This window comes from Netta rufina, assembly GCF_964035555.1.
Source record: "Netta rufina genome assembly, chromosome: 19".
Classification (NCBI taxonomy): Eukaryota; Metazoa; Chordata; class Aves; order Anseriformes; family Anatidae; genus Netta; species Netta rufina.
In genome coordinates this window covers 3,934,722-4,221,957 of record NC_140143.1, presented here as the reverse complement: position 1 = coordinate 4,221,957, position 287,236 = coordinate 3,934,722, and the positions used below count along the sequence as shown (strand labels likewise).

General features: G+C 46.0%; 6 protein-coding genes across 12 annotated transcripts; 2 read left to right on the top strand and 4 right to left on the bottom strand.

Annotated features, from left to right (window-relative positions):
* Positions 1-34,859: 34,859 nt before the first annotated feature.
* On the top strand, positions 34,860-39,279 carry TOB1 (transducer of ERBB2, 1). Its single transcript, XM_084298359.1, has 2 exons — positions 34,860-35,096; positions 37,343-39,279. Exon 2 carries the CDS (start codon positions 37,477-37,479, stop codon positions 38,455-38,457), a length of 981 nt encoding a protein of 326 aa, XP_084154485.1. The 5' UTR covers positions 34,860-35,096; positions 37,343-37,476; the 3' UTR covers positions 38,458-39,279.
* Positions 39,280-62,164: 22,885 nt separating this feature from the next.
* On the bottom strand, positions 62,165-66,050 carry WFIKKN2 (WAP, follistatin/kazal, immunoglobulin, kunitz and netrin domain containing 2; the record flags this gene model as incomplete). The annotated part of the gene is made up of 2 exons (XM_084298395.1): positions 62,165-63,676; positions 65,850-66,050. 2 exons carry the CDS (start codon positions 66,048-66,050, stop codon positions 62,165-62,167), a joined length of 1,713 nt encoding a protein of 570 aa, XP_084154521.1.
* A 14,733-nt stretch (positions 66,051-80,783) lies between these two features.
* On the top strand, positions 80,784-119,174 carry ANKRD40 (ankyrin repeat domain 40). 3 transcript variants are annotated; one of them, XM_084298520.1, is made up of 5 exons: positions 80,784-80,993; positions 114,120-114,268; positions 115,146-115,616; positions 116,188-116,369; positions 117,977-119,174. In XM_084298520.1, the coding sequence occupies exons 1-5, from the start codon at positions 80,851-80,853 to the stop codon at positions 118,115-118,117; spliced, it is 1,086 nt and encodes a 361-aa protein (XP_084154646.1). In that variant the 5' UTR covers positions 80,784-80,850; the 3' UTR covers positions 118,118-119,174. The 3 variants fall into 3 exon arrangements, with proteins under 3 accessions (XP_084154646.1, XP_084154644.1, XP_084154645.1); XM_084298518.1 differs by lacking the exons at positions 114,120-114,268; positions 115,146-115,616; positions 116,188-116,369; positions 117,977-119,174 and adding exons at positions 81,580-81,728; positions 82,404-82,889; positions 83,456-83,631; positions 84,301-87,361; XM_084298519.1 differs by lacking the exon at positions 80,784-80,993 and adding an exon at positions 111,372-111,606.
* LUC7L3 (LUC7 like 3 pre-mRNA splicing factor) lies at positions 89,097-109,300 on the bottom strand. 5 transcript variants are annotated; one of them, XM_084298465.1, is made up of 13 exons: positions 109,099-109,300; positions 100,614-100,680; positions 99,613-99,652; positions 99,239-99,383; positions 98,825-98,899; positions 98,645-98,749; positions 97,585-97,746; positions 96,823-97,106; positions 96,111-96,271; positions 91,089-91,229; positions 90,878-90,983; positions 90,395-90,460; positions 89,097-89,534 (listed from the first exon to the last, which is right to left on the bottom strand). In XM_084298465.1, exons 1-12 carry the CDS (start codon positions 109,195-109,197, stop codon positions 90,436-90,438), a joined length of 1,410 nt encoding a protein of 469 aa, XP_084154591.1. In that variant the 5' UTR covers positions 109,198-109,300; the 3' UTR covers positions 89,097-89,534; positions 90,395-90,435. The 5 variants fall into 5 exon arrangements, with proteins under 5 accessions (XP_084154591.1, XP_084154590.1, XP_084154592.1 ...); XM_084298464.1 differs by having other exon boundaries at positions 89,097-90,460; XM_084298466.1 differs by lacking the exon at positions 90,395-90,460.
* A 2,370-nt stretch (positions 119,175-121,544) lies between the features above and the next one.
* ABCC3 (ATP binding cassette subfamily C member 3) lies at positions 121,545-168,968 on the bottom strand (the record flags this gene model as incomplete). The annotated part of the gene is made up of 31 exons (XM_084298676.1): positions 168,933-168,968; positions 155,194-155,370; positions 154,184-154,309; positions 153,178-153,315; positions 151,317-151,442; positions 150,471-150,532; positions 149,149-149,280; positions 144,838-145,056; positions 142,371-142,548; positions 141,981-142,142; positions 140,843-140,935; positions 139,317-139,520; positions 137,954-138,100; positions 137,459-137,546; positions 136,366-136,432; positions 134,544-134,670; positions 134,025-134,201; positions 133,027-133,194; positions 132,057-132,240; positions 131,004-131,109; positions 130,286-130,439; positions 128,770-128,977; positions 127,897-128,207; positions 126,947-127,146; positions 126,718-126,844; positions 125,865-125,966; positions 124,701-124,847; positions 123,555-123,713; positions 123,040-123,206; positions 122,288-122,482; positions 121,545-121,653 (listed from the first exon to the last, which is right to left on the bottom strand). Exons 1-31 carry the CDS (start codon positions 168,960-168,962, stop codon positions 121,545-121,547), a joined length of 4,590 nt encoding a protein of 1,529 aa, XP_084154802.1. The 5' UTR covers positions 168,963-168,968.
* Positions 168,969-180,445: 11,477 nt separating this feature from the next.
* On the bottom strand, positions 180,446-275,149 carry CACNA1G (calcium voltage-gated channel subunit alpha1 G; the record flags this gene model as incomplete). The annotated part of the gene is made up of 37 exons (XM_084298275.1): positions 275,042-275,149; positions 274,752-274,885; positions 266,697-266,794; positions 264,533-264,692; positions 262,373-262,664; positions 261,764-261,856; positions 259,274-260,072; positions 257,321-257,688; positions 244,705-244,856; positions 243,990-244,175; positions 242,753-242,867; positions 242,259-242,414; positions 238,394-238,462; positions 235,566-235,659; positions 234,783-234,967; positions 234,197-234,643; positions 228,160-228,260; positions 226,943-227,066; positions 223,827-223,895; positions 222,769-222,953; positions 216,377-216,503; positions 212,919-213,044; positions 212,215-212,304; positions 211,488-211,680; positions 208,942-208,992; positions 203,191-203,342; positions 201,116-201,225; positions 199,929-200,062; positions 198,435-198,505; positions 198,059-198,137; positions 197,853-197,974; positions 196,607-196,951; positions 194,212-194,352; positions 191,044-191,178; positions 187,730-187,919; positions 185,038-185,207; positions 180,446-181,300 (listed from the first exon to the last, which is right to left on the bottom strand). Exons 1-37 carry the CDS (start codon positions 275,132-275,134, stop codon positions 180,446-180,448), a joined length of 7,011 nt encoding a protein of 2,336 aa, XP_084154401.1. The 5' UTR covers positions 275,135-275,149.
* Between the last annotated feature and the right edge of the window lie 12,087 nt (positions 275,150-287,236).

Here is a 287,236-nt window from a genome sequence, read left to right as displayed (position 1 = left end):
CCTCTGGTGATCAGACCCTGTACCGAGCAGTGGCAGGGCTGACATGGAAGCTTATGGAGATGCTGAGAGTGGGTGGAAATGGATGAGGCAACGTATGTAGACGCTGCGCATTGCTAAGCTACACTCAGGTGCATTTACTTCTTCCAAGAGGAGTTACTAAGGAAACAAGGAGCTGTTTTCTGAAAAAAACAGACGGTTCTAATGAGCAACAAAAGCTATGCTTGTCCTTCAACTTCTGCGCATTTGGGCCTGTTCTTTGGTCTCCAGTCATTGAGACGTGGCTGGCTGGGGGCTCTGCCATCTCCCTCTGGCCCTGGTCCTGTCCCTGGGGCCCCCAGCTGCGGCAGCGTGCCAAGCGCTTCCCATAAAACGCACGAGCTCTGAGTCACTCCTCCTCCTGGCAAATGAAACAGGAGAATCCATCTGGGCTCGTTCCATCCTTAAAAACTTGCCATGTTTTGCAATCTGCACATTTTCTCCCCTGATTGGAATGGCTTTGCTTTTCCTGAAGCTGGCATGGCTTTTTTTGTTGCAACAAGAAAAATCCCCATCAAAATAAATTTTGCGGAAAAGTTGAATCCGAGAGGTTCAAAGCCAAGCTGTGCCAGCTGGTGCACCACGAAGCTTTGCAGAAAGGGGCTCTGCTCCCTCCTGCAGCCCTGACCCAGCCTTGCTGCCCACTGGGGCTTCGGCATCCCTGGGGACCTGGACTAGGGTGCAGGTGGCATGAGTCTTCTGCGATGTTCGGGTCGCCTTTGTGGTGCAGAGGCTCGTGTCATGCATGTAAAACTCGAGAGAAGCCAACCTGCATCCAACCAAGCACTTGGCCATTAATTGAAATGAGTGATTTACTCTTTGAGGAACAGTGATTATCCTTGAAAACACAGCGAGGTGGTTAACTGCGCCACCAGACATTAAGAGTTGTGTTGAGAGAACCTCTTCCCAACAGAAAGGGTTTTAAGATAGAGTGTTACTCCGGAGAGAAAAATCCGTTTTCCCAAAATAGAGATCCAAATACCTAGAACAATTCAGAAAATGCTGTAAAAGAAACATGAATAGCAGCAATATTGTTAAGAAAGAATACTTTGAAAGGAATTATAATCCCCAGCTGAAGTTCTCCGGTATAGAAGCAAAGAAAAAGATTTTTTGGGGGGGAAAAAAAATCCATATTTCTTGAATAGTGTGTTTAGTTTGGTGGGATGTGACATAATTGTGTATTTTCCCACCATTCAGAAAGTATAATTCCCCAAGTTATCACAAGGAACACTTGCTCATTAAAACAAAAAATCGGAGCTCACTAACTCGGTGCATTTTGCAGTGTGATTAACGTGCTGGCTTCCAGAGTATTTAATTCAAACAAAGGAAAAGTTCAAAGAGAATGGTTCAGTTTATCTAAGTGTATAATTTTTTTTCCTGTGAACACAGAAAAACACAAATAATGGTTTCTGTTGTTTTTGATAGACCCACAGTGCTACCAGATTACAGCCAAATGATCCTAAAGACGTAAACTTTTTTCAGGCTTCAGACTTTGCTATCAAGCAATTAAAAACAAACAAACAAAGAAACAAAAACAACAACAAAAGGTGTTGAAAATTAACTCCAGAAGAAAGGAAAACTTTGTTACATATGGATTTTTTTTCCATTTTGTCTATTCTTGATAAGTCCTGTTACAGCAGGAAGGGGCAGGCAGGTTTTTGGGCTGCCCTTGCCTGCGTGCCTGCGCTGTAACTGGTGACTGGAGGGGTCAGCGCCTTTCCTATGGAAATATCAGATTTTCCCTGGGTGCTGACCATTGGGTTTGGCTCTAGAGGTCTGATCCAGTCTGTGAAAAGTCCCCGGAGCAGCTGCAGCTCTGCTGGTGCCCGCAGGGGAGTGAAGCTTGTAGCTCCCTGTGGGGCTGCACTGCTGCAGCTCTGTGCTGGGTGAGGCAGGTGGGCTTAGGAGGATGGGGGGTGCAGGGGGAAAAATAAAGAGAGGCTTTTTGATGGGAAGGTTCACAGCTTTCTTTGATGTCCTACATAGTGCTTTATTTTTTTTTTTCTGAAATGTTTTCAAATTACCTGCAATATTCTCATGCAGTGTTTCCAGCAGTCACAGTCTGACCTGGAATATCATTATATTGGAGGAAAACAGGAGAATGAAATGGAAAACAAAATAAGAATTAAAAATACCCAGAGTAAGGTTTCTATTAAATAGTGATTTGGGTTGTCTTCTTGTTTGTTTGATGTCATTATGGTTTTAAAACAGTAATATGGATTAGCCAACAAGCATGATCACATCCAGCTTAGATCCTGCGTTATTTCTGGGGGTGGAAGCCGCCGTCCCTTCCCGGGGAGCCCCAGGCAATCACCACTCTCTGGGCAGGCAGCAACAACTGCGGGAGCGCTCTGCTGGCAGCCGCCTTGGCAAAGCCCTGCTGGATCAGCCTGGGGTCACGGGGTGGTCAGGGCGAGCGAGGGAGGAAAATACTTTAGGGGTGAGCTGGGATTCCCTCCGAGGTCCCAAATAGCACCAGCGGTCTCGCTATTTAGGATGGCTTTAAAGTCGCAAGAGCAAACACTGCGGGTTTGTACCTCGACGGCCGCTTGATGTCCAGCAGCAGCTCAACGTTACTATGGCTGGAGGCTGTGCAGGTGCTCAGAGCCCCTTGAGGAAGGGTTTGTGCCCGAGGCACGAGGAAGGGTTTGTGCCCGAAGCACGAGCAGAGCGTGCACAGGGGCAGTAAATGTAGGCACGGCTGCAGCACCACCCAGCTTCGGGCTGAGCCCGGCGGTGACTCAGGGCAGCCAAACAGCCCGGTTCTGAAACCTGCGTGTCCAAATCAATGCCCGGCAACCCCGGTTTCGCCCGGCGCTTTTGTTCCTGAAATAGGCAGATTGCTAAAGCCCTGACTAGAAGAAACATCAACTGAAACCTACAGTGTGCTCACAGCCTTCAATTAAAATATATCTATATTATTCCCTCAATGAGGAATTACCGCTTGAATGAGGAGTTCAAATAAGGGAAGAGAATTTCTGCCTCTTTTCCTTAAACTATTAAAAGGCCTATCTGTCTTTCCAATTTAACATCCCTGGGCATTGGCAGTGTCGCAAGAAGTGTTTCAGAACCGAGGCGAAGCTGTAATCCCTCAAGAGCTGGCAGGGAGCTTTTTTCTTTTTTTGGATATTTCGCTTTTCCATTTACCCAGGAGTTTATTGCCTAGCATTTGCTCATTGGATTTGGATGCTGCAGGGAAGACAGCCAGCGGATTACCGGGGACCTGTTTAAGCCCGCACCCTGTACAGAAAGAGTTACTGAGCTGCTGGTGTGGTATCCCAAAATAAGCAGGGCTGTCTCGAGCCAGCACGTTTCTCACAAGCTTTCCCATGAGATACCCCTGTGTCTTCAAAATGGGATTTTCCTGCAGTGGCAAACATGAAAATGTACTCGAGTGTTTTGCTCAGCTATTAGCGGAGCTGACGAGTGCCGCGAGGAAGTAAATAACACCAGATACCGCGGGTATGCGAGTCCCTGGCAGTGCGGGGCTCTGCTCGCTCGCCTTCTCCAAACCCTTGCTCTGCCAGGAATGTTTGTGGGAGCTGGGGGCTTTACAGCCAGCGCTGGGGAACACTGGCACCGAGCAAATCTTAAAGTTCACGTTTCCCCACTCATCTGTGTGAAAAAACATCCGTGGGTTTATGTTGCTCCGGCACAGGGACAGAAATGCACCGTGCAGTTCAGAGATACCAAACATAGCTTTTTTTTTTTTTTTTTTTTTTTTTTTTTTTTTCAGCCTTTAAATATTTACAACAAATTGCTTGGGAAGCAATCACACACTGTTCATTTTCATTGTTAATCTAATAAAATTTTGAAATCAAATTTTGCAAAAAAACCTGCCAGTAAACACTTTATGGCGAGCTTAAAAAAAAAAAAAAAAACACCCAAAAAACAACAGAAGACCAGCTGTGCTAGCACTTGAGATTTATTTGGGCAATTACAGCTAATAGGAAACGCAAGTCTCCTAAAGAAATTATATTTTCCTCTTCAGCTGTTGAGGAACGCTGCACGGGGCGCTGATGACAGTACGGCAGTGGGTGTGCTGGGGCAGGTGTCGGGCTGGCAGCTCGTTTTCCTGGATGCCCTTTCCCTCCACGTGTCCTTGCCGTGTGTCCCTTCCTCGGCCCCTCACTTGGATCTGGGGCTAGGCAGGAGCCGCTCCGGGCCCTCCTGGGTGCCTGGGGCTCAGGCGAGCGCTGGAGCAGCCACGTCTCCCTTTGTTTCAGGTCACTGAGTTTTTGCGTCCAAGCTGCGAATCAGCCCCAGCGTATCTGAAATGCTGCCAGCCTGGCTGGAGATTTGAAAGTCTGAGGAACCAGGAAATCTCCTGATGGAAGTCTGGGGAGGGAGAGAGGACGCTATATGTGCTGTGCGTGCTGTGTGCGCTTTATCTGGGGGTTAGCTCTGAAAAAAAAAAGCTTTTTTTTTTTTTAAATGAATTTGCAAAACGCAGCTCCATTTTATGCAGACTCCATCTAAATCTGACTGCTTTGTGCTAAGGTGCCGGGAAGGCACTAACCCCATTTACCAAATCTTTTCCATGCTGGCTAACCCCCTAGGCGCCCATCTCACAGCAAAGCACCCCAAAGACCCCCGCCTTGCTGCCCCATGGTGGCTTGTGGGGCGCTGGTTCACCATGGGAGCATCGCCATCACCCCACATTGGGGTGGGAGCCCTAAAACACAGGGCTGCTCCCCTGGGGAGGAGGTGCGGGCAGGACAAGCTTTGCTTTGCCGGTGCTGAGAAGCGAAGGTCACAGAGTAACCGGATCTGGCGTTATTTATAAGCAGGGCGCTCGCCGCTGAGAGCAGCAACATTTGATCGGGGCCTCTCCCGCGCCGTGCGGGCTGGCCTCGAGCATGTCAGCCTCCGGCGTGCTGCCTCCCCTTCTCAGGGGGCTGAAGGGTGAAGGACACGGGTGTGAAGCCGAACTCATCCCACCTCCCCGCAGGGTTTGTGGCACAGGGTGCGGAGTAGCCATCGTGGATCAGATCCCTGGGGCTGGAGCATCTTTCATCTACATGCAAACGCTGAGCTAGCGTAAGCCGGAGTTCCTTTTTAAGGCTTGCTGCCGGTTTGTTCAGTTTAATGATTTCCCCAGGTTGCTTATTTATTTATTTCAGTTCTCCAAAGGCTCCCGGCTCTTTAACTTTTTATTTTTGATGGTATTTTCTGAGTATGTGGTTGAATTAAATGTCCGTGAAAAATGCCTTGCTTAAGAGGATGGGGGGCTGAGCAGCGCTGGAGCCCCAGTTCAGCAAGAAATGTAAGCACTTGGTTACCTTCCCTTTAATTCCACCAGCTCGTTAGGTGCCCACCTGGAGTGAGGTGTGTCCTCGAGTCCACCTCTGCCCAGCAAAGCATTTCAACTTGCTTAGCTTTAACCACGGAGACAAGGGATTTTTAGCATATGCTTCGCTGCTCCCCAGAACTGGAACCGGACCAGCTCTGGTGGATGATTACCCTCTCGCCTTCCTAGCGCTGCTGGAGCTGTCCTGCTGCTAAAAACATTACCAGCAACAGGATATTTTAGGGAATCTTTGTAAAGTGAAAGCAGCCCATCCCCTGGTAGCACAGGCTGTCCCACAGCATCCTCCCTGTTTTGGGGCTGCAGGGACGATTTCCAGGGCAGTGAAGGGAGTGATGATTTTCAAGTGAGTGATGCTTTGTGGTTGCACCGAGTGTCGCTTGTGCTATATTTAGCTGTTGTTGCACACACAGAGTGCAGGTCCCCAAAGCCTGTGGGTGTTGCTGAAACACAGATAATAAATGGCTCGTGTGATTCGAGTGGAGCCACTTTGCTGAGTACGTCTGAGCCACACAAGCCGCTGTTCCTTTTGCTGCATGGGTCTTGTGGTGGCAATTTCTGAAATTCGGTGGCAATTTTTAAAATACCCTTTCTGTTTTAAGGTTTCAAGCGTGCCTGTCAGCTGTGTGTTTAAGACCAGGCATCATTGGAGGGAAAATTCAGTCTGAATGCTTCTTGGGAAAAGGTTGGCAGCTGATCAAAATAGGCAGCAGAAATGGTCTGAAGTGAATCCCAACACGAAGTGGGCAGCTTGGGGTCTGCGTTGCTTCTTCTGCCATTGCCTAATTGGTTCCTGGGCATCTCAAGTGCTGAGTTTCTCTGAAACGTGTAAGACTGACAGCACTCAGACTCTCAGATCAAATTATCCTGGAAAGCAGAAAGGCTCCAAGCCCTCGCTGAGCCAGAAATCGGTATTTTCTGGGATTCAGCAAGAGCCTTAAATAACAGCTTCCTCAACCCAAATTTGGACAAACTGCCTTTTGGATTTCTGGTCCCGGGCTGCGCCTTGGTGCAGTTTTTTAGCAGCTGCTGTGAGCACAGGGACAGGGGCCAGAAGGGGTGCCACCATCCCAGGCAGTGGGGTGGGGGTGTTGCCATGATGCTTTGGGCTCATTCGCTGCTGCTTTGAGTGAAAACCGTGTTTTCCAGTGTAAACTCTCTCCTTGTTACCCCAAATAAAACCTGCTGGTGGTCGCATAGTCCTAGCACCAGGTGAAGGGCTGAGGATGGGAAGGAAGAAGGAGTAAATCAATAAAAGCAGTCAGTGCCAGTTTTCAGATGGGGGTGATCCAAGCACTGTCCAAACCACAAGAAAGATCAGACCTGTTCCCAGCAGTGCAGCTGAAGCCTGTCCTCACGATGGGACAAAAAGCAAGAGTCTCGATCCAAAGAGCTCTCAAGTTGTGTGGATTCAGGGATCTGCCCTGCTTGGTCACGGCACAGCCCCGCGTCTGTTCATCCCCTGTTGTTTGCCTTGGCTGAGCAGCTCTATCGGTGTAGACTGCCTGCTTTTCTGCCAAGGCGCAGGGGACATTTAACAAATCGCATTTTTTCAGCACATATTCCTTCTCTGCAAAGCTGTTGGCTATTCCTATCTTTTTAAAAAGTCTTAAAAAAAAAAAAAAGAGTTGTTTGTGGTGCTAATGGTATGGAATGAGCTAAAGCTTTATGCCATTTTTAGTGCTCTTGGAACTGAGAGAATTGGAGGAACTGAAAATATATGCTTAATCGCCCCCAAGAAAGACTGCCATAATATTTTGGGTTGCATAAGCAAACTAAATTGGAAATCTGGAATCTATTCAAGACCTTTTGATCAGGGAGCTTTGCAAGTGCAGAAAAGTAAAAACACAGACAGATGGGGATTAGAGTTGAGCATCAGGAGAATAATTTCCTCTTTTAATTTCAGTTCCGCCAACATATAAAAAGCATTAACAATCCCGTTACGTAACCTGCGTCAGAGCCAGCTCTACGGAGCGCCAGTGCTCGCCGCAATTAAGCCGTTGGTTGTGCTGCCTCCGTGCAGCACAGGAGTCGCTTTGCACAAGCAAACGAACCCCCCCCTCCAAAAATCTGGGCAAATGGCCGGGCCAAAATAAGACCTGGTGATGGAGGCTAACGGGAGCTGCAGGGGGGCTGGGACCATGGGAGCCCGCTCAGAGATACCGCTGCGGTTGCAAAATCCAATTGCATCGCTTGCAAACCCCAATCCGCCCTGTTTTGTCACTAAATCGGCTTCGGTGGGAGGAGGAAGATTAGGCCGAGGAGCAAGCGGAGATATTTTTTGCTGATTGTTTGATAGCGGGAACAATGGGCTGTGATAGGCTTTGTGCTGCTCTTGTGGCAGGGTCGTTGAGAGGAGGCACTGCGCTGGGAGGCTGGCAGCAGCCCCAAGAGCTGGCAGAGCCGACAGGTTTCTGTTCTTGCCTGTTCTCCGTGTCTCAGGGTGTTTTTGCGTATGGTGCTGATGCAGAGCGGTGCAAAAAAGTACTAAAAAGGTGGCTTTTTAGTGCAAGGACTGCTTGCTAACTGGACGCAGCTTTTGAGCTGGTTTTGAGGAGTCTGGCACAATATCCGTAAATGCTGAGATGGTCCCATTTCTTCCAGGTAGTCAACTTTATTTATTTTTTTAAGCAGGTTTATCTTGCAGTTACTCTTGCTTGCATTTCAATCTCATTACACAAACCTAGGTGGGAGTAGGACTGAAATTCCACAGAGCAGCTCTGCTTTTCTTCATTTCAATTAATATCAGATCTGGGAAGCCAGCCGTATTTTTGGCATCCCTTTTTGTTGCTCTGCATTGGCACGAGCTCGGAGGAGCCTTCAGATCCCCTGCAGCGCTTCCCAAAGCTGGCGGAGCCACCCCAGGTGGGTTTCTCCAGTCTGCAGAAATCCCAAATTGGCCAGGATGAGCCAGGGGGAGCTCTGGCTGGTGGTGGGAGGGATATGGCAAGGAAATCCCTGCCTCTTGGCAAGCCCTGGCTGCTGAACCAGGGTCTGAACTAGCGCCGAGCCCGGCCGTTCATCAGAGCCAGGCACGCTGGCTATTTCTGGGCCACGGCAAGAAGAGTCGCTCACGTGTGAGCAGCACTCTGCAGGCTAATTGGCCATGGTGAATAAATAACAATAATGTGGAAGCCTTAAAAAACTAGTTTTACACAACTGGCACATCTTCCCCATTCAAATGGGTTATCCCGTAGGTGCGCATGAGATCACAGCCTGCTATTTAAAGAGGAAACCTCGACTTACATAAATGTCTGATTATGCAACTGTCATGGAAACCAGAGATGACAAAGATGCTTTAGATTGGCTTGTCCATTCCCTCAGAGAGCTGGACTGTTCCTTGCAGTTTATTTTTTGCTCGAGATTTTAAGAAATGATCAGTGACTGCCAGGTGCCGAGCTGGAGAAGAAATGATTTATAGAGAGAGCTGAGTTGTCACTTTTCTAAAGGTGATTTGCTTTGGAAACTCAAGAATAGAAGAGCTTTAAGTCGCATCCAACGGTCCTCACACTAGCTTAGTTCAGCCCTGTGCTTATATGTTCAGCATACCATGGCTTTCATTACTTAAAGAATGTGCCAGAGTCTTAAAGGACACTTTTCTAGTGTTCTGCTTGACCTTTCTTTAATTTTCACCCCCTAACACTGTTGTCTTTCCAAATAATAATCCATCTTTCGCTGTTTCTGCACCCTGCCAGCGCGTTCCTCATGTGCTGCTGTTGCTTAGCCAAGCTATACAAATTTAGCTCTTTTTAATCTTCTCTCATAGGTCAGTCTTTCTAGCCACGCTCATTTTTGCTGCTACACAGGGAAATCAGCGGAGATTAATATTTTAATCTTCTTTCCCTGTTTAAAGAAACCCCAGGAACTATGCACAATGAATGGTTTTCCTGTGACTTTAAATTAGTGTTTAAAAATAAATATATTTTTATATGCATTTCTCCACCTTTGCTTCTAGTTCCTCTGTGTTATTGACTTACCTGTTCTTTGGCCTTCTAAGGAAACAGCATTTTAATTATTTTGAACAGATTTAATTTCAGTTTGGTTTCCTGCGATGACTGGAGTAAAGTTGTTACATCACAAATGATGTGGCTTAGTCTGACCTGGGCTAGCCAACCTGGCTAATTCTGCACAATTAACCCGGACTGGTTTTAACCCAAACCCTCTGGACTGTCCGGTCCCTCCAGAGACTTGGGATTTGGGAGGATGTGTACATGTACGGAGACAAAAGATTAACTAGTATTTACTGTCATTTGTGTAAACTGCTTCCTCTTTTATGGTGTTTTCTGCTGGCCAGCAGTGTATTTCGGTGCTTTTGTTTTCCTTGCAGTTGGCCTCGTCCTCTCTGACTTGATCCCAGTGGTCACCGAGTGCAGCTTTCCAATTCAGTCATTGATTTTTTAAATTATTATTATTTTTAATTTAATTTATTTTTTTTTTTCCTGAGGCAGCTGATACAGGGAGCAATTATGGTGGTGATTTCTCTGTAATATGGATCTCAGTTGACCACATGGTGAAGGGACGTGTGCTTATTTTGCACAGAACCCCACTACGGGGCAACACTTTCCAGCTGCTGCCCAACTGAGACAGATTTGACCCTAGAGATGAAAATTCAGATTGCAACATCTCACCCCGAATATCGTTCCATTAGTGAGACGGCAATGAAATGTAGTGCTTGTGGCGTGATTTGTAAGACAGAAGCGCTCCAACTATTCATCTTAAATCACAGCACTTGCACTACATATAGGCAAACGGACTTTTATTTTTCTGAGCAGGTCAGATAACTTCCAACCTCTTCTTCAAGTATTTAACGCAAGTTCTTAAAAGCAAGAACCTGTTTCATTGCACTTAAAAGAACAAGCTACCCCCAAGGGAATTTGCTCATCCTCTCCCCATTGCTCTGCAGCCGCTGCCAGCATCGCTGCTCTCCTCTCCTCCGACAACAGAGGCGTTTCCGCAGGAATGATCCCTGAATTTCAGATGGAAGAGCCTCCAAGATCCTTCTAAATAATTTCAGCATGAGATATCGTAAGGAAGCTAAAAATCAAAGGCATGAGGGCTTGCATATTTAAAAAGATGGAAAAGGCTCTCAGCAAAATGAGAACCACATTGGCGGGGCTGGGAGTTTTCCCCGGTACAGATTCCGAACGGGGTCATGGGTTCGTCGTACACTGGCAAGCGCAGATGCCGTGTGTTCAGCATAGGCAGTAATTACCTCTCCTCTTTCTAAATTATGTTATCAGGAAACATCTATATTGTTTGCATGGGTCTAGATTACGCTCTGAGAATAGAATGTTCTTTGCACAAAGAGCGCGGTTGGGGTAAATCAATGAGAATGCACTCAGAAACATCAATTAAAGGTAATACAAGTCTTTAGCGCAGGATCAGGGAGCTAGCATAGTTTGAGATTCCTATTTTCCCAACCCTGCCTTCCTCCCCAGGAAAGCAACAAAGCAGAACTACTCAGAAATTCATAAGGTTTAAAAATAAAACACTTGTCTCTTCTCATCCTCTTCTCTGCTCAGGTTTTCACTCAGTGCTGTTTCCCAGCTCAGTGTGTGAACATCCTGCTGTTCTGCAGGAGATCTCAGTCCTCTGCTGGGCTGGGGCTATGGTTCTGCACTTTGGTACTGGCGTGCTCACCCCAAAACCCCTGCAGCCCGGTTTGCTGAGATGCCCAGAGCTTCTCCCAGGTTTTGTCCCAGCTCTGCTGCACCCAGGCACCTTCACACCACCACCCAGGAACTGCAGATATCACAAGCTAACGGATATTTCTCAATACAACATAACAGGGCGAACCGAAGATAGAAGCGGGAAATAAATCCCAGACCTTTTGCCTTCCTAGCATTTCATACCTGGTGCTCATTTCCAGAAGGGTGAGCAATCTGGCCACCTTTGGACGTAACCAGCAAGGGAGATCTACGTAAAAGTCGTCAGCGTGTTCTCTGCTGGTTCCAGTGATTTTCTGTTATTTTGGAAAATGGGAAATTAATGTGAATCTTCCGTCAACCTATTAATTCTGTGTCCCCTTCACAGACGTTAATTCAAATGCGAAACCTGAGCCCAGCTTTGAGCCTCCCCTGCACTCGCAGCGGTGCACGTACGGGGCTCTTGTTTGGCTCCATTTGTTACCTACGTGACACTCATCGATCATGGTGATTGTGATGGGGATAGGTGGAAAATTTTCCCCTAGCTACTTGGGGAAAAAAAAAAAAGGACTTTATGTAGAATTTATAAGGTTTTCTTCAGCTAAGCTAATTATTCAGGAAACAGTATTTTTCATTTCTCTGCAAGAAGCACAGGCAAGCAGATTCCATTCATAACCCAAATACCAAACAGCTTTAGCACCTTCAGTTTTAGTGGCTTATTTTATTAATACTAAGGTGGTGTGGTGGTTGGCTTTTTTTTTTTTTTATTTTTTTGAATGCTTTTCCCTTCGGGCAGAAAGCTGCTCCCTTTTCGTCACAGCCTCTATAATGAATTGCCGTGTACAAAGCCGGTCATACAATACGCAGCAGCAGCACGGAGCGAGAATCTTTGGGAAGAGTTTCCATAGAAACACTGACGTCCTCCTGGCGAACAGGACACCGAGTTCCTTCAATGGGAGGTATGGGGTTTTAAAGGAGCAGTTGGGTGGCAGGGAGCCAAGCCAGCAGAGCTATGACTCTGCATCTCCCAGCAGAATAGGGGGGGGTTGGGGGTTCAGCTGGTGGGAGAAAAATAACCCAATTACCCTCGCATTAGCAAAATGTCGGGTTTGATGGTTGTTGCCGAACGGTGCTGCATATACCCTGGTAAATAATTAAACCGCTGACCGCAGAGTGCACAAGAGCTGGGAGCCAAAGGCATAAATACCCAGGGCTGCGAAATAGCTGCTCCTAAAACCTTGTCAGGTTTTGTCACAGATTCCATCCCCAGGAGCCTTAAATTCGGCACAGGGCACCATGACGCAGGCTTAACCCTCCCGGGGCCAGGCAAGGTTGCACCCAGCGGCGCGCCCTCCCCTCCGCTGCTTGTCTTGGAAGCAGACAAGTGTTTTGCTAATGTTCTAGCTCCGCGTTTTAAATAGCCGCATGTCTACCCGGCTAAATGGTGGCAGAGCAGCTCTGTCTGGAAGAGGCTGTTTTTAGAAGGAAAACAGTCAGAGGAAATGTTTTTGCCAGAAATGTTGGAAATGGTACAAAACCAAAAGGGAGCATGCAAACGAGCTCCCCGCGTTGGGCAGGCTCACGAAACGCCCTGGTTCAGCGCAGTGTCTGGGTGAGATTGAAGGAGGGGACAGACCTCTGTTGGGTGACCAGCCCCAGGGCCATGCTAAAGCCTTGTGTCAGAGGCTGGAGCCTCCCCACCGGCCACGGGGCTTGGGCTCTCCAGCCAGCAGCGGCCGTGCCCCAGCCCTCTGCACACAGGGAGCGGCCGCCCGAGCTGTCTCGGCACTCCCAGCTTCCTTGAGCTCTTTGGTTCCCTGCTAGATATCTCCACCAAGGGTCAGACAGCCCTTGGGTGCAGCCTCGTGCATCTCAGTTAGGGAGGTGCTACGTGCCACTCTCCCAGATACCTAAATCGTCCTGTGGAGAGCTGCACCAGGTGGGGAGCACCTCTTGCAGCTCTTTTTCCGTTTCTCTACAGCAGTGATACTGCAGGGCTGGCTCGCTGTTTACCCAGCAAATCTCTGTGGTCTGTGGTTTGCTTTTTGAAGGCAGCTGGTGGGAGGGTGAGCTCCACCGGGACAGCACAGAGCTGGGCAGGAGCTCTGCTGCCTGCAGGAGCGAGTGTCATGGTCTTTAACCAGCCCCAGTTGTGCACACTTTTGTTTTTGTGGGCACAGCTTGCATTCTCTCCAGGCTGATTACCAGAAAATGCAAAGCATCCATAACTCCATCACAGTTTACTGGGATCCTCAGCAGATCTGCACCTTGCAAAATCTGCTCTGGAGAGTCTTAAATTAGGCACCAAAGGCAAACGACTCTTGCGAAGCTGCTGACCTTAACCACTTGTCCTTTGCAATTCTCAGAAAATGTGGCTGTTCATACTGCTGTCATTGCAATACTGAAAACTCCGTGCTGAAAGTTAAATTATTTCCAATCTATATGGTTAGGATGCTACATGACATTCCGGTATGTAATTTTATAGCGAAGACGTCTATTTGCTCAGTGGGCTCCCGATAGGACGTTTGGTACCGGACGTGGAATTGATCTATTTGCAGAATGTTTGCATGGAGATTATTTTGCATAAACCTGTTCAGCAAGATTTGCTGCAGGCACAGGAGGACAGGAGAGACGATAAGTCAGAGGACGTTAGAGAAGTGCCCAGGTTTTAGGGACTCATTTGGACTGTTTCAAAGGATGATGGCAGGAATTACTTTTACAGGAATAGGAAGAGAGGGTAACACGGACCTCCGTCTGTCTTACTCGTACCTAGCTTTTTTGCCCATTAGTCTCCAAGGCTTTTGCTGCAGAATCAAAAATGCTCCATCTTGTTTTGTAGATAGGGAAATGATGCCTGAGCAGGATACTGACACTTCTCTAAGAGCATTCCCTAAACACTGGTACGATGGCCTAGTTCAGTGCTCCAGACACGGGACAACTTTGTAGAGGTGCTGGAGATCAGGATGGATTTAGGATGTAAGAGCCATGTTACTTGAGCACTTCACCCTTACAGTTCAGCTGAATTTGAAGGCTCGTTATGCTTTCTTGATTAACATAATTTCAAAAGGTGTTCAGACAGCAAGGTGATGAACTCAATTTAAATACCTAGCCAGGCTGGACTTGTGGCAGGAAGGGCAGAAAAACTGCCTACAGCACATGCCCCATGCGATAACTTGGCCAGGGGCAGTGTTGGGGTTGGGCAAAACAAGGACCTGGCTGTATTCAGCTGGGTGACCCACAGCGTGTGGGGCTGGCACCATCACAGGGGTCTACCTCCCTTCGGAGGACGGGCACCAAAAGAGAGAGCTTTGTTTATATTGGTTTAGGAAGAAATACAGTTAAAGCAGGAGGACGCAACTGGTTTGACTGCAATTGTAGCCTCCAAGCACTTTTGTGTGGTATTTCTGCAACAGCGAGCAATAAGTGGAATTATCTACTTGACCGATATTAAACCGGTGCATTGCAGCTGTCACGAAATTCTTCTAAACCAGATCTTTTTGCAGCTCCTCTTATGCCAGAAGTGCTGTTTCTTCCAGGTTACCCGAAAACCTGAAGTGCTGGACGTGCACCCATTATTGGTGTGGTACATTTGGCCAAGGCCAGGGCACTGCTCGGCTCGGCTGGTTATGAGGCCCTGCGGAGCAAACCCTCTTTGCAGACACTGAGCTGAGAAGCTGCACTTAAGGAACCTGATGGACCTTGATCCCTCGCCTTCTGGGCAGTGCTGAACTGGAAGGTGAACTCATCCCTGAATAAAAACTAATTTCCATCAAGGTTAGGCTTATCTGCAGGCTGAACAGGGCAAAGCTGCGAGGATAAGCCATGCACAGGGCATTCAGTGATGCCTCAGCGAATCCATGCAGGCTTGTGCTTAATGGAGAGATGTTGTGAAAGCTTCTGCCTACTACTTAAAAACTCGCATTGGACTTAAAATGTGAGAAGAGGGCTAACTCCCTCTCCACATATCTGTAGTCAAGAGTTGTCAAACATGTTGGAGGTGTTTATACCCCAGCGGCTCTGTTTAGCTGAAGCATTCGCCTCGTGCTTGCTGGCTGAACCAGCGAAGTCTTTCTGTCTTTCTCTGCACCTGAGCCCACGTGGAAGTTCCCATTGGGTGGAGGTTCTGGAAACCTCCAGCCATGGGTCACTGCAGCCAGCAAACGTTTTGCAAATTCACTGCACAGATCCATTTCTCTTCCTGGAATCGGGCCTTTTGCAAACATCAGTGAAACTGTGTTCTCTGTGATGCATCGTCTGAGCCTTCTTTCCAGCAGATCCTGCTTCTTTTTCACATCAACTCAGATACTAAATCTAGGACATGGATGCTCAATCCTGCCTTCTGGGCTCTCATCCATCAGATTTGCAAAATTTTTTGTGATACAACAGTAATAGCAAGCTGCTTGTGTTAAATGGCATGCTATCAGGAAAGCCTTTCCAAAAGGGATCTTAGTCTTTGATCATTCTTTCTATTATCAGAAAACAAAGTATGCCTTTTGGTGATGAAAAATGAATGCCCAGTTCATCCTTCAGAATGGTGCTGGGTTCCTGCTCCTCAGACATGGCACAGCAAGCCACTCAACATTGATGTTGGATACAAACCCCTGAAATGTGCAAAGTGATAAGCCCATCGCTGCCCCTTCCGCACTGGTGATCGACAGCATCTAGCACAGAATAACAAAAAGGAGGAATGCACTTTATTAAAGATGAGCATTTGATACCAAAAATTAAGCATGGCCATAACAATTACAGCCATCTAGTGGGCAAAAGTTTTGTTTTGCTTTTTTTTTTTTTTTTTAATTAAAAAAAGTATTGATATGCAATTTTAACAGGAAAATATCTGTAAATGGCAGAGGTCCATCAAAGAACTAGCAGAAGGAGGGGCTTGTACCCTTTTTTACTATTTTTCATGAATACATAAAATCTTAAATATTTTCCTTCTGGCATTGTACTTTGGAAATGTTAGGAAAATTAGGTCTCATCTGGCACTACCATTTTAATGAGGGACTTGCTGAGAATATCTGATGAAGTGCATTATTGCTCACACTTCAGCCAAAGGGACAGAACTGATTTTTTTAACAGAGATCTCCTTTCTCCAAATGGTTCATTACATTTTAAAGTTAGATATGTGATGACAAAACCTTTAAGTTAAGTAGATAGCAACGAATCAGCATGCTTCACAGAGTGATTAAGAATCTCTTTCTTCAGTTGCTTTGTATATATTCCTTTGGCTCTTGATGCCATCCATCATTTCAGGAGCTCTTCAGGCATCGAAGGGTATTTCATGTTTGATAGCATCTCTAGTGATTTCTACTGAAAAAGCAAATTGGAAAGTAAGTATTTTGTCTAAATCTTTGCATATCAAAAGGAAGAAAAAGTACATTCCTCTCTTTATCTTACTTTCATATGCGGCAAACAGGCTGAAACTATGAACTTCAGATCTGAATTCCAAGAACTCCAAAGCATTTTGATTTAGTCCATAATCAAATCTGCACTGGGAGTTCATAACAATGCTTTTTAATCCACCTAGGAGGGAGGGAAAAGATTCTCTGTAAGAGGGTTTGCTCTGTTAGAAGTTGGTGGGCTTTTTTTGTTTGTTTGTTTTATTTTTTAACTTCACTTGTACTCAAATTTTTTAAAAACATATTTACAGAACAAACCTTCTTAGAATAATCTCTGCAGGCTTTTGATTGCATGCCTTGGAGTGGAATAACAGGCTATAGGATTTTTAACCCTATGACAAGCAATAACTGGCTGTGAATTTTGGAAATCCTCTTTGGCATGTATTCAAGCCAATATTAATGAAAAACGCCCCATGCCAATCTCATGACTCATCCCAACCGGCAGTTTCTGACACTCATCCCATAAGTCACTGGCCTTCCCTGGGAAGAAAACAAAGCTGCCCCTCCCTTCCTTCCTGCAGGCTCATGGATGTGAACTGCTGCTAAACCGGTGCATCCTTTGTATTGGCGAGTATTTAATTTGGGGTTTGATCTATGGATTTCAAAGGGGAGTTTGTCACTGCATAATTCTTCTCAACTTGTGAGCCCTGCTGTGCTGAGCAGCTCTGTGGTGCTGCCTGCTGCCACCACCCACCCCCCATTTCATGTTTAGGGCATGAGAAACTTTTTGCAGCCAGTATGCGAAATCCTCTTTGCACCTGTGGTGCAAATCTCTCCAAAGACAGCTATACATACAAAATGTTATGCTGCTTCTAAATCCTATGTATTAGTAGGAGATAGTACATACATATATGTGTACTTCATATATTATTGATACAGTGCGCAGATATCCAAGTAACCATTATCCATAGGTAGACAATGTTTGCAAAGGAAAATGCTGTTTTAAGTACCGTGGTTCTGCAGAATCGTGTGTGCTGGGCTGTCTTGCCCTGTGGCCATTGAGCGAGGGCCTTTTCCCCATCCCCCAGGTGAGAGGTGAGCAGTGAAAGGCAGAAGCTCAGCTGGTCTGATTGTGAATTTCTTGACCTCTGACAGTTTATTTTTTTTTTAAATCACAGACTTCTCTAAGCATGGGCTGTGCAGTTTAGTGTGCCATAAAAAATCTCAGATAGATACAGAACTAGATTTGTGATGCAGTTACTGGTATTTCATTAACCTTTATCTTGACAAGTGGAAATAACGTGCTGTGATTCGAGGTAAATTTTTCACTTGAAGAGAAAAATGGAGCCAAAATGGAAGTGAACAGTCTAGAAATTAATAAATACAAATCTGAAAGCACAAATCACCTCCCAGCGGGACCAGGCCGCTTGTGCGCGTTGTTGATGACTGTCTGTGCACTCTGGATCCCGACAGCATGGGTACGAAACTGCTGGTGCCATGCAGCCCCAGGGAAAAAAGTGGGTCCTAGGAGGGCTTGAGCTCAACCCAGCCTCTCTTAGACTGCAGAGTCTGCGGTGGCCGGCAGAGTCCCCCAGAGGAGACGGCAGAGCTGGTGAGTAATAAGGATAACTGATGTTTTTCCAAGTCAAAACCAGCCTGACTCACCACTATTTTGTTTCTTTTATTGTTATTTGTATTGCTCTGATGCCAGACATCAGATCTCAGTTATTGAGCCCAGAGTTTTATCGCTGTATAACAGGAGAAAGTGCCCTCTGAAATGCTTCCAGACTAAATCAGTAGGAGGGGAAAAAAGGAAAAGCAAAGCAGCTCGCTCACTGCTGCCCTGCGATTTGGGCCTAAAAGCCCTCTTCTGCCCTGCTCCTGAGCAAGCACCCTCACTTACCCATGGTGGCATATTTTTCAGCTGGCCTTGCAAACACTTAGGTTTGTAAGTCATTGATGCTGTGCAGTTTTCCAAATCAGAGACCTGCTCAGAGCCCGTGTCCCTGGACCCCTGGTGCTCTAGCACTCGCTGCCTGCAGGGGCTGCTCATAGCAGCACCGTTCTACCGAGGTCTTGGTCTGAGGGCACCTGAGACTGAAGTGTGGCTGCAGAAAAGGAGCAGAAGGTAGATCCACCACAGACAGAGCTCTGGCCCTGCTGTCCTACAGCAAGTGGCACAGCCTTGGACAGCCACTGCCTGTCCTCTGGTAGGTGAAGTCAGTGTTCCTGGGCAGGGATGCCATGAATATGTCTCTCTGGGGCTGGTATCTAACATGGAAATGTCTCTCTCGAGCCAGTGTCTAGCATAGGATAAGCATCAGGCTGTCTGTGATATCCATCAGCCTCTTGAGGTTTTTGTGACACCCCAGGTGTTACCATTGCAGGGAGCAGTCATGCTCACTATTGCATCTGTCAAAGCAGAAGATATCTATCTATACCTTTAAAGTCTTCATTCTTACCCCTAGGATTTTAATAAAATATAAGGCCCTGCATCTGGTAGCATCAATAGAAGCAGAACTATTCCCAGATCCAGACAGAGAAATACATGTACAAGCAGAGGGAACCTAGATGTAAGAGAGACAAAAGCTGGCTGGAAGATCAATGCAGGAAAGATTTGTGAAAGGTCTGGGCTTTAATGGGATGAGTAGGATGGGACTTGGCATACATCAAAGCTATTAGGAGCAACACAGAAAAACTTGAGATTTGGACAGTGAGAAGAGGCAGAGGACAGCTGGAAGAGGAGGCTGGGAGGACAGCAGGTAGAGGAGGCTGTTTTAGCTTGTGTGCACCACTGGAAGAGTGAAGGCAGCTGCAAAGCCTGGTCAAATATTGGAAGAAGACTCATGTCTATATGAGAGCAAGAGAACAGGGTCACCCAACAGCAGAGCAGGAGGCAGGGCAAGGTGGTGTTTTGGCCAATCTCAGCTTGCGTCTTGGCTTGGGAAAGCATGCCTGGCATTTTTGTCAGCGGTGTCTCTTGAAATAAATCACCACCCGCTCTGGAGACTTGTGCCTGTGTCTTGGGACAATTATTGCTTTCTTCTAGCCTTGGCTGTGTAAAAATGCATTGCTTCTCGTTGTGAGAAATTCTCATCTCCTTCTGTCAGTCATCTTGTCTCAGCAGGGAAAAAAATCCCCAAACCCTGTCATATCAGAAAATGAGAAAATTATCAATATCTACAGTGTATGTGAAAAATATGAGCTCTTTCTCTATTTGGGAGAATGGATCTCGGTTGTAAAATGTTATAAATGTTAGCAGCTTCTCAGACATTCAAAAATGTTAATGATCCTATGGTACTAAAATAGCTTGCCATAGAGTTCTCTATATTACAAATACTGTCTTGCCCTCTGCAGCCACCTAAAAGACTATCCTGGATGAATGGTCCTATGTGTTGCTTTATGTATTCAGAAAGCAGAGTCGGGATTAGGACGTTCATGCAGACACAACAGGCTCTGATGACTGCCTGCATATCTGGAGTGAGGATCGAGCTTCGGTGCCTGCGATCAGGTTAATAAATACTATCGCCTTCCTCCCCCTGAGCATAGGAATAAAAACCACCTGACAACAGCTGTATCTCTGAATTGGAGCCCGTCAGTGGAGGAAATCTCTGCTTCAGCCAGCTCCCCATGAGCAACCTGGGGCAGCTCCTTCCCCGCTTCAGGCTGCCAGCTTGGCGGGCACAGCTCGCCTCCTTTGGGTGCCCGCAGCTCCTGCCTACGTGCACCTCTGGCGGCTCTGCAGGACCGCGGCTCTGAGTCACATCCCCAGGCATGCAGAGGAGTGGTTTAATTCTATTCCAAACCCAAATTTATTAGCGCTACCTGGAATCACAGGTTTGAGTCTTGGCACCTGCGAAGGCGGCTGGCTTGAGGCCTGTGTGGAGGAACCTTCACTGCTTCTACAGCACTCCTGTGGTAGGGCTCACAATTATATTTGAATTTGTTCTGCTTTTTCCTTTCCAAATATTTGTCCCTTTTGCTTTTGTGAGCCATCGATTGTTTTGTTTCCCCACCAGATTAGTTTATTCCTCTCACTTGTAGCTTTGGGCTTTTGCAGCTGAATAGAACCCGGGAGACCTGAGCGTGAGGACTGAAGACAGAGCACAACACAAAAAGGGCAGCGGGTGCTCAGCAGACACCACAAACCACTTAAAACGTCTTTTGTTTATTAGCTATTGTTCGGTTAAATATAGCACCTGCAGCTGGAACAATAGGCAGTGGCAGAGGACGGGCTTTGTGTGCACAGGGACTATCACCGGGCGCCGAGGCGAGGCCTCAGCGCATTAGGCCGCAGGCAGAGTGCAGCGGATTTGCCTGGAAAGCCCCCATAATGCCATTATAACCGGCCCATTAGCAGAGCTACTGAGGAGACTGCATAAACGATGTCTATCTCGTTGCTGAGAGCCTGCGGCGGGGAAGGTTTATTTAACCAATTTGGCACAGGGAAGGTGGACGTTGGTGGGGCCCTGGAGCCATGGGATGGCAGATGGTGCTGGGGGAAATGGGTCCAAGGCACCCAAGAGGGCCACCCACTCCTCTTCCTCCCCTTCCTCCCATGCTGGTCCCTGAGGAGAGGCTTTCTCCTCTTCTCCAAGCCAGGCAGGTTATTTCTGGGATGCTGGAGCAGCAAGCCCTGCAGATCCATCCCCACATGGCCTGATATATCCCCATCCCATCCCAGCTGGTGTTGTGTTGTGTAGTGCCTGCTCTGCTCCTGGGCTTCCTGCGGCCCAGAAACAAGGCGTTTTCAGACACTTAAGCATGTGTTTCCTCAAAACTTGTGGTGGGACTCTAAAGAGAGCTACTGTGCGCATGAAGCCATCCAAAGCTTTTCGGATTCCCCAGCTGAATGAAATGTGAATGTGGGTTTTGTTGTTGTTGTGTTGTTTTTCTTTTTCCGCCATTAATTTCCTCTGTTCCGAAGCAGAACTGAGCTTTCTGATATAATTAGCCTTCCTTTCCCAAAGAAATATAATGGTTTTGAAAAATTGCCTGCATTTTATACACCCAACATCTGGATTTGGTAAAAATTCTGAAACTTCTTTAACGCTACTTGCGGTCTAGAGGAAGGGAGGGCGATATTTAGTTGATGATCTTTGCCCTCATTTTTAAGAAAAAAAAAAACAAGCCATCAATTCAGCTGCTGGCAATTGAAAAAGCAGTTAGGCTGAACTCTCTTTTAAGTGAACAAACACTTAACGGATCTATTTATACCTGCCCTGAAGCAGACTACTGTAGGTGGAAATGCTGTAATTATTTCCTTTCCCTGCTTTCTACTGTCCTATAAAGATCTCCTGGAGCAGCTTGTTAACAAGTTACTGCTGTACATGGGTGAAATTAAAATCAAACCCAGGTTAACAACAAAACCAATTTGCCTAAAAATGACTAGAACTAGCTGTAACAAAGGTGAGACATGCTTGAAGGCTGCTAAGAGACAGCTTCTGTTGCTTAGCCCCATCTATCTAAGAAGGCTGAGAACTACAAATGATAAGTGTTTGGCAGCTGAGGGGGGACCGGGACCTGATTAGTAGTGATGAGGGGATGCAACAATTCTTTTTTCCCCTGTGTTTCTTTTTCCCATCAGTGCGTATTTTCAATTAAATTTCCCTCCCAAGGAGTCCCTCTCCTTGATTATCTTCCTGCTTTTCTCCCTTCTTCTATTCCCTGGGTTTATTTCCAGAGGAGATGATCTCTTCTATTCACCGCCCAGGTTAACTCTAGTTTCAGCATCAAGGATTGTTTAAGCTACAAAAAGCTTTTACTGAGTCCATGTTACAGCCCAGGAGTTGTAAGGGAGTTGTAACCCAGGAGTGTCTGGTCACCAGACAGCATCTCCAGCTGCCTCTGGGCTGGCGTGTCGGGGCTGCGTGCATTCCTGTACTCTCAGTACGATGGCCCCAAGCCATTATGTTTCATATCAAGTCAGGAGGGTCACGGACTAGATTACAGCTGGTTATGGTCCAGGTGGGAGGTGCTGATGAAACAGGGGGAAAAAAAAATTGTTAACACTCAGCATGGCAGCCTGTTCTGTGAAGTAATTTTTAATCTGCAAAATGAATGGAAAATGATGTTGTTGTTTTTTAAGTGCCCATAGATTTTTAGCACTCTGTGTTGCTATGGGTTATTAGGAATGGTTAGTGGTAATATTTACTATTGTCTTCTGTGATTACAGAGTCCAAATTACTCAGTTATATGAAATAAGCTCTATACTGTTTAGAACTATGAAGGGTTGACTTTTAGTTCAAGCAACAAGAAATGATGCTTCTGGAGCAAGGGGGTGGCTGTGCTGCAAGTCCTGCTGCTACAAATTTCTGCCTGCCTTGAGGCACAAGGGGACGGGACCTGTGAGTTACAAACAGACGGTGCATCTCTAAGAGCCTGAATAGAGCTGGATGCGCTGAGTGCCTTAGTGACACCCTAAATGTGTAACAGCATCACTCCTTTGGGAAGATGGCAGGCTGGTGGGGGGAAGGAACCAGGAGCTGGCTGTGGGGAGGGCGTCAGTGAGTCCCCAAGGAGGGAGTCCTAGCAGAGATTTCAAAATCCTCACTATGTCTCAAAAACAAATAGACTGTCTTGATAGCAGGAGATAAAAAAAAAAAAAAAAAAAAAAAAAAAAAAGGTAGCAATTCAGTGAATTTTTACTGCAGTGTATTTTGGAAGATTTGCCAGATGGCTGGCAGCAAGACTTTTAAACTCTGACTTCTTTTCTGAGCCAGCCATATTATCATCCATCAGACAGTCACTTTGGACTGACATTGCAGAGTGTGGCTGTCTCCTTTAGGTTTGCCTTGCTCCTGTTTATTTCTAGCTGATTTATTTATATCTGGAACTGATACAAGTGGCACAATTTCTTTGTTTCATTAAAAGATTCCTTGATCTAAACTTTAAAAGATTTGTCTACAGAGAGATCAAAGTCAACCAAGCGTATGTTTTGCATCCCTGAGTTTTTCTGACATTCCAGTCTTCAGGTAAATCTGGAAAAGACATTTTGCTGCAGAGTAGTAAGCGGTGTTGATGAGGTTAATGCAGAGCTGATCACCGAATTGTTGCGTACTAATGTGTACTTCTTGTCCAGGCTTCTTAATTATTATTTTCTAAGAGGTGAAACAGTGTTGACAGAGCTTAAACTATCAAGCACTTGTCAAGGTAAAACTGAGAGCCAAATGCAAGCATGGAAAATTACATCCCACTGCCCAGCAACTCACAATCAAGCACGTAAAATACGATTTGCACAGCTGAACGGAGGCATTGTCAGGGTGCTCACCAAGGAGCCGAGCACTCCTGAACTTGATCTGCCACAACCTGTGGCTTACTCCTGGGAAAATTGCATGCAGCTCATTCTCTATAAGAAGCTACTAATCCTGGATACCTCATTTATTAATTTTTGGCTGTGAATCTCAGCCCCTCCACATCCCCTGATTTCTAGACCAGCCAGCGGTGGCAGCTGCCACCAGGACAGAGCTGTCTCACTCCCTGCTGTTGCTGGAGGGCCAGTGGAAACCTTTTCCTCCCAGCTAGCTCAACTTCTCCATGAATTAGCAGGTCTCAAGCATGCGTTTCTGCCCCATTGCCTGTTACCTGCTAGCGCCGTTGAAAGGAAAGGGTGTTTGTGGATGCTTTGAAGACATAAAGCTCTATAGGATTGCTGCACATTGTTGTGGATTGTTTGGGTATGTCCTGGATATGAATCACCTTGCTCTTTCTGACCTACTGTCCTAATTGAGCTTCGTGTATTCTTCAGGCACTCGTCACTGTCTGTGCCCTACCTTTTGGCAATAAAGCAGCAGCCTGGAGCTGCAGGTGTTTGCCCCGCTCCCTCATTCCGTGACAAATTAAAGGAGATTTAGTAAATGGACATGCTGAATCATGGATCCTCCCCAAACGTGACCCCGGATTGCTGCCCCTTTGTTTTGCTGTTGTCCGCAGTGGGGTCAGGCTAGGACATGGCTTTCCCGTCGGCTATGTGAATTTTACTGCTCTGCATGTTCCAGTAAAATCAAAGGCCTGAGAAAGGGATTCTGTGGAAGCTTTTTTTTGTCAGTGACTTTACCCTCGTTAGTTATCATTTAGAGCACAAGCCTTGGGGCAGCACCAGCACAGTTCATCCTGTTTGATTATGGGGGCACTACTGCTTCTTCAAATACCTCCATGGCCAGATGGATCAGAAACACAAGCTGCTTCTGCCCTGCTTCTCCAGCACGTTTAGGCTGGAGACCCTGACCCTGACCCTGACCACCTTGTATTTTCTATATATTGAAGGGGGAAAACACCTGCCTGCTCCGAGTCCCCTGTAGTGAGACACAGCCTGGTCACAGCCCTTTAAAGAACTTCTACCCCAGGGCTTATCTTCACTGCAAAATTAGCTCAGGCTTCCAGCCAAGGGTGCCCCAGCCTCCCAGCTCTGCCCTCTCCAAGCAGCGCAATGGAAAATTGCTGTCAAGCGACCCACCAGTGGCTGCAGATTCGGGTTTAAACGCTGCTCACGCTGGAGTCGCTGACGTGGCTGCAGTGGTACAGACGTCAGCCCGTGCTGCTCCGCGCTGCGTGTCCCCTGGCCCTCCCGTGAGACCCGCTGCGACGCTCGGCTTGCCACCTGGTGCTGCCCCGGTTCTGCTGTCCCCGCTCGGCTGACAGCTGGGCAGGCTGGTGCCAAACGCTTAGCAGGAAAGGTCTGGGTGGGAACACTGAGCTTGAGCACCTGGTGTCTTCCCCTTTGAGAATAAGCTTCTTGTAAGAGAGGACTGTCCAAGGTGGCCTGGGCTGGGAGCACCAACCTGGGGGAGCCATGGGCGCTTTATTTTTTGCTGCTGCTTTTGAAGGTTTCAGACCATCTTTTCTTCTATTCAATTTTTTTCATTTTTCTCTCTCTCTTTTTTTTTTTTTTTTTTTTTTTTCCTTCTGTCTTTTAATTCTTTGTGTTTTGCAATAATACAGCACTGTTACGCGTTGACCAGAAGAGATCAGATCCTTGATTCTGGCCCTGTTCTAGATCAGTTCTGAATTTCACATTCTCCGTGCATATTTGTAGTGCTTTTTACAATGAATTTTACTCTTTTATTTTGGGGGCTCATTGGTATCAGGAAACACAATTCAGCTGAGCCTCTTTTTACTCTCTGGAAGGAAGTCCTTGAAGAAAAGTTGATCCAACTTAGAAAAGAACTTGTAGGTAGTAGACGCCCAGTCTCTGGGTGTGAAGGAACAATCACGTTATTATCTTTCTGTCATTGGAGATAAATGAGATCTATTCTTCTGGGGGTGAGGCAGGCGTGATTGATCACTGGATAATAAAAGCTACAGTTCCTGGTAAGGAACAAGGCTGGGCTGTGCAGCTACAAGTGCTTGTGGAGAACCTAAGCTTGAGGTGTGTGCCCAAGTTGCTCTTCATTTCTGAGCTATTACCTGATACTAAACAAGTCCTATATAAAAAGTAAAATTTCAACCTTTTCCATATGTGATTTTCAGTGGCAACTAACGAAATACCTCAGTCAGCAAGAAAGATGTTCATAGTTAGATGAAAGCTCAACCAAACCCTGCCACCTCTGGGACTGCTTCTACTCCTGGTTCCTTCAGCTCAGGGCTGGTGTCACCTGCAAATCCCCCCAGGTGGGATTGCTGGCTAATAATTGTCATTATTCCAATTATTTAGGTCATGGCCCTTCTTCTACTCCTTCTTTTCACTACCTGAGTGGTGGAGTCAGAAGAGAGATGACCCAAGGGCATAGGTTCTGGTTTGTCTCATTGCACAGAGCTCTTAGCCTAGGGTTCACTGCTGGCATTGCATCGTTCCGTTCTGGCATTGCTTCTTAAAATCACTCTTCTTTCACTTCAGTTCAGAAACCAAAAAACATTCAGTTTTTAAGGATAATCACACACTGATACCTCCAAATGAAGTTTTACAGTATGAGGCCGTTTTCAAGAAAATAGATCTCCATTTAAAATACTTGGGGCTGTGTTTGCTTGCTTGTGTTTGCAGGTGCTTTTATTCAAATGGTCTGCTACGAGCATGTATGTAAAGTGATGCAGCCCCAGATTTGACTGAAATGAAGTTGTGAGAATTTATGGAAAAACACTTTGTGAGAAAACATTCACAGCTATGTAGCCTTAGAAACTAGCGAGGTAAGAGTTGGAGTTTGAAGAGCGGCTATGAATATGGAGAGCCAGGAGATGGAAAAATCACAAGGGAGGAACTGCACCAGCCGGGATGAAAGATGAGAGCTTCAGCAGAAAACTGATGAAGGTAACGGAGCAGGGGAAAGATGTCCTGTGACAGCGGATGGATTTGTAGCATCCAGCCCCAGTTGGAGCATGAAACATAAGCTTGCTTGGAGTGGAGTGGAGAAAAATCAATCAGAAGATTTCACATGTGATTGTGAGACTATAGAGAGCTCCAAGACACCCTGGAACACTGCACCATTTACCCTAATCGGAGGGTGAGTCAGCACTCAATTATGTGCAGGCAATTTTATATTCAGTTTTCTATGCGTTGGCGACAAAGCAATTTAGATAATATGGTCGTATAGCAGAATCACCTTCTTTACAAGTCTGAGTTACATTAGCTGAAATAAAAAGTATGTCACTGCTCATTTTCCAGTGTATAAGATAATCATCATGTGGGATCAAGAAGAAATCTCTTCTTCTCATTGCCAAAGCAACATAATTGTGCAACACGGCTGGTTTCTCTCTTCTGAAGTATAAGTTATGGCTACTCTTGAGACTAGACAGATCCACCACTGTGTGCAGATACTGTCTGTAGTCTTGCACAGTAATAAGAGCACAAGATATAATAACTCCTACTGGTTTGTGTACTCAAGAGAAAATGTTCTGTTGTAATGAAGTGGGTTGTGTATCTGAAGGTATGTAAGGACTGCTCACTCTGTCCATCACATGTCAAAGACCTGTGATCTGGGAAATAGAAGGATCTGTGTTCTCTCCCTGCCACAGCCTTATTGGAATATAAAGTCACAAGAGTAATGTCCTGGGAGATTTCAAGATGTGGCTCCAGGTTTGCACAATGTTTTGCCATCGGTTCAGGAAAGATGTTATGCTAATCTGACCTTTTTCTTCGTCTTTAAGGCACGTATTATATTATTTTGGAGCAATTATACCCTTAGGAACCAAAGGTTGGAGAGGAAATGAGTGATTTACTATGCTTTTAATCAATGATTTAAACTGGATGATTGTTTCAATGCCACTGACGGATTCAAATCTTCTATGAGCTACTCCTTACATGAACTAGATACATGAGCTGCATTAAAAAGCACTTTGTGCATCCCAGGAGCAAACACTGAGCTGGAATCTTCACTCCATTTCATTGTTCCTGTTGCCATAACTCCATAGACTTAAATGTGAGTTGAGTAAGGGTCAGATATGGAGCATAATGAACTCAAAGAGAAATTTCCACTGGATTTTTTTTTCCGTGGATAATACCCTTAAAGACTCAGGGTCAAACATTCATCTGTGATAAGCTGGCATCTCTGTCCAGCTAGCACTTTGTGTCTGTACTGCACTTCAGGCACCTGAAATTTCCTTTCCCTTCCCGTCCCCCACTCATTCTGTTCTTCAGATTGGTTTTCTGAGCTCAGCATTCTCTAAGTACGAGTGCATTTTAGCAGTCACGGTCAAGTTTACCCACAAATGCTTTTTTTGTCTATTAATTTATTGGACAGAAAAGACCAATGATGCATAGAGAAGTATCTAAACTTATGTTCAGATCTTGAAAGCATTCTGCTTAGAAACCAGCATGTGTTCAGAGCAACTAGGTTTCTGTTCCTCTCGAAAGAAGCACCCTCGTTTTTTTTTAATTAATGTGAAGATAGCTTCCAATGATCTTCCTCTATCCATCAAGATACTGACATTTGAACTCCTTTTACTTTGAAGTCACCATCACTCAGATTGTCACAGCTTGACAGCACAGTCGGTTAACTCATCACTTCTCAAATTAATGCTCTCAGATTCAGTATCAATACATGGGACCTTTGGCTTTCTTACATGTGAAATTCTGCATTTTAGTCACTAACTAAACTCTCAAAGTCCTGGGCAGTGCATAAAGCACTGTTACTGACAGCAGCAGGATTGTGGAAAGGTATCAGAAACCCAGTTAGGGGCCACATGCTCCAGAAGCACAGATTGTTTCATTTATGCTTATCACATAAAAGCTTAAAATACGGATGGTTTCCTACAGAGCTGTATTATTCTTGGTTGCCCTAAATTCATAGTCAAGAACCAGGTGAGATCTTCTAGCGATGTTAAAATTATATCTTGTTCTGGACTTTATGGCAATAGCCAAGGCATCAGCACTTAGGGAAAGGCGACTTTCTCCAGAGCAATATTACAAGAGCAGTTCTTTCACGGACCGGTAAGCACTGCCTCTCTCAAAGATGACTTGGGATGGGAGACAAAAATAGCTGTAGGTCTTTTTGCTTCCTTATTGCTTCCATATGACAAATGGATCATGTGAGAAACGTTGGCACAAAAAGCAATCCTTCCCTCCCTTCTCATTCAAGATGTGCCTACCTTGCTTTCTTGAAAGGCTAGAGAACAGTAAGGGGTTGATCACATCCTTGCTAAGCCAAAAAAAAAATAAAAAAATAAAAATCATGGCTGGGAGAGCCAAAGGGTGAGAATTTGGAGCAATGGTTTAGCGGTACATCAGGGCTAGCAAGGAGGGGTTGTATTGGCTGGATCTTGGCCTCAATAAATACGAGTTTCCATTTATTTCCAAGAGTCTCCCCTGGGCATTCTCCGTCATATTTTTTTACCCTAACTGATGATAATCTGAATGTCAAAAATTAGCAGAGCCTCTGTGTTTATCAGGCATTTGTGGTAAACAGATGCCGCTCCGTTACTCCTCCTTGCAGTTTAAGCAGCAATTTCCTTATTTTCATATATTTAATATATTCCTCAGTTTTTCATATTTAGCATCTCCTTTTTCACATTTAGTATCTCTCAGTTAAGAAGATTGACTAGTTTTCCTGGATTTAGCTTCTCAAGAAATAGATTTAGCAGTTTTCCTGGAAAATGCTAAGTAAGCAAAATTCTTCACTAAGGTCTTAATGAAACCTGCCTTCAGAAGAGACTTTTCAAGCTGCTTTCATCTGTCAGAAATTAAAAGGGCAAAAAATCAGTCTTTTATCTCCAGTGTTTACTTTTGATCCCCATAAAATAATTACGGTGAGCTGTCCTTACAGCTTAACAAGCAGCTTTCTGTCTCTAAAACTGTTCGTGAATGGCTGGTGGTAACAAGCAGGGTGAAGCATCTGAAGCTGATTAACTGAGAAGTTAGATGGCTATCAGCTAGGACAGACCTAACCTCATAATTTTATCTGTTAGCAGATACTGCAGAACTGATTGACATTAAACTGGCAGCATCTCAACGCAAAGGTGAACTCGAGGAAAAAATTATATCGGATTTTAATAAAACTTTCCTCAAAGGTCAACCTCTCTAAAGTATAAAATCAATTTTTCTTCCTTCCTTCTTTTTAAGGCTGTTTTCTCATAACTACAGAAAATTCTGATACTCATGAAATATTTCCCATTGCCTTTTTCCCTTAACGGTATCTGTCTGCTTGTGATCATTCTTTTTCTCAGTATTTTTATTTAGATTCACTACTCCCCATTTCTCTCCTTGTACCTGGCCTTCTCAGGATCTGTTCCCCTTTCTCAAAACATCACTCATCAGGTCCCTGGTCAACAACAGATCTTGCCTCATAGCAACCTCAGGATGCAAAACCTTCTCACTTCATCCTTGAAGATGGCTGAAACTTTGGGAAGAGCAAAGCTTTGGTGCAAAGTCTTTATTAAAGCATGCCAGGCTTCCCCTGGTTTTATTTTTTTCCTTCTTACCCAGCAGCTGCCTTCTGTGTCTTGCTCGGGACTCCAGTAACTTTTGCCAAGTAAGCCACACGAGCACCGTGCCACTTAGGAAAGAAGGATGTCCTTGTGAGCCCCATGCTTCTGCGGGTCACTCCCCTTTGCTTTTATTGGCCCAGAAAAATAATATGTGTTGTCTTTTTCGTTTCTATTTCAAGAACAATCACTAATATCTAAGAAAGTACCAGCTTAGAAGTATTTTGGTTTTTTAGAGTGTGCTGACTACACAGAGCAGGAGGTACCCAAATCTTTTTTCTTCATCCTTGGCATATAAGTTCCAGTGCTTGCTAGCCAAATTTTCAGTCTTAGCATACCGGAGCCATCGCATACTTTAAAAGCAAAGGAACTTCTGGTATGCATGTATGGCTGTGCACACCCATTTGGGCTGCATTGGGCTGCATCTCTTGAGAATTGGTACCTGGGTTTTTGGGGCTTCCAGGAGTGCTCCAGTGGGGTGCAACATCCCTCGGTGATGCTGGGTGATGTCTCACAGTCCCAGCCTGTCCTGTTACCATAGCACTTCCCTCCTTCCACTTCAAAGGCTCTTTCTCCCCCTCTGTGGCAGGATTAATGATACAAGACCAACAGACATTTATCTAACCGACAGGTTTGCCTCCCGCCAGCCCTTCCCTGCGTGCTCCCGCAGCCCCAGCACACAAATCCCATTTCTCCAAATTCCGCAGCCCCCTGCACTACGCAACAAGTCTGGGCACAGCTGGGGCTGCTGCAAAGCCAGGCAGCAGTTTGCAGCAAGTCCTTGTTTGCCCTGGGGTAGGAGTCTGCAAACAGGAGTTATCACTCACACATCCTGCCATGTGCACGCCACTTGGCACCGCTGCTCTTGGTCGGAGGTGACTGTTTGCCCCCTTTGCATTATTAGAGAGGAGCTTGGGGCTCCCCTAGGGGATGTCCTGGCTTGGCTGCTGCTGGGCCAATGCCCCTCGAACTTCTCGGTTTTGGCTGATTTCTCCTCTTCTTGGTTATTCTTTACTCCATCAAAACAATGTTACAGCCAAGCTAATTTTGTGGTTCCCAACTGAAAAATCCTTGTGGTCAGAGAGCTCCCGAAGCCGGGTAACGTCTGCTATGCATGTGCATGTGCTGTAACGTGTATTTATGGAGAAATTACTGCTTAGGCTGGTGAAGTGAAATGTAAGAGAATCCATGCTACATGTCAAAATTGTTAAAAATAGATATATGCTGGAGATCAGCCCAGATTGGGTGCTCACACTGGTAGACGACGGAGAAAAGGGACATGCGTTACAATCAGCAAATGGATAAAACTGGGCTAGAAAGGGATGAATACAAGGCGAAAAGCTTTCCACTTTTTAAAAACCAAAGCCCAGGTCCTCATGCTAAAAGAAGAATTGTATTCCTAAATAGGAAAATGTTAAAAAAGAGACTGTACTATATTCAGGAACATACGTTACAAAGCTTTATGTCCGTTGTGGGGATACACATCATATATTCTGTAGGGGTCAACAACATTCATTTAGTAGAGAGGGTGAAAAGGACCAAGTCAGGCAATGAGTATTATGAGCCTTGCTTGCTGCTTCTCTTAAATTCTTGTCTATGTTGACAAAGGTTATTAATTTTTTTTTCCTGGGTATTTTAAGCTCCTTTAAATAATTTGTAAGCTTAAAAAAAACCCTGTATGTCAGTTTTAGATAATGTATTGATCGATATATAACTCTGGTTTAGATTTTAGAAGATGCTATCAGTTGTTTCAGGAACCTTGGCTCTCTAGTTTAGACTGCAGGGACCTAGACTGTCGAAATTGTAGCTCAGTTCCTGGTGCTGTGGTAAGACAGCCATCGCAGGATATGGCTGTGTGCAAAGATGAGATCAAAACCCTTCTAGTTTAATATAGGTTAAGAGAGTCTCCGTACTTCCAATCTCGCTCTTGCCTCTTTGCAATGCTCTGAAATACTTCTGCTGATTTGTTTTGCTGAGGAGAGAAATTGTCAAGCTTTGCCAGGAAAAAATAGGAATATATATATATATATATACGTTTAAGATTAATCTCGCAGTTGAATAGTATCGGCAACCTGAGTCAAATTTTGCTGCTGGAGTTGTGATTTTGTATCGATTGCGTTTTTAAAGATTTTTCTAGCAGGGAGAGGCAGACATTTTGTTATTGCTGTGTATTAATCAAAAGGGCTGAAAAATATTGCAGGCCTTACTCTCACATCTTTGTGGACCAAAAAGACAGTTGCGTTTGTAAGAATACAAGTCATCCTGGATTAGACTCAGCTTTGAAGTGCTAGTAATTTAACACTACTACGGTTTGGCACCTACTTTTGATGTGTGCTATGTGGAAGACAATGATCACTGCAGTTTAAAAGTCAGAATTTGCTTTTTCAGACCAATGGGGATAAACCGAAACTTTCCTTAGACCCCTAGAAGGGGACTTGATGCTTGCTGACCTACAGAGCTTATTTTTAGGGCAATTACCTGTCTTCAACATTTAACATAATATTTTTTCAATAGCACGCAATTTTAGCATTGTCTGCATTAGAAGCTTCTTTTACATAAGCCATAGAAAAGCACCTCACCATTTTTGCAGCTTTACGGGATCTCACAGCAGTCTTGATTACACACGTATTAGCTTTGTATTTTTAATTCAGCTCCTAATGCTTCTCACGCAGCGTTAAAGCCATTCAACAGAAAGTTTCTGCTTTTACAACCGCTCATTTTTTAGCAACTCAGCAGCACAGTTAGTCAGTTGGTAAAGCTACTTACTAAAGCTCCCCTGAAAACATCGATCTCCCAGGTTGTGCAGTTTTTCCCACTTCAAAGGGAAATCTGCTGCTGCTGCCTCAGTTAGCGCAGAACTGAGCAAAGTAACATGTTGAACTGTTTACGGAAACAGCTGATGTTATCTGCCAATTTGGTCAATGTTTGCCGTACCGGTGAGATTTCTAATTTTTAAAAAACTGCATTTGTCTTTTCACCCGTTCCGGTAGTTATTTCACCCTCTTAACTTTTGTGGTAGAAGTAATGACAACTTGTTCTGAGCGAGAAATCCAAGACTCTCTGGACCTGGCTCCCTGGCTGTGCTGCAGCGACTCTCGCTCATCTCCACTTTGCCAGGGCTTGAAATTTTCTCATCGCCACACCAGTTTCCAATTTGGGGAGCATGGCGATGACATATGGCCCCATTCGCTTTGAAGGCGCAGGCAATGCTTCACAGTGAAGAAAAGCATGAAGGATTGGGACAAAAAAAAAAAAAAAAGCGACTATTTTGAGCCTGAATTATGATTTTCACATTGTTTGCAATACTGCAATCAATCCTAGTAACACCCATATTGATGCATCTGAATAAAAACTATGTTTTGCAACGGGTGAGGCCTTCCAGCAGAACTTTTCGGCAGTGGAAAATCCCCACTCTCACCCTCGCTACCTTTTGCTTCCTTAACACTTCATTTCCCACTCCCTGCCTCCCCCCGCGGATTTTAACCTCCTAAGGGTTAAAAAACCTCGCCATTTCTTCCCAATATTTCCCAAATCACTCCAGGGGCCGGCGCAGCGTTTGTGCCAAAATGCTTTATTGTGACACGAACACGGAGCGAGAAAAAACACCACAGAAACACCACAGCCGCCTCCTTGGACCCCGGCTCCTGCTCTCGCCGGCCGACAGCAGACCCCCGGCGGTTCGAAGGGGAGCCCTGTGAGGAGATTTGCCCTGGGTTCCTGTCAGCTTCGCCCTCGGGGGGTGGACGAGGGGCGCTGCCGGCCGCTTGAGGGGAACGAGGGGAGCGGGGCGGGCGCCCGCCCCGCTCCCCTCGTCCCCCTCAAGCGGCCGGCAGCGCCTTTGCCCCCCCCCTCCCCCTCAGCATCAGGCTTTGACGTCGTCCTCCTCGATACCGAGTGACCAATCAGGCGGCTAGCAGGGCGGGCAGCCAGCCAATCGGTCAGCGTTGCTACCTGGGGGGAGTATTTTTAGCCTCGGCGGCTCGGGTAGGGAGGGGGTGGGGGGGGCTGCGCCCCTCCTGGCCTGAGAGGGGCGGCTCGCGCTGAGGGGGGCGCCGCCATTTTGCGCCCCCACCTTGACCGTGGCTCGGGGGGCGGCCGTAGGCTCCTCGCTCCTGCCCCGAGGTGTCCGAGTTCCCTCCCCAAGGCCCCGCAGGGCCGTGACCGGTCGCTGCCGAGGCCCCCGCGGGCCATCAGCGCAGCGGCGGTCATGGGAGATGTAGTTCGGCGCGGGGCCCTCCTCCCCCCATCCCCTCCCCTCCCTGTGGAGCTGAGGGGCGCGAGGGCAGGCTTTGACGTAGCCAGTGACGCAACGCTGCTGCGAGGCGAGGAGCGCGCTGACGTAGAGAGCTGCCCCTCCACGCCGGGCTGGGAGGGGGGGGGAGGGAAGGGACGCGGCACCAGCAAGGAGGCGTGGCCTGATTGAGATGGGCGTGGCCTGGTGGAGGTGGGCGGGGAGAAGCCGGGCGCCGGCCGGCATAGGGTGGTGCTGGGGGGCGTGGCCGGGCGGGGTGGGGGGCGTGACTAAGAGCTGGGGGCGTGGCAAGGGAGGCGATATATAGGGGCGCGCGGCACGGCGCGGCAGTAGCAGAAGGAGCCGAGCGGCGGCTGCCGGGCGCGCACGTCGCGGGGGTGTGAGCAGCGCAGCCCTCCCCCCCTTTCCCTCCCCCCCCTTTTTTTTTTCCAACCCTCCCCCTCCCTTTTTTTTTTTTTTATTCTTTTTTTTTTATTTTTTTCAATCTTCTTCTTTCCTTTCCCCTCCCATCCTCCGGGAGCCGGCTCAGTTCGGCGAGATGATGGGGGCCGGGTGCTGAGCCGCACCCCTCCACCCAGCCCCCCCCTCAACCCCAGCACCCCCGCACCCTTCCAGCACTCACACCCCCGCCGGGACTGTTTGCACTACCCCGCACACCCACCCGGGTGAGTACCAACGCCTCAGGCCGGGGGGGGGCCGCGGCAGCCACCGCCCGGCCCTTGAGGCGGAGGGGGGGGTGGGGGTGGGGGGGCGCTGAGGCGGGCACGGCCCCACCGTGACGGGGAGGGGGGTGGGGGGGGAGAACACACCACAGGGGCTGAGGGGAAAAAAAAAGGGAGAAGGAGCCCCCCAGGGAGCGGGGCTGGGGCTGAGGGCACGGCACGGAGCCTCCCGGGGCCGGCTGGGCCCCTGCTGCGTGAGGGGCACCGGGGGGGTGGGTGTCGAGGCCTCCTCGCCCCTTGTGCCCTCCGCTTGTCCCCTCACGGGGCCCTGCAGACGCTCTCCTTCCTCCTCCTCCTCCTCCTCCTCCTCCTCGGTTTGCCGGAGCTCCCCGGGCCGTGAGGAGAGCCCCAACCGCCGCGTTATGTAACGCCCCGGAGCGCTTGGTGGGCCCGCAGCCGTCTCGGGAAGATTTAAAAACGGCGACAGCAGCAGCAGCAGCACCGCAAAATAAAAGTTGGGCACGGCCGAGCTGGCTTGTTTGATCAGCTGCTCGTGCCCCTGGATCCGTTTTGGGGCGTAAGAAAAATGTATGGTGTCTGCCCGGCGCGCCTTGAAAGGATCATTTCTTTCCTAAAGGACACGGAGGCGGGGAAACAAAACAGATGGATTAATAAATCATTTTTTAAATGCCCCTTTTAACCACCCAATCAGCTTTTCTGCGCTGATTGTGTCCCTTTTGTAAATATCTTCTGTTTGCCCTTGATCTTTTCCTTATCCCCACCCAGTGCTGATCCAGCAAACGTTTAAAGGTCGCCTTATCTTACAAACTATTCCCATACCATGTTGGGGAGAGCGCAAGTGGCTTGGAAATAGGGTTCCAGGCTTTAAAAGGAGATTATTCGGAGCAAGAAATAACAATGTAAATAACAAAGCTTTTTTTTTTTTTTTTTTTTTTAAATGGGATTTTTACCGACTTTGATTTCTTTAATCTTCAGTGACAGCTACGCTGAATTTCGTTCATGGTGATGCAGTGCAGAAAAGCACACCCTTAATTGAAATTCTTGTTGAGCCTTTCACTTGAGCCAAAAATATATTTTTTTTGTTTCACTGGAACTTTTTATATAAAGGTGTCTCCTGTGGATGAATACCTTATATTAGGGTATTGCAGGATTTTCATTAGCAGGGTGTGTGCTAATACTGGATTCTAGTCCCTTCTTTAACTTTAGATAGCTAATTTCCCTTTTGTCCTTTGAAGGACTGACAACCATATTTTATATTAAATATAAAATGGAGTCCTAGGGAAGGAGAAAGCCTCAGCAAAAACAATTGCCTATGAAAAGCCTTCTTGGCTCAAGTAACTTTTTGAAATCTGGACTATAGACAACACAAAATATGTATTTAGCTAATATATTACATTTGACCTATAGAATAATTAGTAGAAAGAGAAGAATTAGGGAATTGATCTATTGTAATCATTTTTGCAGTCGTTGCCACCCTTGTGACAGCAAATTCATGCGTCTATTTTGTATGCATTGACTGCATTATCGTTTTAGCTGTTCCGAGGAAAGGCAGAATTGTTATATATGTACAGCGGACATTTTCTCTTCACGTAGTGTAATTTCGCCAGCGCAGCATAATTCACAACATAATTTCACCAGTTGATGTGAATGGTCGGCTTGGACTTAAAATAAGTGCAGCGTAATTTTAGTTATTTGGGTGAAGTCCTCTAAAGCAACTGAGAATATTTTTATATTTCTGCAGCTTACAGCGTGACCAATGTGTTTGCAAACTTTAAAATGATAAATGAGCCTCGAACTTAAGACCTTTCAAGCTAAACTAATAGTCCAGTTCTAAATTTTGCAGCTGAGTACCATAAATCATTCAAATATGGGTTGGTAATTGAACCCTTGACAGGCCTGGCAGTTCTGTGATGTCTTAAATATTATACTTGCTGCTTTGTGAATAACTAAAGTGCAAGCTCATGTGATTCTGAAATACCCCATGCTGTATATGTAAACACATGCCTAGTGCATCTTCTGCAGTACTGCTTGTAAGTCACACCGAATGTAGTTGACACCCTCACCTTTTGCAGGCATGAACATAAATAGTTTGCAATTTTTTTAATTTATTTTTTTTCATTTAAAAAGGAACCTATTTTATGCAAAAAGTGAAGCTAAAAGAATAGGCCTTGGAGCTTGAGCTTACGCTGTCCTTATTTGGATGTGTTTGCTTTTGTTTTTTCTTAAAGGAACAAGAACACTCAAGGTGAAGGATAATAATCTACTAGAATCAGCACTTTGAATGAAATTTTGTTTCCCTGTGGCATCTTGAACACTTTCTTCGTGTTTCGAAACAGACTCAAACCTTTGTGGCATAGCAGCTATGCAGCTTGAAATCCAAGTAGCACTCAATTTTATTATTTCATATTTGTACAATAAGCTTCCCAGACGACGTGTCAACATTTTTGGTGAAGAGCTTGAAAGACTTCTCAAGAAGAAGTATGAAGGGCACTGGTATCCAGAAAAGCCATACAAAGGATCAGGGTTTAGATGTATACATATAGGGGAGAAAGTGGACCCAGTCATAGAACAAGCATCCAAAGAGAGTGGTTTGGACATTGATGATGTTCGTGGCAACTTGCCTCAGGATCTTAGTGTTTGGATTGACCCATTTGAGGTTTCATACCAAATCGGTGAAAAGGGACCAGTGAAAGTGCTTTATGTGGATGATAATGAAAATGGATGTGAGTTGGATAAGGAAATCAAGAACAGCTTTAACCCAGAGGCCCAGGTGTTCATGCCAATTAGTGACCCAGCATCTTCAGTGTCTAGTTCTCCTTCTCCTCCCTTTGGTCACTCTGCTGCTGTGAGCCCAACTTTCATGCCCCGCTCCACTCAGCCTTTAACCTTCACCACTGCCACATTTGCTGCCACCAAGTTTGGCTCGACCAAAATGAAGAATAGCGGCCGTAGCAACAAGGTCGCCCGCACTTCTCCCACCAACCTTGGCTTGAATGTCAATGACCTGTTGAAGCAGAAAGCCCTTTCCTCCTCCATGCACTCTCTCTACGGGCTTGGCTTAGGCAGTCAGCAGCAGCAGCAACAGCAACAGCAGAAGACTTCTGCCCTTTCTCCTAACGCAAAGGAGTTCATTTTCCCCAACATGCAGGGTCAAGGTAGTACCAGTAGCATATTTCCTGGTGACAGCCCCCTTAACCTCAGTCCTCTCCAGTACAGTAATGCCTTTGATATGTTTGCAGCCTATGGAGGTCTAAATGAGAAGTCTTTTGTGGATGGCTTGAATTTTAGTTTAAACAACATGCAGTATTCTAACCAGCAATTCCAGCCAGTTATGGCTAACTAAAAATAAAACAGAAGTGACATACAAGTAAATACTATTGTACAAGTTAAAATGCACGTACCCAAGGGTGTATCTTTTTTTCCACCTCTTGAGATTTTTTTTAAGGCTTGTAGTATGAATACATTCAAGCTTGGTTAGATAAATACAACATGCATCATTTTTTCATTTGCCAACCAAGCACAAAATTATTTTATACTGAAATGTACATTACGAAAATATACTCTCAAAATATGGCCTCTTACAGTATTTAAGATATAGCAAGGACATGGCTGATTTTTTTCATGTGTATATATATATATATGTCCACAAACATATATGTATATATATTTCAAAAAAATTGGCACTAATAAGTGGGTTTATTGGTCTTTTTCTAATTGTATAATTTAATTTAGTACAAAGTTTGTAAAATATCAGAGTATATATATTGTTTCTACAACATGGTATTGCATTTATATCTTTTTACTACAGTGATCTGTGACAGCTGCAGCAGCTTCATGTTGTATTTTTTTTACTGAAATTGTAAGATATCCATCTTAAAGACATCAATTCTAAAAAAAGTTGTGTACAGAATATTCCTTAGTGGTGGAATTAAAATGTACGAAATATTTGCTTTTTTCAAAAGAAACACAAATTGTATTTTCTGTTAAAAGTTTAAAGATTTTTGCTATATATTATGGAAGAAAATGTAATCGTAAATATTAATTTTGTACCTACATTGTGCAATACTTGAAAAAAGGTATAAAAGTATTTTGAGTCAGTGTCTTACATGTTAAGAGGGACTGAAATAGTTTATATTAAGTTTGTATTAAAATTCTTTAAAATTAATTGACTGTTGTGGTCTGTTTTTACTGTTCTGCTGAAGATCAGAGTGCTGCGCTTCTTGTGTTGTCAGTGCTAATGATGCAAAAAAGTCTGACTCAGTGCATCACAAAGGAGCGATGGAAAGGGTTGCTGTATTGATGCACCACAACAATGGGCTGCTTACCTAAAATACTTCTGACAAAGCACGTAACCTGATTAAATGCTTGCCTACAATTACTTGAGCAAATGTTCGCTTGTTTTCCATAACTGCAGCTTACTGAAGTCAGGAGGTTCGTCGTTATTTTTCCCTTGAGAATTAAGACTACAAGCGGTGCGAATGTTGACTTGTCGTGTGATGTGATTTATCGAGAAGGTACTCAGGTGATTCAGTGAAATTCCCTGTCCATGTAATCAGAGCGGATTGGAACTATTATCTCGGGAGGTCCTAGACCAATGCATCAGCGTTTGTTTCTGTACTAGGGATTAATAGCTCAGAAGCTAGGCTGAATAAAAGTGCTGATGTACAGTTTACTAAAGTCATTGTAAACTTCCATTTTATATGCTCTATTAAAGAGAGAAATGTAATGCAACTACAATGTGACAATCTAAGGTGTTTATTCTAGTGGATTTCACCAATTTTAGCTTAATAGATTTTCAAAACATGAATGTGAGTGGGAGGACAGATTCCAGAAGCTGACAAAAATAACTCAGCTTTTCCATGGCTATTTTGAAGTTGAATCCCTTACTTTTTTTCTGTGCTTTTGACAAATAGTGTTCCTTGCTAATGGATGTTGTCATGGGGAAGAGAAACTTGCTTATTTAATCCCGAACTCTAAAACAGCAATTCATTTTCCTTCCTAGCTCTGGTCGTACAAAGAGGAGATGCATGCTAAGTGGATTGTCTTTTGGCTCATAATGGTGAATTAGAAGCTACTAAAGGAGTACAGTATTAAAATTATCCAAACATTACTGTTCTGAAACAGGCATTTGAGACAAAATCAGTCTTGGCCTGCCTGATGCACTTGGTTTTATAAAAGGTGTAAACTTGCCCACCAGCAGCACCATGCCACGCTTAAAAACCCAGTCTGGTGTGAGAAGAGCAGCAACTTGTTGGAAATAGCCTCATGCTGTAAGCAAGGACAAACATGGTCTGCAACGCTGCTGTGAGGTCTTTGGGCAGGGTGCAGCTGTGACAAAGCATTGCTCTAGCAAAGGGGTGGGTTGGAGATGGGAGGCTGACAATGCTATCAATTTCTAATGCCATGACAACCAATTCAAAAGCAATAATGGAGTGAATATTTTTTTAGGCATTCATCTGTTTGTATTTAACTGGCTGCTTTTTATTGAGTTTGCCATCTGTTTTATCTTTCCACTAACAGCATATCAGTGGACAGAACCATGCTTAGGAGTGTTTCACTAATTTTGAGTGGGTGATTTTGCTTCTAAAAGGGACAGGCCACTGAACGGTGTCTAAAATACATACATATGTCATAATTACTGAAACATGGAGAATAATTTGTGTATTATTTCTCTCTTTATGTCTAGACTTTAAGACTTACTATAATTAGCATTTACAATATAATAACTAAACTGCCTAGGAGGTTCAGCAGCTTTGATAGCAGAGACTGTTTTCAGTGTTCCTGTGATCTGAGCTAAGATCATTTGTTTTAAAGGTCATCCAGGAGTACTACCTTCTTTCCATTCTGATTTGTTCACTTTCACCATAACCAACTCTACAATAAAAGGCAGTCATTGCCTTGAAAGGCGGTCTGGAAACAAAGGTGGTTTTTATTATTTTATTTTTTGGTGGGTGTCTACATGCAGCAGCTTTTAATATAAAGATTTTAGTAAGCAGGTTTCTGTTGTTCATAGGTTGTTCATGGTGCTTTGCAAGGAGACAATCTGGAGAGAAAGCTTGCAGTTGAAGAATGCAAATGAGAGTATTTTTAATCTGTTCTCTTACTCCTTATTAGAAGTTAAAGATTTTATCGTTTTCTGTTCAGTCTACTACATCCACTTATTTATCTTTTACTAAAGCTTAGGGCTGAATTTGTTATATCAAACATTGATGTTGCAATATTCTGTTTTAAATGAGTGCCAAGTCAATCTCATTTAATGTGCACATACCCAGCTTTCTGTTCTTGCAGCCCTGCTCTCAGGTAAATACATTTGCTTTGAGACAAAGGGCCTAACTGGAGCGAAGGTGAAAAAAGGAAGCATTTGCTCAGTTGTGCAAGTTCTTTTGTATTTTCTGTTGTGAACATGCAATTTACTTCCTTAAAATTGCTGGTGTAAGTTAAACCTCAAAAGACATCTTTTATTGACAGTGAAGAAAAGGGTAAAACCCTAACTATGCATCCCCCTCCATGATGTTTAGTGCATCCTGTCTCTTCATTCAAGGCCTCCGACCAAACACAAATTTTTAAAAAATATAACCTTTAAATATCTGAAGTAGCAATGGATTGGTGTTAATGCTTAACTTCTGAACCATAACCAAATTCAGTCGTGTTAGCATAAATTCGTAGAGTCTTAAAGAAATTAGAATTGCTGTGACAAACTAGTGGCAGTCTCTGAGGTCCACATCTACTGTAGCATATCCATCTCCTCCAGTATTTCTTGCTTTAACCTGTATTTTTATATAGATCTTTTAAAAGATATAAAGTTATAATTTTGAGGTATTTCTTCTGCTTTTAGAAAATGTCAAAATCAATACTCATCAGTTTTCCACTGCATGGTTAGTTTAATAAAAAAAAAAAAAAAAGTACCCATTCTCTTTTTCTACAGTTAGGATTAAACAAAATGAGCATAAAACCTAAAAAGTAATGATTGTTTGCCGGATCTATAGAATTTGACAGAGCTAAGCCATGCCTACCTAGGAAGGCAATGAATGTTATAACTATACTGAAGGTTACACTAATTTGCTTTTAAATGTAAGATTGTTTAAATGATCGTGCTACATTAAAACAAGGTTAGTGTTCAGTCATTGGTTCAGAAATTGATAAGCGATGGTAGCACCTTAATCTGTAAGGCTGACTCAATTCAGTACAAGTTGATTACTTTTGAAAATTGTAATCTGGGATCTGTGAAATTGAGTTCAGAGGCTTCTTGGCACATCAGGGCAGGGAGGTTTCAACAGCAGCGGTATGGGCTGTGCGTTTGTTCTGTGGATACGTGGCAGGCCTTACTCTTGACCCCAGGAATCTAGTAGCCAAAATTAAATTGATCTGATTATTTTCTCAAAGAGGAGACAGCTAATGGGTAGTTTACAACACTTTGTGCTTCATTGCCACATCATGTTCTCAAAGGTCCATGCTGTGGCAGTGAACCGAGCGGACGCAGGCTGGCCTGGCATCGCACTCTTGGTGAGTACAGGTTTCTGTAGTTCTTTCAGCGTCAACTAAGCTACCACGACTTGCACAAATTGAGGACTAAGCTCAAGCCACAGAAAGACCCATCTCTGCTCTTCACCATGCAAAATCAGGAAGCTCTGAAACACCATTTATACCATCTTGCTACAGCTGAACATGGCAGCTGATCGTCCAGCACAACCACATGCCCAGCTGGCATCACTCAGTGCTCCCCCTGTACTGCAACGTGCAACAGCCTGGTCCCACTGCATTTCTGAAATGTAAGTAACCAAACAATGAGCTGTTAAATCAGCTCTTTCAACCAGCATGGGATCAAAACAGAGTTCGTTTACTGATCTGATGCCCCAGACTGTTCTATTAACGTTTCACTAAAAAATACCTCAGTTTGTGTTGGTAGTTTTGGAGCAGATGAAGCAAACCGACGGTTCAGCATTCTTTTTTATATCATCAGCAAGTTGATTTAAATTGAGTGTACAGAGTTGGCTGCATTCCTCTCATGAGCTGCATAAAAAGTTTGCTAAATCGAAGTGCCAGAGCTGTAAAATCCTGCTGAAGGGATTGTTTCCAAAGATCAGCGAGAGGAATGGTTAAACTGTTACCGTGGCAGTGTGTGTATGACTTTTGTCCTCTTGGCTTGATTTTAGTGGAGGTAGTAAGGAGTTTTGCCTTGCAGAAGGGAAAAAGCATTAGGACTTGGGAACATAAACCACATTCCCTTTGGCACTGCGCGTTCTTTACCTCACAGACAAAATATGATCAGTGTGCGGAACAAATAGCAGGTGTAAAATATTTTTAGAAAAACCTTGGCATACAACGCAGACATCCCTCAACCCCCATCCTTTATTCTGTCATCTTTTGTTTGTTAAAAACAATCCGTAATATTGATGGATGCAAGTTTGGTGGAACTCGCTGTAGTTTTCATTTGATAATTTAGCACTTCAGAGGCCTGAAATTGGAGATCCTCTCCTCCTCTGAGAGCCGAGACACCATTACGTTTAAACAGTCTGTCAGCTCCGTGCCCTCTTGGAGCTCGTTGAGCTGCTTTCCCTTTTCCCCTTAGCTTGAAGATTACCCACAGCATAAAACAAAAGAGGACTCTGGGAATGTAGTGCCTTAATTACTGTTCAGTGCCTTGGCAAGCTTCTTTGAGATGGTTATTTCACCAGCACTGGCTAATGCAATTAAAAACAACTCTGGAAATCCACCTTTTTTCCTTGGCAGAATATATTTATTGCCTGCTGTACTCATAACTCCTTCCTTTGTCTTTTCTGCCTCTCCCACAGCACCCTCAGAAGGACTGGCTGGCACACCGCTCCAGTTGTTCGCTGCCTCTCGCTACTTTGCTGCGCCAGGCTTTCATGTCGTTACTCTTTTCACCCAGGCTCTACTTCTCTCTGATCTCATCTCTTAAATTACTCTGTGCTCTGTCACATAGCAATGCCAGGAACTGCTGTGTGATGGCAAACATCAGCACATGAGGCCCTGGCCACCCAAAGGTTCCCTAGCCCTCCGCCACGTGTAGGCTGGGCCTTACTTGACTTCACTTTATCTCGACAGACAGCGTAAAGAATACAGCTAAGAATTACAGTAGATGATCACAGTCTTATGAAACAGGGTGAATTTGCTGCTTGGGCAGCCTCACCCAGCAGTGCAACAGCCTGGGAGTTTTTAGTCATGTTGACGGAAACGAGAGGTGGCAGCTTAGCGAAGAACATGGGACAATAGATGACAACTCGGGCACCCCGCATTTCAGCTCTGACTCTGGGCAAGTCACTGCCCTTTTCTCTGTTGGTTTCCTCCTCTGGCTCCACTGAAATTCCAGTGTTAGACATTAGCTGGCTATTGCTGTCAATAAGGAACTTCGTCCAATTTGTCTGTGCCACAGGAACATCTGAGGCTGACCTATTGTTCCCTCCTTTTACTGCCTTCAGTTGCTGTGGCCTCTGAGAGTCTTCTCCATAGTACAATTCAGTTAACGTATATTACATGACCTTTATATTTTATAATAATAAAATAAGGCATGCATATAAAAGTAAAGCACTTAATTCTCATTGTCCATGCTATAGAGTCTGATTCATCCACCAATGGAGCAGAAAGCCTCCAGAACAGTGAGATCTCACATACCGACTATTGTGATTCTTTAAAAGAATTTCTGTGGGTGTTTCTATAGATATAGAAGTATATATTCCTCCAGTACAAATCATGTGAAAATTTTACACCAGCCTACTCACTGAAGTTGCTGCTGGTCAAAATTAGACTTGCATACAGATTTTACAAACTAAAACAAATTCCCCTTTGATTTTCATTAGACCACAATATTAAGCATCCTGTGTATGAGCACAGAGGCAGGGCTACAAGGTTTTGCCTCTGGCTGTGCTATGAACTGTCTGTGCAGTTTTCAGCAGATAGTTTCAGCCTTTCCAGAAGTGGTTTCTGTATTTTTGAGCCTATACTTGAGCTTTTAACTCCCTGCTGAGTCTCGGATGCTGTAGATAACTGCACCTTATTTCTGAAGTCAACAGGTTCCCAATCTGTCTGTATCTCTCAAGTTTGGCCAGGTACATATAGCACCTCTGTTTGGCAATTTAGTGGGAAGAGTGCACAATTCCTAACTACAGTGAAAAATGTTAACACCCGGGGCAGTTACCTAATTTGCAGATAATATGTGAATCTCATGTTATATTTATGAACTGCTTTGAGACACAGGGCATATTTTACTTAAGAATGATTGATTTTTCATTTTTTAGTAACACATAATGATGTTCACTATTTATGTCTTCTAGACTGTTACAGTGTTGTCCTTGTTTCAGTGTTGTCAAACCAAATCACTTGATTCAGGCCTACAAGAATATTTTAGAAATTATGAGACAGCTATAAATAATAATCAACCTTGCATCGTATTAATTTATTTTCTGGGTATAAATTTAAATCAGTTTCAGAACTTTCTAGCTTTTCTCTACAAGACTACTGAGAACTTAACTTTTAGGTGAAAATTTAGATCCATAGGATATCACAGGTTCCTAAGGACTGGTACTTCACAGGAAACAGGGATAGATTTGAACTCACGAGTGTTGGCATTTAACCACAGCTGCTGAATTGAATCAGATTTCTAAGCGATACAGAATGACTGAGACCACCACTGCCCTCCTGTTTTCTGCTTCTCTGGTGCTGATGTGCAGTTTGCATTACAGATTCCATAGTTGGCAGTGGCAACAACCAATGGCAACTAACCCAATTTAACTCATACAAACTGACAAAAGACAAATGCACAGAGATCAGCCACACCATCTCTGACCTCTTACTCCTGACCTTTAAGGAAGATCTCCAAAATTTCTTCAAAAGACAATCTGAGTACTAAAATTCCTGACTCTAGGATATAAAAATCACACAGATATTGATTGCATATCACATTATAATTTTTGCTAGCACCAGCCATCCCTAGGCAGTAATTATTCCCGTCTCTCTCACCCTCTCTTTGTGCCATGAATGACATTATCAGCTGTCCTCTGGCTAGTATCCTCCCTTTGATCAACAAGAACCAATCGTCCTTTCCCTCAAATTGCCTAATTCGTTAATATAATGAAGTCTAACTCGGAACAATTATTCTCAACCTGTATTTAGCTCTAAGGTTATTGCTTCTATTTCAGACCTAAGGAAGCCTTATGTGCTTGAAAGCATGTCTAGTTTTCCAAGTATGCCAGCTGACCTAATAAATGATGTCCCCTCTCCCTGCCCTTGCCTCGCTTCCATCCGACACCATCCTTGCTACAACGCAGTACTGCACCTGCTGCCCTTACTCCTGCTCAGCTGAGTCTACAAATGAAGGCAGAGCCTTGATGAGCTATGGGAGGTAGTCTGTTACCCCAACTAACAGAAGAGAAGTGTAAGCATTGTGTGGTAGAGCTGCTTGGCCCTTACAGGCATCCATCCCAGCGCATCTGAGGCTGCACTGCTGGCTCTGAGCACGTCTCGTGGCAGGAGCTGGGGGAGGTAAGTGAAGCTGCTGGTGGCACTGGGGCCCACCATTTCTTGCTCTCTCTCTAGATTTAAGAATTCAGTATTTGGAACAGCTTACTCACCCAAAGTCAGTGAAATTTAGGCTCTCCATTTCATTCTCATATCTTATTCTCTGAAATTCCTAGTTGTTTTTTTTTTTGTTGTTGTTGTTGTTGTTTGTTTGTTTGTTTTGTTTTGTTTTGTGTTTTTTTTTTTGTTTTGTTTTGTTTTTCCATCAATTTTACTCTGTTTTCCTTCAAAGTCTTCCTTAAAACTTACTTTTCCTCATTTCCTTCCCAAACCAAGCCTTTTCCCCATTCAGCTTGTCTGAGGTCTGTGCTTCACCATGTGTAATTTGCAGCGTATTATCTGATTGAGACTGTAATCTCTTCAGGGCAGGGCCGTCTCTCTCTGTACTCACAGTTCCCTTTGCTGCTCTCTGAGGTTGAATAAGAAGGACAGAAATAGCAGAGTATACAGACACTCCCAAATATACCATGTATTTTGTGAACTGTGCTCGGGAAGCAAATTAAAGAATGATTTTTATTAGTAACGTGGTTTGCACTGCATCACAGGAAGGTTGAGAAGAAGTAGATGCTTCAGGCAAAGAAAACTCCTTTGCAAAACGTTTGTGGAACACATTAGTCTAAAAATACCCATGCTTATGGCGGAGAACAATGTTCCATTGCTGATCTATAGCGAATTGTCAATGGCAGCACTGCACACTTCAGTCACACAACAATCCTGCTGTGACATTGTGTGCTTTGTCCCTCTCCTGTTCTGCAGCACCCCCTGCACCCCACCATGACCAGTGCCAACGCTGGTGCCACCACTGCTGTCTTGCTTGCCCCCTGCCATGGCTTAGTTCAGGGAGGGGATGGTCATGGGCACCTGCCACAGAGGTGACTTTAGGGAGGGAAACCTTAAATACGTCTTTAATGGCCACTGAAACTTTTCTTCCCTGTGTGTGTGCTGTGGGTGATGTGCTACGTGTACATGCAATGTGGTTTGGTCAGATCTCCAGCGAGCTTGGCGTTTTGATGCCTGCACAAATGGCTTCCACGTACTCAAATGTCTGCCTGATGAATCTAGAAAATGAGCGATATGTAAGGGGAGATGGGAGCTGTGAGTCTGACATTGATATTACTCTCCCAAAGCCTGAGTGCTTAGAGCTGGTGGTTTGATTTTTTTTTTTTTCTTTTTTTCTTCTGGAGAGACCAGAGGCCATTTAATCCTGCAGGGGCATTGCTGTGGGTGGCAGCCTGGCCCCTTCCCTGTCCTGGCGTTTACATCGCCTTGATCAAAAGGCTCCTTCTGGCTGGCAGCGCTGCAGACGGGCTCCCCCTTTGTCTGATTCCCAGTTGCTTTTTGGGAACAGCTAGCTGTGCTCCAGTGCCTGGCTTTGAGTCTCTTCGGCAAGTGTTTCTGTGGGGCACTGTCGTCTTGGGTATGTTGGTCTCTTTTCAGATGTGAAAAGATATCTGTATTATCTGCTAGCAGTTAGTCATCTGCTAGCCAGAATGGAGTTGTTTTCCTTAAGGATGCTTAGGATCACATAACTCTTGCAGGCAGAGTGGAAAACATCCGTAGATGTCGGGATTAGTCATATAACTGCTGCAGTTATCTTCATCCAGAGTCGCTGCTTTCGCTCCCTGTTAGAGCTGCAGAGCTGCAGGGTCCCCAGCCTTTCCATAATGACGTTTATCTGGGCAGGCTGAAAGACAAAGGAGAGCCAAGGCTGCACAACCTTTAGCCAGTTATTTCTTCCTTTACTTGTGTTTTTTTTTTTTTTTTCAACCACATGATAAATTATGCTGTGGAGAGCTGTGAATGAAAGGATATGAGCTGCTAATCGTGCTCGCCAGTTTCTTGCTTCAGGCAGCTGCTTTGGCTTTTCTGGGTCTCCATTCCCCATCAGCACAAGGTAGAACCGTATTTCTGTGCCTGGCAGAGGTGTGGTGAGGTTTGCCTCTTGCTCCAGAGCTCCGGGTGACTCTGGGGTACCTCCACCAGCCTCGCACCTCCCAGCCCTGCCTTGTGTCACCAGCCCTGTCCTAGAGCTGTGGGATGGGGGCAGAGGAGAGCTGGAGGAGCAGCTACTGGTCAACTATGAGCCAGGGATGGGATGAGCCACGGGCACCATAAAGGCCACCCTTGTCCTCCTGTGGTGTGTGTGACACTTTCCACCACCTGAGAAAGAAGAGGATTACTCACTGTTCACTTCATCTGCATGATATCCTCTACTTGATCGGGATAGGCCTAAACTGGGCCTTTATGCTTTATGGGGATATTTTCAAGGGAGCCGATGTTGAGTGGGAGTGCACAGCAGCGAATGTTGAAGGTCGCGGCACAAACCCTTTTTGCTGGGGGTGTCCAAAGCCGAGTGGTTAACCCATGTGCAGGACTGAACTGTGTCTTAGCAATACAAGGACGAGTGAGTTAAGGTAAAAAGAAGGAAAACTGGGATCCAGTCAATGTTATTATAACCCTTAGAAGTTCTCAGGTGCCAAGCAGGCCACAGAAGACAACCAGAACCCAACAAAACCTGACTGACTCAGCCCAATGGTCCCTCCACCAGCACGGTCAGCCCAGGCTGAACCTTGCTGCTGTGAGAGGTGCTTGCTTTTATGGAGGTCAGGCACCAGCAGGCCTCTTGTAGAGCAAATTCCTTCTCTGCTCACGTTTGTGAACTGGAGGAACCTGAAGGACTGGTGAAACAGGGACCCTGCAGCCAGCTGCTGCCAGGACTCCCTCGGGGATTTCTCTTCTCTCAGTCCTTCTGAAAAATGAAGCAGCATTTGCTTCGACATGGCAATTGGCCCATGAGGCACGGCTGGATATAGGATGCACTAAAAATATATGTGACAAATGTAAACATTGACTTTACCAGGGTGGCAGCCTGCCTGCCAAGAAGCTTTGGCTCTGTGAGCCCAGCAGTCGTGGCGCTGGGAGGAAAAGGTGCACTGGGCTGGCAGGGCAGCGGGAAAGACACTTTCTTCCTCCGGATTTTTTGTTTTGCTTTGTTTTTTAAAGCAAGTATTTAAAATTTCAACAGCTTCACACATCAAAATTGCAGCTTTTTGCTGATCGTGTTGTAGTAACCACATTTCAACAGGTAGGGGAAGAAAGAAAGAAGGGGGGAAAATAAGAACTGAAGAAAGAGGAAGGAACTGCAGAAGAGGGAAATGCCTCCGCTTCCTCCCTCCTCTGCTGATTGCTTGTTTGGGGTTTTTTAGACATGAAAGTTAACATAAGGATTAGGAAGGAGCTTGTCCGTCCTCTGCTTGCAGCCAGAGGCAGGCTCTGGGTCCTGATGTTCCCGGAGCAGAGGACCGGAGCCGGTGACCGTGGTGCCACGTCAGCATCCTGCGTGTTCCTGCCCTGTGACTGCCGACAAAGGTGGCCATTGAGGGGCTGCAGTGCCTGCTCTGAGCAGTTGTGCTGTGGGAGCGGGGCTGAAAGGTCCAGCTGGGCTCCGTGCAGGCAGCTGATCGGGCACATGAGCCTGCTCGGCACTTCCTTTCCCTCCAGCTTCCTACCAGAAGGTCTGCAGGGTGCTGTGCGGGATGGCTGAGGCTGTGGTGTGCCAGGCAGGTGGGGGCCAGCAGTGCGTATAAATGGGCTCCCTGGGTGAGCAAGCAATGTTTGCTTCATTGGGGTGCTGTGTCTGACACAGCAGAGGACTGTAAAGCTGCGCCTTCAGATGCTGCATCCTCAGCTGCTCTTCTCTCTGTAGCTACTGGAAAGGGTGCAAGGGGCTGTGAGCCCTTTGCTTAGTGTGCCCTATATGCTGCATGTGAAAAATTTGGATGCACAAGGCCATTAAAGTCAATGGAAATATTCTGATGGCTTGAGGTAGAGAGGAGCTTGGATCTTGCTTTGCCATTGAAAAACCTCTGATGCCAGGGGCTGTTCTGGGCAGATGGCAGGCAGAGGAGCAGCTTGGCCAGAGCAGGGAGCTGGTTCTTGGGACCAATGTGGGTCCCAAGGAGGGGCCTGCAGCTCACTGAGGGTGAAATCGGAGCCTTGCACCCCTAAAAGGGGATCCTGAACCGTGCCCTGTGGGGCTCCAGGCCTGGAGCAAGAAAAGATGCTTTGTTATAGCAGGGCTGGTCCAAGGGCTGGGCTTGAGGCACGAAGTTTGGAGGAGACCACAGCAGCAGAACCTGCAGACCTTATGCCGTCCTGGTGGGGCCCAGGCAGAGCACAACAGCCCCTCCTCAGGGACCTTTTGGCTCCTAACTGCTTTTTTCAGGCAAGGAGTCTGAACTGGCCTGAAGCAGGAGAACTGATATGTCCCCCAAATGTTATCTACAGTCCTGCAAGGGCAGACACCGGTTTTGCGTGTAGGAATGCTGAATTAAAAAGCATGAGCAAAAATCCCTAGCAGCCCTGCTTTCCTGCGCCATGTCTTTCATTCATATCCCGTAGCACTCCAGCTGCCCTGCAGAGACCTGGCACGGCCGCTCCATTCTGTGTCAGCCTTCACCTCCGATGCTAACAGGAAACAATCCACAAAGATCCGGCGCTTCAGTTTTGCTCCCCTGGGCCCCAAAATGAGAGCACACCCCTCCAAGCAGCCACAAAGCAAACAAATGGGCTTTTCCTCCACCCCTTGATTTTTTTTTTTTTTATTTTTTATTTTTTTTTTTGTCAGCTGAGGGTGCAATAGCAGAATGCAGGAAAACGTAGCTGTTTATTTTCCTCCTTTGCAATTGCTAACTACAGACATCCCCTATGTGCAGCTCCAGGAGTGAACAAAATGATTCTGTTCAGACAGTCTCTGCTCCAGAGCATAAAGTTACTCAGCATTTGCAGCACCAGGCCATTGTAGATGTTTTTATTCTGTCTCTACTTTGCACTTAGACTGACATATTATGGATGACTCCAATTAACAGTGCATGAGCATAAACAATGCTTTACTCATACATTACAAATTGAAAGATTTTGTGTGTGTGTGCTTGCAAAAACGTATTCGTGTTCAGAATTTCTTTATGCAAAGCTGAAAGCACCTGAGCTCCAGGCCGGGGAGGTTTGGGGAGCGGGGTGGGGAGGAGCTGGCTGCACCACGCTGTGCAAACAAACTGCTGGTTTTGAAAGCAGACCTAGAGGAGTTTGCAAATGCATCTATTTAAGCAAGCAACCCATCTGCTACTACCAATAATGGATGCACAGACCAATTGGGTATTTGCTGAGCTCACAGGCCAATGAGTTTTGTGTATGTTACATGATTTGCACAAATCGATAGGTAATGTAGACACACATGCCCACATCTGGAACACAAGCCATGAAGGCAGGGATTTGAACAGTGACCTAGTTAGCACCTAGCAGCGCCTGGATCGTCAGGGTGAAAATATAATATTTTTCTTCTTTTTAATGAACTGCTAGATTTTATTAGGCTGCCTGTACCAATGCATGTTTCATGAGGCTGCGTGACTCCTGCAGGATGCAGCTACCACAAGAACTGGGCTTGGAGCTGCTTCAGGTACCTGGCTGGCCAAGGAGGAAAGCTCCAAATCACACATGAATGCAGCGCAGCTGGCTGAGGACCTGCCCCGCTCCCAGCACTGCCAAGTACGTGGCCGTGCCTTCCGATTCCAGCTGTGGAACTAGGGAAAGGAAAGCTTTACACAGGAAAAGAAAACAAGTTAGTCCCTTATGGGACATAACCACCCCCAACGACAGAAATATGTGTGGGCTTCTCTGCAAAGTGCTGTGTAGTGGGGAGCTATACTCAGAGCTCCTTGCAGAAAAGTAACACTAGGGCTCGTCTCCTTGCGATGGAACTGGGGCTCTGGTGGTTGTGGCACACGTGGGTCCCATCCATGTGCTTCAGATTTCCTTAAACTGGCAGATGTGGAGCTCCTGAGCCCTTCAGGGTGTCCACTGTCCCCGTTTCCCATGTCCATCTCCCACCAGTTCCTTCTGTGGTGGCACCTCACGTTCCAGAAGTTTCCCTTCTGCCAGAAATATTTGTAGAAATTGTGCTTTATTATATATATATATTTACCACGCTTAGGAATGCATGCAGAAATTTCAAGGGGTCGGGGGTGTGTGTGTGGTGCATGTGTTTGCCCTGGAGCTTGATGGAGGGAGCTGCACTCTCCCAGCAAAACCCAGGAGCAGTTTCTGCAATACACTGGTGGGAAAGGTGGAGGCCTCAGACTTCGATTTTATGACCTTGCAGTGCCCAGAGGCTCAAACCCGTGACAAAAGTCTCACTGGTCAAGGCAATTACTAAATAGGAGAAAGGAGGGTGGAACAGGAACCTCTCCTCTCTCCAGATTACAAATGTAACAACCCATGAGCTGCAATAATTCTGCAAAAGGTGCTCTCAGGAGTGTTTTTCCCAGTGAATGTAGTCATAAATAATAATAATAAAAAAAATGCATGCGTGTATTTTACAAAGCAAGGGAAAATTTTCTTCCTCTTCAAGTCCATAGTCTGCAAATAATTTGTGAACAAGAGAAGCAGCTCCATCTATCTTGCGCTGTATTTGTTACAAATCATTTGCTCATGTGTAAATCTTCCTGCCAGGGCAGGAGCAGCAAATCCTCCTTCAGTCTTTGTCCTCTGAAAAACTTTCACTAAACATGAAAATTTGAACAAAAAAGTAGCAGGTGTGCAGGTGGGAGCCGGGATAGATGCATTCCCGGTGCCCTGAGTGAGTGTGAAGCTGCTGCTGGCTGTGGGGCTGGGTGTCTGCCTGGCACACAGGGCTGAACTGAAAGGGCTCGTCATTTTGCAGGAAAACAAAAGCCAAGCCTAAAAGGCCACCCTCAGTACCTGCTTCCATCCATAGACTGCCTAGAGCAAGCAAGCAAATGGCCACTATCGATTTGAAATACATTAGAGCATCCCATCTGGAAAAAAATATCTCATTTTTTAAAGCTCACAGCAAGTCCCTAGATGGCAACACTGCTCTTTCTGACCCTGGTATAGTGTTGTGAGCCTTGTCGTGGTTGACAGATCTCCTAAAGCTCCTGCTTTGGAGATTATGTGATTAAGCAAGACCTTAAACTTCCACTCACAAACAAAAATGAGAAAAAGTGTATGTGTTTAGTGCTGGTGGGGGCAAAGAACAGCTGAAAACTGTGGTTGCTGCAAGGATCTGCAATCTGATGGCAAATCAAAAGAACAACCAATACTGCTGAGAATTTATCCAGCCAGGTGGCAAGCAGTGGGATGCAAGGAAATGATCTTAGTTTGTGCCAGGGGAGGGGTAGATTGGACATTTGGAAGAATTTCTTCATGGGGAGGATGGTCAAGTACTGGAACGGGCTGCCCAGGGCTGTGGTGGAGCCCCCATCCCTGGGGGTGTTTAAGGGACGTGACTGTGGCATTTCTATGTGGTACTGAAGGACAAGGCTTAGTGACAGGACTCAGCAGGTTGGGTTGATGGTTTGACTTGGTGATCTAGATGGCCTTTTCCAGCCTAGATGATTCTATGATTCTGCGGAAAGAAATAACAGGATTTTAAAGCCAAGTTCATGATATTGCAAGTCATGACTCATGAATCCTAAATGCTTTGAGCTGCCTGTGCAGCTGAAAACCCAGACAAGTAAAAACTGTCCCATCTGCAAGCTTGTGCCCTCTGCAAGCTCTCTGTGGGCGAGGAGCAGTTCTCCATCACTGCTCACAGCACGCAGCCCTGTGAACATAATTCCAAGTGCAGACATAGGTTGGACAGTCAAGGAAAAAAAATGCCCACCCGACCCTGCTCCAGATATTTTCCTGGAAAAAGCTATCAGAGACCTTAAGGATGAGGACACCTTTGATGTGAGTCCTGTTTCTCACACCTGTTCAATCTGTAGATCTGAGAAAGCTATTAGCATTTCGCTTTTAATCTGTGTTTGTTCACTGCTGACTCTGTGCAGGTCTGCCCTGCCTGTGCACAGCCCTCACAGTGCTGCAGCTCCGCTTGCACGTACTCGTGAACGGCTCTTGTTTCGCTTAAATGCCAAACCGACTGAGAGGAGCAGCGATTTAGTTATGCCAGAGATAAGATACTTTTGCTCGTCTCTTGATTAGATGACTTTTCGAGCCAGCTAGCACAGTGCAAATTGTGAATTGCAAATATTATAATCAAATATACAGTTTGAATTTCATCCTGAGTTAATTACCTGAGTCGTATACATCTGTTAGCTACGATAAATTACAGCAGAAATGGAGAATTTGATTGCAATATTCACTCTTTGGATTATCTGCAGGTCAAGTATTATTCATTGAAGAGATTCATGAATAATTTTGAATAACTGGACCAATATATTTAGAAACCAGACAATCTGCATACAGGGAGACAAAAAGCGCCAAATAAATTATACATTGTGTCCTTTTCTTGCAGCTCTGCAAATGGATTTTGACTGCCTTATCACACTGCCGACTATATCTATTTTTTCCAATAAACCTCACATTTCTCTGCTGTATCGCTTACCAGGCAAAGATGAAAGGCAGCGAAGCGGGACCCCAGCCATCCAGCTCCGCAGGGGTTGTTTTCCCCTTAGAAAAACCTAAATTATACAGCAGAGTGTCTGTGAAACAGTTAAATTGACGAGAGCAAGGCAAATCTAAGCACAGTAGGTGAGAATATTTCACTTTAGGAAGGGAAGAAACCCGGCGGGTGCAAGGCGAGAGGCAAGGCCCCAAAGCGCGATGCCACACGCCATCTTGTGTCAGGCCATGGGAGCAGCTGGATGCTCCTGCCCCAATTTCCAGCCTTCTGACGTCATTTCAGTGCTGGGGGACGAGGGGGGGTTGTTTGTTTTTCTCTGCATCCCAAACATTGCAAAAATTGGAAGCTGTGGCTGTGTGGGATCTGGGGTTTGCCGTGGTGGGCGCAGCAGTTGTGCATGTGTATGGTCAGCTGCTGGTGCTTGGGTTTGTCTCCTGTGACCACAGTGGTATGGTTGGACATCACTGGACAGGATCTGGACATGAACTGGACATGGAGAGCTCTGCTGAGGGCCATAGGTTGCAGAGGTTCTGGTCTGTGCTGTCCCCACAGCCTTCAAAGGATGTCCTGGGACAAAACACAGTCACGGGTGCGTGTCTGAGGCTCATGTGTGTGACTTGTGGCTTTGTTTCTGGGGGGGCTCAGCCCCCGCTTTTCCTTCGCTGGAGCACAGAAGTGTGGTCAATCCTCATTGTGGTTATTCTTGCTGAGTTTTCCATGCTGTCTGTGGGATTTTGGAGGCACTAGCAGGGAGCAGAGAGACAGGGACTCAAACCGGAGGGCAGTGCAGCTGCTGCCCGTGCCACTTTGGGAAGCAACGGGGCCAGATTTACATTTATTTTCCTAGATATTGCCAATTAGCATGTATATTCCTGCAGGTGATAGAGATGTCTGCTTGGCTTTTCCAAATAAACCCAGGTAAATGAAAAGTAATAGAAATGAATTTGCTTTCAAGTTCCTAAATGCTGCTGGCAGCTGTTATCCTTATGCATCAAACTACCTTTGAAAATCTATCTGTGACGACTCGGAGCAGCCCCTTGCTCCCCAGGGTTGTGGGTCCTGTCCTGCTCTGGGTGACCACCACGGCACTTCAGAGCAGCTCCCTCTCCATGAGAGCTCTCCAGCCTTGAAACCTTCAGCCGAGCCTAGCCATCATCTGTGTGGCTGTGTGGCCTGAGCTGAGCTCTGCTAGGTGGGTTCAAGGCAGAGACCCAGAATTCAGAGAGCAGCAAACTGAGGGGAATTCAGTCCCAAATCATCTACGTTTCCAATAAGAGTAGCTTGTTTGAAGGTATCACTGCAATGCGAAGTTACAGCTTGTTTTTCCCCCCATGTATATTAATCAATATTGTATTTCATCTGCTATTTTGTCATCCTGTCACTTGGTATTACAGTGTCCTTCTACAGCTCCTCTGTCAGCTTGTCTTTTTGCAGTCCTAAATGACTTGGTATTGACAACGAAGCTGGTAACCTGCCTCTCCAATCCCTTTCCAGATCATTTCCATTAAGCAGCCCAGGCCATCGTACATGTCCCCAGGGGACTCTGCCGATGACTTCCCTTCATTATGAAAGCTGACCTTTCATTCTCACCCCTTCTTTCCTTTGTTTAACCAGTCCTTGGCTCAATAGACTGCTTTATGTCTCACTACAGGACAGCTAAGTTTCTTTAAAGATCTTGGGTGAGAACTCCCCCCAGAGCCTTTCAGAAATCCAAGTCAGCTCTATCAGCTGGACCATCTCTGTCCTCATGACTGCTTCAAAGAGTTACGGAGCACTGCTTCACCCCGATGAAGTTTGCAGACCAGACTCTTCCTTTTTACACCACACTCATTCATCTGGTGAGTTTTGCTCTCTTTTACACTTTCTACCAGACTTGCTGAGTTCTTGTGACCAGTTCCCGGGAACCCTTTTCTAAAATTAGCCCCATGTTTGCCACCTTCCAGCCCTCCGTTCCTGCAAAGAAGCAAGCAAAGGTTATCCGCTGCAGTTAATAGTTAAGCGATTTCTTATGTGAGTACTTTTACCCTTGGGTGAATACCATCTGATTCTGGAGATTTATTACTGCTATTTTTTTTGTTTATTTCAAGCAGTAGTGGAAGTAATGTCCTTTACGCATGTTACAGTACCCATTTTGATCTGAGCGTGCTGCTAGGAGTGGAGCAAAGGAGGAAGAGAAGGTACAGACTCCTTAAGGGGTAGTTCCTTTTCATGCCAGTTAATCCAGTCCAACTACCGTGTCATCGTGCCAGTTTAAGGTGTAAAAATGCTCTCCCTCCTCCCTCTTTTCCTCATTCTCTTTTTCCAGCCTCTTCCTTTCCTCCTGCATTTCTTGATTTCACTGTGACAAATGAGAGGGTAGGCATTGCCAGGTGGGACGAGACCCATGGGCCTTTGTGTCCTGTAACCACCACACAGAGGTGGCACCACGGAGGGTTGTCTGAGCAGAGAGACTGATAGACCCAGAGTAAAACACCAAAATTGAAACTTTCTGGCTGAAATCTGAACTGCAGAGCAGCCTTTGCAAGACTTTCCATTGAGTTTCTAAGCTCTTGGGCCTGAATGTCATATCATTTGCCCAGCCATAAATAGCTGTGAATTAAGCAGGCTGTGCTGCTTTTTTGGCTAACAGATATGTCCAATAATGCTGCAGTGTTATCTTCATATCCCACTGGTGTTTGCATTGTAGATCAGGAGCTCAAGCTGGCATTTTTTTCAAGATTTAAAGAGCTGGCAGAACATTTATTCAGTTGTGCAACCTCCATTCACAGTATTTCTCAGATCCTGAGCATGGGGCTCATTTTTTGTCCTTTGACAGCCGCTGTAAATCAATAAGGCAGTTGGAGGTCACTTGTAGTCAATCAGTAACCAGAGCCTGCGAAGGGGAAAACACTAAATATCTGGTATAAAAACACAGGCTCCAGGCTCGCAGCTCTGGCTCGGGGTGACATGCTCACAGCTGAGGAGCAGCAAAGGGCTCTCACTGACTCCAGCAGCTCCCAGCACCCGGGGCCTCTGGAAACCTGGCTCCGCACAACCCTGATGTAGATATCCAGCCCGGCCATAATCTTTTCCTGGCAATTGGCTATATGAGAATTTCACGCTATGTGCACATGGGGCGAATTTCAGTGAACCAGGCACGAGGTGCTTCATGTGGAGGAAGCAGGGCTCATGTTGCATGGTGTTTGTTTGGTGCCAGCTGCATTATTCCTTCTTTTTGCAGGAAGCCGTGCAGCAGCTTTGCTTCAGCCACCGCCCTCAGGAGCCCAGGCCCACGGCAGGCAGTAATTCTTGCAGGGGTCCCTAATTCCCTTTGAAACAACTGGGAGCTAAGCTCTTAAATACCCCTGCCATCTGAATCATGTTCCAGTGGTGTCACCATCTCTGTTTGCTCCTACTTCTGGAGCTGGTTGCCCATCAAAGCTTCTGTCTGACCTCATCTCTGACTCCCACAACGCGAATATTTCCTCTTTCTCAATTTCCTCTTTCCCTTGACCTTAGCTGCTCCAGGGTTTGTGCTGATGCAGGCCCCTACCTCTGAGAATTACGCAGCCACCTCTCTGTGCTTGCTCCCTTGGGGCCCTCACGCCCTGTGCTGCCAGGTCCCATAACACGGGCGTGCTCTGTCAGAGGCTTCTCGCCGTCACTTTTTTGCTGGTATTTTGTCCCTCTGCTAATAGAGCTCGGCTGTGCAGATGGTTTGCACAGTAACCTGTGACTCATTTTCAGATCCATGTGCTGGATGGTTTCCATTCAGCTGTAGCTGCAGGGTTTGCAGATCAATGCGTTGCACTTTTCATCGTCACTCCAGACCGGGAGGTGGGCAAGTGGTGCTGGTGCCAGCGGCTCTGTGTGCTCCTGGATCACTCACTATCTGTGTATTCCTGCAGCTCGAGGGTCCAGCACACCTCTGGCTCCATCCTGAGCCCTGCAGAGGTCCCTGCAGGTCTCTGTCCCTGCAGGTCCCTGTCCCTTCTCCCTCTCCTCCCACACATGGGCTCTACCTGCTGCCAAGCTCGGCACAAGTCCCAGGACCTGCAGACCTCCTGCTCTGCCCAAACTCAGTGCCAGCCCAACAAACACAGGTGGGTGTCCATGGAAATGCTGCTGCTCTCCATGCTTGGACACGTTTGACTCAGCTCTGCCCCAAAGGCTGCTGGCCTTTGCCATGTGCTTTGAAGAGGGTCTCCTGCCTCCAGCTCCACCACCGTGTTCTTTCCCAGCCTGCGTCAAAGCCAGGAGAGAAATTGAACAGGCTTTTCCCTTTCTCTCACACTTTTGATACAAACCGGCATTTCCATCCAGCTTTCTGACAACCTCAAGGTTGCCTTGAAATATGCACCCTAGAGAACAGGACAGAAAACTGTGTGTGAACAATGCGAGAGGGATTTTCTGATCAGGAGCTCCGTGCAAGTACCTATTAGCCTTGCAAGGGCTTTAACTACATCCTTCAGCGCTTGGCCCTGTGCGTGTGCTTTCCTCAGGCTGGCTGACTGGTCAGACTTGAATTTTAGGCTTCTTAAAGGTTTAATAAGAGGCTGAACTAAAATATTAGCTTCGAGTGGCAAGCTAAGCTCTTCAAGGTCAGAAGGTGGAGAGGCTCTGCTCATGGCAGCCCTGTGCCCAGGGGAGGTGCTGCTGGGATGGCCAGGGATGGATTTCCCCCTGGGAGGGGATGCCCATGGCACAGCTCCTTCTGCCTTGGGGAGCAGCAGTTCTCAGACTGCATTTAGACATAAGCACCGTAATGTGCTTGCTGGAAAAGCCATGCATCAGCTACTTTTTGCTCTTAGCAGCTTTTGCATCCCAGCTCTTCTGGAACAACCGGGTATGTCTCCAGAGCCGCTCAAACACTCCCACACTTGCAAAATCCTTTAGCTTCTGGAAGAAAGAACCATATAAAGCCAGTCTTTATTAAACCTCCATTTTCCAATGCCTCAGCATTGGAAAGTGTGGCAGGAACATGCCACTTCCTACAGCTTCCTTGTATGACAGATGCCACGGCCTGGGCTCGGGGCAGTGGGACTGGCACCTCTTGGCCCCAGGAAGGAGTTGTCACGAGAATACAGGCAAATGTTATGAACCTTTAATTGGCATTTTTCTCACTTACGCATAGGAAAGGTGCAACACAAAAAGCAAGCGGGTATTTTCTTGGTCAGCAGTCTGATCCAGGCTCCTCTCCCTCCCACCCAGCTTCTTCCAGAATTACATACGTAAGCAGAGATTTAGATCAGTTCCTGTTGCTGGAGCATGTTGGATGCAGCCCAAGCCCAGACCACCAGGAGAGAAGCCCAGCCCTCTGCCTCCTTGGGGTCCCTGCCCATCGCTTGGCTGCTGAGCCCAAAACCCACCATGAAAAGTGGAGTAGGGCTCCACTTTTAACTTCTCAATTCACCTTCCCCACTCTTAGATTTCTTTCCTGCAACCCCTGACAGTTGCAAAACACCCGATGTGTGCAAGCTTTGGGGATGTAGAGGCTTGTATGCGATGCTGAAGTGCAACATCTGCTTCTTTCACCTCCTTCTGCCAGGCCTTATCATACATGGATGCGCAGGAGCAGGCAGGGCCCCCAGCCCACCCGTTGGATGTCAGCATGGAGCAGTGCTCACTGCACCTCCCTCAGCTCCCTGAGGTGGGGCTGGGGGCTGCTCCAGCCCTCGGTTGCTTTCTGTGCCATGGTGGGCACTGCAGTGACCCAACCAAGAGGTGCCTTGAATGAGGTGACCCACCCCAACCAAGAGGTGCTATGGATGAGACTCACCGTGTAGCCCTCACGTCCCACTTTGACAGTCAAGGACATTCCCCAGTAGAGGCAGGATTTTTCCAGGATCAACCTTTTCTTTATTTAAGCATTTTTACATAGGCAAATGTTACATTTTTGGGACACACAAATGTTAAAATGTGTATATGCAAGCTCACACCCACAGCCCACACTGTCTTTCTTGGGGTTTTTATTCATGCACGTATATACAGTGGCCTAGCACAAAATGTTTTCCATCGTTTGAAAGCATGCCCTAAAAGGCTCAAATTGATAAATATCTTTAAACTGTCTACTGAGTGTGTCTGTGTCTATGCATTTGTGCTTCACTGGCTTTGTGTCTGTGCACGTGTGAAAAGTCTGCAGACCGTGTATTGCACTTTTCTATTTTGGATTTCATTTTGCTTTTATTTTACTTTCTTGCCTATAAAAACAGGCTTTCTGATGAAATTAAGCAATAAATCACTGCATGTGCTCAGATGGAAAGGATTTTCAAAAGCAAAACAGCTGGCAGCACACTGCCATCCTCCTGCCTTGCACTTTGTGTGATAGACAGACAATATATTGATTAAAACGAAAATAGGAAAGTGCAATAGAATAAGGGTGTTTGCTGACATTGTTCTTATGACAGAAAAGTAATTTCAGGGGTGAGAGTGTGCCTTGGGCTTTTACATGGACCTGTTGTCCTGGGTTTAAGATCAAGGGAGTTCTTCAGTGGGAGTTTTCTCAGGTAAGGATTGCCAGCAGGTAGTAGTTGCCATTCAGAAAACGAGCTACAATCCAAAGGAAACTGCTAGGAATTAAAATAAGCAAATTCATAACACATAGATTGGTTAAATGTGCGCAATTGTAAATACAGACAATAATTTACAGGCTTTTCTCGTGAAATATATTAGTGCTGCTATGAGGAGACAAGAGTGTGACTTACTTATAATGACTTACCATAACATTTCCATACTGTAAATGAGACAGATTAAGTTGACATTATATATTACTTAGCTGTGTACCAATTAACTACACAAATGCTATGAATTCCGTCATTTATGATGGAAGCTATATAAAAATTGTATAATTACTGCAGTGAGTCATCTAGTTAAATGGCATTCCTATATGGACAAATTGATTTCAATGCAAGATTAATAGCCTTTTGCTGCTGTCTTACGTGCTTGCCAAAGACCATACTACATTGTTGCTAAGCATCATTAATGGATTAAAATAAGGGTTCTGCATAATTCCTACACTGTATCTTCAAACAGCTCGTTTAGTTTGTGCACTAGCCTAGCGCTTGTTAGCCCTACAAAACACACAGGTCTGGGAGGCTGACACGTGTGCAGGAGGTTAATGTAATCCTAAGAACTCTTTCAAAAGCTCGCAGGTTTTCTTATGGATGACTTCGCGGAGTTTCCGTACACGCCGGATGCTGGAGGTCCCCACAAAGCTGTCTGGCTGTAGGACAGCCATGCCATTGTGGACGTCTCCCATGATGATGAGCTGGCCATCCACTGTGGTCATGTTGGGACACGGGCAGCTCCAGTCCATGTTCAAAAGCGTGATTTCTAGTGGTTCCTTCCCCAGGAATTTTAATCCCATTTTTTCATCTTTGAGAATCTCCTCCACTGTCACCAGGGCGTGTCCTGAGTCTTGATCTTCGGTCAGTTCTGTGATGCGGCCCAGGATAACAAAGTCGCTTTTGCAGAAGCTGGTCACCAGCTTCTGGCGTGGCTTGCAAGCTTTGCAGTGCGTGTTCTTCGGGAAAGGGCACATCTCTTCACAGGCCTCCCGGCTCTCAAAGTTGTTCTCGTTACCTCCGCACCCGCCGTAAATGAAGGACTGGCACTGCTTTGTCAGGCTGTTGTAGGCCCACCTGGGCTCGTAGGCTTTGCAGTGGCCTTGGAGGGCTGGCAGATTGCAAATGTTGATTGGGCCGTTCATGCACGTTAACATACAGTTCTCATAGGTCTCAAAGTGGTTGAGGTTGCTGTTACAGTTCCCGTAAATGAAAGTAAAGCAGTTGTTTTTCTTTGCGTCATAGTACCACCTGGTCTGCTCTTCTCCACAGTCTTCGCTGTCTGGTTGCTTCAGGCACTCATCAGTTGGAAAGTGTGTTTTGTTCTGGGAAGCTTCTTTGGATGTGGGTTCTCCTTTGATGACTGACAAAGGGAAATCAGCCCTGAGAAGGCCACCGCTGTTTTTGGCCGTGCAGGTGTAGATGCCTGCGTCTTGAAGCTGGGTGTTGTAGATGACCAGCTGGGCAATGTTGGTGACCACAACATTCCCTCTGACGTGATTTGGCTTCATGATGACTTTTTCTTTCCCATCTACCTGCTTCTCCCATGTGATTTCTGGCTTGGGCCTTCCTGTAACATCGCAGAGGAAGCTGACGGTCTCTCCCACGTAGACAGACTGATGGACGGGGTTGTTCACGAGAGCCGGCGGCAGGATGTCGATGATCGTTGTCTCGGAATAGGCGGTGGTCGGGCGAGCTGTTGTTTCTGCAGGGATAGGGCTGGTGTTCGGCCAGGTAAGGTGGTATCGACAGGTGACTACATTCAATGTGATGCCCTTGATGCAAGCTTCTGCATCCATGTAGCACTTGTTGTAGTAGGTGAGCCCGTCGGAGGCACAAGTGAAGCTCGGCTCCTTCTCACACCTGTCCTTGCACTTGCACACAGGCTGCCCGTCCCAGATGTCGCACTCTGAGCCTTGCTGGATGCACATGAAACGGTCGCAGGTTGCCTCTTTGGGCATTCCCACCGGCCCTTTCTTCCCCTTGACGTCCATGTACCGAGCCGCCACGCAGCTCTTTGTCCCACAGACATTGGGACAGCACTTCTCAAAGGTCTCGCATTCCTGCAGGGTAAGAAAACAACCCAATTACTGGGGACAGAGTTAAGTCCTCTTTAGAGACCCAGCAAGCAGAGACCCCTGAAACTTTTAAGGTTTCAAGCTCAGTGGACCCAAGTCTGTCACTTGATCCCAAACTTGGTGTCCCCACCAGCAACAAGTGTAAACCCCTCCAGCATCTCCCAGGAGGTGGCTAACCATGTTAGGGGTTCTGAAGTGCTTCAAGAGAAGCCTCTAGAGAAGGAAAAGGTATTGCTATTTCTTAAACACTAACCACATCATAAGTCTTTCCTAGAGTCACATGGACTGCTCGACTACAGAGCTAACAACCCCCCTTCGGCACTCCGAAATGCCTGAGGACAAGCCCTGAGAAACAAGAGCGGATGGAAAGACTTATCATATGGCTGTAGGCAGTAATCCTTCTTATTTTCCACAGAAGTATGTAAAGTATTATTTGAATTCCCTGAGACTAACAGCCTACTCTTGGAGGTGAAACTGCCAAGGATTTGTAATTGTTCACATTGTAGAGGAAATAATAGAATACCTCAAAAGTAAGGAAATTCTTGCTCCAAAAATAATTTTTCTATGGTATTTAGAAAAACAAACCCCAAACAGCTCATTATGGCTTCTCTGTCCTATTTTAGTCCTATTTTCAAATGCAGCATCGCTATTCTAGTAATTTATTACACCCCATCTTAGCTACAGTCAGCTCTAAATTGTGGTTAATTTTAGGAGAATTCTTGTCTTCTCTACAGACAAGGTATTTGATGTGTGTCCACTGAATCACAGCATCCGTTTCATTAGGGATTACTTTAAGGGACCATGAACATTGCTGCCATGTACATGACAGGGCACGCTTCCACCATGTGTTAAACATCTGCAACCCCCTGAAATCCAGCAGATTTCTCTGTAAGTGAGAACAAAATGTTTTTTAAGCTACCAAACTCAATAGTTTCCCCTGAGTCCAGTATCCTTTCCTTATTGGGAAAAAGATGACCTAATAACATAACTCTTTCCCTATTTCCAGCTGCACATTACGAGGTTTCAGAAGCAAAGTTGCAAAACGGTTTCAGCTGAGGTTAAGGAGCATGGTTTAGCAAAGTCAGACTCCTGCATGTGAGTTCCCAGGACTCTGCTCAGACAAGGCTAAAGTGAGTATTTTTATCCAATGGCTTCTGGCTTTCAGGTTTTGACCAGTAAATTATTAAAGCAATGTTCTCTGCTGCTGCTGGGTTTTTACAAGTCTCTTAATATTCATTGCTGCACCTGGTAGTTGAAATAAAGAAGGCTTTATCGGGACTGATGAAAATAAAAAGAACACCTTCGTTCATAACACATGGGATCCATTGGAGGAAATCTCTTAATTTACTAGATGAGCCTTTTTCCCTCTTTTTTTTTCTTCTCCCCACTACTTCTAGCACTGCAGAAACAACATGGCTGTAGAGCACGAACCAAATGACTTCTTTCTGCATGGTACGTGTGGCTGTCAGCCTGCTTTGGGCTGCAGGAGCATTGCCGTTGATGTAAGAGGCAGGAAGAGCAGGTATTTTCAGATGCCAGCTTGAGCTGGCAGTGCTGACAGGTTGAAAAATGTTTTTTAGGGTGGTAAGCTAAGCATAATTTGAGCTGGGAGCATCACAGAGAACATCTGCTTGGTCATTTTAACCATGCCCCTGTTCTGCACTCCGAGCACGCTTTATGTTTCAAAGTGCAGAAAAGGCTGATGATTTAAATGTTAAATCAAATGATTTCATACAGAATTCCCCCCCCCACTCAGGAATATAAAGCACTGATGATGGCTACCAACAATAAAGAACATCGTGACACTGCTAAAATACTGTGGATTGGCCCCAAGGCATGCTGAGTTCTGGAGTATCAAATTCTGATGTTTCCTTTGACAAGAAACCAAGGAAAATGATCAAACAGAGTGCCTGCCGTACCCACAGCAGTGTTAAGTGACAGCTGCCACACACCTCCCTGCTTAACTGATAATTCATCAAACCTTTTCTATTTTATATAGGTCACGGGTCAATTAAATGCGTGCATTGTCTGGATCAAGTCCAGCACGGTGCTGGTGCCTTGCTACATGGAATAGAAAGAGACCGTGGTGCAAGCAAGCAAGTTTACCACCAAAACCCACCGCCCGCACCGCAGAGATACAGAAATGTGCATCACTCACCAGGTCAGCTTCGCACTCCCTCTTGCAAGTGCTCTGCGCGTCTACCCACAGGTTGGGGTTCATGTCATTTGGGCATATCCCCGCGTGTGAATACCGTATGGGAGGTAAAGCTCTCCCTTGCAGAGAGACCTCCAGAAGCAACAGGACGCTGCTCTTCCCCAGCAAGATCCACATCCACCGAGTGAACGGCGCCAACAACATCTCAGAACTTCTCCAGGGCAGTGGCAGTGACCAAGCTGGAGGTAGTTCTTGTTTGCCTGGGGTTGCTTGTTTTGGTGAGCCTTAAATTTTTGAGGAACCCAAATGCACCTGACTTCTGTAAAAGCTTCAGCAAGCTCCTTTGCTGCCTCTCCTGATAGTGCAGCTTGGTCTGGACCTCATTGGATTAAAGGTCCTAGGAAGTTACCCCCTTATTTTAAGAGAAATGCTAATAGTCTGAGCAGAGTTAGCTCTATTTATACCCTGCCTCTGTTAACAAGTCAGAAAAAGTAAACTTGATTTCTTTGACAGGCACACGCTTCCTATGTCCTGGTGGCAGTCAGACAGATTTGTTGCAAGAAAAAAAAGCTGGAAAGAGTTTAAAAGGCTGGAACTGGCACGGTGGGACCCCTGCATGTTTCTGAATGCAGGGAGGCCTTCTTAACCCCTTTAGACCTAAAGTACTTCCCTATGCTAAGAATGGCATTTACTTCTGAAAGGGTACTTGTCTAAGTAACAGGGACCCACGATCAGGGGATTTCCCCACGGCAAGGGGCTACACAATCACTTGCTAAAGGGAACAAGTAATAGGATTGAAGCAATTAAAGCTAGAATATCATATTTTAACAAAGGAAGCAGGGAAGAAATAACTTATTTAAACTTAGAATCTGCAAAGCAGAATGTCTTCGTAACTCCCCCCCGGCGCTCCTCCGGGCTTTTTTTCCTCTGTGGTGTGGAGATTTCCAGGATGCTGCTTTTACTGCTGCCCTCCAACCCCACCAGCAAGATGTTAAAAGTGTCCCTGAATTCCTCCACATTTCCTGACAGCGAGATCCCGTCATACAGTGCATTGCTGACCCCTTTAACGGCGACAACAGAAAAAATAGTAGAAGTTCAACTCTATGGAAACCTGCATAAAGGAATGTACAGCATTTTTGCATTGGGGGGTGGACGGGGGGGGGGGGGGTTGGAAATTCAGTCAAGCTGAGTTTGTCGTTCCCTGATTATTACAGCAAGGGGCCGATCCTGTTTGTGCTGAACATTTGCCAAAATGCAGAGGCACACGGCAGAAGCTCGAGCTGCTCAGCACCTGGCAGGATTAGAGCCTCTGGGCTGAATTCTGGGCTGGCTTGGCCAGATCCTGCTGGGTGCCCAGGGCCTCCTGGGAGGACCAGGTGAGTTTGCATCCCAAGAGGGGTTCAGGAGGGCCGGGTCGGCAGCGCTGCTTCGGGAGAAGGGACCATGTGGGATGCACGACCCCTTTTCTGCTGGAGTTATTCATGTAGGGCTGCTTTTTGTGGCTGAGCATGGGCCCAGTTCTGCCCAGTGGTGGTGGCAGCAAACCAGCGTGACCAGCAGCTGCCATGGACAGGCCTAAATGCAGGCAATGCCCCAGGAACCGGGGTCCTGCTCCTCCCTGGTGCGTTTACCTGCCAATGTGTCCCAAGAACATCCTCCAAAAGGAAGGGCGAGCAACCCAAGAGAATCTTCCCCCAGCTCTGGCATTTCTGTGGCACCCCAGGCTCATGGCAGAGGCTCAAGCAGTTGGGATTTATGTGACCGCAGGAACGATATGCGCAGCATTTGCATTTCGTATGATGTGCGGAGAGCAGTTGTCCAAATTAGCTATGTATAAAGAGTGAAGTCAACCACCAGGCAGCAGTTTGCAGTTGATTTATTCTCTCTGAAACTTTAGAAACCTGCATGACACTTGTACAAAGTGCGGCTGTGCGCAAAATGTTTTATTCAGTACTTGTTTACAAAGACAAGCGCAGCACCCTGCGATGCCTAAAAAAGCCAACCCAAAATGACACATTCCCAAGAGGTACTTAAAATTCTTACAGCTCTATTAACAACAAAATCACATGTATTAGTGGTTCTGTTGACTAAACAAAGACACTTTATATTGTACGACTGACTACAGACAGGCTTTGAAACCAGCTGTACATGGGTCTGGCTGCACACAGCTGTCCCGGCACTGGAGGTGGTGATGTCCAGGGGGGTCTCATCAACAGCTGCTGGGTGTGCAGGGGATTTGCCCTCTGTCCATGGGGCTGCCACCACACAGAAGTAATTTTTTTCCCTGCCACCCCCACCAGGGTCCTCTGGGGCTGTTTTACCCCCTTGCCACGATGGGCCAGAGGTGGGTCTGCAGGCAGAGCTCCGCGGCCTGGTGCCACAAAGCCACCTCCTCGCCATGCTGACAAGACACCCTGAGGGTCCACCGCAGGTGGGACTTCCTTGAAGGAGGAAGGAATAACACTGTCTTATTTATTTTTCACTTCCCAGACTGAGGATGGGTTGCCCAGAGGCACTTTTCAGCCATGGGGGAGCAGAGCAGGGCTTTGAAGAAGCAGTCGCAGGCTCATGGCATGTGAAGGGAGCAGTCCTCTGCTTTGCTACGGCCGCCTCCATCCTGATGGATCTTCTCCAAGGACAGGTAAGCCCCCTGTGGCTTTCTGCTTTTGGTACTTCATTTTCATTTTCAGCATGTGGTGGCCAGGCTGGTGGAACTTAACGGGGGCTGGTTAACCATGGAGTCACAGAATGGGTTGTGTTGGAAGGGACCTTAAGGAGCAGATGCATGGGATATGTGCTCAGCTGACTGAATTGTGTCCCTCTTGCAGATCAGTGGTATCATTCAAGGAAAGGCCACCTGAATGTCTAGATTTGAAATATTGTCACCCCAATGTTGGGTCAGCGTTTGGCACAGTGGAGAGCAGCAGGGACATTCCATAGGAGCCTGGATGACTAAGAAAAAGGATAAAGAAATTATCCTTAATGATAATGATGGTTTTGTTGGGTCACTGTAATATTATATATGAGGCACAGGAAATTCATGTTAACTAAGAAATCAGGCTTTCAGTAAACCTTTTTCATAGGAAGCTTCTTAGGGAGTCAAATCCTGCCTTAATCCAATGGAAGTGGGACAGGTGCTGTGCCCCTTCCCACCACTCCAGGAACAGGGAGCACTCAGCCCTGGAAGGATCTGTCCCTTGGCCACTTGAACCCTGCCAGCAGAGAGAGGACAACAGCACCATAAATCCCTCCGTGAATGCCGCCAGGCAGCTCCTGATGTCAAAGGAGGCTCCGAATAACCCTCGCCAGCTGCCCCATCCCAGCCAGGATGTCACAGAAAGGCTGCGACACAGCCACATCCAGGAGGTGACACCAGCATGTAGACAGCCCTGGGACGGCGGGGACCCCAGCTGTCCCAGCACAGGTTGGGAGGCTGATGCCCTTGGTGTCTTCTGGGTTTCACTGAAGGCTCATTGCTCACCTGGTTTAAATTAGGGTAGCTGCACAGTGGATCTGACTGGGTACTGCAGGACAACACCAGCTTGTGACAGCTGTGAATCAGAGACTGTCTAAGTGCCTGGGCATAGTTTTTCTGTTTTTTTCTTGTTTATAAAGTATCACACTTTTTTTTTTTTTCCTTTAATATAAGAAATAAAATAATGCTTGTGCTCCATTTCTCTAAACAATTCTGTTATGGTCACTGAATTTATGGTTTATCTAGGCTTATGGACTCGGTGCCAGATACTGCTGTGAAAAAGCTCTTCCCAAATTAATTCACACCTTAGAAGAAACCCTGCTACTGCCCCAAAATCACCCTTTCTGATCAAGGTGTTGATCTGAGGCTGTTGGATGGGCACCTGGGAAGAGCTTCCTTTGGCTCTCCCATGGACAAACCTGAGCCCTGGTGGCACAAAGCATTGGCCCTGCTCTGTTCCCAGTGGTGGGGACACATGGCACCCATTTGACCCTACACCACAGCCCTGAAATCCCTCCCAGGACACACAGCCTCCTGGTTAAGGCTGTTGATCTAGACTTGCCTTAACTGTGCCTATTTTCATTAATGATGATTTCTTTGTCCGTTTTCTTGCTCTTTCTAAGCTCTGAGGGGATGTCCCTACCCCTCTCTGCTGTGCCGAAGGCTGACCCAGTGTTTGGTGTGGCCCCTTCCAACTGAGGAGGGAAATGAGATTCTCTGATGCACAAACAAGTATAATTGTGGTGTTGCTGCTTTTTTTTTTTTTTTCTTAAACCACTGCTAAAGGAACAGTAAACTGTTGATGATATTTATTAGGCAAACTGAGCAATCCTCATCTGGAGTTACTAAGCGGACGGCGGATAAATGTGCTGGTTTTATTGTGGAAGGGCTCTTGGCAGGAGCTGCCACCCTGCAATGTTCGACCTCCCATCTCCCATTGATCTCTGCCTCGGCGAAGGGGCCCTTGCAAATTCGGCCTCTCGTGCTGTCTGGGCCGGCCGCCACTTGACGCCAGCTCTGCCAACACAAACACAAACCGCCCCCTCTCCAGGCACGGCCGCGATCCAGCGCTGCCGCCTGGTCGCTTGCTTGCTGCAGCTGCGCCACTGAGAGCCCCAACGGGAGGGTTTGGCTGCCTCGGGAGCACGGTCCGTAGGGATGGAGCCCTCAGCTCTGTGGGTGCAGCCTCGGAGGGCAGCGGGGTGCTGGGCTGGCTCCTGTCCCTGTCCCGAAGGAGGGAGCTGGCTGGGCTGGAGCTACGGGACTCCGCTTCCGAGACCTGCCTCAAGCAAAGCCTGGGCCACCGGTCCCACACAGGGCATCCGGGCACAGCAGGGCTGGTACCAAGCCCCTCAGACAGAGGACTAACACCTGCCCCACCTGCAGGGACCCTGAGCACACAGGGAGCCCTGGGGCAAGCTCTTCTGCAGCCCCACCACCACCAGTCGTGGGCATCAGGTGGCCTTTGTCACTGCACAGATGCGAATGTAATGGAAAGGAAAAGTTGTTTTTAAAAAACTGCCTCATTTAGAAAGTAGCAATGTTCCATTCTGTATATAAAGCTTACTGCATTTAGGGTGGATAGCCTGACGTTTTAGAGGGAACATCCTCGCCAGATCCCCTTTGGAGTACAGCAGCTGACCTCTTGCCTCTAGCAGTAATGCTGCTTCCAAACCCACGTTGAAATCCAGAGGATGACTCAAGGACCTCAACTTTAGCTTGCTTTAGATTATAAAGGGCCAAATCTCCCCCCTTAAGTGCTGCAGCACTCCCTTAGCTCCACCAGGACCTGCTCAGAGCCTGGGCTATTGGGGTTGCCCAGGGAGCCCAGCCTGGCTGCCCACTGCATGCGGCCACTTCAGGGCTTGAGGCTTCGCATCTCCTCCACGTGCCCTGTGCTTGAGTTGCACCTTTGTGTGAAAGGGGGCAACGAGCAGCCACCACCCCACAGTGACAGCCCTCTGTGCTGCGTCCTTCTCCCCCAGAGCAGCTTTTCGCCTGCCTTAGAAGAGCACATCTCGTGCTCGCCCTGGCCATGAGGCTGGCCGAGCAAACAGGATTTTCTTCCCCACGTGAGGCACCTCTGAACATCAAAGCAAAGGCAAAGGCTGAGATACGCAGAGAGCTCTGGAAGCACATGCACATGAGCAGGGGCAGATTTGGGCTGAGGGGAAGCAATGGTGTGCCTGGGTCCTATTTTCGGAGCTATTTGTATGTGTAATTAGCAGTGGAAGCATATTTCAGATTCCCCCTAGTTAAGATTTTTGTCAGCACTCCCTGTAAGCGCCCATAGCTAACAAGAGCTGTTCTGACTCCTGAAATAACCCATCTGAGCAGATAACATCGTGTAAGGACAGGCTCGGGGAACCAGGGCATATTTAGAGCAGCGATCGCTCACCGAAACGAGCCGCTGTATCTGTGCATCCCGCCTCGTGCGCAGATGCTCAGTAAGCAGAAGTTAATGTAGTTAGACAAAAGGGCTTAGTTTGGGGGGAAAAATCAATAATGTTAGGGAGTTTATTACAGGGTTATGGGCCACCTGCTAGAACTCTGCATTAGGCCTGCATTACGTTGTGTTTCAGTGCGAGCTGATGGCATTGCTCTTAGGCGAGGCTAGTGCCAGAATTATTATTTTATGCCTCAGCAGATGGCTTCTGCTCGGGGGTTTTATCTTTGAGTGCAGACATACGACTAATCATCATTTGCTTTCTCTTTCTCTGCTAACGTAAGCTGGGCAGGAAGCAATTGCCAGTTTGATGATGGTTCATTATTGCTAGGTTTATTCTGTCTGAAACAGCACAGCGAGAGGCAAAGAGGGTACAAAGGAAGATAATCAACCGGTTATCAGTGAGATATGTGGAAAGGCTGGGCGCAGGAGCCTGCCTTGTGCCGGCCTGTCTCCCTCGCTCTCCCAGAAGCAATGCCTTAGGTATCCCACAGACAGTTCAGGCAGGCTACGGAATTGGTGTCTTTGGGTTGTGAAGATTGCAAACGTCAAATGCTGGGAATTAATTCATCCTGCTGTCCATCAGGAAGGTTAGCTTGAATAACAGCACGTTGGGAAACGCCACCACCAAATCTATGGTGTGCAAATGAGTGGAGATATTCCCATGTCTTGCAGCACTGCTGTTCCTGCATAAGCCATGGTGTGCTATCCTCGGAGGCGAACCAGTACATTTGTGGTTGCTGCTGATCTTCAGTTTTTCGTGTTTTCAGTTCTGTTTGAATGAAAATTCAGAATAAAAGTGCCGGTACGGGCCGCAGGCTGGGTGCTCAGCACATCTTTCACCAAAGCACGTGATGTTCCTCCAGGAACGTGAGTAAATTTAGAACCACGTGTACTGCTGTAGGAGGCTAATGAATACTATTAAACCCATTGCACAGATTCACTTCAGTCTGCAAATGACCCTAATTCAACCACCCTTATTTATTTTAAGGAATTTAAAGCCGGGAGGAAGTCACTTGCTGAGAATCACACAGCAGCAGCCATGAAAGGCCGCAGTCCGAGACCCTGCTTCTAGCCCCATGGGCAACATTTGCTTTTCAAAAGGCTAATTCAATATAGAAATGTCATGTTGCTTTTGTTTGTGATGTGAGTCAACTTATGCAAACAGTAAGGTTTTAACCCGCTGTGCAAATGCTGTTACACTTTAATTTAACTCCCCCAGCTCTCATGTTTCCTCCTTGAAAGCCCAGTTTCTCCTGGTTTGTACTGCAAGCGTTAATTCCCATAGCGTGAAGGCACCAGCTCACCATCACTCTGAGCTGCTCCTTTTGGAAAGTTTATGAACCTTTCAGCAGACTGAGCTGAGAGTTTGTAAGGTGAAAGACAACTGCTGCAAATTTGCTTGCTTCTGTGCTGCAAGAAGTCAGCTCCAGCCGAGCAAAGACTTCACCAAACCACTGAATGTGCAGCAGTTTGGAAGCCCTCGCTGTGGCTGGGAGCCCCTCCAGGAGATGCAGCGCGGCTCCCAGCGACTGGGCTCGCCATCAGGCAGCGGCCGCTGGCTTGGCCGGACAACCTGGAAGTCCCAGAGCTCCTCCGAGGGTTTGGTATCCAAAACTTAGCTATAAACAATAATTAATTCTCACAAAACGGAGCTATTTCCATTTCTGCAAAGATCATGAAAGCCTTTTAGCGTCAATTCCGTCTTCATGGAATTTAAATCTAAATTAGGACAAAAATCTTTTTAACTGAGGACTTATTGCCTTCATTTGGCTTTGCTGGTTGTCCGCGGTCCTGGCTGTGGCTCTGCTGGTCGAAGCTCAGCCAGGAGCAGCCAGCCCCATACGTGGGGAGCTGGGCATTTTGGCAGCCCTACTGAAAGGTGAAATGCTCGGCTTCAGCCTGCAGTGCCCTGCTTCACCGCCAGCTCCAAGACATTGTGTGCACTCAGCAGAGCCCGAATCCAGATGAAGGCCATCAGGAAGAGCTCATAAATCTCCGCTGGGCTGCTGACATCACTACTAGAAATGCCCAAAGGTGACTAAGTGCAGCCCTGGTATAAGCAGGGTGCACATCTCCTGGCATTCAGCTGGCAGCAGGTCCGAATGCAGGCTGGAGATTTCACAAGCGCTGTCTGCAAAGCGGCGATGCTCTGCTTCCTTTCATCTTCCCAGTACGAGAGACTCCTGCCTGCCCTGGGAAAGGGCTGTTTGTCCGCATTGAATGGCTTTTTTCATTGTTGCTCTTTCTTGTTTCAGCTACTTTAATGTACATTTTTATTTTAATCTTTTCTTGTTTGTGGCATGACGCGTCCACCTGCAGCCTGCACGCAGCGGGGTTCAGGGAGATGCAGCATTTTGCTTTTCGACAGCAGCGTTGAAGAAAGATAACCAGCCCTTGATTGCCTGATGTGATGGTGGCTGGCAGAGCGATTGTAGGTAATGGTTAAGAGATTCATGTGGTTTAATTGTTATAATTTTCCTGTCTAAGGAAATTTTCCTTCCTAAGGCCCGCGCGTTGGGCTCATTGTGTTATCTAACCAATTGCTGGGATTGTGTTTTAATGACAGCCGCAGCAGGCCTTCTCTGCGTAGTGAGGTACAAAGGAACCGTAGCATCATTAGAGGCAAGCGTTTCAAACGTGCTTTCTAATGGCCTGATTTTTCTCCGATTGAAGGCGATGGTAAATATTCTCCTGACTTCAAAGGGGAGCAGGGTGAAGTTGCAGCCAAACCCTCCTGGAAATCCCACCCAGCGCTTGATTTTCCTTGACCTGAAGGCCAGCTCAGTCAGCTCTGCTTCTACAAAGGAGCTTTCAAGAGTGATTTCAGCCACTGCTGCAAAGCCACAGGACAACCGAGCCCTCCCAAGAGCTGGTTTCTCTTCTGCAGCTGTCTGGACGGCATCGCTTTTGCTCTCTCTTTGTTGATATTTAGGGCAACAGGATTCCTAATTATGTACTTCAGGCTGGTGGGGTGAACTTGGGCCAGACTGCCTGTAGTGGGGTGGGAGGATGTGGGGTACCCTCACAGGACCTTCGGCTTTGTGTGCCTCAGGCATGACAACAAGTTGGCCTGTGTGCCTGCAAAATCATCATCTCTGCAACCCGTGGCTTGAGCTGTGACTGTGTCTTCCCATCCCAGAGGAAATGGTCTTCAATTCAATGTTACGCTTTTTTCTTTTGTGTTTCCATGACACTGTGGTTACAGATCTCTCTCTAGTGTGGAAAAATATAAATTTTCCATACACTTATTTCCATATACTTAACTAACTTATTTCTAAAATCAATCAGATTCATCAATCAATATTGTCTACACAGGACCCGTTCCCACTTCTGGCACTGACTCGTTCTGTGAGCTCAGACCATTTACTCCTTCCATGCCACAGCTTCCCCCTCTCTGAAAGGGGACATAAAACTCACATGTGATTCACAAGTTTCTCTTGTGAATCCCATCACTCTGCTTGCTATCACCTCAGAAGCAACGTCTGGTTGCGATGTGTGACTTCCTGCAACCCCAAAACTGCTTGAAAAAATTAAGTATGCAAAAACCATATCTGCAGCCATTTGTTTGTGTGTCTGGAGCTACAGCCTTGCTGTGAGAGATCAGCACTTTTTTTTTTTTTTTTTTTTTTTTTTAATAATAAAACTTTGCCATGGCTAAAAATCTAATCATGTCGCTGTTTCAGAACTTGGTTTGCACTCTCTCAGCTCCTTCCCAATTTGTTTGAGGAATCTCTGGCGTACCAATGGGGTAGCCATAGAAAACCAGGTTAGCGCACAGTAGGGGCTTTCATGGCCACTAATCTTGATGACAAAATTATTCGAACAAACACTTCTTGTGTCACCAATATATATTATGTAAAACCTTGTGACTTTGATTATGTGTCTATAATACAGATTAGTCTGTTTGGGTGTTTGGTGCTGACCTCCAATAAGCTCCTAAAGTATTAGCAAGAATTTGCAAGTGACAGGCAGGCAGAGGTGCTGTTCTGCCTAATCCCATTCTCAAAACTCTGACTATATATGTCTGAACAGTTTCTGTTGCTTTCCTTAAAGCACTGGGTTATTTCTTTCTCGGCCCCCTCGCAACGGCCTTTGTCCTTCTCTCCGCTGCTTTGATGTATCACAAACGTTGAAAGATTTAGCTAACCTTATGGATTAGAGCCAGGAAGACAGCGAGAACAAATTTAGAATAGGAGGCAGAGAATGTACCAGCTGGGAGGTGATGCTGTCAATCTCCATGGAGACCTCTTTAGTTACAGCTTTGCTAATTACTCTGTTGAATTGTATAGCGTCTGGTTGAAAGCCCATCCAAGTCAATGGAGAGTTCCTAATTGACTCGTAGCTTCAGCTGGCCGTGTCTCAGGACCATGAGGAGTGCACAGGGCATAGCTCCTAAGTGTGTCTGGTTATGATTTGCATTCGTGGTTTTCCCCTTGATGGCCGAAATGCAACTGAAGGAGAATTCAGACCTTGATGTGGTCTTCTGCATGGGGGCAGCTTCCCCTAAAGAAATACACAGCCCTTCAGAAACCAGCTTGGACCTTGCCTTAGCAAAACACTTGATGTTTTGCTAACGAATGCAGGTGAACCATCTCCACTGTCTTGTTAACAGCACGTGGACTTGCTACACCTGCAGGAGGTGAACTGGGACCAGATCCACAGAAGCTTTTGTTCTCCAAACACTCACGTAGGACATGGCCCTAAGCAGGAGCCAGGCATACCTGTACCCCATGTCCCCTGAAAAAGCCAATTTCATGGCTTGGGAGAGCAAGGTGAGGGACTACAGACATGGACAGAGAGGAATTCAGCCAGATGCCTGGAGAAAGGCTAGGCAGCCACCTTGTTGGCTCAGCTTTCTGGGTTTGGACACCCCTCAGCTCTGAAGGGACCAGGCTCTACTGCAAACAACAACAGCCCTCAGGGGGAGAAGTTTGGATCCACGCACTGCAGCTCAGGCTTGCCATTACTTGAAGCCAAACTGGCTTTAGACACTAATCCACTGAACAATTTCCAGTTGTTATCAAAATCTACTGGACTTCTTAACCACGAGTCCCTGAGCTGATGTACCACCTCCCTCAGGTTCCAGTCCTCTGACTTGTTTGTTCAGAAACTATTTATTTGTCCTACAAATAGGAACAGTGTTAAATTAACAAACAAAAAGAAAAACAGCCACACACCATGCCTGATTTCTAAAGGGATTTAGCTGTCTGAGCAGATCCTTCTCCTGCAGATCACAATTCTCCATAAAATCAATGACATTTTCCAACACCCATCAAATTTCAGCCCTGCATCACGTCCATTCTTCAGGGATCTTCTGTTAGGATGTTGATGTAACTAGACAAGTCAAAAGAAAGGCAAGCAGTGTGTTCCCTACAACTTCACAATTCAACAGCATGCTGAAAGCTTTTATTTACCTCAGCAAGAACTGAGGGGCTTAGGGCAGGGCCTCAGCTTCCCTGTCTCAGGTGCTCATCTTGTCTGACACGAGGCAGCTGGAAGTTTTTGGGTTTGAGGCTCGTTACCTTTGGCTGCTTTGGCAGTAGGTGGAACACAACAGGTTTCTCCAGAGCACGATTAGCGTGCCCTATTCTTGGGTGCCTACACACAGATGAGATGAAGCAGTCTCTGGGGTGTGTGTGTGTCTTCCTTCTGGCACACAGCGAGCACTGGATCAGGCAGACTCAGACCTGACAACACGGGGCTTTGAATTTAACCAAATTCTCCTACAGGCCCTCACACAGGGACTTCCATGGGGCCAGCAAAATAAACAAGTATAACACAAACTGCTTCTCCTGTGTGACTTTGACTTCTTCTTCTGGGCCCCTCTCCGCCACATTCAGACACTCAGTGAAAGGCCCAAAGCTAGCATGGTTAAGTTAGCTTAGCGCTAGGCAAATATTGGGCTAGACTTTTAGTTTATTATATCTTCATTCTCCACCAGTCCTGCTTTAGTGCTATAAAGCTTTAAATCTGTGTGTGTATGCCTGTGCTTCAAGCCCGTGCTGTTGGGTTGGGTGGGGACTGAGTGCCTCAAATGGGATTGTACAGCTGTATCTACGTTCACCAAGTAACTGGGAATTAAACCTTTAAAAAGATGTTTAATAATAACCTTAAACGACTGAGAAGTCGGTTAAAGGAGCTGGGGAATTAAACCTGCAATGCAAAGGGAGTGAAAAACTTTTCAAGCCTTAAAATAAAAAGAGGGGCACAGGCCTAACGGACAGACCGTGGTTTCTCCAAAAAAGGAGAAAAGAGCCAATACAGAAGTTGGGTCCCAGAAGCTTGCAAAAAGGCAGAAATTAAAACTAAGCCAACAGAATCTGGAAAGCTTGTTCCAAGGACAAAGAATGGCCCGACTCTACGCAGACACGTCCCTTGTGGTTACTCCACGCAGCAGCAGGATGTCAAAGCACGGGACATCAAGCACTGCTCGGCGCTGCCTTACAAGTTCCAGCACTCCCACTGCTGCCCACAGTCCACCCAGACTTCACTCACGGCTGGTGGATACAGATGCCCCTCGGGTGGTGAATGCACAGGGAGTGCTGAGCACCTGTAAATCACAAAAACCCAAATATCACTTATTTTGTCTCCCCCCCCCACACTATTCCTGTGGCTCAGAGCAGCAGCTCGGTGTTTCTGCTGAAGGCCAGGGACTTTAGGAAGCACATTTAGGAGGCACACTGACTGCTAGCTTTTGGGCTGGCAGCACAGCACAGGGTGCAGATCCCAGCAGCATCCAAAGAAGATGGCCAGCACCCTGCAGCCCGCACAGACCCTGCTGCCCGCAGTACGGAAATACATGTACAGGTGTGAATGGGGGCTTGCCAGGCATGGGCACAAAAACGGCTGCCATATGGTAAAGGGGAGGGAAGGAGCAAAGAAAGAGCATGCTCTCGGCTTGTCGTGTTTCTGGTATGTGCATGCTAGTGCCAATAAATGGGGTAACGCATGCAAGTTTGGGCTGAGGCTCCAGGGCGCAAGGCACAGGCAGGACGGGCAATGGCGGCTGGAGTCAAGCATGCTCGCTGCTAATCCTCTCCGCACAGTGTTTCTTGCGAGAGGAAATCTTATGACTCCAGGGAGAAGTACATTGTGTAACTAAGCAGTGGTGAACCCGAGCTGCATTTAACAGGGCTTGGCACAAACACTAGAGAGTAGGATACTCATCCCCGGAGAGCGTGAGAGAGCCTGTCCCCGTGCATCGCCTTCGAGTCCTTAAAAGCCCTGGTGGTGGCCTTGGGAGAGGAGCTCAAGCAAAAAGAAAAGCCCCATAACCCTAAACAAATCCGCTCATTGAGCGGGGCTTCCCTTCCCTTGTTACAACATTGCATAACGCCCCTTTGCACTGTGCAGAGTTTTGAAATCTGCAGGATCAAAGCTGTATGGAGACACTATGGATGTGCTGGAGAAAATTTAAAGGCGTTTTACAACCATAGAAGTGCAGATCTACACTTCGGGCCCTTCTTGCTGTTCCGCTCTGACACCTAGTGGCACAGAGCAGTTTTACCCGTGGCCTAGGATAGGGGTTAATTTTTCTAGGCCTCATCTTGCTCTCTTTGCTTGAATAGATTTTCCCCGTTGGTCTGAGGTCATGTACCACTTTGGAAGAGGCCTACAGGCTATTTTGCCCCTTTATTCTATTGGATTTTTTCCAGGTTTAATAAGTTGGGATTGCTTAAAGCTGTTGTGGTGTGGTAGAGAGTATTCTTGCTTCCTATAAGATATGGTCAGTTATTCACATTTGTGTGTGCTGTGTTTGAGTTTTACAGCTGCATGCCATGATTGCTAAAGACAGGCAAATGTGGTCATGGGTGCTGACCTGGGCTGAGAAGTAGGATCAATTAGGACAGCTTTTATTGAAAAAGAAAGTTTAACAAAAATAAGAATAATAATAATAAATCTAGGTGACAAGTGAAGGCTGGCCTCCAGGTCCCTGAGGTCCGTATTTGCAGTTGTCACTAAACATTAACAGAAGAGGAGAAGTCTTGTTTGCAAACCATTCTCTAAGCCAAGCTGTTGTTCATACAGTTGGTTGTGTCTTTCTGTACAAGCCGAGAACAATTTTTGCTAAGCCTGTTGCAGTCTGTTGCATGAGATCAAAGGCATGTGATCTGGTTTAAAACAAATGCCTCTGAGTCACGGTGCGACCTTTGTCGTGCTATTTAAAAACGTCGCCTTTGCTGCTGAACACTGGGGCTGCACAGGGACGCCGAGCACCCGCGTACCCCACAGCCTCGGCTGAGGAGGGATGCCCAAAATGGTGTTCATGTTTAGAAGTGTACTGGGTCTGGCTGGGATGTTAAAACATGGTAAAACCACCACAAGAAGTAGAAAAGTCTACATTCAGCGGGCCTCAGTCTCTCCTGACTGATTGAAGTGAAGTTTGCTCCTCTGCTTCTGTGTTTTGAAGCTTTGTTTATGGTGGTAACTGCTTGGGAGCGGTTTGGGTGGTAAATGCTGCAGGCCTGCTCTGCGTGTTATTGCCTCTGCCACAGCAGGAACACGGCTGCCCAACGTGTCTGCAACACAGGTCCTAAATTAAGTGGTGGGTTAAAAATAATGTGACAAATAAGTGCTGAAAAAGAGAAGCAATGAAAAATAATTTAAAAAATCACCTTAGCGCAAATTTCTCATTGGTGGCAGGCACTGATGCCAAAACAGAAACCCTGGAATTGACGAACGCCCCAGCCCACGCTGCAGTGATTTAATTAGCGCTTTAATTGTACCCAGAGGCACACGGGCTGGGAATTATCAGGGGGTGCCCACGGGAGCTCCGGGGCTGTGCTCTCCACCGGGGGCTGCTGAGCCCGAGCCCCAGCCCCATGGCTGGAGGGCAGGCGCAAGGCCGGAGAACCGGCGCAGGCAGCGGGGCGTTTCCACCCCACCGGGGCCGCTCCGTTCCTCCGTTCCCTTCCGAGGCGAACAAGCCGGGAGAAAACCGTGAGGAAAGGCGAGGGGAGCCCGGCCCCGGGCCGCCGCCGCCGCCCGCTGCCCCTGGGCACAAGATGGCGGCGGCCGTGAGGGAGCCCGCGGCGGCGGCCCGGGGCCGGGGCTCTGGGTAGCGGCCCCGCGGCCCCGGGATGGCGGCGCTGAGCAGCGCCTCGGAGGAGAGGGAGCTGCAGGAGCGGCTGCGGGAGGCGGCGGCGCTGGGGGACGCCGAGGAGGTGCGGAGGCTGCTGGGGCTCGGCGTGGACCCCAACTCCCAGAACGAAGTCAACGGCTGGTGAGGGGCGGCGGGGAGCGGGGGGCTGCGGAGGGGACCCGGCTCCCCGGGCCGGGGGTGGAGGCGGCCGCGGCTCCTCGGTAGCCCTCGGCCCGCGGTGGGGAGGCCGCTGCTGCCCGTGCCTCGGGCAGGGGTTTTGGATGATGTTTTGATGAGGGGTTTTGGCCCCGGGGTTTCCAACGTCAGTCTGGGCACCCTGCGTTTGATGTCGCTTCACCTCAGCCATTGCTGCTTCGAGGATGCAGTGCTTTAGTTTTGCGATTTACTCTAAAAGAAATGCTAATCTCAGAAGGCTTTGGCGTTTATGGATAAAGAGGATCATAATGAAGGGAGCCTGTCCTGCTTCCACCTGCCGCCGCCACCTGTTTGTGCTGGGACCTCTCCTTAGGCTTCCCCAGCACGGCTCACTGTCAGCCTTGCCCCGAGAACTTGGAACACAACTGTTAACTTCAAAGATAAAATGTGATGCAATGAAGGAAACTTTATTCCCAGGTGTCCTGCATGCAACCCAGGTGAATCGTTGACTGGCAGCCAGGAGGATTCAGGATAGATCTGAGAGCACATCCCCTCTGTTTCCTTCCCCCAGGACGTGCCTGCACTGGGCCTGCAAGCGGAACCATGCCCAGGTGGTGGCTTGCCTGCTGGCTGCTGGCGCGGACAAGCAGATCCTCACGGCCACCGGGGAGCTGGCTGCACAATTAACTTTGAAACCAGACATCCGCAAGATTTTGGGAGGTACTGTTCCTGTCTTTAAAGCACTCTCGAATTTGTGATCTTTTTATACTTTCACCCAGATCAGTAGACTGGCAAAACTTTGGGTAGGACGACTATCTAATTCGGTAGCTCCCAGGAAATAAACATGTATCACGTAACTTCTAATTGCTTTTTGGTCTGTGAGCGGAGCTTTTTGAGCTGCTTTGACATTAATATCTGTCCTGTAATCATCACTCATGTAAGAATTTAACTTACTGTAGAAATATGAAGCAAGGAAAAGAAGGCTTGGATATGGTATCACATTCACTTACCTGAAGAAATATTTGGTTTAAGATGCTGGCATGGGTCATAATAAACCATTTGCAGCAGTGTTACTAAAAGCGTTGCAAAATTAGATTTACTGAATAACTATGAGCCCTTTCCTTCAAAAATGCTAGAATAACACTGCTAGAAATGACATAATTTCCAATGGTTATTTGTAAAAATATACATATTTTTTTTATTTTCTTTTGAAGCTACTTGCCTTCCAGGTGTTACATGCTTATGAGAAATCAGTATTATCCTTGTGTTTACCTCAGAATGTGATGTAGTTTTAAGAAACAACTGACTATTCAAAATGAGAAAGATGCATCCAATAACTTGGTGGCTTTTTTCTCTCTCATCCCCTGCTCCCACATTTTTGAATTTCATTAATAGAGGAAGACAATGAATGTCAAGGAGCGAAAGATTTAAATTTGCCAGTTGTTGCAAACTATTTGGCCAACCCACCATTCCCCTATGTCTATACTGAAGCAAGCATTCCAGACAGCTTGGCAGAATCCCAGAATGAAAGTGCTTCCATCTCTTCCGCTTCCCAGAGTGAAACTAGTCCTTGTTCATCAGCAACTCAGGTTGAAGGCATATGCACACCTACATCGTGTAACAGCGACAATGGTTTTCCTGCGCCAGATGCTGAGGAACAGCTGCCCAGCCCCTCACCACCTACCCCAGCACCAACATGCGTAACGCCTGAAGTACAGAACGGCCCCGTTTGTCAGCCACCCATGTCTCACAGCAGAGGTCTGTTTTCTCCTGTAGCATCGAACGAGGCTGTACCTCAGCAAACTGACAGTTCGCCTACTGGTCCTGCACCAACGTTTCAGCCCTTTTTCTTTACTGGAACTTTCCCGTATAACATGCAAGGTAATGAAGTGCAATTTTCATCCTTCTATTATATCCCATTCCATGTTTTTGTTACTGATGGAGGTAGGGATTCATTCCACAGTCAGAATAATGTTGAACAGAGGTAGAGATGTTAAGTTCTTTGGCCAAAAATACACAATAATACATTGATTATTTTTTTCTGCATTCCCAAGTAAAAATAACTGTTGTACTGTATCTTAAAAACAGTAGTAGTTACCAAACTTTGTTTTCCACCCATGGAACAATCAGTCGTTGTGACTGAGCAACAGAAAATCTCCAATTTTGCAAAATACCATATAGCATAAAATGCATCACAGGTAGTTTGGTAGCAGCTTGACTTTGTGACTGGATGGGTCAGATTTTTAGCATTGCAAACATGTTTCCCAGTGTATTTCTGCTCTCTTAACCACCAGTTGCTGGTGAAATGAAGGCACGGTATTTCTCCATGAGGGAACAGATGTTGTATTATAAAACCTGAGCTCAAAAGATAATTGTAATACTTTAGTGTTAGGGATCTTGTTTGGTTGGTTGCTTTTTTAGGGGATATTTTTTTTATTTTCAATCAGAACTTGTACTTAAGGTGAGAGTCCAGAATCTCAGAGACAACGACTTCATTGAAATTGAGCTAGACAGACAAGAACTGACTTACCAAGATCTGCTCAGAGTGAGTTGCTGTGAATTGGGTATAAATCCTGAACAAGTAGAGAAGATAAGAAAATTACCTAATACACTGGTAAGAAAGGTAAGAATTGAAATCAGAGATTAATTTGACTCTGTACTTTATAGGTACCAGAGAAGTTATTTCTGTAAAAAGATCAGCAAAACACGGCATTGTGTTAGAAACTGATTTAAGCTTACAAATTCAAAAGAACATTGGACTTGCCTTGTAACTTCATCATAACTTGCTTAAAACATTCTTGTCCAAACAATTATTTCAGCTCCTAGAGCGTATGGAACAATTAGATCAACTTTTAATGCATGAGAAACAGTGCATTAGCATGCTTTTAGTATAATTGCTGTGTATTGCTTCAGTGTTTGCTTGTCTTGAGAACAAATAACAAGGGGAAGAAATGCCACAAATTGTTATGTGCGTAGTTCAAAGATATGCTATTAACAAACAAACATACTCTTACAGTCTAAAAACACCTATATTAGGTGTTCTGTAAATGAAATGTGTTCGGTCACCTCTTAAGTTAAGTGACGTGCATAAACAGTCAAATCATCATGGGGTTCAAGGCAACAAAACCATGCTTTGAGAGTGTATACTGGTAGGAAGTTTTTATCTTTATGTATTGCTGTCATTGGGTATAAACTCCCTAAACTTTAATTTTTGCTTTCTTCAGCTATTATAAAGTAAGACCAGATATGTTCGATATGTTCAGAAGTTGTTGTTCTGTCTGTTCTTTAAAAGGACAAGGACGTGGCCAGACTTCAGGACTTCCAAGAACTGGAGTTAGTTCTTGTGAAAAGTGACAGCTCTCCCTTCAGAAATGCTGCATCAACCTTGACTGAGAGACCATGCTACAACAGTAGAGCATCAAAGCTGACTTACTGACTCTTCTAGATGCATTCTAGAATACGAAAACCTGGTAATTATATGCTGCTGCCTTTTGAAGGCAGTGAATTAAGCATCTATGAAACCTTAAGTTATTGTTAGGGTTAATATTTTAACTAATAATTTATCTTTGATATTTAATAACCCCTTTGCTTTTATTTTTTTACTTGATACTGTATTCAGATAAAGGATACCTCATATGTCTACTAAAATCACATGCTTCCAGTGCCGTTCAGTTTATTGATTGTATTTGGCAACAGAGGGCAGCAAAGACTGAATTGTTGATGCAAAAGTATGTTGAGCATTCCCACTCTGACCAAGTAAGACTCATGGAAAAGACATTCAGGAAATAGTGTGTGTATGTATGTGTTTTTGAACTTCCTGCTTAAGTTACAATGCAGAGGTCTTTGTCGTACAATGAACGGCTGCTCTCTAAAAATGTAGGATTCCTTAATCTCTTTCCCCTTCAAAGTCTTACCAAGATGCTATTGTTTTCTTTCCACTTCTCTGCAAACTTATAAGCAAATTGAATGTCACTTAAATACCAAATGAATACAGAGCAGTGTTTTTTGAATGTGAGAAGGGTTTTTCACATTCACCTCTAGGCCCAGGACTCCAGTGCAACAGTAACGAGGACAACAAGCATTCTGCATTTGTAAGACCTGACTGTGCAGCAGGCAGTTACCTCAACTGCCCTGTGCAAGCCAACCCCATAGGCACCTGCACTTGAAGCACAGCTGTACCCCAAGTGTAGTGCTATTTAAAGAAATGTTTGCTTCCTGCAGCAGTATGGTGCTGGCCATGCTGCTTTTGGACACGAGCTGGTACACATGCAAGGTACTGCACACAGTCTGTGCCAGTGCTAGCTTCCAACACCACACCATGCTGCAGTGTGTGACCTAGACACAGCCTTACTCTCCTCCACCTAAATACAGTTCCATAGTATGACACCACTGCATCTACCTTATGAGGCTAGGAATAGTTAATGCTATCAGGTGACAGAAGAAAAGCTGTTACTGGCCTAAAATAAGAACAGTGAGGTAAGACTGCCCACCTTTAAAAACTTGTTTCTTTCCCTTACAAGAATATTGCAACTTAAGTGAGGGCATCCCTTCAGTTCCACAAGATATAAAAAAAAAAAAAAAAAATTCATTAAGAAGTATTTAAGTTGTAAAGCAAGTTAACACTCCTATTCAAAAGAAAGCCCTTAGATTTCAAACGGTAGAGAGGGCATCATAAAGCTGTGGCTTTTGTCTTTATTTTCCCAACCATTTGAGGAGACCATATATTAGACACACCAGAAGCCAGTACTGTCAAGGAGCTTCTGTATAGCCCAGCCTCAAAGACCAGTTACAAGGTGCGTGGTTAGCTTCTGCTGTGTGAGGAGCAGGAGAAACACAACATACCTATATTCTTGAGGTATCACAACTCTGAGGTGCATACTATGCTCCTGATTAGCCATACTAAACTGGAAACACAATTGTTAAATAACCTGCAATTTTACCATCACTTTTAAGCAGTGTCAAAATTGTTATCCAGACAAGTACCTAGAAGGCTGGAGGCCTTTAAGTGTTTTCATGTGATTTTGGGGTGGAGGGAGAGAAACATCTGGCTATGATGAGGACTGCTTAGCTAGCACTGAAGCAAGTCAGTAATGAAAATATTCATAAAATCACAAATGGATGGCAGAAGTCATTATTAAAACACATCTTGTTGGAGTCCCTCCTTTTCAGTCCAAATTTTCATTAAGGTAGTTGACTTGCAGTATGCTGAAATATTAACAGCCTGAAACTTCTTGAGCTAACGCCAGCTTTCTGCAAAATTAAGAAGCTTTTTGTTTTCTCTTATACCAAAAAACTAACACAAAAACCTTTACACCAAAAATGTTAAAAGGGTAATAGGGAGTAGAGTTATTTTTTCTGAACCTGAGGGTTGTTTATTTTTTTATTATTTGATACCAATTTTCCTTCAATCTCTGCTTTATTAAGCTGCATTAGAGCAGATTCTTTATACGCAGCTGGCAGAGTTTGTTGTATGATCTGGATTGCAGTGTTGACATTGAGACCATGAATAGTACAATCAACGTGTTTTGGTAGGAGCAGTATGGCTGCTACGATTTCTTAGCTTCCTGTGGCACAGCTGCGTTATCACTGAAGCGACTCCTCCAAGGGAGGTTAGTACAAGCACGCATTTCAGAAAAATACAGAAACCCCTTCTGCCAGCAGAAAAGATGCTCGAGTCTGCGTTCAGACTTTCCATTAAGTTACTTGGGCTTAAAATTCTTGCTTTAGTGGTTTGAAAATAATTACCATCCTTTCCCACCTGCTCCATATTACAAGAAACGCAACTTAACATCTTTTCACTTACTTACTCTAAGTCCTTCTCTGTCCAAGAGCTGGGCTACTTTAAAGCCTGATTCAGCTGCTGGTAAGCTAAAAAGTATGACACAACATGAAGTAGAAATACCTAACTATTTCTCCCATTTTGTTTTTCTTGTAGGACAGGAAAGGAGCTTTTATCTTAACTATTTATCTATCTTTTCAATGTAGCTTGGAGGCTAGTTCAGAAGATGTGCAATAACTGTTTGAAAACCTGTACAGTAATAGTTAAACGGTTTAAAATAAAACTGACTCCTTTTCAGTTCCTGTACTTAGGACATCAGTGTAAAAGACTGCCTTCACTAATTAATGAGCATTCAGCTATAGGAGCAGCTGGTTTAAAAAAGCTTTATTTGCACTAGTTTCCACAAAGAATAGCTGTTGATGTGATTAGACTAAAACTTTAATTATGATTTGACTGTAATAATAACAATAAGTCTATGCATTTCAGAGAAATATTTTTATATGTTTTATGCAGTTTGATAGACTCTAAGGCACACTAGCTAAGTTTCGTTGTTTGGTTTTCTTTGGACAATAAATTGGTGGTAGTAACAACTGAAACTAAGTTTACAAAACTTACTGTTCTTCCAAGGACAACTTTTGTTTGCACTACAAACTGATACTGAACTGACAGTGCTACTCTTCAGTTCTATTAAAATATTGGTTGTTTAAAGTATTTACATGTCTTCCCTTTTCCTTGGCTGGGGGGGAACGGGACAGGGGACACAAAACAAGTAGGGTGGATGTTAAAATTTTATCACAACTTTGAAAAATCACAAAGCAATATGTTCTGAACAACAAATAAAGGACTCATCAAGGTGCCAAGCCAGTATGGCAAAAGCATGGGGGAAGTGCTTACTTAAATAAGCTACATGTTTTTTGCACAGCATACCTGGAAAATCTCTGATTTTATCTTGGGCTTGAGCTCTGAAGATGACACTTTTCACACAGACAAATGTATTGTGGAGACACTCACTGCATTTAAATCTGAAGGAAATTACTGGAAAGGCACCATGTTTCCTATGCTTTGAAATACAGAATTTTTCCTTCATCTTCAATGCAGCAGAATCTCCACTATTAGATGTGCCAAAATGTAAATCCCAGCCCAAGTTACTACAAGGTTCCTCATTTTTTACCATTTGTACCTGTCCAAATAAGTAAAGGAAACTGCTGGTCCCCATAACAATTATAACGTAATTATAATTACAAGCAACATAAGGTGCAAGCAGACATTTAGCCAATGAAGTAAGTGACACATTCATTCATGCAGTGGGCAAATCCTGTCTCTTCCTCAAGTTTAGAGAGGAAAAGGTATTTGTAAAATGACAGTATTAGAACTTAACTATAATTTTACCTGCTTTCACTCACATGAATTCTCATGTATTCCCAATAAAAAGCCTCCTTTCTGCTTTGCCCACATACCCACATCTTCTTTGGAAAAATAGTCAAAAAGGGATCGTGGCTGTCTGCAAGTAGTATCCCAGCTTATCAGAAAAGCAGTTCTCCATTTCACAAGAGGAACCGACCTGCAGATCCTTTTTAAGTACACTTCCACAAACAGATGACACAAGCACACCGACATCAGCACAAGCAACAAAAGTGCTTTGTCCATATATGACTACAGTTACCTACAGAATCAAGTCCTGAGTATTGACACGAAGGATAATGTAGTTTTTAAAATGTGAGTTTAATGTGTTACAGACACAGCACTGAAGTACACGTTGTCTCACTCCTGACTAGGACACATAGCATGGAGTTTACCAACAAGATATACATTTGCTTGTGCTATAGCCTCATGAGAAAGCCCAAAGGATGTTTGTTTTACCTTATCTGTGGCAACATGCAAATTGTGCATGCCTACCAGCCGCATAAAGTTGTTAAGTAATGTTCAAAACTGATACTACAATGCAAATGTAAAGGCAAGCTGATGGTCAGTCTCAGCAGCGGCATCCTTCCGATACTAGTATAGAAGTTTATCTGTTCTATAAATGCTTAAGGCCTACGTTTTTATTGTGAGATTTCTGTAACCTCTTAACCAATTGCAGAATAAGCCACACTATAGGGGACACAGAACCCAACAACAGTAACTGATGGGAACTAAGGGTGAAGGAAATACTAACTGATGGCACAGAAAAAACAAAGACAACCACCCCAACCACCACAGAATAACTAAACATCCAAATTAGTGGACTAAGCTTGAAGACATGAGTAAATTTATTAGGAAAGAAACTTACTTAATATTAAATGTTCAATGACAGAGACAATCAAATTTGTAACAGAAATTCAAAGATACTTTATTTCCATTTCTCGTATATCAAGAAGCTAGGAATAGCTTAGTTGTAAAAATGGGATTCATTTTAGTTCGATTCACACAAATACTAAACATTTATTCTTGTGTTTTAAAGTCCAAGAATGAAAACTTGCAATTAAACACTGAGCAAGCCATGTGTTCAGGTTATGTTGGTTTCTTATCTTAAAAAGTCTTAAAGAAAAAAAGGATACAGGACTTATATTCTCAGTAGCATATGTGCTATCAACACATCTTTCTGAACTCTGGCAGGAAACACCAGTCCTGAATTAAGTTTTATAAAAAAAAATCTAACTCAACTTATATTTTTCTACGCCACTACAGCTTTCTTTCACCTCTTTTTAAAGCAGATCTTCATTTTAAGCTGTCTTCCGCCGTCTTCGCAGACTCTTCACGTAGTAGTCCTATAATGCAAAATTTTGGGAAAACAGACAATTAGACAACGTAAAAAGCATTTAGTTTACCAATTCCTATATACTGGCCCAGTTGTTAGCTGTCATCTTAATTCTACAAAAACATCATCATTGAACAGTATCGGCTTTAGAAGCAATAATGTAGCACTAAAGTTTAATGACCAACATTACATGTTCAAGGGTTCCTAGCATAAACAATGAAGCTCTACTAATGGCTTATGTTGCAAGAACCTCATTTATCAGCTGCATCTGCATCATTGTTAGTTCCTTATTTCAGGAACAGAACTAAAACAATCTTGTGCGAAAGTAAGGAAGCTACATCAAGAGTGGGGAAAACACTTCCAACTTTTCTTTTTAACACAGTATTTGCATCTCCTAATGTTAACAGTTTTATTTCCAACAAATAGGTTTTGAGTATACATTCTTGCCATGAACATTGTAATCATCTTGTGGCATCTGCCTTTTATTTACATTTGCCTTAGAAGTCTGTTATCAGCCATTCCACTTCTCTGTGCTACGGCTGACTGCAAATTCTCCTACGCAGTAGGAAATATTAAACACATACCTCTTAAAGACTTGAATTGCATTGAAAGTAACAAGGCGATTATTATGTAGTGTTTATTGCATTTTAAACTCTTTAAAGATATCTAATTCTGGGCACCACTGCATCCCTACACACAGTTGAAAGAAAATTCCATTCTGTTAACATCAGATTTACAGTATTCACACAATACACAAAAAGTCCTTTTCACTATCTTGAAAATCAAAAACACAACAGTAAGCTTAAAGATTACAGGCAACAGCATTCAAACATGGATGTGGGTAGAGAAAGGAGTACCTGGCATGAGTACCTGCTTAGTTTGACTGAATCCTTGATTTTTAATTTGGCTTTTCATGGGCCGCTCACAACACCAACGCTGTGTGAGGTATGGTAGTCAGCTGCAATAATTCATAAACCCTACACTTCCATCAATCCAATGCTACTGGCTCTCGAGTTACAGAACAAACTGCATTAGAATGCAAGGCAATAAAGCAAAAAAACTAGAAACATCCTTGACAAAGAAATACTAGCAGTTTATATAAAAACAAAGTAGTCCAACATGTGCCTCAAATATTAAGTATTAAAGCAAAAGTTTCTGCTGATGTACCAACACAATATGGACTTAAATACAAAAACAGTGCAACTTTTTTTTAAAAAACGATAACAAAATCCCTACAAATAAAAAAAGGATAATTAATTTTTTCTATGGTGACTATATTACAAATATGTCCCAAAGAGGCACACTAATGGGGGCACGAGTCTGCTACAAAATAGCTGAGACAAAACAATGTACCTCAAAATGTTTTGCAGGACTACACTGTCTTTTCCTTCAGAAGGTGCTTTAGTATGTCTTCTTACTTGGCTTAGTTCCATCTTCATCTGTGCATACTTACGCTGCACTGTTAAACAGTAACAAAAAGCCCTAATCAAAGTTTGAAATAATGCACTTACCTCTGTCTGATCTGAGGTCATATCAGATCAGTTTTAATTGGACTGAGTGTCACCTTCAGATTTAATGTCTTCACTGGTCCCATTGACCTCATTCTTAGTATCACTCTCCTTCGAGTCTGTATTTGTGTCTTCACTCTGTTTTTCTCGACTACTGGACTTCACACTACTTTTTTTATCATCAGATCCCCTCTTTTCTGCCATGAAAGAAGACATTGACCATGGATTTCAAAGTAAAAACAAACATTGCACATGTGAGATACATTGCATACAAAATGGGACAATTATTTTCTATATAATACAGTAGTCTATAGTAATAGCAGTAATATTCAAAGTTATATAAATAGGCTTCAAACTACCATCCTGCAATGGACAGGGTACCAAAAAAAAGTAAAGGGGACAGTAAGGGCAGGGGGAGAAGGACAGATCTAACAGAGGCAGCTACGTAGCTGTCTGCTGAAATATACAAACTGGGGGGAGCTAGGCAGTCAAGAAGTTAGGCAAATATGATGCATGGCTATTGGCTTCCTTACTTATTATAGGATTCTGTGTCCCCAAGTTTAATTTGTGATGTGTATGGACAATGCATAAGCGCATTATCAAATAAGTCAGTCTTTACCAAGTTAAAAAAAAATTAGCAACCCCAAACAAACACTCAGAAAACAAACAATACGTGAGAACAGTTCGCTTTGTAGGTGGGGATCACAGTAGAAATCAAAATTAACTTTACTGGACAGCGCGTCACATAAGCTGTATGCTTGTCAGCATTATTTATTCCCAATTCTATAAAAACTGCATTTTTAATTCACTCAAAAAAGGCCTGGAGAGACAGTTTGGAAGGTACATAAAAAGCAGTATTTTCCAAACACAAAGAAGAGCAAAATGGAAAGGACCCCACAATTTCATCATGAATTAGAAAGCTGACTGGCAACTGAAGAGTTCACTACACTGCTGAAAAAACACTCGTCTTTCCCTCAATAGTCTTCAAAGGAGGAAGGAAGCCAGAAGTAAAAGTATTTCCATGGAAAGAAAAACATTCAATAGTAGAGCTACATGCCTCAATCTGTAAATTCAGTATTTGCAAATTTAATAAAAATAACAATTTCTCCTCTATTACTACACACCATAATATTAAACCTTTCATTAGTAAAGACACTTCAGAGAAAAAAACAAAAAAACAACCTCTCAGATATCATCATACAGAACAACATTCATGCTTGTTTTTCTGATTGTTCCCTGCTATCTGGGCAATTAAAATAAATATAAATATATATATATATATATATCCCCAAAACAGGAGCACACAGATTGAACACTCTGAAAGTTACTTTAAACAATGTTGTCACCTAGACTGGCATGATACACACTTTTATACTTCAGAAGACAAAGCAGAAATTAAGCTTCGTTACAGAAGCAACATCCCAACTTCACTGTTTTTAATACACCACCAAAGGGAGGGGGAAACCCCCATGCAGAAATGAGGGCAACTGCCTAAAAGCACTACTACTGAGGTTTCATTGGAAGCAGCACATCCAGTGCACAGTGCCTGGAGAAAGCACACAGTGACGTCCAAAAAACTACCTGAAGAACTACAAATTTTGTATCTGTCTGCCCTCGGTTTTGCAACTCCGCAGGTAGATTGCACTCTAACTAACCTTGTTAAAAAGTCTTCTTTTTGTGTCTTATAGGTATCTCCGATGCACACGTAGATCCACTGAGGAATAGTAGTCTTGTTTCCCCGCAGAGGACTAGTAGTCAGTCCAATAATCTTATCTTCTGTCCTATGTAGATATGGTAGATCTTAATAGCCCTATGGATGTGCAGTGTGCAGGGTTTTGTTTTGTCTTTTGTTTCTTGAATTTGGTCAGGAAGGATTATTTTGTTTAAGGTTAAAAAAACTACTATTAACCTGTGGTATGAAAGACGAAACTCTTCTAACACCTTCAATAATAAAATAGTGTTACCATAGCAAACCTCCAGTTTGCCAAGCAGAACTGATCAAGTGTATCCAACAGCCCAATCACCTAAACTTTCAAATCCTGGAGCAACTGTTAAGTTCCTTCACTTCATTTTCAATCCTTCAGATTTCTTTCTTTAAAAGCACATACACTTAGTTTGCTGTGGATACTATGCATATAGTACCTTAGCTGTGATCTATTAGGTAAAATCATGTATTTACTTTGCTTCCTAATTCAACATACGCACATTTTTCTGTTTGAGCTCATGTAGGAAACGAAATATTCTTTAAGAATTCTTACCAAGATAATGTGAATGGTTTTACTACTCAGAGAATGTAAAGTCAGTTTGTTAAACATAATATCCTGTATTACCAACAGTTTGAGTGTTTTGACATTATTTGCTGAAGCTTAATGACTAACATGAAAACACAATCACAAATTCAATTATTTTTATATAAGTTTGTGAATCCAGAAGGTAAAGGGCCAAGTAAAAGTGGTCTGGTGGCAAGTTAACCCTTCATAAGATGAAGGTACTTGCAAAGCAGATTTTCTTTTTCTCCACTTATTTATTCCACCTATGCTGAGGATAGTTTACATCAACAGTAGTTACATTAATGCTCAACTTGTCTTTCTGATTGTCAGTTTCCTCTCCTTTAGCAAATGTCTCCCTGTTCCTGAAACCCAAGTCAGAAATTGTGTCTCCATTTTTACATACACTGTCTTCTTATACCCTTGAAAGGTCACAGCATTCCACAGTATTTTAGTAAACAAGAAGCCAGGACTTCTGAATTTTCAAAGTATGACACTGATTTACTGTGTAACAGTGGGCAAGTCTTGGGTAACTTGCTTTTATTTTTTCCCCTCTAAGTCATGTTTTCATGTTTATAAAGCAGTTTGAGATTTCAAGATGAAAGGCACTACCACATGCGTTAAGTCAGGCCTTTGCTGCTGCTTACTTCTGTAATTGCAGATCAATGGTATATATAAAGACAAATAAATTCTGAAGCCAATATTCCCAATGGAGCAGTAAACGTAGTTAAGACTACTAGAGTAGCCAGCCTCACGCTTCAGATATATGAACCCCTAAAGCCAACTGCTGAATTAACTGCCTACAAAGCCACATGGCAAATGTGAGGATGTAATGGTGTTTACAATTTCATCATACAAATTCAGTATTTAACACACAAGCGTTGATCGCTTTCCCTGCCTTTCTTTCTCCCTCTCACTGGAGGGAGGGACACAAACTTCTTCAGCATTACAGTCCTGCTCTACGGCCTATTCATATTTCTATAAATGTTATAGTTTAAAAAAAAAAAAAAAAAAGAAGTTATTGATTTTCTCAGGTGGAAATTTCATCACAGCTCAAGCATCACCCCACTGTTCTCATATCTGGAGGAAGAAGGTAGCAAGCAACAAATAAAACGGCCAGCAAGGAAATTGGTCAAGTTTAAACGAAAAATACTGATATGCTGAAGAAGGTTCACTAACTCCTCTATTTATGGAAAGATTCAGGAGAGAACTGCAAAGCCATAAATGCAATAAACAGACCAAATTTGAATAAATACGTATAGTTATTTATATGGACAGATACACATAAAGTACTGAAGAGGACATTCTTGACCAAGTACCAGAAGTCTGTTCATAAAATAGGCAAAAAAAGGCACAGCATCAGGTAGGAAGAAAGTAACAAATGGACAGATACAGGCTACGATTCTGTGTTTGAATTTAAACACTACACATCAGTTCCACTGCCAGCAAGCAGGCAGCAAAAAACACTTGCCAATAAAGGGCAAAGCAAAATCAGAGATGAATCAATACTAAAGATGTACTGTGATATAAATCAGAAAAATTAAAATGGTCCAAGAGAATCAGGCAACAAAAACACACGAAGCATCACCTACATTTCAGGAATTAATCTGCTGAAAAAAAAACAACATGGAAAAAGGTACAGCAAACAGGCCTATGCAATCAAGAAACATGCACATAGCACCTTTCATCCCAGAGAACCTCAAAAGTACCTTAGAAACATAACAGAATTGTTACATCCATTATTGACAGTCAGCTCTGATGATGAAGTGGGGTGGCTGTTTCGGAGTGGACATTAGTCAGTACCCCAGCAAAGCCTGTAGTTTAAGCCAGAAGTTAGTACTATATTCCTCCCGAAGTTTCCAAAGACTTTTGAAGTAGGAATTTAGCAATGACAATGAATTAACGTTTTTTTCACCAAATGCAAATCTCTCGTGTTTTCTCTGCAGCTCTTTTAAATGCTACTTAAAGGTACAGCTTCAGAATATCAGCCTTTGATGAAGCAGTGAGTCACTATCAATGCTGTCGTACATGTATGTACTGCCATAAAGCATTCTGAGCACTAGCAGTACAGCATTCCTTTGAGACTCACCTGAATACTGACAAGGCAAATCTCACTTCATTGAGGGAAAAAAAGGGGGGGAGGGAGGCAGGGGCAAGCAGGAGGGAGGAAAGGAGAAGACTGGCAGGGAGAGAGCACGGAATTGTAATTTAGAGCATCAGAGAAATTCTGCAAAGATTTATCTTGGACTGCAGTCATAGATTGGAAAAAAAAAAAAAAAAAAAAAGAACTAGAAGCGTAGTTAAGCAAGAAAAGTAAAGGAACATGACAGTGTATAGAAGTAATAGATGCTACAGGTAGAAACACAACTACAGATCTCTCACAAAACACATACCAGTAAAGGATAATTACAGAAATACCTGTTAACAATAAGAATTCCCACTCATAAAAAACCTGATTACAGTGCAAATATTTTTCTAAATGTAAACAGGTCAGCAGGTCTTAAAATACATCACAATCCTCGCACACTTAATTTGCAGACAAAAGTAGTAAGCTGTAAGCTTTTAGAAACTACTTAACAGATGAGAGGAGGACACCAGGGTGTATGTACACACGCATGTGCATTAACAATGACTGGAAAGAATAAAATGCTTCGAATGGGTTAACAGCAACATATACAGCTTATAAAACCAATTCCAATTTGATGCTAAGAAGAACTTTCAGTCCCTGACAGAAAGACAACAAGCTTTTGAGACTTTAGGAAAATATTGTTTACAGAACTTAATATTAATTTGGTCTTCACACAAACATACCTTTTTCTTTTGACTTCCTGTCTTGTTCTCTCTCTCTGCTTTTGCTTCTGTGCTTGTAAGATTTCCGATCACGGCTTTTTGACCGTCTCCTGTCCCTGCTGCGAGACCTATGTTTCCTTTCTGATCTATCATGGCTTCTGCTTCTTCTTCGGTCACGACTCCTTAACATTTAGAAAAAATTTGTAAAATACAAATGTCAGTGGGTACTCAGAATACACAAACTGCTCTTGGTTTACACTTACAATGCATTGATTATTCACAAAAAACAGGTATTTAAAACAAGGCTTAGCATACTGTATACAAATATTTCTCAGTAAGACCTGGCTTCACATTGCCTTCTTCATCTCAAACATCCAACCACAAAAATCTTAAGAACATCCACCACTATAAATTAAAATCCAATGAAAATTAAGAGGGTATAGAGGGGTCACGGAGAAAAGGAAATCAAAACCAAACTAGACCCTGTCCTCTGGAAATATCAGCATACTCCAAGCTCCTTCATTCACCACAACGGTGTTATCTACTTCCAAAAACAGACGGAAGACAAATATGCATCCAAACCTGTTTATCCCTAGAACCAGTAAAGTATGTCTACAAATTAGATAAGAACAGTGAAGCTAATGAATCAGTGATGTGACCCAGGCTGACAGATAAGGTCCTCACAAGATTTTAACATCTGGAGAAGTTACGTGAAAATATTTTGTTCCCATACCTGCTCCGCCTTCTTTCTCTGCTTCTTGATCTTTTGTGGTCTCGTGAACGGCTGCACCTTCTGTCAGATGTTCTGCTTGAATGTCTACTCCGGGAACGACTCCTTTTACGCCTCTCTCTGTCACGGGCCCTCTCTTTTTCTTTTTCTTCCTCTTCACGTCGCCTCTTCCTTTCCCTCTCTTCTCTTTCCCGTTCCCTCTCTTTCTCTCTCTCTTCTCTTTCTTGTTTCTCTTTCTTTAGCCTGTCATCACGGTCAGGTTCTTCTGTTCTTTTTCGTAACTTTTCCTTAAAGAAATGTTCATGGGAAGAAATTAAGATTATTCAAGATAAGTCATTCAATATGACTTAGTTCAAACAATCTCAAGATGCAGAAGTTTAAGCTTTTAAAATATTTTAATTCTGTCCAAAGGACTGTCTACACAGAAGCACTTTCAAAAAATCACTGAAACTTGCCTCCTTTCTCATGGAGAACACTTTTTTTTTTTTGCTTGTCATTAGTACAAGAACACAGGCCTTACAGATGTTAACAAAGGCCACATCAAACTCCTGAGTTTACCTCTTTACTTACATACAGTATAATCACGTAAAATGAAGACTATCAGTGCAAACACAATGCTAAATGTGCAGAGCAGGATTCCATTTCATTTTTATATACTATCTTCGGAGTATTTCAAACACTTGAGGAAGTCCAGTGGCCGGCCTTCTCTTTACCATAGGAATCCTCTGAGCAATTTTTATGCTCAGTTACTTAAGACATGCTTACTTTTAGGTCTTCAACAGTAGCTTTTATTTTGGCATAACCCATGTGCTGCTTTCCCATCAAGTGGTCATCTACCCTGGACTGTGCATCTCCTACAATTAAGAAGGCTCCACAAACTTCACAAACTTCCATCTGCTTCTCTTGGGCGGCAAAGCTCTCAATTGTCTGCAAAAGAACATATTAGATGAAAAAAAAAGAAACATTATTTTTTTTGGACACACGATAGCGGAGATCTTTACAACTTTACTCTTATTGTTGAATAGCACTAATACTTTAATGCTTTTTAATACTTTACTAATATTGTTGAATAATTTTCACTAGTGAAAACTGAAATTCCTCACTGCATACTTTGTATTTCGAGCATCGTACCTGCTAGGACGAACAGTGCAAGAACAGGCTACAAATGCCCATTCCATGTGAGCCAGAAAGAAAGAGTCAACTAGAAGACAGCTGAAACAAACCTTATTCCTCACTGCAAAGGATTAGTTATCTGCAGCTTCCTAGCAATCTCAGGATTAAGGAAAATAAAACTCAGTCTTCTCTTATAGAGTTATTTCTAACACCAACTGATGAGCTTGAGTTGCGGTCACCAGCTCAATGTCCAGGTGGCAACCAGTGGCAAGGGATATCTCTCAAGGGTCTGTATGGAGGCTGGCACTATTTTACTATTTTAACGTCTTTCTGGTGACACAGACAGTGGGCTTAAGCGTACCCTCAGCAGATTTGTGGATGACACCGAAGCTGGGTGAGCAAATAGCTGGGCGGTGTTTGGATGTCTGACAACTTAAAACAACACGAGGCTACACTACAAAATTTAACTAAGCTCTGAACTAGTGTAAGCTGAACACACACCTCTAGAATTGCTGTTTAAGTACTTTCATAATTTATGCGCATGAAAACCACTCTCAAGACAGCACACTGAATCAGCACACATAAGCATCAAGTTACCGCATAATGCTGCCCGTAACTTTCACACTTTCAGCACAAAGACATCGTTATTAAGGATCACATGTTGCAGCAAATTTTCAAGTACAACTGACAGAACTACGAACATGTTACTTACTGAAGTTGTAGACCTCAGCAATTCTCTTTCTTCTTTTAGCTGTTCAACAAGTTTCATCATTCCTTGTGCCTCTTCCACCTTCCCTTCTGAACCTAGTTCTTCAATCTGAAGGACAATAAAAAAACTGATTATTAAGCAAGTAATGAAAGCAAGAGATCTGTTATAGGGTATAAAACTCACCTGTTGTAGTAGTACATCAATTTTGTCAGTTAACACCTGAATCTTCTCTTCATTTTTACCAGTAGGTCCCGCTGCCTGCGGAGCAGTACAAGTGTGTCATTCATTTATATATATTTAAGTTTAAAGAAAAAGACAGCAATTTGTAGGTTTCAAAGGTATTTTCTCATATTCCAGACACGTCAGAAATAACTTTCTCCTGCGTCTTCTTCCATGAAGACCAATAATTATCTATTCTAACATATGAAACACCTCTCAACACAGAACGTGCTTCACTCAGCAAGAGTAAACTATTCAAGCTAATTCCTCCAAACAAAATTCCATCCTTGAACATAACATTTGAGGCCAAGGTAAAGAGAATGTGAAGGTGTTACCTAGAGGAAAAATTATTTGCCTCAATGATTCTTCCAGACTCACCCCAGAAGACTGCTGATTCTGTGACAGCGCCAAACGAGCATGACCTCTTCTAATCCTGCGTTCTACTTCTGCAAGTAAGCTTTGTAAATAGCGCAAAAAGTCTCTTTCATAGCCCACTTTCATAAAACGAGAGCTCTTCTCGTACCTGGTGAAACGTTTTTAAAATGAAAGGTCACATCACTTCATAGTACACAAAAAACAAGCGACACATTGCACTGTTTTAAATTGTTGCTGGAGGTAACTGAATATTATATGTTTAAATAAATGTTTGTGTAGATGAATAAGCAATTAGTTTCTCATGGTTAGCTTGCTATTACAAATTTCAAACATACTAGGAATGCTATTTGCATTAGCATATTGATCAGCATACTTACTGTTTACGCAGATTTTCATCATGAATCTTTTCACAAGGACCTAAAAAGACCACACAAAAAGTTTAAGCTTGCATTCCTGACTGCCAAATTCTCACATCATTGGCATTTGTTTGCGCACCTAGACAGAACAGATCTTTTAACTGTTCCCAGGGATTTTATATCTGCATTTCTGCTTCTTTTTCTTGGAGTTTCAAAGAAAGAATGCCAATACGTCATAGTAATTAGAAAAACAAAGGAAATTCTGAATGACTTGTAAAATTGTAATATAAAACAGAATTTCCAGATCTTTCTTTGTCAGTAAAACTACACACAAAAATATTTTGAGGCCTTTAAAAACAGAAAAATTACATATTAAAGATAATCTCATCAAGCACTTTCTTAAACTCCAAACATTAATTATCTATTTTTATTATAAAGAACGAAGTATTTATCTTCAGAGTAAAATTAAGAGGTATGTATCCTGTGATCATGAAGGGTAGCCATGCTGAAATTCTCCCACCCTCCTCAGGCTATCAAATTCTTCAGTGGACTTGGAATTTATCACTAAAAAAAGAAGCAAGTTTTTCCTAGTGGCATTCTCTAAACTACATGCTGTTCACATACCATAGCTTGAAAGCTACACATGACTTAGAGAAGGCCTTAAGCAGTAATTATTACAGTACAATTCTCTCAAATTAATAAGCTCAAAAACATAGCGTGACATTAAAATAAGTTAAAACACTACCCAGGTAGCATAAACAAATTAGGAGACAACATGTTAGGAGAAGAAAACTACTCCACACCCAATAATTTAGCTTACGCCATTAAAAATTTATTTTTCCCCACTTAGAAGTAGGATTTGGAAAAAATATTAATCTTAATATATTGTGTCACTGGCAATCCTTAAAAAGGTTATTTCCAAAGTGTTTTGACAGAGCATTCACCAGTAAAAATATTTACATAGAGAAGGTCAATTGTAATTATATTTACATGAATAAAAATGACAAGACAGATACACTTACCTAAATCAGAACGGGTATTTGTGAATAATTCAGCTGGGCAAAAGCCACAAAGGTAGTATTTACAAACCTGAAAGTAGAGGAAAAAAAAACAAGCTTTTTTTTTTTCGTCAGGAATTGACAATTTTTAGTAATCATTTCTGTTTTCTAAATTACAGTGTAAAAAGACCCTCTGTACCCTCTGCAAGACTCCCAAAAATTTTACCAGCATACACCCCCCTATCTTTGTGTTACTTGGCATCAGCAAGTGCTACAATGTGCGTCTTAATGACAAAACACCAAGAACTCCAACTCTCCCTTGACACAATGGTGTTACTTAATTTTACTTCTGAATAGTTAAGATAACAGGCATAACCTATTTGTAACTGCAAGGTAACGTGTTATTTTGAAAAGACTGAAGTATTAAAAAAAACTTGCTGTGCAATTCTTTAACTGTGAAAATGCCTGTCATGCAAGCAGGACAGCAAGTTGTCCTCTGCTCATCTGTAAGAACTTTGCATTCAGCCTCCATCCCTTCAACACTACTGGCTAGGTAACTATGAGACACCAGCACTCAAAGCGAGAGGCACTGCCTCAGGGCTGGGGATTCTGGTGTCAATTAGGAGACCTAGGAACACACAAGGTAACTTCACGAACTATTCAAGAGCTTCCCTGCACTTCAATCTAATGCTTTTACAAATTCCTACTTTAAGAACGACGTGCAAAGAATATATTGTGTACTTCTGAAGACATGCACAGAAGACGTTCATTATTTTTTTTATACAGATTTATACTCGTCCATGTACATCGGCTTAATTAGCAGAGTTGGTCAGATCTTGAAGTTCAGACATCTCCTGTATCTTTATCCATTAGAAAAGCCAACTGGATTCAAATCAGGAATACTTTCACCCTTGAGGGTCACCAGAGATTGTGAACAATTATTTATTTAATAGACCCTTCCCCAGACTTGATCACCATTAATTTTTAATGAATTGCTGATCCAAAATTAGCCTGTAAATTCTTCTAACACCTCCTATACGTTACACCACTTCCTAATATTTGGCAAATCTAGTAATTGCTACTGGGTGTTACAGCCTAGCTCTAACACACTCACGCTGCAGACAAAGAGCAGCAGTATACTATTTCCTAAAAAGTATTTTGAAGCATCTGAACAAGTGGGTGTGAGTAGGGATCCAAGACCTACCCCACACAACCACCTCGCGTAGTGCCTGTGACACCAGTTGTTCAAATTACAGTGATTTATTTTTCCATGCTAACTGCCAGACTGCAAATCAGACTACGGAGGTTAAAATTGGACTGACTGCTTTGCAACTACACAGGAACACAACCAAGCTTTCTACAACAGCCCGTGGGCGTAAAAAAAAAAGGGAAAAAAAAAAGTAATTTATTGCATAATTTAAATACTGCTCCTGTGATCCAGGTTAGGCCACTGTGGCACTAAATACAGCACGCAGTAATAATTTTTATAACCACAACCCATGCTTTCACTGAAAATACTTAGAGATCTATGGAAAAAAAGCAACAGCGTTAACCAGCCAACCAGAAAACAACAAAAAAAGCTAATTCCCCAACAGTAAATAGTCTCAAGCCTAGATGGTTTAAAAAAAAAAAAAAAAAAAAAAAAAAAAAAAAAAAAAAAAAACACCTCTTTTACTCTCTGCAGCCAGGCCATGCAGATAACACTCCCTTTTTCTGAAGTTCACAAAGACAGAGCATCTGCAGAGAACTAAAGCAAGGGGGGGGGGGGGAAGCTACCCATATCTTTAGTGTAGAAGGAAAAAGCGAAGTGTGTTTTTATCTTAAGCTTCCCCTCACTTTAAGATCAACACCACTGTCAGGATTTCAGAAGCAATGCCTTCACTCCAGAGTTGCTTCCAATCACTTGCACTTCAGTTAATTCCTCAACTAACCATGCTTCAGTGACTGCAGCTACACAGAAGAACAAAAACCCCTGCCCAGCACAAACAAATCAGTAAAGTAGCTCTGTTACTGCTACATTACTAGCTTAAATGTCAGAAGCAGTCAGGCTTTAACTCATATCCTCCGAGACAGCAAGCTGTATCAGCTTGAAGTTCCGCTTTGTTCTGGAGCTTTTCATTGATGAATCCTCAGGAAAGGAGCAACACCCAGGCTACGTGTGCAAGCAGCAACAGACTGACCAGTAATTAAGCGTATGCTAGTATCTTATCCAATACACACCATGGTCTCAAGGGGGAAAGATTTTGTCACTTAATTGTGCCTCATGTTTTTTCCAAGTTAAGAAAGCAAGCACCTCTCACCTGGGGTATGACCAGTTTTCCTCAACTAGCCACCTGTTTTCTAGGAACTTTTGCTCATCTCCCACTTTTAACAACAGAAGACAAAGATGGATTCGGCACACACAATTGTGTCTCTTCTTCTGAAACAGCTCCAATGGCATGGATGAATTTCTCAGAATAACTTGAAATTAGTATTTAGTAAAGCAGGACTTCTCCCAGAAAACTTTGGTTTTCAAAAGGACTATCTTCTTAAAAACCATAATAGATATATGAAAATAAAAATGTTATTAAAACAATTCTCTCCTCCTTATTTTTTCTTACGTCTGCATAATTTTATCCAGAATACCCACAGAGGACCCAAAGAGGACAAGCCTAAGAGAACACGATACAGCTTCTTGACAAAAGAACAGTTTAAAAGAAATCAATTTAGACTTAGTCTGTTGAATTCAAACCCTGCTAAATATTTCACGTAAAATACAGTGAAAAAGCATCTTACCAGAATTTCAACACAAAGAGGAAGAAAAAGTCTTACTTATACACACATATACATCTCACAGGGCTATAGTTTAGGTGGCTGTTTCTGTGATGTCACTGTGGCATTTCTACAAAGCAGTACCATAGCAAAACCAAAACAAAACAAAAGCCCAGCAACTAAGGCTTTGTATATATTCCAACAACCACTAATTAAAGTTTAAGTATCTTCAGGTCATACAAAAGCTATATGGGGCATAAAAAACAATACTTCCAAAGCATGAGTGGAAAATGAATTTGTCTGAGTAGTATGACTATACTTTGGGAATTAACTCTAATCCAAGTAAAACTGGTGACTGCAGATTTAAAGTGGCAGAGCCGTTCTGAAAACAGCTTTGTAGCGGCTTTACTTCTCACCTGCTTTAAGTGCTGTCTGAAGAAACACTGAATTCCTGGGGAGAACCAAGAAAAAAAATAAATCACTGACTGTACAAACCTTTCAATATCAGTTGCACTGCCAATGCAAGATTGACTGGTCCAGAACAGAAGCATCTTGAAAAGCTGCATGAGTAAAGCTGAATGGGTCTCCCTACAACCAGGCATCACAGCAAACGTGCAGGTGTAACACCAAAGGCCTACTGTTTGGAGACAAAATCTCAAGTAACAGCGCTCTCCAAAAAAATGGCAAAAAATTCAGCACCTGCTAAGGGTGGACTAAATTCAGCACCTCTTAAAAGCAGCTTATGCAGAGACTTACTCGCCCTTCTTTGCAGACATTCAGAATTACTGGCAGAGGCTTTGGCAGTAAGTCATAAGACCACCTAAGCTTGTTCTCTGAAACAATTTATAGCGAATAATTAAAAACAACCACACAAAAATCACAATTTTTTTTCTTCTCAGGAAGCCATGAGGAAAAAGAAATTGGACAATCTCACTTAAGTGTCAAGCTGTTTCAAGAAACCAGACTGCAGATGAGCTCCTCTGTTAAAAGAAATAGCATTTCCTATTTCTAGGATCTCTTTCCCTTCCATTTCATTTTCTTGACCTCATAACCAAGTACAGGGTCAGTGAAAAGGCACTTCCCAAGAAAAACTGCTGGGATTAATCAGAGAATTTCCTAGGACACAAAAAGCACAACAATAACAGCCTGACCATATTCTGCTGGGAAAGAGTTATAGGAAGTCTTCATAGCTGCATGCTCAAAAACTCTGCAAACTGGTCTGGAACGGTTTTGAAACTAGCAACAAAAAGAGCAAAGGGAAAATTATTAGAGTCAGAAGTCTGACAAAACAAAACAAAAAATGTAAATGACCTTATGAAGCAGCACTTCTGGAAAAAGCCTCTTCTTACCAGCTGATAGTAGGAAGAAGTACCAAAAGCTGTAGTGACCACCACTAGAATACATAGCTTAAACTTGTGTCAGACACTGTATTAACTATTAAAGAAAATCACTGAAAAGTTGCAGTAATTTTCTGCTAGCTCTGGATGCTATGGTACCTAGTGAAGTCCTTGACATTCTCTTCTCAGAGGCAGCCTGCAGTGAAATACTGGTATCAGAGTGGTTTGGGCTGTGTCTGCCACAGTTTTCTCCCTCCCTCGCACCTATTTCATTATGTTCTTCAATTGTTTTTGCTTTGATGGAAAAACACTAATTGAGAGAATCCTGCAGCTATCTTAAAACTTTATCATCCAGGGTTAGCTTCACTTTATGTTACATCTGCCTTGACAGGCTGGAGATAGCTACCAGCCAGCTGCACTTTACAGCTGGTCTGAAGTAGTCAATCACAAACAGGAATAGAAAGGGCCAAGAAACGGCTGAAGAAGCACAGAGCCATTAAAGGGCTGAACCAGAGGTGATATGCTTCAAATGGCATTACTCATCCGTAGCTTATCAGACTGCTGCACTTAGCACTACTCAGAAGTCATATGGAAATATATTCCATATTTGCATAAACAGGACAACAGGTGATTAGCATGGCTACTTAGCCATGCAGGTAACGAACTTTTTTCCCCAAAATTATTCTGATGACTCTGCTATCAAGAAGCTGGACTGAGCAGAATGTTGTCAGCACTTTGTTGCAGCAGGATTAGCCGTGGCTCGTGTCTCAAAGCCCTCAGATGTCATACATGTATTTCAGTAACACACTGGAATGAAAATGGACACTTGGAACTCTCCACTTCATCACAAATTTACTAATCCTTAAAATCCCTTGGAGATGGGAAAGTAGCATTCAGTTCAAATTGTGAAAGCTGGCATCAAAACCAGATAGCTCATCAAGCGCTGTGACCAATTCAAAGCTTTCCCCCAGACAAAAACTACTGACAGCTCTACACCATTAACACTTCTACACTAACATGCTCCTGTTCTACAAGAGTAGAACTGTAGTAAACAATTCTACAAGCACATTTCTTTAGGCACACAAGACCTAGTAAAAAGGCAGAGAATAATATCCAGGTTGTAACCTACACAACAAAAAAAGAGAAAATTGCTTCATGTGGACGAGTTCTTTGAAGCCTTACAGTTCTCAAGCACCACAGGTTTTGTAAGCAATGCTCCCCCACCCAGAACAGCTAAGTCCTTCCCCCAAACTGGCTCTTAAAGATAACCTTCGCAATAACAATATTCTACTCAAACAAGTACAAATTAAGTCAAGTTCCAAAAAAAAAAAAATCAAAAGAAAGAGGAGTAAGTTCTGAGCTTCTAACTAGATGCAAACCAATTTAGGTCTTCCGGCATTAAAAAAAAGTATGTAATAGATTGTAAACAATTGACACTACCAAATCATATTTTAAATATAGCATCTGTATCTTGAAAAATTGTATGCCTATCACAAATAATTGCTCAGTCATTTGTCTGTAACTGCTCTCCATCTCTCCCTACTTGCTAAAATGCTGTATTTACCTTGAAGAAACCATCACAATCTCAAAACACTGCATGAAACGCAGGTAGCCAACGCTTGCCGTCCTTGAGCTGTAGAACAGCCTCAGAACTCTCACACCATCACTCATCGACTTGTCTTGCATAGGTGGCACAATAAACAAGAATGCTTGAATCAGTGCAGTTTTTTAGTTACTGTTCCAGAAATACACTTTGTCACGGATACGACAATTAGCAGAAAGATTAGAACATATGCTACTAATAATTTCCTGCTACACACAAAACAGGAAGCCTTTATGCTAGATCTAGAACTGATCATCCAAACAGACTCTGGAATACTGAAATATACAGCACCTGGGATGGCAATGTCTTAAGATTAAAGACTTTAGTCACATAGAAGTTATAAAAACAAGAATTTAAAGGCTTTTCAATATATGATAAACACATTTCATTAATACTGCAAATAAACGCTCAGCTATCACACTCTGCTTTCATAACTTCCTAACAACCTATTCCTATCTTGTATTACATTGCATCTTCTGCAGTTTTGTTGTTTTGTTTTGTTTTTTTTATCTGCCCATCCGTAAGTTACAGATGATAAACAGGGATAAGCTTGTTTTTGATAACGTTCCACATCTAAAAATTGATGAAATGTGACACAAAATCTTAAATTTTGGTATGAGAGCACAACATGCTTACAATGAAAAGGCCCAATGTTGACAGATACGTCATTTTACCAGAGGGGACACTAACATGCATTTAACCTGAAAAATAAAACAGCAGTCAAGCAGATGAGTGGATGTTACTATTTGAACCTTATCTGCAATTGCTGAACGTGTCAGCATTCCTAATTTAATTGTTATGGGATGCAAAGAGTTAAAAGTTGAAACACATCTTTATGTTTTAATAGCAGTAAATTTCTGCTACAAATCCATCAATTGACTGTAGCTATCTATTAACACATTCCTCCTTTCAGAGAGGTTGTGTTTAATAATGGTCCTATAAATCTCATAAATAGAATCAGGAGTGGCACAAATGTAACAGCAGCTCCTGCAAGGCTGAAGCTTAACCCTTGGCCTGTAAAGTTGCTGCTGGCCTCAGAGAGAGCACAGCTCTCCACTTTCTAAATTGTCCAAGGGGGACTTGGAAGAATAGATAAGACCCTGTCTCTAAAAATAAACAATAAAGAAATGAAAAACACCTTAAAGATAGATCCCGATAGTTATAGCAAATATCTTCAGCCTAACATAGTTAAAAAAATCCCTTTTTAAAGATAGAAGTCATCTTAACCAGATTCCGGCTCAAGCCATTTACTTCCTATTTGCAGGGCTGAACAATCCCTATTTGAGTTCAGAATCAAAAGAAAGTATTTAACTGAACACCCAACTGAATAATGATCTTTGGTTAAAAAGGTCTAGAAGGACATTAAGAAATTCAGACTCACAGTTTTCTTCTGACACTAACAACTTAACTACATAGCAGCATTTTTCAAGCAGGAATTATTTAAAAAAATGCTTGAAATTTCCAGTCTAAAGCAGGAAAGGCATCTGTCTTTATCTCATGCACTCAGAGAAACACGTGTTTCAGCCATCTCTAAAATAACACAAGTTTTGTTTGAAAACATAAAATTCCAACCCGTGGGATGCAGATGCAACATAGAACAGCCAAAAGTAAGCATTTCTCCCTTCCGACACAATTTAAAAACATCCCAAGAAAATACTAAGGTGGGAGGAGCCCCAGGTAGTTCAACTGCACACTACTTGCAGCTTAAACTACAGCAATTCCTACCAAACATAACAAACAAGCTATCCTAATTGCGACGCTTTTTTTTTTTCCAACATATACTGCAACACACAGCTACATCATGAATGATGAAAAATATATATATATATTGCAGCAGAGTTCTCATCATCTCTCCCAAAGAAACAGCTAAGGAACTTTGTAATTACTGCTGATTTTTTTCAGAAGTCAGCTGCAGTACCATTAGGATGGATGTCAATAAAAATCGTCATTCACTAAAACTCAACTATGTCCCAGAAAAAAAAAAAAAAAGTCCCAAATAACACAAAAGAAGTCTTGTCTGAGCTGTTTATTGCAGAATACGAATGACATCACGATGTTAATGAAAAAAACACGTTAAGTAGTACTAAGTAGTAACACTATTTAGCCTAGTCCCCATCTCCTTCCCCCCTTCTCGACACTGCACTATCCTGACTGACAAAGTACAAAAGGAATCAAGTTTTTGTTTGTTAAATGCTGCTTCAAAAGTCGTTCTTCGCTATCCTCCAGGCCGCTCAGTCAGGATGCCTGCACCCCAACCTGCGTGCTTCCTCCCCCAACACCACGTTCGGGGCGAGATCCAGCGACACTTGTGCTTCAAACCCCTAACACCCGTCCCGCCTCCATTTGTACGAGCCCACAAGCTCCAAGGAAGTTTTGTTTCTGCCCCTACCAGCCTCATTTCAGCGCCCCCAAACACACCCAGCTCCCTCACACCCCCCCCAAACTTCCCCATCTCTCCACCCCGCGCCCAACACACCCTCTCTCCCCTCAGATTGAAACCCAAACACAAGGCCCCAACACCACCCCATTCCCTCAGCCTCCCTACGGCGGGACCTTCCTCCTCCTCACCTCAGGGCTCCCGGAGCTTCCCGCCCCGCGGCCGCCATGCAGGAGGGCCGCAGCCTCTGAGGGCCGCACCGAGGGCCCCGCAGCCCCCACCCCAGCCTTAGGAACCCCCCCATCGGCCGGCACACCCCAGCCCTGCCCCTCTGCTGCTGCCCCCGGGGGCGATGCGGGCCCAGGGCCTCGCTCCTCGCTCCCGGCCGGGGCCCTGAGGGAGGGCGGGAGGGGAGGGGAGAGGCGGCCCCGCGGCACTCACGCTCTCGTGGTCCCACCGCACGTTGCTGCGCTTCTCATCCGGGGCCAGGTTTCTATCCCGGCCCATAAGCTCATCGAGGAGCTGGGCGGCCGATATCATCGCGTCGTCCGGGCCGAATCCTCGCCGCCAAACGCCGGCTCCGCGCCGCCTTCTCCTCCCCGAGCGCCCGCGCCGCCGCCGGAGTGACAGAGACAAAATGGCGGCGCGGCTCCTCGCCCTGCCCACAATGCCCCGCGCGCCTGCCAACCGCCTCTGCGGCCTGGCCTGCTGAGGCGACGGTGGCGGCCTCGTGTGGGGCGGCCGCCGAGCTCCTCACCTAGCCCCTCAGCGGTTCCCGATTCCCGAGGTTTTCTCGGAAAAATGCTGTGGGGTCGCCCCGGGTGCTGCGGGGTGCGTGAGCGCCCGGGGGGGCCCGCCGACGAGGGGTGGCTGAGCGCTTCTCGCAGCTGGAAATGCTTCATGTGCCTCAGGGCACCTGAGGTGTTGGTTTTTCCAATAAATGTGTACAGTTCTTTCAAACTTGTCCTCACGAGTCATGCTTTTTAATAAAATTTGCTATTTTTTATTAGTCGTTTTGGGTTCCTTTTGCTTTGTCTGTATCACCCTGAAAGAACGGGTTTATTCCATGCAGGACTTTGTTACTGCACAAATGGAACACTATTCTTTTGTTGTTGCAATAATGCTATACGGTTACAAATTACTGATTTATATTTTACCACGTTAACACTCCATCAGTTTCTGTTTGTTTTGTTTTGTTTTCCTTCCCCGATGTGACTTTGTACATTATCATTACTGAATTTCACCTTTATAATTTTCAACTATTTCCCACTTCCTCAGAATTGTTTTCATCATCCAAGCTGCATTAAATTATTATTATTTTTTAAATTAAATTGTATTTTCCAAAGACCTAGAAGTCTGTATTAGTGCTGACCCTGCAAGACCCCCAGGATTCATAGCAGCCTTGTTCAGAATCACTGGGGGCTTTCTGCAAACAGTGTTGCCTGCAGAGTTCCCTTTCCAAAATATGCCCAGAAGCCCCCCATTGCACAGCACCACAAGGCACTGCCAGGTTCTTCTAAACTTTGCAATTTTCTAATAAGATAATGTGAGAAAAATCTCAAATAATTTTCTTCAGACACGATCTTCTGTGAAGCTATTTTATTCGCAATTGCAGTGGCGGGCATCCTGTCAATCAGGAGCACATTTTAGTAAACAAATCCAAACCTTTTATTCCCTATTACCCGATGCCTGATCACCTCCCCTGTTTCCTCATTGGCTGAGTACTACAGGTTCACAAGCTACTCAATGCTCCTTTATACCACATATGTATATTTTTTCTTTATTTTTTTCAACCCTTTAATTTCTCCTTTCTTATGTTTTGAGAACTTGTGATCTTTGTTTTACTGTTCTCATACTGCTCATCCTGTTTTTCTCAAGCTTCTACCTTATTTTGGAACAGTGAAGCCTTGTGCTGTCCACTTATCTACTTAGCATTTCTCCCTATTATGACTATACAACTACCTTGGAATACAGAAAATTAGTTCTCTACTGCAAAAACACAACTTTGTTTCTCACAGTAACAACCCATTTGAACAGTTGGAAACACCTCATTTAAATCAATGCAACACAACTGGTATGAATCCTATGTCTTAATATTCTCCAGCCTGGGCTTGTTGGACGGATGGGAGGTGGGTGTTTGCTTCAGAAAAAGGGAGCAGAATTGGGTTGTTTCTTTTGGGCTAGTTTCTTTTTATCACTCCAATTGCATTCAGACACCAAAGAGAGAGAGTAGCTACCAAATGGGGGTCCTCATGATTCCTGCAGGTGTCCCCGCATGGAGAAGTGGCCAGAGTTCTGGCTAGATGCCTGCCTGGAGCCTGGAGTTATTGTTTTGACTCTTTAGAATCGTGATTTATTATTATTATTATATATATATTTTTAAATAGTTCTGCTGACTCCTGAAGCTTGCCTTAGGACAAATCAAGAGCAATCGGAAATGGCTTTTCAAAACGAGTACTGTAAACAACAGGTAACCTTTCACATTGCTTTACAGGTAGACTTTAGGGATTAAAGGATTCTCACAGACAAAGCGAACTCCCTAGAAAAGGCCAACTTCACAATTTGGGAGCCCACAAGAGCAAAACGCCCAAGAGTTCGCGGCCCAGCAGGCAGGGCTGCGAGTAGGAACTAAAGCTCCAGGCCGGGGTTGTCACAGAGAATAGCGTCCCCCAGCAGAGTTTGGGGAGCGGGGCGGCTCGGGGCGCCCTAAAGCCGGCCGGGGGGGTCGACACCTTTCGCAGGGAGCCGGGGCCCGGCCGGGGGATGGCTCTCGGAGCTCGGGGGGGGCCGTAGCGGCCGTGGGGAAGCCGCCGAAGGGCCGGCCGCCATGGAGACGAAGGAGCTGCAGGAGCGGCTGCGGGAGGCGGCGGCGCTGGGGGACGCCGAGGAGGTGGGGAGGCTGCTGGGGCTCGGCGTGGACCCCAACTCCCAGAACGAAGTCAACGGCTGGTGAGGGGCGCGGGGGGCTGCGGGGACATCGCTGCTGCTCGGCGAGGGGCTGAGGGAAATGAAAATATCAGCCCGTCGCCGGGCGCTCCCCTGGGGGGGTGTTAGAAGAGAGGAAAGGGTCAGGGAGGTGTCGTTGTTAGACAAGTGTCAGTAAGGAGGCTGTGGGTGCTGCAAACCCCAGGTGGAAGCCAGCTGCTTTTCATGCCTTGGTGCCTCTTCAGGTCATTGTTCTCCAGTTTCTTTGGAGAATGTAAGGCAACAGAGCAAAGTAGCCATCAGAAAGTAAACTTCAGCTTGCCAGGGAGCGTTGCCTTATAACAAGGCTTGTTTTATTAACTTCTAAACCAGATTTGAAGATAACTTTCCATTTTACGTGGGAAGTTGCTGGCTGTTTCAGTGACACACAAGCTCTTCAGCTGACAACCCTAAACCCGAGACTTTCCTGCAATGTCCTGTCCCGACGCTTGTAGGTTTGGGACTGCATCCCAGACCCTTTGGCATAGGAAACAGGATGTGCTCAGGCATTTGCAGAAGCTGTTTTCCTGAAGTTAATTCAGGCTGTAGTTTCCCTGCTGCATTGTGATTGAACTTCTAATTAAAAAAAAAAAAAAAAAAAAAAAGGAAGGATAAAATTAAGAAAGCAGCTGGAGTTTTACAGGCGAAAGCCTGACCAGTAACTTTGAGAAACGTGGGACACCGACAGCTTTCAAAGTGTGAGGATTAAAACTGGAGCTTATAAAAATCAGTGATTCCTAAGACTTTGAATCCGCGTGGTGTGTAGGATAAGCAGCTGCTTGTGGTCAAAATTAGTTTGTATCTAAAACCGTCACGTAGCAAAGAAATCTGACATAAGTATTTTTAAAAATAACGATCTGGTCATTTTTAACTGTGACAACAAATGGAAGTTTGCTGTTATTGAAGCCTTCTTGTTGAATTTAAGTTTTCCCAGTGAGCCTCTCAGTATGCCTGATGCAAAGAAGGTGCTGAGGCTGAGGGTAGGTATTACTCCTCTGTGTGAGACCGTATGAAATGCTCAGGGTGGATTCCAACACGAGGCTAGGGTTGTTGAGGCTTATGGACCTTCCAAACAAACTACACATGCACGTGTTGTACATGTGCAAGGTCCCACGCAAATCCTGGGGATTTAACATACAGAAACAGCTTATAATCCTCACTGGAGGGTCATCACGTGAGCAGTAAAAGCAAATATTGGCACATACTGTGCACTTTCTCCCACCACTTTGGTCCAAAGGAGTTTATGACTCAGCAGTGTGCCACTTCTGAATTTATGGAAACTATTCACACTTACGGAAATATTTGTGAGAGGTCCAGAAAGCACCACACAGCAAAACCACCCTAACCAGGTCTGAATTTCTTGAAGCTTGTCTCAGATGTTGTGGGAAGTTAGGAATGCTTTCTGCTAACAAAATTATTTTATCCCATTTTAAAATGGTACTTTCTATCTGAAATGCACAGCCCAACCATGGAGATGGAGTATAGGATTCTATAATATTGTTAGCAGTGTCAGCTCTTTAAAAGAATTGGCAACACAGTTCCTAGGATCATCTGTGAAGAAAAAAATGTGTACACATATACTGACACTTATGACACTTCAATTAGACTTAATTCTACATAACAACACTTGCTGCAGTGACTAGTGCCATTACCTTTAATTCAAAGATACTTTCTGTCATCAAGGTGCATTAATTTTAGTAAGAAGAAATTGTAGAAATAAGCTTTTTGTTTTGGGTAAGTCAGGCTTAAATCAGAATACATAACAATGAACAGGGTTTTGCAAGTTATTTTGTCCTTTTGTGGTTTTGTCTAACGTGTACCCCTTCAATAGATCAGAGTCTTTATTTTCTCCCTTACATCCTTTTATACATGAAAACTTAACAGAATTTTATATACCAAGTTGGATGTTATTGGTCAAGACGCGACTGCAGTATATTGACTGTGTTTCTTTCATGAAGAAGAAGAAAAAAAATTGAAATTGACTTTCAATTGAAAGTTTTTTCCATTATAAGTATGTCATTTAGTTCTGCTGTATTTTATTTGATTCTTCAAACAAACAAGCACCTTGGAGAATGGTTATGTTCGTTTTTTCTAGAAGAATTTCCTTCAACTAGAGCTAGAACATTAAAAGGTAAAAACTAGAGAAAGGTAATACATGACTAGAACCTAAGATAAGGAAAAATGGTAAGACTGTACGGCAGGTTATATTATAACGTGTAAGTCTACGAAGTCTATAGTACTATCGCTAAGGATGTCTTGAACTTTAAAAATACTGCTGTGGTAACTTGGTATCACAAGCATTAGAGCAAAGGAAAACTACATCAGCAGGTGTCACTGCAGGCTCCAAAACCAGTGCGAATTTGCAAGGGGCATTGCTATTAAAACTGCTTTTATGTTAGACATGCATTAGATCTTGTTCTAATATGCAGCAAGAATGAGTGGAAATCATTCTGCTGTAATTTAGTATTTCAAACAGTGTTAACATCTTCCATGTGCAGGACTTGTTTGCACTGGGCATGCAAACGGAACCATGCTCCAGTGGTGGCTTACCTGCTGCACTCTGGTGCCGACAAGGAGATCCTCACCAAGAAAGGAGAAAGGCCGGTCCAATTAACGTCAAAGAGGGAAATTAGGAAGATGCTGGGAGGTAAATCTATTGCCTATGGGATACGTGCTCTTTAAAGATGATGGGAGGAGGCTGTGCAAAGCACTTATGTTCCAGTGTTATTTCGCATTGCCAAATATTGTGTTAAGTTTTCATAATAACTGTGGCTTGATCTCTAGGGTGTTTGCTTAGTGAGAAACCAAAGTTTAAGAAAGGATTACCAACAAATTCCATACCCAGCTAGCCAAGTCTTTTTCCTTTCATACTGAAAAACAGTAAAAACTATTTTTTTTGAAAAATGCCATGATTAAATCAGTCACAGATAGATGCAGATTCCAATTTTCAAAAGGAGAACAGGGGAAAATATCTCAAATTTGAATGAAACCCTTACAGCGTATGAGCAATAAGTAATTTTCCTGTTGTTCTATGGAGTTTAGACACTGTTCAATAAATTGAAAATTAGCAGCCTGAAGAAACAGCTCATTAAAGCATATTGCAAGAGCATTTTTGTTGCATTTTGTAACTGCTGGAGTGGAGTAGGCTTTGCTGCAAGAAGTGATAAGTAATTTGAAATATGGTTGATTAGCAACCTTTCTCTTCCACTTTGTATTCCTTTGTCTTTGTTTTCATTATTGTCTCCCAGCTGTTGAATTGCTAATGTTTCAGTTCTCCCAGGACTGCGTGTTCTTTTCCCTTTATCCCCTGCCTTAATATCAAACATTATATTACCCTTTGTTTTTCATTGCCTTATACATTATGAAGATGATAGCATTATACCACTAGAGACCATGTAACAATGTGCTGGCTACAGATTAAAAATAAATAAAGGTTTAAAAAAAGGCAGTATTTAGAAGGAAATAGCACCCCCAGAATTATTTGTATTGGATTCTTGGATAATGTTGTTTTGTTTGTTTTACAGTGGAAGATGATGAACTCCCAGAGCTAAAAAACGATTCAGAACTGCCAATCATCCCTAATTATCTGGCTAACCCACCTTTCCCTTACATTTATAATACCATGAGTAACAATATTCCAGATCCCTCTGTGAATGGGAGTATCTCGTGTGCAGAATTGCAAGATCCTGACTCTTCTCCCTTACCTGAGACATGCACACAGGCATCAGTACAGCAGGAGAATGCTGCTCCTGAGGCAGCAGGCAGTAAGGGAGCTGCCCCATCTTTGCCCGGAGGCTGCGCCGTACCACGATGCTCAAATCCTGCTGTGCAGAACGGCCCCGTTTACCAGACACCTGCATCTTGGAGCAGAAGTCCTCCTTCGCCAGTTGGATCAAAACAGCCTGGACCTCAGCTAGGGAACGGCTCCTGCGCGGGGCCTGTTCCAACGTTTCAGCCGGTTTTCTTCACAGGAGCTTTTCCACTTAATATGCAAGGTAACAGTAAAAGCCTTTCTTCTCACCTTTTTCTTAGAAATTTTCTCACCTCGGACAGTGAAAATGGACTAGTCAGCGTTACATGTACTCACAGTACTTCTAGAGGCTTTCAAGTTCTTGCGCATTAGGCATCCAGAAAACATTTGAAGGGAATTTAAGAGGCAGATATGTTGTTTTTGCTGGAACTGTTATTAAAATATTGATGAAAACATTTGCTGTTTGTCTCAAATGCTATGAAAGCCTACAGAAACTAGGGTAATCTACCTCTCTAAATGACATACCCTTCAAATAAAGAATGCATGTAACCAGTCAGCTGGAGAGAATCTCGGCTGGCTCAATCTGCAGAAAGACCTGAGTATTGAGGTGATCTATCATTTCTGTGGGTAAATATTGCCCGCCCAAGCAGGGATATTGTCCAGTAGTTTGCTTTCTGGGGATTCTTGTATTATTACAAATGATTAAAAAAAAAAAAAAAAAACCATGGCTAATAGAATGTAGAAATACTTAGTACATTTTTTTTTTCAATTCTTTTACACATCTGCCTATGAATGTACCTTTTTATTTTGAATAGAACTGGTGCTTAAAGTTAGAATACAAAATCCTAGTCTTAAAGAAAATGACTTCATTGAAATTGAACTGGACAGACAAGAACTGACCTATAAGGAACTGCTCCGAGTGAGTTGCCGTGAGCTGGGTGTTAACCCTGAACATGTACAGAAGATCAGAAAATTACCAAATACAATGCTAAGAAAGGTAAGAACTCTTAATTTTGAATGCAGTAACTTATAAAAAAGATTTTTAGGTTACCATCAAAAGTAGTAGTTCATTTATCACCTGCATTATGCACGTGTTACAAAAAGTTGACTAGTTTGTAGCAATGCTCACTGTCTTAGAGACTAAAACACTGAAGAGGAGGAGTTAGGTGGTTAGTTGTGTCTGTTAGTGTGTGTTTCACCAATGACCCATGCACTCAAACAGCACTGTAGTGTTTTTGTAGTGTTCTAGATTCCTTCAGACTTCCCAATGATCTGGCCAAAGTTCCGTAACAGTCAACTGCAATGTTTGCAGAAGGTATGCGTGAAACAGTCACCAATTTTTATTATTACTATTTATATTCTAAGTGTTTCATGATTGGTCACTTTGAACTGGGCAACTAAAAACTCCCTTCAACTTTCAGCACTTAGTAGTGGCTTGTCTTCCTATAAAAAAAGTTCTTAAGTTTCTTTATCGTTTCCTTCCATAAACATTCAGTATTGAGCCCTATTTATATCTGATTTCTCCACTACATACTACAGTGCAAAACCATACTACTGTGACCTGTTAGCAGTGTTTAATGGGCCTGTAGCACTTAACTGAGTTTTTCTAGTTCAATAAGGACTGTACACAGTCCTTTTTTAAAATTATTTAAGAAATATTCTGAGTGCAGGTCTTTGAATGTAACTTTTTTCACTTCTGTGACATTTACCTGTTCAGCAGACAGAAAATGGACCTGCTGACCTGTTTTACTGATTAATGGTTCACCTCTCTTTCACCCTCAAATGCCTCTACAGCATTGTTAGCTTCAGTCGTGGAGCTAATCTGATCAGTACTGGATTAATAGACTTCAGTGTACTGCATCTTCACTGAGTACAAGATGACTTACTATTTATTAGTCAAAAAATGGAAAAGGAAAAAAAAAGACTTAAGCAATTCTATCACTTGGCAACTTAGGTTGTTGTTGAAGGGAGTACCTCCAGCTCTTGTTACTTCAGACTGTCTTGGTAGGATTGCAGGACACTTACTGATCCTTGTGCTGACACAAATTTGATTCTACTGAATGCTGTCTAGCAGCAGAGTACTGCTGCAGAGGCGATCAGAGCTCGAGCTGTACTGGGGGAGGGTGTCTTCCGCCGGTCTCTAAAGATGCTGCTGAAGCCAGCTCAAGGATGGTGTTGGTGGGCTGCTCTAGAGGAAGCTGTGTGCAGGTCTGCAGGTCCTTCTTGAGTGGATGCAAGAAATCAATTCATAACCTTCTAAGAATTACCAAAAGGGGGAAGAATGGGGGCTGAGGTGGAGATCAGCAGCATATACTCAAGGAATATAGCATGCAGTAGATCTTAGAAGCACAATTCCATTTATCACTTGCACTCCCTGTCACAGTGTTGCACTCCTTCTAAAAGCAGACTTAGGCAAGTAGCTGAATCGGATCCCAGAACAAATATAAGATGCAGCAGGATGTCTGCCTTCCAGTTTACTGTAAAGAACTGTCATATTTAGGGATAAATACATACTTTGTTTTAGTATAAACCTACTATTTAATTTATTTCTGCTAAATTGAACATACAGTTTATCACCTAACAACTGACTGTATTTATTTAAAGGACAAAGATGTTGCAAGGCTACAGGATTTCCAAGAACTGGAGCTTGTTCTAACAGTAAGCGACAAAAACTTCCTTTTCAGAGTCCCAACACTTTCTGAACGGAGTGGTTATAACAAGAAGGCATCAGAACTGACATACTAATTGTTTAAAGAGTAAAACAAAATATTTGTATCTCTCATTTTAAAATAATATTTGAAATACAGTATCTATAAGGGCTAATGATGTGAAAAAAATCTATTTTGTTAACCTTGAAATAAACTAAAGATGTTATGCACAGTTACAGCCTCTAGTTAATCTAAGAGTAATTAGTCTGATATGAAAGTAGGTTATGCAAATTATGCAAAGGAAGTATTGGTAACAATACCTGTTAATGCAACACTTTTCCTTACAAAAAAAAAAAAAAGATAATCGTGAAATACTGTAGAGGTAGCAGCTCTCAGGGAAAGGCTTACCTTAAACTGTTCTAATAATTTGCTATAAAATAGCAGAGGTACTCATGCTAAAAAACCTGCCACGAAACCCATTTAATATTTGTACTGAGTCCGTTACCATTAACACTCACTTTCTAAATAATTTATTTTTAGTCAGATCATATTTAGAAGGAAAAAAACAGGAGGGTTTAAATCTGTGTAAGAAGCACAAAACTATGTCTAGTTTAAATACTATTAAGTGACTTATTACCTGTGATTTCTTAATACCTGTTTACACCTTTCCCTATTTCTCAGGTTGAAACAAAAAGTGACCGTGATTATCCAAATCATAAATGTGCTCTCAACCAAAATCATAGATCCATTTTATTGTTGTCTGTCAATATATGGTATTGACATGTGCAATTTAAAATACTATTTTTGTTACTGTATTGAAAATACATTTCTCCAATGCTGCTTTTATGTTCCCCTTTGGAAGCACAAGAATTGTAATTTTATTGACTTCTTACACCTACATTCCTGAGAAAAATCATGTATTGAAACTTTAAAAGTTGCCTGTGTAAGAAGAAACTAATGAAATGCCCAGGGTTTTCTGAGCTAATATTAAAGTCTTGATGTTCCTATGCAATGTGCTATTTTTTTTTTTTTAATGACTTGTGTTTACCCATATTGCTTACTGACAAAAACACTATTCTTGTTCCATAAAATTCAAAATCAGACTGCTGTGATATGAAATTCTGATATAAATAAATTGAAAAGTATTTAAAACAGCGAGCTGGATTTTATCTAACTTTTTAGGATTTTAATATTTACTCAGTCATCTGCATTTGAGGTAGAGTTGTATTCTGATAGCATAACTGTAAAGTATGTACTATGAATTAGATAAAAGAACTAAAGTACTCGATATAAACAGGCAGACAGATCATACCAAACTGAATTTCCCACAGCTTGTCTTCTCCCCTCTTCCCTCCCTGCCCCTCCAGTTTCTTTGGAAACTACAGCACCAAAGGACTTTGTTTTTGTGTTGTCTGATAGAGTTTACAGCTCAAATTAGCTGTACATTGCACATGGACCTGTGAAATGGGTCTTACAGCAGTAGCCTCCAGAGAAGGGACCCACCCAAACTAGCTGGAGGAAGTGCTGAGATGAAAACCCTCTAAACTCTTACCACTCTTCTCACAGAAGATGACTCCCTCTGACTGGCGTTAGGTGTCCTCCACAGCCTTTTCTCCTTTCTCGGAGACAGGGACAGGAACAGAAGTCGCTCTTCCCCGGCAGTCAGAGCTGTCGCCGGTATTACAGCTAAGACAATAGGAACTGGTACCCAGGTTTGCCCACGCTCTCCCATCCAGTGAATAGTCCTCTGGGCGCTGGGAAGCAGCTTCAGCAGGAGTGAGTGAGCACACAAGGGGGAGCCCTCTCCCTATCTGCTGTGTAGGCAGATGCCCAGCGCTCACCTGAAAGCACAGAGCCGTGCAAACACCCAAATTTCCTGCATCAATTACCTAGATTGAAGCTCAGTCTCTTAAGGACAATATCAAAACATTCTGTCACCACAAAATAGCCTCTTGTGAAGGCATTAGAGGTCAAATGTGGTCTGAGTCATCAGCAATATTGATTTCTTATACTAAAATGCTGGTGGTATATTACCTTCTGTATAATGGAATAATAAAATTCTTGTTCCTCATGTCATGCCTTGTCTTTTGCGTTGTCCCTGGCACACAGAACAGCCGTGGTTTATGCACCGGCTCTCTAAATGCCAGCTAAATCCATAAAGGTACCGAGCTGTTGTGGATTAACTAGTTAAAAGTAATGGAGAAAAGCTCAGCTGTTAGGCTGATTGCCTTCATTGTTACACTAATAATCTTGTGCAGATGCTGATAGATAACTATGCATTCAGAAGAATATTTTTATACATTATGCAGTTTATACACAGAAGATACTATTAACACTCCTAACTTAATCTGATAAGTGTATAACCATTACATTACTGTATATGATAAATAATTCATTACTTTGTGCATTGCTATATGAAATGTTAATTTCAAATGAATGCTTGGCTGCAGATTTCTTGTTTCAGTTTAAGAAGTATCGTTTGTAACAATTAATAAATGATTATTTTTTGTCTTCTCAAAGTTTTTTTTTTGGAACTTTACTTATAGAAAAACATAACTTCTTCTTGCCAGGTAGTTTTCCATAGTGTTTCCTACACCACCTAGGAAGTGAACAACTAAAGCAAAGGATATTCTATCAGATTCTAGAAGCACATATTGCCTAAACACAATACTCCCCATAATTTGAGGAGGTTTCTCTATCAACAATAAGGTAGATACTTCTGTATAACAAATAACATTATTTCAGGTGATAAGAGTTGAAAGAGTGAAATAATATCTACACAGAATGCATGTTCAGCTTAAGCTGAGGCTTACTCATGGCAACTTCATACAGGAGAGGTAGAACAAAATGGCAATACTTGCGTGCTTATCATGTCCCTGCAGGCTGGGCTCTAATAACCTGGCAGAAATTGCATAATTATTTACATTAAGCCATATCTGTAGCTTTAGTTTTAAATACAAATTATTCATAACCCTTACGTTGAAGAAGAATTTTATAATCCTCAAGTTTCACTAGGTAGGGATATCAAAGGTCCTGGGATAAATCACAGACTTGAAGCTGACGTGTTCATCTCTATTCTCCTGCAATGAGCAGCTTGGAACCACTCAGAAACTAAACGTTCCTTCACTGTTTTTTCAAGCTGAGCCACTGGGCCTGTCTTTCCATTTCAAAACCAATGAACCCTTATACATAAGACACAAAACAGGTGTATTTTGTACCATGAATATAATTTACTAATTATAAACCAGAATACAGTACATATTGCCTTGTGATACATACATTTCCTTGGCAGAGTGCTTGGCATTCTTTGGGAAAGAAGCATATAATAAAATATTTTATAGAAAATATTTAAAAATATAAAATTCACTTTCTGGTCCTTATAATTGTAAAATACTTTGTTAATATATCACAAGTCCACTACAAAAACTTTTGTAAATTACAGTACATTCACAAGTCACTTTTGTGGCAAGTCAGTTACAAAAAAAAAATTAACCAAAAAAAACCCTCAACAAGGGGTCATCTTCTCATGCTAGTCCAGCATCTTTAGCCATACTGTAGAAAATACCCTTTGATGCTATAAGGTTTGCAGGTGTATCAAATTCAGCTATGGTTCCGTTGTCTAAAACGAGAATCCTGTGCAAAACAAAAGGTGGCAGTAAAAGATATGTCAGAATTCCTCACAGGAAATGTGATACCCATTTCTATCATAAAGCAAATACTGCTCTAATCTTTCTCTTGACTATTTTGCTCAATTATTTTCACACACTGAAGCACAACAGATGATAGACGTTCTCCCTGAACTGCTGTTTGACTTCAAAAAGTACAGCGCAATCACCATCTCCCAGAAAAAAAATAAATATGGTTCCATTGGTAGCTTTGTAAAACATAGTACTGCAAAGCCATGGAGAGGCTTTGGGGAACGACTTGAAAAAGCTCATTAAGTACAGTAATAGGGTTTGAAATAATTAATACAACAAGTGAAAAGGTTACAGCAGCTGCTGGTTAAAAAATGGATCCCTACGTTTGCTGATAGTGCCATTCATGCAACTGGGTAGTATCTCTTGCACAGCTTTTGTTAATGAATTAGAACTAATGCCAACAGTAGCAAAATAAAGCCCAGATATCCTAGGATTATATGGCTTAAACATCGTTGCTTATGTACTATCTGACAAGAGCACCAGCGTGACTATCTGGAAACAAATCAGACCCTGCTTCACATACCCAGCACACTGGCAAGCCCCAACACATGCACCATTAAGTGTTTTACCTCGTGTAATCCATAATTGTGTTCAGCCTGTGTGCTATTGTCAGCACCGTGCAGTCTTCAAACTGAGTCCTAATTGTCATCTGGATAAGATCATCTGTCTCCAGATCGATAGCTGCCGTTGCTTCATCTAGGATCAGGATTCTCGTCTTGCGAAGTAGCGCCCTTGCGAGACAGACGAGCTGCCTTTGGCCAACACTGCAAACAGAGACAAGGCTTTCACAGAGGCCCCACTGCTCCTTTGCTCTCCATTGTTCAAAAATCTCTTGTTCTGGAGCAGATTACTCATCAGATAAAGTTACCGAACAAGAAAAAAAAAATTATTTAGCTAACAGCCCAGCCTGTCAGCCCTCAAGGAAATAAATACACATTGCAGTATTACTCAGCTACTTTCAGAGGACTCTTACTCGGCACAACAGTTACATGTTACGGCAGCATTTCCCTTCCTACCAAACCATGGATAAGGGATTGCCTATTGATAACACCCTGACATCCTGCAATTTCTTTCTATACTGATAAGACAAGATTTTGGTTTGGGAGAAATTCTTCCCAGTAGCAAAAGAGAATCAGATAATTCCTGGAAGAGGCAGAAGAGCAATAACATGTTTGAGCCTTACTGGTTTTCTTGGAACAGGAATTGGTGGCCAAGTACTTTAGGACACAACAAATTACAGTGTAAACTTGTGCTCAAGCGTTACTCACTGTTAGAGCTGAATGAAAGCTTAGTGTAAATTTCTAATCCAAACATTCCTTACCTAAGATTTTCTCCACCTTCTGAGCATTCGTATTCCAACATGGATGGCTGACTGCTGACAAACCTCTTCAAATGAGACAGTTCAAGAGCTTTCCATATCTCTTCATCTGAATACTTATTAAATGGATCCAGGTTCATCCTCAGTGTTCCAGAAAATAGAACAGGATCCTGGATAGAAAACAAGCTTCCATTAGGCAAGTGCTTTAGCTGTTTTAAGTACAGATATTAATATACAAGTTATTAAGTGTCTATTGCATTGAAGGTGGGCCACCTTCCAGTCCTATCCACTATGAAAATACAGCACATTATACACAGACTCTAAAGATATTTTACTCTAAACTCTGTTTTATCACCCACCATCAGCTTGTGAGGTGGCAGGACAGGACCACATAAGGAAATACAATGACTTGTTTACGTGAACCCATTTTTTGAATGCAACAAAGCATTTTCCTCTGTGGTTTAACTACTATTTGTGGTTTGATAACCTTCCTTTATTGTGATGCACAGAAGGTGTACCTGAGGAATAATTGTTAGCCTCGATCGAAGGTCGTGGAGGCCGATCTCTGAAATTCTCACACCATCAATTTTAATTTCCCCTTTTGCAGCTTCCAGGATCCTAAAGAGACAGAGTGTCATGGAGGACTTCCCTGCTCCAGTTCTGCCAACAATCCCAATCTACAACAAATTGGAGGATTAACAGCAATGCATATAGTTAAAAACAAAATACTACTACCACCACCAAAACAAAATGCCAAGGTTTCTCTCAGAGGTTTTATACAAGATAGGAATCTAAAAAAAAGAATGCAACAACCCTTCTCTAGAAAACTGTGTCATACATTACAATGTATGTGTTGTCATTCCCATAATTATGTATAAAGGCCTACAATCATCCTACATGAGTTTGGGCAATTAGCTGGAGTACCCATGTTAGGGATTACTACGTTACCATAACAGACAAGGAGAAAAATTAGATTTTTAGATGGCAATTCAGATTTTATCATAAGCACACATATCAGAACTCCAGAAGGCAATTGTCATTCTATCTGCTTAGTATAAGGATAAAAATGTACTACAAGGTGGTCCTGCTTGAGCAGAGGGTTGAACCAGATGACATCCAGAGATCCTTTCCAACCTCAAACATTCTGTGATAATGCCCTCTCCTATTAATAGCCTATTGACTGGAGGACTTTCCCATGCTAGTTGTTCTGTCAACAGCACACAAAGCCCAGTACTTTCAATGGAAGCATGAAGAGAATCTCCCAGAACAAAGACAATTTCCCGATTAAGAAAGCAAAGAATGTCATTTCCTTCCATGCCAAAAATTTCACAAGCAAAGCCAGATTGTGGAAAAAGCTGGAATTCCTTCTCCCATCTACATCTCCTCAGAAAAGCATTTTTGTCACTGAAATTCTGTCACTTGCAATCACTGGTGCCTCCTACGCGGTAATGCGACGCCAGCCTAACTTTTAAAGTCCAGAAAGACCCACGCAGTCGGCTCTATTGCTTCCTGCCTGAAGGATGCTGCCACAGTCGTTACTGCTGGACATCTTATGTAGTCTGCACTACTGAGGCAGCTGTTCACGTAGCCCCTGTCCTTTATCCGTGGTTGTCACTGGAGGCCCAGAGCAAAGTTACAACAGAGACATGGAGCTGGTTACTCACTTTCTCTCCACCGTGCACTTGGAGGTTTAGATCCTTCAGCACTAGGTCCAGGCCCTTCCTGTACCTCACTGAATAATTCACAAATTCCAGCTCGCCCTTGGATGGCCAGTCTTTTGGGGGACTCTTATCCTCAATTATCCAGGGAGCCTGAAGAACACAGAAATTAGAAACACCTCATACAGGTTAAAAAAATTAATAATTCAAACTCAGACACAAACATTAGCATTTATGGGTTACTAGAAATACATGTATAACTGATAATTGAATTTCCAGTTACAAATTAAAAACAGTTTCTTAAGCATCCACCCATTTTGGCCATTGTTGTGAAATAAATATAAAAAATATATCTGAGCATATGAAGTCAAATCCTCACCTGATACGAGTTAACGTTTTTTTTTTTCCATTAACATCAACAGAACACTATCTGTTCCATGCCAGCTCAAGCTCTGGCTTATAATACACATCTCACATCTTGTCTACCTTCTTTTTTTTTTCTTAAAGATCAAATATTTTATCTTCAGAAACTTGCACTACAGCTCTCCTCAGAGTCTCCATTTCCTAATTCTTAGTCTCCCATATACACAGGGATAACAAAACCCACCGTGTCCACAGGGCAGCAGATTTCCCAGCATAGCTCCATCTGCTACCTTTAAAAGTATTTGGCAACAAAAGAAAATGATCGGATGATTTTTCTGGATTAGGCAGTGCAGTGTTCCTGGAGATGTTCTTCTCTCAAGGGAGAGGAGGTCTGATTAAGCTGATTAAATATAAATACTTTTGAAAACATGTGCATAGACTGATAATTGTAGTGCAGCTGTGCTCAGAGGCAGGATCACAGCACCATCTACGCAGGTAGGACGACACATCAAACACTTCAAACCCAATGGGAGCAATATTCTGATAGTGAAAATCATATCTGTTATGCTATAGCCACTCACACTAGCAGAAAATGAGATGCTAAGCACAGACTGCATGATAGCAGCAATAATTCAGAGCTGTGGTAGCATAAATTACAGTTCAGAGTGTGACATTTGTTCAGGCTAAATGGTAATACTCTCAGTGGAGGAATTCTCTGTCAAGAGTCTGAAGAAAGACCAGGTAAACATTGCGTGTTAAAATTTTGCCATGCTTCTTAGTGAACGTGCTGGACTCTAAGTAGCTGACCTCTGTTTCTGTTTCTGAATACTCTTTTATTCTTTCAACAGCCACAATGTTAGTTTCAAGATCGGAAGTCATTCGGACCATCCAATTCAGAGACAAGGTCACCTGGAGAAGACAAGGAACAAAATATTGCCCACAGAGGAACAACAGCAGATTTAACAACAAAAGTGGATGCTGTTGTTAAGACATGGATTCACACTGATATTACAAATGGAGTAATTACCTTTGCATCGACATTAATACAGATACTGGAACAAGAAGTCCACAGATAACCAGGTATTCATGTGAAGAAGCATGTGTTTGAAGAGTGCTTTAATAATTGCCCCCCCCCAAAAGTTGGTGTCAACTCATTCCCCAAAGTCATGTGTCTCACTTGAAAACTGCTAACAGCAGTCCTGCACACTCATTGTATCTAAAAAGCTTCTGACAAGAGCGAGACCATTAAATCTGCTGAACTGTTCGTAGGTTGGGTGAGTACAGTTTATCTTGCTATTTATGAATCCTGTTGATCTCCCTGTGATTACCCAAACATACAGATGTTCTATGTAGCAGGCAAAACATGGGACACCTTAAGCCCATGCTGCTTAAATGAGCTGTTGTTGGCAGGTGCACCTGACGTTCCTGGGCTGCTTGCACGCTGCCACTAGAGATACTGGGGTGCAGCACACTCTCAGTGCTCCCAAAGTGCCCTGAACTCCTACTGCATGTGGACTTACTGATGGCCTGTCAGCATTAAGTGTAAATCTCTACTGTTTCCAGATATTCCACAATTCTTTTTTATCATTTTCTTATTAGCCCCAACTTAGACAAGTACTTCGTTACTGCTAATTTATCATCAGAGTGCTATAACACGTACCTGTAATGCATAAGATACTGAAAGTCCTACCAAGCCAGCATTCAGACTGTTTTTACCAATCACAGCAAAAAGGGCAGCAAAAAGGACAATACAGTTCCCCACAAACTCAACTCGAATACCCAGCCACCTGGTCAAAAGGCAGACATAAGAAGAACGGTAAATGCTTGCTTGGACCTGTTGTGCAAACACAAAGAACTAAGCAGAAACAAGAAGTTATATTCCTCTATACCTGTTTGATACAATGCCAGGATAGTAACTCTTCTGATTTTCATCCACCTTCAGATCGCTGATGTCTACAAAGGATTTCTGTCTCCTGTAGGCTCTGATGACGCTGGCTCCTGATATTGTTTCTGAGAAGTGTGAGTAGATGGGAGATCTGCTCACAGACTCCAGACGCTTCAGCTGACGGGAGGTAGCTACATAGAATCGCTGCCATTTTTTGGAGAAAGTTGAAGGGTACATGAAATACTTACTCTTTTAATTATCAGCTAAATGATTATTAGGTTAGGGGATTATTAGGTTAAGGATTTAAAAGAGATTTTTAATGATGCACTTAAACCCTTAAAAGTATTCCCTATAATTATGAAGTATTTCAAGTCAAGTTATCTTTGTTTCATTCCAAAATAGAGTTTTGGATGACTGCCATTTCTATATACTGTAAGATGAATTTATCTATGTCACTTTACATTCAGGTAACATAGCCTAACAAAATGAATACATTTGTAGGAGCCTCATTTTCCACGAAAATGACCATGAATTTGTACCTCCATTATCAGGTCTCTATTTACATACTAACATATGCTTCATTTTTGCTCAGAAGTCAATAAAATTGATTCTATTTTCAGCATTTAACTCCTCTCCACCTTAACAACTTGTCAGTATGTCAAATACATGCACACTTCAATATATTAAAATGCACTGCAGTTCTATCTCTAACAGTAGGCTTGCTTGTTATTACTTAAAAGCAAAAAAAGTTATGCCATTTTATGACGATGTCCCACAGGAGACACCTCCTTTATTGAGAGAAGTAAATAATGTTTTGCCTACATAAACATAGTTACTTCAGATACTGCAATTTTACCCTAGATTTTTCTTAAAAATAAATAAATTAATAATAATAATAATAATAATAATGCAGTAATAGCCCTTACAATTGTAGTGAGATATTTTTCTAGTTACCTGAACAAAGAAGTACAGAATTGCAAGTGGAACTATAACCACAGCAAAGAGCGGAGTACTTGCTATAATCACAATCATTGTCGATAAAGAGGTGAAAAATGTTCCAAGGAACATCAAGATGGTCGGTGGGATGACTTCATCAATGACATAGATGTCCTTTGAAAAGCGGTTGATGATTCGGCCGGTTGGAGTGGTGTCATAGAAGGACTGCGGTGTGTGAAGTTTGTTCTCCAGCAGAGCCGTGTGAAGCGTCCGGGCTGCATTAATGCCTCCCATCGCCAGGGTGAAAGAGGAGACGAACACTATGAGGCCTTCCAAGTGAAGAGATGTGTTAACCAGCAAGCATGATGTACTTGATTTGTAGCTCTTTGACTCTCAAGCAGCTTCTGTTGTGCTAGAAGCCTCTTTGCGTTATTACATATTCCAAGTCCACCTCCCTCTTACCATGCACATCAGCACCGTGGCATTGTGGTCACTGCTGCCTTACAGACACGAATATGCCCCATGGATTTCACCGTGCTGTCCACAGAAGACAGATGCATAACCATCTTCCCTCTGCAAGCCTCCATGAAGACCTAATGCTACAACTTCACCCCAACCTCTGTCTTTTCTGCACCTGAGTTTTCACAGTCTCACTCCAACTTTTCTCTCCCAGACTTCCATGTCACCCATGGAAACCCCTCCAAAGGCTTCACAGCACAATCACAAGTGGGGGACCGAGCTCAGACTTTCTGGTTCTAGGTTTCTTTACTTCCCTTGCTTAGGATAAGATATTGCTGGCAATTTTGGGCCACCAGCAACTAGTACAATGGCTTTCCCATCTAATTCCTCTTTGATAAGTACTAAGACATCATGATTTTTATCTGATCTTACCTTGCAAGAGGCCCAAGGCAGCATAGACTCCAATTCGCATGGATGTGTTGTGCTGAGTCCCGTTTATCACTGGCTCGTTGGTCCAGTCACTGAGCCACACATTGGCCCCAATCGAAGCAGCATTTTGACAGCAGTATAGGAAGCATATAGCTAAAGAGATGACAGGGCTGACAGCCTTCACGTATTGCCAGAACACTGTTAGCTTTACCTGCAAAAATCACACCAAAGCTGGTTTGTACAACTTACAGAATCAGAAGTACAGACAGAAAAAAGAATCCTTCAGCAGAGAAACTGCTGAGTTCAAAACTGCCCAAAATCTAACAGATTGCAGAGGGTCTCCATGTCAGGGGGGTAACTTCCTAAACAAGTCAGAAACTTATCTGAAATATTCTTTTCCTCCATTTTGATGAACTGTATTAGTTTTGTGGGGTTTTATTTTTTAAGACTGCCAGACAGGGCTGGGAAGAGGTTGATCAAATAGCTGCAAAGGATGGGTAACAAGAACAGCAACCAAGACTTTCAGGCAAAAGCAACTTGTCAGGCATATCCAGCTCAGGACTACTTAAAGGGCCTATTCAGGTCCTATTTTAGGCCTCCATTCAGGTGTCTTCACAATAAGTTTTAAGGTAATGCAAAAAAAAAAAAAAAAAAAAGAAAAAAAAAAGCAGATAGGCAAAAAGACAGAGACTCAGGACACAACAATCTCTAAAAAAGGCATAAGGAAAAACAATTTAGAGAACAAGTGTTGCTGATTAGGGACTTTAACAGCTAAAATAATCCACAGAAACAGTCAAATGTCTGTGCTACGAAGCACGTACATCAGACAGTAAACAGGACATGCCGAGTGGTAGGACACCTTCTGAAGTGGCAGGAAGGGGTTTTCTTTGACAAGACCACCCTGTTCCTTTTTCATCCACTCCTTCCTGTCCCTGGATTTTATGTCTTTATTCCTATCTTCTCTTTTTCCCTTTTCCTCTCTTTTTTCTCTATTCCTGTTTTACTCGCTGGCCCTGCTCGCGGAGAGTGCAGCCCATTTTGTACCCATGAGCATAAACTGCTCTTGAGGATGGTGTGGCAGGTATCGTTTAGACAGAACAGATCCACTGGCACGCAGCAGGCAGCTGGCTCGTAGAACCCACTGCTGCAGGTCATCAAATACCCAGTGCTGCAGCTGGACTTGCACAGCAGCCAAACAGTTTAAAGACCAACAGTGCTGAAAGCTCTGCAACGCAAAGACAGAGCTGACAGAGTGCAGTGCTATGCAGTATCAGGTGACTGTGGCAGGGAGCTGGAAAGAAAAGAATCCCTTCCTAACTACACAGCCTTTGCCAGGTGCAGAACTCCCTGCCAAAAGCCCAAATTTGAAGGATCAGTGGCCACCAGATTAATTCCTAAAACGTGCTGTCATAATTTATACAATGCATTTAACAGAACTGGATCAAATGTAAAAGTAAAAAAGATATTTTTTCAAGCAGGAAAAAATGAAGAAAAAGGAAGGGGGAAAATCACACTATACCGTTCCCGTTTCAGTGGTTTCTGCCTGAATAAGCTTCTCGTTAGGATTTTTTCTTGGCAGAGGAGGCTCAGCTGGCTTCTTTTCACAGACTCTCCGTTTCGTTGACATTTTGTTGGGACATTCTCCTCCCTCAGAAGATATTACACTAAGTTGCCTAGTCAAAACAATAGAGTCATTAGGAGAAAGAGGGCATATTGTGGCTGTGCTAAAGCAAGAATGGGATGCAGCAGACTGGACTTCATCCCAGCTCTTTTGCTCTGTTCCCATGCCAGCCTCACTTGCAGATATGGGTGTATGTAGGATCCTCATGCATGTACAGTGATGTTCAGTGATGCCAGAACTATAGCTCCTAACAAAGGCTGTAGCAAGGGCTGGACACTTTGATACAGGGCATTAGAGTCCTCATTGCAAAACAGGCTTTTCAAAGCTAACCCCCGAGTTTCTGTTTTCACATCAACAGTAACTGGAGAGTGTTCCAAGGGTATGGTTATTAAAAAAGTTGCTTTAAGAAGTTGGTTCAATTTGGATTAAAAAGAAGATTGCAGGAACAGGTGTTTGATCTTTGCGTGTTCTTTCACATTTACTTTCAAAAGGACTCTAAAACAATTTATTTCTAAGAGGAAACGAAGTCGCAGACAGAGACAGTATTTGATTAACATCTTTCAGATGTGTTTTACCCCAGATACAGATTACAAACACAAGAGGACTTCATGTTTACCTAAGGAACTGTTTGCGGGCCTCGTTCGTCACAGGTTCGTTATCTGCCAGATCGGTGTGGATGCTGAGGGTGTCTTCAGCTAGCAGGACCTCTTCCTCTTCCACCACTGCAAGACAAGATTGCATCTCAGAGTTTCTGCTGAGTAAAACAGAAAGCAGAGAAACAAGTGGCCAGGCAAAGCAAGGGTAACGAAAATCAATAGCATAGCAGGAAAATCACAGTACATAATCCCATCATTAATCACCCCCAATGGCAGTAGTCACATCCTTTCGGTGCATCACTTTACTAAATTGCAGAGGTCTTGTGAGGCAGATTGGTGACCAAATGCATTTACATCACATTGCCTTAGTGCATCCAAAATGCTAAGTGATAGTGTTATAGTTAGTTCTAGCTAAATTTACATATAGAACATGCTCTAGGCATGATCTTGGGATGGGGTCTCATGTCAGGACCTACTGAAAGCCTCTGCTATTGCTAAAAGATGCCATGCATGTTCCTTTCTGCATGTCTGCCTAGAGCACAGTGCTGCAATCAAAGAGCGTGAGAACACTGCCACACAAAGGAAACATTTACCAAAATGCTTTAATCTTGCAATATTTCATCAGCATAAAAACAACCTTAAAGGTAACCCAAGATTAAAATATCATTTAACTTGTGTGAAAAAAAACCACACCACACAACATGAAAACAAAGGAAAAATACCAAATTCTGTGTAGCCCTTGTAATAGCAGACCCCAGTTTGTTCTTTCCTATTCCATTTTCCTGATGAGCTCAACCTTGTCAATTGTAAAAGAAATTTTCAACTTTAAAATAATTTCAAACACAAGAATCATTTTTTCTAGGACAAACCAAATGAAATTGTTGAACTAAACTTATTTGGGAAAACATTTATCAATAAAACAGAACTGGCCAAAGACAGCATTTCTTACAGAAGTGCAGAAAGGAAAGACAAAAGCCAGGATGTCAAGAAGGAGCAGTGGACAGTATACAGAGAAAGTACCTGTCATCTGGTTGACAGAGAAAGACATATTTTAAGAAAAAGCAGTACTGTACTTGTTAGTTCATCCTCTTCGATGCCTTCATCAAGTGCATAATTTCGAAGGAATTCTGCAAAAGCCTTGTTTTGTTTCAGAAGGTCTTGGTAAGATCCCATTTCAGAGATTTTGCCATCTACCAGGACAATTATATGGTCTACCTGAGGCAGGAAACCAATGCCATGGGTCACCAAAATACGGGTCTGGATAGGGAAAAAGAGGAAAAAAACAAAACAAAACAAAACACACATCTCTAAGTTGTCGTTGAGATTAAATGCTGCAGTGCATTAATGCTACCCAACAAGTCAAATAATACTGCATTTTTGAGACAGGGAGTGAATTATCATCTTAAGGTGAAATGCCAAGAGAAATACACTGCCCTTGTTAGTCAAATTAGCTTTGAAAAATCTACATGAACTTACTATGCTTCCTACTACATGCTGATATAACCACAAAGGGAAGTAAAACAACTGAGTCATCACTCCCCTCTTTCCCACGTGCCCTCTTTCTTTGCCCTCTTTCCCTTTTAAGCACTGAGACAGTCTGAGAAGATTGTAACAGGAGTAGAAGGGGAAGCAGAGAAGTTGTAATTTGGCTGCATACTGCCAAAGATTTCTGTAAAATTAGTAAGCTGTTGCAACTTCCTCACTGTGCCACCTCTGAGTAACAAGCAATACTAAGCTGACAACCTCTACAAGTTCCTACAAATGTCTTGATTTTGGACATTTCAAATAGTTGGGTTTTTAAAAAGACAGAACAGGTTTTTGCCTCTACATGTTCTGACTAGATCCCATCACTTTTGCACATACCTAAATAGCAGCTCACCACAGAATCTGTGCTGTGGAGAAAAGGTGTCTGCACTGCCAATTAAACACAGAAATTCAGGAATGATTCAGCACTAAAGCCTCGGTGGTGAAACAACTTTCCCGTTACCCATTAGTGTTTCAGAGCTTATGTGCATTTGTAAGAGAATCTAAATGTCAGCTTACTTTTCCTTTAAGTACCCCATCTGGACCAATAACTTTGTCAAAGATGTGCTTTGCAACATGCGAGTCCACAGCAGAAAGAGGGTCATCTAACAGGTAAATGTCCGAGTTACTGAACACTGCACGAGCAAGGCTCACTCGCTGCCTCTGGCCACCAGAGAGGTTGATGCCCTGAAGGGAAGGAGAGAGCAAAATATATCACACCACTCAGTTCAAACAACAGCTATGACTTTTTATGGCTCATACACCACCAGACACATGGATGCTAAATGAAACACGAGATGCTGAAGAGAATAACGCACTCAGAGCCAGGGAAAAGAACAGAACGCCTCTAAATCTGTTCGCTGCCAAACTTCCACTCACCCAGCAATCTGCAGACAGAATAAGCCTCTCACTTAATAAGCTCCTAAAGGGAGCTGTTAAAACTCAAAACAATGGAAAGGAAGACTGTCAACAAGGACATAAAATGAAAACACTCAAAGCAGGGCTGCAGCACCTGGAATGTCTTCCACGTCTCTTATCTTACATACAAATCCATCTATCCACCCAACTTCACAAAATCCATCTTGGATTTAGTGGTCTATGAAAGAAAGCTTTGTTGGCAATCACTGACGTAAAAGTTTCTTGTTAAAATGAGACGTTAAGGGATGATCATATTACTTCTTTTACTTGAAGCACACCATATGTTTCCTCCCTTTTTATCCATATGGGAATAGGAAGGACCTCAAGTATTCTGGCCGGATGCACGCTTACAGTTGGACTACAAATGGAAATGCTCTGATCCACCAGGGCTCGGTGTGCAATTATGTGATGCAGTACAAACACTCAAAGTTGGGAACACGTTTAAGTCCAACTAACTCCCAGAGAACTGCCTGCATGTTTCAGCACTGATTGTAATAGGGATGCTGTCGTAAAGATCAACCCAAGTGCTGACTTTACAGTGTTCTCTTTAGCTTGACAGAAGAGGAATCATCAAGCAGGTCTGACTTGAAGAAAATTACCTTCTCTCCTATCTCAGTCTGATCTCCTCCTGGCAGCACTTCCAGGTCAGTTTTTAAAGCACAGGCCTCCAGGACATTTTGGTATTTTTGTTCATTAGGAGCTTGGCCAAACAAAATATTATCTTTCAGTGTGGCATTCTGGATCCAGGCTTGTTGAGGCACATAAGCGACAGAACCCTAGAACAAGATAGGAGAAAGGCAACTCCAGTTTATTATAAGCATCAATTCATGCTTACAACTCTGATTAAGATCTTCAGCACACATATATGGATCCTGTTTGATACATAACCAAACTGTACATATGTGTACTAATTGCTGATCTACAGTTGATGGAATCAAGAAAGTCATTTCATGTAAAACACAAGTAAACAGATGTGGACAAAACCCAAATAAACACACAGACAAGCTGACATAGGAGCAAACAATGTCTTCTCCAGCCTGATGTGCACTGCAAGCAACGGTAGGCATAAGAACCACATGTCTGTACTACTGTGAAATGGCATTAGAAACAATACCAACCTTCACAGCCACTTCTCCTTCCAGCTTTTCCATTTCACCCAGGAGCGCAGACACCAGAGAAGATTTTCCACAGCCAACATGGCCAACAACAGCAACCAAAGCACCACTGGGGACCAACAGATTTATACTGTGGAGGAAACAGGCTGGAAATTAATTAAATATTAGTTTACTAAAGACATTAGAGGTCTTTAAATGGCCTGAAATACACAGTGACAAATCAGCCTGACAGGGTATAGTAAGCATAGCTTGGTCACTGGTTTTCTCCTCCCTTTCTCATCTACAGTCAACTGCAAGCAGAACTGCAGGAGTAAATGGAAACCTAACATTAATCTGTTTTGTTGGTTGTAAATCAGTGGGATTGGTAACAAGCCTTCTAAGACCCTTTGCTGTGTCACATCAGTCCATCAGCAAATCAAACAGGGCTAATAAGCCTTTTGAAAGCAATCTTCCAGAAATCTTTTGGGTTTGATTTTAAAAACCAGGAGCAACTGTGCTGAAGCAGTGAGTGAATACATCACACCTAAAAATGTCCTAACCATTTTACTAAAATATTCCCAGTGCTAATAAACAGGGTTCACAATTACAAAAGACAAATTAATCTTTCCCAGTAAAAAAAAAAATCCTTTACTGTTTTCCCCATGATGTCCTAAAAGGTACTGCTTTAGGTCCCAGTTCTGAAGGTGATGTGGAAATGACTGATGGACACAGTCTCTTCGCCTTCAGTGTCTTTCACTAATGAAATCAACCAGAACTTCTGTTTGCAAAGATCCTGATGCAGAACTAAGGCTTTAATGCTTTTGCAGATTCTTCCCCAGGAGGTAGTTGATATTTTGCACACAGCAAGAATGCTTTGTTTGTTTGTTTTTAAAAACATGAAAGCAAGAAAATTCAAAAGCAATGTGCTTTTTTGTTGTTTTGTTTTTGTTTTTCCTTCTTCCCATTATTCTTTCCCTCTGGCTGAGGTTTGCCTTACTGCTATTTTTAGGAAGTCACCAATAATTTGTAGGCCCAGGTAGCTAGCAATTTGTGCTGGAGATGCATGGTTCTTTCTGATACAAAACCCAGAACACTGAAGTCAGCCTGACTGTAGATTTGGTTGCCTGAACCAAAGCAGCTCCTTTGAGCTCTAAGCCTCTTGCTGGCAGGTTATCCATGAACAGCCTGTTAATGTAATAAACTCAGCACAGCATCACGAGCTGCTCAGACTAAGAAGTCTATGAATACTTATCAAGTTTCTGTGATTTTGATCTGGCAACAAAGCATAACACAGGGACGTATGTGCTTCCAGGCAAATTTTGTTTGTATTCATACAAATAGGCAAAAGAGTGAAACGTACACCTCCATAGCCTGGAAATGGCATATGTATAGCCACAGGGATGAGCCTGCTACAAGAACCTTAAAAGAAGAGACTACTGTTCACATGCCCATGAGCTAGAATTAAACCCAAACCCAGACATCAGAACTGCCTTCATAAGCAATCAGATCAATTTAATTTGTCTACTGCTTCAGTTAAAAAAACAACAACAAAAAAAGTATTTAAGAAATTTACCTAGCCTTTCTGTCCTTTAATAGATAACTAGTCTAGGCTGGTTGCTGCGGAGTTAAAGCTTTACAGCACTGTTCTGTAATGCCTGAATACTGTGAGGTGTGAGTATTAGCTAGGCGTTTTAAAGTCAGACGAGATGCACTACGGGGCACGTGGTAACAACCTCTCCCAGAAAAAAGCCTGCAGATATTAGCAGATATTTTTCAAACTGACCTTCCAAAAGCCAGAAAAAAGGGAAGCAAGTAGATGTATTGCAGTTGCATAAAGAAATCTTACTCTTTCAAAGACGGCTTAAGGTCCTTTCCCCAGCTGAACGTTGCATTTTTAACACAGATGGTATAGCCTGCATGACAAAAATGCAACAGAGAAGGCAGGAAAACTGTTACTCAGAATAGTGTGACTGAGAGACTTGCACACAAAGGAATCTTTACAGGTTTCATGTACATTGCAGTTCCCTTTTCTATTGGTATGGAAAGCACAGTCTTGTGATTGCACTGGGTCACGAGACGGGAATGTTCATCAGAGTGAAAATAACTGGTTGCAGCTTAAGCTATAGACAGTGAGCTTACAGACCTATGAGCAGAAAAGTCCTGCTTCACTCTGTCCAGGTGAGGCTGGTCCCAACATTTGCTGCTCAGAGCAGTTCTCAGAATCCGTGTGCAATCATTAGCACAACTGTACTTGAGAAACCACTTTCAAGTCAGTAGGAGACCAACAGCATGCTGTTGACTTTGATGATTCAGATTAAATTTGCCTCTGCACAGCTTTTTGCTTGCCACAATAACAAGTCACAGATCTGCAGGCTTTCTTCACCTCCTGTTGGAGCGGTGTATAACAATAAGCACGTGACAGCTACACAGCCATCCCTCCTCCTCTTCCTCCTCCTCCTCCACCGCATCACACACAAGAGAGGTTTCAAACCGTAGTATCACCAAAGTCCATTACAGGAGAAAACACAGCTTTCCAATGGTTTGCTCATTCTTTTAGGATATTGTGCTTGCAATAGAATAAAACAAAACTCCTGTTTATAATATTTCTGACCATTTGTGCAGTGTGAAAGGTGTGAGAAGGTCTTGTTGACCCCAGTCAGTGGATGCACTTCATTATTCAGTGGCATTAGCAACCATTAGATTGCAGATGCAAACTCAGGCCCAACAAATGCAGTGCAAAGCTCAAAGATAGAGCCAGAAGCTTTTGTAATTTCCATATAGAGTAAATGATAAAACACACATTCTTCAGAGAAGAAATTAAAAAAATAAATAATATTGTTGTCATTTGCTTTTTGCTTTTTTGCTAACTCAGCCAGTCCAAAACAAACACAAGATGCTTGTTGTATTAACATAGTTTAAAAAAATACTGATATCTTTACCTGGTGCAATCACTTTCGTTTCCACACAATTTGGATCAAGCTCATCATGACTCAGGAACTGCTGAATTCTCTTTAGGGAAACACTCGTCTAAGAAAAGAAAGCAGCATTATTTTGTCATTCTTTTAATGGGGACTTAATGCTCTTACTACAGAAAAGATAAGCATGCAGAATGGCTTAAGCCACCCCATGGGCTTCCTGAGCAGTGACTCATTCTTTCCCTGCAAGCAGTCTTATGCTGAAATTCATGTTTTTAACTGTGAACTTTATTAGACGAAGCTACATTCATCTGAGTGTAGCAAAATTTACGTATGTGAAATGCCACGCACACAAGCTTACTCAGATGTCTAGCTTTCTGATACATGGCAGCACTAATGAAAGCATATTGGAAAGAAAGCTAGCTAACAAGCAGATACGTGGCAGCTCTGCTTTCCAGAAATCAGAGCTATCTGGTGTTCTTTGTGTCTGAAAGAACTTATGCAGCAGACCTTCCTTACCTGTGCAATGTTGCTAATGACCTGTGGAAGCATATTGAGGGGAAACTTCAGGATATTAAACAAGGAGAGGGAGACAAAAGCCTTTTCTGCGTCCAGGATATTATTCTCATCCACTGAGACATATACAGCAAATGTTGTCAATGCTACCTGAAAGCCAGAAGGTGAGTTTACTGCGAGATGTGTGTAACATTTTGACATTTTAAAAAGTAGTCAAGCACGGAGCATATTAGAAATAAACGTATCAACAACAATATCAGGAAAATTCTCCGTATTTGACCTTTTCAACATGCTTGTCATATGAGTAAGTTGATATTTGTTATCAACAAAAAAAGGCATGCAGAATGAAGTAACCATCAGATTACTAATGGCTAACGTTTAGGTGAACTAGGAGCTTTAGCTGGTGAACTACAGAACCCTGGTAAATTCAGAAAAGCGTTTATCTAGCTGTGGTTTGGCTTCATTTCCAGCTCCACCTAATCAAATTTACCCATTGTAAACTGCAGGCTAAGCAAACAAAATTTACTGATCAATAAGAAAGGCAGCAACAGCCAAGTTATTTGCTGGTTCGCTGTATGGCAGGGACCATGCATTGCAAAGGTACCTCCCTGTGCAGTACACCAGCAGTGAGCAGGCAGAGGAATGTGCACTGAACCCAACTTGAAGGAAACATGAAAGAGGCATGATCTGGAGGCCGTTAAGAACGTTTTTACAGGGTTGGGCCTTTGATCTTGAGAACTGTTGGCTAAGAACATTTTTGACAAAGCACTTATCTGAATGTTTTTATGCATGCAAACCAAAACTCTTAATGCAAAAGGGATCGTGGTGCAAAATAAAGAAAAATGAGGAAAAAAATCATTTCAGAATTGACAACGTGACATTCAGGCTTTATATTTTTACATTAAGACTTTTTTTCTAAGGTAGTAGCATAATTTAACAGCTCCTTCTCCCACTAAAACAGAGCACTGTAAAAGGAAAGGCAGAAATGAAAGCGTAAGACGCTGACTCGACCGACTCAAAGCTTTTTGGCGAGGACTCTTATACACAGGTATCTCAGATGTTTCAAATTCTAGTTTCAATTTGTTGTGGGAAATACTTTGAAGTGGTTGGAAATTCTCCTGAGACAGCTATTCTCAGCTTCCACTGGCAGGCTTTACCAATAAATACTTTGATACTGATTAACAAATGGGCTCTAGATAAATAGAAACCTTGCTTCAAAGCACATGAATAATTTTTTTTTTTTTGAAAGGTATTTATATATCATTCCAACTTACAGTTGGCAAGTAGAGGGCCTATTTACGAACTTCACATATCCTTCAACGATATGCTTGTACAATTTTAAAAAAATCATGCAAATTCAACTTACCAGGAATGGAGCGCTGATCCATGCAAAGGTGGACAAGGAATTGAGATAGGCAGATTTTTTCAGAACTCGCAGCTCATTCCTTCGTATCTCCAACACTTTTTCTGAAAATGATGGCTCCCAAGCGTACAGCTTCAGCACCTTTATGCCACCCAGAATCTCATTCATTAATTTAATGCGGGAATCTTTATACCGCATTTGTTCTACCTAGGTTATTGGTAAACACAGGAGACAGTGTGTCACAGGAATGACTAGATGAGAGCTTTAAACATGTTGTCTCATAGCTGCGATGGTCCTTGGGCTATTTCTAAAGAGGATGCAGAAGGAGATTAAAGAAAGCCAGACCATTATCAGTAAACTCACTGTGCAAGTCTGTACTTCCAAAGAAACCAGGAATCCAAGAAAATTGTTGAAAAGATGAGTATGAAAGCCTTCTAGTCATCTTCAGTGTTAGGAGTTACATTTTCAAAACCACCCTTACGAAAGATTCAGGTGTTTCATAAAATACTACCCTACTTCCTTTGATTTTTTCAGATTTTGTTCCTGATATACATAGTTTTATTTCTCATGGGATCCCTTGAAATTTGTGGTTACTCCTAGTTTATTTTTCTTCTATACACTACAACACAGTGCTTCATTCAGCTACTTCACATAAACCAAATCCCTGCTCAGCAGTATAGACAAAATGAAAAATTGTGTTCACACACACCTAGTTATGCATCTCCAAGCACCTTATTGTGGGCAAGGGAAAAAAAGGAATGCTACTATTAACTTGTTAGCACCAAAGAGATTTAATGGAACGTCTGGATGTCTCTTTAAGGCATGTAATAATGCCACTCTGTTACTAAGGTTGTGTTTAAATATTATCATTTATACTTGTTTTCCAGCTTTTACCCTCTTTACATCAGTAGCTTGATTTCTCTTTTAAACCTTTCAGACAGCCACTGATAAGCTACACAGCACAAACTACTTATGAGAGTTTTGTAGCACAAAGCCAGAGGGCACTATTATATTGTTTTTTCAACCTTTCTTGACTAGAGACTAAGTGTAGGGGAAAAAAAGGAATAGAAGATATTTTTACCTCAAGATAATAATTCAAATTTAGCCCCAGCTCAGTAGTGATGAAAGTCACTGGCCATTAATACAAGAAACAAGTTGCCACATTTCTTTTTCCATCTCTAAAAAGTCATTCATAGCTCAAAGAATTACATTTGCCCTTTCCCTAGATGTTCCTAGAAGCTGCCAGATGAAGGGGATACGGAGATAAAAAAAACTTCTTGCTAACGCCAGAAGCTGTTGCAGCAGCATGAGTCAATGACTCAATGCCACACCTTTGAATAGCATTTGATTCACTATGGAAAAACTACCATCTGAGAGGATACAGTTATTAAACTTATCAGCACAATCTTACTTTCAAGTCAAGTAGTGCGAATGGCACCTCAGAAATGGCCAAGACACTGCTGATGCCTTCACTTCCCATAGCACAGTTAAAAATCTAGATAATAGCACCTTCTCTGCTGGTACCTTACCTGGAATGCTCTGGTTTTTATTGCTATTGCAGAGTTCAATGGGATAAGTAAAACCATCACAGCAACTCCTGCCAGCACAGAAGGCCCTAAAGCCTTGATTGAAAGAAAAAAAGGTAAGTTGTTGTTGTACCCAAGTGCTGCTATCCCCTATGGCGAGCATTAAAACAACAGCAGGTTACAGAAACAGAAATGCTTTGCCTCACTGGTGAGCATTCTGCATAGGCAGCTGAACTCCTCCTGGTGAAGTATTCTGAATCCACACAACAACGAGGAGACAGAAAAATAAGACAACATCCATCCTGAGTTACCATTACACCAGTATTGGTGACAGCAGAGTGCTTTGTGATTTACCTGGTAAGCGGTTCCCAGTGGGAGGGGAAAAAAGTCTGAGCTAACACAGACACAGAGCTATTGAGCAAATCTAGAAAGGAACAAATAAGCTACAGAGCAGGGATTTTTTCCACTGACTTCTCCCTGACCTAGGGAACTGTAATTACTGAATTAACCCAGTGCCCTCAATATGGATAAGAGCACACACAAACTGCTAACTACACTGCTTACCAGCAGAGCAGTAACTCATAAACCTACTGCAGCTCTTGAGAATAAATCAGTACAGTTACATTGGTGCTCCTGCTTTACACAGATTAACCGCAAAGAAACATTTTAAAGAGGAAATCAGTGCTCTAACGAAACATGGAATAAACAAGAAACTTCACTGAAGCAATGGAAAAAAATATGTTTATTCCGGGTGAGATTTGTTTCATGCTGACTCACGCAAAACTTCTTGTTATGGCATAATATGGTTGTATGATTGTTTTTTAAGCACTCCCCTCAAGTTCTCATTTGTATCTACTACTGGGAATACAGTGATGAGTCCAAAACTGCACCTATTGAAGCATCCTAGGGACAAAGGAAATATAAAGGCTATCTTTGGCTTCAGATGTGTTATCTTGCCTGTCAGCTGAACAAAACAACTACGAAACTAATCGATCTTGTACACCACTGAAAGTTATTTTACCAAAACCAGGCAGAAAAATAAGCTTATAAAAAAGCAGCGGTAGGTCAAAGGATCAAAAATCTTTATACTTGTACGTCATTTAAAAAAAAAAAATCTGAAGAAATGTGACAATGTCTGTACCTGCCAGAGGAAATACAAAGCTAGAAATATCTGGAGTGGTGCAGACCACAACATATTCAGGAAAGTCACCAGATCCATGAAGCGTTGGGCATCCACTGACATCAAGTTGACAATTTCTCCAACAGTAGATGAGCGCTTTGCTGAGTTTGTGATAACTAAGGACTGAGAAATAAGAGAGATTCTTTGGATTCACAATCTTGACACATATGAAGAAAGATGGAAAAGAAATTCTCAAGAATTAAGAAAACACAATACTCCCCATGAATTTGATTCACCAACAAGAATAAAATTATTCTCACATACATTAATTCTTAATCTCCAAAGAAAAAGACTTCATAACATGGTTTGCTTGTGTTGGTGCTTTGGCCCACGAAATGCTTCCAGTCTTACCTTTCTGTATATCACTCCAGTGATCCCAGTTCTCAGCCTCAGCCCAGTAACAAAGCAGTACTGGAAATGCTGGTGAAGTATGAGAGTCTGCAGCACAGCGCAGGTAAACATCAAAGCTGCAATCAAAAATCCCCACCAGGCTGGGGCATCTTTGTTCTTAATGAAGCTGATTAATACACTGTTTTTCAGAACATTAGGGAAGGAAAAGGAAAAAAAAAGAAAACATACAGCAAGTTTAATGGGACATAACATAGCTTCCCTCAGCTATGGCATCCTGCCACATCCTCTCTCTAGCCACAAAAAGTAAACAGCTCTCCAGGATGCAAGCTGAGTTATGACTTCAGCCAAACAACACTGCAAAGATACAACAGCAAAACCTGAGCTTTGCCAGTGAGAAAGTCCATTTGTAAGTGAGCCCGTAGAAATTGAAATATGACGAGAAAGTCTAGATTTCCCCTGCGATCTGGTGTTCAAACACACAGCTCCGTGTCTGGGCTTTGCCAAGCAGCTCCACAGGGCAAGAGGTGAACAATACAACATCGTAGGACACTGCAGTAAAGCAGGCAAAACCAGCTTCCCACCCTCCTACCCAAATACTCTTCCAGCAGCCCAAGCACCTCTGCCTGGGGTGCTTTCCCACAAAAAAACAAACAAACAAACAAACAAAAAACTAGATTAAAAGAAATCCTTCAGGATGGATGCACAGGAAGTTCTTTACTCTCACTTTTTTGGTAAAACTGTAGTACCACTAAACTGGTTATCTTTCATTAATAACCATTTCTTACTGCAGACAGCTGCTCTCCCTGTAAGACCAAAACAGCTGTCATATAACAAACAAGCAGAACAACGTATTGCAACGTCCAGAATTCTCAAAAATCACATTTCTGACTCCAGACTACTGACCAGAGAATTGAATTTTCAAAATAAGAGAGGAACAGATTTGGGTCCCTGATTCAGATAACCAGCAGGGGGGAAATAACACTTGGAAACTACTAGGGAGGCCCAAAGCCTTGCTTTAGAAGCATGAGGTTGCTTCAGCTTCAGATCTGAGATCTTCCTTTTGCACAACACCATTCATTCATGCCTTAAGTGGACAGCTTCAGAAGAAAAAACTCTTCCTCAAGATTCAGCAATCTTTTTAGAAACAGAAAACTAATTTATGTGTAACTTGCCAGACAACCATGGCTTTTTCATTTTCTTTTGCCACTAAAATTGCATTTTCCAAGATTGCAGGAGTTTAGACTTGAGCAGAAATTCCCCATCATATGCCTTGAGATATCACTGACAACATATCCAGGAATTTATGCAATTTTCAGAAATTCCCAGAATAGACTATAGTTAATGTGTTCCCAGCAGGAAGCCAGCTGCCTCCTCTTCACTAGGGACACTGGAAGAAGACAGACTGCAAGCTATTAATGTCACCATATTGGGCTGGACCCTTTTTTCGGCAAGTGTCTGGGTATGTCACAAACCACCCACAAAACAACACTGTCTCTGAACACAGCTCCACATTATTTTAAGACATTCGTATAGAAACAGAGCCTTCCTTTCTCCCCTTCCCCACATTCACCTATGGCCCCCATCCAAACCCTTCATGCATTAACAGGACCACGTGCCTTCCCATAGGTTTGGAAACAAGAAGCGATGGTTTGATAGAAAGCAACCGCCATTCTCTGAAATGCTTCAATATGTTTTTGTTAGTTAATGATTATCTGGCGACATTCTCACCTCAGGAATAATACTAACAGAGAGAAAAATGTGGGGATTGTGCAGATAGCCTTATGGATCTGAATGACCAGTGTCCCCGAAGATGGAAAATAGGGATGTTCCTCATTCAGGGAGAATTTGAGGACATACCAGTTTTGTCAAGCTCTTGCTTTTTTGTTCCTCTTTTTTTTTTTTTTAAACCATTATTTTCTGTTGCTTAGAAATTTACTGCACATTCTCATCACTACATACTGTTAAGAATGCACAAACTCATCTAAAGTCTCCAAAATCTATCCCAGATGATAGCAGCACTGCCAAAGCACCACGTACTTGAGCATCACACTTTATTTGTATTGTCACACTACAGCTGCCACCACCAACAGCCCATATGGGTATCAGATATACAAAGACTACTGGATCCAGCAAGAAGTGCTCTGCATTGATTTCACAAATAATCTTTTAGAACTGGGAAGAAATTACTTTGGACTGTTGCACAGCACAACAGGTAATTTGTAATCCAAAGCTGTCTATTGGTGATGGGTGATTTATGAATCTTTCATTTCAAAGAAGCTTGTCCAATTTGCAGCCTAGTCCACAATAAAGAACTCCTGTCTCAGGGCATTTCAGGGGGAAGGTGGGGAAACTTACACATGCAGCACTGTGAGGGAAACTAGTTATGCATTTCAAAAATAAATATTGCTTGCCAAAGCCAAGCCTCCATAGAAATTGCACATAGAAACTACTCACACAGTAAACCAACCTTAAGAGCTGAGGGTTGACGAAAGAAAGTAAGTCTTGTATCAGCTTGAAGAAGGAGCCGATTAAGAAGTATGGTCCGAAGGTCCTCAACAAAGCTTTGAGGAAGGAAGGCTTTCTGTTGTGCTTCTTGTCTCTAATCAGAACTTCTGCCTCATCTGGACCATCACCAACATGATTCAGCATGTGGTTAGATTTCTTCCTATATGTCACATCTTCTTTCCTAGGGGAACACATCAATCAATTAGTGACAACTGATGATGAGAACGTCATTGCCCTATGTGTACAGTACTGCAGTGGCATCCAAAAACCTAGCTCCTTTCTTTGCTCTGCTACAGCAGGACTTCTGGCAAGATCTGGACACATTCAGGGATAGGCCCCTCTTGTGTGATGAGTCTTGATTTCCTTTATTTTTCTGCATAACACCCCTCAAAAGGATGAGGTGTACCCCACAAGCCAGAAAGCCAATCACTTGGGGATGAGAATGAGGCCCAAAGGAGTAGGAGATGAATGGCTGACTTCCTTTGGCAGACAACTAAATTGACCTCGAATCTCCAGTTTCTTCTAAAAGGATCCTCTAACAGCTGGTATTTACATGCCACAAATAGGCACCCTCACCTAGTCCTTCTGAGACTATTCTTTATTCTGTCACCAGCTGCACTAAACCTTTACCTTTATCTGGTAGCACAGCTGCTTTCTGAGAAGTCTGAGTCCCTCTGGAGACAGGCACTGAACCTCATGCCAAGCTGCGAGAGGAAGCAGGCACAGCCCACTTCAGAGTTTTGCGTTCCCGGGACTTTTTCAACAGAGTACAAACCATAGTGCAAAACAAAAACCTCCAAAGCTGAGCTATCTCTGAGATCTGGGACACAGATGACCAAGTTCCTTCCAGAAGAGAAACTCTGGATTTAGCTGCCTAAAGTTTACTCAAATGACAAATCAAGCAGTTAAAACTCTGTTAACTCTCTCCAAATGCAAAATAAGCCAATGAAAGCAGGATCTTCTGCAAAGATCTTTGAGAATGACTAAGGAAAAATTCACCCCAAAAGTTTGTGCTGCTCTCCAGGGCTCTGGGCAAGTTTAACAGCGGAACCTCTTGGGTTTAGGTGCCTGACTTCTGTAGCCTATCAATACAGATTGGGTGCTCTGAAAAATTACCTCCTCCTCAAAGAGCAGCCTGGCAGCTTTTCTATCAACATGTCCCAAATTGCTGTGGAGTCTTGAGGGCTACGGGACCTAAAGAATAATTCCATGAACGTCAGCCAGGAAGTTTAAATCCCAAATCCAGGTGGAGCAGAGGAAAGGAAATGTGAGTCAGGGACACATAAGCCTTATAAGAAAGGACAGATGGAAGAGAGACCCTAGTGTTGAGAAAAAAGGCATTTGAAAAATGACTTGCAAGTGAGGTGGGATTTATGATTCTTCATAAAGAGCATGCAGATTTTTTTGGAGCTGGCTGGCTACAGAGGCTGGTAATTCCAACAGCCTACAAGAGTTCAGAATGATCGCTGTGGCTAACAGCCCGCAGGTAGAAACTTGTTCACATCCTTTCAAATGAAGGCATGTGCAAATCCCAATTTCTTTGCAGTACAGTTTGAGGGTGGGGTAGGGGAACCTAAACCAGACAACATTTTTTGTTTTATCGCTTTGTTTTGTTTCAGACAAGAATAAACAGTGTAGTCTTTGTTCTTCCAGATCAAACCTGGAGAGTTTACGAGTAAAGCTTTATTTTCTGACAACCAGGCTGTTACAACGCATTGAAGGAGAAACAGGACTACTTGCCCATGGCTTTGTGCTATTAAAAATGTTTATTACAGTGAGCTAACAGCAATGAAATAGATCTCTTGCAGCAAAAATCCCAAAGGGAGAAAAAACACATCTAGTGTTTACTACGGGTAGCTAGGTGAGGCCAGGATTTCAGCAGTGTGTGGGACTCGTCACACCCAGTTTTTTCTCCAAGCAAAAAGCATGTGCTTGGCTTCCATTATTTACAGCTGGGCAGATAATAAATGCTGATTATCTCATGGGAAACACATAGCTTTCTCAGTGGTAACGACAAGGCACTATATCTTCAATTCATCTACATAAGCAAAGCCTCTAAAATCAGAAGCTAAGTAAAAAGTGAGGTGAAACAGGTTCCAGTGTGCTCTCATCCTTCCAGCACAGCACCAGCTTTCTCAGAAGCAGCAATGCACTTACCAGTAAAGTAAGCAGAGACTTCAGCCATACAGTCAAATGAGCAAAAGCAAAAAGACTACTAGCATGCTTTATTATTATTGTTATTATTATTATCTATAATAATGATTTGAATCCACAGTGATCCGACTTAAATCCAAACTGATCTATTCTGTAACTCATTAGTAGAGAATCAATTATTAGCAATTATTTAACAGTAATTCACAAGGGTGCTTTAAAAGAGCTGTGAAACAATATGCAAAAGGAGTTTTGTAGGTTTAGGTAAAATAGGAATATGATAATCATTACAATGAAATAAGTCTGAAGCTTTAGCTATGCCAGAATTGCAACTGATTAATTTTTTAGAAAGAAGTCATTACCATGTACACTGCAAATATTTTCCATGACACTTTCTACACATGCGGAACTGAAACGGCATTTTAATATCATAAAACCTTACCCAGAGCAGATCTAATCAGCAGAGTTTAAAAAAAAGAAAAGCCTTTCCAATGGCTTCCAAGCAACTACCAATGATGTTATTTGACATGAAGTAATTAAGAATGCCTACTTATAAATGGAGAATAAACAGAGCCACCCAGCTTTCAGAGTTACTTGAAACAGCAATCCAGAGTACAGGGATTTGCTTTGTTTTTGCTCTTTTCTCCACCTCAGGCTCATTAACGTAGTCTCCACAGAATTTTACCTGAGCTTAGTATAAGCCAGAATTTAAGGCTGAATTCATTGCCAACTGGCCCCAGTTTGTATGAATGATTTCCAAAACGCAATGAACCCCATAACAAAACCCCAGACACAGTTTCTGGTTTTCCAGCAAAAGTTTTCCTGGACCCCAGGCACTTCTGTAAAATGGCTGTGCTCTTATTATATGAAAGCCTGTGGGACTAAGATTCATGTCTGGGCAGCAAGAGACCAGAACCCAGACAATGCACGTTATTCCACACCGTAAACGTAGAGACATTAAGTGAACAAAAAACCAAATCAACCAACCAACCAACCAAAGTAAAACCACAACACACACACACACAGCACTAGGGGACAAGCTGCTGGTGTTAGTGCTGGAAATCTTTCAAATTTTAGCTGTGAAGTGGAACTCTCCACATCATATTTAGCCTTGCCAAAAAGCTTATGACTTTCCTAATATTATCACATAAAAGGGTCTTTCCAATTTGGCAAGGATATGCACAGAAAATAACAGAGGAAAGCTTCCATATGGAGAAGAAATCTCCACAATGAAAGGAAATGGAAGGCCAGGCATCCTCCTTATTGACATTTTTCATTTGAAACACACTATTAGCACATCTATTTGTTTGGAGACGTTTTGGACACTAACCAAGGAGTTAGGAACAGAGAAGGAAATACAGTTACACAATAGGTAACTTCTTAAGATTACACTGGGACAGAACATGCAATAAAAAGGATATCCTCTCCAGCATGGATGCAACTATATGCAAGTAATTCTGACCCTCATTCCATTTCCATCAGAGATCATGGGAATTCTGCTGATAACTTCTGAGGCAACAGGAACAGGGTCTCAACTCTTAAAGTAGGCTATTCCTCTCCCTATATACACAATACACTTCACTTGTTGGGACAGTTTCATACTTTTATTGGTAGGAAGTGAAGAATTATTTACTGCTGAGAGCCTTCAGGCTAAAATTAATGTCAGGCCAAACCCTCACGATGGCGATAATCAAGAATTCCTTTTGTTTTATGGTGCCCAGAAGTTGTGTTCTAACATGACTAGGAGGGATGCAATTATAGGGTTAGACATCTACGAGCTCAATAATGAAAGTTATTCATTTTCTCCTATCCAACCAACTCATCCCCTTCTGCTTATACATCTTCAGCCCTTCACCACATGGTAAATGACACTACCTGCCCATGCAGATTTTAAGCACCTCGTTAAAAAAGTGTGTAGGTGGTACAGAAGCCCCAGAGGGCTCTTGCTTGCCTCTGCCTAGACATATTAAAATAAGCCAATTTGACTGTTAATATTAATGAGGAACAGATGGAATAAGAGACAAGTGCCACGTTTACTTGGCTCACTTCCAGGGATGAACAGCTTATTAATGTTGAAGTGACTCAGATCAATCCCCATTCGCAGAACTGTTCGTATACTTACTGTTTACACTCTGCTTTTTCCTTGTCCCATTCTTTACTTAGTTGTTGTACAATACTTTTTGAAGTATCTTCTTCATTCAGTGACCACAAATCCTTATCTTCAAGGGGTCTTTTGTAACCAAGAATTGCCATGCTGCATATATGGAGAAAAACAGTCCAACTCAGTTTGGAAAAAAAAAAAAAAAGCAACTCCTAGCAACAACTCTAGGACTAGTTAGCTAACAAAAGCAAGAAGATACATCTCCACAGAAGAAAAGTGATAATTATGCCTTCATTTCCCTTTCCTCATCTCTATGCTTGCACTTAAGGAGAGGATACAACACAGTTTTCATTACATGTACATTTTTCCTAAAGTGGTATTTTCAATAAAATACAACAAAAGCCAACATTCGAAAGCCTTTGAATGAAACTGTGGTGTTAAATGAAAATACTGAAGATTTAGAAGTAAAAATAACGGAATCTATCTGAATTAACTGTCAGAAGTGAACAAAATGCAAAAGTAAAGCTCACATAAATTAAAGGAAAATCAGATTACTCTCTCCAAATAAATGAAAACTACAACTGTAAGTGAAATTTTGCCAAGGGATAGAAACATCTAGTTGCCATAAATCTCTACAGGAAAGCTGAAAATTCAGAACTCTAGAAATTTAGAAAGATCTCACTCTAAAATGAATTTTACAGGGCTGTTGCCAGGACAATAAAGCTACATGGATGGAAGAGAGAAGATCTCAACACTCTCAACTACTTTGGAAAAAAACAAGTCTTAACATGACCTATGGTAACCATGCCACTTCTTTATCATGGAGTAAAAGAAAACAATCTCATGTCTGGATCTTTAATATCATCCCATATTACAGCAGTATCATCAGTTGGTAATAATCATTTGTATATATAACCCAGCTTCCTCTTGCACAGGAAATGTCCTCATTAAAAAGCATTCACCCATGAACCTGAACAGGAAACAAAATGCATCTCAGCTGGGTGAAAAGTTGCCCCTATCACCTGCAAGTGCAACACAGTCTTACAACTTCTTTCAGGTCACACTCCAGCATGTGGTAAGCACAACCAGACTGCATATCCTATTAGGCATGTCAAAATTGTTACCATACTTTTCAGAAAAGAAGTTTGGGAAGTATGAGCACTCTAAAAGTGGTTTATAAACATGTAAATGGTAAGAGCGCTGACAGTGCTGTGAATGAAAGAGCATCCAACATCAATTACTTGCAGGGACAAAAACCTCCATGTTGGTAACTCTGTACAACACGTATCATAAATAGAGTTTAGGGCTGTCAGCTGTCCAACACGTTGAAAAGAGAGGCTCACCTTGTAAACCACCAAAACGTCAATCTTGAGAGAAAGCCTGAAGTTAACTCTGGAGATGGATTCTATGGTAAAGTTATAGGGGAAAAAAAAAATCAAGATATATACTATTACTTCAACAAGACAACAGCTCACTTTGATCAGTTTTGTTCTATTATACGGTATATTACACGTATGTACCTATGTCCTAAAAGGACATAAAAATTGATTTATTTCATTTCCCATGTCATGCAGAACTCCTTTCAAAAATTGCTTAATATATTGCCTTTAAATCACACTTACATAAAGGGAAACGTCATTCTACAGTTTCTGAAATTTTCATTCAGGAAATGAACTCAGTTTCTCTCTCAGTCTGGCTCAAGAATAAATCTAATTATAGAGACCATTTTATGAAATGGAGAAGAAATTTAACCTGTGACACCACTGATACCTTCTGTTATTAATGTTTTTCCATATCTATTCTCAACACATATAAAATTGGTTTATTGGGTCAACCCTGAGAGACTTCAGCTAAATGAATGTTAAGCAGGTAGAAAACCATCTTCATAAAAATCACCCTTGGAATAATTAATACTACACTTTAGTTGTCATAAACGAAATTTATGAAGCAGCAAGTAAGAGAGTTGTTTTCACCACACAGGTTTCAGTCATTAACAATGAGATTTGAAGCCTTTTTCCATTACGCGTTACTAGTACTCTCCATACCTATTGCTTCTTAAGGGGGTCACCAAGTACAGCTGGAATCTCAATGACAATCCAAAGCTTTTTTCAGTTACAAGTATTTTCACTAGGACTCTCAAAACATTATATAGTCTGTAAAGTATAAGTAATGCAAATAAAAATACTTACAGGGTCTGTATTAACAGGGGAAAAAAATGGAGGCTTTTCTTTAAAACATGAAAGAATCAACTCAATGATTATCAAAGCAAAGTAGATGTAAAATGTGGCAAACCTGAACCTTTCATTTACATGGCCCTAAAGGGAAAAAGAAACACAGTAAATGGTTGTTATTATTGTATTTCCACCCACAACACACATAGACACACTGTCTGTTTCAGCTTCTTTTGGCAATTCCTTTCTTCCCCTACAGTTGAATACTGTGAAGTAGCTGCTAGCAGGAATTATCTTACAAAAGTATGCACATACTCTGTAAAGTGCCTAAGAAAATGCTTATCTCCAAGCTTTTCATTAAATTCTGTCAACTTCAAAGTGCTTATGCATCTTCACTGCATGCAGACACCCTCTGGAATCGGGACTACATGACATCCTTTTAAATTACCTCCAGGGGTTCTTGCCAGATCATGTCGTAAGCATAGAAATTGTCAACCCGGATCAGAGAACATACATTTTCTTTAGTATCTTCTCTCTGACAAGCAATCAATGTCAAATGCTTTCAGAAGAAGCTACAAGAAAAAGCACTGCATTGTATAACAACAGTTCCATCTGCTCTAGAGATATTTCCTTTCCCACTCATTTGAGTATGCAGTTGACTTAAAACTTCTTGCTATGAGTGCATGTCCCTTACACGGTTCTTTCATAACCCAGTGTCATTGTGAATGCTCTCATTGTTCACTTAAAACTTTTAGTCCTTAAGTGTAAGAGAAAGAATATTTATTTGGTCCTCGGCAGTTGCAAGAACAAGAGGGATATTACCCACAGATGTTCTAAGGCTCTGCACAGAGAATTTTAAGATGATTAAGGATTCAATCATTTATAGTCCAATATTTGTACTTATTCACCAGTACCACAATTTTAAAATTGACTTTAAGTAGTGTACAAGAGGGTCTCACCGTGATTGAGGCTACCCTCTGAAAAAGCTCTACACAGATTGTCATTTAAGGTTTGATTCAGTTTCTACTGGAATATTTACAACAGTCTGACACAGCAAGATCCTTGGTAAAAGGATAACACTGCTAGTAGTTTAGAAAAAAAAAAAAGTATAAAAAATCACCAAACAGAATCAACACTGATTTCACAGAGGAGAAGCAATCACCTTAATGTTTTCCAAATACTTCCTTTCATTCCTAGTCTTTGATGATCTAATCACTGAAACAATCTGCTTTGCCCTACTTAGTGAAATTTGTTTCTGTGAAAAACAACTTTCTTACTGTGGGAGAACCTGCTATGCTTTCAAATGGGAATCATAACAGCCCAGGATTCTTTTCTCTCCCTCCAACTTTCTGGTCTCTATTTACAGCCACAGTTGGAGTCAAAATGCTGTCCTCACCACATTGGGCACTGACAAAAAGAAAGCCTCTGGAGTTGTATAATACGGTCAAGCTGCCGGAACAACAAAGGAAGGAACATTATTTATTAAAACTCATTATCTTCGATCACTGCCCATTCCTATTGAAGCATGGCAGGGAGCTTGAAAAGAGAAAGGGAAGGGGAGGAAAACAAATAAATAGTGAGAGCCTGTTCATGCGTGTGTGTGTGTGTGTGTGTGTATGTCAGAGTATTGGTACAGCCCTCAGATGTCTATCAGGTTTCCAGTATAGCCTTGGGCTAAGCAAAATCTTTGTGACATTGCAGGAGAAACCCCAGTTCCCTTCAAGTTAGACCAGTCTGAGTCAAGACAACGGAACCAAATTTCTCTTTCTGGCAAAAGCCAGCTTCAGGTCTGACTCCAAACTTGGTGATTCATTCCCTTCACAGAGATGTTAATGCTACATTTCCTGTTCTCCAAGTGCTAACAAGGATGGCATGTTACCTGTGCTGTTGTAGTCATGATCTTAGACCGGAGAGGCCCCACGGCGCAGAGCACAGACAAAAACCAGAAGATAATGAGCACCCCAGAGGACTGAACTCCTCTCAGTCTTTCATATTGAATAAGCAATGTAGCTAACAGCTGTGAAAAGTAAGTACAGGAACATGTGAACACAATCCCATCCCACTGCTCCCCTTATTCACACTCTCATTGGCAGCAGAACCACTTTGAAAAAAGGCCCCATCATCATTTTACAGAAGTCAATGATAAAACTTCCTCTGTCTAAGGGAAGCCTTGAATAACTTTATGAAATAATTTGTTTTTATCACTTTCAGAGCCTCTGCTACATAATCCAATTTTTAAACCAGACGTTGTACCTAGGGCCACACGCAATTACACTTTAGCTATAAATATATTAAACAAATTTAAGACCTGTCATTTCTCCTGTCCAGATGGACAACCATGACTCGTCTAGAAAACAGCATTAAAAATAAATTAAGCTTACCAAGGGAATTAAAAACTTAATGGGCAAATTTTACAGCTTTATTTTTCACACAACGGCCCCAAGCCTGTTTGTTATCTTAGGTAAAGCAAATTTGGTTTCTGTTTGATGGAGGAACAACCAACAGATAAAATAATCTGACAAAGTCCAGTACCATACTGAACAATGCACAAGCCGAGCTCTATCATATCTCCCCGTTTAGGCAAAGTCATACCCAAATTCTCTCCACACCTGGATCACAAGCCTGGAGAAATAGATGAGAGCAAGGTGGGAGAACAATCTCTCTATTATAAAGATTTCAATTTACATAGGTAAGTCTGCATGAGAGAGATGTCTGTAACTCTGGTCTTTTCAGTTGGCAAAATTTGTTTCACTAATCCAAATCCTAATCATTCAGTTAAGAGAGCACAGGGTTAGACAATAAATGTAAAGGAACCCCTTTCCTCCTTCATGCATGTAAGTAACAGTATTCTTACTAGTCCCAATTAACAGAAAACAGCTACGAACCATAGTGATGCCAACAATCAAGGGAGTCACAAAATAGACTGGTGGTGGCGTTCTGCTTTGCAGGAGCTCATGGAAAGAGTAGAAGAGATCTGCCCAGCTCACGCACCACAGCAGGACACCGAACAGCTGAAAGTAGTCAAACAGAAACTGCATTTGGTAAATTCGTCTTCAAGGGCAATCACATGGCTAGCAAAACCATTACGATTCAAAGATTCCCATCGAGACAGAAAAACAAAACACTGCTACAGTGACCAGCTGCATTTAGCCTAATGGAACTGTCCCGCTGCAATCAAACCAAGGATCCAGTCTCAACTGTTTTGCAAGGGATGTGCAAATAACTAGGAGAAAGATTAATGTATTTACCTGTTGGGTTTTTTCTTTTTTCCTCCCCTCCCATACTAGTCAGTTTTAATTAGAAACACAGGCAGCATGTAGATTAAAGGCAGACACGCTCTGAAGCAGATGCCTGGAATTTTTCTCCAGGATAACCCAATTCTCTCATGGTCCATGGGAAGTGACTTGCTTGCTTTCCTTAGACCTAGCCATTTATAAACCAGAGGAACTGTTGACATCAGCCATCTCTTAGGCACAAGACGCAGACAAGTCACATAGCTGTTAAGTGGGTAGAGTGGCTTGAAAAAACACTTTCCTGTGCTTATTTTCACAATGAGATGAAGTTTTCGCTACAGTTACCTTTAAGTCTTTGTTTTGCAGCTTTAACTGGTGTTGGCTCACCAGTGGTGAGCTCTTTAAGTGGTGTTGCTCTTTTCTGCAGAATAATAAACTCCTCACTCCACACAGAAAGGTGTGCTCGCAGGATTTCCCAACAGATGAGCTATCCTTTCGTATGCCTCCTCAGAAATCTGTACGTGTTTCCTATAAGCAAGTTCCCCCATAAACCAGAAAGAATTTTGTTTAAACCCCACCTGCAGTGTTTGCTTTGACACAGAATTAATGCTCATGAACTACAAACTGCAGGTTACTTGCAGAACAATGCAAAGACATCTTACCGTCTTGAACCTGCTCAACACGGAAAGCACGATGTACCCTCTTTTAGAGTGCTTTAGGTAGAGAAGATAAAAGGGTAATGCAGTCCACAGATAAATGCTAGGAATCCATGCTAGGATGGTATTCTGGAAACACGGCGTCAAGTCTGGATTATCAGTGTGTATCGAAAGATTTGAATCCTGGAGAAAAAAAAATGAGACAGTTATTAACAGAGAGGCAGAAGCACTGCCAACTGGAACATCTGCTTGAGGAAGTTGTATCCAGATTCTGCTGGAGTTAGCAAATGGCCTTAGTAAAAGCTATTCCAACAGCTTGTGGTTAATCTGCTATAGTAAAAGGCCTAAATACAGTTATAAATACTGGCAGAAGCTTAAAAAAAAAGAGAGAGAGAGACTTCTGCCCTCCATCTCAGAGCAGCACACACATTCTATAGCATACAATTCCATCGTTTGTCTCTTTGTTAAGGCTTAGTTACAGGTGATGATATTACAACATTGCTCAGACATTCCCAGCCTGGACTTTGCAGGTGCTAAAGCAGAGTTTTCTCTCAAGGCAAAACCCTAGACTTCGGAACTCATCCAGCAAGAATGTCCAGCATTGGAGAAAACAACCAGATTTAGATCAACAGTATGCCTATCTAGAAAAAAAAAAAAAAAAAGCATTTGACTAAAATCTCATCATTCGTGCTCATATACCTCTAACAATTATTACTTCCTTGTTCTAAACAAAGGTGGCAGGAATGTATTTTACATGCAAGTAGGAATATGGTTTTCTTGACAACATTGCAAGAAATGCTTTCCATCAGTGACCTAGTGCACCATAAATCTCATGCAATTTTTAACTAAGAATTTGAATGCACCACACACAAACGCACAGCTATAAAAGTTCAAACTAAAATAGAAATTTCAGTGTAGTTAAGGGGAGCCTTTTTTTAATCAAATCTACTGGAAATTCACAACTTGCAATTTGCCATCTGACATGTCATCTCCAATGTGGTAGATAATTACTTACTTGCAGGAAATGTAAAATTACTTTCTTGTATCAGTAACAAGCAGATGACAAAACCAAGGCATACTTGAACCACAGATATCTTATCTTTGTGCTAGAATCACTTACTTGTACCTAATTATTTTGGGGTATGAGCTCTCGGTAGAAGCATGTTTCAGTTAAGCCATGCTTCTTCTCCCCACCCCGTACAAACGAAGGGCTGACTATGTCTGAATGTAAATTCTGAAGAAGAATTTCTGAGCCTGCTTTTGTTTACCAGTCCCAAAGAGATGAAATGCTGAAAACAATGGCTAATATTAGAAGTGAAGAGCCACAGTGTGCTTACAGCCCTTGGATCTTGGCAATGATCTGTCAGAAGGGCCATGCATCACTGCATCCATCCACTTAACACACTTAAGAGGAGCTCCTAAGTACAATGAAACTACAAAAGTCTTGGCAGGTTGCAGGACGGTTTGGCTGAACTCTAACAGTTTTGTCACTCAGTACTTCAGTTTTGGCAGCACTGAAAGATGGATGGCAGAGACCTCTGGAAGCGACAGAGGGTGGCACAAATCCCTTGGCTGTGCATCCCAACTGCACCCTTTAGTGCCATGTGGTCACTATCTCTCCAGCCGAGAAATGGCTCCTTTGAAGGCATACAAGCACCCAGTGTGGGCCTGGGGAATAAAAACATTTCGATTTCCCTAAACGGGTTTGTCCAGACCTAGGGGAAACCGTTCTTGAATCAACAACGCAGAGGCAATTACACTGCAATTCAAATACAAGATCAAAACCAAACAAAACTCCAGCCTCATATTCAAACTATTTCTGTGCTTTCCTCCAGTGAGGCGGTCTCTAAAAGGAAGATGACATTTAAAGAGGACCCACTTTTGGCTCATCATCAAAACACTGAATGTGACAAGCCCCCCTAGCAGCTCCCCTGCCTGGGGCAGGAGATGCCCTCAGGAAGTTTGGAGCTGAAGGGCTCTTCAGTTCTAAAGCTGGTACTTATCTACCATTTATTCAATAAAATGCTCACTTCCTCTTTAAATTAAATGTGGTTTTGCAGTGTCTTGAGCATGTTCGCATTCCTGCTCTTTTTGCTTGAAAAAAATCCTGGGAAAATTAAAACTGAAGAACAGCAATAACTGGGCACAGAATAAAACAAGGATTCTATTTACAGGAACATTTGTAGAAAAAAAAAAATTAAAAAGCACACTTAATTTAAACCTTTCCTATAAGACCAGGACGCCCAGAAATGGCTTTCTGTCTGACAGCCACCTAGAAGCTGCCCCAGATGTCCATTAACTTCAGACTGAACACAAGCTGACTATTGTATCCAAGACACAGACTGTATGGCTGCCAAGCCATTTAAAGGTTTTCATTAACTCTTATTTCAACTAGGCAAAAGACTTTGAGCATATAAATACAGCTGGCCACAAAACAAAAATTATGTCCTAGAAAAACATCTAAGATTTTGAAATTCAGCTGAATTATCCCTAAGAATGAAAGTGGAACCTTTCCAATATCATGTGAATGTACAACCAGCACCCACTCCACGACCAACAGGAGCCTCCTGCTTCAGCGCTTGCATGGCACTTGGGAAAGGGAGGTATGGACCGAAGGAGAAACCTGCAACCAAGGTGGCAGACCTGACTACCTGCTCTTTTGGTAATGCTTTCCCGGGTCCAGTTCCACCCTGAACCTGATCAGTGAGCTTTCCTGGAAGAGATCTGTTTCTGTAAAAAGATCCTCTTTCAATGCATTGGTGTTTTCTGACAGCAGACTCTTTCCATTCTTGCACACAGTAAGAGGGTTTTTGTCAGAAGTCAGTACCTAAAACATTTCAGAAGTGTAATTCCACACCAATTACCTCCTTCCCCTAAAACTCTTGCTAAGACTGGACTGTAGTGAACAATAGTGCCATACCTTTCACCATGATGTGAATAATTATTTGATTTTTTCTTTAATTTTTTCTTTAATCTGGGAATCCAAAAGATGCATTTCTTACCAGGCTGCATCTATTTATATACGGAGCTGACGGTTCCACTCTGTGCTATAAATCACCACATGGAAAGTGTATATCCCAACATCCACTCCAACCCTAAGCAGCTCATTTTTTGTCAGAATACGACACTAAGGCTCAAGACAATCTATCCCAACCAAGCCAACGTTGTTAAATATTGCTAAATACCCTTTAAATCAGCAACCAAGTCATGGAACTCCACCCCTCAGAACAAACACAAGAAGCAAGGGCTGGAGGGGACCAGATCTGACGCCTACCTTTAAGGCTCCTGCTTTAACCTGGCTTTACCTTTTCTTGTTCTGAACTCTGTCCTGGTAAGAAAGGCAAACCAAATGCTGCCTGCATCCCATTCTGACTGAGAATAAAAATGCCCACCTTGGGCTGTCTGGGTTTGAGGTCTTTGAGCCAGCTGCTGAAAGGTCCAACATGCAGAAGTTGGCTAGCACACACATTCCTCAGCTCACAGCTCTGTGCTGTCCCCAGAGCTGCTCACCTCCCTGCGTGCATCACAGCTCTGCCTCAGGGCCCGTTCAGGGAAAACCCACTGGAAACACTTCAAGCAGCTCCACGACACGGGGCTGGGGTGACACAGGGCGAGGGTGAGCCAAGAACCAGCACTTCACATGAGGCACATGCAGGGAAACACCACTTCCTCTGAAAAGTCATCCCAGAGGAACCATAACAGCTCGCGTTTCCACCACAGCTAACTACCAGCAGCCAGCTTCCCCACAGGCAACACAATCTTCAGGGCAACAACCTGTGACTCCCACGTGGCTCCTCAACACTACTAAAGAGCTCAGTGGCAACTGTCTGTACGCAGCATTCCCTTGGATGCAGTACCATGGATCCGGGTGGAGGTTCTGCTGGTGGGACAAGCATTACAGAAATCCCAACCTGCTGCACTGAACTGCCTGGAGACACAGCTTGCTTAACCCTGTAACGATACTTGAATGTAACAGCAACATCCATGGGAAAAAGATCAGAGGTGCTCGTTACAGCTTCACAGCACACAAGGGGTCTCCTGGAGAGTAAAACTTACAGATCAGTGGGGTTTCCTGCTGGCCAGCTACAAATGTCATGGACGTTGCCCCTTGCAGCATCTTTCCATCATACCCGCCTTCCAGTCACAATCTTTGGATAAACATGACCCTCTGTGCAGCAGGGCTCACATTTAGATGATCAGTTTTAAGTACACGGTCTTGGTTTACAGGACGATGTTCAATAAGGAAAGCCCTGAGCAACATTAAATCTGTTCTAATACTTAATATTTTCTATTACACTTTCCCCTCTGGAAAAGAATACTGCTATTGAAAAGGCCATTTTTAAAACTGGTAATGGCCATAAGGGAAACAACTGTACAGAGCAATGTATCTTGGGCTTCTTGCACATCACCCCTTATAGCTTTCAAAGAAACAGAGGAACAAACAGAGCCTAAAGCTGCACTGAAAAACAAGCAGCGAAATTCCTGTCTCTCCCTTTCCCAAGCCCCAATGATGGTATTAACAGAGCATGCTGAGAAAGACCAGTTACGGTTCTGGTCTTGGTTTTAAGTTTAAACCAACTCCTAGTCTACCACTGAAGTTTAAAATAAAAGTGCCTTACACTGGCTTGACCCAGCAAACAGCTGATGCTGCAATAATGCTCCTCATACAGCCTGCAAAGGAAAGCTTCCAAACCCTAGGGAAGACTTATCTTTCGTAAACTCAAGCAGTTATCTTCACTGAATGGATAAATTAATACGTGTTTCTCCCTAAGAATACTACAGAGCACAAAGAATTGCAAAAGTGGCAGGAAACACATATTCATTCTTTATCTGCTGGGAATGTGAAGGCCACTGCGCTGATGTCATTCACACTGTCCCAAGGTTAATATGTGCTGTACCATTGATTCTCTGCTGGTTATCACCAGTCAGTAGGCTATTTAAGATTAAAAATCAGATTAAAAAAAAAAAAAAAGCTGGCTGCAAAGATACACAGGAAAAGGGAAGTGAATAACTGAAAGTAACAACTCTTCCCTGCAGCAAATGAACATGGAAATAGCTTCTCTTGTAGAAGAGACTGACAGTCAGGACTTCAATGCAGAAAAGACTTCTTACCCTCTTGCCCCTAGATTTATTAAGTATCCTGCCAGTGAGTTTCACTTGCACAGCCTGGCAAAAAAATAATTATGGTTTGCTCTTAGCTCTATCGCACGGCATCCTCCCAAACACAAGGACTGCTCTGCAGTTACAGCTCTGAACCACAACACCAAAAAATATCTGGGCTCAGTCTTAGCTACAGCACAGGCTTCATCTCAGCCCGTGTCTCACCTCCCTCTTCTAGCTGCTGTCCATCCCCTCTGCTTGTTCCCCGCTGGTGAACTCTTCAGGGCAAACTCTAGTAATCGTCTGGGAGCACAATTGCAAACAAGCTCTCTGCTCTACTTCTCCAGAAGGCTGCCAGTTTCAAATGGCCTTTTCAGAGCAAGATCATTCATCTGCATTTCCAAAGGCAGTTTCACCCTTGTGCAGAGAAAGAGTAACACGCTTCATTAATCCACAGTGACTGCTGCACAACTCAATTCCCTTATGTGATTACACAAACAACTCCCCCACCCCTTTAAAACAGGGCAAAAGACAATGACATTCTCCACTGCAACACCAGAGCAACACTTCTTGGAAAGAAGATGGGGCTGAAAGTACATGTTTAATAGTATGGCAAGAACCAGAGTGGTTTTTTGTTTACAAAACACACCGCAACACTTATCTACATTAGTGAAGGACAGCATGTGGGACACTGAACTCTCTTTTCCAATGGTAAATTTAGTGGTTTATTTTAAGAGATCAAATAACCTTGCACAAGATTATAGCCTGTACAAGGTAGCTTATGGTTGTGGACTGAACATCCAAAAATCAAGGTAGGCCACAGAGGTGGTGGCCTGAGGTGACAGTCACTGGGGGAGACCAAGTCCTGAGGGAATTAAACCCAGCAGCAGGCTGGAGGGCAAGGCCACACTGGCTGCTAACGAGCTTTAATGCCAAAATGAAGCCTGGCTTATCGCTCCCAGAATTGCCCTAGGCTCACCTAACACAGACGAGCACTCGCACTTTACCTACCTTCTGGGATTAATCTGCATGAACTATACCCATCTCTCACTCTGCAGACCTACTTATTTCAGTCATTTTTATTCAGAAAAAGAGCAAATGCCACAGTCTTGCCCGAAACCATGACAGTAGTTTCAGTGAGAAAAACCTGGCAAAGCACCGCTACGGGTGTCACCATCAGGAAATGAATGCTCTCCCTCAACTACTCTCTCCCCTTCTTCATAAAGGGAAGGCTGGCCTTCGGTGTTGTGAAGTCAAAAAATTCAGAGATAAAGAAAAGATGGAATCAGGTGACTACAGAAAAGGAATATGCTAATCACAGAATAAGATCCTGGTACGTTGTCTTACCCCAAACAAATTGAACGCAAAGTTTCTATCCAACACCAGCTGAGCAATGAGAACGTAAAGCTTAAAACTTGATTTTCAACATCTAGAAAACCTGTATTTCTAAACTAATCATGTTTAACTATGATCTATACAAACATCCTACAACTGAACCTGCCCAGGAAGCGCTGATATGAAGAGGAGTGCCATCATTAAAGAATTTCTGTAGGCCAGCAACAGCCCAATTGCAAAATGCTTACAGTAACGACACACCAAATACCCAAACAAGGCAGAACTTGCACACTTTGCCACAAAGAGGCTTAGACACAGAAAGTTATTATTTATTTTTTTTTTAGGTCACCAACATTTAAGAGTTACCAACTCTGTAGTGGGACAAGAGAAAAAAAAAAGGGGGGGAAAAAGAAGCAGACAATATAGTGTTGCTACATATGAAGATTGCTAATGGCTACAATTTTCCATTCAACAGAACTTCTGATAGTAAACTAGTTCCCTGGAGAACATATCTTGCTTTTTCAAAGGAAATAAAAAATAAAAGCCTAAAGTTTCTTTTTTTCCTTTTTTTTTTTTTTTTAATTTTTATTTTTAATGCTTTTTGTTCCACTGCCTGCTCTCACCTCCCATGTCAGTAATAGAAAGATGATATGCAGAATGCAGGGATTTTTTCCCTTTGATTTTCCCATGTTTCCAAATATACATAATAGCAAAGAGAAATGAAAGAGGAAGAAAACTGTGTGTAAGGGGAGGAGGAGATTCTAGAAAACATGTAATTCAGCTGGGGGAAAAGGAAGAAATGAGGATTATACATTTTTAATTGCATAAACATCAAATGTATTTCTGTATTCTGAGAAATTTTGGAAAAGAAAAATAAGTCACTATTTGTGGAACCAAATGACTTTGAAATTCAGGACAACTCTCGTGAAACATTTTTTCTCCTCCCTCTTCCCTCATTCCTTACCGTGGTCTGATTCAGAGCTTTATGACACCAACACGTGGTATTACTGCAAAGGATCTAAGTTCTACTGCATTGACTTTGCCCCTCACGCTGCCGTCACGTTAGCACAGGGACGAGGTGCCAGCTCACACAGGCCCAAGACAGAAGCAAGGCTGTTGGTTGTGTAAAAGCATAAATGCGTTCCTCTGGCTGCTTGCCTGCTATGCTGTCCTTCAGCTCTGCCAAATAACGTGTGACTGGATAATGGCCCATCATATTCGCGGCAGTATCAGGAGACAAATGGAGCATTAGCTCACTGGAAAAATCAAAGATCCCATTTAATAGGTTTCTCAAAGGAATTTTTTTTTAAATTAAATTTTAAACAATAAGAGCCTCTTCATTTTAATATATTACAGATTTACGTGCGCAGAAAGGAAAGGGCTATATCTCCAGTAGCATAGCTCCATTTTAAGGAGCTCCTCAAGTATGCCACGTTTTATTTCAAACATTTTTTCTCAGGAGGCAAACTTTATCGAATTCCTAAGTCCCAGCCACTTCAGCTTGTACGTACTGACTGTGTCACTTAAACTAAAAAGTCAGAGCTGTGACCAGGGAGAAACAGCTGTGTCAGAAGCTGATGAACATATCTGACCTTGGGATTTGCTACAGATAGTCTCCTTCTGGGGCTTTAATTCACAGTCAAAGCAAGGGGGGACCTTGCCTCCCTACAACAGGATCCCAGTTCCATACCTGCTCCACCTTGAGGCACCCTCAAGCTTTACTGTGCCACCCCCAAAACCCCACGGAAGGGAAGGACAAGAGGGGCTTTGGGACCAAAATGCCTTCTGGAAGCATCTCCCACAAAGCAGCATGCAGCTGGGCACTAAGGACTGCCCTGATTTTTTGCCCTGTCAGCATGCTGGCTTGAAGGAAATTGCAATCGCCGATTCCCTTTAAAAACATGAGCAATCGCATTCACATATTCCAGTGAAACAAATGTCATTTTTATGAGCTTCATTAATTGGCAACTGCCACTGAGGGACTCCACAAATCCTCGATATTGGCAGCTTTCACTGGCACTAAGTTTTGCTCACAAGTTTCAAATCCAGACTTTGTCTCTCCCAGACAGATTCCAATACAGTCTATTACTGTTCATGCACAGATGAATGGTAACAGGTCCCTGCTAATGCTCCAGATCTAATAACAAATATTTATACTTCTCTTGACATTGCAGAATCTGATGCCCATATCCTTTATTAACAGCTTCCATTCAAGTCAGTTCGAGAATGTTAATTATTAAGGATTTAAACATGAGTACTCAATTGCTTTTAAGTTCAGGATGTTACCAACACAGCCACCCTTTGCGAGAGAATAACTTCCCAGACCTGACGTCTGAAGAGACCACTCAAGCCACCTACTTTGATCGCCGACCTAACACGAGACAGAACACAGACGCCCGACACGATAGTTTGTGGAGAGATTTATGTAATTGGGAGCCTGTTATCTGAAAGTGAATGCAGTTAACAAAGATTATGTGCAGGTCTGTGTCATTTTAAAGGATCTATAAACACTGAACTTTCTGTGTTTATTATAGCGTGGCAGAAGGGGAAGCTGATGTATACAGAACAGCCAGTCCAGATGATGCCACCCTACTGCTGAATCCCTCCTCTGCAATGACCTGCTACCATCTTTCGCTTCATTCTTCCTCTGCTGGAACTAGCTGAGCTGAAACAGCAACAGAATAATTGAAATGTTAGGTGTTAGGTTTTATTATTAATTTAGGGCCAGATAACATAAGCTTTTTTGTTTTAATAAACTTGTACACGTGTTACGAGCACGTTGTTTGTCATCTCACTTGCAAGATGTATTTTCCCCTCCTACACCTATTCTAAGTCATCTTGAATTGAAAACAGAAACGTAAGCATGATACATGAGGAAGCAAGAAGAGAAATTATGCAGAGGGGAAAAGAGTGGCACTGTGAACTAACAGGGCAGGAAGCTGCATTTCCAGGGAACAGCATGACATTTAGTCCAAACCCAACCAAATTTCACACAATGATTCAAAGTGAAGGACTATCTGCAAACATAAAGGTTAATGGGGTGCTTGTGTTCGGATATATGAGACTCTCTCAAAGACAAGTCTGAGGTATTGTTTACTTCTGAGAGTTGCTGCAACTTCCTGGTGAATTACTCAATAGCCTCTGGATGCGCAATGAGACAGCACTCCACGTGGGACAGAAAAAAAAGGAAAAAACAGATGTCAGGATACCAAGACACAAGTAGCTGAGAAATCCAAGCTTTATAGGCTAAGCAAGATCAAAAGAAACAAGCCCAGATCTCACCAACAACTGACTAGAAGCCGTGGTCTCTCACATGAGGTACGTTGTCACTTGTCCTTTTTGTGCTGAAAAAAAATAAGAAAAGAGAAGCTCCTCCTCATGCCTATGCACAGACTGTTTGTAGGTTACAGTGTTAATGCAACCCATTATCCCAACAGTACCCGATACTGCAGAGATGAAGTGGTTTATCCCAACAGCCATAGTGCCTGCTCACACCCAGAGAGTCTGAGCCACAGAAAGACAAGTCTGTAACCTGGAGCACAGTTTGTTTTTCTAAGCTCACGTTGTTTCCTCACCTGCTCAAAACACTCCTGCAGCTGAACTCCCCCTGGGAGACTACCCTGTTCACTTCTGAGAGGAACCACTTATGTCCCACTGCAGCAGAGGACACGAGCAATAAAGCAATAATTCAGCAGTGTCTGCTTCTCTGGTACAGAGATTGTGGGTCACATTAATTGGTGCATCATTCCAGCAGTAAGTATGTGACAATAAAACAGGAGGTAATTGTGAACAATAGTAAATAACACACCCACACAAGATAGTCCATAGGTGTGTGCTATCACATTTGCCTCTTCCCAAAAGGCATTCAGCATGGGAATACAGCTAGGAGGTATCAACAACTAGCTTCTAATTCTCAGGTTAAGTATACAGTGTATTTCTAAGCGTTCAGATTATGAGATTGCTCGTACTGCCTTTTGAAAATAAAATGTTCAGCTTGTTTCTCTTTTATATATAGAATAATCCATATTTGTATGCAGATTGCATGTTCAACAGGTAAAGCAGTAGCTAGAAGCCAGAAGCTTTCATAAATTCCTAATGTGACCGAGAGTGTTTTCCTTAGTTTTTCATTTCTAAAATGGGTTGGACAGGAAATTATTTTACCTCTGTGTAAACACAAAAAGCCAGCCCCTCGACATTTCCAGCAAAATTCCCCACCCTGCATCAGGGTGAAGAGTTGAAACCATAACACTTTCGATAAGCCAAAAAACCCAAGATAAGTCAATCATCTCTTAAAGTTGATTCAGCTCAAACTAAATATTTTCATGAGCTAACTCTGAACTGTTTTGTTTTGATTCTGATCTCCTTTTAACAAGAAACTATTGTAGTTGGTTTAAACTCCAAAATGAAGAACTGTTTAAATTGGAAGATTGTGTTTCCTTTCGCTCGAAACAGTTTTAAAACTGACACCAGTATGCCATTCAGCTTCCAAAAATATTCAGTTTATTTGGCAAAATATGGGGAAAGAGTTGAAGTTCACCAGCTATTAAAAAGTGAGCATTTAAACTAGTTCACATTTTATCAAAGCCTTGATCTGAACTGCAAGGCTGAACACCATTAGTTTATGTGCACAGGCCAGCAACTGCCTTTCACCCTGATCTCCCTTTTAAAGTGTACAGCTGAGTGGAAACCCCCAACTTTTGTGGACATCAAGATGCCTGCTTTTTTTATTGAACATTTGTGCATTTGCAAAGCAAATTGTTTCAAGGTGACTGCAGGGTCATCTTCATGACCATCACTTACAACCCCTCTCATAACATCAGTTCACAGCGTACACCTCCTGTTAATAGGGAATATGCCCCTGGCTGCTGAAAATAGGGTATAAGACTCTTGGCTACTGAATCCAGTTTGCTGGTCACTGGGTCACCTCTTCCATCCCACAAAGTTATTGGGAAGCATTTTTAAAAACAATTGGGCAGATGGAAGGTTGTTCTGACTCTAAACAACTCCAGACCAAGTATTTTGCCCGTTATTCATCACTGACTTACCATCTCATAACTAATGACAATGTTGACACTGCAGGGCAACAAGAAATCAAAGCTTCCTTCCCTAGAAACTCTTCCCCACAGTCCAAAAGCCATGTACATAGAATAAGATTAGGAGAAACCAAAAGTTAAGTTTGACAAAACACATTTCCATTACTGGAGTAACTGGAAAAAAAGACCATGTCTTTGAAGTATGAAATCACAGTAAGCTGAAGAGTAATAGTGCTCATCAGCCAGCAGAATATTTTATCAAAAGAAGGCAACAGATCCTGTTGAATCTCAAGAGACTACAGGACTTTGATGTAAGAGTGTTTGGGTGGACTTAGCCAGAAGAGTCTTGCCCAGCCTTGAGACCTAAAAGAAAAGCTGGACACTGCTCACGACCTAGTAACTCATAACCTTGCTCCTACGGCAAGCACTGAAGGGACAGGTTCCGCATTCAGGTGAATGGCACTCCTCAAAGAAAGGGAAAGTATTTCATTTCCTTGTTTGAGGTACGCTGCTCTTCACTTTTCAACCAGTCTCTCTTTATTCTTTAGTAGTAATTTATGTTTATGTATAAGCATGTGATAATTACACAAGTTTCTAGAGAGCCTTGTAACACACCTGACACCTTCCTTTATACACTTGGATAGAAAATGCATTCCTCTGCTAATCCGAACTACCAAATTTCAGCCATGTTCCAGATTAACTGCTGTTAATCATATTGGCGCTATTACTTCTAGCAAGACAGAAGGTATATACTTTTTATCACTATTTATGTTTTGTTAAATTTATTCAGATCTCATCATCATTTAGGCTATACAGAAGTGTTCATTAATTAAACCCCCTTATCTGGATTACCTTTATATTACTTTCCGTAAATTTTGTGTTGAAAAGCCTTGGCAATGTTACAAAAAAGATAAACTATCTGAGCGTAACATACAACAGACACAGCACAGCAAAGTAACAGTGCTGCACAAGGCAATGAACCAAAGTACTAAAAAGCCTGCATAACTGCTGGAACATTTTACATTACTGTATCAATAAATAGTTATCAAAAGTCTTCAGCACCAATAGAAGTTGAAGCAAGCCTTCCTTGAGAAGCTAAGGCAAACTTCTTGCAGTCAATAGCTAGCAAGCAGTGTTGGTCTGTTTGTGCTTGTTCCTGTTTTATAAGTGTTTATAGTAGAAATAAGAGCTGAAAATACTTGTTTGAGCAAGCTTATCCGCCAAGCACTGTAGCAGTGAGCGCGCAGAGTGCTTGGCAAGGAAATATGAGATCGAACAAAAAATGTAACCAATGGCTCAGGACCTAAGTCCTCTTTTTAAAATGCAATGTTGACAGAGATTTTAACAGATAATTAGTTATTTGAAGACAAAGCCCAGCATTAAGTCCTCATAGCCAACTGCTTGTTGCTCTTGTGTTGCTCTTTAATACCTTCCTAGCAGTTACTAAGAAGAGCTTCATCACCAGCCACTCCTTCTCATTCCTGCTGGTCTTTTGTTGGAAAAAATCCCTCTCGAGTTAAGTCAACATAAGACAAACTAACATGCAAAAAAACGTGATTTATTGAAAGGCAGCTCCAAGTTCTCCACACATGCTCAAATCCCCGTGACTTCGTAAGGTCTGCCTGCACGGAACAGGAGAGAAACAACAGCACGCTGTTACTGTACCGCGGAGCAACGCTGCACCGAGCACTTGCAGCAGCCAGCACGCACACACGGCTACGGCAGCACTTTCCAAACTTTCCTGCTTGCAGCCCCAGCACCTGCTCCAAGCCCCTTTCCAAAGGGCTGAAGGCTCCAGTCTCTAACTCAAGCCACCACCAGCCTTGGGACCAGCCTCAGCTGCCAGGAGCCTACCACCCGCCAGCAACGGGGCGCTTGGCAGGCAGCACTCTGATGGACATCAGCAATGCCAGCACTGGACTCTCGGAGAAAGCAACGATCGGGGACATCACTACGAAGCCCAGCTGTTGGCAGAGCTGCAAAACAGATTCGCACCCCTTCAACGGAGCCCAAACGAGAGAGCTGTGACCAGCCCCAGCGCTGGGCAAACTCGGCATGGCAAGCCCACGGAGAGGGGCTGCTGAGGATGCAAAGAGGATGCACGAAAGTCCCGTTAGGACCCTCCAGGGAGTGCTGCCCACCCTCAGCGGGGACCCCCGAGCCTTGGGGGCACAACGCCCGCTTCCCCGGGGGAGCCCCCCTCTCTCCTCAGGGGGGCTGCTGCCAACCCGGCCCCCGCCCTGCTCCTCTCCTCGGAGCGCCGGGCGCGCTGCTTACCCAGAAGCGGGACCCGCAGAACACCTCCATGGCCACGGCAAGGGGAACCGAGCCTCTCCTCCTCCTTCTCCTCCTCCAGGCCCACGCCGGGCAGCGGGAGAAGCCGGCTCCGGCCTCTCCTGGGCGGGCCGGGGCTCGCCGGGCCCGCACCTCCCCGCCCCCGGCCCGCCCTCACTCCCTCCCTGGCGGCGGCGGCAGGCGCCATGGCCTCGCCCCGCTGCCATCGCCCCCTCAGGACGGGAGGCGCCGGCCCGGCCTTTATCGCCTCGGCGAGGCTGCCTCAGGCACCCCTCTGTAGCCATTAGGGCCGGGGAGAAGGTGCCAGGTCTCCCCTCGTGGGCATATGGCTCTGGACACTGAAAGGCAGGCGGTGCTGCCAGTGTGGGGCTTCTTGCTCTGTGAGGGTGGCTTCCCCATGGAAGGATCAATCCCCTAGGAAGACGTTTTCCTTGCTCTGTGCCACCTGTGGGGATAAATAGGGTCTGCTCTTGGAGCAGGACATTGGCAGTTCCCACATAGCAGGCAGAGAGAGGGCTGAGGGGCTTGCACATGTCCCCGGTCACCTAGAGATGTCTGCTGGCGTCCTGGGTTTGAGGCTGTCCATGTCCAACCATCCAAGCTGCTCAGACCAACATTTACATCTCAGAGACACTCAGTGTCTCTCCTCTAGAAAGGCTTGAAGTGTGGTTACCTCAGCAGCACCACAGATGCGAAGAGAGAGTAGCAAACCCAGGCCCAAGACCTGTGCTTCCCTGGCACAGCCCCTGCCACACAGCTCTGAAACCAAGGGTGCTGGACAAGAAAGAACAGATGGCTGTTCATAAACAGTGGTGTACCCTGAGTCATGAACGTCTGGAATCTCAGGAAAATGGCCTTAGTTCCCTATTTTTTCTGTTTTTTTTTCTTTTTTTTTTTTTTTTTTTTTTTTTTTTGTATTCCTACCTGGCTGTAGCCTAGCCTCACTGGTATCCTACTAACAGGAATCAAGAGTTCTCCAAGCTACATTTAAGCCTGGCCACTTCTGCAAGTGCCTAAATTATTGTCTATCTGCAGCCACTTCCTTCATGCTAATTGCATCCTCTGTAGACATTAGGCTGAAGCAGTGGTGTGGCTCTATTTTAAAAGCTTCCAGTCAATAAATTTCACATATATGTGTAACTAATAGATTTTGTAGTGCACCTTGTACACAACCTGGCTTTTACTTCCTCACAATGAAAGAACACTGTTTGCTTTCCTCTTGGACAGGACTTGTCCTTCAGAATTATTGCCCTTCCAGCACCTGCTGTTTGTTGACCTGCTTGCTGTAGCATCTGGTCCAATATCATCATCTCACCCAAATCTCCCCGTTGTCACAAATCTACTTAAATATCTTAAGAGTTCCAGTGTCCATGGTGAAGAACTGTCAATAAGAAGGCTGCCATCAAAAATTTTCAAAAGTGGAAAGAAGAAAGATGAGAAGCCCAGAATTGCTGTGTACCCCAAATATTTCCTTTCTAAAGAAAAAAAAAAATCTGCTTATCTTTTATGCCTGGGCCATTGACACTAGGTTTGATACCCACTGGAGGTGATATTATTGGAGAAAGCCAAATGCTTTCATCTAACAGTGCTCAGCATTTGTTCTAGCCATTTACTATAATCTGGCCAGAGGGACACAGTTAGTTTTTGCTGTAGAAATGACTGAACTTACTATTGTAGCAAGATAAGATCTCACCCAAGATTAAATTCTTGGGTGTTTGCCTGCAAGATTTGAAATCTCAGACTGATCCAGGCTAATCAGCACAATCACATTACAACCTTCTGAAGGAATACTTACAGGAACCCTAGCCAACTGTGTGAGCGAGATATTGAAGGACACCGTGTGCTCTCTGTGCAAATCTGACATAGGAACTTCTGTTAAGTGTTTGTTCATAGTGAAAGTTTAAAGGAAAGTCAGCAATAGCTAGGAGTTCTCCTTTGTGGTTCTTTAAACCTCCTCCCCTGCAATTCGGTGAAGTTTAGAAACTTGTCCTAAATTAAGATTGACTTTAACATTATGAGATGTCACAGGTAAAAGGTACCTCAAGAACAGTTACCAGAGGCTGTGTGTACAGGAGGGGCGAGGTTTGTTTTATCAGTGTACTGTACATGGTTCCATGATATGTGCTATGTGCCTTAATCCCTGATTAAGATATTGACTTCAGAAGGAATGCTCCACCGTATCTGTAGGGAAAGGTCCTGCATCAGGGTTTTTCCCTGGGTCTCACAGGATTCTAAATTAGGTGGGATAGATGATTCTGCCTTTTGCTTCATTTCCTAGTTTGCGGTGGGCAGCTTCTGCCTTCGGTAGCAGCTCATTAAAGAGGGATGGTTCTGCTGAGTGGGTGCAACGGGGGTGCCAGCTCACCTCTTGTGCCCCTCCAGAGCTCACGGACTGGAGGAAAAAGTCCAGTCTGGACCTCACAGCAGACCCTGCCGCCTTGCATTGACTTTACAATGTAGTTATGGACTTCCAGGTGCTGTCTGTCAAAAAAAAAAAAGCTGGCAGAGAAGGAAAAAAAATCAAAAGCAAGAATGAAAGAAATATTAAACAGTCTGACAGATAAGATGGAGGGAAAACTTAAAAGCTCCTGGGAAGGGCTATGGTGAAAGATTCTGCTGAATCTGCTGCAAAGCAGAGCCTGAAGCACTATCACTCTTTGGTCCTGTTTCCTGTTGATGATGGAAGGAAGATGGCTGTACCTAGAACATGTAATCACTCCTGTGATGTTCCCCAAAACGCAGGCTGGCTACGTAGAAAAACGCAATGGCACCTTTTGTATGAATGTCAGGAAGGTCACGAACTCACCTTTTCTCACCATATCTTTATTCTGGGGAGTGGCAAGATCAGATCTGAGTTCATTCATTAATGTATTTGCATCCTTTTTTCCATGGCAGCTGCATGCTAAAAGGACTTTTCACCTGCTAACTTGTAGGGCAAGTGTTCAAAATCAGCGCAATCATGAAAGACCTAAAAGGCACACCCAAGGCCACACAGAAGCAGGTTAGCTATAAACTAGAGCGATTGCTGGGCAGAAAGGAGGTACCCTGAGAGAAAAGCCAGTTGTGTAAGCACAATGCCAGGTAAAAGGCAGGCACCTCTTCAAACCCTCACCTCATGATGACTTGCAAGGCCCTGAAAGTGAAGCGTGACCTACTCTCAAGGAAATCAGCATAAAGAAGGACTTTTAGGGGTGAGGGCTGGGGAGGGCTTGAACTCTGGGATTTACAGCTTTACTGTTAGTTGACTCCAAATATCACCTTTGTTCTCTGCTGAACAGCACAGAAACTCCCTTTCTGAGACCTGCAGAGGTGTCACGGATGATAGGAAAAACAGGCCACTATAGCATCATTTACAGCACAGCCCTATAAATTCACTTGTTAGAAAGAGGATGACACCGTGTTTTAACAAGTAAGATATGGACTTGCAACAAACTGCTTAAAGTCAACACTGCATGAGTAGCTGAAGATTTATTTATTTTTTTTTTTTTTCTGAAAATATCAGTGCTGTTGGTTATAGTGTTTTCTTCTAGCAGCAAAGGATTTGACTTTAATTTCTTTCTTTCTGGAAAGCACGATGGCCAGTTTAGAAGTCCCATAGTTAAAACCGATGAGGGAGCAGGCTGGGAATATGCAGCCCTCAGCTTTTACTCACAGCTTCACCCTTTGCTTTGGGGCATTTATCAGCTGGGTGGCTTTGTAGGAGCAGAAGGCAAGACCTTTCCCCTGGCTGGAATCACAGAGGTGGCACTTCCCTGGAGAACCAGCGCAGGGAGAGGGACCACACCACATTTGGCCTCCAGCTGCCTTGTAAAGTCCTCCTGTTAGCTCTGGGGTGAGGTGGGATCCGCCCAGTGCTCTGTTGGAAGAGAAAATGGTGTACGCATGACTCCTCCAGGACACTGTGTGTAATGCCATCCTCCCCTGTTCCGTGAGTGCTCCCGCATTTTGTGCTCCCACATTTTTTCCCTGTGAGCCATGAGCAGAACCCGGACGTGCTGAGAACCGTCCAGATTGCCCCAAAGTGGTCCTGGAGCTGCTTCAGCTGCGAGCAGCTGAATTCTGAAGGCACTGGGTGTCTCTGTCCCATTTTAGATAATTTCACATACATACTCTTAAGTGCCTAAAGAGGTTAATTAAACCCATGGCAGGTGTAACACACCTCAGTTTGTGGGTGGTTTAGCTGCAGAAAGAGATTTGAGTGATGAACAAACAGCCACAGACAAGCAGCACATGGCACTCGAGCTTACCGAGGCCAAGACCCAAACTAATCTGTGTCAGCCCCCAACACACTTGCCACAGGTTATCCTCTCCCCCTGCCAGCTTGGCCACCGCGTAAGCCTCTCCTAGTTTTAATGGGCTGGAGCCGTTCAGGATTTCATCACAAAACAGGCTCGCAGAAGTCACGGTGGCTGCAGGAATCCCGCTGTGAATGCAGGATCCTGCTTTGTTTGAATGAACAGGGAGTTGTCACTGGCCCTCGGCCACACTGGGATGGTGACACCCAGCAGAGAGGCTCTGTGCTGCCTTCGCCCGTCTCAGCTCGGCACATGCTGTCCTCCGCAGCATTTTTAATTTGCAGAATGACTCCAACATTAACTCCTTCTTGATTTTCCTAAGAACAGCTGGAATCTACCTTCTCTTTCTGCAAAATAATTGTTAGCACAATAAGTAATTAAGTGGTTTAACCGTCCTTTTTATTTTCCAGCTGGAGCTTAGGGGTCTTTGGTTGCACTATTCGCACTATTAAATAGGTACTGAAAGATAATCTATTCAGAACCTTGAGGACTTGCCAGTTAAAGCATCCGGTGACTCAAGCAATAATAGAAAATGCCAGAGGGCGTTGCAACATTATATAGTGCTGTAAACATATCTGAAGCATAGAATACAGCACATGGAATACCCTTAAACCCCAATCATCCTCAAACGTAAAAACGCCAGCGAGGCGGTGGCTGGCGGCGCTGGAGAACACGCCAAGCCGACCAGAAACAGCAGGACCTCAGGTGCAGCCTTATCTAAGGCACACAAACATCCCAGCTAAAGCACTTCGTGGCATTGCCATCTAGTGACAAGCACTCAGCCAGCGCCCAGCCAGCACGAGCCACGCAAGGCAGGGTGATTATCCTCCTTCCATGCTGGGCCAAGCAGAGATTAAACTCCATGTCCAAGCCCACGGGTCGCAGATGCTGCTGCTGTGTGCGAGTGCCCACGCAGAGCGGACACGGGTTGGCACACACAGGGAGATGTGCTGGGCTCTGCGTTTGAAAATGTTTCAAGGCAACATCAGCACATGCAGAGACAAAGAAGCCTTTGAACTGCTGCCATGGCCTCTGAGATGCTGAACAGCCCTGGGATCATCTCTGGATGCGCTGTTGTCTCCTGGGGCTTTGCTTGAGCCCAGGCACAGAAATGCTGCACATCAGCCTGGCTTTGGGCAGCTCCTGCCAACACCAAGCAATGCGTGGCTCCGTGGGCTGCCACAGAGCACCTGAATCTGGGACAAATCCTTCCTCTCCTCCTACCGTAGGAGGGGATATTTATACATTTAGCGGCTGGAAAACCCCGCAGAAGGAGAAACCCTCCTTTTCTTTTGCACTGCGCTGCTTCTGTCACACCGAACTAGGGCACGAAGCAATTCCCCAACAGGCAGAGCTACACAGCAGGGGCTTTCTGACCAAAACCCCGGGTAGCCCGAGCTGTATCCCCGTGCCCTGGCCGGCAGCTCGTCCAGCCCAGCAGCTCTCCCCAGCTCGCTAGGTGGTAGCAAAACGCTGCGCACCGCGCCGAGCCCTGCCCGCAGCCGGCACCGCGCCCCCTGCCCTGCGTGGGTCCGAGACTCCCCATCTGCAGGAGCCTCCCCCAGGAGCCGATCGCAGCTCATCGTTTGCACGGTGCTGGTGGTAATAAAGGGAGCCGGGCACGTTTCTTTAAATCGCTTTTTATTCCTTTTTTTTTTTTTTTTTTTTTTGATATGGCGGTAGGGGTGATGTACAGATGGTGTCTAAAACTTGTTGGTGTGGCTTTCTTTTTGCATCTCCAGAACATCTCCCTACAGAAAGGCTGAAAGGCTTCTTGTATTTCTCATACAGCTACTTGCAGGGTTTTGCAGAGCTCTGGCATAGGGATGTGGTGAGCACACAGCCCTTCCGATGGGACACTGCTCTCCAAAAAGGAGGATGGCCGGCCAAACTCACTGAATTGTCTGGACTAAGCCAGAAACAAATTCAATCTGAAGTGCTACTCCCCAAGAGTAGCTACCATTACGTAGAAAACAGTCTAGGTCCATGTGGCATCCAGATTACCCACTGAACAGAACAAAATGCCGTGCCCAGGCTCTGGCAAGTTGTGAGCATACCCACAAGCAGCCAGCCTGAGTGGGAACCCTCTAAAAACCACAAGCAAAACTCAGCAAAAAAAAGCTTCACACAGGAATACTCACGAAAGCCAGCAAAATAAAATAAAATAAAATAAAATAAAATAAAATAAAATAAAATAAAATAAAATAAAATAAAATAAAATAAAATAAAATCCCCCTCCCAAGTTCCACCAATAACCCACATGGAAAACAGAAGGATTTGATTTCCCCTACAAGAAATATCTGACTTCCGCTCAACTCACCTGTGTGCAGAGAGGTGCGAAGTGCCCACAGCTGCAGACTGCCCTGCTTTTGGGGCCAGCCCTGCTGCCCTCAGTGCCATCAGGACCCTCCAACCTTGTGGGGTTGGCGCTGCAGCCTGCACCATAGGGATGCAGGACAGAGCTCACCTCTGGAGTCCTACTCTGCATGGCTTTCTGTGGGATTTTGCATGGATCCACATTTTGTCTCTGTTGAAGGGCCAGTTTTCTTCCTACTGCTTTCTACTTGGAGATAGATATGAAAGGGCTTTCACCAAAACACACTCTAGACAACATAACTGCCCTGGGTGCCAGCTTTTGGGTTTAGGGTCCCTCTGGCTGCAGAGCGATCGTCCCGGCTGCACAGTGGCCAAGCACTTGGTTTCTCCCTCTAGTGGCTGCTTCTCAGAGCAAAGGAGACAACTCACACTGGGACCTGCCCGTAACCCCTTTGCTACAGACCCCTGAAGAGTTCAGGGCCAGATTTTTCTGGTGGTACCCAAACAGCACCTGGGGGCTGAGCCCCTGCTGCCCAGCAGCTCCTGGGGGAGCACCACCACCAGCTCTTGCTTTGCAAGCAGCCAAACAGCAGCAGGAGTGATGGAGGAGAGGTTGCAGTGCTTCAGGCTGGAAATCCTGAAGTTATAAATGTGCGGAAGAGCCCAGCCTCTTTGCACAGCCACCCTTTTACATGGGCAAATGAAACCTGCCCCTTCTCCAGACTCCGTCCTCCCCAGCTGCGGCTGTCCTCACTGCAATGCCGGCAGCGTCCTCCGCGGTAAGCAGCGTGCCAAATTTTGCTTTGCCAGCCCCGTGCAACTGCAGAAGCACCACTGACGGGCTCCTTGGTTAGTAAAACAGCACGCCCTGGGCAGCGTGCTGGGCCGGATTTGCCTGTGGTGCCAAACCAAATTGTTTCACAAAGGGCCGCCGTTTCGCAAGGCTTCTTTAAACTTCCCGTCTGCTGCTGCTATGCAGTACCTATGCCAACTGTCCACAATTAAAACATTCCTCAAGATTTGATCTGAATGATACAGATTATCATCAACAACAACAAAAAAGGGAAGTGCACATGGATGTTCTTTTCAAAAGCTTTTAATAGGACACATTTGTTTTTGTCATTTGTAAAGATTTACACTCATTTTTTGTCTTTTTGCTTTTTGTAAAAAGGAACATTTTAACCCAATTTTGCCCATGAATACCACCTTTTGTTGCCCTGACCAGAAGACCTTGTTTTGGCCTATATACCTGATACAGTATAACAATATATTAACTATTAAATACAAAGTTCTATAATATATACTAGGTTGTTACGGACATTGCAATGGTACTGTGCCTACTCTAGTCACCTTGTGTAATAGTGTACATGGGTTATTATAGCCAAAGGGGCAGAAAAGGGGAGACTGGGGCATAGCCTAATTTACAATGGTAACACTTTTGTTTTCTTTTTTTTTTTAATCGTTTTTTTAAATTTTTTATTTCCTTGAACACACCTTGTGCTGAGTGCAATCCACAGAAGTCAAAAACAGTGTTTTCTTTGCCCTCCTCCAAAATATCTACAGTATAAACGGCCTGTAACCGAGCTATGAAAAGTCAGTCCTATGTGCAAGGGGCTGTAAGAATGGAATTTACATTTTTCCAGACACGTCTGCAATCTCTCTCCTTCCTCCTGTGTCAGCCTGGCAATGGCAGAACATCCTCCTCCTGCCTGTATACAGTAAATCCACAGTATTAAAGTGCTGGTGTGCTTGAATGAGCTGGATAGCAATGCGACTACTTTGCCACCAATATGGGCTGAGTTCTGGGGGTAGATGTTTTATATCAGTACAGTCCTTGAACAGTAATAGCACTGCAATATCATAGAACCTTAGTTTAGCTGCTTACTTCTAAACACAACCTGGATGCAGGCTCTGAAACTAAGCTATAAATGTTGTAATACAGTAGGTCTGGCTCCAGGTTTATGAAAAGAAAATTGTAGGTAGAGCTGCTTCTGTTCCCAAGATGCTATGCAGACTTTTAACAATTTCTCTATAGATTTCTACAAAAATATAAAAAATTCTATCAACATAACCATTCTACAGAATTCCTGTGGATTTTGTACATTTTGTTTAAAAAAAGTCAAATTCTATAAAACCCCCCCCAAAGGTATTTAAAATTATCTGAAGATTATTGCACGCACTGCAGTACATTTGTATTTGTTTTTCAAAAGGGCGTCTAGAAAAAACTTATCTGGTTTAGAAAACAAACTATTTTACATGGATTTCTTTTCCTGACTGCATCACCGTACAGGATTTTTTATTGGCTAGTCCTTATTGAATATTCATGTATGATGTAAACTTTTTGTTGCTTACACAAACCTTGTCAGTGGGCGAAACCCCGAGTCTTGAAAATAGAACAGCCTTTAGACTTTGTTACATTTGGAGTTGAGCATTTGGATTAACATCACATCACCATTTTGTGGCACGATTTCAAGCTAAAATGCTGCATGCTTTTTTATCAGGAAGGGACTGTATCATTCCAGAGATAAACACACGCCTGATCATTAAGGAATCAGGGTCAGCAATTTCAGTGGCCTAGCTATTTTCCCAAATTATTTAGTAAATGTGAAAGGCAAAGCTAAGGCTCATTATGAGTATAAAACCAAAAAGGGATTACGAATATTTCTCAGGCTTAATACACTGTAATTTTATTATTTCCTTAAATATAATCTGGGGGAAGAACTGATGAAAGGTTTGTTTGAAATCATTGCTTTAAACGGGCTTAGCTCTGGATTTGGCCAGGCATATCAAAGAGAGTCTTCTCTGTGTGGGCCCATGGTGAAGAGGGGAAAAATGTCCCAGCCAAGAATTAATCTGTCTGCAGTAAATAGTTCAGAGTGTTAATCTTCGTCCTTCAAACACACCGAGTGCCTGACTTCCTGCTGAAGTCCCTTCCATTTTCACAGGACATGTAAATCAAAAGGGATTGTTTATGGAGGAAACTTCTTTGAGTGAAAATAAAGGAGCTTAAGACCTGACACAGGCTGTTACGTATAAACAGCATCTTTTCCTGGTGTACATACTTGAAGCTAATGCAGACACATGTAGTCGTAATGGTCTAATCTCCGAATGGATAAAAGGCTGTGTATCAACATCTTTAAGTGATTTGAAAAGATCAGTAGTGCTCAAAAAGTTACAGACTCCTGACTGGTAGAATTAGCACAAATCCTTCTCGTGCTTGTGCTGGTTTAAGGACGTGATCCAGCAAAGACTTATCCACGCATGCCATTTTAAACCTGTGAGTGTTCCCATACTTAAAACCATGCCTTCAAAGTCTTATTTAGCCTACATCTTAATTTGATTTCAGGGAGGTTCAGTGAAGTTAATGTCTGCTTTCTATCAGTCTTGTGAAGAGCAGGATGAGTCGAATGGGGCCAGCCCCCAGTGATTTCAGGCTGCGCTATCTGCTTCTGTGATTGCTTTTTGCAGAGGGCATTAGCGCAGAAGCAAACAGTTCATTTCCTAGATGACTGATGCTAAGGACATGTTAACAAAGTAAGGACACGGATTCCATTTTTGTTGACTTTGTATCATGAAGTTGCTGCTTAAGGCTTTTGCTAGATTTGCTAGATTGGAAATAAAATTTCAGCAGGGTTGTGTCAGTTAACTCCAGCAGTGGTAGCAAAAAACCCTCAACAACCATTTCAGTACTTACAGACTTCCTTACATGCGCTCTGTAAAATAGCTTTCAAACTGTAATAGGCCTCGATTCTGCTCAACACGTAAATATAAGATCATCAACTTCAATGCAGTTTAAGCAAGAACTTGAGACAGGTGCTCAAGCGCACTGCTGTCCTGCGGGACTGAAGCCACCTAGCTCAAACCCTAAAGCTGGCCTTGTTCTCACCTGTGTCCTGCTGCAAAAAGGGGGCTCCCCTGGGAACAGCAGGCTTCCGCAGGTGTGGAACTCAGCAAAAGCAGCAGCCTGTCTCCAAGATGCTGGAAAACACTTCAGAAGTGACCACAGGCTTTTGTTGCCGCGGTTTCCTAGGCACATATGAAAATTATCCGTTGACTTGATTTTGCGAGCCACCAGTGGATGATCTATAATAATCCTGTTATAAGTCAATATTGTGTAGTGCCAGCGTACAGTTGGATTGGCTCTACATTCACAACCTTCAGGTGTATATCAGCATGTTGTACATCCCGGGTTTCGTGCACCTGTTTTTTTTCTCTAGATGTCAATTTTACACAAGATTCGAATATTATTTGGTTAAAAAAAAAAAAAATGCCACTGCATTTTTATACTATCCAAGCAAGCTTTTCTTTTTTCTTTTTTTTTTTCTTTTTTTTTTTTTTTTCCTTCAGAAAATGACTTCAGTCCAAGGGGAAAAATAAATTACATTAAATAATTCTTATTTACTGCTGACTGTGGGATACATTTCCTCTGTAATGCACTAATTGGCTACATTTTGTGCTTTGCAAAACAAAATGAAACCCAAACAAAACAAAACAAAAAAGAGAAGGGATTAAATATATATTTTTAGGTTAAAATATTCATAAAAACCAACTTTATCTCAGAAATATTCTGAGATACATAAAATAGAGAAAAATTAAACGAGTCTTTAGTCACAAAATGTACTACATCCCGCAATACTAGATTCAATTAATTTAATAAAATATAATATACATATAGATTCTGCACATTGTATTGCTTTTACCTAAGCAGAACATATGCTTAAGTAAGCGTGATATAGGTTAACCACTCTTTTAACCAGCTGGTTCTTTAATCTTTCTTTGGAAATTTTTTACCCAGTGCCATTTTGGAATACAGAGTTTTTGATTTTTTTTTTTTTTCCTATTACATGAAAGGAAGAAAACATTTGGCACCAACAGAAAAGTAACTCAGGGGTCCATTTCCGTTTGATCAAAGGAAAAGCTAGGAAGTGTCAACAAGTCTTTCTTTGGGGTAGGAGATGTTGACATACTGTCTGGAAGCAACGAATCCCCTATATCCATCGAATCCTTGGAATCACACGATGGAGCACGCCGTCTCAAGCAAGTATCTCCACTGGCAGGTGAGATGCTGTGAGGTCCTCTAGGTAGCAAACTCTGTCCGTCGGGTGGATCTATAGATATACACGGAGGGCTCAGTTTTTTCTTCTGCCGTGTTCCTTGCAAGCCTTCCATTTCACTTACCACCTGACTTATGAAGCCAGAAGAGCTAGATGTGGAATGGTGCTGAGGGCTGTTTTCCATGGAACAAATCTCTATTGAATGTCTCCTTTGATCATCTAACCAAGAGGGCGGTTTTTTTAGAAGACCCTGGGTATCTACACTGTGGTATTTCTTCAGGTCCTTCAGTGTAACGCTGCCGGTATTGCCCACGTTCCTCTTAGGAGTGAGAGGCTGAGCCTCTGAACAGGCACTCGAGGCTGTGCAAGTTTCTGAAGTGAAAGGCTCCGAGGAGCTGTTTGTTTCAGATACTTCTTGGTCCACTGAATCTCCAGGTGTCTCCTGATACGAGTCTGCACAAGCACACGATGCTGGTGCCTGCTTTGAAATGTTATACTGGTTGTGGGAATGCTGCTGCGTATGAACGCTTGCCCGGCTCCATGCGGCCAACTCTTTCGCTTCTGAGGGCATCAGGGCACCCGATGAGTCCTCCCGGGGCGCAGCGGGGACATTTGGGTCAGAGAGTTCACTCACCTCGGTGTGGAGGTTCTCCTTGCTATCCAAAGAGTCATTCCTTATAGCCATCTGTACGGAGCGCATAGGGATCGGGGAGGAGGGGAGTTGCCAGATGAGAGAGACAGACCAAACAAAGATTAGTACAAGCAAGGCACAACATTTACAGGGCACCAGCTCTCTGAGATACCTCAGCACAGACCTGCCGGCTCCTACAACTCAGCCTGCACTGTGGGTTCTAGCAGTCCCCATGCCTCAGTGACCCGTGGGCTTATCCCTGTCTAAGTGACAGCACAATTTGACCCTTTATTCTTCATAAATGGTTGACCTCTAGCTTTCTCCTGTAAGAATGAAGGACTGCAAAAACTGAATGCCCCCACCCAAACTTAGACATATTCTGGTTATGCAAAGGATGAGGATCTACGGCAAACCACTTCGTAATTTTTAGCAGTGCAGGTATAAGGAGGAGAAGGAAACTGTGAAAGTGAGCCTGCGTATTCCCTTCTCTAGCTCAGGTGACACTGAGGAATGGAGCAGGATCCCCAGTGCCACTGCCACCAGAACAACCAGTCTGTGCCCACAGCAGGGCAACAGCCTGTCCCTGGCTTTGGGACAGCTTTGTTCCTATCCGAGCCACAGCTCGGCACCATTTCACAGTGTGGGAGCTTGAAATGCAGGAGATGCAGAAGCTGGATGGGACCATCTGTAATTACTTCCACCTATTCTGATGCTTGGGTCCAGGCTTTTTAAGGCACATTTTGCCTTGGCTGTTTTGAGCCCTATGCAGCATCAGTGCCTGCTGGCAAAAAAATGCCTATGGCATGGTTTGAAGGCTTTGTCTTTCCACTGCATTGTATCCCTTGCCAAAAAGGTTTATAAATCAGCCACATTAACTGGCCCTTAAAGGCAGCATCTCAGTTTGAGAAGACTCTTAAATGATCTTAAAGATTAAAAACTTCATAAAGAAATTTGGAGGAGATGCATACAGCTGGTCTCAGTCCTTTAGAGAAGTGTAAGGAGATGAAATTCTTCATACTAAGGAATGTTTTTGTGATGAATCACCCCCAAAATGATCTTAGAATTTTTATAAAAATTGTCCCACAAGGATCTTTTGAGCCAAATGATCTCTATTCAGGCAAAGCTCTCATCAGCTGCAGTATGCACATGTGTGCATGCACGAACACCAGAAACTATTGTTACATCTGCACATTGGGCTCCCTTTGTCGTCTGTGAGAACTGAGAGAATATTTAATATGACAAATGATTTTGTCCAACACTAGCTAATCCTTTCTAGTTAAAATTTTACAGTGTCAGACTGGTAACTAACCACACTCAAGACTGGAGCTAATTCTGGCCTCCTTGATGCCATTTGCTTTGGGGAATGCTTGGGGAGCAGAAATCATGTTCATATCCTGAGAAGAGACACAGACCACAAAAAAAGTAGAACAGAGCAGCAAAAAGTAATTATTGTCATTACTTTTGCTTGTGCACCAACCTGTGTTGCATACAAAGACAGCGTTAGTCAACACCAATTCTTTCTTTCCCTATGATACAGGCATCTTTGGTAGTTGTTAGAAGTGACTGCTGGTATAAAAGTTCTACTGGTTTCTTTCAAAACAAAAGGACCCTCTGCCACCCCACTGGTGTGTACACCTCTAGTAGCCACAACTTGGTGTGGGCTACACCGTGGACACACAGTCCTGGAACCAGCAAATCAACCTGGTTTTAGTTTCAGGTAGAATTCCCCTGGAGAAAAGCATCTGCACTGCCAAGGAGCACATTCCTCAGTGGGGAGCTTGGCTTTACACCTTCTCTCAAAGTATCCGATCCACTCATCTTCATCTGCGAGTGCATTGCTAATTGCCAAACTTTCCAGAGTCTAAATGGCATGGTACTGTGGGGACTGTGTCCATCCACTCTACAGCACTCTGAAGGGAAAGGGAGGTTAAAGACACGGGTGTCAATGGTGGAGAAAAGTGCACGGACCAGGTATGTGGTGGACAAGATTTATCTATGCACAAATTTAGGATAGAGAGGGGAAAAGGGGGAAGGGAAAGGAAAGGAAAGAAAGAAAAAAAAAAAAAAAAGAAAGAAAAGAAAGCAAATCAGAATTACATGCAATATATGTAACAGTAAGGAAAAATGGGTACTGCAAATCAAAATGCTTTGCTAGCCTGGGCTATACCAATGTGCCAGTAACACATCAGTGGCAGCAATAACAGGAGCCAAGCAGAGAGCACTTGAGCAAGCAGAACTGCCGGGGGTGTAAAGGAGATTTTACCTCTTCAGAGACCCAGTTTCAGTGTCTGGCCATCTAGATTACAATTAACTCTAGCAGCAATCATACCCTGTTGCCAGGAGCAACTTCTAACTCCCATTAATGGTGCTGGGAGCTGCTTGCTACTGAGGAGCAAACCTAGGGCAAACACCTCGGTAGCTTTCAGAGGGATGCGACTGGCCTGCAGACCATACCGCTCACCATCCCAAAGCCTTTTTCTTCCTGAAAGGTCACTCCAAGAGCATGGTTATGTCACCGCACGAGCAGAGAGAGGAGGGAGGGGAATAAATTAATTTAAATGTATGAAAGGTTTTAGAAAGAGAAGCCTGCAAAAATGCGAACAAAATTAGGTTGAGGAAGATGGCTAACACAGTAATTTATTCTAGATAGATCAGTTCAAAAAGATGGGTCTGTTATTCATTAGAAAGCAAGAGAGAGTGGTTATGAACTGGAATCATGACATCAATTAGTTTCCCCATTAGCAGTGATTGGGGTAGCTGGCCATCCCTCTGCAAATGAATACATGCTAGGAATTTCTTATGTCAATTTAGTATTACAGACTAATGTAATTGTTAACCTTGGTACTTCACATTCATTTTTAGAGCTTAATGAATCAACTGTCTAATTTGTCAATGTTGATTAAAAGATGAAAGAAAGGGGAATATTTTCATGCAGGAAAGAAATTGTTTTTGAAAAAATAAAACCAATCTACTCTGTGTATATAAAATCAGACACAAACTAGTGAAGAAAGCGGAGTTTGGGAATCAGATATGCCTCTGGTCCTGATCCAGCAGCACAATGAAATATGTTTAAAAATGTGAGAGTGAAGCACAAGTTCAAGTATGCTACTAAAAAGGATAAATTTAAACTTATGTTTCCAATCAACCAGACTGGAATCTTTGATTAGATCTCTTAGATCTTTGGTTGAATCGGGGCTTAAATCAATGCCAGGCAAAATAACAGAGATAAAACCAGTTACAAAATAAAATATGTTCTGTTTTGCATATACTCAAGCTTTTCAAAAGCACATAGGAGATTTAAAAGGATCTTAATTTTCAATTCTCGCTGTAAAAACAATGTGCTTTCCATGATGGTTTTGCATACAATGAGATATCCAGCTGCCTTTTAACATCTTTCCCCTTTCAAGAAATGAGAGGAGTCAGAGGAAGGGTGGCCTGGGTTGGAGTTTGCAGTCACTGTGTCCTTTCAAGCACTGAGAAAATCACAGCAGTTAAGAATTAGTTCCTTAACCCCAATGAGCCCCTGGGGAGCATTTGGCTGCATTTATGAAGAGACCTGAAAAAATAAAGTGCTAACATCGTGGAGAACATTTAGGCACGTTGCCAGAGGAGATGATACGCATCACACAGATTCTTTGGAGACCCCTGGATGGCTTTCAGATCAAAATCCATCAACCTTTTTGTTATTTCTGTAGGACAATTACACTTCTCCAGAGGTTTCTCTATGAAACCCTCCTTGAACTTAAAATATGGGTAACCTGAAAGCGTGGCAATATAAAACCTCAGCTTACCTGTCTGCGGAGTAGCCTCTCAGCAGAAGGAGAGTGCACTGGCTGGGAAACCTGGGATTTGCTCTCCCAGACCAAGTGGTCGTGAGCTCTTATGTGGTGAAAATGGTCTTTTGGAATTTGCAGGAGAGAGCTGGTGTCTGCTGGCTGCGACTGCACTGATGCCTTTGAACCTTGCAAGAGGAAGAAGAAAGAGGAATGTGACATGTTCCTCTGGTGATCGCTTCCCTGTCTCAGTGACCTTTCAGAGAAAACTGCTCCTTTGCACCTTGGATCAGACAGGCACAGCAAGAACACTGAATTCAGCAAACAGTTCTCCATGACTGGAAAAAAAAACTTCCACCTACTAATAAATTATTCCAAAATGGTCTATTATTTCATTTTTCTTGGCATTTTCCCCTGATCCAACTGGGACTAGCTCCTGTAAAGAACAGAAGATGATGAACTAGAAGTTCATCTGGACCAGCAATTTCTACATCCCTGCGTAAGGGCCAATAACTTTGCAGGCAACCACTCATCTCAGCACTGTGGGGATCTACTTTTGAAAGGTTCTGGAAGAGGATGTCCCCATACCTGAGTGTAAGCAGAGGTCGACTGCTGAGATCTCATTCCCAGCATACACACTGGGAATCAAGTGGAAGAGAACCGCACCTGGCAGCTTTCAAGGCTAGCTTTACAAAGCATCCCAGGAGAAGGAAATGCATACTCTCCAGCCTCTTTCTGACCCTTTGTGGTTGCTGGCTACTTCTTCTAAAAGGTTTGAAACTCTGCGTGCTCCCCCCACACGGGCTCAACATTTTTCAAAACAATTCATTTAACCTGGACCATATCCCAGAGAATCTCATTTGTCCTGGAATCTTTCCCAGAACAACAGCCCCATTACGAAGGAGTATTCAAACAAATACCTCCTGCAAGTGCCAGTGTTTCTGACAACAAAACCTTTCTCAGCTTGAAATATTGTGGCTTAGTCGTGGTGATTTATTAGAGGTGCCTGGCACCTTTTCCTATCTTCACAGCACTTTATAATATTACAGACTGTAAACAGGTAGGGGTGACTTCCCCCCACCCTGAAAAACAGTGACATTGCAGGTAGAACAGGACAATGACAAATACGCCAAGATTCAGGCACCTTACCCACCTCCGAGCACTTTGGCCCAGTTAAGATGGCTGGAATTTCACCAGCAGGAGAAAAACACAAAAGATTTAATTGCTCAGCATAGTTATGAATAAGATATCAGCTTTACCTTTCCAAAATACTTCTACATTTCAGCAGAACCATTTTTTTTTTCCTGTGGATTCACAAGGGTGCAATGCCTGCCCCCATAAGCCAGGACTGTCAGATGGGGTTACACAGTTCTCCATGCTGGGAACTAACTGCAAAGTACAATCTTGAAAGGAAGGACTCGGAAATTACTCACTTTTTGTTCCTGATATAGTGTTTTTCAAGACAGGATGAGTGTGTCTGAATTAAGGGTCAGAAATACAGCACTGGAAACTCCCACTGTACCAAACAGATTTTTTTTTTTTTAAAAAAGGTCAGGAATTATAACTCCAAGGAATTCCTTGGCTGTTACAGAGACCCATAAGTTCCATCTCCACCAAAGGTAATGTGAGTTCTGCTCTTAATTTCAGTGGGATTTGACCAGGATTTCAGCTGCACCTTTTACATTATGTGAAAACAGATTCTTCAAAGGACAGCTCTTGACCTTGAAAATTTCATATTGTGGCAGAGATTTCTCACAACTCCAGATTCATCTTCCTCCGTTGTGTCCGCATTTTCTTTCTGCTGTTCAACAGTCACTATTCATCCAAGTTCTTATTACTATGCAAATTTCAACATCTTATTTCTAATCTGCTCAAATCTCCTACCATTCTGAACAGTGCTGAAATTATGTTCTGCTTAGAGGCTTTCAAATGACAATGCTTGTAAAAACTTCTCTGTCTTATCTGTGACAAATGTCTAAAATGATGGCCTACTAAGAGCACGTACAGGGGAATTAAAGATAGCTACATTCACTTACCAGCCAAAGGTAACCCCTAGGAGACAGTAAATGAAAATATAGTGATAAGCACTGGAGGCAGCTCAAAGTACAGGTACAGAGGTGTATATAGAGACCTCGGTATCTGCAGCACACTGCATCTAAGAATATCCCTGAATTTAGCTCTAAGGCGTGCATCCCAACCACACACACTGAGAAGGACAATCCTACACTCTCATTTTTCCATTCATCTCACACCGAGCTCTCTCTCAGTTCAGCATGTTTATGTTCATTTTACAGGCATTTAGAGACACCGTTTTCCCTTCTTTCACAGATGTTCCCGTACAGCGCTTCCAAAACCTCTACAGCAGGTACTGCTGCAAAAAAATAAAATGGGCACAAGGAAATATTGTTCTGCTGGGATTTTTGTTCCTGGACAACAATTAGCCTGGGTAAGATAGATGAAGCTTGGGTCTTGTTGACTGTGACTACGCCAGGGCACAATCAGCCAGGCCAACAGCTCCCTGTGCCACTGCCAAGCTCAGAGGAGAGGAGCAATCCCTTCAGCCTCATCTTTGCAAGCTGAGGGGGCAGCTTTGCAAAGCCATTCCAAACATCTAGGCCCCCCCAAGACCTTCCTAGGAACCGAAGGCAATTTGCTGCCTCCTATTGACTCGCTTGGAACCCCCCAGCCCGCGGCAGTCACAGCTTTGTACCTGACTGGGCCTTGTGGTGGGTCGGAGTCCTCTCGGCCAGGCCGGCAGCGCAGGGCCGGCAGCGCGGCGGCTGGAACATGTAGCTGTCGTTGGGCAGGGAGCGGGTGCGCCCCACCGACGGCTTCCTCACGCTCAGCAAGTCCTTGTCTGGGGACAGCGTCAACGTGTCGTCCTTGGAGCGGAGATCAGCCTACGGGGAGAGAAGCAGTGAGGAAGGGAGAAGCCGTAGGGTCGGGAAGAGGAGAAGTGCCCAGAAACGCTAGCGACAGCCATTGCAACCAGTATGGCACGATGGGCATGCACATCGTCAGTATGCACGGGTGGCACAAATGGATCTACCAGGAAGCTAAACCCCTCGGTTGGTATTGTCGAGAAACTGTCACACGGAATGGACCACAGAAACAGAGGAAGCAACACTGCGGTAATAAACCATGACTATTTCGGGGGTACGTAAAGAAGGCATCATGCCTCAAGGCCAGCGGTAGTCACATGCTTTGCAAAACTTTGATCCTCTGCAATAACGATAAAGCTTTCTCCATGTTCCCTCCTCTGCAAGTCAGACTTTTGCAAAGTTTCCCCTTCTAATGACAACATCAACAGCAAAAAAACAACGGAAACCAGAAACTCACCAAAACTATTTTACAGAAAATGTCCTATTCTGGCTCTCAGCACAATTTTATTGGTTTTCTTCTCATGTTAGGAATAACTAAACCCATTTTATTGAAAGGGATAAACCTACTGCTTCGGGGTTAAAGCCATTCTCTAATTAGAAGGGATCTAACGCAAGCAAGGGTTATTGTATATGTGTTGACTGTGGGGTTTTTACAGCCAAGGAGTCTCTTGGAATGGGCAGCACTAGATGCAATATCAAATGAAGTAGATTCAGGTCTGATTTCATAAGGAAATATATCTCCATCCCAGAACTGTTCCCGGGTGTTCTTGTGTGTGACAGTGTTAGAAAAATGGAAGTAAAGTCAACTTTCCTGTTCATTTCTAACGAAAGAATTATCTCATCTTTAAAACATCTCTATTGAAAACTAGAGAAATCAGATGTGACATTGTCATTTGATACAGTATATTGCAGAGCATTTTAAGAAAACTTTAAACCTTATTTTTGGACAAGCCTTTCATTCACTCAGTGCACTGCAGTTATTGCAGTTTTTCCAAAATCAACGTTCTGAGGCTGGTGGTTTTTTTGTTTGGTTGTGGTTTTTTGCTTGTTTAATTTTGTCCTCTAGTCATAAAAACAAAATTACGCTGTGGCATTTCATTCGCACAAAAACACATAATGAGATTGAACAGGATTTACAAAAAAGAAAAAGAAAAAAAGAAGAAAAAAAATAAAATTAAAAAAAAAAAAAAAGACTACTTGAAAAGTTAATGAAGGAAACAGGTCTGCACTGTCCTGCAGTGTTACTTTCACTCCTGGGGAATCTGTCCATTTGGATCTAGCTGGGATCTACTCATTATCTATCCCAGGTACAAGAGCCTACAGGCTCTTGATCGAGCAAAATCTGTGCTGGTAAAGCTGAAACTTGGGTTGGGAAACCTCTGTGTTCCTCCCTCCCTGCCTTCCCCTTCAGAGCAGTATGTTTATATTATTTAGCCTTCATATTATTTAGCCTGAAGCAAAAATGATGGCCTGAAAGCTGAGCTTTCAAATTCAAAACCATTTGGGTTTGAACTCGAGAATTTGGATTCAAGATCCTGTCCAAACCCAACCTTTAATGAGCCTCTAGGTTCATTGACAGGATCCAATACCACAGAGGACTTGTTTCCAGCTTCTGATCATCTTGGGACAATCTCATGAGTGAAATTCATGAAAACCATTTAAAATGGCTGCAAAATGATCCTCTGAGTCCAGCTCGCAAGCAGAGCAGTGGGAGCACATGACTTTTTGGTTCACTGGCAGTTTTGAAAAACATGTTGTTTTGGCTTGACTGAAAATCAAATTTCAGTTTTCTGTGAACCAAAAAAAAATCCCTAACCAAATCTATTTTGAGGCAAACAAAACATTCTGTCTGAGGTAGTTTTCAGCTAATGTTGTGTATAAATGAAGTATAAAAAATGCATTTAGAAAATATTTCAACAAAAGATTGCAGCTTTTCAGCAGTTTTGGAAGACATCTTGACCAAAACACTTTGTTGGTATTGACACACAAATTCACTTTTTTTCTTTCTTTCTTTTTTTTCTTTTTTTTTTTTTTTCTTTTTTTTTGGAGAAAACCTCTCTTGGCTATATCCTTGAGACTTTACTATGCTGTCAAACTGGCTTGCTTATAACCTGATTCAAAACTCAAATAGGTATCTCCTCCCTCCAAACTAACTAATTTTGAAACAAAACGTCCCACACAAAATGTTCAATGCAGTTTACAAAATCTTTTGTACATGATGCCATGAAGCATGATGGGAAATATTGTCACGGTTTAAGAGGTGTTTCCCAAATAAGTATTAATTAGGATGGCATTTGACTAGAATGGCAGAAAATTTATCAACAACACAAACATCCAAAGGCAGGTACATGAACAACAACAAAGAAAACAAGAATGATCCAAAAATGTTGGAAGAGGAGTTATGTCTGTTGTACAGCAGAAAAAAAGCACTTGACTGCTACACAGCTAAAAATGTCTAATGTTTCAAAGAGGAGATGGTTAAGGCAGGGTTCAAAATACTGGTTACTTCATTCAGAAAGAGACAAAATAATCCAGACTTTTTTTTTTTTTTTCTCCAGTGAGATGACTGCGAGTAAGAATTCAGAAAAGCAGCAGCATCTCCGAGAGATCCCCATCTGATATTTGTAAAATAAACAGTCTGGCCCGAATCATGCAAAAAGCCTTGTGGTGCCTGTGTTCATAAAGACAAAAATCCGTTACACACCAAAGGGTTGTGGATGACCCCTCTGCAGAGGACACATGAGTCATTAGCTCATGGGTGTCTCTTCCACGCAGCATCACTGATTTGTTTCAGATGGAGAGGAAATTTCAACCTTGATGCTTTCCAATGCCTTTTTTTTTTTTTTTCCTTTCTCTATTTATTTTATTTGTAGAAAACACATTGTTTTTACATAAGACGCCAAAGGAAAAAAAAAAAAAAAAAAAAGAAATACTTATTTCTCACAGGGAGCCAGCTTTGTGGACAAAGAGTGGTACCAGCCCAGGTCCTAATGGCATTAAGGACAACGTCCTGTTCAGGGGGAAGGTTGGTGCTATTTGGAAATGTGCTTGAACTAAGAATGCCATTAGGCAGGTGTAGGGAGGCAAAAGCAGTATTTCGAACCCTGTAAACATCAGACTATACAGTGACCAGTGTATGTACATTGCTTTCCAGAGCATTAAGTAAGTGTGTGTAAGTATCATCAGGAAAAGAGTCATCCGTCAGAGCTAAGGACCAGGACTTTTCAGAGAGAATATCTGACGTCAGAGACAGAGCCTCCATCTCAGCTAGAGGGATCTGAAGGGAGAGATGATTAAACATAAGAAACCAGGACACAAATCTTCAAAGAAAAAATAAAATAAAAGTATCATAATCTAAACACTTCTAGACGCTAAAGCAATATCCCTGCAGTGGGAGCAGCTATATCATGCACATTGTTACCAGGGACAGAACATTAAAGAAACAGAATATAACAAAGAAATGACAAAAAGAGTGGGACGTTCATACTTAAATGCTTACCGATGAGTTGCGAGGGAGTATAAAACCACACGCTAATGCTAGCATTATATTTTGTTGTTTTTCTGTCTAGGTGGAGCAGCAAAAGTAACATTGCTTTCCTACTGGAGATACTTATCCTCCTGGCTGGGATCAAGCACAAGAGGCTTCATTACCTTTTGCCTTCTCTGGAGCGGTTCCTACCCAGCACCTCAGCTGTTTTTGTAGCCTCCAAGCTAATCTGGTCAGATCCCCAAGGATTCCTCAACACCAAAGCCATTTCAAGGCTGGGGTATGGCACATGCCTTTCTCTGTGCTTCAGGAGGGCATGGAGACCTCTCCCCTCCCTGACAGCCAGCTGGGACCATCGTTAACTTCCTAACGACTCAACAATGACAGTGAAATCATTAAGGCTTGATTGAAATTGGGAAGGTCAGAAGTACCTCACTGAGGACTTCTCTGGGCTTTGGCCTGCTGGTGAGCCTACAGCACGTGGGGAAGCACCAAACCTGCCCTGCCAAAAACACCAGCTGCATCCCTCAGCCCCCAGCTGCCACCATCGCTCTATCCCCCACCATCTTCAGCACTCCTGCTGCACCAGCAGTGCATCCCTGCTGAAGGCATTCAGGGAAAATCTTGATAAAGATCTCTCCACAGACACAGAGCATTTTTCTAAGAAGCACGAAATGTTTTAGAGAGAGAATCCCCAGCCTGGGTCTGTGTCTGCAGCTGCTGTGTCCGTGGCAGCAGGCAAGTAGCGCTGGAGAGGACATTTCACCAGGTCACAGGCAGCCTGGACATGTCCCAGGTGCTTCCTTTTCATTCCCCATTTCTCCCTGTGCGTTTTTTCCCCCCTCCCCTCTATGCCTGAAGTCTTTCAACAGCAACATTTCTTCCAGCAGAAACCACAGAGGCCCAGATCTGCTGCTGTTAAGTTGTCAAAGGGTTCTGAGTTACCTCACTCAAAGAAATTATATCGGTGGGGTGAAATAAATCCAGTGATGAGTGAACCTTGAGAGTCTCAAAACCTTGGCTACAAAAAGCAAGAGGGTCAGGCTCCTCTCATCTAACCTCAGGCTTGGTAACTAACGTCCACTGGCAATGGATGAGAGATGCTCTGGGAGACCTCCTGGCTTCCCCCAGGGCACCCAGCCAGGCAGGACTGAGCAGGCTGCCAGCACGAAGACTGCAATCCCTAACGGGGATGCCGATGGCTCATGGGGACACATCCAGCCCGCTGACTGGAGCTGGGCTGTGCTGGAGCGTGGTGGGCGCCGGCATCTCCTGCCCAGCAGAGCTGCTCTGCTGGGAGCTGCCATTCGTCAGGTTGCTTTCAGCAGGTCCCAGCGCTGCTCTGAATTCCTGACTTGCCCGAGAACATGACAAATGTTGTGAACGGAAAAGCCAAAATGTAAACAAAACAGCCCTCCTTTCAGCCTCCCCTCTCCCAAAATTGAATTTGAGGCAGTCAAAACATTTTGTTGGAAACATTCAATTGATTTATATGTTTTTTAATTGCAACAACAACAAAAAAAGTCTAGCTTAAATTTGAAAAGAAAAACCCACTGCAAACTGAAATGCTATATTTTTTCATTACATAAAAATGTCAAAACAAAATTTTTATTTTTATTTTTATTTTTATTATTATTATTTTTTTTTGCTGCAACAGCACTTTCTGGTGAAAAATGTTGTAGCAAAAAATTCCCAGCCAGCTCTTGCTGCGATTCGCACTGACCCTCAGCCTTCCCCACCAAAGCTACTGTCTCTGTTCCTCCAGCAGCTCTCAGAGGCAGCTGCTTCCTACAGCTTAATAGACTTCAATCTGGAGAGCGATAGGCAGCAATCAGAGGGAGACATGTTCTCCTGCTATATAAAGACCTGCAGTAGGATTTCATTTTACCTAAGCTTGTTCCTTCCCTCTAATGAACCACTGAGTTGGATAATTTAGAGTGTCAGTGAGCTCGTAAATAAGCACACTGATTTAACAAGAAAACTTCTGGCTATTTTTAGCCAGAAAGAAAAGAAATGAAGAAATACGGAATTTGCTGAATTCCAACTGCAGGGGAAAAAAAAAAAAAAAGGTATGTTTGAATTATTATTATGGTTACTGCTGTGAGTTAGGGAAAATATTTGCTCTAAAGAATGACATGCTTGAAAAAGAAGGAATTTTATTCTAAGAAGTAAATGAACTGTTTTTAAATAAGCACTACAGCATGTATTCAAGAAAGTACTGGAGCACGCCATTACTTAAGTACATCGTTAAGGGCTGCCTCACCTTCAGAATTCAGTGTGGATCAGAGATGAGGATCTAGTTTACAATGACCCATTTGCGAGAAGCCTCTGTAGGAAAATCATTCAAAACTGGATTTTCACGTAGTGTAAGTAGGCACAAGATGCAGAGATCAACTTCTGATCCCTGCCAGCTCAGGCTCCCCTCTGGGAACAACTCAAGCTGTCCTCCAGGCTCCGCAGTTGTGTCCTGACACTGCCGTGGAGCCCTGGGTGAGAGCAAGATGCCAGACACAAGAACCCCACTGGAGGATGAAGATGGGATTTTGCACATTTTCCCTGCAGCACTCACGAACAGTAAATCCAATGAAAACCTTCTTACTGTGTTGAAGATGGAAACTCAAAGCCTGTACTTTTCCTCTTGCACTGATACACAACTTCATAAAACCAGATCTTATCCTGACTCTCAGAGAAAAAGCCAAAATGATTATCCTCCAAAATCCCTGTGACTACATTACATAAAAGCAAAGAATTTTAACTCTCTATTAAAGGTCTCAGTCAAATCAAGTTTGGATGGAGACTTTTCAGGAAATTAGGAATATTAACCTGGTTCTCAGAGTTGTAATATTCGGGAGCAGGGAGGGCATAATGATGGCACACAGAGCCTGACAGGTTGTCCATCAGCTTCAGCTCTCCTTCCAGAGATTCCTGGATCAGCAGTGATATGGTATCAAACAAGTGCCTTTCCTAGGAGGGGTGGTGTGTAGCATGCAGAAGGGTAGAGCAAGCCAAAGAAAGAGATAAAATTTGAGGGACAGAGACAGAGAGAAAAAAGTACAGTGTAAAAAAAAAAAAACAAAAAACAAACAAACAAACAAAAAAGCAAACAAAAGAGGAAAAAAGAACAGAAGGGAGAAAAAAAAAAAGACAAACATTAATGGAGAATAGCAGTAACAGAAACAACAGGACAGGCAAGGTGAGGCAGGAGAGGAGAGAGAACAGTGCAGTAATATCACAGTGAGCAGTGGAAGCTTTCTCCAACATCACGAGAGATGGGACTGGAGGGGCTGCTGTGTCCCAGACCCCTCAGCCCTCAACACACATGGCTGGATCCTGCTGGTGTCTGAGCTGTGTAACGGGGCTGTTTTCTACAGGACACTACTGCTGTAATGTTCATGCACCCATAGTCCATGCTTTTGAGCAAAGAGGGCCTAATATCTGACACCTAAATCCATATCCTTGGTCACATAAACTAAAATAACCCAACTGGAAGAGATGCCGAGCATCCTGTCCATGAAAGCTGCAGAAGCCCAGGACAGCCACACCTCAGGTCACTCATTCATGTGCCAGACACGGGCTGAGGTGCCTCTGTTGTCCTGGCCAACTTCAAAACATCTGGCCACAGCACAGACAGCAGGAGGGTGCTCAGAGCAGGAGCCCTCACACACGGTGTGGCAGCAATTTAAGCACCTTTCATGTAGGGAATGCCTAATGTGTACGATGAAATGAGGACCGTCATTACAGTCAAACAGCACACAGTGCAAAAATCTTGGGGACAAGGCAAGCAGAAGAGCATGCTAACCACATGTCCTTGCAGGGTCATGTCCTGGGAATTGAATTCCTCTACTGTCATGCTCAAGCATCAGATTTGTCCTGAAGATTTTTGGCTGGGACCTTAAATAATTGGAATAAAGTCTTCTGGAGGTTTTCAAAGCCTCTGTTTGGGTGGAAGAGCAAGAAAGATGTTCTGGAGATTTTGACAAGAATAAGCCCTTCCCAATGCCACCTTCACAAAGGACAGGTTTAACAGGCTGAAGAGCTGAAAGCATCCTTCTCATTGATTTCTCCTGCAATTCTACAACTTCTCTTTTTGCCAATGAGTACTGATGCAGGGCAATAGAGCTGAGGACAGTTTGCCAGCACTCTGCTCAACGTGTACAACAGCAGTGGGGACATGTTGTTTCTTCCTAGAGGCTGTAATGAGCCTGGATTTCCCCATATTGCCCTGAACTCCTTTTTCTTGTGCCAAAGAGCAGCTTTGGACTCCATCTCAGACATCAGTGACTCCTAATGGAACCAGAAATCGCCGGTAGCTTAGGAACTGAAACAAAGCTCAAGTAGGGATTTACTCTTTTTCACTCTTGGACTAAAGATCATAAATGAGTTTTTCATGCATTAGAATACTCATTAGTCCGCCGCAGGCAGAGGCCAAGATATGCGGTTGTGAAATCATGATGTAATAAAAGCTAATGAGGTCTGTGTAGAGTTTAACCCAATTTGCAATCAGCTAAGACTAAAAAAAGGCTGGACCATTTTTCTTGTATAATTCCAGTGCAGTTCCCTCCCAAAGGACCCGTCTGGGTCTTGACCTCACCTCCCTCATTCCTCAAACGGAGTCTTCATCCAGAAGCTCTGCTTTGCAGAGACTTGCTGCAGCCGTAGCAACTACCACGTCAGGGCCCTGCTCCTGCTAATGGGAGTTTTGCCACGAGTGCTGGTGAGCTCAGGTTTGCGTCCCCCCTGGATTATTCTATTGTTAAAATAATCTTTTCTTACACGCTTGATTGTGGGGATGGATTTTAAGTTGAGGCTCTATAAAACAAATTTATTTCTTAAGCAAAGATTAGCCAAGTTTTATTCCTCTTTTATGTTGCAGTTTGTGGCAGCACTATTATGCTCGTAATTTTGCTCTTGCAAAGAGCCTAGCCCAAACTTTGGATTAGAGCAAATTTAGAGCAAGCTCTGTACTTGGTGGCTTGGGCACATCTCCAGAACAAATTGCAAAGCTCTGTACCTCTAAACAGATGCACCAAGGTGGACTGGAGACCTGCCTAGGGTCTCCTTCCTGGAGCACTGGCTCCAACACCGTGCAGCAATCCGTCAGCAGACAGCGAGGAATCCAAGCCCCTGGCGTATGGTACACCCGCTCCTTCATTACCGACTCGTGCATGTCTTCCCTTAGCAGGCCAACCCCTCTTCACCCTCCAACTGAGATTCTCACCATAGGGTAAACTAATGAGAGCTGAGAATCCACCTTGATTTGCATGGGATTGGTACATCCTCGGGGGCTCTCGGGTCTCTCGCCACCGACACTGCCTGTCCAAGCAAAGATGTCCGAGGGGCTGCGATGGCCAGGGCTGATTGTCTTCATCTCCATCTCCAGTTCTGCCTCGAGCTCTGCCTCCTCTTTGGCCTCCTTGTTGCTCTCCTCCAAGTGCTTCATGAGCACGGCGATCACCACATTCACCAGGACGAACTGGGCTGTCAACACGAAGGAGACGAAGTAGATGGGCGAAATGACGGTGTTGTAGCAGGTGGACTCCTGGTCACAGTCTCGCAGGGTGTCCTAGAAACAAGGGGAGAATGGCTGAGGGGTGTGAGGAGGTTCCAGCTGGCCAGCACAGACCTCTGCCTGCCATTTGGCTGCAGTGGGTTCTCCCTCCATGCAGAAAACAGAGAAGTTTGGACAAGTCTCATGTCCAGAGTGACAAAATACTTCCAAGTAAAACCTCACTTCTTCTCCCGTGTTAGTCACCATAAGCAGGCTCAAAGGAAATTGTCCCTGGGGAGCTCAGCAACAGCCATTGACATGCTGGTACTGTAATGGCCTCACTCGTTCCAGTGCCTCGCTTTGGATAAGCCCGTTTTACAAGGTTAGAAACCAAAAACAAGAATGTGGTGCACGGACTCAGGGCAAAGCAGGGTGCACTACAACCCATCGGCTACCCCACAGTAGCAGGGCTTGCAGACACCCCTTCCTCAAGCTCACAGCTCCCTGGTGGGGTTTATCCAGCTTACATTCACCATGGGCTACAGACAGACAGAGCAGCAATTCCCTCAGCCCAGCTGGCACCCCGGGCGTTCACAGAGCAGGTTTCTTCACAGTGACTTGACTTTTAGGCTGTCCACTAAGACAGACTCTCTCCCAGAAACATGGGTTTTCTCAGAAAACAACAATAAAACCAAGACACAAAACCAAAAACCACAAAAAAGCAATAGTAATTGGAAACTTAAGAAAAAAAATAATCAAAACTCATCTGTTACTGAACTGAACTCATGCCACTTGAGAAATGTGTCCCTTTGCTTTTATCCTGTCTTCTTAAGGTGCCCTCTCAGGGTTAAGAAAGGAAACATATGGGGTGTCCAGAAACCATGGCATAACTACAGGCATCGTGCTGCTGGGCAGCAGGGATCAGGACCATTGTTGAGAGCAGCAACAGGCAATGCCGTTTCCGTGGGTCTCTTACCTTCATTATCCCATTCCAGTTGTCCCCCGTGGATACCCGGAAGAGAGTGAGAAAGGCCATCCCGAAGTTTCGGAAGGTGGCATGCCTCCCCAGCCCCTCGCAGGGGTGCGTGTCGTCGCACTCTGCGGGACCAAGTGCGGCAGTGAGACCCCCGCTCGCCCCCGCGCCCACCCCCTTTTGCCATCACGGCGCAGGGCAGCACTCACCGAGGTCTCCAAAGAGCTCCACTCCAAGAGCTGCAAATATGAAAAACAACAACATGAAGAGAAGACCCAGATTCCCCACCTGGAAAGAGAAAAAGAAATGGGGGGGAAAAGAAAAAAAAAAAAAAAAAAAGAAAAAAAAAAAGAACATTCATTGATTTTTTTGTTCCAGACCTGTTTCTTGCTGTATTCTTTAATCCAAAACTTAAATTGCTTCGGGGGAAAAATGACCTCAATGTGAGGACTGTATCTCAGACTGTGCTTCGGAAGGGAAATGTGAGTCTCTAATGACAGTAGAGATAAAATGATTAGCATTCCTCCGCAATAAGAAATCAGCTGTGGGCCAGAGGAGATCTGGTGTGCTGTGGCAGTGGGTTACCTGAGGCAGCGCTTGCATCACGGTGTCCAGCAGGGCTCTCATCCCTACAGCCATCTTCAGCAACTTCAACACTGCAGAAAACACGGTCGTAATATGGTAACGGCAGCATTAGTACGGAGGCACAAACTCAGCCCCCCTCACAGGAGCCACAGGTTTATAGGAGGAGAAATGTGAAATGATGGCAAGTGTTCTCCATGAGCCACTACAGCTCCTGGCCCTTTGGCATCGCTCCTGGTTGCTTGGATACTATTGAACTCCTGCGAGCAGCAGCATCACCTATCCCGAGACCTGGAGAAAGCACTGCCATTCTGCCTGGCTTTTCCTTTCCCTCTCACTGAGAAGGACAATTTGACACCTACCCAGGAACACAGGAGCAGCCGTTTCACCTCCAGCTACCGAGCAGAATAATGAGGTTTAAAAGGTACGCACATGTTCCCTTCTAGCTGCTTTAAAGCTAACAGCTGGGGGGAGCTGCATCCTTCACTGGCCTCTTACACCACTTTGCACACCAGGTGTACTTGCAGCTTGGGTTTGGAATCTAACAAAATACATGACACAGAATATCCTTTCCCCACGTCATCTCTGTTGGACCCAGCTCTTTCTTCCCCTGCACTGTGAGCAGTTGCTTTCCCAGCTCTGGGGCTACTTTCCCACTTCCATAGGCTACCCACTTTCATATATGATTCACTGAGGAACTGATTTACACATCTCTTCCAGAAGGCTGCATATCCAGTTGGAAACTGCTTATATTTTTAATTCTGAAAGGGATCCAATGCACAGGAAAAACACTTTTTTCTCCCTTGAGACACAACAGCACTTCATTTCTTCTTTCGTTGCTTAGATGAGGACTGCAATCATAGCAATTATGCCTCAGAGCACAACATTGCCCTTCAGGAAAGCCTGGGAGCACTTTATTAAGGGCCTGAGCACTCACATTTTGCCTCTCCATCGTTTGGACCTGAGACGTCCCTGTTGTGAAAAATGCAGCCCTAAGGAAGCTGGCTTCACAACTCGGGTACGTGTCATTACAGTTCTGAGGGGACAGATGGATGCAGAGTGATGAGGCATGTTTTGTCACAATGTGGTGAGATGTAAAGTCCCACGGGAAATTAAATTTATTAGATGCTTGTCTTTTAAAGCCAATGTACTCAAGCTTGTGTTCTGTAATCCCCGTCAGAGACGAGTTTGATTTGACTGGCATAATTTCCCAGGTACATCTCTGGGAGTTACAACCACAGCTATTTGTCCTTTATTTCTAAGCTCTCGGTCTTCAAGTCCTCTTAAGATAGAAACACATGGTCAGTTGGCTCAGCTTTTTGGCTCCTCGCAAGTATTTTCCCCCATTGTTCTTTTATTTGTTTACAGGCTGTTGATGCCAGAGCTATGCACACTGCGATGGGGATGTGCCCCAGAACTGTTTCCCAATGCTTAACTCTCTCCTGGAGGGGACCCTGCAACCTCTAACACAAGCCAGTTCTGCTTAATTTGTCTCACCTCGAGCAATCCTGAGAACCCTCATGATTCGGATAATAGTGGGGTTAATTGGTAGCGAAGCATTCACCTCAATCTCTTCCAAAGTGATACCCATGATAGACAGCAGCACAATTGCCAGATCTAATTGGTTCCATCTGGAGACAACACAAAATGAAGTTTAACATCTACTAAGAAGCTGGCAACAGGAGGCAGCTTGTTTCACATGAATTCCAGTCATTTCAATGGTTCTCGCACTCAAATGAATCTGCAGCATTTTTCTGAGGGTATTATACAAAAGCAGTTATGTTATGAAATCATTATAACTAATGCAGCTTGTTATAAAATCAGCTAACAGCCAACGTTATTCTCGACTGAAGGGAAACAGAAACAAAGCAGGGCAGTTTTCTACCCAGAGGCTGCAGACCTCAGGGGAGATGCTGCAGCCTCTGTTGGCCCCTTCCAGACATGGCACTCGTGGACCTCAGCGTGAGCTTTACCCCAGAAAGAGGTGAAGCCCGTGCCCAGTCCTTGGAACAAAAATTGTACCGGGTGAAGGAAAGACACCACGGATTCCTGCCGGGTCAGACAGAGATGTAATCCCAGCACAGAGAGCCGAAACGGGGGCAGACGTGTGAAACCATGCCCCTGGCTGCTGAATGATTCACATCACGTCCGGCTCAGTGCCAGGGCTCTTGGTATTGACCTTGAAGGAGGTGAAAATGGGAGGAGAAAGATTTACCATTGACATAAAATATTTATTTGTAAGATACGAGAGTGGAAATTTAGAAAAAGCAGCCATTTCATCTGCTGCTCAGCATCTGCACAAAAGGAGGTCCTTTTGCTCTTTGATTTCTGCTCAGGAGCAGTCTCTCTCCCTTGGCACAAATTCTGCCACTTCACTCAGTACTCACGATTCTGTGGACATGCAGTCGGTGTGACAAGGGAACCAGACAGTCGGTGAGTGACTTGCTCCAATTTTGTCCACCCACCAAATCGGTGCAAGTCACTCTTCTTCACATGCACGCTCCTGTATCCAACTCGCATCCTAACTGTCCGCCTACCCTGGTTTCCACCAGCCACACCAAAAAGCATTTCCACGTGTTAGATGCTATCACTGGGAAGAGTGCTGGGGTCTAAGATGCTGAAATTGGGCAGTTGACTCTAAAAACCTGCAGCTGCCCTCATGGTCAACATGTAGCTTTAGTTACCTGTCTTGGAAGAAGCGACGAAACCCAAAGGCGATAAGCTTGAAAACAGACTCCAGGACAAAGATAACGGTGAAGATGTAATTGCAAATCTTCAGGGCTTCATCGAGAACCTGGGATGTGGACACAGCACAGCAGTTAGATGCTAGCTCTGCAAAGGGGCCGTGCTGCCCTCAAACCTGCCCTCTCCTGCTTTCACCACAGCTCCTCAATTCCTAACTACAGACAAAAGACTCCAACCGCAGCCTCTCGCAGGATGAGAAATGTCCCAAGGAAAAGTTCCAGTACTCCAGGGAGTGCACAGATGGCATTTCTGCCTGGCCCTGGCCCACCCAACATAATTTGCGGGATGGGGTGATATTAACAACCCAAGGCATGACTCAAAGCCCACAGGGACCTGCCTGCTGCTGGCAGGAACGCAGCCCTGGCTGAGATCACTTGGGTAAGTGATAGGAACTGCTGCATTTGCAGCTGTCAGCAGCGCAAAATCCTCATGCTCTCTGCAGAGAGCTGAATTTCATCCCACGTGCTCGTTTGTGTGCTGCTGCGGGAGCTGTGTGCTGGCTGGGTCTGTACGAGCCCTTGGCCAAATGGCTGCTTGGTGACAGCCTGTCCTTTACTCCTCACCTTGCGCTTTTGGCAAGGAGCAGGTCATTGGAACAGCAAGCCAGCAGGACCGAGCAGCCTGGGTATTCCTCTGCCACCCTTCCCTCTGCAGGTGTCCCAGTCTGGCCCATAACTACAGGCACCTCCTGGCAGGGGCAACTTTTGCACCACCAGGAGCTCCATCAGAGCTGATTTCATCCCAAAAAACATGCCTGCAAAGGAGCACTGCAGCAGTAGCATTCTGTATGGCCTCTTAAGTATCTCATCACCAACATGCAAAGAAATCATTAGTTTGGGTACACAGCTTTTTGGTACACTTAGCCTCTTAAATATCTGTGGGATCCTCACCATCAGTTACCCAGCCCAGAGCGACTGCGGGGCCCTGATTCAGCAGGGCCCTCAAACATGTGCATGGCCCTTGCCGTGCTGTCATCTCAGCACAGACCGAGTTTGGAGTTATTACCCAGATGCTGCATACCAGAGGCTTAGAGACAAAATGTTATTTTCCTAAAGAAAATTAAAAACAAAAGCCTGCCCAACATTTTTATAATACAAGAGAAAACGTAGCTGCAAAACGACTGCGGTAAGATGCACGCCCTCAAGCGATTCCAATACGAGCTCCTTAGCCAACAACCTTTTTCATCACCAAATGACTGAATCATGCAATGAGCCTTCCAAGGTATTTAAAGGTGACCTGAACAGAAGAAATAAATTGGGCTTGTGCCCTTTCACTTTTTGGCTTCTTTATGATAGGTTGGAGGATATTTTTCCCCTCGCTTGAAGGTTTTTGTTTTTTTTTTTACATTAAGTATTCAAGCTCTGTCTAGTCTTAAAGAATACTTCTTCCTATTGTGTGCTGTATTTATTCATTCTGAAAGTGGCTAATAAAAATAAGTACACGTTATATGGCAAAGGCATCTATTTCCATTTCATTCTTACGCGCAAGAGACTTGACATCCCAGGACAGGCTGTTTTTATTTTCAGAATATGACCAAGACTCAGGAGCTTAGCACACTAATATATTAAAATGTATTTTAGGGACCAGCGTGGAACCCACTGCCTGTGAAAATTAGGCCCTACAGGACTTTGGGGATTTGGGGGAAACATGTCAAAAAGATTTCACAAGTGCATTTTTTTTTCTCCTTCATTTGTGGGAATATTAAGTCAAATGGAAGACTTTAGTGGTGATCTCTTCTACCTAATGATACAAACATGCATCCTCATTTTCAGAGCAGTCAGCTTGCACTTAACTAGAAGGGAGAGGTGCAAGAGGCTCCTGGTACAGATGACCATGGTCTGAGCTGGAAGCCAGATGTAGGACGGGTATTTGCAGTGGTGCCAAGGGATGATTTGGACTTAGTGAATGGGACCCTGAGGTCAAACAGCAAAAGTGGCCGTAACTGTGCCCACCAACCTCATCCCACCATGGCTGAGCTTGTTACCCCCTGCTTTGTCCCCCTCTGGCCCGGTACCTTTGGCTGCTGGTAGTGCTCCATGGCCATGGTGATCACGTTGAGGCCGATGACGCCTGTGATGAACAGATCCAGATAATGGCTGGTGCACATCTGGTGGATCAGGAGGCGGAAGCGGGAGTAATCTGAATAGTAGGGCTTGCACTGTGCTTCTGCAGCGGGAGGAGGAGAGCGGAGAGGCACGTCAAGTCATTTCTCTGCGTCTTGCTCAAGTCAATGCGCCCTCACTTTCCAGACTCCAAAGATGATAAATTCTACACCGATTACAGCAACATGCTGTCTTTTTCTTTTTTTTTTTTTTCGCCCTCCCTTGCTGGCATGTTACCATTTTTAATACACAGCAGGGCTCCCGTCATCTTACATCCATTAAATGTCTTCAGCGGGACATGCGCTATACTCAGCCTTATGGCATCAGGGATGAGGTGAGCTGGGATTACTGTGGTGCTAAGGAATGCTTTCACCGTAGGGAAATTTCAACAAAATTTAAATTAAAACAACATTTTTTTTTAGCTACTGAGCTTAGAAAGTCCCCAAAGTATCCAAAAGCCCAATTAGCGGTAAGATTTTGGGGACAGATTTTAGTAACAATGGCTTAAAAATACAGGGCATTCAGTTAGCGGTGGTCTTTGAAAGAGAAGTAATTCAGTCCTATTATGCTCTTTGCAATAAACTGTGGAGAGAACAAAATTCAACACTTTGGCTGTCAGAGGGCTGAAAAATGGTCCATAAAAATACCAAGGAAAACTGATCCGTCAGCCTTAGTGATTAGAAAATAACGATCCTCCATTTATACAAGATTATCAAAGTACAGATTTCACTGTTCAACTCATTCCCAGGTTGGGCTGCTGCAGGGACGACATGCTCTTTAGACCTCGAATGTTCCTAGAGATAAACTCATTTACTCACCTAATCTCTAATGAGGAAATGCCAAGGCTGAGTATATAATTCAGTACAATTTTCAAGAAGGCATTATAATGCAGATTGAAGTGGAAAGGACTGTCTTGAATATGTCAGAGTGTAATATTACTCTTCTAATTAGATGATCAACTGGTTATGAAAATTATTGAGCTGTAAGAATTACACGGCTTGATATTTTGTGCTGCTGAGCAAATGTACAGTTTGATACATTACTCTGAGCAAAAAGTCAGGCCAAGGGAAGCCGTGAAGCCCAGATTTGGGTTGCCCTCAGGGAAAACTGATTTTAGAAGATTAAGTTTTGCCTGGAAGTAGAATTTACTTTGTCAATAGTCAATAACATTGCAATCAAAACCATAGATTTAATGGTTTCATGCGCTCCCTGCTTCATAACAGGATCCTGAAAATCAGAGTTTTGTTCTCTTCGGTGGAGACAGGCTTTTCCCCTACAGCCCAGGGACCAGAGAGACAAATCCTTTAGCAGTTTTATTCTGTAGGGGTTTGGAACGTCCAAAATTCTACCTCGGTGTCAACACATAAAAGGCAGTATTAATATTCACTTTCTGATCTGCACTGTGCTTTAGGTGATCTGTACCGGAGTGCTAAAGCACAATATCGATGAAAAGGTCTGTAAAATGAATTTTCATGCTGAATCTATTGAGTGCTTACAAAAAAGCAGACTGGTAGCTGCTGACTCACTCATAAGACTTTGTCAGATATCTCAGAATCTGCATAAATCTCCATAAAGTCAAGCTATCTCGATCACATTATGCTAAATTATGAGTAGCAAATTAACTAAAATGTTTGAATACAATTAAGTTAGGAACAGGACCTATTTTTATGAACCAACTTATCATCGCAGAAAGAAACACCATAGTAATTGGATCACTTACTTCTTCTACATTTATGTATAATTCACATTCAAAGAGAAAAATGTCAATGTTTCTGCCTTTTCTTGCAGTGGATTTACTTATGAATAATTACACTGGAATTCAAATTTTTCTTAGCTTTGATTGACAGGTAATTCCAAATCCTACAGAATAGCACCGATGCTGTTAGAACAGAGAGAGGATTTAGAGAGAGTTTCTAAAATGTCTCCTGTGCAGGGATCCTGCACCTGGATTAGTTAGTGCGTGACCTTATAAGCAGGGTTGCTAATTGCTCATCTATCTGCAAAGGCTTCTCCCTTCTCCCAAACACCAAAGCTCCTTGTCACCTTTCCCAGCACATCCCCAAGGTTTCCAGAGCCAAACGTCTCTGGCTGCTGCTGTGGTGGATGCAGCCTTAGAAAATTACCATCGGCAAATGCTTTGTCCTTCACCAGTAAGTTTGTTAGGAGGGGATTTGTCAACCCTGTTTATAAATCATACCGCCACTCACTTCACTGTTCCCCGCATGCTGGCCATGCATATTAGTGCAGTACAGAAATTACCTCGAGATGATGCACACACAAAAGAGCATGCTGTCCGAGCACCGCGGACAAACAGCTACTGTGCCTAGGTAGGCAGGGAACTTTCTGGACAGATGAACTGCTTTTCTTGCTGCTGTATAAACATTATTTATTTAAGATGACCTGTGCATTTCTGCACGTAAATTGGGTATTGTTCATCTGTAATTATCCAGGTGCGAAGCCCCTGCCCCCTATCACACAGTATCCTTTATAATTATTGCAATAAAGATCTAAACAATACCAACATCTTGGGAAATACAGACATCTGTTAAACTCCAGGTGGTGAACTTCACAACTAACACAACACCACATTACTGTACTGTTACAATACACTGTGTCAAGAACAACAAGAGCTCTGGGTTAGTCTCGGTTATTACTGGAAAGGTTAACTGGCTTCCCGGCACACATGGCATTAAAGAAAAGAGTAGGAGAGCAAACAAACAAAAGAAAGAAGAATTGGCAGAATGAGAATGTGAGAAGATGGGGAAATACAGCAAAAGCCCACTACGAAACATCAGGCTGGTAAACAGGATGTAAATCAAGCTGCTTCACTGTGGCTGGAGGCCAGGAGTGGGGGCGAGAAGTGTCTCGGATTTAGATGGAGTTACACTGGAGAAAACCAGCTCAGGGAGCGGATCCCAAGCAATTTCCTCCTGGCCCAGGTAGGAAGGTGATTTTACAGAGAGATTTTTGGCCCAGAGAACCCTTCCTGTCCCTCTGTCCTGGGAAATGGTCTCTGCGGGGCAGATGCCTGTCACAGTGGCACTCACTGTTAGCTAATCATTTTGATGGGCTCTCAGCTTGACTTGTTTCCCAAGCAGACTTTCTCTGCTCCTCTTTGCATCATCCCATGGGATCATGACTGTGGGCGATGCCTGCCAAGGGCTGAGGAGTAAAAGGCAGCAGCCCACAGCAATGCCAGCCTGGATCCTGGGCTACCCGAGCATCTCACCATGCTGCTCCCTCGCTCCCCAGTAAAACCCAATGCCGATGCCCCCAGAGATAGCCCTTAGCTAAGGCAGTTCCTATTGCTGCTGCACAACAAACCTTCGCCATTCCTACCCCTGTTCTGCCCTCTCCAAGCTGAGTGCGTGGCTCCAAAACGGATGGTGCCACTGCTGGAGCGGGGCTGCCTCCCAATATAGTTCTGTCAAGAGAGAAATTGCCACTTTCCCCGAAGTGGCTTTGCAGCCGGAGCTGCGTGGGCATGGGAAATTGGAATTCACGAGAGTGGGACAATTCCATTACAGTCTCCTCTGGCTTTTTCCTCCTTCTATAATAAGGGAATTAACTCCTTTGCAGCTCTGAGTGTGTCTGGAGGATGGCAGCAAGGCCGTGAGCAATGAGCCCATGACGCAGCCGGATTTACAAACTGTATAAAGAACATTATTAGGTTAAAAAGTAGTTTGCACTGAAGGAACTTTTTTTTTATTATTTAAACACAGCATTTTACTTGGCTTTTATTGTACTGAATGGATTTATAACAAAACAAAAAAAAAATGGAAAATGATAAATTATTTCCACTGTGAAGTTTCCAGTTATGATAGAATGTAGACTTCAGGGGGGGGAAAAAAAAAAGAAAAGAAAAAAAAAACAGAAAAAAAAACCTGTAATATCTCACTACGCACCAGGTAGCAGCGCACGCACACAATTCCCCATCTTATCTTCACATAAAGAGAAAGGCAGCCCTTTGTAACTGCAGAGATGTGTGGAAGTGCTGGGATCACAACCTCAGGTTTCCCACTGAACCCCAGGAGGTTCATCTACGGTACCCAGGATCGATTCCCTAACGTCTCCAGCAGTCGGGTTCAGAAAGAAATCTTTCCGCGCGCTCACGCCAGCGCCTGAAGAGCAGCGTGGCGCATTCACCGAGAGGGGATCCAAAGAACAGGCAACAAAAGGCAACACAAAGCACAGACCTGACAATCGCACGCTTTTTAAAGGCAGACTCCAGAACTCTTTGAGTCTGCACAGGATAACAGAGGGGTTTGGAATGAATTCAATGCCTTAGAAATAAAATAAAATACCATAAAACATGTTTGACGTAACTGTACGACTAGAAGAGGAGTCACAACCAGACAGAAAGAACAAACAAAGAAGCCCCCAAGCCCAGGGCAACCCCCAGTGCTACCCTGAGGGCCGGTGGCCAGTTTTGCAGAAGAGAGAGACCAACAAGAAAAGCAAGAATGAAGGCAAAGAAATAAAAGTACCAGAAATGGCAATGGAAAGGAGGTTCAGGGTTTATGAAAGCATGTTGTGATAACTTCCAAAGGGCTCAGAAATATAAGGGTGGGAACCTCTGTCCCCCTGAGTTATCCTCCCCAGCCAAAGCCAACTGCCCTCACCTGCAATTTCTATTTAATCAAAACTCCCTGCAGCGTGTGACAGATGGATGGAGCCCTGCTCCCAGCTCAGGCAGTGGGAGACTTTTCACAGGTGAGAGTTTTAACAGCACAATTTTTCCAGCACATTATTTTTGTCGAAAATTACAGCTATATTTGTTTCTATGTTGGCACCTCTTTAATTATTCAGGCTAATATTCTTAAGTTATGAATTAAACAAAACGCTTGCCAGATCAAAGCTTCTTCTAAAAATAAAAGGGGACAGGTCAATGCCAGCGAGCAGCGGGTCAGGGTGGTTAGCACAGACTCCGAGCGGGTTCCAGCACAGCTGCCCCATCCCTGCAGGGCTTGGAGTGGATACGAGGTGACATCTTTATTTCTTTTAACTTACAAGATGCTCATGGGTGGAGCAGCTCTCTATCAGGCTGAAGAATTTACCAGTTTGGCAGCACTACAGATAAACCCATGTCCCTGCTGAGGGCTGGTGCAGATCTGCACTATCCTGGATTTTACCCTGCTGAAAAATACTGTGCCTCCCTGCTGCACAGCCTTTGTGGAGCTAGGAGCGAGGGCTGGCGAAATAACAAAATGATCTCCCTAAGCCAGACTGCCCGCCTTCCAGAGACACTCCTGCAAGTTATTCAGAGACTCCTCAGTCTGTGGTTGGAAAGCTAGCGTAAACAATAAAGGACCCCTTTCATAGTCCAGACATTATTCTCTGAAACAAAACAAAACAAAAATTAAAAATTAAAAAAAAAAAAAAAAGAGCTATGAAAAGTCTGACAGTGCTTTAACGAAAACCAGAAAAAAAAAATGACTGAAAAACATAACGTGATTAAGGGATAAATTAAGGATTTGCAAGTGTCAGTCCTGAGCCAGGTCTGCAGACCTGCAGGTCAGAATGAGACGCGTGTGCCATGAAGTAAGCAAACGAGCTTTGCACCACACACACAGTTTAGTGGGATGCCTCACAGCAGCGTGGCCAGCCGTTAGTTACACAGCACTGCCATTCAAGTGGGACGAGACGTGACGACTTCCCAGTACCTTGCACTGCACTGGCTGTGCTCTCCATTAATACATCATCCAGCATTAGATCTAAAAGAACGAAACGGCATTAATCATCCGGCAGGACACGCGGCAAGACTTCCCTTCCCCTTGAGAGGTTCCTACGGCTCTCGCGCTCTCCACTGCCTCTACCGCGAGCATCTCCTTGCAGATCCTCTCCTCGTGTCCCATGGAGGGTGGGCTCGGGCACACGGGCTCATCATGAACATTGAAGGGCTCTTGTGCTTTTCCCGTGTACACAGGTGGAAGCCCAAGAGATCCCTGAGAACGCCCTGGCTTGATGGTGGTGGAGAAGGAGACGCTCCTGGAGGACAGACTTTGTACCTGAGGTGGGGCACGCGTCCTGCTGGGCACCTTACAGCAACCACTCCTGCACTTGCCTACACCTCACCAACCAGGATCCCACACGCTCCTCTGCTTTTCAGACTGGGTAACTGCATTTGAAAAGTCTATGAAGAAAAACAACTGTTAGATGTCTACATCTGGCTACATGAAAAATAGACATCTGTAGGTAGACTTGGGGACACTCAGGAAGCCCTGCTAGAAGGAGCCCCCATGCAGTTGCTGGCACAACCAAAGCCTCATGTCGGTATCTGCTGCAAGTTCCCACCATGCAGAACGAAGCTAAGCTGTGACATCTGCTGTCTTCGAGGGCAAAGCCGGACACGGTCAATTAAAAACAGCATTTTGCTGGACGTGAATTGGGAAAACTGTTCTGAAGCGATTTGGAGGGCTTTAGACTTTGCTCTTCAAAGGTTTTTATGGCGATTGAATACTCAGCAATATTTGATCCTCAGTAAAATAGCTGTTTATTGCCTCTTTAATTAGACATTTCATAGGACTGAATGAATAACTACATCTCCAAGGATGGTTTGTGATTCCTTCCCGCTGGGAAATTGCCCAGACTTACATCTTTTCATCTAGTTCCTCTAGCATTATAAATAAGGTCATTAATAATAACTAAACATCTATTTTTCTTCTACGTCTGCCTTTCAAAACTGCAACTTTAAATAGGGATCTTTCTATTCACCATTTAAAAGCATTTTTCTAAACCATCAGCCTGAAACCGTGCTTGGGAACTTGGACTGACCAAAAGTGCTTTCTAGGCATTTCGTTGGTGTGAAAACCAATTCCTTCTACCTGGATCCCACTTAACTGAGAACAGTCTAAAGTGTCCTCCAGCACTCTTGAGGGAAGCCTTCGTCTTTCCACTGAGCGTCGAGGAAGCCAGGCTCTCGGCATAAAGCAAAGTTTGATGTCCAGAGGCTGGTGTGAATAATCCTATCGGTTACAAAACCTGTGAAGCTAATGGGACTTAAAGACATGGGAAAGTGCTGCGTGAGTGCTGAACCGAGAAAGGCTGAGACATGCTTGTGTTTCATGGTTGCACAATTAAGCCTGTCACAGCTATTAAACACCCCTTAGGTTATTCAAAAAATAATAATAAAAATAAAATAAAACAGACTTAATATTACCAGCATTCAGAACAAGCACTTGATCAGACAGTCTCTTAAACAGTACTGAATTCTGTCAAAGATAGAGAAGAGATGTGAAAGGGGACACAGAGTGAGCAGCAGGCGGACGGACCGGGGAGGGAAAGAGTGAGGCCATGGACACGAGGGCAAAGGAGAAAGTTAGAAAGTTCAGTCACAAGAGAGCATGCGAGAAGAAAAGTACCTCTGACCTTGACCCTTTGGCTGACATATTCCTTCCTTTTTCAATCAAATTTAAAGAAAAAGAAAAAGAAAAAAAAAAAAAAGACCAAAAGACAAAGATAGATAGACTTTTGACAGAGTGGAGGTCAAGCATCCTTTCACATTTAAAGCCTCCTCCAGGCAGGGCTGCAAGCTTGCACACTGAGCTTGGCGTTTGGATCCGTTTGCATCAATGCCATTTTGCCTAGTTAGTTACTCTCCTCAATTGCTGTTTTTTTCTAATCTGTATTTCTCAAGCAAATGCATTGATATGTTTCTCTAAGGGGTTTTTAAGCATTACTAGAATGAGATGGCTCCATTATTTTATTACACTCTTGAATAGCAGTGGTGCTACTCTACCAATAAGTAAACCTGTTTGATAAATGGGACAGGTAGCATCACTGTGGCATTACAAGGCTGTAATAAACCAAATAGTGAATCCAGTTATCAGCAACAGTGCTCATGATTCATAAGATTTACGGTGCCATCCAGCACTGCTGATCTTTGCAGTTGTCACTATTTGTGTAACACTGAGCTCTGCTATCCAAGAAGCTCCAGGTCTGATTATTATTATTTTTTAAATTTAAATAACCTCCAATGGAAAGGTCATTGCAAATCACGCAGCTATTAAAAAGGCTTCCATGGCTCCTAGCTCAGCCTAAAACAGCACTATTTCCTTCATGCAAATTTCATAGCTGGACATGCTTTTAGGAGAAGAATGATCACCAGACGCGAGGCAGGGAGGGGAGGGAGGAGGGGATTGTGTGGAAGGTCAAGCAGGACTCAGAAAGATGTGGAAAGACTACCGACCAGCCATCTGTTTCTCCTTACTCCTTCTCTTTTTCTCCAGCCGGCGAAGCCTCTTCTCCTCCCGCCTCTTGGCTTCTTCTTCCTCCTGGTGCTGCCGACACTTGTGGAAATTCTCCACCACGACCCCCACGAACATGTTGAGGACGAAGAAGGCCACGATCAGCAAGAAGGAGATGAAGTAGAGGAGCATCCACGGGTTGTAGTTCATGACTGGCTGCACAGGGGAGGAAGGCAAATATCAACTGAACCTCAAAAAGCTGGGAGCAAATGATTACAGCTGCTACATCCACAGCCTTGAAAGTGGGTGCCCCTTAGGTCAGCGTGCTCTGCTCCTCATGAAAACTAGAGCCTTCTGAGATGTTTTGACAGAATACTGCCCAAACACAAAGCACATGGAGGACAGAACCATGTCTGTTCTGCCAGCAGCAGGACAGTCACCTTCTTTGCAGCTATCATCTCCCTCACTGAAAACTTGTTCCGACACAAAACAGTTTTCTCCCAAAATGCCCGAATTGCTTTAAAAGGCCAGCCTTCATTCTTCAATGAGTGTAGTTGTCCTGCAGTGGCCTAGCTACACTGATTGTGTGGCAAAATCTGCAGCAAAAAGGCTGGCTCCGAATCCGGACTTTTCTCAGGGCTCCTCGGCGCACCCCAGGATGTGGCTGCCTCCTGGCAGCCCCCAAACCCCTAAGCCACAGCATTCTGCAAAAAAATGATCTGAAGCTTGTGACCTCTAGCAACCATGTACCTGCTGGTCAACTCCCACAGCGTCCAGGCCATCGTACATGATATCCACCCACCCGTCCTTGGAGGCCAGAACAAAGAGAGACATCAGGGCCTAGAAACACACAGAAAAAAAGTTACACGCAGTTGCAGTAAAGCTTTTTTTTACCTGTAACATTTTACTCTTCTCTGCCCTTTCCTGTCTGGGGATTGTCATTACCTGGCTGATAATGGGACACTTTGATGACCAAGGTTTCTCCTAGCAGCAAAACCCAATCAATGTCAGCACCCTGTTCAGCAATGAGCGCTAATTCAGAAACCACAAAGCCGAACACAAAAGCACCTTCACTTCCACCCTCCAGGTTTCTACTGCTCCCTACTAATTAGTCCCTGCCACGCAGCTAAAATAAGGCAGTGTCACAGAAATGGTTGAAAGTGTCCGGCTCTATTAGACAAGCCCTTCTGCAAGATATATTTGGTTTGTTATGTAGTAGTGAAGCAATTAAGTACTCCACGAAGCCACATGTGCTTGTTCTGTTCTGAAAAGAAGTGTATGCCTGCTTGGAAACACCACCTTTGGGATTTACAGAGACAGAATGCTGTGTATGTGAACTGAATATTTACTGTGGCTGGTAGTGCCCTGTAAGAAAATCCCATGGGATAATAATGCACAGGTTTTAAGTCAAGGAGGTAAAGGAGCAAAGAAGCAGATTACCGTTCTATTAATACCTGGCCGAGATTATCAAAATTATACTTGTGCCGGACCCATTTGTAGCTTGCTTCTGCACAATCCGATTTATTTGTAATGTTTCTGGTGTCCTCCCCCTGGCAGACAAAAAACTTGCCTTTGAAAAGCTGCAAAACACATAAAGAAGAGAGGAAAGGTAATGGCTCGGACCACAGGATTCCTCTGCAGAGGATGGGCATTTCTCATGGGGAATTCTGCACAGCCCATGCAGACCAGATTAGTTAAAGGAAATGGCCTTGTTCATGTGGGTTATTGAGTATGAGCACAGCCTGTATAATACGTACCTAATGAGCAAATGCATGACTTCACACCATTTAGGACACCCACCTGGTGCGTTAGGTTGTGTGGTTCAGTGGTCTGAGACCAGCCAAAAGCCCGTAGCTGCTGGGTCACCAGCTCCAGCACAGCCCGGGCTAATCACTGGGACCACTCCACGGCTGCTCGTGACACACGGGATGCCTCCGGCGGCTCAGCCCAGCCAGTGATGCTGGCTGCAAGAGTCACCGGGAAATGAGGCGTAACGGGGGCCCTGCCAGCCACGCAGGTGGCACTAAAGAGGCGCAGTGCTGAGCTCTGCTCCGCTTTATACAGGTCGGAAGGGGACATGCTGGAGGGAAGCCGACTTGCTGCAGCTGATGTTGGGCTCTTGCTGTGTGCAGGGCTGGCAGCACTCTGTCTTGGATTTGAATGCTGTTCCCCAGCCACCACTGGGCTCTGCAGCCCTGCAGGGGACTGAAAATATTCCTCACGCAGTGCCGAAAGAGTCGAGCCCAGCTGGGGCAGGGTACCTGATCCTGACCTTGCTTCCTTTGGTGTAAACCAGGAGAGATGCAGCTCCTGGGGAGTTAACTCCTGATTTACACCCGCACAAGGAACACAAACCTCTGTGTACTTAATTCTAGAGCTGGTGCTTCCCACAGCCAGAACAGAAAGTGGCAGGGGAGCAGGACTGCTTCAGACAGGGTGATTGATGTTAGCAGAATGGATGGGCTCAGAGCCTGCAAGGCATCCAACAAACCTGATTTTATTTGCTGACAGAAGCTATTGACATTACTATCACAGATTTTGGGGAAAGTGGCAACCTGCTCTCCAGGCTTCTTAGAACACTGCTTGGGTATACAGAGAAAAGATGCTGACGCTTTTTGATCTGTTGTTCATTTCAAATATCAGTAGAAATAATAGCGAACAAGACAAGCCCACACATTACTCCATGGGTTTCCTTCAGAAATCAGCAGCGGCAGAAGGATGTTCTCGAGGCATGCAAAGTTAATCACCACTCAATGCAATCATAAAACTCTGGATGTTAGAAGAGAAGCATTCCCTGATCTTTCCATGGAGAAACACTATCTGTTTGTAAGGCAGGCGAGGGAGATATAGCCTGCACAGATCAAAAAGTTTTAATTAAGCAGGAAGGTAAACAACTGTTTTAATATATTGTCTATAAATACAATTTCTCCTGGAGCTGGACTGTAATGCCCGTCAGATGGGAGCAGTAACACAGCTACTAACTGGGTTTGGAAACAGAAAGCCCAATTTGTAAAAGTGCTGCTCGCTGGCTGTGCTTCAGTTGGAGCTACGGATTCCAGCATTTCTGAAAGTGAAAGACCAAGCGTTTTTGCAGTGTGCTTGTTTATCAATCTGTTTCTCATGTCCGATGATGCCTAGCCACATGTGGACAAGCGGCACAGCAAAAGGAGTCTTGCTAAGAGGAAACACCATTAGAAGCTTGGAAGTCTAGATTTTTGTAGCATAAGAAATAAATTAACTGTACTTTGATCTTCTGCTTATATTTACATGGGAAAACCAACTGTAATTTTGAGAGATCGTCTTTTTATAGAAATAGTTACATCCTTCATCTTACACCTAATTAGACATAAATATTAACGGAGAATTTTGCTTACTGAATACAGGCTCAATCTTGCTTGTGTCTACCACTTAAGCACATCGATAGTCACGACAATTTAACAGAAGACTGCAAGTCACTAGGGGAAGCAATCGCAATAAGCAGGGAGGAAATTCAGAGAGCATACTGCAAGTTTTGTTGTTTGGCATAAATTTTCCTGTCTGAATTTTATATTGTTTTATGCGATATGCTTAGGTTTATGTATCTGTTTAGTATAATGGATGGATGTTGTTGTGCTGTAACACTCAGCCAATCTAGCTGCTGTGATGGTTATGGATGGCACGATTTTCTCCTCTGTTTATTTTCAATGCTGTATTTATTATTTAAACTGTACATTAGTATAAAATATTATATAAGACACCTTTCCAAAAACAAAGCAAAACAGAACTGCTTTCCAAAGCTGGTCATGACAGATCAGATAAACTTCAGAGAGAAATAAGTGTTATGTCAGAATATTTATACGAAACAATCTCTTCTTCTCAGTTAATGAGAAACCAACTGCATTGGAAACTCTGCCACTTTTTCCCCTGGGTTCCTGCACTCCTGGGACTGAGGATATTGCTAGCAGTGCCAGCAGGAAACAGACTCAGAAATTTCTATTTCTGCAAGCTTTCAGTTATACAAACTGTCAGAGCCTGAATGAATCTCCATTCAAGGTCTCTCTGGAGTTTACAAACTTAAGATTGCATCCTTGAGAGTTTCTATTTCCCTATTGCTTTAAACCTAGAAGAAAGGTGGAGGGGAGATGTCCCCACGTTATCTCACAGACTGAACAGGAATGGGATTTAACAGTTTCCCGAGCAGAGTTTTTCTGGCAGTACATGTGGTGCCTCGAGCCTGACCTTTCTGTGGTGTGGCCAGGGGAAGAAAGTGGCGAAATAGCTTGATTTATGTCCTGCTGGAGGCAGAGCAAAAGTCCTTGTGGTGGGGAAAGGATGAAGAAAGCCCATTCTGTGCCTCCAAGGGGGTCATCACATCAGCTTTTGTACCACTGCATGCAATAGGGAAGCTTCAAGAAAGTTCAACGCATCAAGTGACACACAGCCAAGACTGGAAAGTCAGGAATAATCGTGTTTTGAGAGCACTGGAAAGGCCACGCTGTCCTGCTGAGGTGTGGACTGAGAGCTGCAAAAGCCCTCTGGTCTGAGTCACTCAGGGCTGTTAGCTGCAGCAGAGTGAGGCATTCAAAACCAACACACGTTTCTAGAGCCAGCTGCAAGACCTTGACAAAGCCAGGAAGAGGCAAAGCCAACCTCACTAACTGGCTGTAACTGCTGCTACTTCAGCTACAGCTAGTGACGCACGTAGCTGGTCACTGCTGTTAGGCTGGAATCAGAGAGTTTTTAATGGGTGACCAGTAATGGGAAATCTGCCTCCTCCTTGCTGGAAGGAAGAATTCCCCAGGAAGACAGAACAGCCCCATGGGTTTGGCTTCAGAAAGGGCATGTGCTGCTACTGATACCAAGCTGTGGGGCCATTTGTGGCCTGCTACACTTTCTGTCTTGGTGCCGAGGCATACATGTACAAGGGACTCACCTGAACTCCCAGGATCCCAAAGATAATGAAAAAGGCACAGCAGATGACCACGATGTTCCCAATGGGCTTTAGGGATGACATGAGAGTCTCCACCACCAGCTTCAGTCCTTGGGCTCGACTAATGACTCTGCGAGGGCAAGTAAGCACAAAACCTATGTTAGTCCTGATCTGCCCAGTTCTGCCTCTCCCCCAGAACAGAAGACCTGTGGAAAAGACAGCATTAGAAATTTCTTAAGAATGGCAAATAACTCAAAAAAAACATGATGAGAGAACCTGTGAGATTGTTGAGTGTTTGAGGGAAAGGGATCTCTGCCTATGCATACAGCCTTGCATGAAAGAGGAGAGGGAAAGCAGCCACGTGAGAAGAGACAGACCAGGAAGGTCAGTTGAGGAAAGGAAGATGTAGAGGCTAGCCCCATGTTGTTTAAACTCAGAATGATGATTTTAATCTAACCCGCTGTCTATCCTTGATCCACCTCCTGATCAACTTCTTCTAGTTGCCACTCATTACAACGTATTTAAGGCTTGGCATTTTCCTGTTCCTATTAATTGGCCCAAAGAGCTCTCTAGTTTCCAGACTTGATCACAGCTTCCCTGGGATGCTGCCTCTTGTTTCAGTTCATCCACAAGCACACCCCTTTATGTCTGTAGCACGTCCAGGACTGCAGAGTCCTCCCAGAGCGCACTCCTGTGTGGTTTTAGGCAAGGCTCTTGATTTCCCTGTTTCAGCCTGGAGAAACGAAGCAGGTGTCTGTATGTGCACCCACAGTGCTGCTACGTAGAGACCTGAGCTGCCCCTTGGTTCCACCAGTCTCAGCTTTATACCTGCTGTACAACCCCAGCTACAGAACCAGTGCTGTCATCCAGGTGGAACTTCACCAGTGGGACCGCAGGAATCTCACCTCGTTTCTGTAGTTCCTCTCTGACTGGTACTGCACAGAATTTCCTAACAGAGGATTAGCTTATATGGAAAGGTTGGGGGAGAATAATGAGCACATCACCAGAGAAGCTTGTTAGAATATACGTATAAAAGAGGAGAAACTGTACTATACTCTCAAAGACAATATTATGATGAAAGGGCAAAGCTTGTGAGCGTTAGAGAAGCCATCTCCCCATGCTGGGCAGGATGAACACGGTATTCAGGATCACAGACATGAAGGTGGAGAGCTGGGGGACTGACAAAGCCATCTGAAGAGGTTGCACACCTCCCCCCTCTTGATGCCAACTGGAGTTAAGCATTTCACTAGCTCTGTAAATCAGCTTGTACTGATGCCACAGAAGCTGTGCTCTCCCAGAGCAGAAATAGCTGTCTGCTGCGTCAGCCTGATGGGGGGAAGCGCCTGTGTGCTCCTGGGTACAGGCTGGTGGCTCCTCTGAACGCTTGGCACTCAAAAGTGCCACAAACTTCCCCACCTTCTTGTTTCTGCCTGGTTCTCTCTTTTGCCATCAAGTCTTCTCACCGCCTCTGCCGTTTGGCCCCAAACCCAGCTGCCCCGCCTGAAGCACAGCTTGGAGTTCTGTTGTCTGGAGAAAATCCAATTTCTCCTCCTCTCTCCCCCTTTCTGGTCTCTGGTGCTCCCAGCAGAGGTCCCCATGGACACGTCCACATGCCCGACATGCATGGCCTGAGCGTGTGCTTGCCTGACCTGGGTTGGGACCACAGCCAAGCCTGCACGAGCCCTCTCCTGCCCCAGAGCCCACAGCTCGAGAAAACTGCGGCGCTCAGCACACAGGCACCGGTTCTTTCAAAGCCTCTTGGCTTTAAACAGTATCCTGAAGACCTAAAAATTATTTCCCTTTTTTCTGGTTAAATATTTACTCAAAATGTCAAGGGTAAATCATCAATTATCCTCTTAAAAAAGAAACAGATGGTGATATTTTTATCCACTCCCTTACCAGTGAAACACAAAAGGCAGATGCTTCTATTACTCATGCTGGGTGTCTCTTCCAGGTAGCTGGTGTGGCTCCTTATTTTGGACACCTCAGCTTTCCTGATGCTCAGACCTGGGGTATTTTAGGAATTAAGCTGCAGGAGAAGGGCTTATAAAAGGCTCAAGAGAGAGAAGCAGCTCAAGGCTGAGGTGCTCCAGGGGATGGCATGGACCCCATGCAGCCGTGGCAGTGCAGAGACCGGTTGGCTCCCAACGCTGCCTACAAGAACTGCTCCAGGCTGGGGCAATTACGCTGCTGCTGTCATGTCATACCTGCACTGAGGCTGAGAGCTGTGCCTGATTCAATGGGGTGGCTCATCCAGCCCAGCAGGCCATGTCTGCAGGGCAAGGACTCCTCCCAGTCCATGTCAGCATACAGGGCCAGGCAGTCTGAGCTTGAATCCCAAACTTTGGGATCCTCAGATGGTCCTTCACATATTACCCTTGCACTATCCTTGGTGATCTATTACAACTGCCAAACTACAGATGGGAAACTGAGGCACGGGAGGATCATGGTTATGCTCCCAGAGCTCTGCGGGCACTTCATGTCCAATGATTTCAATAGAAATTAGGCACACTGGGATCTTGGCTTAAGTATTTTGCCCGCAGTTATGCAAGATGGAACGGAAGTCAGGCCTTGTAAATTGAAGGCCTGTGGTCTAGCTACTGGAGCATCCTTAAATTTGGGGGAACAAGGAAGAAATTTAGCCTCCAGAGTCTGAAGCTGATAATTTTCTCCAATGGTTATTAACGAAACCTATCCTAGAAATAATAAAGTGATTTCCCCTGTGGTATACTATTTGGTATCCAACAGAGATAGAAAATAGGAGGTTTCTCATCTGACTTAGCAAAGTTGCGTGTATTGAGAAAAAAGGGCTGAAGAACTGCAGCATTTGGCTGCTTTCGGAGATTTGATCAACCAGGGAATTCCTCAAATGAGAATGCATGAGGGTAAAAGCTGCCACCAGTCTAGCTCCATGCCAATGCTGTTTCCAGCCCTACGGAGAGAGAAGACTTTGAAAAGATTTTTGAAAAATGATAGTTCTTACTAATGAAAACCTTCAGACCTTGGAGCTGCCTCAAACTAAGGGCCTGATCCAATGTCGAGGCAAGTCCGTGCAAAGTCTCCTGCTGTCTCTCTTGAGAGTCTGATAACTCTCTCAGAAGTGCCAATGAAATCCTCAGCATTTCCAGATTATTAGTGTCAGCTCCAATATGTCAACAGACAGCATCCCTGTGCCTCATCAATATTGCCCGAGATCCTGCAGATATCAGGCTTGCAGACTCGTACTGTCTGATCCGCCACTCCTGCAATTTGTTGCTGAAGGATCCAGCTGATTTGGAGCCCTCTGGACGTGCCAGAGCCGTAGACTCGCTGATGTTGCATTCAGGGCAATTCCCATCTGCATTAAGCGTATGACAAATAGGGAAATTGAAGTTAGACCATTTTTTTTTTTGTTCGTTGTGAAGAAATGCTAATCCCTCGAGCTCCTCCTGGTTCTGCTGGTCTCAGCGTTCACAATGCTGTCAAACCCCTTGTGTGAGACACTCCAAAACCACTGCCAGCCTCACCCCAGCTGGATCACATTTCCTAATGTTAAGCCTGCTGGTCTGATTAGAGCACTCAGATGAAGAAGGAGCACTTAGATAAAGTAGCAGATCAACATTAATGAAGGCCTTCCTCCACAGATTAAAAAAAAAAAAAAGCAAAGGTGATAATATGACAGGGAGAAGTGAGTCTATGAAATGACTGTTTCATACCGCAATGGTATGAAGAGTGAATAATTTATCCATCTGTTTTGAAAGGCAAAGCCCAGGCGCTGCAGAGAGTAAAACAGCACTGAAGTCCAACCAAATTAATTCTGAATACATTTTCAATCTTGATTTCTCTTGTATCTTAAGCTACAACACTTGATCCCAACAAGAGCAGGTTGAACGCATTAGGAAGGAATGTTATTGTATAAGCAATCCCTCTACTGGCTGAAACATCAGAGGGTCATGGAAACATCTTTAAATGTCACTCCTTTGTGAATATATTTTTGGAATTTTGGTCATAAAGCTGGGCTTGAATGCTCATGGATTCAATTTGGAGGCTGATAATCAATCATGCAATCAAAAGCCAGTGATTGGCACGCAGGCCAGAGCTTTTTTATGCCTGTGCAAATGGCACAAGCATGTGCGGCTCCATGTGCTGCATAAAGCAGCGGGGTTGTTTGCACGGGAAAAAAAACAAGCGACAGAACAAGGGAGGTCTTTCTGCAAGAAGGACCCCTTCCAGTTATGAACCAGAAAAGCCAACGTAGAGGCAATGAGGGCTGTCCCTGCCCTCAAGATCGGGTGAGAGCTGTGGCTGCTCGCTGACAGTGCCCTCCCTGCATCACCATCCCCAGGTGCCTGCAGGATGGGAGGGCAGCGGGCGGCCAGCTCCATCCCCCAGTGGTGGGCACAAGATGCTGCTTGGAAAGGAAAACCAGTGACTTGACCTTGATATGGGGACTAGGGCCACGGCATGCACAATCCTGCTGCCGTCCTGCACCGATCCAGCCTGGGATCATGGCAGGGACATGGAGACCCGCGGCAGAGTGGGACAGCCCGGATGCACATCGCCGAGGCAGATGGGTTTCCACAGGCGGAGATTTACGACTTAGTGAAAAGTCCCCGGTTTGATGGCTGCTTTTTCATTTCCTACAAATCTAATTACAGGGGAATAGAACTGATTGTGAACATATTTAGGGAATGGGCTTGTTGCTGTCTTTTTGCATTTCCTTTGTAGTATAAAGCAGTGTGTTGGCTGAAAACATTCAGACACTCTTGAGAAAACATATTGAATGCCAACAGGAATGGAATAGCAATGGAAGGACCTAATCCTGCACATGCTCCAGATGGCAGGTCTTCCTCCGCCCTGCAGCTACTCCACGGTTTATTCCCCATAACTGCAGACTACTCATGCACATAGGTGACTGCAGGGAAAGACCAGCAAATGAAGCCTCAAGTCCTGGCAAGGCAGACCTACAGATCCACAAAGTAGCACACAGGCGTTAGGGTCAGACAGCGACCCTAGCAGGGCTCAGCACAACACAAACATCTCCCTCTAGATCTGATTTAACCACACCACCTCCAGAGAGGAACTTGCATTCTGCAGCTCAGAGACAGGAAAATGATCCTTGTTTTACTCTGAGATAGCCTGATTATTTTGCAAGTTTTCTTAATGTGAGTCAAAAATCAGTCTAAACAGAAGAGCAGAACAGATCCAACAAACCAGAAATCTGGCAGAAACTCCCCCCAGAAACAACAGTTGACATGGAGATGCTGGGGGACACCTGAAGAGAAGAAATTCTGAACTGGAGTCACATAGGAAGACAGCCTAGTCGTGTGGCCAGAGAGACGAACCACACCAACAGGAGATCTGTCCAGATAAAAATGATTAAAGCAGCTCATGTCCTAAAACTCTCCAAGCACAACATACACATTGCCCAGTTTAACAGAAACTCTTTCAAAGCTGTTAAGAATATTTGAAAGATACATAATGTATGGTCATGGCTATTGTTATTTAGACTTATTATTCACACAAGGGTAGTAAAACAACATCTTCTGTCAGAAGCAGAGTCCTTTTTTTTTTGTTGTTGTTGTCCTGAAAGAGAAAATCCTGACTCAAAGAGAACCTTTTATGAAGGAAGCAGCAGTACGATATGACAGGCACACAAAGATGCTTTGAGCAGGAAGGTTTATTAGCTGCTGCATAACAAGAGCAGCAACAATGGCATTAAAGAGGGACTGCATTTAGCATGGGGAGAAACCTTCTTGCCTTGGGGTATGGGACCAAACGGTGCTGCTCCTGGGGCAGGTTCTTGCCCAAGGGGCGCCTGCCCCAAGGCATGGGATAGTGCCTGCTGCCAGCGCTGGGGGAGCGAGTCAGAAAGCCAACTGCTTGCAGCTTGTCGGGGCAATATATAAAACAAATATCTCCTTAAAATTAATGGGGAACGGAGGGGAAAAGGCTTCTTTGCATTCTACGTTAAGCAACAGTTTAGTCTCTGCTTCCTTAAAAACGATCTGCCACCTGCTACTAATTTCCTTCTTTGTTACGAAAGCCATTGACTGCCTGAAGGAAAGGGGGAGAAGAAGCTGTTAAGCTGCACTTTACACAGAGCAAATGAGAACACAAATAGCAGGGGATGTGTGTTTTAATGAGCAAGAGAGGCATTGATCAGTTTACTACTGCACTTGGGGCTGGTCCCAAAACCCAGTGAGTGCCCGAGTGCCCGGAGCCCCTTGCGGCTCAGCGGGACCCGCGGCCGCTCATTGTCTGGGGAGCAGCAGGAGGCTGGGCACAACACGCCATGCCCTTGTCTCGCCTGCCCTTTCCCTTGCACGAGTGCTGCTGCTTTGCAGCAGTGGCTCAGCAACCCCTTGGGCACGCACACCCTACGCGCTTTTCGGTCTTCCCCATCCTCTGCTTACCTTAAGGGCCGCAACGTCCTCAGCAGTCTCAGAACCCTCAGCATCCCCAGGATCTTTGTGCCGCTGTCGGACACCATCGAGACCAGGATGTCGATGACCGAGATGAGAACCAGCACCCCATCCAGCACGTTCCAGCTGCTTTTCAAGTAGGCTTTCTCCCCAAAACACAAGCCTAGTGCCACCACCTGCCCGGACAACAAGTTGCAACAAATTAGGACTATTGCATCCAATATGTTTTCTCCAGTTAGCAGCCTGCTGAGAGTGCATTATTTACAGATACAAGTCTGTGAGTCCATTTGCTTCCCAGTATCGAAGCCTAATGAGACAAATCAGCAAAGTGTTATATTGCAAGGACTGTAAAATAACTCTGCAGATACATCCCAGATTGTCCCTGACAGCTGATGTATTTTAAATGCAACTAAGCCTAGCTGCACAGAAGTGTTTCTAACATGTTTAGATCTGGCATAAAAAGTTTGATTGTGTTTTATTTCTATAGACTCCTGGAGTAAAGGTTCAGAGTGGCTGACCCACAGCAATCAGTTACAGGCTTTGCAAATACAGAAACTAGAGAAACTTTCCATAGAAAGAGCAATTGTTCTGTGAGATCATTATGAATTACACTAGAGAGATTTACAGCAGTGGGTTTCTGAGCCTCCTGCCTCAAACCCGGCAAAGAATTTCAATGTGCTTAAGTATCTTCCTCCTCAGGAAAGCACATAGCTGCTTAGGTTGTTGAGGACAATGGGCTGTTGAAGACAATGGGACTTCCATGCATGGCTGAAGTTAAGCATGTGCTCAAGAGCTTTGCTGAATAGGGAAGGATTGCTGAATTGAAGCATCCCATTGCTCATATAATGGTGTAAATCAAGAGCAACTTCAGTGAAATTGTTCTGATGTAAAACGTGCTCAGAATAAGGCGTGTGGTGGGTATTTGAATATGATTCAGAAGGGGAAAATATTCACCTCGCTCGTCACTGGTAGACCTAGAAGTTTTGCAAGCCCAGTGTAATAAAATATCACTGATATAACACAGACACACATCCTCCAGCTTCATTTACCTTAACTGTCATCTCAGTCAGGAAGATAACCGTGAAGATGTAGTTAGAGAGCGTTAGGAAAATCCGTTCCTATAAAAAAAAAAAAAAAAAGAAAGAAAAACAAGGGACAACATTTTACGTCTCGCTTTCCGCAGCTCTACGCCTCCCTGCGCACATTTGTGCGGCTGCTGACTGCTCTGCAGCTTCTGTGCTGAACCAGGCCTCGGACTGTTTGCTCGCGGAGCGGGGAAATCCAAATATTTAGACAACCTCACTGCGGGCGGCCAGGCTGTGTCAGCACCATGGAGAGGGGCAGCGGCGCAGCACCGGCCCCTCCGCCAGCACCACGGCGGCCCCCAGGCCCCCGGCTGCCCCCCAGGCTTCTGGCTGTCCATCCCCTAGGCCTCTGGCTGCCCCCCAGGCCTCTGGATGTCCCCCAGCAGACACCCGGCCATCTCACACCCTTGGCACATCTCTCCCTGCCCCTCACCTGCGGCTGCCGCCGTGCAGCGCAAATATCACCAAGCTCCCAATTCCCCAGTAAATTAAGTCAATATTGGAGCGGCTGTGCTGCCAGGCGAGCGGGACCCATGGGAGGCCAGAGCATGGCTGGCATGAGCTGTCACTGCTCCACCAAAGCTGAGAAGCTCCGGGGGTTGGTGCCAGCTGAGACCTGTCCCCAGAAGGGTGAATCACTCGCCCAAAGCCACAGGCGAGACCTGGGCACGAAGCCCGGCGGTCTCATCTCCCCATCCCCTGTGCTATCCACCAGACCATGCAGTCCTCGCTGCCACTGTTCTGAAACAGCAGCTAGCGATTACAGATGAGGCCATGGACCGGTTCCCTATCTGTAGTTAGCAGAAACCTCTCTTTTTTAATGATGACCATTAAATAAATTACACTTTTCCCTAATCCCTAAGCAATCTCTGATTGCCTGTGCTGAGAAATGGATGGCAGACAGTGGAAGCTGGAGGAAAGGTGGGGAGTGCGCATGTATACACGTGTGCATACAATTGAACTGGCCCTGGTTATGCTAATGACAATTTTGGATTTATTTCTGCTGCTCTCTACAGAGCAGTCCTGTAAGAGATGCAGATCTCTCACTCAAAATGAGATGCAATTTAAACAAGACAAAACACCTTGGCAACTCTCTCGCTTGCCAGATCATGATTTACTGAAAGTGACTCAGGAACCACTGAGTAGCTTGTTTCCATCCTGGGCCCATAATTAATTAGGTGCTAGGCCTGCACTGTGATTGCAGGAGCTGTGATAGGGAACATCTCCGGCCGCCCGCTGACTGCCACACAAAAGACGGCTGCGAGGGCGAGGCGGCGTGCGGGAGGAAGAGGGTAGGGACCTGCTTGTGGTGCTGGAGATAAAACAGCAATAGCGTGGAGGAGACTGAGGATATTACATTCCTCTCTGGCAAGCGTGGGGCTATTTTGAAGGATAATCTCCACGGGCCATGTCGCGCTCTCTGAAATGGGGAGCGCGTGTTGGCTAGCAACAGTATCCCCTGTTCCGATAAGCCAGCTGAAACTGGGGCAGGGAAAGAGAACTCGCTTGAACAAGCTAGAAAATCCACAGCTCGGGGAAGCCAAGTACAATTATTTTAAACAACTCAAGCTAAACTAACTCTCTCCATTTCCAGATGAAAGCTCCATCAGTGCGGGCAGGGGCTGGGCACTCCTCCTGGCTGCCACTGCTCAGCATCAGCATCCTCCTGCTCCTCTCTGCTGCTCCCAGACCACGGCTCAGCTCAGCTCCTGCCCCAGGTGACCCAGTTCGGGTCCCTTGGCTACAACCTGATGCTGAGGAGCCTCACACTGGTCCCTGTCCCCTTTCCTCTCTGCACTCTGCCAGTGCCTGGGGACACCACAGCTCGTCCTCCCTCTCTTATACAGGCAGCAGTGCTGTTTTGTGCTACATGCCATGGGTTCCTCTGACTCTGCATGTCACACCGCTCCCTTCATCTCCATGCAGGTACAGTTCTTTTCAGAGCCAGCCTTGGTGAATGGTGGCTCTCAAAGGACACAGCAAGGGGCTCCAAGGAAGCATTTAGGATCTCAAGGGTGTCCCATTTGGGGAACAGCAGGGTGATTTCCTCCTGCTAGATTGGCTGGCAGGGAGTCCTGCTCTTGTCTCGCAGCTGTGAGTTGGTGCTCCATGGCTGCACAATAATCAAAAGAGGAAAAAAAAAAAAAAGTGGATTTAGGGGAAGAACCTCCGGGCAAACTAATTCAGTAAGGAGGACTACTAGGGAAAGCTTAAAATAGGCAGAGAGCAGCCACGACTCCAGTTTTAAGGTCTAACATTGAAGATCCATGAAAATGAACAGCCTGACACGCCTACGACAACAAAACAGGATTCTATACGATTGCGATATGAGCAGTCTTTTGCAATACATCAGCAAGAGCCCAGCATATATCTCAGCCGCAACCTATGCTAAAATAAAAGAGCAACCGGATGATCCTGCCCCCCTGATTGATGGAAGTTGGTGCTGTGAGGGTCTGGTTTGAAAAATCATTACACAGTCAATTAAAGCAAAATGGTTCAGGGAAATGGAATTACGGTGCACATAGCAATTTGGTTTTGCTTGTGTCACAACAAAGATCACAGACAAAAGGGAGAGAAAAGTATGAAATGAACAGTTTCCCCCATTCCCTTCGCACCATACATACGTGCCCGTGAACAACAGATGGATGAAACGAATATTGTGCTGAGAGAGGAAAAGTGTTTGAAGGTTGATCAGAGAAGGAAACTGAGACAGATGCCATGCTTATGCCACGAATTCAGACCTCGATCATACTTGCAGAAATGGGCTATTATTAGGGGAGCCTCGATATGTGGCAGACCACGAGCTCTGCTCTCGTTCTTTGAACGGACTCTGGAGAGGGACCAAGAGAGCTGGGAGCAGCAGCCCCAGCACACGGAGCAGGGGATGGTGAAAAGCCTTTCCTGGGATAGCATTACCCCGGTAAACACTGTACTTAATTCAACACATATGCTGGCAGCTTCCCATTTAAAAAAGGAAAAGAGAGAGCCCAAATGCACGGCGGTGGGGTGCAAGCCACATGAGCTGGCTGCACAAGGAACACGCCAGCCTGGAGCACAGAAAACATTAACCTCAAACTCACAGCGCTGTGAGGCTCGATTTTGGGTCGTTCCATGGCAATGGTAATGCAGTTGAGGAAGATGATCACCAGGACGATATGATCAAACATCTTGTGCGTGATGATTTTATTGCACATCAGACGGAATCTGCCAAGGAAGAGGGAAAAAAAAAAAAGACAACACACAGACTAGCTGTTAATGCTCGGCTGGTTGGGGACGAACACACTCCCGCCTGCGCAGCAGCCGAAGCACGGCCGGGGAATCGAGCACCCTGTTTGCACAGCAGATGAGCCACAGTCTTGCAACCCCCTCCCTGGCAGAGCCCCATGCTGCAGGCAGATCTGGGTAGGAATGAAAAAGGACCCGAGCTACAAAGTTCGATGCCAAATTTGGGCCACAAACTTCAAGCCCCGGTTAAAACCAGAGAGGAATCTGCCCCACTCGGAGTGGAGCAGCTGCTTCCCCAGCTCGGACAGGCAGCCAGGTGTGGATCTGGCCCCTGCCTGGTCCGCAGAGTTCAGGTTTAACTTAAATAAAGGAAGAAATACCTCCAGCAAGCGTGTAAGGGTTGAGTGCACACAGAACAAAGAGACAGAAGCTATTTATTGTGACAGATGGCTGTACACTGACCCGGGATTTATAATGCCGTATTACATTCCCCTAAGTCTGTTTCTGAAAATCTCTCTAATCTTGCTATGAATGAACTCGAATGCTGTCCAGGGCCCACCAGCTCAAAGGTGGGAAACCCTCGTTAAGCGTGGGTTAATGTCCAGAGGAAGAAAGAGAGCCTGGAGCCCAATTGCCCCATGGCCGGGCTTTGGGAAGGGCAGCATTGGGGTAAGGAGAGGGCAGATTTATGGGGCTGGTGGGAGAGGGAGGAAGGGAGGGGGAGGACAAAAGTCAGGGCTGAGGGGAGGTTTAGCAGGTGAAGGAGGGCGCTTTGCTGTGTTCTACATGTACACCAGGTGCAAAACTAGATTTTTCTGCTTAATGCAGATCCTTTCCCTCTCATTTCCAAGTCTCTTTGCTCCATTGAATAAAAAACGTACAGAGCGCTGGCATCAGCGATGAAGCCTTTTCCATGCCCAGGCTGCAGACCACCACCAAACTCTCCCATGCCAGGGCTGTGCCTGCACCAGAGCACCCTGTGGTGTAGGGACCGCCGAGGGGACACGGGTGGTGAGCCACCACAGCGGGGACATCCACGCCAGGCATCCTGCTGCTATGTGAGCAGCCTTACCTTGAGTGAGGAGCAAAGATGTAGATGGACCAGGAGTCTCTCTCTCTGCAGCAGGCAGGAAGACGTGCCCGGATCCAAGCCTTCACACGGTCCCTTTTGCTCTAGGAGGAAAATTTACAGCAGAGACGGACCAGGAGGGAAAAGCAGAGAGAACAGTTAAAACCCCCAAAGCTCCCAAGCAAAGGATTCAGGGCCATTTTTCACTAAACAAATATCCCCAGGTACTCAGTAAAGCCAAAGGAAAATGATCTTTCCCCAAAAGACCTTCAGGGGATGGAGCTCCAGAGGCCGGGTGAGGGCTGTGCTGGTGCTGAGAGCTCGTGGGGCCTCACCTTGCTCATGGTACCTTCCTCCAGCACACGGCTAGCCAACAGGATGGACTTGGTAAGTAAATCCTCTGTCCCAGAGGAGTGATAACCTGCTCAGATCAGCCACAGACCCTCCAGATTCTCGACAGACGCTTACCTGAATCTTCTGAGTTGTTTTTTGTTTGTTTGTTTTTTAAATTATGTATAATGCTTATGTCAAAAGCTATAACAGCAACAGAGGGAGGGATTCCTGCTGCTTGCTGGGTCAAGCCCTGTGGCTGTGCACCACTGGAAAGCCAAAGAAGCCATTTGGGACCTGCGTTTCAATCCAGGAACATGATGGCAAGCATCTGCCTCTCATTCGGCATGAACAGATTAGACAGCAGATTATGAAGCCAGAAGGGAACATCGTGGCCAGCCTGACCTCCTGGATGAGCACGGGCCTTCCAACTCCCCCGAATTAATTTCTACTCAAAACCACAGCACATCCTCAGCCATGCACACATATGTGTTAGACTACCAGGTTATTTAAGGCCAGGAGGGCAGATTGTAGTGCCATGGCCAGCAGGTCAAGTAAAGACACAAAACTCTCAGTGCCAAGGGGAAGCCTTGTCCCAGCTGTGACAGCCTCTGGATTAGGTCTTCTTGAATTCTCAACCACAGATCTCCAAAGGGAGGCCAGGATCTTTAAGAAAATTATCCTGACAGTGCTGTGAACTCACGCACCACCAGCAGAAGCCACCCAGCACCCGGTTCCCCAGCCGAACTCCTCACCCACCACACCAGGGCTTCCTCAGCCCTTTCCAATCGAAGCACCAGGAGACAAACCTGCAGACCGGTGCGGGCAACGTCACCGCAGTGCTTCGCGTTGGCAGACAAATAAAAATGAATTCTCACTCACTCATTACCCTTATTTCCCCACTGCCACGTGGGTCTGAATCTGCACAGGTGTGGGAACGCGGCTGCAGGGCTCCTGGAAGATTATTTTGCAGGTGTTTGGGAACGGCGCCGTGAAGCACAGAGCAGGAACTGCCGCTGGTGCCCAAGGAGCAGGGTGAACCGCAGGGCTCAGGCACTTGTACGCATTTCATCTTCAGAACGGGGAAGGGGGGATTCTGTGCTCATTTTGAGCCAAACTGTTAGCAATTTGAGGTACTCTGGACTGTAAAAATGGGATTTGTTAGGGTAATTGAGTGGAATGGAGGAAATGCTTTCTGCTCCTACATGTACTCAGCCAGGGGTCTCATTAGCGATGGGTAATAGCTAGTGTAGTGCCCATCTTAATGAAAGCACTTGGTGATAACCTGAACCCTTCAAAAAAGGAAAACAACCTTGTGAAAATTACAAGAGAAGCCTGCATAACAAAAAAGCTGGGTTTTTCTGCCCCTCTCCTTTGGTTGTCCATCCTTCCCTCCCCTTCTACGCACACACGCCCCAGGCCATGGCACACCAGTAGGTTTTGGCCACATCTTGGCTGTTTTCACATTCCTTTTCCAACTCCAGGCAAGGAGTCAGAAGTGCTCCCTTCACTCTAAGCTGTATTTAATAGAGCATGCATCCTGGGGATGTGTTATCCCTCCTAGCAGCCTAGACTGTTAAATTATCCAAGAGTTAACAAAGGTAGAAAAAAAAAAAAAAAGAAAAGGATAAAATCGTGTGTCTGTTCAAAGTTGCAGCAAAAGCAGTGATTGCTACCCCAGCCTCTGGACGTGGACTAATAGCTGCAGCTCGGTCCAGTTCATTTTGCGAGCTGGAAGGTTTCCAGAAGTATCTATTATTCAAAGCAGTTCTGGTATTTATCATGGGGATTTGTAGTGAATGGTAATGCGTCAGCAGCACAGAATGCTTCTTTATATTCCTTTTGTCCAATTTTAATGCCAAAGATATTTTGGGGTTTGTCTAATTGTTGCAGCTCCGAGTTCATGGGCTAAATCAGATAACAAAGGCAGAAAGCGATCTTCCATCGCGTCCCTATTCAGTGTGTCAACGCGAGGGCAGCCGTGGCTGCAGCTTGGCTGCTTTGTCTGAGGCTGAGTGCTGTCCTCCCGTACATCCGCATAAATCTAAAGTCAAAGGAATTACTCCAGATTTCCACTACTGAAACAGCCCAGTTGGGTAATTTGAGCCAAATGTAAGATATTTGTGAAATAAAAAGCGAGCTCTTCCAGCCCAAGTCCCATCAAACGCTTTCTCTGCAAGGTCCAGACACACATCAGCCGTGCACAATCAGCCTGATTGCTTCTTAAGCCCGCATTATGTTCGAAGCAATATATCAATTATGTTGTTTAAATCACATCTATTTGTTCATAAAACACACCTGGGCAGGATGAATAAAGACTGGGATGGGAGGGGGGGAGGAAAGAAGAAAACTACTCCTTAATTTGGGTGCTGGTGGCTTCACCAAAACCCAGCCGCTCACAGCAGCAGCCCCTCCACCAACACGGGGATGGATGCGGGGGCACACGGGGCCGGGGGCAGTGATGCTCGTTGATGGGCTGTGATGTTGCCTTCACCCCACACCTTCAAACAGCCCCCCCCAGCCTGTGCGAAGGAGAGCTGCTGTGCTGCTAAATAGCTTCTTTTTTTTAGGACTTCCAGATATTAATGTACTTCTGAGGGCAGGGTGAAAGGCAGTTGGCATTAAAAGATGACTGATGCACTCCTCCGAGTCAGGGAAAGGGTTAGATTTATAAAAGATTTATTATAAGGATGGGGGGGGAACCGTTGAAAAACGCGCTACGAGCAGCAACAGACCTCCAGGCAAGCTTGAAGCTGCACAGAGGCACTCGGGACCTGATTATTTGATTTTAAATATGCAGTAGGGGCAGGCTAGGATGGTTTGGGGGAACAGCTGGACTGCACATCACAGGAAAAAATGCAATAGCTGGAGTGAATCCGAGCTGTGATTGCAACATGCAATAGGGATTTTGCCCCTGGGAGTAGGGGACACTTGGCTCTGCCCTCGCTTTCCACTCTGAGCACTCGGCGTTTGAGTTTTTCTTCTCTCTGCACGGCACAGAAATTTTACAGCTGGCATGTGCAGTGACCTGTAACACAGCCTGGATCAGAGATCTGGCCAGCAAAGGTCCCCGAGCAGATCCCTGACCTCAGGTACAGCCACACAAACCCAAGCAGGCAGCAGATAGCCAGGTCAGTGAAGCTTCTCCTTGTCTACATCCACACCCCGAAGAAGAGATTTTGTCCTCCCTAATTTTGTACTTCTGGGGAGAAGGGAGATCAGGGGCCCGATTCAGGCCCCTCTGAGCAATGTAAATTCAGAATAAACTCTCTGAAGGCAGTGGGGCTGCACTAATATAATGGGAGTCTGAGAGATCCAAACGAAGCCTTTGCACCGCCTTTTATTTCTGTGCAGAGGCAATCAAAACCATCCAGCAAGGAGAGCTTGTTAAGCTTTGTTGCAGAAGGGCATATTTAGGATTGCTTTGATCTGAGTAACAGTTGAGTTCTTTTCTTCTTCTGGTGGTAGGGGAGTTTTGAATATTATTTTTTTTTTCATTTAAAAAATAATGACATTTTTTTCTGACTTTGTCAAAGCTCGCACAGGGGCAAAGAAACCCCCAGAACGTCAGGAGGCAATCACAAAGGGAAGCTCCGCAACCTGGGGACTCATTTCACTAATCTAAGCAATATTTTCCGATCCGTCTGGTTTAGCAATTTGCAGTAAGTGCATATTTCGGAGCACGGGGAAAGGCAGCCGCCAGCTGAGGATGTCCCAGCTGCCGAGTGTGGAAGCACCACGGGCAGGGGCACGCTTTATTTACCCCGTTTTGTCTATTCTTTCCCTAGGCATTTGCTTCTGAGAGCTCCATGGAAAGGGCAGGGACCTTTGGTCTAACCCTGCGTGGCCAGACCTCAGCACGCAGAGAGAAGACATTTAATTTCCCCTAAAAGCAGCCACCATCGCCATAATAAAAAATTAAAGCCACGCATCTTATTCAACAGCTTGTCAGCGCTGGCTGGAGCTGCGGGGATGGGTGGGATGGGAGGGGGACAGGAGGGACGTGTCCCATCACAAGGTGTCCAACACAAGGGCAGCTGCTGGGGGGAAGGAAGGCACCTGCAGGATCTTTGCACCAGGTGAGCTGGAAAAAGCAGCACACGTTGGACATAAAAACCATCCCCAGCTGGCTATAAAGAGCACGGTCTCCTGATCACTTCCAGTCGTGCTTTTTCAAAAAATAATTACCTCTCCTATTCTTAAAAATTCAATTTATTTTATGGAGGTTAAAAACCAGGTTAAGACAATCAGTAAAAATCCCAGGCTGAGGATCCATGCTGGAGATGTAATGGGATAATGGCTTGTTTTAAAGGCGATTTACGGCTGAGTGACTCCATTCTGCCAGCACAAACTCTCTTTCTTCTCCTGTTCTCTCTCTGGAGTCACCACGGCCTTTTGCATCCCTTCACATGCTCCAAATCCCATTTTCATTCAACAAACTCAGTGAAATATAGTAAAATCATGCCCACAAGCTACAGCTCTTATGTTCTCAGCACCGCCCCAATTACCATTTCATTGCTGTACCCAAAACCCATCAGCTTCACCCGACGCAAACCGAGCAATCCCCCAGATGACCCACCAGACCAGCACGTCTTTAAACCCAAGAACGAGGTGAGCTGAAGCAATGAGAGAACCTGAAAACAGCTGAAAACACCCCAAAATGCCCCTGCCATGAGGACACCCCTATGCGCATGCCAGGGCCAGGACTGTGGGTGTCTTCCATCCATGCTGCCCCACACTTCCCCTCCTGCTGCTGGAGTTTCTGAAACCCCCCAGTCCCGGTGGCATTTACATGATTTTGGGCAGCAGCAGCACGTGGCAAATTACGTGCCTTGATTTGGAAGTGCGGATGCAGAGAATATGCAAAGCTGGAGATGCCTCTCTACTATCTGGCGCTCTAATCAGCTCAAAATTACAGCTGATTTCTCTTCTCCCGCTGCCATGCTTTTAGCTAACGTTTCCTAAATGGCACTTTTCAGGCCGCTGAAAAAGAGACACTTATTGGACTAATGCCTCTTCATACTGAAATTAATGCAAAGCCTTTGAAATTACCACTGTCTCTACGGGACTAATGTCTCCGTGGGACTTGTGGGCCAAGCCCTGCCCTTGCATTGCCTGTTGATGTCAACAGAAATTGTCTGCTCCTGTGTGTGGGAGCTGAAAGCCAAACAATGGCTGGGGAGCAGGGAAATTTACTTATTGAATATAATAAAAAAAATAAGAACAGAAAAGCATATGATCTTAAAATAAAATTTTAGAATCATCTAGGTTGGAAAAGACCTTCGAGGTCACCAAGCCCAGTCACCAGCCTGACCTGCTGAGTCCAGTAAGGGACACTAAACCATGTTCCTTAGTGCCACATCCACACATATTAAATTCCTGCAGGGGTGGAGGCACATACTGCCACGATGGGGGCACGTCCTGCTGCGATAGCATTTGATCCACACCTTTCCCTGGAACCTGATATCTCCATCCAGAGCCATCAGATACGGCACTGAAACACTTAACATAACACCTGCCCTTCTTCTGGCAGCATCCACAGCCCGATTGCTCCTGGTGCTCTGCTGGTGCCCCTCAGCCTGGGCTGGTGGTGACACCCACCTCTTGCAGTGGCCATGGCTTTGCAACCACCAGCACGCTCCCGAGACAGGTGCCGATAGCACTTGGTCGATCAAAAAAAGCCAAAAGCAAGCACTTGGCACTTCCTTACCATGTTGCCTTCGTCATCACCATCATCGCAGTCCTGCCGGGGGTCATCCAGGTGGAGCTGGTGAACCAGCAGGCCTGGAGAGGTTTTCCCATTGCAGTCCTGGTGCTCGGAGGCGGAGGTGCGGCTGCTGTGCATGCTGCTGGTCCGGTACAGGGAAGGCACCTGCAGGGTGTCCTGGAGGTCGAAGGAGCCTTTTGTTTCCAGCGACTCCATGCGATGAGGTAAGGAGCCGTTGAAGCTGCCGGCCCGGCTTGAGCGCTCCTCGTCCGAGCTCTCCCCATCCTCCGAGCTCTCCTTCCCCTCCCCGGAGAGCAGGGACCTGCGTTCTCCGCTCTGGCCCCTCCGTTTGAGGCTGGGTGCCCGGCCGATGCTGTTCCAGCTGGAGCGGCGGCTGGTCCAGCTGCTGCCAGCACTCCAGGGGCTGTGCGGGGAGCTGCGGGCGCTGGGCTGCGGGAAGGATGGGGACAACATCAGCACCGTGCCACCCACCCGTGCCGGGCTGTCCCCACGCGGCTCGAGCACACAAAACAACCCCGTGAGCCTGGCAGATGCCCGTGGAGCATCCACAGGATGCTCAGGTCCTTACCGGGGACTTGAGCTCGTAGGCAGCAGGGTCCACGGAGACGCCGCTGGCCCGGCGTGACTCGTGGCCCTGCGCGGCCTCGCCAAACACGGCGCTCTTGGGCATGGGCATCGGCGTGGCGGCGGTGTGGATGATGAGCGGCGGGGTGAGGCTCTTCTTCAGCTCCGGGTGGTCGCTCAGGGCCATCACTGGAAGACACAAGGGGTGTTTGGGTGCCCCCCTCATCCTGGGGCACGGTCACAGCCTCCTCTCGGGCAGGCGGAGCAGCTGCATGAGGGGTGTTTGTCCTCTGAGCTTCGGGAGGACGGGGACCAAAAGCCATCTGGGGAGCCAAGAGCCTTCCTCCAACATGGCAGGGAAATAGTGAGGGGTAAGTTGGGAATGGGATCAGGCACTGATGAGAAAGGGGAGCAAATCTGTTATCTGCTGCCCCTCAACCCTTCAACTGAGCCCTGTCAACTCCTCCCCTGGAGACCCCTGCCCATGTTGGGCTCCATCTCTCCTCTCCATCCTCCTCCTTCCCCGATTCCCCCCAAGGGCTCCTCCACTTGTGCCCCTGCAGGGATGCTCCAAACACCCAGACCTCATGCCTGGCACTGACAACACGTGCCCAAATGCCATTGCCTCTCCCTTTGCAGCTTGCACTCCAACCCCACAGCACAAGCCTGCTGTGGGCCGGGATGAATACATCCTCCCCAGGAGGGCTCTCCCCATCCAGGACACCCGGTTTTTACAGCAGAGCGGGGTTTCTGCAGCAGGGACAGGTGTCCCGGGGCTGTTACTCACAGGCTGGGTTCGACAAGTTTTTCTTCAGCCCGGCCTCCTCTTCCAGGCTGCGGGGGAAGAGATCGCCCTCCGAGTCGGACTTGGAAGCGTCGCCCTGGAGCAAAGCAGAGAGCTTCAGCAGGGAGGATGGAGGGCTGCACCGCACGGACACCCCTCCGACAAACGGATTCCCACTGCCAACAACACACCTACGGATCCACCGAGTTTTGCACCACGATGCAACACCACCTTTCACAAAATGAGGCATGCACATATTTATACCACAGACTAATTAACCTCCTACCAGGAAGACAGACTGCCTCTGATTCCAAACGCAGTCCCAAAAAGGGATCAGAAAAAAGAAAAAAAAAAAAAAAAAAAGAAAGAAAGAAAAAAAAACACCTCCAGAAAGCATTGCTTATTTTGGGGTTTCCTGGAATTGCACATGGTGTGGATATGAGGGAAGGATTCTGATGAGCAACTTTGGGACAAAAATTGACCCTACTCATCTCTCTCAATTTCTGCAGCATAGCTTAAAGCTCCCTCTGCATGGGCATTCACATGGCTCTTTCTAGTGATGCTTCGACAAAGCAACTGAAGATTCAGAAGGGACATGAGGGACCCTGACTTTCTATGTAGCTGATGGAAGAGGCTCCAAGAGGTACCTGATAACAGCTGCCCCTGGGTGGCCACGCACCCTCCAGCTGCAACATAGCAGAAGCAGAAGTTTGGGGGATTTACACAAATTCCACTGCATCTTTTCAAATCCTGAGAGCTACCGAGGACACGTGCCCGTCCTCAGGAGGGGAGGGATGAGGTTTACCATTTCTCGCAGCGTGGTGCCTGGGCTCTCGCTCAGTCTCGTGGCACGGACCTACTTAGGGACCTCCCTGCACGGTTCTGTCCATTGGCACTGCAGAAAGGTGCTTAGGGTGTGGTATAGTCAGGACCCATCCGGCAGGAAAAGGTGCTTGCCAGAACGATGCCCATCCAACAGAGAAGGATTCGGGGCTGAAAACGCTCAAACGTTCTGGCAAAGGGCACCAGACCCTGGCGTGAGGCACATCAGGAGGGAGGAGGGCAGGGAAGGGAGGCAGGGTGCCGGGATGAGAAGCCAAGCAGACCCTCACTTCAGCTGGGAGAAACCAGGAGCCCCAGAACCCCCACCCCAAGGCCAAGCTGCACCCCGGGAGCCCCTGCGGAGGTTTGGTGCTCGGGTTCCTGGTGGGAGAAAGGCAGAGGGGCCCCAGCCTGGAGGAAAGCTCAGCAGCACAGGGCCAGAAGGGAGATGGCCTCTGACACCATGTCTGGTGCTGTGCGCCTCTTGGTTAGGGCAGGGGTTAGCTCTGCTGCTCCCCACCTGGTTTGCTAAACACTTAGGGTTTTTTTTTTTTGCTTTGCTTTCTTTTTGTTTCTTTTCCAGGCAGGCTGGACACTCTCAGACACAGTTTTAAAGCAAAAGAGAGTGCGATGCGAAGAGCTGGCTCTTCCCTTCCCCTCCTGAGCACTCGGGACTGCTGTGCTGTCCAGGGAAGCCCGCCCTGCAGGAAGCAGGGAAGGTCAGGAATGCACCTTGCGAGAGGGGACCGTGAAGCCAGGCTGGCCCAAAATTCGCTGGATTTGGGGCTGTCTGGCTCCAGCGAGCGCGGGCTCCAGCTGGCTGCAGGGACGCTCCCGCCGCCGGCTCCGCAGCTCCGGGGGCCTGCCAGGAATTACTCACTTCTCCCTAATGGGTTATTAAAGGCGAATAAATAATGGGAAAAAAATCCGACGTAATTCATATTCCTGGAGTGCTCTCCGACAGCCCGGAGGAAAGCTTTAGGGTGCACAACGAGACGTGTGCCGAGGGGGGGAAGAGGAGCCACGGGGGACTCCCCCCAGCACCAAACCCCACAGCGGGGGGGCAGAAGCGTCCCCTGCGAACCAGCAAGCGCCAGCCCCAGCACGCTGTGGCAAGCACTGCTGCCTGTTACCTGTTCTTGCACTCCCAGCTTGCCTTTCTGGATAGAAAAGGGGTTAGGAGAGAAGAGGGAGTTACAAGAAAATGGGGGTAGGTCGAGAAGGGCCCCGCGGCACTGGGGCTAAGGCAGTGTGTACCCGCGGTGACAGAGCACACTTGGATGTGATGGAAAGGGCTTTTGTGCTGAAGTTAAAGCCAGATGTCTTAGAGAGGGCAGAAAGGGAAGGGGGTGGTGAAGAGAAAGATGAGGTCGGGAGACGAGTGAGGCTCGGGGCATGCTGCACTTAGGAGATGTGCAGCTCACTGCTGCCCTTTGCCACCTGCTCATCCCGACCTGCTCCATGCTCAGGAGAGTCTCACCAGGACCCCACATCACAGCTGACCTTCCCTGGGCACCCCAGAGCATCTTCCAGCGGTGGCTGCCTCCGTCCCACCTCATCCTGCAGAGCGTGGGGCTCCTGCACCCACAACCGTGCTGCTCAGGGGATTGACTCCAGGTCCCTTGGGTGCCAGGAGCTGCTCCCAGCATCGCTGCCCACACCTCCACGGCTGTGACCAGGCTGCGAGCATGCTTCGGACCAAGCTGCTGCAAGCCCCATGGGCGAGCTTACCCCATTTTAGGGCTGCACAAAAGGGTCGGCGAGAGCTGGGGCCGGAGCCCCATCGGCTACCCCAAAGCACCCACCTTCATTCCTGCAGCTCCCCCAGAGAAGGACGGGACTCAAAACCAAGGCTGACTTGACAATGAGGACGACAAAAAAGAAAGGAACGACACCAGCCCGACAACCCCCAAAAGCACGACAGCTACTACGATGGGAAGGGTGACCAGGCACCATGAGGGGACACAACCACGGGGGGCACGGGTGGGCTCATGCGCGGGCGTACGTACCGCCGCCGGGTCGACAGGCAGCTGAATACAGCTCAGCTGCCCGCTCGCGTCTTCTCGCTTGGAGATCTCCTGAAGGAGAAACGGGGGCAGGGAGGGGAGGGGGAAGGAAGGGGAAGGGGGGGTTCAATTTTCACACTTTCAACAGCAGAACGGAGCGGGGAGTCAAAAAAAAAATCAATCAATCAATCTGGGTAAAAACGAGGAGAGGCGGGGAAGGAGAAGGGCAGCGTGCGGCCGCGATGGAGAGCCGGCTCCGCGGGGAGAGGGTGGAAGACCTCAGGTGGAGCACAGCCCTCCAAAGAGGCCAGCCTTACCTTTAAATTAAGTGTTTCAAACAGAGAGCTTGATTCAGCTCCTAAGTGATAATTGTGCTAATGAAACACCAGCTAATTATTGAAAACACGATTTTTTTTTTCCTTTTTGCAGCTGCATAATGGGATCTCTATTTATTACGCTGTCATTAAGCAGCAATGGAGGCTTTTAATGAATGTTTGATTAACACAGTATCAGTCCTCTTACAGCCAGGTAAAATACCTCCAGCACCTCTTCACGGTGCCAGAAATCAGCATTTCCTGGCCCACTTGGAAAGCCCGAGGTATTTGCACCCTTCTGCTCGCCGTCAGCCCCAGCAGCACTTACGGAAGGTGGCACGGCCCTGGGCGCATGGTGTGGGGCACCAGGAGGCACAGGGTACCTCCTCCTCAACTGCTCGTCTACGTGGCAATGCCATTTTGCCCTGATCTAGGCCAGGATGAAGAGTTTAAGACTGATCAGTTTGGGGGCTGAGTGGGAGAACAGCGTCTTGCAAGCCACGGACACTTAATTTAAAGTCTGTGCTTGTAAGAAAGAGGGAGGTGTGGACTAGCCATTGAAAGGAAACACAGAGACACTTTTCTCTCACAAGGACAACCCCAACAAAGCTGATAGGAATGCAAAAGGATGCAACAAAAACACCATCCCAAAATCTCTACAAAGGGAAAATGAAGAAGTCTTCAGAAGAAGAAGAAGTCAAAGCCCTGTTTTCTGCTGGGCCTGATGCTACACCCAGAGCGCAGGCAGCATCCTTCCCACGGGGGCCAGTGGGCATGCTGGGGGTGGCCCTGGGGGGGACACAAGGCAGGGAGAGGGCCAGAGCCAGGAATGAGGGAGGACAAGGGAACACGAGACTGGGAGGATCGCCAATGGAAGAGCACTCTTTGGAGATAATATTGTCAGGAAGTCCCTCGGGAGAGGAGCTTTATGTCTGACAAAGAGGAGTCATTGTTTGCTTCGAAGAGAGAAATCCCGAGGGCAGGGACCTGAGAGTTCAGGCAGCGATTTCAAATTAGCAGCTCCATCAAACGGAGTCCCCTGCTCACCTTCCCCGCACGAACGCCAGACCCAAGTTAAATCAGAGAGCGCGCGTCCAAAAATAACCGCGTTGCATAAAGTCCTGCGTGTGCCTCTTGCACGAGAGAAGCAGGTTATCCAAAAAAAAAAAAAAAAGGAGAGAATAGAAAGGGAAAGAAACTCAACCCTGCAAAATATATTGCTCCATATTCAAAGTTTGGAACAGGTCCTTTTTGTTTCCCAACTGCTTATATACATCTGCTGCCTAGCAACTGGGGCTGCAAAGCCATGCACTAAAATTAACGAGGTGCTCGCAGATTGAGGGAAGGCAGTCAAGGACCAGGAAGACAAAGGCAGCAGCCCTGGGATTGAGTTTCAGCCCAGACAGCTGAAGGAGAATGGAAAAACACCTAACTCAGGAGAAGGGCTGAGTGCAACCACTGGAGAGAGATGCAGGGGTTTGTTTTCAGCGAGAGGTGATCTCTCTATTAATTTTGCTTCGGAGAGGAGCCTTTGTGTGCTCGCTAGCAAAAACCAGAATGAGATGTGTTGGAGGAGCAAAGCTGAACAAACACGAAGCTGCGAGGCCGGAGCTGGCGGGTGAGGGTCTGTCTGCTGCGGCAGCACTGGCTCCCACCACGGTGAGCTCAGGCTCCTGGCCTCGGCATGTGCTCGCTCCCCCTCTGCTGCAGAGAGCTCAGCTTCAGCCGAGGTTTGTCTTTATCACATTTCCATTCACTGGGGGAGCGCTGAGAGCTCAGGATAACAAGGACGTGGAAGGAAGGTGATTACTAAAACACCATCCTAAAAGGCTGAGACATCAAACAGCACCATAAGCAGAGTCGCAGATTACACAAATCAAGTGCAAGCCCGCTGAAATTGCCATGGTTGGGCAGAATTAGCCCCAAAAGGCACAGAGGGGTCTGGGCTTCGGAGGCTGTGCTGGGTTCTGGTCCCTGTGCTCAAGTCTCGGTCACAGCACGAGGAAGATGTACCCACAAGGACATGGCTGGAGGAATAAAATCGCAGAGCATTAAGGCAGGGCATGACCTTACAGCGAGCCGTGCCGTGGGACCAGCTGGCCGCAAAGCGAGTGTGAGAAATTGCTGCCCAGCGCCACGGGCGTGCGGGGTGCGCGGGTGAGAGCGTGCGGCGGGCGAGCTCGGGGATGCTCATAGCGTGGGGCCAGGCTGTGGCACTGGTGCTGGCCAAGGGTGTCACTGCCCTCGAGGACTTGGGGGACAGAAAATGGGACAATGCACTGTAAGGCAGCGAGATACGGGGGCTGTGGGGGCTCCTCCACTTAGGTGACCTTCAGAGAACCAATTTGCTAGCCTGAGCAAAGGGTCGGTTTCAAAGCCGTCATCACTCCACAAGCAGCAAGGAGATTTTACCTCTTCTTGCTCAGGCAAGGGAACATTGAGCTATTGAGGAGAACCTGGCAGTGACCTTCCCTTCAGCTGAATGGCAGGGGGGGAGTTACAGAGAGCAACAGCTACAGCAATAACAATTAAACAGGAAAGCACCAACACAGAGAGAGACGATACAGAAAAAGAGAAAAAAAATCTTCTAGCTATCTTCTCCTGGTACGACCCCATTAATGTAACTCTAAACTGCACTGCAAAAAAATAATAATAATAATAAAAATAAATACGGTTCTGTGCATAGCCCTTCATAGGCTGCTCGGATAGGGTGATAAGCAACCAATCTTAAATAATATTCAGCCACCCCAGCACGCTTAATATAAAGCAGAGATAATGTGTAGAAGCACAGCCCATACAAGCAGATCCCAGTGGATGGTTTTAGGGTATATATTCCTCCCTAAATCCCAGGTAGGGTGCAAAATCCCCTCGCTCCCACCGAGCATCTCCGAAGTTGGACAACCCCTGCAAGGCATGGAAGGTCTCCATGCTGGGGACTGGCTGCCATGCTTGTTTGTTCCCAGCTACACAGTTTGGGGGAAAAACGTGCAGCTCAAATCTATCCCCCTGCCCTTCATGAAAGCCCACAGCTGCCCCGTAGAGGTTCCCAGCTGGCAGGGACAAAGCCCCATTCAAGTTAAACTGGGGAGAGCACTGCAGTGCTGGGGACGAGAGGAGCTCCATCAGCGCGGGCCATCAAATAGGCAATCAGACTAATCTCCCGGCAGCCTGCGTAAGTTTTCAGGAGGGGTTTAATCTAGCTCACAAGCACGGCAAGAAGCGTTTCAGAGACACTGTCATAGCAGTTATCCCAGCCGCAGTGCCTGACTCACCACTGAATTCTCCCTCCTGCATTAACGCTAACAATGCCTTTCATTTAAGCCCTTCGCTTAAAGGGCTTGCTGAATTAAATTGCACCCCAGCTAAGGGAAAAGAAGGGAAAAAAAGAAAAGATATTTTATATTTTTTTTTTCCTTCTATTTTTCCCCACTTCTTTTCTTGTACCACTCCAGCAGACGTATTGCTGCCCATTTCCGAAATCAAAATTCCTGGGTCTGGTTTGGAGGCCCTGAAAACTTTAAAGGACAGCGAAGGCACGAGCGTGAGGACATTACCTCCGTCTGGAAACCCTCCACCAGGATGGCCACCAGCAGGTTAAAGAGAACATAATTCCCAAACGTCATGAGAGCAATGAAGTAGAGAGCAGCCCAGGAGGAGGTAGATGCCATGCCGTTGTAGAGGACCTTGTTCCAGTCTTCCTGGGTCAAAATCTGCAGAGAAAACGTATCAGGACAATGGAGACACCGGAGAACAGCGCACTGGGTGTCTGCTCTGGGTGGGCAGCCTGATGCACACAGGCAACCCGCTTTGGGGCTGCCACCTGTAGCTATAACCACAGTCAGTATTTCTGCCTCGGGGTTTCTCCTCATTAACCTTCTGATTTATTTGCTAATACGGCCTGAAAGCCCCCCATCGCCTCCCTCATGGTGTGAGGCCCTCTCCCTCCCACGGCAAGGAGTTTCGCTAAGCTCTATCGGATACTTTGGAAAGCATCCCCAGCCCCCGCAGCCCCAAAACCCACACGAGCTGGGTGCTTTCTGGTTTGTACCTGGAAAACGGTGACGATGGCCCAGAGCAGGGAGTCGAAGTTCTTCCTGTCAGGCAGCGTGTCGCCGTCTCGCTCGGAGGCGAACTTGCAGCCGAAGAGGTGCATCCCCAGGATGCTGCAAGGCAGAGCGCGGGCTGAACGGGGCCAGCAGTGAGGAGCAGCCACACGGCAGGGCTGACTGTGCCTCCTGACTTCAGCCGGGTGATTTTATTGATTTTTTTTTTTTTTTTTTTACAAGATGAATCATTCATTCAGTGAAAATCATACCTCAAGATCATGCGAACCGACTGTGAATTTGGGTCAGACCTGCCACATGGTTTCAGCCAAGAAGCATGCCTGATCCTTCTTTTTCTTCTGCTTTGTTGTTTTTTGTTTTTTTTTTTTTTTTGTAAGTCAAAACATTCTGTTTCAACATTTTCTAAACAAAATGTTTTGACTTTCTGTTTTGCAATGACACATTTTCAGCAAAACAGGCTTAAATTGAATTAGGAAGACAAAAAAGGTTCCTGTGAAATGCCTCAATGAAACCTATCAAGGGACCCACAACATCTTTCCTGATTCTGACAAGAAAACAGAATACCTTTCATTTCAGACTGATGCTAAAGGAATCATTTGTTTTCCCCTGCTCTCGGCCAGTAACCTGAATAATCAAATTATTCACAGCTCTGCTCGGCACCGTGGCAGCAAACGGTGTTTCAGAGCAAAGTGTCTCACTGGGGAAAGGAACATTGCTCCATGAAGGGACAGGCTTTTGTCAGCCCTCGGGTTGCAGGAGAAGCAGCTGCTACCAGGGCCAGGCTCCTTGTGAAATCTAGACCAAAACCCAAAAATTCAGGGTCACGCCAAGCTTTTTTTTTTCCTAACATCCCTGCTGCAGATCCTCACTTCTGCACAGAGGCCGGGCCAGAGCACAAGCACCAGCACAGCTGGCTGCATTTTAGGAACGCTGCCCTTCTCCTTGGCAGCATTTTTAGCACCTGGCTTTCTGCTTAGCTGTAAGCAACAGGACTGCTGTCTTGGGGGGATGTCAAGGAATCCTCCAGCCGAAAGATTTTCCTTGCAAATCATCTTGCAAAGGCAGATGTCTCAATTGGCCAGAGTTAAGAGGAATTATCCAGCAAGCCGCTGCCAGCACTGGCCAGCAATGGGGCTGCTCGCTCAGACGAGCCCTGGTGGGGACCCCTGAGCACCCAGAGCTCATGGCACCAGGGACCCATGTCTCTCACCCAGCACCCACCTAAATATGAAGATGAAGAGCATCAGCAACATGCAGAAGGTGGCCACGTTGTCCATGGTCTTCATGAGGACGACGAGCTGGCGCTGGAGGGCCGGCATGAAGCGGACCAGCTTCAGCACCCGCATCAGCCGAAAGGTCCGCAGGACAGAGAGGCCCCCGCCCTGCTGGCCCACGATCTCCCACACGCTGAGTGGGGAAAAAAAAGGTCAGTACGGGGTGAGAAGGCAATGCCTGACGCAAAAGGCACAGAGGAGAGGAAGGGAAGGAGAGGGGGGAAGAAGGATGGGAAGCGGGAAGCCGGCCCTGGGCAGAGAGGAGCTGCCAATGCCTCCTGTGGGCTGGATGCCATCCAGGCTCACAAGGAGCAGAGCCCCACCGGAGTGTCAAGAGCACGCCTGCAAATCAGCGGCTGCAGCTGCAGGTGCAATTACAGCCTTTGCTCGTGCCAAAAGCCAGACAGCTACTTAATTGGGCACTGGTTGTGCCACTTGGATGCTAGACTTCCCAGGACATTGGGATGGATAGCTTTCTGTGCAGGCTTCTCTCTAAAATGGCCATAAAATAACCCCAAGACGTATATTAGTAATTGTACCTTTGTGCGTTAATTTACAGAAGTGACATAGGAAGGTATTTATGCCCACTCTCCATTATTTTCTGTTTTAATGAACCAGTCAAACGAGGGGAAACACGCATAAAGAAAGCTCTGGTTGCGTACCTAATCACCACGATGATCCCATCAAAGATGTTGTATGGATTCTTAATGTAGCCGAAGGGACCGTAAACGAGGACTTTCAGCAGCATCTCCAGGGCAAAGAGGCTCGTGAAGACGATGTTGCTGATCTCCAGGGCATTGGTAAGCTCCTCGGGCTAGGGAAGGAAGGGGAGGAAAGGGACAAGATCAGCAGCTCCGACCGCTCCGTTTGTTAGGCACGTGCACGCTTACACCTGAAATACATCAGCCCACATAACGGGTAGGGATGCTGATGGAAACGGTGTGAGGACGACGTGGCAACAGCTTGCTGAAAGCCCAGGAGAGAGCAGAAGAATGGCATTTGAGTATTTAAGTTTTATACGTCTGTTGTAAGCTGGGGAAGTAAATCCAGACATGGACTTCACGTAAAGCACAGCTTTAGCACCACCACGGGAGGTTTGCATCGGAGCATCACGCACCAAGGTTTCATATCCTCCAACCCTCCTTAAACAGAAAGGAAACTCAGATGGTTCTCACGTAAATAGCATTTCAAGCCTGCCTTTTTATTTAATGTCTCATCAAAAGATTTAAGCTAAGATTTTCAAGAGCAAAAACGTTAGGTGTTATGCCTGAAACATCTCAATAAAACCTCATTATCAGCAAGCCCTGAATTCCCCTCCTGCAAAAAGGGCACAATCCTGGCATTTCAGAATGGCAATCTAAAAATAGAGGTATGAAAAAACACAAACGACAAAACCCACAACAAACAGACTTCTCGTAATCTTAGACCTAAATTAATACTTTTCATGTTTTTCTAGCATATTTCACAGAGGGTTCCCAACAATGCCTGCAGACACCGAGCGCTGAGCTTTCCCCGGCGGGTGGGCGAGCATTATTGGAAAACATATGGCAGAAGACAAAAACCGACGGTGTAGTCTGTTCAGGATCAGACTCTTCATCGACAGGAAAGGCCGGAGCAGAGCCTGCAGCAGCAGAGCTCTTCTCCCCGTGTAACCCCAATGCACAGCCCCAATTTCATGACGCACGGGTTTAGGGTGGCTGCGCCAGGCGCAGAAGCCAAGGTGTGATGTGCATGGGTGGGATGCTGACTGCACCCACCACTTCCATACAACACTTTTATGGCCAACAGCAGCAACAAAAACTTCCTACAGCATGCCAGGAGCTGCCAACGCCTGGTCACGGGGCAGCATGAGCTGCAGAGATGTCCCAAACCCAACTCCAACCCAGCAGTGTGGGAGCTGCAAAGGGGTGGCTGGGGACAGAGTCACCACCTTGCTCACAGCATCATCAGCCACGGTTTGGAGGCTGAGAAACCCCAGTAACCAAAGCTTTACAGGCATACACTGACAAATAAACAGTTAAGCCCACACGGGCATTGAACTCCCTTTCTTTCTGCAGTCAATGTCTCAGCACTGAGGCCAAGCCCTTTTAGCTCAATTCCTCCAAGCCCGGTGTGATGGAAGATGGGGACCTAAACCTGCCTGCTGCTGTCTCAGCACACATAACCCCCAGGGACCTGCACTGATTCTGGTGGGATGACAAAGCAGTGGTGCCAGCATAGCAAAGCAGGAAATGGCAGCATCAAAAAGAAAAAGTATCTGCAAAAAGAAAAAGGGGACAGTGGGGGGAGAGCTGGAATGTTTCCTGTGTCTCATACATGCTTGTAGAGGAGCAGATGCCTTGGCCAGGTTTGCCAAGCACACACCTGACATGATATAGAGCTGCAGTACAAATGCTCCCGATATTAAACACCGCGCTGCTCTAACATTGCATACCTCTGGGAGCACTCAGACAAAGTCACAAATAGGCCAAGAACCTGTACGTTGAGTCGCACCTCAGGATGATTTCAAATAGCTAAAAGCCTACATTAGTCAAAAAAAAAAAAAAAAAAAAAAAGTCAACTCATTCAAAAGCACCCTGACACCGCGGTGCTGCTCTCATTACTGCAGTAACACTGCTGGGAAAAGCAGCGGGTTCCTGGAGGCTTTCCTTCTCAGTTCCTGGAGGCTTTCCTTCTCGCCCTTGGGCACCGCTAACCCAGCACGGAGGCTGGTGTCACCCGGGGCACCACGGAGCTCCTGGCCCAGCCTCCGAACCCATCAGTGTCGGAGCAGGGAGCGCAGAGATTGTAGCTCGTGGCACCGGGGTGCCCGCAGCCATCGGGGGCACCGCTGCTGGCTGCCGCCCTCCCAGCAGGGTCAGGACCTCAGCCTCCACTCGGAGAGGTGAGAGGAGATGAGTTCAGGGAAGCCAGGGGTGGGAATCAACAGGGACTGATTCTGCTCATGGACAGAGAGGGCTCTGCTTTCCCCAGAAGTGGAGATGTTGTCCCCAAGGAAAGCACGGGCAGTGCCTTGCCAGATCTGAAAGGACAGCTTCTCCCGACTGTTTTGGAAACCAGAGGGGGCCAAAATCAGCTGGTGACCACAGCCAGACCCCCACAGCCAGATCCACAGCACCGAGCCCTACTACGGCATGATGGATGTGCCACCGCAGTTCCCTGCTGCTGCTCAGCATCCTGTCCCCCGCAGCCCCAGCTCCCACTGCATTTTCCCCCCCCAAAAAAAAACACCAGGACCCTGCTCCTCCTCCACGCACTCCTACTTCCCTTGCAGAAAAAGGATATTAACACTGGAGACATTGGGTGCACACAACAAAAATGGGGAGTGGGATCTCCTGAAACAGAGCTGAGAATAACCCGAATCTGAGATTAATGGCCAAGACAGGTTGGAACGGGAAGGGAAGAGGAGACTTCTCCCCTGGGGCCAGAGACCACGGGGAGGGAGAAGCGAGGGAGGAGCGGCTGCTCCAGGCACTCTAGGGCCATGGAATTACTTTGTCCTGGGAAGCAGCAGGTCCCCGAGCAGCGGGTGGGGGTGACATGAGCTACTCGAGGGGTTTCACAGTGTGCTCCCAGCAGGGGAGTCCCCAGCGCACAGCTCCCGGGCCCCTGCTCAGCTCTGGGTCCCTTTCCAGGGACACATCACCGCTGCCAGCCCTTGGGGTGCTCGCCCAGGCCCTGGCCACAAGTGCTGCTTTCACACACACGAGAATTATTTCTGCAGATGGAAGCGGGCTGAGGCTGCGAACCTGCCACAGGGGACGTGCATCCCGGCTGGCAGCAGGGCTTCAGGCCCCGGGGGCTCTTCCGAGAGCCCCCGCTGCGGGATTCCCAGAGAGCTGCAGACATGCACAGATAACAAGGCTGTTTAGGAGATGCTGCTGCCTTAGAGAAATCAGAAATGCGTCTGAGGCATCTTTCCTTAGACATCATTAAAATACTGCAGGGAAGTGGCTTCTCCGTCCCATGGGAATTAAAACTGTCAGCCGATCCGAACCAAGACAGAGGAGTTTCAGATGTGGGGAACTGAAACACTGCATCTCCAAACTGAAACACTGCGTCTCCAAATTTCTGCAAGCCCTCCCCCCGTTTCAGTCCCTATTCCCTTATCCATTTGTTCTGTACTGTAAATCATCTGAAATTAAAAAATATAAATAAGTCAGCTTGAAGAACACGAGCTTTTTGTTCCCCAAACGTTCAAATGGATGTTTCAAATATCTCAGACAACGTATTTCAATAGATTTTTTTTTTTTTGAAGCAAGTTCACTGAAACAGCTTCCCTCCTACAACCAGCATCAGTTTTGCTAACTTGACATTTTCTGGCACCAGGTATCTCATCAAACCAGGACTGACCAGCTCTGGATGTAACACACCTGAGCGAGCCTGGGCCACCCAGCACATGGCTGGAGGAAGCAGCCTGCAGCATCTTCCCTGCAGGATCCGGCAGGCAGGGAGGTAAGCAGCATTGATCCTTTCACTAAGTGATGGATTTGGAAGAAGGAACCTGTCTGGGTTTGTTTTGTGTTGCAGGGAACCACAGCCCCGTGTAGGTCTGCACACTCAAGGTGCAAATAGCGCAGCTTTGTGCCGCACAGAGCCTCCTGCACGCCGCTCCATCACAGCACATCTGCCGGAGTCACACTTTCCATTAAGAGAAGAGCCTGCTAATTTCCTCATCAGTAGCAGCAGTGACTAATTAAAAGGAAAGCATCCTATGATTAAATGAGCAGCACCCAGAAAGAACGAGATCCAAGCACACCTTGGGCATGGTGTGGAACACCAGCTCTTCCCACGAGTCCTCCCCATAAATACTGAATTTCGTCCCCAGGACATCTCACCCTGCTGGACACACAGACGTGGTGCCCTGGATAAATCATCCCCTGTTAGCTCTGTGCCTGTGCAGTGTCGATTTGTTGATGTACCCAAGAGCGTGCTGATGAGCTCTGGCAGCACACACCGCAGGAGAGGACAGCGTGGCACCTCTCAAAGGCACCACACAGCAAACGAGCACAGCGGGGAGGAGGCTGGGGCGCAGGAGGGGCGAGAAGGGCTGGAGACCTGGGGACTCCGAGGGCTCACACAGATTTCGGCTCCACCAGGGGAAGACATTTATCCCATTCACCTCTCTGCCCCCACACAGGCTGCGGGGAGCACCCAGAGCCCTCCGAGTCCCCCATTGCCACAGGCTGTGGAGCCAGTGAGAAATTCGCAGTGGCTTGAGGGTGCCCCTGTTCCACAGGGCACAGCTGAGCTAAAGGGGCTGGGGCAGGTGAGGGACGATGCTTCCAGATGCTGGATAATGTTATCTCAGAGCTCAGCCAGCACTGTCCCCCTTTTCAGCACTCAGATATAAGCTACAATGCATTATTTTGGTGTTTTGCATTTTTTTTTCCTTGTTAAACCAACTAGAAGTTCTCGAGCAAGGTTTCCAGTGGCAGAAGGGGTGGGCTGGATTTCTATCTAGGTAACAGGGGGCTTTCCCCTCGCCCACAAACACGAGACAAAAAGCCTTCTGTCCTGCACAAAGGGATGCGTGGGGTGGCCAGGCAGGGGCAGGTCCCCTCTGAGCCCAAGGCTCCACTGCTGTGAGCGGATCCAGACCAGCAGGAAAACTTCGAAGCCATTCAAAGGACTGCAGAATAAAACCCTTCTGAAAGCATTTCCATGGCAACTAAAGCAAAATACCACAGAAAGAAAATAACGACCTCAGCTATTTCCCAGGAAACACCGACAACATTTTCCTGACTCATCACTTGCAGATTTTTTATATATACACACATAAGAAAAATCGCACGGGTCACGCAAACACGCGACTCTCCACGCTTCTCGGCCTGACGCCTCCCATCAGGATCCTCTCCACCCTCCGCGTGTGGACACACCACATCCACCTCAAAGTGGGAGCCAGACCCTAATTCCTGGGGCAAAAAGCATGGAATTCAGATGAAGAGAAGCAGTGATTAACCAGCAGTCCGAGGCGCCCTTCCCTTGCCCTCTGCTGTGCCCGATTCCCCAGCGTTTGGGGCTGGCAGACCCCACAGAGCCCCAGCTGCCCCAAATCCACTTCAAGGCCCCCCAGTAAGCGCTGCTCCACTCGGCTGCAGGCCCACTTGCTATTTTATAAATAGAAGCTGGATCCGTGGATATTTTCAGCCGTGACATTCATTGTCTTTGAGGCTCCCTGGAAGGATTTGGGCATTAGCTTTAGTCCTGGTTTGGCTGCACCAACCTGCACCGCGCTCAACCAGAGCCTGCTGTGCTGCGATGCTTTCCCTACAGATTCTTTGTCCCACCAATCTAAAAGAAAAAGTTCCCCTGGAAAATGACTCGGGAAGCAGCAGGACGGCAGAGCTTTTGCTCAGCTCCTCACCCCCTGGGTTTGTCACCGCTTGTGGCCGTGGACCTCTCCTGCTCGTCCCCATCCCTCCCAGCTCCAGCCCCCAGCTCTGGGGAAGGGAGGCACCGCTGTGATGTCCAGGATTTAGAGATGTTTGTTACACGGGAACAACTTTGACAGAAAACCAGACGAGCCCAGCTTCATCCCATCACACCATGGGAAAGAAGGATTCTGCTGGAGGCTGAACGGGAGCTGAATATTTCATGCCACAGCAATACCATACGAAAGGGAAGCAGGCAGCTTCCATTTCGGGGAGATCGGAGCTGCCTGCACCACAAGGACCCCCTGCATCACCTCATCTCCTCCTCATCCCTCCCCTACAGCTCACACTGCCCCTTCCCACCCGACCTGGGGCAGGCAGGGGCTGGGTGTCGTGGCTGTGACCCCCAATTCCACAGGGGGCCATGTCCCCACATGGGGCTGTGTCCCCTTGCACCCATCACCAGGGGTGCGGTGGGGACCTCACTGAGCCCATGCATTGCCCAGGAGCTAGACAAAGCCACAGACCCGTCTCTCCCCCTGCACACCCGTCTCTGGAGGCACAGCAGATATTCTTGCTTGAACTCCTTATCTCTCCCAGCTTGAGATTTCCGGATGAATATTATCCCAGAAAATGCAAGAAAAACATGAACCGGCTCATCCCTCCACCCAGGTTTCGAGGGAGCTTAAGCTGAACAAAAGCTGCATTTCCACTTGGTCACACCTTGTAAGTACTTGAGATTTAAAGCCCTCTATTTCTCATTAATCTAAACCGAGTTCCAAACTTATCTCCCCATTAGTACTTGAGAGGTACCAAGGGGAGAGAGGGGAAAAAAAAAAAAAAAAGAAAAAAAAGAGAGAGAAAGGAAAAGAAAGGAAAAGGCTGCCTGTACAGCTCCTGCCCAGTTCTGCTGAAACCGGGTTTCTGGTGCCGGTAACGCTATCTCTAATGCTGACAGGCGTCCACGGGGGAAAGCTGGTAGAGTCCTAACATCAGCAGAAACCCCGTTATAACACAGAGCTGAAACCTGGTGGGGAGATGGGAGTGCGAACTGAGTGGGCACGAGGGGTTCTGCGAGGACACGGGTGGCCGTGGGGCACCGTCTTTTTTTTTTTTTTTTTCCTTTTTTTTTTTTTTTTTTCTGGCTCAGGGAACACCACAATAATCAAAGTCAGAGCAGAGAGAAAGGCCCGACTATCTGTGGGGAGCAGGGACTTGTCATGGGCACGGGCAGCGAGCAGGTCTCGAGGCACACAGCATTTTGCCGTTTCGCCGAGCTTCAGGCGCTTCCCGGCGCTGCCGGAGCAGAGATAAGACGAGGCTGCCGCCGGCAGCTGAAACAACAGCTGTAATGATACGATCTAAGGCAGCCCAAGCGTTCCCAGCCTCTGAGCAAAATTAACCGGAGAGGATTGACACTTCGAGCTCCCCATCCGCAGAGCTGAAGAAAACTTCAGTGGATGTCAAGGAATCCACATCCCTAAAGCATGCGGAGAGCCGAACTGCCTGATAAAAAAAAAAATCATTCATTTTCCCACTGCACGAAAGATCCTTTAATTTTCAAAGGATGCAATCTCCAAAACCAGGATAAAGCCTACTTTACGGGCAGGGCCCCGTTTTTAGCAGATGTGAGGACCGTGGCACCGCCGCGTTTTGCACGGTGCCCTGAAGGAGCTTGGTGAGGCAGTCAATTAACAGACACAAGTTCCTACAAGACCTCATAAACCCTTCAAAATGCCAAGGAGCGGAAGAACCCCCGAGGTCCGCAAAAAGAATTACCCCCAATAACAAACGGAGAGCCGGGCTTGAAGTCAGTGATCCTGGTGATTAACAGCTCTGATGACTTCCATTAGCATTGATTTGACTCCCCCAGTCTCCAACAACAAACCGTTAATAAGAGTAATTTCTGCTGAAGCGGGAGCTAATTGAATACAACACGTGCAAATCTATAGGGCACCTTGTTTTCCTACAGTCTGAGTGCCCTGCGCAGCTGTAGCACTGAAAAATTGAGTTGAGGCTAGCTGCAAGCCCAGCCCTGGGCAGAGACAGCGGGCTCCAGGGGAGGAAAGCCTCGCTGCGCTGCCAAGGCGCTGATCGCTTGGCTGAGACGAGCTGGCACGGGGCTGGAGAGATGTGTAATGGAGTTAAATAGAGAAATGGGACCTGCACCAAAGGGGAAGTGGAGCTATCTCGAGGAAGGAAAACGTGCCTGAACGTGGGACCCCCTCGGCTCCTTGGAGTGGGCAGAGGCAGTCCGGGGAAGGGGCTTTCTCCTTGACTTCTCCTGGATTTAGAGGGATGTGTGCGCATGCACAAGGGCCTTCCTGCATCAAAGCCTAACGAATCACATTTATAGGGGGGAATCATCAAACTACAAACTTCAAAGTAAAAAAGTCAGGCTAGCTATTAAGTGGGTGCAGAGCAGCCAAAACACAGGGCTAAGGAGGTGGACGAGCATTTGATAAAAATCTCATTTTGGCACGCACGGATCTCATTTTGGCACCCACAGATGTCCAAGGAGCCGCCTCCCTGTGCCCAACAGATCTGCAGCTGCCCTCTGCCACCACTCCCGTGTCCAGCTGCAGCACGTTCAGCCCGGCTTGGGTGCTCCTGAGCACCTGGTCCTGGGAGAAAAGTGCTTCTGATGCCCAGAGCACCCTCGTTCCTCCTGGCAGCACGCACAAAACGGAACCAGCAAGTCACTCGGGGACTGACTTTTATCCCTGATCTCCAACTCATTATCTGGAGCAGCAGTTAATGAGTCTGGGGCATGGGCAGAGCACGGGGAATGCAATAAAAAGGGGACAGGAGCAGGCACAGCACTGTCCCCATGCTGGCAGCTCCATCTCTCTCTCAGCCATGCCAGGAGGCACAGACACCCAGGCTGGGGGCTCTGGCCCTCCTGCCCCATGCAGGGGCTGAGGATGCTGCTGAGGCTGCTCAGACCTCTGCAAAATAACCCCGGTGGCTGAGCCAAGCTCAGTCTTGAGTCTCTGCCCTGCTACAAACATTTTATGCATTCCTTCACTCAGCCTTGGCTTAAGACCCAAAGCAAATCTTGAGGTCCCCAGGCTTCCAGGCAGGTAATAACTTTCAGCTACCTTCTTTCCTTCCCACTGAATTCAGGCAGAAGCACGAGCATGTAAATGCCTTTTGGGTGACCGTTACAGATGCTTGAACCCGTAGGCCCTCCACGCTGGCAGGTTTTCCAGCACAGCTGCAGGTACTGACCCTTCTGCCCCTTCCTCCCTCCATCATCCTGGAGACCTGAGAATTTGATGCCGATTCGGGAGGCTGCCACATTCCGCAGCCTCTCCTGTTTACATAAATAGGTGCTTTAATCCATTTTGCCAGCAGGCTTTCCTCTGGCACAGATGGCTGGTATTTTCATGGCGCGGCAGCTCTCAGATCATGACGTTCCTGGTGACAGCTGTACGTCAGCTGTACCGCGGCGCCTGCAGCACGACCCACGAGGAATTAAGCCTCAGATACCACCGTGAGCTCCCAAACACCAGCACGGCCTCTTCCCCCATGGAGAACAGCCTCCTGTGGGTTATGTGCTCGTCTCCTTGGGTGCTGTCCCAAAAAGCCATTGGCCCTCGTCACCTCTCCAATTTGCTTTCTGAAAATGAACAAAAGGATCCTAGAGGCCGGAACCAATTTCCCCTTCCTTTACAGACCCCAGAGTTTTGGCCCAGCCTAGATCCAAGTCCCCAGGAGCTCCAGCCATTGTGGCTTTGGAGGACCCTCTGGCTGGGATCTCGCCTCCGTCTCGCTAACAATGGTGCAACACCACGGAGACGGCGGCTGAAACTCAAGCGCTATTTAAACAGACGAGTATGTAGGGTATAGTTCATACCGCGCGAGTTCAGACAAGGAAAATCGGCACAGCCAGGCAGCTCAATGCGAACCAGATTTTAAAAACAAAAACATAAACCCCGGGCCCTTCCTTAAGGAAGCCCTCACCGAATTCTTTCCCCTGCTCAGGAGTCCAACATCACGCCGTGTGCTCAGCCGTCGCTTTGCACTCCGAGGAAGGACTTTAAGAAGCAGAAAGCAGCACATTGTGGAGCGCAGCCTGGCTCGCAGCCAGGGCTGGGGGGGGGAAAGCAGCACACAAACCCTCTGCTTCAGCAGCACATTTCCCTCCTGCTCTGTGGCAGAACAAGCTTTTGCAAAGCCCTCGCCGTTTGAACCCGCAGCGCTGCAGAGTCTCAGCTTCCCTAAGGCGAATCAGTCAATTGGTTCAGCAGTGTATTTAGAATCCCCCAGAGCCTACCCTTAAATCACCTTTATATTTCTCTACCCAAAGCTAATAGTTTCTACCTGCATTTTGCTTCATCTCCGCAGAAAAACAAGCACTTTCGCAGTCACATTAATAATCCGCGGCAATCTGGTTGTCGGTTCCCTGATGGAAAATTTCACAGTGCTGCCCAGCAGCGGCGGCGGCCACGCGCTGAGTGCTGCGCGCCCCTCGTGCCTCTGCTTTCCTCCCCCTGCACCCCGCAGGGGCAGAGCTGGGGGGCACAGGGAGGACGGGCAGCACCCCAGGGTGCACAGCTGAGCCTGGCCGGGCGCTCAGAGCATGCAGGAGCCTCGTGGAAGCAACCTGATGCTGAGCTCGAGTCAGTGAGCTCCCTATCTGAAGGAGCTTAGAGAAAACCCTGAGCCCCCAGCCATGGTTTTACCGTTCTCCCCTGGCTACAGCAGTGAGCAGCTCGTGTTCTGAAGCCCAGCGTGGTCCCAGGACTGCTGAATCCCACCCCACACTGCTGGGGAAACAGGGTGGGAGAAGCCCTTCTCCTCCCACCCCAACCATCCCATCCCTCCCGGAGCACCAGGGCTGCTGGTGGGTCCTCTCCCCTCCGGCAAGGTGCTGGTAAGCAACGGCACCATAAAACGTGGCCCGAAAGGATTTATCCTAATATAGCCTGGTGTGCCCCGGCCAGCCTCGTGTGAAAAGCCCACAAGGTAAATATTCATTAAATAAGCAGAGAGCTTAATATAGAAATTCAGGGAGTGAAGTACTCTTCAAGCCCCCTCACTTCTCTGCAAACAATCGGCCAATGAAGATAAATTTGGTGAGGCTGAGCACTTGCACTTCCAGGCAAGGCTCTTGTAAAAGAGAAATCACATGTTTCAGTGTTTATCATCCCCGCAGAAAGGCCTGGTCCAGCATCTCTCCACTCTAATTCCTGCTCTCGTAACTGTCAGATTATGAAACTGCAGCCTGTAAGCCTCCCGAGTTCACAGAAAAACACCTCTCTGCTCTCCGCCGCCACTTTAAGCAGATGAACTAATAAAAACAGCTCTGCTATTCACTCCACATGCCTGGGAGAAAGGAATCTGGAACGGTAGTGGCTTCAAAATACCATCAGAGGAAGCAACCACCCACAGTGCCTGGAGTCCCCTCATGCCTATCTGCTCTTCACCCAAATCCGCCAAATCACCCAAATCTTCTACCTGCCTGCTGGGGAAGCAGGGGCTGGGATTTCCCCCGATCCCAAGGATTAAGGAGCTGTTTCCTTTGTGGTGTTTGATGCCAGGAGCTCGTCCTGCCACCCATCCAGGCGGGATGGTCCCGGGTGCATGCACAGCAGGAGCCTGCACCAGCATCTCCTGAAGATGGGCAACGAGCTTTGACCACCCTTGGGCAACCCCAATGAGGCGGTGGGCAACAGAGCCACCGCGGCTCCGCTGTCACCTTCCAGCCACTGGAAGGAGAAATATAAAGGAGACGAGCTTTATAATTAAGCAGCCTCATGGACGCTTCCTCACACGGCTCCACGAGCTCCCCCCAAGGGGCAGCACGTGAAGGTGAGGCGGGGCAGGCGATCCCACCGGCAGCAGCGCAGAGAGCACGGCCGCTTAATATGTGCTGAGAAGCGAGGCTGGCCAGCCAGACTGCATTAGGCCGTCAGGGAGAAGGCGCTGGTCGGAAGGGACACATTCAGCACACCCGAGTCCCCCCCCCCCATCGCTCAGTCACTGAGGCATTAACGGCACGGGAGGACACGGGGACTGGGAGCCGGGCTGGCACGGGGCGCTGCGGGCAGCGCAGAAACGCCTCCGCGCGCGGTGGTGAGTGACTGTGCAAATAGAAAACGTGCCAGGACGGGGGAGAAGTAAACAAGGACGACTCCAGAAGCAAGGGAGTTCCCAGAAGAGGCTGGCGCAGGGACAGGGCTGGCTGTGGTTGGGAGGGAGAGCCCCGGCGCCCCGTGAGCAGCACCGTGCTGGCTGCCGGCAGCCCTCGAGCAGCGGGGGGCACGTAGTGAGGTTTTGCAGCATCTCAGCATCCCGGCTAATAAACTCTTCCCCCCAACGAACCGTGCACCTGCAGGAACCCAGGAACCAGCCCGTCCCATGCCCATGCAGCATCTGTGGGGCTCAGGGCACAACACAGCACAGGAGCAGGGCAGCACCCAGGGATTCAGCCACAAAACCCGAGCGAGAGACCAGACCGCGGCTTCTGACAGCAGAGCTCTTGTCAGCCTTATAGAGACATTTCCAGGGTGGCAACTTCTTTCCTTAATGACTACATTCAGGGAAAAGCTCGCCTAGCTGACAAGCGGATGAGAGGCTGGAGCCGAGGCAGCCTCTTGCCTGCAAGGACCGAGATAATAAAGTGGAGGAATCGCCAGCGCTGAGTCTATTTTGGATTCAGCATGCTGCTGCTGGAGCGTTCACCGGGGAGGCAAAGGCATTTGTTACATCCCCCCTGGGGACCACGCATTCAACAGACGCTCCTGCCCGCGGCTGCACCGACCCCAGCAGCTGCCACGTGGCAGCGGGCTCAGCACGGAGCCGATCCCAAAAATGAGGGATGGGAAGGGACCTTGGGACATCACCTCGTCCCATCCCCTGGGACTGTGAGGGAGCTGGAAGCGCCGAGCCGGCTCACCTGCTCGTGGTACTCGATGCCCATGCTGAGCGTGTTGATGAGGATGGCCACCATGATCCCGCGGCCGAAATATTTGCTGTCCACGATCTTGCGGAAGGTCTCGCACACCACGCGCCAGAAGGCCAGCACCCTGCCGGCGCTCCTGGCCCGGGCCCTGCCGCGCTGGGGGTCCCGCTGGTCGCTGTAGTGGGCATCCTGCGTGAATTCGTAGACCCCCTCCTCGCTGTCCGAGTCCGCCGTCTCGTTGTCCGTCTGCTCGGCCTCGCTCGCCAGCGCTTTCAGGCAGTAGGGGCAGCCCTCGGGGCTGCAGGAGCCGCCGTCCAGCTTGGTGCAGGGGCTGGAGATCTTGCAGGAGCTCGGGCAGGGAGCTGAAACGCCAACGGGGCAGGGGAGGGTGGGCTGTTAGGCAGGGTGGGAGGCGGTGAGAGAGGTCCCCCTGTGCCTGATAGCACCGAAAAATTGTCCTCAACATGACAGGTGTTTGTGAAGGGGAAAAGGGCTCCCGAGCAGAGGCAGCTCTGATGCCATCAGCAAGTGCTAACGTGGATGTGGCTATCCAAAGGACACCCCAGCCCTCAGTTAATGCAAGGACCCACAGCCACCTGCACATCCAGCCCTTTTCTCATTCCTCACTGAGCATTTCCCAAAGGGTTAAAGATCCCCAGGCCAAGCTCCTGCTCCCTGAGCACTCTTTCCCTTCTCGCTGCCCCCAGCACCCTCCCCAGCCCAGCACCCGTCTCCTTGCACCCTTGGCCGTGAAGGCCGGGAGAAATCAATCAGCTCCTCCAGCCCTGGCACTCTCTGAGCTGCAATTAGCGGGAGCGCCGCTGCCAGCAGCCTCCTTTCCTGCTCCCGCTGTTTGCTGATGCTCCAAAATCCCCAGCTTTCCCCCACGGCAGCTCCCAGCTGCCAGGTGGCTCCCCGGGGGACAGCAGCAGTGGGATATTCCCCCCATCGCCAGCTGGCTGCTAGGGGAGAGGCGAGCTGCAAAGCTCCCGACTCCCGCACAGCACCACCAGCACAAGCCCAGCACCGCAGAGCTCAGAGCCCTGCTGCAGGTACGAGCTCTGGGCTGGGGGAAATTGGCTTTTCCCTATGCAGGTCCCACCTGGAAAGGTCAAAACCCGAGGTGTTAAAGGCCACCGTGGCAGGAGGGGGGTGGCATGGACTGCCTGGGAAAGCCTGGCCTGGAAATGCTGCCTGGAGGCCAAGAGGGTTTGAAGGAGGTTGGCCCGAGCTCCCAAACCTCAGGAAGTGGAAGGGGAAAGAGCGCCTTGCGGTGAAGGTACGAAACCCTCGCCCGGGGAGAGCTGCGTTCAGTTCCTGGCGCTGCTGCAGACTTCCTGAGCAAATCGCTCAGGGCAGATTTTTAATGCTCGGCATCTGCGAATGCCATTGAGAAGCCGTGAAACACAGACACCCCCTCACCCCCAGCCTGGGGCCCTGCGGGGTGTGCTGAGCCTCATCCCTCCTCGGTCCGGAGCCCCCACCAGCCCTTGCCTTTTAAAGAGGAAAGGACTTGGCCATTTGAAAGCAGCCAGGCTGGGCTCCAGCTCTGCGCAGTGTCCCTGAGCCAAGCCGGAGATGATTTGGGGAGTGCAGGGATGTGGGGAGTGCTCTCTAATTGCAAAATAAATTGCATTTTGGGGGGAGATTTTGAAGGGGAATAAAATAACTTCATTGAAAACATTCATATCCCTTAGGTTTTTTTGTTTTTTTGTTTTTTTTGCAAGTACAAAGCCTGGAAGTTTGCAACCTCCCTCCCTGTTTTATCTGCGATGCATTAGGTAGGTTGGAAGACTCCCGCTGGCCTCACCTGCAAATCCATCACCTTTATCCGTAACGTGGACCGAAAAGAACCCTGCAAAGACGTGGGCGAAAGAGAAGGCCATCAGTACAGCGCTCACCTCTCCGCCACGCAGCCCCACACCAACACCCAGCCCCGGCACTCACCCGTGCTCTGCGTCTCCAGCAGCTTGTGCATGGTGCTGTACGGCCCTGGCGGGATGTTCAGGCTGGTCAGCGTGCTGCTGCCGGCCCCCACCGCCGCCTCCCCCAGGCTCTTCTCCTTCAGCACCTCGTGGGAGGTGCTGGGGTGCACGGTGGGGTACACCTTGCCGCCCCCCATGCCCTTGGGGACACCTTCTGGGCTCGGCAAGCCGAGAGCTGTCTGCGGCAGGGCTGGCCGGCAGCGCAGCGGCTCCACGTGGCAGTCGGCGTGGTAGATGCTGTGCACGGACTCGGTGGGGCCGGGAGCGGCGCCGGGGTTCGGTGCCGACGGGGACAGCATCAGCCGGTTGGTGCCGTTGTGGAGGGAGCCGGTGTCCACGTCGCTGATCTCTGGGCTGGCACGGGGCGCCCGCAGGTTGCCGTTGCCCAGGTGGTAGTGGTGGTGGTGATGGTGGTGGTGGTGGATGAGGTGGTGCACCGAGGACCTCTTCCTAGCCCGGCGCTTGCCGGCGTGCCGGTCGGTCCCCGCCTTGCCGGTGGGGCTGGCGAGGAAGCCCATCCTCACGCCCGCCACCCGGTAAAGCTCCACGAGCTGCTTGCTGCCTTTACGGGCGATGTAAACCAGGTACTTGAGGAGCTCGTCGTAGCAGCTGCCCGGCTCTGAAAAGCTGGCCAGGGTGCTGGCGTTGGACAGGTAGCGCACCCGCTGCTCCTTCATCAGCTGGCTCTCGCGCTGCTTCGTCTCCGAGAACTGCGTCGCGATCACCACGAGGCAGAGGTTGATCATGAAGAAGGAGCCCACCTAAGGGGACGGGAGCCATCAGAGTCCCGTGTCCTCAGCTCTGCCCACCCCATGGCCCTTTCTCGCCCTACATCACCACACAAGGAGCAGGGGACAAACCCCATCTGGCCCCGGTGTCACCCATTGAGGTCCACCAGCCAGCCCTCATGTTCCCCATCGAGGACCAGAAACCATTCCTGGTGTCCCCCATCAAGGACCACCAGCCGGGACCACAGCACGCCTGACTCATCCCTCAAGACAAGCTTCCCCAGGTCCCCACCCCGGGGACTCCCACACCAGGGCTCCATGGAGGACGTCAGAGATCAAAGGCAGGAGGAGATAATTTTGACAAAAAGCTTTTGCTCTTTTAAGATTGTGTTTTTCTCTCTCTGCAGACAGCAGTTGTAATTATCGCAATTAGTGGCATTACGATGAATGCGCTGAGCCCTCCTGATAGGAGCGTTTTTTCTGGCAGTGTGTGGGTAGCTTGCGAGCAGATCCCTTTCCCCTGCTAACGGGATTTGCGGGTTACTGTTGCGCAAGGGCAGCGGCAGTGTGCATCCACAGCTTTGAGATTTTATTTCCAACCCGGGTTTTCACGAGGTCCTGCTTTCTGCAGATGCCAGCCTGGATCACAAGGAATTTCTGATATGCTAATGGGCTGCCACAAACTGCTAACAAGACCCGCACGGCACCCGGGAAAGCACTGTTTGTCCTTCCTCTCTGCTGTTTTGGGGACACAGAGAGCAAGGGATTGCTGCTTTTTTGGGGGAAGCTAATAGATGAACCAGAAAAAGCATCGTGGGCTAAACAGCCTCCTACCTTCTCATCAGGGTTTGAGGCCTGGCTTGATGAGGACCAGAAATCCCCACAATGGTCTAATGGAGGACGTGCAGCTATTTTGCTGGATTTAGTCCAATTAGACAGGAAGAAAGGGACTCATCTCACTTATCTCAGCTATATCTGCGCGAGGCACCTAATGATCCTTTAGAGTCAGGAGAGGAATAGGCACATCAAGTCTGCAATGCATCTAATTTATTTTGAATGTCTACCTCAGGAGCAGATGAATCAGCCCCTTAAAGCACCTATTTTTCTCCCTTGACGATAAAGGGAGTCTAGACAATGAGCTCCTCCACTCGCAGGAGACAGCGCCGCTCGCGTAGATGAAGCCCATGGTGGAGCCCACCCCTCCGAAACTCTTTGTTGGCTCCTCTGTGGGTGGTCTCGGCTGACGCTGGGAAGCGTGGGTGGGCTGTGGGCACTCATCCCTTCCCTCCTTTCTTCCTCTGCTCTCTGAAGTTTGGGGCTGCTTTCCCTAAACGTCCCCTCTGCACCGAGGCCCAGCCAGCGGGGCTCTTCGGCATGGGGAAACCTCTGGGTAGCCTCCTCCCTTCCATGGTTTGAGACCTGATCGGGGAAATTTCCCTGCTTTTAAACTTAAACTCAAGGAGGCAGCTAAGGGAGATGACCTTGGAGGACAAAGAAAGAAGTAGGAGGAGCAACAGCAGTGCATCTATCATAGCTTGCGTGCACCTTCCCTTTGCAGCACAACGCAGTGCCGTGCAGAAGCTGCACGTCCTGCAGCAGGCTGGTTTCTGCTGCGTGGGACCAGCCTCACATCCCTTGTGCTATCCTATCCGCCTGCTCCTCTCGGCCACTCCACGCCCTCCACAACACCAGGAGACCCCCCCCATCCCCGCGAGGCCACTCACGATGATGAGGAGGATGAAGTAGATGAAGTTGTAGAAGGAGTGCGCGTCCATGACGAAGTACATGATGTCCACCCAGCCTTCCAGCGTGATGACCTGGTGGGGGCAGGAAGGGAAAACCAACACGGCGAGGCCCCGTTACAGCACCGAGAGAACAAGCAACATTTCTCCTGCCTGGGCCGATTCTGAGACCCCATAGCCAGTCTGGGAGCAATACGGGACAGCGAGGAATCAAATCCCGCTGCCACCAGTACCAATAGCCACATTGCTGGTGGCGCCCAGTGAGGGCTGCATCCAACCCTTCTTTTCTAGCTGGATGAAGGGCCAACTTTGCACTTTGCAGAGGGAACAGCAGGCATGAGGCCATGCTCTATATCAGGACACTCCTCCTGCACCCACACAGCATTTGGGACAGGGCTTTTGCCCATGAAACCAACATCAAAGTAGGCATCAAGCTGTCTCCCTGCCATTTCGAGCATCCTTGAGCTACTACAGAAGGGCTTGCTGGTGCACCACAGCCTTGGGAAATGGGTTGCAAAGCCCCGCAACATCTGGAGAGGCACCACCAGCCGTCCCACCCCTGCTCCGTGGCAGTTTTTACACTAGGCTCACCTGGAAGATCGCGATCCAGGCGTAGCCAATGTTGTCGAAGTTGATGGCGCCCTTGAAGGGGTTGTGCTCCCCGGCTGAGCAGTTGGTGTAATACTGGTTCCAGTTGACACAGGAGGTGTTGGTGGTGTCGTTGTAGGAGTAGTAGTCCAGGGTGCACTCGAGGCCCTCCTCCCTGCGTGTCGGGATGCTGCGGCAGTAGCGCATCCCGTTCTCGCGGGGCTGGGAGCAGATGAAGGGGTTCTCGTCCTCGTTCTCAGTCTGGTAGTACCGCTCCAAATCCACCGCGTAGGGGCTGAAAGGGGCCAGACAGGGCTGGGGTTTGCACGCCGACTGCGGGCAGTCTGGCGTGATAACGACTGAAGCGACAACACAGAGTGACATCTTTTATTCTGCATCGTCAAGGGGTTTTTCTTTGTTTGTTTGCTTAAAGCCCCCTGGCCTTTCTGCAGCCCCCCTGGGGGAGATGATGTCCCTGTTGGGGCTTAGGAAAACTGAGGCAGTGCACTCAGTGGGTTGCTGGTGGGGCTGGAACCCCTGTTCCCTGCCCCATACATACTCTTCATCAATAGAAGGGGGGAAACAGATGGAAATAGAGGAGTAGAAAAAGGAATCAGACGAGGAGTGGAAGAGGTTGGTCAGACTGCTGAAGCACTGCTGTGCTGTGGCTTTGGAGTGACCCCTCTGATGGCATTACGAAGAGTCTCTCCATCTGGAGGACCAACAGCATTGACCTGGGGCTCTAAGAGCAGGGCTTAGCCCAGCAGCTCTTCTCTGAACCCTCTTTGCTGCACTAAGACGGAAATTGGCCACTTTAAGCTCCTGTATCTCCTGTCCTAGTGATGCTGAGCACAGCTTAGGAAGACTCTATGCACACAGACCTCCCAGGCCTTCCTAAAACCAGAGGCATGGCCTCCATCTACAATTCAGTGCCTGTTCAGCCCATAGATAAGCTATAAACTCCCTCTGAGGGTGGCCTCACCACAACAAGCATGGCAAAAACACTCAGAGAGCTGAAACAAGCCATGGCCAGCCAGAAGCTGGCTGCTTGCAGAGCAAGAAGCTGTCTCCTTAATGCCGCCAGTGCTCCCACTAAAGCTCTCAAAGATATTTTTAAGCCTAGTTCAGCCCGCTTCAATCCTGCAGAATTGCCTATAATACCCTTCAGAGCTTATCAAAACCCCTGGAATTCTGGCTCAATTAAGCGGCACCCAAACCTGTAGCTCGGTTGGATTTACCCAAGGGTGAAGGAGTCCCCCTGCCCTAATGCCATTTAATTAGTGGGGTCCTGCCCTGTTAACAGCTCCCCTGATTTCCCCTGGGGGGCGCAGCCTGCAGGGGATGGCAGGCGGTCAGGGGATGTGTGGGAGAGGATAAGAGGTGCCTCCAGGTTTGGGAGCCCATTGGGATCCTTGGATGTGCAAAGGGAGAGCCTCTGCCTTACACACTCGTGCATCCCGGTGTGGATCCAGCTGGATCAGTGCCGGGGAGGCTGCGTTTGGAGGCGAAACACTGAGAGGTGACATCTTTGGAGCTGTTTTGCATCTGAGAAGCCCTAATTACAGTCCCAAAGGCTGCCAAGCTGGGATGCTCCTCGCAGCACTGGGCTCCCGGCACTATTTGCAGCACGGCTGCTGTATGTGAAGACAACCAAATCACCGAGTGCAAACCTGGGGGCTGGGATCTGTCAAAAATTAGCACTTTTAGGCAGGGACTGTCTCCAGCTCCGAGACTAAGAAGCGTCTGGCATCGTGAAGTGCGTGCCCAGCTCCATCAGCCTCCCCTGGGGTTCAGGTGGGACCACGAATGCCATAGCAATAAGCACTCCCAGCTGCTGAACGGGATTCAGGTCTCGGCACCCTGACGAATGCCGAAAAGGTCACACGTTAATGATCTGCTGAATTTAGAAAGCCCCGACTCTTCAGCCTGGCTGTTTTCTTGGAGGCTCTTATCAATCACAGAGGCTTCCCAGCGCCGGCCGATGGCGAAGGGCAGCACTGTGGGATGCGAATGGCAAATTGCTGACCTGACTCCATCTACGTGCACCATGGTGGGATCCGTGATGGTATTTTGGAGCTGGGACCATGCACAAAGGGCCGGGGCTTTCTGCTGGAGGGCAGCCCAGATGCCCCCCCACGCTCCAGCCACAGCCACAGGACTCACATGCTGAAGTTCTCGGGGAGGAAGCAGCGATTCCTGAGCAAACCCGCCCACAGCTGGACTCCCACGATGCCGAAGATGAAGAAGACGAAGAAGCAGAGGAGGAGGACGTTCCCCAGCATGGGCAGCGTGTCCAGGAGCAGCGTCACCAGGATGCGCATACCTGAGGGGAGGACGAAGCGGTCACCAAAGAAGGAAAATCTGCACTGAATTTTCTCCTTCCATCCATGGCCTCCTGACCTTTTCCTTATCCCCTCCACCTACACCCTTCCTTCCCCTCTGTTCTCCTCATCCCCTTTGCTGCAGGTCCCTGCAGCTCCCTGGCCCCACCACCAGCCCCAGGTACCCCCATCCAGCCCGGCCCCACTCCTGGGCACACAACCCACCTTCCCCTCTCCTCTCCCTTCCTCCATTCCCCATCCTAAATCCTCTTTTCCTCTCAAAGTTTTCTGCCAATTACCAGCCCCTTTCCTTCCAAGATCCGTCTCTGACACCTCCCTTGCTCAGCCCTATTGCTTTCCCCACTCAGGCTGTATTAACATTCCCTTCCCTTCCTAACTCCTCTCGTCTACCCTAAATCCCCTCTCTTCCTTCAAACACGGGATTTTCTCTGGCAGTTTATTCTCACGAGCTCAGGAACAGCCAGTTCTGTAACAAAGACAAATTGATGGTGACTTCAACTTGACATTTACACACAAAAAAATTGATTTTATCTGACATCTCTGTAATATTCTGCTCATCTCTCTCTCCCCTTCCTTCCCCATCTTCTGCATTCTCTCACTCGCTTGCATTGATTTTCATTTAAAGGAACCCTTACTATTGCTCCCTTTACTTTGATACTTCAAGAAGCTTTCTGATGTTGTCGTCTCCTCCATCAGGTTTCTCCTTTCACTCCTCTAATGGGGAGCAACCACCATGAGTCAACTCCTAATTAACTGGAGCGACTTTCCACGGTTGCTGCATTTATCATCATACAAAACCCTCCTCTTGCTTTCCCCACCTTATATTTCTATCCCATCATAACTACATTGCACAGGAGCCAAGACGAATTACCCGGGATTTGAAAACACATTAAGGGAGTTACATCCCCGGTCAGACGGTGGCAGATAAATTCAGCCAGCCGTCAGTTCAGCAACGGGGATAAAAAAAAAAAAACATCACAGAGAGGATTCGGAGAGTACCATAACGTCTGAACCAGCAGCAGCAAACCAGGTTCAGAGTTGGGACGAGACAAATAAACAGAGCCCAGGCAGTTCCAGCACAGAGCTGGAGCTGATCAGTGCTCATCGAGGTGCAGGGAAGGGGTTCAGGCTTGGAGGTAATTTGGCGAAAACAACGCTGAATCCAGCACCACAATGTTGCAATGTTTCCTGGTGTTCCCTGGGTACTTCACAAGCCTCAGAGCATCACTGCACTCACAAGAGGCTGTGAATCTCCCAGCAGAAGGACTCAGACGCTTTGCTTCCCAGGGAGAAAAAGGCTTGGATGAATTATTTCACATTAAAACCAGTATCTCGGTTCTTAGGACAGGTGAGAGATCTTCTCCAGGGTGAAACCAGCAGGTAGAACTGCACGTGGCCATCAGTTTGAGAGTGGGCTATGCTAAATTTACAAAAACGGGGGCTCTTCTAGGCTTGGAGTGCCTGGATGGGCACCCATGCAGCTCTGCAGGCAAGGTTTGCTGCACGGACCAGCTGTGGGGAGTGGAGCAAGAGATGCTGCACGAAGAGGCTCCTCGGTGCCTCCCAGGGGCTGCCTCCAGGCATGACACGATTTCTGTGTCCCAGCTTCTCCGGGAAAGGATGGGGGAGTGCAGGGAGGGCTCGAATCCGTCTGCCCACGCTGCATGGGGAAGGCTGCTGGCACCCCACCACCTGCTTCCCTTCACCTTCACAGCCTCCTAAGACCCCCTTAGGATGAGAAATAAAGGAGTCTGAAGCCAGCCCTGGGGATCCCCTTGTCTTGTGGCACCCAAAGGCACGGATGGGAATACTATTTGAATTGGTGAGCGCCAGGCACTGGAAAGCCAGGAGCAGTGGTAGGACCTAAAACCTCCAGGGCCTGGGCGAACGTTGGATGGAAGATGGGAAGCATCCACGTTTGTTCTTCCACCTTTGGGGCACGGATATAAGAGATTTATAAAGGGAAGAGCAAAAAGCCAACTTACTGGGGACTCTGTTAATGGCCCTGAGCGGCCGCAGGACGCGCACGGTGCGCACGGCCGAGAAGCTGACGTTCTGCAGGTCCAGCGAGTACTCCAGCATCCTGCAAGGCAGACAGGGACGAGCGTCAAGGGTCTCCGGGATCATCAAACACTGCAGATCAAACCGCCCGCCAGCTGCTCACCGAGGGAATTTTACTGCGTCTCTCCCCTCGGAAAGGTTTACCAGAGGAATTCATTAAGGGTTGTTTATCGGAATAAAGTCAACGAGCGCACGCAGCCGGGTCTCTCGTCTCTCTCTCATCTGCTCTGGTTGCTGCTTCTGCACAGGATCCAGGGCAGAAGCTTCTCAAAGTCCCTCCTCACTGCGGGAGGGAAATTGCCAGACAGAGCCCTGTTTATAATGACGGATTGTTCCCATTTCACAGCTCAGCACAACGAGGCACCACCTTCACCTGACTTCGCCCACGGCTGCAGTTCACCTGTGTGAGCCCCTGGGGCAGCCCAGCCCCATCTCACCCTGCTCACAACGCCTTTGCTCAAGCACAGCGGGGCCACCGGCCGTGTCACCGCTGGGATTTGGCCCTCATCCCGGAGGAAAGCATGAGAGACCTGCCGAAAAGCATCTCCGAAGAGGCAGAGCCAGGCAAACGCGACAACAGAACCGCGAGGCTCCCTGCACAGCCGGGTTCCTGCTGCTGCAGGCAACCACAGGATATTAATCTCTTCCGAAAATTATCAAGTTCCATCTTGAAGCGAGTTGGGTGGTTCCCTCCCTCCGGCTTTGATGGTTAGCAGCCTAATTTCCAGCCTCAATTTATTCAGGGCGAGCTCACATGCATTTGCTCCTACGCCAGCGCTGCCTTTTAAGTCGCTCCTGGAGCCGTTCCGTGTCGCCGGTGTTTACCCACCCGACGTATTGACAGAGCACAAAGCACATCTCCCAGCCTCGATTCTGCAAAGCCAAACAAAGCCAGCTCTTCCAGCCCCGTCTCACAGCCAGGATCTCTGCTCCCAGCCATCTCCACCCCTGTCCCAGCCCGAGTTACCCTCCCCTGCTCAGGCGCCGGCTGCTGGAGGAGGCACTGCTGGCGCCTTGCTCAAAGGCTTTTGGTGCTGCCCCGTCCCTCCCCGCTGGAGATGTGCTCTTGGTGTGATCCCCAAAACCTACAGCTCCACACCTGACGCAGTGATACCTCACCCCATTTCCCTTGGTAGGCTCCAACGATGATGATTACAAACCATAGCCAAGACCAAAGCAGCCTCAAGAAACTCTTCTGACCCTGACTTCACTGACCCTACTCCGGAGCTTTGTCCCCCCCAAGGAGAGCCACCAAAGCTTCCCCGGCCTCTCACAGCTCTAAAATACCCCTCGGTGTTCAGAAATAAGATTTTCATATGGTTTGCAGGGTTCTGGTAAAAAGCCCATGTCGAACATACTGCTTTTCTTTCATCCATAATTAAAACAGAGGCGAACAGCAAAATTCAGAGCAGCACATGATTATTTGCACCAAGACAAATCGTTTTCTGATTAATGACAGCTCCAGACTCACTCCCAGAGATGAGCGTGCTTGTAATCTGCAAAGGGCATGTTGTAGAACGCGGTTTGATTTAACGTACTAAAAAACAATTATAGTGTCAAATTAAAAAAAAAAAAAAAAAAAAAAAAAAAAAGGATCCCACTACCTTGAGCAAAGAGCTCAATACGAGGACTGGGAGCAGGTGGGTGCGGGGGAAACAGTCACCAAAAGGCAGCACCAGCGAGCACCCAGCAGCTCAGAGGTCTCCTCCCATGCACAGGAGGGATCAATCCAGTCCCCGGCCAGCAAAGCTCCCCGAAGAGAGCAAACACCGGGGTGCTGAGCACCGGGGAGGTGACAGGAGCATTTATCCGCCCGTATCGCATCAGCGCACTGAGAATTCGCGGTGTAAAAAGCCCACGACAAAGCTCCAGCTCGAATGTCATTTCTGCTCAAATGTGAGAGCACGATGCCTGTCAGAGCCTCTGCCGTGGTCCCGAGTGCCCAGCAACGTTAACAGTTCAGAAAAACGCTCGGCATTAACTAGGGTGGATCCGCATCAGATGCTGAGACTCATCGGAGCGCTCGGCAGCCCCCGGTCACCGGAGTTATTCAGAAAGAAGAAACATTTCGGAAACATTTTGGACTTTCTAAGAATACCACCAGAGCATCTGCAAAGCCAGGCGTACGACGAGCTGCTGGGGGGGGGGATGCATGAAAAGAGCTGATGCAGCCTCTGGCAAGCACTCCTCCCAGAGGGAGAGAGGGAGAGGTGCTGGGGCTCGCAGCAGGACAGATGGACAGACAGACAGGGCACATGAGGAGCAGCTCTGGACAGAGCAGGCAGCAGGAGCCTGTTCCCGTCCCACCTGGGGATGGCCTGGCAGCTCGCTGGGCTGTGTCTGATCTAAATGGGATGTAAATGCTGCCAGGCAGGGCTGTGGATGGAGCCATGCCCACAGCCGTGAGCTCTCCACCGGGAGCCCCCCGCAGCGCCCTGGGCGGCCCCATCCTGCCCCCCTGCCACCCACAGCATGGGGACAGCCGAGGACCTGGGGACACGACGCAGGCGGGGATGTGACCGAGGTGACCAAAGCTGCAAGGTGACAGCCCCCACCTGCACTGGGGCCATGTCCCCAAGAGCTGTCCCTCATCCCCACAGATCTCCCGGGATGCAGATTTACGCAGCGCTAGGAGCTCTCCAAGCCCGGGCACACAGACGTCCCTTATCTACAAAGCGCAGCAATGGGTGGATGATATTAAGCCATCAGCGCTGGGAAAGACAAAGGCGAATTATTTCGGCGGTGCCGTATCTGGAGAAGGCCGGGATGAAATTTCCTCCCGGCCCTCGCAGGCTTCGCCGTGCTCTGCTTTTCGCTCAGGCGTTGCTTTCTGAGCCTCGCGAGTCTCACCGCATCCGTGGGCGTTGTTAATTTGAAAAATTTCCATTTTATTCCAGCCCGACGGAATAAAAATAAAAGCGGTGGAGGTAGTGCGAGCCCCTGGATCCGGCCGTGCAGAGGCACCGTGAGTCCCAGCCAGGACACCTGAAAAATGAGGCTTTTGGAGCAGCAGCAAGTTCAGCTCAAGCTGAAAAGCTGAGAGAAGCAAGATTTCTCTCTCTCAAAAAAAAAAAAAAAGTCTGAAAACTTCCCCAAAATACCCCTTTTTGCAGGTAGGTTTGAGTCAGCTGGGCTGAGGGAGGCTGCAGAGGGCTTGCTGCAAACAGCAGCCTCCCTGCACCGAGGCTGGCAGGGAGCACACCAAAGGATTCACCAAAAGCACCCCATGGCCAAGCTGGGACCCCCGTGGGGACACCCGGAGGTTTGGGGTCACGGCTGGTGGCTTGGCTTGGTTCTGCCACCGCTGCCCCCCGGGGACAAGGCAGGAGGCTCCCCGTGGCCGGCTGGCAGCACTGGTGTTGTTGAGGGCCGGGCACGGCCTCTGCTGCAGTCGGCAGGGAGGGCGGCTGCACATCGGGTAATTGTGTGTGCAAATCACCCGCTCACACGCACAATTACCCCATCGATCACACGCACAATTACCCCGCTGCTCACACGCACAATTACCTGACCGCCGGCACCGCGCAGCCAAGGTCTCGGGGTGCTGCTCCAAGGTGCCCCGAGGCACTGGAGACCACTGTGAGCAAACAGAGTGGGCACGAAAAAGAAGCTTTCACCCCTGCCTTTCTATTATTATTTTTCTATTATTATTTTTCTATTATTATTTTTCTATTATTATTTTTCTATTATTATTTTTCTATTATTATTTTTCTATTATTATTTTTCTATTATTATTATTTTTTTAAGGGATGATGGGGAAGGAGGAGCCTTTGCCCCGTGTCACGCCAGGAGGCTGCAGCAGGGGATCCCACACCCCGTGCTTTGCCTTTCCTCCCCATGCCCACCCCGTTTGCTGAGGTGCCCTGGGTGCCTCGTGCGGCTGCAGCGCGGTTCGGAGGAGCCCTGCCTGCCTCTGAAGCACAAAGGCACCAAGAGATCAAGGCCACGGGCTGGGAACATCACTCCCAGCACGCATCCTTTGGGTACCACGGACATGGGATCGATGCTCCCCGCAGCGACCCACCTGGCAGAATGGTCTCCGTGCCCAATTTCTGGCTAAAGAGCTTTTCAGAAACCGTCCTGTGCTTTTGTTTCAGGTGGAGCAAGGGAACGTGGTGCGTCTCTTGCTCTCTGCTACCCACGAACTCGTCAAGGCTTTCTGCAGCATATCTCAGCCCTGAAACTCAGCACTCGAAAACAGGAGGGAGCAAGACATCCTTAAGAGTTGTTTATGAAAGCTTCAGTGGAGCTAACCCTTTAATACTGCCTTCAGCACAGGGAGAACAACAAAAAAAAAAAAAACAAACATTACAAGAAGTGCTCAGGAAGCAAAGGGAAAAAGAAATGGTATGTCTGCTTCAAAAGCAAGCAGGCTGCCAGCCACCTCCAGCCCCAGCTCCTCCCGAACTGTAAGCAAAATATTCCAGAAGTGTTTAACTTTGTCAGAAAGCCCTCTGAGAGGCCCGTCACCGTTCCAAGGAGCAAGGCGCAAACGGGACACTTGGCCAAACAACTGGCTGAGCGCGGAGGAAGAGCAGAGCCGCGCAGCTCACACACAGATGATGCACAGCCCTGCCTGCGGGGGCCAGGAAGGCAGACGCCGACCCAGAGCCCCAGAGGAGCCCTGGAGGCACCAAATCCTCACCTGATGCAAGCCCCCCGCCTCGGGGAACGACCAAACCGCGGGGTTTTGCTGCTTTTTGTTCGGTTTGCTGAGCACGGTTTGGTTTTCGGGGCAGAGCGTGGCTGTGGGTCCCCAGGGGGCCAGGAGCATCAGCACCCCACAGCCACGCTTCGCCAGCTGAGCCTGCAAGAGATCCTGCACATTTCTGGGCGTAAACAAGCACCCATCCTTGGCACCTCCACTTTGTACGCCGCGAGAGGTCAAAATCCCATCGAGCCACCCTCAGCGGGAGCCGGCACGCAGCGCCTGGTAACCTTCAAGCACTCCTTGAAAAAGCAAACTCCCCAAATCCTCTCCTTCAAAATAAAGGAACATAATTATGCGTTTCGTCACCTTTTTTTCTTTTTTTTTTCCCTTTCCCCACACAGCTCCGTAACCTACAGCCAAAGCTGTGCTTCACCAAGCGGAGTTTTGTCTGTGTAGCGCTCCCCTCATCTGCAGCAAGTTTTGCTGTAATTACAGAGATGTGTTGCAGACATTACACTCTCTACAATTAGTGCTAATTGCATTACATTGTCACAAAGAAGTCATTTATTCTCCATGAGCTCATGAGATTGGTCTGGACAGTTTAACAGAGCTGAGAAGTATTTAACTGCACGCTGCGCAAGTGGCCAGCCCAGCACCGCCCAGCGGCACTGCCTTTGGGGCAAATACGCAAGAAATTGGTTCCTCTGCGACCACAGCCCCCGGCAGGGCCAGAAACTTCTCGAGGAGGGAGGGTGAAATGGTTGAAATGCCATTTTTTTTCCTTTTTTTTTTTGGAAGCAAGCCTGTCCTAGGCTGGTCACGGTTACGAAGGGTTTCCGCGGGAGGTCTGCCCGCAGGGAGGAAAGCAGCGGGCAGGCAGAAGCAGAGCTTTGTGCTGCCTCCTCTGCAAGGAGGTTCAGGGGCTGGGGGAGATTTGGGGCAGGCCCTGAGGGGCGAAAGGCTGGGTGAAGCCCTGCCATGAGACCCACGTTAAAAACCCATTTGCTTTATGGGGTATCTAACAAACCCAGAGCGGCTCAGGGCATCGCCCTGGCGCTCGCTCTCCTCCACAGCTCGGCCCTGGAAAATTCCCCAATTTCCCCCCGAGCCTGTATCCTGGGATGCCCCAAGCACATCACCTGCACCGTACCCCCTTCACTTTACTGGGTTGGGACCTGACCATTGGTCTTGTCTTTGCCTTTTGGTCTTGTCCCTAAGGTGTTTTCTACCTACACCTTCACTCCGGGCTCTGGTCCCCTGATGTCCCCTGCTATGGCAGCAGCCCAGTCCCGTGGCTGTCCCCAGCACTTGGCACCGCAGGGGGACAGCGAGGGGTCCCTAGGACAGCAGCGATGCTGGAGCAGGAGGCAGCGGGGGCCAGGATGGATGGGGAGGCTGGGGGGGAGCAGCGGGACGAGCGGCCGCAGAAAAACCCCGCGTGCACCAAGGGAAAGGCTCTGCCTTCGCCCCTACAGCCAGTTCGATCCTTTGTCAGCTGAATTGCTTGTGACGGGGCCCAGATGGGAACAGCTCGAGCACAAAAAGGAAAGGCCGATCATTTAGCGAGAGGCAAAGCTGACCTGGCAGGAGGCACCAAGGCGGGCAGGCTGCGAGGCTGCGAACCGCTGGAGCTAAGGAAGCCGCCGCGCCCCGGGGGATGCGGGTGCCCGTACCCACACCCAGGGCTCTGTGGGGAAAAGGGGCTGAACCCAGGCTCCCGTTCAGGTGCAGGAGGCAGGCGGGCGGTTTGGTGCTGAAGCACAGCACAGCTATGTAGGAATTAGGGCAGGGTTAGGAGAGCCTGGAGGAACAGCAGCAGACACCCATCATGATGGGGGGCCCCGTCATGGGCATCGATATATAACCTTGGCTCCAAACGCCAGACAAGCTAAAGAGGATGGGAGAGGGCTGGGGGGAGGGCAGTGCAGCACCCCCAAACACGCCACCCCCATAGCACAGCACATCACATCACACTCAGGTCCCCTTCCTCATCACGCTTCATCCTGCTCCAAGAAATAACAAAGAACTCAAGAGGAACCTGGGATCTTTCGGCCCCTCCAGCAACGAGTTCCTAGGGGCTAACTGGGAGACCTGCCGCCTCCTTACTGGTTGTACTGGGCCACCTTCGTGGTGCCCCCAGCTCCCCACAGGGGCGCACACCAGGGGCTGTAAGGGAAGCCTGCAGGCACGGCGCCCCGTACGGCAGACGGCAGGCGCCCCGCTGACACCCTCGCCTGGGAAACGGCCCAGCCTGGAGGGGCCCCGCTCCTTTCCAGGAAAATCCAGTAAATTTGATCTGCAGCTCTATCAAAAGCGAGGAGGGGAAAGAAAAAAAGAAAAAAAGAAAAAAAAAAAAAAAAAAAAAGCGCCATTTTCCCAAAAGGTCTCCGGGCTCTTGGAGGAGGGAGGGGAGGCGAGGGCCGGTGAGTGAATCCTGTGCCAAAGAAACTCAGCGCCCTGGCCGGGGGCCAGGCACTTTTCATGTGGATTTGCAGCCCCAGCCAGGAGATTCTCGGGTGCTGGAGGAGCCTTAACTCAAACCAGGTGCCTCGGAAAGGAAAACGCTCAAAAAGGCAAACTTGGTTGCTTTCCCTCAAAAACAACAAAGAGGGCAATCACGCACATTTCACTGAAATATCCTCCCTGGAAGGCAGCTCTCCGCGCTTCAAACAATCTGCTGAACACCCCCCCCCGTCGGGCAGCCTGCATGAAACCCAAGCCCCCAGCGCCGCGGAGCCAAGCCCAGCGCCAGGCAGGGTGGCCGCGCGGCACGGGACACGCATGTGCTGGCCAAAAACTGCAGCAAACGGCTCCTGCTGCATCCCCAACAGTGCTTGTGAGCCAAACATCACCAGTACACTGTCATCACCACCTCCAGGCACTGGAGATCTCTCTCGTGGGTGATGGAGACAACCAGCGGGTCCCCCTCTGGGCTGGTGTCCCTGCTACAGGAGAGGGTAACAGCCTCACGTTGCACCAGGGAAGGTTTGGAGGGGATATCAGGGAGGATTTCTTCATGGAAAGGGTGGTTGGGAAGAGGTTGCCCAGGGGGGTGGCGGTGTCACCATCCCTGGAGGTATTTGAGATGTGTGGACATGGCTTAGGGACGTGGTTTAGTAGTGTTAGGTCAGCGGTTGGACTCGATGATTTTAATGGTATTGTCCAACCTAAAAGATTGTAGGCTTCTAGGATAGGTGGTGCTGACAGCCCTGATGCATAAGAGCCCAAGGGACCTCAGCACTCTCCATCCAGAGCTCTCTTTCCCCAGACCTGGCACATGAGACACGAAGCCCACGCGGGCAGGGGGCAGCCGGGGCGCCCGACTCACCCCGCGATGACGATGAAGAAGTCCAGGCGGTTCCAGGTGTCTCCCAGGTAGCATTTCTTCCCGAAAATCCCCAGCGCGATCATCTTGACTATCATTTCCACGGCAAAAAAGGCAAAGATGAAATCGTCGAAGCTCTGCCAAAGGAAAGGGAGCGGGATGAAAAGGGAGCAGGATGAAAAGGGAGCGGGACGAAGGGCGCACGGCCCCACTGCCGGCCGCCGCAGCTTTTTGCTGGGCAGGGAAGGGTCCCGAAGCCCTCCCGCCCCAAAACCACGTGTGCCCGGCCGTACCTGCAGGATGCGGCAGCGCGGTGAGTCGCAGGCGATGTCCTCGCAGGGGTGGAACATGCCCAGCGTCACGCAGTTGAGCAGGATCACCAGCATGCTCACCCGCTCGAACCAGCTACACGGAGAGCGGTCAAGGAAGCAACAGTGCCAAGCACAAGCCCCCCTCATCATCCCCTCGCCCCCAGGGCTCCTGCACCCCGGTCCAGGTCTTTGTCCCCAGTTTAGTGGATAGGGAAAAGAAGGGGGGAGATGCCAGCAGGACCCCAAGGTGTTTTGTCCCATCCGGGACTCTCCACATGCTGTCTCTCCTCGCCTTGCTGCTCCCCATGTTCGTGCACTTAAATACCACAAGTTTTCCATAAAAACTACCATCAAACTTTAAAATATCCTTTTCTTACCTCTTCTTCCCTCACTTCTATTTGGCACCAGGCACAAAGAAACACCCAAACGCAGTACACCAGCAGTCACCACTGAATCAAAGACAATCCTTGTCTTTCCAGCAAGGCGCACGCCAAGAGCTGCTGCCCAAGGGTCAGATTTTGGGGTTTTGCACGGAGACCCTGCCCGCTGTTTGGTACCCGAGTGGCAAACCGGTGGCATGTTTTCCCCGTGGTGACATCAGTGGCCGTGGCTAATGTGAAAAACACTATAAAATTAAAGTTGCGTGGCGAGACTGCTGAGTGCTGATATGATGGATTAAAAAATTAAATTAAAAGAATGATATAAACTTTTAGAAAAAAACACGCCATTAATTTCCTCTCCTGGCATTTCACAGAAAAGCACTTTAACAACATTACAATTTTCTATTAACTATGTCACAGCTTATCCCAGGGGCGTTTCCCTGAAGCCAGTGATTGAACTTTTCATTCCCAGTCCAAATTAAGGCTGTCAAAAACATTAACTGGCCGCCTAAAAGGCTTAGGGCTGCTGTGAGGCCCCGCAGAGCCCATCCCCTGCCCAAACGTTGCCTCTCAGAGCAACGCTGAAGAGCTGAGCTGCTGGGACAGGCTCTGAGCACTTGCTTGGACGGAACAAGGCGCGCTGCTGCAGCAAATCCTCCTGGGGAAGCTTCGAGCCTGGTACTGAATCTCTGCATCCTTCTTCCAGCCAACTCCTGGCTGCCAAGAGCACAAGGACACGAAACCAAGGAGCTGTCACCACCGGGGTTATCTGCCAGCACCAGGGCTTCCAGCTGTGGGCAGGACGCTCTGGGTCCGGTTGTATTCAGGAGTATTTTAAGCCTTGACCTCCAGCTGCAAGGGGGAAGGCAGAGCACCTCAAGCGGGTTTCCCAACCCGTGCCCGGTGTTGGGGACGTCCTTTCCTGGTGGCTGCAGGGTCTTCTACAGGGCTGAAGCCTGGAAAAGTAAATTTGGAGGGGAGAGGCTGGGTTGGAAGCTCCTGGCCCCTGCTCCATGCTTGCCTTTGGGCTGGATCAAGCCGCACTTTAGGCAGCTCCTCTCCGCACCTTCACCACCTTGTAATTAGAGGTTTGCATCTCATTTGAGGGATAACAAGGATGCCACGCTGCAGCTGGTGGGTGCAGAGACCTGGAGGTGAGCCTGGGACACAGACACCCAGAGGTGAGCCTGGGACACGTGTCTGGTGAGGCCGACCAGCCCTGGCACGAGGCAAGCAGCGTTTGGGGAGCTGCCAGCAGCTCGGTGCCTGTACCCAAACGAGCGCAGCCCCCGTCAGACGAGAGCTTTCACTGAGATGCAGAGCTGGGCAATGTTTTGGAGCCCGTGCTGTCGCGTTATCGGGCTGGAGAAGGAAAAGGTGTGGGGGAACCAGCAGGTGCCTGCCCGGCGGGGCGCGGGGCCGGAGCACGCAGTTCCGCAGGACGACCCCGCTCCGATTCCTGTGAAATCACACGGGGCTGAGTCACCGCCCGGTCCCTGGCAATCTGGATCCTTTAATCTGAAGAAATGTTTACAAGATATCGGAATAGAAATTCCGACTGTCAGGTCGCGGCTACGGGCTGGAATATTTATCCCAAATATAGCCCTGCGGGGGCACGCACGGAGGGCAGGCTGCAGGAGGGGGCAGGAGGCTCCGGTAACAGCCGCGCCAAATCCGCGGGCGTTCCCTGGCCTGGGGGGGCTTGGAAAGCATCCACGGCTCTGCCAGTGATGAACTGCAAAGCCCTTCGAGAAAATCAGGAATTAAAGAGAAAAAAAAAAGCCTGCAAGATCCCGAATTGGTGACAGAATGAGTGTGCGTCTGACAAGGGCTGCGCGAAATATTCAAGGCTCAGAAGGAGCCCGCTTGGTCGGATGGGAACCCGACGAGACAGACGGACAGATGGAAGCTTCCCCAGCCAGGCAAATCCTTGCAAATAAATTCTTTCCCGGCGGCAGAAGACAGGCCCAGCTCTCCTCACGTGGCCGAAATGAGAACACGACCTGGGTTGGTGCCTGGTCCCTGCGTTCACTGCCACGACGGGCACCCCGGCTCTGAGAACAGGCACCCCTTGGGTGGAAAAACAGCCTGGGGAGAGGGGGGCCAGGAGCAGGATGGGATTTTATCTGCTGCTGGCATTTTTCTTTGCCCGGCTCTGACCGCAGACCCACTTATCAGCACATCGCTCCCTCAGGCAAACACATTTTCAGTCCAATATAACGCTTCTCCCTGATTAAATATCCCCGGGGCAGGGCCGGCACAGGAACCTGCTGGTGCACGGGGCGATATGTTAATGTGCAGCTGATAGATCACAAGGTTGGGGGTTATTTTATTTTATTTTCTCCCTTTTTTTTTTTTTTTTTTCCAGCTGAATGGAACTTCAAGCTCTTTCTTCTGCTAATGGGATTTTCAGAGCCACACAAAGTGCTGATGGCTACGGCTTTGTACCTACTGTTGTTTGAGGGAGAGGCTGACAAAGGAAAACTTCAATTAGCAGCAGCAGAAGGTGCTTTATTGAATACTGCTTGCTGCTGCTGCCTTGGCAGCGAAGGGGCAAAGCCGAGCAGGGAGCACGGGGCTTAGGAAGCCCCACACAGACCCCACTGCTCCTCGCCACGCAGAGTGGCACCGCATCAGGACCGCATCCTGCGCCAAGGCACTGCTGGTGCCGAGCTGGCCCTGCAGTGGCTGTGCCCTCCTGGTGCAGGGAACCCGTGTCACACATGCACGACCAACACTCCAAACAGTCCTCTCCATGTCACGGGACGCCGGAGAGTCCCCGCTTTTGGGGTCACCTGCCCACCCTGAGCCATTCTTAAAACCCCACAATTTTACCGTCGTCTTGGTCGGAGCTGAAACGCTCACAGGTGCTCCCTTTCCAGAAAGATCCAGCAAGACTTTTGCCGTGACCTCTCTCTGAAATTGTAAATAATGAAAAGCACAAGAAAATAAAAACCCCCAGAAGCCAAGCGCTTGCGAGGAAAGGAGCCTTCACCCTGAACGAACGCCCTCAAACGCCTCCCCCCGGCGCCACCTGCGTGCGCACGGCTGAGCACGACCTCCCATAATTAAGAGGCAAGAACCCAGGATTCAATTAGCCAGCACTACCCAGCTTAATATAATCAAAAGAGAAAGATATTGCATTATGCTCGCTATGATTCGGTTGCAGAAGTTTGGATCAAATTTGCCAGCAAGGGAATTAAAAGGGACGATGCTGCTGGAGGGCAGCGGCAGCTGCAGGCGCGCTCCTTGGCTCGGGGATGGCAGCACCAGGACAGTTCCTGGGCATTTCCTTCCTGCCCTGCAAAGTTTTTGCTCTCTGGGACAGCTGCTGCTGTTCAGCAAACCTGCAGAAAGTGCTGGCGAGGCCTGGAAATTCTTGTGCAAATGTGATGCGAAAATTGGGTTGAAATGACAGCCTTCCCCTGCAGTGCCACCGAGTCCCACCAGCTTAGGAGCGACGCCGGGATAAGCCGCAGACGTTAATGAGAATGGAGTTTTAGGCTTTGTTCCTATCATCAATTCCAGAAATAGCCCCTTTGACAAGAGCATAATGGGACTTCCAGGGTCTGGCCTTTGGGGGAGAGGGAGGCGGCAGCCACCAAAATCCTAAAACATTAATTCAGGCCGCTCGCGAGGGAAGTGAAAAGCCCTTAGAATTAATCTGCCTCACGGATGGAAATAAAAACCCCTTCCCAGCTCTGCCACCGACCGCCCAGGCCACCAGGAGAAGGCTCCGAATGTCACACCTGGCGGAAAGGTTGTAGGATTCCTGCCGCAATCCTACCCCAACCCTGCACAATTAATTGGGGTTTATTTCATTTTTTTAATGGTATTCCTTCAAAATTAAGCGCAGCAGCCACGTCGTGCTTCCAGCACGTGCAAGAGGCACCGCAGCCCCTGGGAGCTCTCCAAACATCACGGTGCCACCCCAAAAGCACGGCCATGGTGTGGGGACAAGCAAGAACACGTGAAGTTGTGGCAGGGGTGGCCTCTGGGGATATTGTCTGGCCTCTTGTGCTCCCCCCTCGCTCTGCAGCTCTCTCAGACTGCTTCCCCTCAGCCCTGGGAGGTTGTTTTAATTCTTGCAGCTTTGCAATTACACCTGGGAAACCCAAACAGGGCGATTATTCATGCCACAGGGTTTGAAATTTCATTTCATTCAGTTTTCCTTGCAGCCATTGCAGGTGCTGCACTGTGGCACCCCCCGCACCACAGCCACACTGAGACCTAAAGGCAGCCAAAACCCCACAAAGTGCCCCAAAATGCCACTGGCACCCATCAGAGTGCAGAGGAGGTTCATCGCTGCTTGGCAGGGAAGCAAAACTCTTTAATAGAAGAAAATAGGAATTTCTGGGATTAATCGTCTTAATCGCCTTTTCATTTTCTCCCAAAGATTTCAAACCTGTGCTGCCAGAGATGCTCAGGGGAGGCTTCCCCCTGCCTGGGAAACGCAGCCGCTACTCCAGGGGAGCGTGGCGCCTGCTCTGCAGCACAGAGGAGCCTCCTCAGGTGATGGAGTAAGAAAGGATGCTGCATTTAGAGGGGCTGAAGCACAATAAAAGAGGTGTTTTGTCAGAAAAAGAAAAAAAAAAAAATCCTGACAAGGCTCTTGCTTGCCTGACTGCTGCAGAATTGTTTCCCCTTTGCCTTTTAGATTCAAATTTCAAGCTTTTTTTTTTTTTTCCAGCAACCAAAAGGGTTTAAAATCTTACTGCTTAAAGAGAAAAAAAAAAATGCAGATAAAAAGAACCCTGCGAGCTGAGTGCCTTGCATAATCCCCAAACTTCAGGAGCTGGAGCTTTTAAGCAGAGCCCTGCGTATCGCTCGCAATTAGCTCCTGAGCTGGGAGGGCTGGCACGGCCACCAGCAGCCCGGCCGCGGGAACAGCACCAGAGGGGGGGGAGCTGTTTTTGATAGGAAATTAAATAACACAATAAAATCCCAAGCTAGAGCACTTGGGTGTGAATTTAGCCCAGATTCCCATTGCTGTCCTGCTCACACCTGTCCCACGGAGGGGTGCGGGAGAGGCACGGCAGAGGCTTGGGACACCCGTTAGGAACCGCAGGGAGCCCTGGGTCCAGCTTCCCACACCATTTCCAACACGCTGCCCTAACACCACTCAGCAAAACCCCAACCTCTCACCCTCTCCATACCCATCACCATTCCAGCACCTTCTGCTGACATTTCGGGACTGTGGGGTCAGGCTCCTGTCCCCACCACCCCATCCCCTGACACCCCATCCCTTGTGGCTCCCAGCCCACCCCGTTAGGAAGCCCCAAGGAGCAGCGCCCTCCCCAGCAGCTCATGCGTGGCATTTCACAAGATGAGCAGCAAAATCCTCCCTAATGGACTCCCCCGCTGCAGGAGGAACCGAGGGTCACAATTTAGAACTCGCTAAGTATGCCGGAGCCACCACTGGTGCTTGATAATATATTTAAGGCTCCTTCTCCCACCACGCCTTAAGTGTGGAGTGGATACACACTCAACCCCCAAATATACAGCTTTTAAATGCACTGGCTGCAAAAAGTCCCTTAAAAAAGCCTGCCCTTAGAGCTCGCTGGTGATGGATATGGCAGAGCAGCACTGCTGGCTGCTCACCCAGGAAATATTCCCAGCACAACGCTCCGCCACCTCCCAGCCATGCATGCTCGTGGGGGGGTAAACTGAGGAAATCCAAGAGCTTGCTGCAACGCAGCTTTCCCTCGTGCTCCAGCAAACAAGTGAAGCAAGCTGGTGCTCTGCAAGGCAAAGCCCCCGTGTGCACAGAGCCTCCCGCACAGCTCCGGGCACAGGCTGCCAGCAGCAGGGCAAGGGTGCCCCAAGGAGCCCCAAAATCAGCCGTGCTTCCTGCAGCGGGCAGTGCCCGTGCCCTACAGCCTCCGCCTCGCTCGGGATATTTGGGGTACTAGCAGGTTTTCACCGTCCCCGATTCAGCTTGCTGCATTGCCCAAGACCAAACCGTTATGCAAGGCTTCCCAAACAAGTTGCGGCGCAATCTTTACAACATCCTACACCGACACGTCGTTGGGATATGTCACATATTTGTCTTATTTTGTTCCTTCTTTGTCCTTTTTTTAGTCTCCTTCTACTTTTTTCCCCCTTGGAAGTACGCTGGTTCCCATGGCAACAATGATGTTATGGGCATGGACAGAGCTCAGTGACGTCCACGAGCTGGGTACGGGGCGGATTTATGTAACGCCCGCGGAGCTCAGGAGCAGCAGCGATGCCTCTGCGTGGCCACACGCGGGGCAGGAGCGGTCCCGTGCCGGGGACTCCGCAGCGGTCAGCCAGGCTCAGACCGAAGCAGGAAGGATGGAGAGGGCAGGGCGGAGCAGAGGAGATCCCAAACACATGGGATGGCAGATCGGGATAAAGCGGAGAAAAACAGATTTGTGCGTTTAGGGTATTTGCTTGGAGAGCATCCCCTGCACTTCGCTGCTGGAGCAGAGGGCAGAGCAAGGTTCGTGGGGGCAGGCAAAGAGGGAAACCCCTACAGCCCCCGTAAACAGGCAGGGAGCAGCCATGGGAGGCTCCTGCAGGCTTCAAAACCTGAGCAAAACCAGCACGTTTCCTATTTTCCCATTTCCTATTTTCACCAGCCAGTGATTTACGCCCCTCCCCAGGGCAGCGCACAGATGGAGGGGACGTCTCCCTCCTCCTCCTCCTCTTCCAGTGGTGCCCGAGGAGGAAGCTCCCAAAGCAAGGTGCTGCCATGCCCAGCACCACCTCGAGTCCCCCACTGCCCACGTACCCATCCAGAGCCCAAACCCCTCTCCCTTCACCCCTGCATCCTTGGGGTGCCCTGTGCCCCCCCAAACCCTGCCAGCAGCCCACACGCGCCCTCACCAAGCCCCAGCCTATTAAAAATACACGAGGCGAGCGCATGAAAGATTCATCCAGGGCAGGAGGTGTCGGCAGCTGCAGCGGGGCACGCAGGAGCTGCACAGCTTGGCAGGGTCAGCAGCAGCCACTGATTAATGCAGCAATTCCCTAATTGCCCTAACAAGGGGGTGGCAGGAAGTCAATACTGTGAGGTATCGGGCCGAGGACCACAAACCTGCCTGGGTGATGCTGCTGCAGCTGGAGAAGGGAAGGCAGCTCGGGCAGAAAGGGAATTCCCTCTGCTGAGAGAGAGCCAGGGAAAGCCTCGTAGGGAAGAGCTGGTAGGAAAGGAGCTGGGAGCCGAGCACGCCGAACAAATCATCTCCATATCCATTGGAGATGCACGACCAGCTTCTACTCCCAGCCCTCCCAAGCCACCATCCTTCTGCAGGCGCCTGGGTGAGGGATGCTCGTGGGTGAGATTTGAGGTGGGGAACACAGGCACCGGGCACGAGGGGTGCTCGGGGCTGAGCCTCCTACAGCGGCACAGCTGGGAGGAGGAGGAGATGCTGCCCCTGGCGCCCAGGGGCCAGGTTTGTCTGGATCTCCAGAGGCAAGCAGCTCTGGGGCATTTCCAAGAGGGCATTTCTATTCCTTTTTACCCCTTCCAATGAGAGGGTACTGCTCAGGCTTGCCTCTCCCCACCACCTGCCCTCCAAAGAGCATCCTCCAGGCCTGGGAAAGACAGAGGCTCCACGCACTCCCTCCTTTCTGGAAGCGATGGAGCTCACACCCTGGGGTTTGTCCGTTTGCTCTCCATAGACAGGGTGCAAACCAGCTTGGGAATGAGCAGAGGAACAGCTCCGGGCAGGGCAGCAGTGTTACAGTCCCCTTCCCTGCTGTGCCAGCTCCAGCATGACCTGGGAGCGCCCGGCTGCCGGCCACGAGTGCTGCGGCAGCTCCCTCCTCTTTCCCACCCTGGTATTTTAATCGCAGAAGGGCATGAGCTCAAAGCCCCCGGGGAAACCCAGCCAAGCTCTGCAAAAAGCTCAGAGGACAAACCCAAGGACAAACCCGGCATCGTTTTAACCCTACAGACCGAGGCAGGGCAGACGCTGTAGGAACCAGAAGTGCTGCCTCCAAGGGATGCAGGTGACACGTAAAGCAGATCAGGGGCTGTACCCCGTGTCCCCCCAGTTTTCCCTGCACTGTCACCAGCGCCATGCCCTGGGGACACCATTTGGGGCTGCTCCACAGGGCAGTCCCTGGGGATCCTCAGTTTCCACAACAGCGATGATAACCAGGGTGACAGCCTCCTCCAGGAGCCCAGGGGAGCTGTACCCAGCTACCCAACTACCAAGCCCTTTCCACTTAATGGCTTACAGCAATTAACACCGGGTACCACTTTCCATGCAAAGGTGTTTGCATGGAAAAGCTTTGGGGCAACTCGAAGTACCCGCAAAGTTTTGGCTACATTTTCCAACCTGGCTTCCAAAAAAAAAAAAAGATATTTACAAAGTCTGAATGACGACGAGTTTCCAACTGGACTGCTTCTGTTTCACTTGGAAACGGAGCCAACGTTTCCTCTCTAAAAAAAACACCAACACAAAATACAACATTTCATTGCAGGTTAAGTACTTAATTAGACAGAGACCATCTTGCACGCTTCAGATTTTCAAGCCTAAGCCCAAAAAGACAGAGCGCTCCTCGGCGCGAGCTTCCACACCTGGGTGAGCATCGAGAGCATCACCCTGCGGGCGGTGGCAGTGGCAGAGAGCACCTCACACGCTGCTGGGGACAGAGCTGGTCCCCCCCCAACAGCAGCATCATACCAAATTTCCCCGGCACCGAGGGGATGAAGAGTTTGAAGCAGCGGGTGCTGCCCGGGCACGGTCAGACCAGCGGGCAGGAGCACGCCGTGCACAGCTCCCCAGCAGCGCTGCCCTGTACCTGAGTCACTCCTCCAGGTGTCTGCAGGCGACATCCACGTGCATGAGCTGAAACATCCTGATGCCACATCAAAATATCACGGTGACAAAGTGTGACTAAACACCGGCACGGGATCAGGCTTGTGCGGGACAAGGCAGCGCGGCGAGCTCGCTTCCCAAAGTTTGCTTCCCCAAACTTGCTGCCTGTAGGCACAGCACAGGGGGTGCCTGCGCCAGCCAGCTGGGGGCTAGGGCAAGGCTCCCCCTCCAGCTCCTTGCCACACGCTTGGTCCAGCGTCTCATTGCTCCCCGTGCACAAATCTTTGTGAAACTAAAGAATTTCCACAAAATAAACCCCTGCGGTTTCTTCTCCCTTAATAAGCCTTGCTGAAACAACTGCAGGCTGCAGCTCGTGCCCTTCACTGTCCTGCCCCCTGCTCTGTCACAGCCTCACCTTCTCCTCCTGCTCCCCATCCACTTCTCACTTCTGTTATCTGCGGCTGAAGCTCTCAGAAACAGCTGAGAAAGCTCCAGCCTCCCCGTTCCAGCTGATCACCGGTACCTCTCTCAGTCCCAGGTGATTTAATCGTCTGCCTTCTAATGCAAAATGTGTGTTCCCCTCCTAACGAATAAAGCGAAAGGCAAGGAGGAAGCAGAAAATAAAGCCATCATGGATGAGGCTACTCGGTGTTTGTCTTCTTCCTAATCCCATTACTGCTCTGGAGGAGGTCTAGGTGTTACGGCCCCATCTTCAGCAGCTGCTCTGCTTTCCCTCTGAACCCTGGAGACGGGGCCCTAATGAATCCCACAGCCAGAAGCAGGTTTTAACCACCAGAGCAGCACCTCCGACAGAAACCAGGCTCGGAGCATCTCGCAGCCCTGATACCCATCTGTTCCCCGAGCCCTGCCAGTGCCGAGAGGAGGGCGCGCGAGCACGGGGCGGGGGAACCCGGCACTTCCAAGCGCTCACCATCCATTTGCACCTCATAAAATTCTCATTGCCTTTGCCTGGAACAAGTGCAGTGACCGCAGCATCCCTCGCTACAAACGCCATTGCATCTGCAGCAATCTCGAGTGCCGCTCGAGGTTGCTCGGGGCTGCGTGTAAATGCTGCGGGGAGCCGAATTAGCAGGAGCAGAGCAGCTGCGGGAAGGAGGTTGGCTTTGTGCGCCTTGCCAGGCTGCTTTGCTCCTGCCTTCCTCCTCTGCAGTGGTAAACAGGGAGGGCTGAGCAGGATGAAAGGTTGCCGTCCCGGTCGCAGGTATTTCTCTGAGCATTAATTGATTTTCCCTGATCTGGCCTTGCACATCTCATCACGCTGCGGCTGCGAGGAGCCTGGGCCTGCTGGCACTGCCTTGGTGCTCCCCAGAAATAGGGAAAAAACAGCCAAGCTGGAGGCAGGCAGGACAGCAGCGGTGGGCAGGGAGCGTGCCTTGGCCCAGCCCAACCTCGGGAACATCCCAGGCAGGTGACATCTATAAAAACCCCCAGCCTGCCACGTCCTTCCCAAAGCAGCACCATTTCCTAGGAGGAGAGCATCCTGCAGGGCCCACCGCAGGGCTCAGGGGTACAACTGCCCAGCCTGAGCCAGCATTTTGGGAACAGCTCCTCCTCCCAGGCTTGTCCCCAGGTCACACTTGTTCAGATTTGGGATTCCCACGAAGATCACCAAACGCAAAGCTTGGCTTGTGCACGCGTCAGCATTTATTCCTGGTGAGAGTGACCCTGGAAACCTTTCCGTCTGCTCAGCTGAGCGAGCCAGATTGCATTTTCCTTTAAGGAGCATGCTAAATAATTTTATTTTTATTGCTAAGTGCGTATATATTTGCTAAATAACTTTCAAAGGTTGGGGCCTGACAAAGGGGCTTTAAAAATTGGATCAACTTTTGCTCTCCAAGCCTGGAGACACCGAGCTGCCCTGACCCCAGGGCAATCAAAGGGCACTGACCTCACCTGGGCAAAACACAGCTCCTCCTGCACAGAAACCCTTCATCCCCACTTAAATTCAGAGGAATTGGGATGAATTTGCTCTTGTTAGCTTCATCTCCTGGTGTCCTGGCAGGGCTCGTGGCAGTGCCAAGCGAAGGCAGCTCCCGCCCCACGCCACCTCTGCAGGCCGACGGAGCCGGGCTCCTTCCAGGTTTTACCCCAGGGACCTGACCTGGGGTCTGTTAAAACCAGGCCATTTATTTAGGTGCTGAGCTATGGACTGAAACGGCTAAAATTAGCCCGGGAAGTTGCACTTTGATGGCTTTCTCATCCCATGCCTCAGTTTCTAAAACCAGGGAAGAAAAATCATTTCTCTCCCAGCCTTTCAGAAGCACGTGGAGATCTTCGGGTGACAGTGCGCTTTGGTGCAGACGTCTTCATTATTCTTCCCCTCCACAGAGCAGCGTTAAATCTTTCCCCTTATAAAGTCATTTTCTAAATTAGGTGAAGACGGTGAGTTTTGCGCTGAGCACATGTGGATATTTTTATAAAATGTTTAAAACTTCTCGTCTGACTTCTCCTTCCCTTGAAGGACAATGCTCTGAATTAAACCCTCCTGTGACCCCGATTCGTTTCACCCTCGAGTGCTTGCGAGCAAGACTTGGCCAAGAAGTAACGTTAGCGAGCTCCCATCGTCACGGGTAATAAGATAAATAATAGAATGGCAAAAAAAAATAATAATAAATGGCAAAGGTTGGGGACACGCGCTGCTCGGACTGCCTGGGAAGAGCCAGGCTGGGGATGCTCCGGGACAGCCCCTGGAAGGTTTACCCATCACTTCGGCTACCCAGCCCCAGCCAGGCGAGCCCCCACAAATCCCACGGCTGGGTTCCCAGCATCGTCTCCAATTTCCACCCAGCATCATCTCCGATTCTCCAATTTCCACCCCTTCCTCCCTGCGCTCTGCTAGGAAGCCCCGCAGCCACCTCTGGGGTTCCACACCGTGGGTCCTGGCTGTGGTGCGGGGCCAGCAGCGGGTGTGGGGGCCCCGATCACCTCCCATGGGTCCCGTACCCGGCCCTGGTCCCCTCCCGTGGGTCCCGCACCCACGCGGG

Bases quoted from the DNA above. Each gene is read 5' to 3' on its own strand.
- TOB1 (XM_084298359.1), top strand. From the start codon at position 37,477: ATGCAGCTTGAAATCCAAGTAGCACTCAATTTTATTATTTCATATTTG.
- ANKRD40 (XM_084298518.1), top strand. From the start codon at position 80,851: ATGGCGGCGCTGAGCAGCGCCTCGGAGGAGAGGGAGCTGCAGGAGCGG. The intron at 82,890-83,455 runs GTAATGAAGTGC...ATTTTCAATCAG, and splicing joins TTTCCCGTATAACATGCAAG to AACTTGTACTTAAGGTGAGA. The intron at 83,632-84,300 runs GTAAGAATTGAA...GTTCTTTAAAAG, and splicing joins CTAATACACTGGTAAGAAAG to GACAAGGACGTGGCCAGACT.
- LUC7L3 (XM_084298463.1), bottom strand. From the start codon at position 109,197: ATGATATCGGCCGCCCAGCTCCTCGATGAGCTTATGGGCCGGGATAGA. The intron at 99,653-100,613 runs GTAAGTGTATCT...TGGTCTTTTTAG, and splicing joins AAATACCCGTTCTGATTTAG to GTCCTTGTGAAAAGATTCAT. The intron at 97,107-97,584 runs GTAAGCATGTCT...CATTTCTTTAAG, and splicing joins CTACTGTTGAAGACCTAAAA to GAAAAGTTACGAAAAAGAAC.